This window comes from Triturus cristatus, chromosome 12 (assembly GCF_964204655.1).
Source record: "Triturus cristatus chromosome 12, aTriCri1.1, whole genome shotgun sequence".
NCBI lineage: Eukaryota > Metazoa > Chordata > Amphibia > Caudata > Salamandridae > Triturus > Triturus cristatus.
The window spans coordinates 48,910,661-49,199,018 of NC_140595.1; the positions used below are offsets into that span (position 1 = coordinate 48,910,661).

The 288,358-nt window shown below is 44.5% G+C and overlaps 2 protein-coding genes and 1 long non-coding RNA gene across 6 annotated transcripts; 1 reads left to right on the forward strand and 2 right to left on the reverse strand.

Annotated features, from left to right (window-relative positions):
* Nucleotides 1-4,580: 4,580 nt before the first annotated feature.
* LOC146772407 (uncharacterized) lies at nt 4,581-65,520 on the reverse strand. Of its 2 annotated transcripts, none has more exons than XR_014972357.1 (3): nt 65,487-65,520; nt 8,994-9,098; nt 4,581-8,407 (listed from the first exon to the last, which is right to left on the reverse strand). It is a non-coding gene; the product is annotated as an uncharacterized LOC146772407 (long non-coding RNA). The 2 variants fall into 2 exon arrangements; XR_014972356.1 differs by lacking the exon at nt 65,487-65,520 and adding an exon at nt 46,746-47,157 and having other exon boundaries at nt 6,138-8,407.
* A 10,377-nt stretch (nt 65,521-75,897) lies between these two features.
* CREB3L3 (cAMP responsive element binding protein 3 like 3) lies at nt 75,898-121,567 on the reverse strand. Of its 3 annotated transcripts, none has more exons than XM_085639527.1 (10): nt 121,246-121,567; nt 112,803-113,039; nt 110,958-111,252; nt 107,252-107,370; nt 101,304-101,435; nt 100,067-100,173; nt 96,587-96,655; nt 95,565-95,649; nt 91,929-92,025; nt 75,898-79,823 (listed from the first exon to the last, which is right to left on the reverse strand). In XM_085639527.1, exons 2-10 carry the CDS (start codon nt 112,914-112,916, stop codon nt 79,471-79,473), a joined length of 1,371 nt encoding a protein of 456 aa, XP_085495653.1. In that variant the 5' UTR covers nt 112,917-113,039; nt 121,246-121,567; the 3' UTR covers nt 75,898-79,470. The 3 variants fall into 3 exon arrangements, with proteins under 3 accessions (XP_085495653.1, XP_085495652.1, XP_085495654.1); XM_085639526.1 differs by having other exon boundaries at nt 112,803-112,955; nt 121,246-121,565; XM_085639528.1 differs by lacking the exon at nt 121,246-121,567 and adding an exon at nt 118,825-118,934 and having other exon boundaries at nt 112,803-112,955.
* Nucleotides 121,568-194,517: 72,950 nt separating this feature from the next.
* MAP2K2 (mitogen-activated protein kinase kinase 2) lies at nt 194,518-242,059 on the forward strand. Its single transcript, XM_085639529.1, has 11 exons — nt 194,518-195,695; nt 199,290-199,500; nt 202,478-202,624; nt 203,439-203,516; nt 204,675-204,726; nt 205,096-205,220; nt 206,571-206,784; nt 225,814-225,878; nt 226,200-226,261; nt 227,466-227,511; nt 241,573-242,059. Exons 1-11 carry the CDS (start codon nt 195,601-195,603, stop codon nt 241,681-241,683), a joined length of 1,206 nt encoding a protein of 401 aa, XP_085495655.1. The 5' UTR covers nt 194,518-195,600; the 3' UTR covers nt 241,684-242,059.
* The last annotated feature ends 46,299 nt before the right edge of the window (nt 242,060-288,358 follow it).

Below are 288,358 nucleotides of genomic sequence, written 5' to 3' on the forward strand. Positions count from 1 at the left end.
AGAAGGTCTAATGACCAACAGAGAAGCATCTTAACACGCCTCTTCCCTTTACGAGCGCTGAAACCCAAGACGATGGCAGGAGCACTCTCCTTTCCGGACTTGCTTTTATCTATACTCTGCTGAAATTGTACTACATACCTGATTGAGATATATTTTAGGACAATGGCCAGAATACTGGAGGATACGTATGATTCATATGCTTTTTAGACCCATATTATATGGGACCACATACAGTTCTTACCTGGTTTGTGGTGAAACTGCTGTCAAAGATATAGTTTTTGCCCTGAGGAAGTCAGTGGGTGAATTTTCCCAAGACGAAACACGTGTTGGCTACATTTGGCGATGTCATTTATACCAACCCAATTACTGTGAAATCAGCTGTATATCTCCGATTGATAAAGTTTCAAAAGAAGACAAGAAAATCAAAAGAAGAAAATTTTCACTTGAGAACACCTTGGATATGGACATTTTATTGTATTGAGTTTACCAATGAATTTCTATTGGTGTTTTGCCCGGGAACAATATTTTGTTTATTGTTTACCCTCTGTGTCCTTTGGCCACAGAGGTTCTTTTGGGACGTGGGTGGCCGTTCCTTTTTGTTCCCTAGAGCATGTTTTAATAGAATTTGTCCATTACTACAAAATATTGGTTCTGAGCAAGGGGTAACCTAGCCACGCTTCGGAGTCTATCATCTTCCCGGTATGGTTGAGACGGGGAAGGTTGCTCAAATGATCAGAGATGTGGGCCGTGCACCAGAGACCTAGAATGAGATATGATGCAGTACTCTGAAATACCTGAACTTAAGCCCAAAATAATGCATTCCTGGAGTCCAGGAGTGTCCAGCATAGGTTGAGGAGGGGCAGATCCCTGCCAGCTTTTCAGAAGATATATTGGCTATCTAGAAGAGTATCTTTTAGGTTCACTGTGTGTAAAGTTATATGGATATCCTGAAATTCTGGCTTCATCAGATCTCCTGGACAAATGCTCAACACCTTGCAAGGGCAATAAATGGATGTTGGGATAACTGTTTTCCTAGTCTATAGGGAGAAGATTTGGAGGAGCAATAAACAGTTAAAGATGAGCCTGTTCATTTGGGTTTAGGACACAGTCTCATCATACTTCAGGTCAGTGGCCACCACACACCAGTCTAAAGACCTCTAGTCATTCGCCTTCACAGGACTTATGCGCTTAAGGTCTAGATCAGACGTACATTATAGAGGGGAAGGAACAATAGCTTCTCCACAGGAGAGGTGCCTGTAAAGCCCATGGGTCTGGTACAGAGTCAGGTGCATCTCGTGAGATATAGTAGAAAAGACACTGAAGAGGTATAGAGAAAGGCAGTGTTTAAATGAATATCTAGAAGTGCAGGTACTCACTTACTAGAGTACCCCTTTGCTCTTGAGAAGTGCCGGTACTCTCCTATTAAATGTACATCAGCAGTGCTGAGAAGTGCGGGTACTCTCCTTCTCAAATCAAGGAAGTGCAGGGACTAAGTACCGGACAGTACCGGCCCATTTAAAGCACTGGATAGCTAGAGAAAGAGAGAGCGAGCGAGAATTAGGATCGCAGAGAAGACTACGGGTCCTGGAAATAGATGCTCAGGCAATTAACAGGCAAAAATCAATATTTACCTTCATTGGCTTCCGCCCAGCCTTTGACCGGGTGTACGAAGCCAGGCTGTGGGGGATGCTGGGAGAGGCGGGTCTCAATCTGTACCTGGTGTCATTTCAAATTTTTGAGGGCCATAGTTTATCTCAGGAGCCTGTTGCTGGGGCTGGGGTTGGCGAATACCAAGGCTGCCTGGTGTTGAATCCACCTCATGTCTCTTTCTGCTACCACCGTACACTTCCTGTCTCTTTTATCTCATGAATACCGAGGCCACCTAGTCTTGATTCCACCGCACGATCTTTCTTCCACCACCCCAACACTTCCTGTGTCTTTATCTCATGAATCGTGAAGCTGCCTGGTCTTGACTCCACCTCATGTCTCTTTCTTCCACCACTCTACACTTGTCTCATTATCTCACTCTCATGGGTTCTTTTTCATCCCTGTTTTTCTCTCTCTTTCTCCAGTGGCGTAACAAAACTTGAGGGGGCTCCACTGCAACGTACGCGGAGGGGCCCCCTCCGAGCTCAATCAGGAGCTCTCCAGCTGAAGTACTGTGCTGAAATGACCCCCTGGAGTTTGGGGCCCCCCGCACTGCGGGGGCCTGTGTTACGCCCTTGTCTCTCTCTCTCTCTCTCACACTGTTTTATCTTTCTCCTTGCCCTTCTTTTTCCCTTTTCTGACTTTATCTCTCTCTCTCTGGGCCAAAGTCTGATTATAAAAATAAGTCCCGGTCCATAAAAATGAGCGTAGTCCGCGACATCTGCAACCACTGGTGCAAATTAAGCATGATTTGTCAGGCAGAAGATCTTTCCTGAATCTTAAATAAAAATCCCTGCCTAACTCACCGGTGTTAGAATAGGGAGAGTCTGGGTTTCATAGGAAGCGCCCACATGCCACAATCCAACAGCAAATTCTTTAGCTACAACGCAGCTGAAGGGGAAAACCTGTATTTTCTGAAAACTGTGCTGACACATCCCCGGGGAAGAAACAAATCCTTTGTAAACTGCAGACAGATAGAAAATATAACAGCAAGCAAACAGACCACAAGCTGCAAACCCAAATGGGACCTTAGGCCCTGCCAAGATACACATATATATATGCCGCAAAAGCTACAACCTTTGCAACAACCTTCGGATTGCAAACCCTTCCTTTGTATATGACCATCATCTCAACGATGTGCCTTCGAATATCGATTTAACAATATCGATGGGAGAGAACATCGAAAACAAAATATCGACTGGTAAGTCAAGATTTTTTTATTCCAACTCCATATATATGTACCTACATGTTACATACATCTACAAGGTACGTAGATGTGGAGTTAGTAATAGAAAATGTATATTTCCCTATATGCACTTATCTTTCGATATATTGCCCCTCTCTTTTCTGTCCTTGATATTTATATGCCGCGATACTGTTGGTGTCGATATTCCATATTACAATCCATCTCAACCCGCCAAGACCTCAGCCGTACCACGTATTTTTTTGCAGTTTTATATAGCACAAACTTGACTCGAAGGTATCAGAACGCTTTACATGAGCACAGTTTGCATTACAGATGGGCACATTCATTTTTAGGCAAGGAGAGATTCAGTTATATGCCCAGAATCACAGGTTGTTTGACCCTCCTGCCAGACTCAAACCTGGTTCCCCAGCTTCAAAGACGGCCGCTTGGGACACTAGGCCCAGGCCAAGGTCTTGGTAATTAATTTTAACGGGAATATTGATGTAATGGTTTTGTTGATGTCAACATGTGTCGATGACAAGATTATCGATGTGACAAGGCACGCCATATAACACGTGAATGACTGCAACCATTAGGGAAAGCGAAAACTACAACCGAATGGTCCAAGAAGCAAGGAAAAACCACACACCTAGTTCCCTGGATCCTTGATGAGATTCAGAATGTAAATGTGAGGACAGACACAGAAACATGGGCAAGTACAAAGATTTGGTGCCAGATGTACGACGGATTTTAACATGCGCAAATGGGTTTTAGACCTGTTTGCGCATGCAAAAATCCTGTGGGCCGTGTACTAACCCTATTTTGCGAGTCGCAAATAATTTGCAACTCACAAAAAAGCATTTAGCGACTCGCTATTAGGAAGGTGTGTTCCATTTCTAATAGTGACCCCAACAGCTATGTAAAAATGTTTTACGACTGCAATTGCGGTCGCAAAACACTCGCAGTTTACCACCCTTCTCAAAAGGGTGGTAAAGCACTCGCAAACTTTGTGAATGCATGCACAGTTTTTTTAAGGGCAGGCAGTGGTCCCAGGGACAACTGCATGCCCTTAAAAAATGAAAATGAAAAGTTACATTTTTTTTTAATGCATCCTGCTTCAGGCTTAATTTTTTAAAAAAATAACATCTTTTTTTAAAAGCAGTTCCAGATATGAAGGTCTGCTGAGCCCGATAGGGCCAGCCATTTCCAATGGGTTCACAAATTGCGACAGCCTCATTAATATTCATGAAGCATGCAATTTGCCACCCCATTGGGAATTGCAAACAGTGTCTCAGACACTGTTGTACATTGGCAATTGCGACTCGGAAATTGTGACTCACAATTTGCGAGTTACATTTGCCAATGGTCGTACAGCTGGCTCTTAATAATAGCAAATAACACATGGAACGCAATTTAAGACGCAAATGAACATTGCACAAATCCAGAAAGCTGTATGCTCCTAAACAAATGCACCTGTAGCATTACAACCACTGAGTGCATGCGTGAACCTGAAGCCCCCATAAAATTGCAGCTGTGGAATCATCAACTAGAGAAATCAGCAAAGCGCCCATCTCCTTCTGACATCAGGAAGGAGAAAAGAGACAGACTATGTCAAAAGGAGATTCCAGAAGGAAAACTATCCCATTTTCTTGACGCAAAAATCAGGGACAAAAGCAGTAGCACTGGACAAAGATGATACCAAGATCACAATAAAAAAAATCAGGGAACAAAATGCAATCTGCACATCTTTATGTTATAAAGCCTCCTTTATATATGCCTCAATCATAAATTGACATCACAGAAAATGAGTCCAACATCTTGGATTGGGAGACTCAGACATCCTCCAATGGACAGACCACCATCTTGGGAAGGGCTATTTAATTGGTTTGTTTTCCTCACTTCCCACAAACTCCTGGTGTTCCATCAAGCATGAAGAAGAAGCCCAAGTTTGACATCCTGCACAACACAGTTTTCTTGAGATCCGCTGCCACCTTCCCACTGCGTGGACCACACGACTCGCAGAAAACCCCTCCATGTCACCATGAGCACAGAAGCACTAGATCGAAGTGGGCAGGCAGGATGCTCTCGAGTGGTCCGAGCATGGCATCAGGCAACACGCTGATGGAGAGCACATGGAGAACAGCTTCATCTGAACACAGGTGCTCTCAGCTGAGTTCTTGGTACTGTTCTCTGCACAGACCCAGGTACGAATGTAACTGCAGAAGTAAACATTGACCACCTCTCTCTCATGAAGCACCAGGGTGCTCACCTGAGGCAGAGCTTCTGACATCACTAAAGGATGTTTGGAGAAGCTACTAATGCAGATATTTCCCAGTTGCCTCAGAATTACACCATCCTGCTGCAGCAAACGTTGGCACATATCCATGCGCCCAGCCTCAGAAAGTATATATCGCTGTATGAATGCACTCACAGGGGTATTTGGAACACAGTCTGTCTCACTAAGGTAAGGTACATTGAAAACATGGGGCACGATGTTAAGGGTATATCGTCTAACCAGCCAATTTATTCTCCTTCCGACAATGGTTCTTTAGGTATGAATCATGGCGTCATGGGCAATGGCGATGCCTGTACTTCGTGAAGGGTAAAACAGACACTGGCCCCTTCTGCCCATTGCCCTCATCTTCACCCCTCCTAAGAATATTCATCAAGACATGGGCTGACCTTATTGGTCCAAGTTAGTGATTGGGATACTTGCAATGTGATCCTTCGTGAGTGCGACAAACACTGACACCTCACCGGCCCACCAGGTTTCGGGATTATCCAAGGCTTTCTCTGTAGTAGGTGCTTCTTGAAAGAGCGTCTCATTTGTTAGTATTTCATCTTGTGTGGATGTATGACGTTACAACGCATACTTTTACAACGCATGCACTTACAACGCAATTTTTACAACGCAACATCCACTACAACGCATTCCATTACATCGCATGACACTACAACGCATTTTTAAAAACTACCTTTACAACGCATTCCATTACATCGCATACTACCTTTACAACGCATACAATTACAACGCATAATATTACATTGCATTTAAGGTAAGTATTGGATAGTATAGGGGTAAAAATTACTATTCTAACTCCAGGGGGTGCAACAGTAGGGTAAGTGTTGGATAGTGTAGGGGTAAAAATTACTATTCTAACTCCAGGGGGTGCAACAGTAGGGTAAGTGTTGGATAGTATAGGGGTAAAAATTACTATTCTAACTCCAGGGGGTGCAACAGTAGGGTAAGTGTTGGATAGTATAGGGGTAAAAATTACTATTCTAACTCCAGGGGGTGCAACAGTAGGGTAAGTGTTGGATAGTATAGGGGTAAAAATTACTATTCTAACTCCAGGGGGTGCAACAGTAGGGTAAGTGTTGGATAGTATAGGGGAAAAAATTACTATTCTAACTCCAGGGGGTGCAACAGTAGGGTAAGTGTTGGATAGTATAGGGGTAAAAATTACTATTCTAACTCCAGGGGGTGCAACAGTAGGGTAAGTGTTGGATAGTGTAGTGTAATATTATGCGTTGTAATGGTATGCGTTGTAAAGGTAGTATGCGATGTAATGGAATGAGTTGTAAAGGTAGTTTTTAAAAATGCGTTGTAGTGTCATGCGATGTAATGGAATGCGTTGTAGTGGATGTTGCGTTGTAAAAAATGCGTTGTAAGTGTAGTGCGTTGTAAAAGTTGCGTTGTAAAGGTTGTTCCCCATCTTGTGCTAATCCACCATACACCTGTTTTGTGTTTGGGCACAGATCCGCCTGCAGGTGGCGTCATTTGCTTCTGTCTGGAGGACTCACTTCCTGCCTTTGTTTGATGGTTAGAGCAGTTTAACATGAACTTTACATGAGTCCCTATCTCCTCTACAAGCATCAGCAGTTTGTCATTGGTGAAGTTTGGCATTTTGACAGCTGCTACATGTGTGAGTCCCATGGTCTTCGTGGGTACAGTCACCTGGTGGTCGCTTTTTGTGGAGCTGGTGTCACTGGTGTGGTGTCTTGTTGCAGCCCAGATGCCTCTGTGGCAGGTAGCTGGTAGCTTGTCCTACGCGTGGAGGCACTGGGCTGCAGCATGTAGATGTAGCGTCCTTTATTGCCACAGGTGTCTGCTGGTTCCTGGGATCACTGCTTTACCTGGGGTACAAAGCTCCAGGTCTAAGATGTTGGTGGCATCAACTGAAACTGGAAGCAGTGCTGGGTTTAGGGTCACTTGTCCTGAGGTTGGTGTGAAATGACTGTGGGTGTTATTCCTGTTTGTATGACCTGTGCTTTGTAAAAGATTGTGCACACTTGGGTGCAGATATGTTCGGGACTCAGATTTTCATAGGAAAGCTGGGGGTGATGTTCATAGTGTGTTTCGGTCATAACTCATTTTACAGCACACACCCAGACTGTCCAGTCTGTCCACTTCAGAGGGTGTAGAATGGTCTTGTGGACCCCATTAAAGGGCCTTTAAAAATGATCACATGGCTACAGCCCGTAGCTACTTTGGCTCTCACTGCAAGATAGACTTAGGGCCTGAGTTAGAGTCGGACAGATCTTCAGTATGTCAGCAGCGGACAGGACTATTCTCCGCTGTCTACCTACACCTCCAATGGCCCGACTGAGCTAAGGGATGTTGGAGGTTGTGCCATTTGTCTGGGCGCCCTATTTAGAGTCAGTGAACAAATGGCAAGTTTTTAGTTTCTCTTACCGCCATCCAAAACATGGCGGTCAGGGGAAAATGTCCAGCTGGAGAGAATCACCTATTGATGTCTAATGACCTGGTATCCATCTATTTAGCTGGAAGTCTTCACCACTACACCCTGACCAGAAATCTTAGCAGTAAAGATCCTGGCGTTCTATCTATGTCCCATTTTAAGCTTTCCTTTGAAGGTGGTTGGGCTTTCTCCACCCACTAGCATTCACTCGCATTTGACCCGTGTCTTTCAGTCTTTACTGTATGTCACAAAGCATCAGAAACTCTACCTGTTTAAGGCCACAGATTGTTTTCAGGGTTTGCGCAAGAGCTCTTGAATGAAGTTGTGTATATTTTACAAATATAGTCCATCAGCCATGCAGAGGCCACTGTCGGTGTTCCACCGGAGCATGTGAGATCCAATGTTTGGTGGTTGTAGACTTGCTTGCTATCATAGGTAGCATCTTCCTTTGGGATTGTGCTTTTTCCTGGCCATGGAGCTGGTGCATTCAGCGATGAAGGTGTTGTTTGCAGGAGGTGCGGCTTTCTAGTCCAAGGGTCAGTGGAATGACTGGGATGGTGAGTGAGCATTGGACATAAGTGCATACATAAACAAAGCAAACCCAACGACGGACCACGGTTAAGCACTTGAATTCCAACTGTTTTCCTTCTTAATGGTGTACACTATATTTGTGTACGTAGTGCAACAACTTCCAACATCCGTCGTTGTTAGATGCGAAGCAAAGCCAGAATTTTTACACAATGGAAGGTGCACTCAAATAACAAAGTCCAGATCGATATATATTCTCGAAAATTTTCTTGATCTTCTTATTTATTAAGCAAGATGGACAGCCAACGCGTTTCGTTCCTATAACACAGGAACTTCTTCAGGGCTGTAATCAATATATAGAACAACATGTATAAACAACAACATATATATTTACAATACATTTCCAACACAACATATAAAAATAATTTAAATTACCACATAGATAACAAATCCGAAAATAACAAGACCAACCTAACAGACAAAATATATATGCACACATATCAATATGTTAAAATTCTATATACATAGAATCTTTCTGATCTGAAATCTTCCATCCCAAAGAACGGGAAAAACAAATTATATATAACAACTATATATATCAAAATAATGACGCGAGGAGAAAGAGAGAAAGAAGATGAAAAAAGGCAAACAGAGTCAAGAACAAAAGAAAAAGTGCGAAAAAAGCTCACCACGGAGTTGGTTACATGAAAATAATCTCATTCTATAGTCGTTGAGTCAGAGAATTCCCAGATCACAGTAACGTATCGCACATTTAGTGTATAGCAACACGTCTGAAACACAAATGTAAGAAATCCAATAGCATCATGGGCGCACAAAAAACCGATGGCATCATGAGTAAAGCGTTAAATGCACAGCAGTATTATGTGATTTAAAAAATCTGATCTGAAATCACCTTGCGATACACTCACCTTCAAACATAAAGGTAAAGACGGTATCACTTGACGGTATAAAGTAATGTGTTGCAACCAAGGTTCACTCAAATTGATAAGAAATCCATTGTTGGACAAAATTATCTGAGGAAAACGAGAAAGTATTCTCACCACAAATATAAATTAATGTAATGCGAATAAAGATACATCATTAAAACATCAGAGACCAGAATATCATTTCTTATGATTTAAGAAGGTGAATGCAAATTTGCATATTAACACATAAATATACCTCAAGGAATTATCGACAAAAATAGTAATTAGTAAGAGGCAGAGGGTAACCTGTCTAGAGATTAAACAGTGTGTAGTTATTGTGCGTTTAAAATACATTATTAAAACATCAGAGACCAGAGTATCATGTCTTATGATTTAGGACGGTGAATACAAAAAGTGCATATTAACACACAATTATACCTCAAGGCATTATCGACGAAAATATTTTTGTTAGTAAGAGGCAGAGGGTAACCTGTCTAGAGATTAAACAGTGTGTAGTTATTGTGCGTTTATTAACAAGGTCATAACGCCAAGGTAAAAGAGTCCTAAAGAGAGTTCTCATCCACCATTTTCCAAATGAAAGCCACTACATAAATTAGTGCCAGCCGGGGGTCCCCATGTAGCGAACAAAACCGTGCACATGTGTTGACAAAACCCACAGTATAATGCGACCGTTTCGGAAAAACGCAACATAGCGCATAATCAAAGGACAACTGAACAATCCCCATAAGTCATAATTCAGAGAACAGTCACATTTAGTACAAAAACGGAGCAATCATAAGGCAAATATATCATTAGTACCCACACCCGACACCACGTATCACGTATATAAACAAATGTATCTGTGGATCGTCCATCAACTAGCGACAGATAGATCACGGAAAGTATTGCACATAATTAGAGCGACATATAAGGATCCCCACTAATCCTACATCAAAGGACCATAGCGTATAGTTAAGTAATGCCCCCGTTACCACAGATAAGATCCGGCTGACCGGACTCACCTATACTTTTAGCAAATGTCCGACGGCATGGTAACCGGCAGTAAAGCAGCACAGGACATAAGTGCATTTGGCACCATTCTTAGGACAGGTTGCATGGATATTGACACAACATTCAGCACTTTTGTGGTGCTGTCCTTGACTGATTTGTCTCAGGTCATGTAATGCTTTGCATCAGATGTGCAATCCCTTCTCATAGTCCTACTTCTGTGTTCATGATCAAGACCACAGCAATTATGAAATTCTGCACATGCTGTGCTTTCCGCTTAATTACAGATTTGCCGCCTTTATCTCATAATGCTACATCATCTACATATTTTAGCAAAAAAGAATGCTTGAAGCTGAAACAGATCAAACGTTACTTAAAGCGCAGAGCCATCTTTGTTGTATTTTTGTGAGCTTGCTGAGTACATCGCATGGATTGTGTTACCCAGGGCTTGATTGTTGGACGCCAGCTCTTGGGGCCATGTTTTACTTTGGGAAAGAAAGATATCTTAGTAACTTCCACAGGGTCTCTGTTTCTTGGCTGGCTTGACGTGGCTTTGGGTGCCTACGTATATTTAGGTGATCACGCGTGTATGACACAGAGTGAAATGGCAAGAAGTGAAACTCTCAGGCTTCAGGAAAGGGCCACGAGGCAGCGGTGTAGCTCAGTCAATGAGATTCGAGGGGATGTGAAACTAAAATTTCCCAGTTATAAAAGTAGTGGGCCACTGGGCGAACGGGTGAGATGGCCAAGGATCGGGATGAACTGTTCCCATGAGTAGCAGGGTCAGTACATTCATGGGGCCTCTACGGCTGATTTAGAGTTTGGTGGACAGAGTATTCTGTCACAACAGCGATGGAGTGCACTGCCTGCCAAACTCAGGGCTCGTCTACCTGACTTTCAGTTGGGGGGACTGCAAATGTTACGCCAATGGAGTAAAGAATATTCTGTCCGTATAAAACTTACTCCAGCGGCCCGATGTCATTAGAGGTAAGCCATTCGGCCATGCTCCCTATTTAGAGTGGATGGTTGAACGGCTTCTTTTGAATGGTTTGCCACCACCAGGTATATCCTGGCAGTAAGAAAGATTGAAAAAAAAATGAAAATGTACCCCCAAACCACGGTGTAGAGGTCATTACATTTCGTTTTTCAAAAACAAACTCGTGCTTCAAAATTATTATTTTTTTAAATAAAACTTTGGAAAAGTCTGATGGGCGTCTGTGATGTTTGACGGAGCCATCCATCAAACTTTACCTACACTCACAGGAACCTCCATGACAGCAGTTTATGCCAATGTATGGAAACGTTCACAGGGCTGGCAGACATCTCTAAATTTGGGAGGCAGAGTAAAGGCAGGGTGGCTGCTGTAAAGACCTCCGCCACCCTGTCTACCTTTACTCCATCAGCCAAACCCTAAATCAGGCACTCTTTCTAGAGTGGCGCCATGGGCAAAAATCGATTGGCTAGAATGGTACTCCGAGTGATTGCCAGTGGTTAGAATATTTGCAAGCACTCTTCCCAACACCCTTTGGGTGTTTGATTGCCAGTAGTATGCTTGGAAGTCTGAGACTCTTTCAATAAGATCTTCTATGGGTGTGGATTCACTGCTCTTGTGGAATACTGGTCACCATATGTATATTTAGGTTCCTGGGCCAATAATGAGCAAGTTGGATCCTCTTAGTGATATCGGGATGACGAGAAAACCCAATACAGACATAGCAGAACCGATTCAGTGCCCCCATATCAAACTACCAAGACAAGAATGTCTTTATTACGCGGGTGTCACATCCCAAACACCCCCCCGAAGTTACACCCCTGCAGAGAAGGGAGAAGTGCTGGGAGACAGAGATGAGTCAAGAAAGAGACAGGTACAGAGATAAAAAGAGGAGAGGAGATAGAGGCAATACAAAAAGAACCAAAAAGAGATGAGTTTCAGACACTAGGGAGAGAAGATGGCATCAGGGAAGGACAGAAAGAGAGCGAGAGAACAGAAAGATGAGAAAGGCGAGTGAGGACAGATATGGAATGAAGAACTAAAGAGATAGGTGAGTGAGAGAGAGGGGAGTCATCACAGCTAGGGACAGAGGAGAGAAGACAGGGGCAGGGCTTAGACAAGGCATCCAGAGAGAGAGAGACAGCAGTTGAGTGAGGACACAGAGAAAGGAAAGAGGTGGACGTGGCAGAGAGAGGAGAGACAAAGAGAGAGAAGAGAGAGAACAGGCTCTCAGACCAGGCGGGGAGGACAGATGAGAGAGGAATGAGGCAGGAGTGGAAGATAAAAAAGAACTAAGGAAAGACAAGAGAATAGAGGGCCAGGGCTTGGAGAAGGTGCAAGGAAATGCAGGAAGGAGGAGAACAGTGATGAGACAGAGGAGCAAAGACAGAAGAGAGGGTAAAGAGGTGAGCGTGGGTGATAGAAAGAGGAGAAGAACATAACCAACAAGAAAGAAGAAAAAGGTGCGAGGACAGAGGTCAAGATCAGAAAGATCTAACATTTGGGTGAGTAAAGATGAGAGAGAAAACAGGCAGGAGTGGGCGAGAGGAAGGAGTAGTTTCTTACCTGTAACCCCCGCACATGGGCGGGGATTATTCATAGATTATGACTATACACAGAGATCCCCTACTACAGAAGGCTAGGTGATGGAAGGAAAGAGAGAGGGTAAAAGAGGAAGAGAACACTAAGATGAAACAGTGCTTAATTTAAGTCAGTAGTTGCATGTGGGGTCCATCGGCACTCATTTTTGAGGACTGGCACTTATCCCCAACACACTATGATCCATATCAAGAGAGAGGAGGGCACAAAAGGGGGAAGAAAGAGAAAAACAGAGAAATAGTGAACTAAGGAGAATGCAGGGATGAAAAAGAACCTGCAAAAGTGAGTCACAGAGGCAGGAGTGTCCGGTGGTGGATGAGAGGTTTGAGGTGGAGTCAAGACTACACAGCCTTGGTATTTGGCACTGCCAACATTTAATAGCACCAGTTGGGACCTGCACATATTCTTTTACAAATTAAGCACTGAAGGTGAGTGAGAAAATTAGGGAATAAAGAGGAGGGAGATGAGAAGAGATGATAGAACCATGAAAGAGACATGAGGCTACCAGACTAGGGTACAAGCAAAGATTCAGACAGAGACGAGACAGGCAGCCAAAGAGCGACATCAGGGGAAGGTTGTGGGTGAAAGAAACAGAAGAGGTGACTGAAGCAGTGAGAGAGTCCAGAGAGATGAGACTGCCAGACATGGACACATGGGAGAGGAGGGAGTGGGGGAGACAGGAGTGAGCCTCTACGAAAAGTCAGGAGACAAGGAGGATGCAGAGACAGGAGCAGTCTATTTTAACATGCCTACAGGTCCAATTATGACTTGAGACGGGATCTCAAGCATAAACGCGCTCCCTTTAGCTCTCCTTGTACTGTTTAATGGCCATCTACCTGCACAGTCATCTCATCAAGTGACACTGAGAAATATAACGGTCAGAGCTGCCGGCTTTGGAACTGGGGAACCAAGTGCGAGTCTCGGCGTCGGCTCAACACCCTGTTATTCTAGGCAAATCCCTTGATCTCCCCGTGCCTACCACAATATTAATGTATCCTTGTGTAACATAACTAGTGCTCGTGTATAGCGCTCCAATACCTTCAGGTTGAGTTTGCACTATATAAAACTGCAAAAAAATAAATAAACAAAATGAGATGAAAGCTAGAGAGGTGTAAGAGAGTGAGACAGAGACAAGCTGAAAGAGAGGACTGCTCAGAAGAGCCTCATACACCCCTGGCAGGGAGGAACAGTTGTCTAGCTGCTGACTCCAGCCTCTGGAGGGAGCTGAAAACAGAACATTGTGTTGTTCCAGCCGTCCCTCCTCTCCCACTTACAGTAATTGACACATTCATATTCAGTGACTGACCTTCCCACTGCCGGTGAGTACACAATGCCCTTGGAGTGCTCTCTCAGGGCCTCACGCCCTCACGCCTGCCTCTTTATTTCCACGCAGCGGACAACACCTTCTCGTTCCAAGAAAGGTGAATATGCACTGACAAAGCCAATAGGTATTTCCTTGGCAAAATGATGCTACAGTTCTATTTAATTTTACATTTTTATTGCAAGCATATGCAACAAGAGAAGAAAAGAAAATAAGAAAAATTTGCAGCAGATGGAATTAAAAAGGAAAACACGAATGGAGTACCGGGAAAGAGGAATGATAGTACAGTAGGGAAAAAGACTTGGTGGGGGGAAGAAGGAGGTGAAGCGAAAAGCGTAGTAACTAAACCGAGTACAAGAGCGGGTAAAAATCAGCAAAATGAAATGCGAGAGACAAGATGATGGAAGGTAGAATCCAGAGGAAGTTGGAGAAATTGAATAAAAGCAGCGAAGACCCTGAGATTTGAAAATAGCGTGATGGAAGTACTTCTGTGGCACGCCTCCTATACCCCAAAGTTGAATTCAGGGAGCTTCACCCACAGTGGATTCTACTTGGAAGCTGCCCCAGCTCCCCAGAAGTGCCCAGATCATGTCTCCCTCCAGTGATATAGCTCTCTAAAATGTCTTGAGTGTTTTTCCTCATCCAGCTTCTGCGAAGAGACTCACCAGAGAGCTGCTGCAAGGTAATTTCGCCAGTGCCCTTATTCACAGCTCGCTGGGCACATGTCTTGGGCAGCATCATTAATCTCTACATAAGGAGGTGCTCAGATGACTGACAGCTGCTCTGCTTTCTCTTCAAAAGAAGCATAGGACAATCAACTCACCTGTCTTGTGCCCTCCTCCGTGTGCTGAATCAACTCACCTGTCCTGTGCCCTCCACCATGTGCTGAATCAACTCATCTGTGTTATGCCCTCCACCGTGTGTTGAATCAACTCACCTGTCTTGTGCCCTCCACCATGTGTTGAATCAACTAATCTGTGTTGTGCCCTCCACTGTGTGTTGAGTCAACTCACCTGTCTTGTGCCCATCCACCATGTGTTAAATCAACTCACCTGTCTTGTGCCCTCCACCATGTGTTGATTCAACACACAGTGGAGGGCACAAGACAGATAAGTTGATTCAACTCACCTGTCTTTTGCCCTCCACTGTGTGTTGAATCAACTCATCTGTATTGTACCCTCCACCATGTGTTGAATCAACTCACCTGTCTTGTGCCCTCCACCATGTGTTTAATCAACTTACCTGTCTTATGCCCTCCACCATCTGTTCAATAAACTCACCTGTCTTATGCTCACCACCGTCTGTTGAATCAACTCACCTCTCTTGGCCCTCCTATGTGTGTTGAATCAACTCATCTGTCTTGTGCCCTTCGTGTGATGAATCAACTTACCTGTCTTGTGCCCTCCGCCATGTGTTGAATCAACTCACCTGTCTTGTGCCCTCCACCGTGTGTTGAATCAACTCACCTGTCTTGTGCCCTCCACCGTGTGTTGAATCAACTCACCTGTCTTGTGGCCTCCACGGTGTGTTGAATTAACTCACCTGTCTTGTGCCCTCCACCGTGTGTTGAAAAGATAGGTCCTTACCTACCCTTGAGACAGCGACTGTAACACAAGCAAGCCCATGAGTGATATCAATGCAAGACGGGGAGGGTGTAACTTTTCGCACAGCGTGAGGTCTTGGATTCAACAGGTTCCTTTGTTTTCTGCCTATAGCCCACAGACATAATGTTTTTCACTCCACCTGCTTGACATCTGAAGGAGATAACACCCATGCCCCCTAATTAAAGGCCACATTCCACCTCTACCGAATGGTGGTTATTGTTGCATTAATGAACCCTGTACGATGCATTATCCTGAGGTAAGCGCCCTTCAATTTCAGCTCCAGACAAATGATTTGGGTGATGGACTCTTCATTTTATGATACCTTCTAGAAGGTTCACTGATGCTAAATCACACGTCAATCCACATCAGAACCCAGGACAATGCTGTGAAAGAGGTAGATCGATTGCTAAGGCAATATGTAGACACTGTCATGTTGGACCTGTTGGCAGAAGTATGTTGTTAGTTTCTCATTTTCTTCTGATTCTAATGAGGTCTTTCTTGATCCCTGAAGATCACAAAAGAGTATTCAAGATTCCAGAGAGTACATCCTACAAAGACAGCACGCAAACTCAAAATCTATTGTTACCCACTGGAAGAAACAACATTTTAACAGGGAAGGATATAGTGCTCATTAGTAGAGTAATATTGAAATATGGCCATGTTGTTCTCTTTGAACTTTGGGTACATGATGCACTTGCCTTGAAAGAGCTCTAAGGCATACCATTCGGAGCGAAACATGTGCCAGACCATTTGATGAACGTGTTCAATTATTTGATGTACTGCACAGGAGTACCTACGAAGGGATAAATGAAGACGCTGAATGATAAAACGAAGAAATACCAGAGTACTCTAAATAAAATAAAATCTGAACCAAGTGCCATTTTTTCAGCACCTCTAGGATTTGTTTATTGACTAGATGCGGAGGCCAACCCCAGTGGGAACAGAAGTAGCAGCTGCGATTAACATAAATCTAGCATAATTACTACAAGCACTTCAATCAGGAGGTTGAGTAGAGACCTCTTCTCATTTCCACTTGGAGTCACCAGGAGGTTTGAGTTGTTGGGCAATGGTTGCTGTCTCATTGATGATCAGCGTCTCACAAAACAACACCTGTCTATCAATTGATGGACTTCAGAATAGAGATGCTTCAGAGCTGGCTTGATGTGGTCAAGGAGCTTGGATCTGAAGATGGTTCTTGGACCAGACTTAAAGTTTAAGCCTGTTCTAGGAGGTAAGTACTAGATCTGCAGATGAGGGGTCCCAAAATCTAACACAGGCACAGAATGTAGGATAACTTTAGCAAAGCAGACAAAGTGATTAGAACTTCCACAGGTATGAGAGCTGGAGCCTGGGGGACAATTTATCTCTGAACCAATACACCTGGAATCCAGGTCCTTGTATAATTTGAGCAGGTGCTGGTCTTGTCTCTCTCTCTCTATTGACATGAAAGCATAACCTGGGAGGCTGGTGGGGGCCCCCATCATCTGAACTTCTATTCTATCTTGCCTTGCTTCTGCCATCCGAGTCTGTATCTCAGGCGATTTCACGGCCATCTTAGTTCCTCCTTGTATAGGAGCAGACATTCATTACTGTGGCTCTTTATTTAATGTAAGAATGCTGAGGTGGGGGTCCTTGCCTGGTGGTAATGTATGTCTTAAGGCTTCCCTCTCCAGGGGAGATGCCTATAATTTAGGGTTTTTTCTCTACATCCTGTGATTTGCAGGGACAATGTTGCACCAGCATGTGATCCTGCCTCCTCTTCCTGTAGGCTCTGAATCCTAAATTCTAACCCCAGTGGCTAGCCAGGACCCCTTCAGTGTCCTTGACTCTCCAGCGGTAGCAGTGGCCAAGCAGCCAGGCTTCCTCAGAGAAAGTGATGGGAGGCTTGATACCTTCTAAAGTGTAACACAATTCCTCACAATTATTAAAGGTAAATGTCTGGGGAGATGCACAGATGGAAGAACTGGAATATCTTTTATTGCTATTTAAAGTAACTGAGCAGGTAAAATGGTGGCCAAGGTCAAAGGTATAGGATCTAGGCAATACAGCTCCGGAGTGTTGACCCTTCACAGATGTTGCATTGCTTAACATAACCAAGCTGGCAGCAAGGATACTGGCTATGAAATTAAACGCATTCTTTTACCCAATAGGTAGGCTTACAAGTCACACAATCACCCCTGTGAGTGTCTGTGAACCCCTCAGGCTACAGGTCTTTCCCTGAGCAAGTAGTACTCTTGCATCGCGCGTTGCAGGACCTTTGTGTTGTGATAATGCATATACGATGGGCCTGATTGTAGGCATATATGTCTGCACATCATATTACAGTATGCCTGTAATTGAAAGGGGGACTAACTGTTTAAATAGTAATGCTAACAAACAGGGGAGGAGTGTCACCCCACTAAATAGTGCCCCAAGAGTGCCCCAAGAGATGGAAAAATAAAATGGTAATACAGTTCATTTTATTTAATTTTATTTTTCAAAACCCCATCCCAAGCTGAGCGTCAGGACAGGGGGCAGGGCTTTCTGATTTCTGCTGCGGCTGCCACTCAGGCAGCAGCAGAACGTAGTGGTGGCCAGGGCACTTTAAGTTTAAAGTGTGCATGTCACGTTGGCCGACCATCTTATGAGGGCCAGCCAGACATGTGCATTTTTAACCTCTCTAACTCAGCTGTCCAGCGGGGTCAGAGACAGCATAGGGCTCCGATGTCCTCGGAAGCGCCGAAGGAGGCTACTTCCTCCAATCCTGGCGCTTCTTTCCTGCTGCATGAGAGCAGCACCAGGATTGGTTACTGCAGCCTGCCTGCCTGGAGAAGACCCGAGTGAGGAGGATGGTGCACCAGGAAGGTAAAAGGATTTTTTTTTCTTACTTTAAACTTTTATTTTTGTCCCCCGCCCTCCTTACATGCCAGCCGCCACTGCTAACAAATATGTGCTCAATCACCACCTTTTCGGTTTAGAAACTCCATGTTTTCTGACTTGTTCAAACTAAGAAGGGATATACAGCAAACTTCCTAATTCTCTAATGGACGTGTTGTAACCACAACTGCAAGAGATGACGACCTTGCAGAGACCTGGTAATAAGAAGAGAGATGTAGTATTACCTTCCACAGCTTTTTTATGCTTGAGCAGAGGGACATTGTCTACTCATTTTTAGGTCTCGGCTAGCGAAGGCTGCGCTTGCGCAGTCTCGCTCGCGAGAGATAATGACTTGGAGTAGAGGGGCTTGAACCCGCCCCTCTTCTCCCCTGTTCTCCATTGGCTGGCCTCTTGAATGCTGGCCACCCATTGGAGAAGAGGTCCGTCACTCCGAACAGGCCCCGTCCTTTTCGGATTCGGGGGCGTGTTTTTTTCAACTTTTCTAATTATCTCCTCCAGCCAATGGCAAGAGGAGAGAAAAGCAAAACACGCCCCCGAATCCGGAAACGCCGCTGCCTTTCTCCGAGGCATTTCTGCTTCGCCTCGGAGAAAGGCAGTGGTGTGCTTGTTCAAACTGTAACAATTATCACCTCTAAAGGCATGTGTGTAAATGAGTCCTCTTTCTTTCCCAACAATTGATACATTATTATTCAGCATAAACCAAATGGTACATATAATTTTAACACGAAAAACACTCATTCTTCTCAAGAACGGGACAGACGGCAGAGCGAAACACACCGATGAAATAAAAGGCCTGCCAGCTAATACCCTCTGATGGCCCTTTCCGTTTTCAAGTGACCTCCGAGAAAGCAGATATCGGCATCGGAATTTCAACTCACCTCTGTCGAAGCAGGTCAACCTTTCCTTTTCACGGGTTCTGCCTGAAAATTAGACTGGGGCTTTCTTTTCTCCACAAATGTGTACGCGCGCTCCGTCTCGACCCCAGGCACACTTTTACCCATAGGCTATGCTGCGTATGTATCGCTGCATGAGGCAACCAGGGAACTTCTCCAAACTGAAGTCAGAGAGGGCCGGGGAGGCACTGCAATGGAAACAACCTAATGCACAGGATCTATATGCAGCCGTGCGTTTAGCCTGGGACTTGGAGACTGCATGCTCTGACACTGATTTTACAGTAGGGACAAGACACAGTAAGTACTTGCTATCGAGTTTTAGGCTGATCCCTAATTGAAATGGATTCTTGCTTTTAACTTTCGGCTCTTCTACAAACAGAGCCATGTGAGCTGCCGGTTCCTGCGGATGTTGGACGCTGCGGGACATTTCTGTTCCCTGCTCTTCTTGCTCGCTGTTATCAGTGAGGCACCGTGTACACAAACACAGCGTGGTGGAAACCAAACACGTCTGTCCTAGAAATATTTCCCTCCGATAAACAACTCTGTGCTGTTTGCTGGGATCCCAAAGAACGTTTGCCTGCAAATGTGTACGCGTGCTCTGTCTCGACCCCAGGCACACTTTTACCCATAGGCTATGCTGCGTATGTATTGCTGCATGAGGCAACCAACATGGCCGCCATAAAAATTCAGTAGAGTTAACGCGGTCTAGTTCTTAACGCGGGCTGCGTGTAAGTATAGCTCTTGGAAAAAACATAAAAGAAAGACATGCAAATGCAAACAGATAGCTATATTTCGAAATTGGTAAATGAGTCGCCGTGTTAAGGTGGCCCCTTATCGATCTTGGTTCCATTGGTATACAAAATAAACAAAAAGTAGCATTAAAAAAAACGCTTCAAATTCAGAGATTTGTTTTAGGCAATACTGCATGTTTCAAACGCCAAAACCTATTAAAAATGTTTTGGTATTTTGAAGAAAAGTTGAAATACATTGGCTTTTTTTATTATTTAAATGTCAAAATCTAAAGATTAGTATTGCTTTCATAAAGAAACTACGGCGCTCTGAACGGAATACCGTACATAGTATGGGAAATTGCTTCAGTTGTAATTGGATCTTCAGTGTTATTTTTCGCCTAGTGGTTACCCGGCTTTTCGCACATGCGCATGCAGCGTTACTCTCTGCACTGTTTTCCCTCTGCTATTCAAGTCACCTATCTGGCCTTCAGAGGACGTTAGTTACAATGTCTGTGGTTTTGTGCCCCGCTCTGCGCGGAGTCAATGCCCTAAAATCCCTCCCTTCCGTTTCTCAACTTGTAAGCCTCCCTGAGTCTTGTCGGTTATATGGGGCTCAGATCAGCTCCAGTGGCGAGAAGATCACTCACACCGGGCAGGTAATAAATGCACTTACGCACAGGGGCGTAGGAGACACTACATTTCTGGGGGGTACTGTGTGCGTGTGGGTGGCTCTGTGTGCGTGTGGGAGGCTCTGTGCGTGTGGGAGGCTCTGTGTGGGTGGCTTTTTTTGTAGGTGGCTCTATGCGTGGTGGCTTTCTCTGTGTGGGTAACTCTGTGTGTGTGTAGGTGGCTATGTGAGTGGCTCTGTGTGTGTGGGTGGCTTTGTGTGTGTGGCTCTGTGTGTGGGTGCAAATGCAATATGTCTCGCATTTGAGAGTGATTAAGCTCTTGACATTGTAAATAACAATGCTGTTTCTTTAAATGTTTTAAAAACAAAAATAATGTCATGAGCAATGCCAATAGCTCTAACTTTAAAAATGTCGAGACCATTGCATTGTAAATGCTTGTTAAAGTAAAGTAGCGGCTGAGCACAAGGGACCCGTTGCTCACCTCATTAAGACATCCTTGGTGATAAAGAAATATAAGGTACCGCTTCAGAGGCGGGATCAGGCACAAGTTTTAGGCATATGTAACAGTTGCTATGGGGAGATGCTAATGGGCTGAATTCTAAAAGCTGCCCCACATAACTATGTGGAGAATCAATAAACAACCTGGCATAATTTAGGCGTAGGAAATCAATACAGCCATATCATTTAGATGGGTGAAAACATGTATTCACAAAAGCTGCAAAATAAATAATCGCGCAATAGTAAAATACCAACAGTTCTGTGTGCTTATGCATTTGGGGCACATGGGCAGGGCTCCATTTATTATTACCTGCAGATAAGAGATTCTCTGACAGGATTGTCTGTCTCCTAAAACGCCCCGTCCAATACAACATATTTCACTAGATGGCTGATGATAGACACCTGCCAGTTCTCCATTTCCGAGAAAAGGTTACATTTCCATTTGGGGCTAAGTGGATTTATTGAGTGTCACCCCAATATGCAATAGTTGACTATTTGATAGACAGCCAATGGACCAGTCTTACTACAGAAAGACAAAAACTGTCAAGCGGTGAAAGGTGTCTTTTTCAATGTCCCTTTGCCTGGATACAGTACTTGGACTGCTGCAGAGAGGAATCTGCTTTGTGATAGGGCTTGGGATCACACATCAAAGGTCCTCAAATATATATTGATATTAATCAGATTTGTTTTGATTGGGCTAATTTTATTTGGAATCCACCATTGGCTAGAGCCTCCCTTAGCTCGCGGTCATGGCACGGGGACTAGAGAGGACAAACATTTAGTGCCTCTGAAACTACCAGTTGCTTGGAGTTTTATGGTGCCAAATTCCTGAGGTTGCTTTTAGTGCTCTGCTGATGTAGACCCCTAGGATGTCAGACTCAGTCTGTGCCCTTGAGAGATGAAAACAGCCGCAGGTGGAAGGACACAGCACAATTTAAATCTGATGCACTGGTGCAGAAGGAGCCCCACGAGCCATCCAGCATCTGGAGCTGTGGAGAGCGGAGGCGAGCATCATTTATTTATATGTGCTCGTTTATATATTCGTGAACGTCTTCGTCATGGTGTACATCATTGTGGCCTCTGCCACTGCGCCTTAGATTCAGAACAAGTGAAACAAGTCATTGAATAGAACTTCAGTCAAATGGTTGATAAACAAGGATGGGAAATTCAGTGTGAATACCCAAGAGAGTGCGAAGACACGGCAAAAGGTCGTCCTTTGTTCTAGCAGCTACACCTGACCAAAACCTTAACGCCTCAGGCAGCCAACATAACATCAATGGCGACAAGATGGCCAGCCTCGAAGCCAAAATATAGAAAGAAAGATTAGGCGGAGTAAACCGTCTACCTTTATGCGCTGAGGGTCTGTGTCAGCATCCCTCAGAGTTGCAAGGTCAATATTCCATTCCGACAGGTATTGAAGACCCTCTTCTGTAAGTAGCATCTCGTTGATGATCAATAAAGATCCCCCCCAACTCACTATCCGAGGACTGTCAACACGAATCCCAGCACTCACACGCTTCCTTTTGTACACAATAAAAACTCATCCTTAGCCAGGGCTTGGCATAATTTGTATATCTTACATACCTTTATGTAGTGAGTTCTGTTGTTGTCTAGCTAGGTTTCCAGTACATACATACCAGCGCCAACTAGGATCTACAACTCTAAATATAAGGCAGGTTGAGTTGGCCATCCAACATCTCAATTTCACAAGAACTGCTGAGTCAAGCACATCCAACCTGTTGGCCATCTGAGGCAGGCTGAGTAAATTATTCACTATTATATCAATTTGTGTTATTGCATGGTTTGTCCATGTTCCCAAAAGCATCCACCGGAATCAAAGGTGGTATGCGACAGCATTGGCAGTAGCTATGCTAAATATAGCGAGGCGGGGGAAGTAAAACACGATTCCAATTACTGAGGCATGACTATACAATATGCATCACGTGGCCTCGTACGAAAAGGTCATCTACCAACGGAATGATCAAATAGACAAATTTGAGGGTTTTGGGGTTTGTTTTATAAGAGCTTAAAAGGAGAAGAGGTGATTGACCAACAAATGGATCCACAGACATGTCTGGATAGGGATATTTAGAGTCCATCGAAAACAGTTGGATATATATTACTCAAGGAGACCAGCTTTGGCATGGAAAGCGAGTTGCTAAGGCTGCATACAGAGTTTGATTGTGTCAGTGCAAATTTAAGTTTCCCTTTTTTATCTTTTTTTCCTTTCCTTTTCTTGACCTGTGGAAGGGTACAAGAGCATGTCATGTGTGTCTAATAAGGATAATATGGATATTGATGCCAGAAATTATGGCATTGATAATATCGAGATGTGTTCTAATCTAATGCAAGAGACTCATAAAGACGACAGAATAATGTATAAATGCTAATAAAGGAAGGTTAAAACAACTGGTTGGAAAACTAAGCTGGCTGGTGGCATAGAGTGCCCAATAAACCCGTACACTATGTCAAATTTTCATTTGGATTCAACAAGTAGCTCCAACTGGTTACCAATGGGAACATATGATCAAACTCCAGTTCACAAAACTAGATGACTCAATGCTTCTAGTATTCTCTTAAAATGGTGGCTGCTCCTACATAAGGAGAAAACACATGAAGATGATGGACGGAGTGTTGAAACTTTTCAGACACTCACCCCCAGTCACAGATCTGGGTTGAATCAGTCTTGACCCTGTGCCCCATGGGAACAGTCCAGCCCGAACTGCCAAGCCAGGTCTTCCCTGAACCGGAAACAAGCATCCTGGGACCGGTGTCTGGGTAACACCTTTCATCAGCCAGGTTAGCTTGAATCCAGTAGCAAAGTAAGCAAGGGACCCACGTCTGGGCATACCCTGCCAACTTAGGGCGAACAAAGCAAACACAAGGAGATGATGGACGGAGCGCTGAAACTTTTCAGACACTCACCCCCAGTCACAGATCTGGGTTGAATCCATCATCATTCTTTAGCTCACTTCGCCACCTCAGTTCAGACCCAGCTATATGCAAATCAGTCTTGAACCTGTTCCTCATGGGAACAGTCCAGCCCGAACTGCCAAGCCAGGTCCCCCCTGGACCGGAAACAAGCATCCTGAGACCGGTTCTGGGTAACACCCTTCATCAGCCAGGCTAGCTTGAATCCAGTGGCAAAGTGAGCAAGGGACCCACGTAAGGAGAAAGTTTGGACTTTGAGTCTAGAAACCATTTCTACAGAAACAGAAATATTAAGATTGCGCAATGTCAACAACTACAACACAACTCAGCACACACCAAGCCTGGGCTGTTTTGCGTAACCCCTGAGACCTTACATTAAGATCAATGTTGGCCAAACACACAGAATATACATGGGTGTTCCCTATCATATTGTTTTCTCCTTTTGCAAGCTGAAGTACTTTTGTTTGAAAACTGGGATGCACAAGTCCTGTTGTCATCCCTATCTGAACATCATGAGCACCTTTTTAAATGTTTTATTGTGGGGTTTTATTAAGGGGTGGGCACATTTGCCTGATTTATAGCACGGTACACAAGATGCTCTTGCAAGTTAAGAGGAAATGGACACTTATTTTAATATACGTACAAGTAGAGAGTAGGTGATTACGTACAGAGAAACACAATTCACCTAATTGGGTCTCGCCTACAGACAGCTGTTAGAGGTTTGTTGTCAAAAGACCTATTGTAGACTGCACCAAAACCTACAGTGGGCTTGAGACATCAATTGCTTACCATTGGGTGGCTTTCCTGTCACTCTCATTTGTTTGCGTCTTATTCGATGCTTGCCTTCCTCTTCTTCCGTTTGTCCATCCCATAGAGCATAACTTGTTCACCAGAGTTTTGGCCGGATGACTTGTACCCTTCAAATCTTCATATTCAGGCGACTAATTTTTATTTTTATTTCAGCACTTTATGACACTTTATTTTCTTATTCTCTCCCTCCTGTGCTGCTTCATCTCTCAAATACAACTCCACCCATGTTGCATCCCTCCACCAACTTCAGAACGCAGCTCCTCCCCCCCCCCTTGCATACACTCCCTGTGTTTTTTTTTCTTGTTAGTTACCAATCCGACTCGGATTGGTAACTAAAAATTAAAAAGGAACAGAATCATTTTGTCGGCACGAGCGTGCTTGGTGCCCTCACCTGCAACATGATGCAAATGGCTGTGTCAAAATCATTAAAAAAAAATCTGGCTTTTTAGGCAACGGTGAATTGTAATATGAAACTTGTAGGCATTCAAACACTGTTGATTACATGGCCAGGACTAGATGAAGGTGATCATAGATGGCGCGGGCCAGTTCTCATCTACACGCCAATTAGTTGGCCAAGCCTTGACTCTTTCTGCCAGTGTGATAGAACAGAGCTGCCCATGTAATGTGGGGCATCCTAACCCAGTCCTAGCTTTTCAGACAAGAGCATGTTGCATTCTGGGCTTCTCATCGCACTTCTAAAATGTACAAAGTGCTCAAAGTTTTCAGCATTCAAAGCACAGAAGGACTAAAAACCAAGGCCAGCTGTAGGAGTCACACGTGTTATGGGTCACTTGGAAGCTATGATTTAATAGATCCTACTTTTTATTTATTTATTTATAAAGTTTTATATAGCACGAACATGACCCTTGCGGGTATCAGAGCACTTTACAATGATCGAGGCGACACGTATAAAAATAGCATCAGCATCCTCGAGCAGGGACAAGGTGTGGGAACCTCTCCCAGAGAGAAAACCAGAGGTTCCAAGTGGACAGCAGCCAGTAAAACAGCGCAAGAATCTAGTTTGCGAGAAGTGAGCATGCTGCCGGCAAGGGATAGATCCAGTTCTGGAGTGTAGTTCATGCGTTCACCGGCATGGAACTGTTCATCAGTCTCATACATGGCGTTATCCCCACAGACCATCTCAATCCCTACCTAGCGACAGCTTCGCTGACAGTCTCTCTTGGTCCACAACACAAAAAGACCACAGTGGCTGCAGCAGTGCACATTTGTTTGAACTGTGGAAATGCTGGTTTGCAGATTACACAAGCAGAACCATGTGTTCCCCTACAGGAGAGGTTCTGTCTTGGCTGCCACTCAACAAAAGAATTATCACAAGATCAGCTGCCTGGCATTTAAATGTCAGCAAAACCTGGCCCAAAAAACATGAATAATAGGATTAAACCTTCCATTCACGGCAGCGCCATTAGAGGCGCTAAGAAATCTCTATTGACTATTTCTGATTGCAAAGTCGCAAATTATTGTGCATCCGTGCCCATGCCTTCTGGCGCATCGTTCCAGGGGAATCTTAGGAGTTCAGGCATAAAACCAAGATATTTTGACAGGAATGACTGCTGTTGGCCGAAGGTTTTGTGACGCAGCGGACGCAGCGGGAGCGAGCGCGCGGGAGCCGCGTCGAGCCTGTGCTGTGCAGTGCTGCGCGCAGTGGAACAGAGGAGCGGGAGTGCAGGAGGTTGGAGTCAAGGGGCTCATTACGCTCCATTTTATTGAGGCGAGTGAAGGACATAAAGTACAAACTGCAACAGCAACAGGTCGCGGGGGTGAGGTTCCGTTCCCGGCTGTGCAGAGACGGGCGACGTTAGGCAGGTGCAGTTTGCACGTCAGGGAAGAACACGCTACCTAAGGAACTAACAAGCACATGCACCAAAAGAAAAACCGGTCGCAAACGGGAAGATTCTCAGCATCATCCCAAATGCAAAAATCGCAATTTAAGTAATCTCTAAATTGCGATTACTTAAAATGCGATTGCATTTAAGGAATCTCAAATTGAGATTCCTTAAATGCAACGCATTAAAGTAAACAAATTAGTGATTTGGCTAATAGGGTGCGCAAATTACCATGAAATTAAACTTCATGGTAATTTGCAAAACCTTTGAAAAAAGCACTTTTGTGTATTTTTCAAAGTTTCATGTTGTGTACACACATGCCCTTAGCGCATGTGTGTGCGCAACATATGTGCACAGGTCAATTCCAGTGGTGCAACAGGGTGTCCTTTTGACACTCTTGCACCCTGAAATTGCATGCGCAATTTGCGAGTACCTATTGGTACTCGCAAATTGCGCTTGCAATTTCCCATTCATTCCTTTGGGCCTCTAGGCCCACAGGAATGAATGGGAAGCTATTCCTTATTTGCGACTCGCAATTTGCGAGTCGCAAATAAAGAATGTGTAGGAATCGCTATTATTATAGCCATTCCTACATGCATAGGATTTTGCGAGTCCTTAATTGCGAATCCTTAATATTCACAATTAAGGACTCGCAAAATCCTAGCTTGATGCATGTGCCAGTAAGAGCCTCCAACCCCCTGGTCGTTTTTAGGAAAAATCTAAAGAAGTGGCTATTTCAGAATTAAGATAGGCAGGAATTGCAGGGTCGTTTCAGTCCAGCGCCAAGGCACCTCTGGGTAATCGTGCGCTATAGAAGTTTTAATAACATAACACCTGTCTTATTTATTTTGTTTTCGTTATTTTGGTGGCTCGAGCCTGTAGACACTTGTAGGCGCCTCTGCCCTCTCTGTCTTAACGCCACGCTCTCCCCGCAGTGCCTATATTTCACACCCTTCTCTGTCCTCTCTCCTCTGCAGAGGGAGACTTTGTTTTCCTATTTGATTATTTATTTATTGTCTCTTTTGGTCACTTGGGCTGGCCTTGTTTTCAGCAGCTATTTGGTGTCATGATACAGCGGAAAGTTGTGAGTTTACACTTATATTGAGTGTTATATGTGCTGGGGAGGCCTAGGCCGCAACCCATCTCCTTGGCGGTGCGGAAGCGGCCAGCTTTAGGTTGGTGCGGATTGTACCCCTTTGGAGGGGGTTGCTCCCAGTTCAGATTAATTTCATTTTTTTCTCATTTTTAAGCTTCTTGCCCACCCATGCCCCGCAAGCCTTCGATTCTTGAGGAGGTGGAATGGATGGATTGAGAAGGAAAGCGTCGCAGAGCGAAGGGCAGAGAACACCAGCGGCATCAGTGATACTTTTGGACGAGTAGTAAGGTTCTCTCTTGGTGAATCCACGTAGTTTTTGAAGGTGAAAAATGCCCTATGGTCATTTAATCGCACCCTCAGGGTCAACACCAGGGCCAGCCTCAGGGTCAGCTGGACCTACACTCAGCCACTTCAGCCCCCCCAAATTACTAAAAACCATCAGGCGGAAGAAGCCCCTAGACCATCCCTCTTTTCTGTCCATGTTCTCAAAGGGACTGAGGGGCTCAGTGCTAAGGATTAAGAAACAGGGGTGGCTCCAGGTGCGGTTAATGTAGCTGAGCTGGGCACAGTTACCGTCCTTTCTCAGGTGTAGTTCCGCATCAGCTTAAGTTCATCACACAGAACGTAGTGGAATCCACTCTTCCAACCCAGCCTACTGACCAATGCGCTTTAACTGTAGCGGTCGAAGAAATGGAATGGACATTGATATGGAGGATGTTCACCTCTTCACTGCGGCGCAAATTCCGCCGCAGCGCTCCCGCAGTGCTGACATTCCGATCGCGGGCGTGGTCATGACGTCTCCCGGCCGTCGTCCGCACACGCCCATCGTGACTCATGACGGCCGGGAGACGTCATGAGGATGGAAGAGGTTAAGGTTAAACCCAAAATAAACAACGTTGGTGCTTAGTTGTTGTCTGAACCTGTTGTCACGCTGGAGTCCTTGAGCCCAGTGGTTATAACTAGCCCCTTAAATGTTGCGGAGTCATCATCAGGTCTTTCTCCTCTTAAAGAGCTCCCTCGAGTATCTCAGAATGAGGAACGTGGGGATGATTGCAGTTTTGACCCTGGGGATTTAGAGGACTTTACACTGCCGGACATTGCTATATACATGGGGAAAAAATCAATGAATGGAGGCCAATTTAATATCACTGGGTGCCCAAGAATCTGCATTGAGACTGTCGGCGGACTATTCTGTTAGTTGCCTTCGTATGCCAGCTTTGTACAGCAGTACTCCTTCTAGTGTTTCTCTTTCACGATTATTGGGACTATCGAAATTAGAGGCGCCCGCAAACAAAGGGGCACAAGACACATGGCAATTAACAAACAAGGGTGTCAAAATGAAATGGGGGAGGGAGCACTCATTTTGATATATTTTATGCTTTAGAGAGGATTCTCTCGTCAATTTTATCTCTGCTAGAGAAATCAACTGCTAGCTCTGATCACGTGTTGGATGTACTGTCCCCGATTCTAATGGGGGTGCAGTACCCCACCTTGCCGGTTCTTGTCCAGGAAAGGCAGAAAAGGGTAAGGATGTGAAATCTCAGGCAACCCAGACTAACATAGGGGTGATGGAAAAGCGAATCCAAATGGGAACTTGGGATGACCTGGGGCCTTTTCAAGTGGGCTGCCGGGAGATATCCCTACGTTAGATAATATGTCTCGTACCACCCCCGAAAATCAAGTGTCTGGGGATCATTCGACTGTTGTTTTAGGGGAGAACGCGAATGCATCAGCACTTAAGAATTCTCTGTCGATTTAATATTTTTTTTAAAAGGGAACACATGTATGTTTCGTGATAAAGCTCCATCAAATGACCCTTACTTTGTTAAACAGTCTTGGGTTTAATTAGATGCGGTTCCCCCTGGGGAGGGTACCGCTCATTCAGAAAGTAATGGGTTAAAAGTACGGAAGGAGAAGAATAGGATTCAGAATATTACAAAACATAAGCCAAAAAATTGAGGTTTTCTATGGTATCTGTGGAACCTGATACTACCACTTTGCCCCAAAATAGAAATTAGTCCAAGTCTGTTAGGTCCCATGCACGTCAGGATTTGGGGCACCCGGAGTTAAATCCTATCCCTCCCTCTATTATGATAGAAGAACCTGCATGGGGGGATTAAGGCAATAGGAAGGGCATGAGGGTATGGGGATAACTGGATACAACAGGGGGGGGGATTGGGCACTGAATGGGAGAACCATGAATCAAGGATAGACTGGTTGATTCAGAGAGTTTAGCAGTAAAGGCGAATGATGTTCCGCCAGAGGTAGGGCGTATATGTGGATAGTTTTCCCCCAAACCTTTCTCGTACAGATACTCTCCCTGTACGGATAGATGCTAATCAAGGGAGGTTTCATGAAGGGGGGGACCTGGTTTTACTTCTCCTTTAGCACAAATGTCGGAATCGGGGGCTGATTAAAGGCAGAGCGATAGGGTATGTGCAGGACGTGGGCCAGGACAAGTATCTAACACTCGGATCTTTGCTTCCTTGTTTGATAGAGAACTGGGCCCACTTAATGGAAGTTTCCTTTTGCAGTTATTATCTGAAATTGAGGACCTGAGATTGGTAACAACTAGAGATATTGAGTAAGTACTCTTAGACCCTCAAAGTAGACTCCCGAATTCCAGAATAACCTTACTCTTATACCCGCGAAATGGACTCCCAAATTCCAGAGTAACCTTTAGTTCTGGGATAATTGCAATGTTAGTCTTGGCCAATGTCGATCATTTCAGGAAAAATGGGATTGATGTTTTCCCATTCGAGGAGCCAGTTTATGCGCAGATTGAATCCCGTAGGAAAGACCATCATGGCTTAGGTGGAGTGTTATCTAATAGTAGGGGCTGCAAATCTGAAAGATATTAAAATCGTGGTTGCCAGTTTTACTGGGAAAAGAGTGATTAATATTGTGGGATATGAGGACCAATGGGTCACCAAACCCAGAGGGGAAGTTGAACTGGCCCAGTAGAGTTGGGCAGCTGTTCACTGAATGCTTCCAAAAAAAATACAAAACTCCCTATGCTGCAGAGGTAGCCCCTTGGGAAAAAGTCTGTCCTGGAACCTGACACCCCTAAGCTAAGTTACCTAATGACATATGATCCAAAGATCATTTGCCTTCAGGAAACATGGAGTTGTGCAGACTTTAGTTTTGAGAATGTTTTTGTTTTTTATTGTTCAGCAAAATCTTCAGTAAAAGGCCAGGCAAGTGGAGGTCTAACTATTTCACTCAGCGGCAGTATAAATTGGAATCCTCTGGTTTTTCTCCATCCATCATGTGCATTTAACTCACTTTGGGTAGTGAGATACAAGATCAGTGTCCAACCCTTTTATTGGTAAGTTGATATACTCCCCCTGGGAGGGCGTCTGACTCTCTGGTTGAATCCATTTTTTTCTTTTGTGCATAAAATTAGTAACTCTGCAGAGTGCACATTGACATTGGTGGTGGGAGATTTCAATGCCAAACTTTCAAACTGTTCTTCCCTGGCCTTTTGTAATCGAGAGTTGGAAGATGTATGGACCATCCCTGAAACAACGTTGCCCGGCCATATCAGATCGGATAGGTGGGGGTTGAGCTTTTTGGATTGTCTGAGAACTAATGATCTTGTTATTTTTAACGGGAGATTCCCAGAGGGCTCCCCAGCCTCCATCACTTTTCATGCTCCTCGGGGCAGTCACTAATTGACTATATGGTGGAATCCTATCAACTCTTTAGCTCATGTACTCAGTTTAAAGTACTGAGGACAAACTTGAGTGACCACGGTATTTTATCAGTGGATGTCAACTTGGAACTCAAGACACTGGAGCTCTGGAATCCCAGAGACGATAACATTGTGTGTAAATAAACAAATGGGCGTACCTTTTGGTCGAATAAAAATGGTCCATGTTTAGGGAGGCTTGTTAAAAATGTGAGTTCTGGTCCAATACAGGAAAATACCATTACCTGGTTTGAGTAGTATTTGGCTTTATTTAGATCATGTGGAAGGAAGACATGAGCTGTTGAAATTAACCACCCAGTGGTCACATCATAGGAGGTAAAAAAGTTAAACCTGGAGCTAAATGCCTTAGTAAGGGATCAATTTAAGCAGTCATCTTTGACTAGGCAAAGGGAAATCAACAGATCGAAGCGGGTAAGAACAAGAATGAAGGCATCTGAACATAGAGGGGTGGAGTATTCAAACTGGATTAAACTGAGAGAGGTTGCACATTGCGGGGGCTCACGTAAATATTGGGCTCTAATAGTCGAATACTATGATAGTAGAATTAAGGCGGAAGCCATTTTAATGTCAGATGCAGAGTGGACCCAATATATCTCACAGTTATATGCATTAACCTCTAGGAATGGGCTCAATTTGGAGCTAACTACTGAGTCTTCCTTGGGGAATGCTTACGGACCCCCTTCCTGTAAGGACATAGAGTACTTCATTAAAGGGGCAAGGTACTCAGGTGCGATGGGCCGGGGGATCTACTGATAGCTATAATGAAACAAGATAGCTCTGCATGGGCTCATTTCCTTTATCCAGTGTTCTCTTACTGATATGCACATGGGAATATTCTGCCCTCTTGGAGACGAAGCATTGTGGTTCCATTATATAACAAGCATTTGCAATGCAATAGGTCTCGCATTTACACGAGTTTAAGCTATTGGCATTGTAAATGACAATGCCATTTACTTATAGATTAAAACCAAAAATAAAAGGCTTTGTTATTTGCAATGTCAATAGCTCAAACTCGCGTAAATGCGAGACCTATTGCATTGCAAATGCTTGTTTAGGGATGAATTTGGTAATAAAGGAGGCACAGCCCACCATCTCCGTTTCATTAATCGACATTTCGTTGAGTTTTCGCTGCAGCCATGGGGTAAGGACAACAATAGAAAAAAATCCAGGGATTCAATAAATGGCTTATCGGTTAGGGTGACCATAGAGCTTCTAAGTTTCAGCCTTGAGACGGAACTGAGGATGGCCGCTGTGCACATAAGATGCAGAAGGTACGTTTTATGAGGAGGAGTGTTGTAAACCGTGTTCAGCATTTAGATTTGGTAGGCGCGGCAAAAATCGAAGGATTATTGAGAAAGCAGAAAGTAGTTAAAGCGTATTTCTGATATGGAGTTATCGATCCTTAATAAATAGATCATGTGTCCCCATAAATCTGACCTCAGTGGTAAATGGGTCATTCACAGTTGTTTTAAAGGAACCCCAGATCAGTGGCCCAAAGTAGCCTGGAGTCCCCGGGGCTGATGGAGTAGCAGCTAGAATGCCGAAGTATAATCGGAGCCTCTGTGCAAGCCTTCTCACGGCCCACTTAAATGCAATCCTTCAAAACGCCACTATTCCGAGCCCTGGCCAGCAGTGCCCTGGTGCCCCCTGCATAACAAAGGCGACAACATGAAGCAATCACAGTTTCAGGGGTTGAGGTGACAGTCTTCGCCACATCATTATCTTTACATTTAAAGGATTCGAGCACTACCAAGAAGACAGTCCACGGCTGCAGACAATCACTTCTATATTGCTGTTCTGTGGGGTTCAGCGCTGCGTCTCATACCGCCGAGAGAGGCGACTCATACTGAAAAATAGGGATTGATACTGCTGTGCTAAAAGGACGGTGGAAATACTGGAGTCGGTGCATTTGCCGAGAACAACTAAAAATGGTACATGTAAAGCAAGGGTGTGTGAAACCAGGAGTCGTGAAGGGAGATGAACTAAGAGCGGAAGCAGACTACTTAAAGACAAGATAATTGGGGTGAACATAGGCTGTGTCTTAGCATCTATTTCTCCATCCAAACATGCTTTCGATTAACTTTAATAAAATCACCCGCTTTGCAAACACCTCTACAGCCATAAACTAGTGGTGCGCGCGCACCACAGCGAGACATCTGGTTTCAATTATTGCACCCGTGGCTGGGCACGATAAATGAAACCACATGCCGGCTGTGCGGGTAACCGACATCAATAGGCCATGGGCGGAGCAATTCGCCCGCCTTTGGCCAATTGCGTGCTGTCTTTGTTAAAAAGACGCATGCAAAGGCCAATAGCGTAGGCCAAAACAAAAAGCACACACACGAGCGTGTGCGATTCTTAGGTTAGTTTTCGAAATCTCCTACATAAAGTCTTCGCCAGAACAGCGCATGCGCAATGTTACAGGCTCGACCTAAAAAGGGTCCCAAAACGTCCCCTGCTAGCTTTAGGCAGATCGCGTTACTGGATGCGACCAGAAAACTGTTTGCTAAGAGCATATTTCTCCAGGACTGGGCTTTGGGTAATGACCTCGTCCCTGCAGAGCAAGCGGGGTTCCGTAAGCATAGCAGCACTTTAGATAATATTACTGCCCTGCAAATCTTGATCGAAAAATATCCAATAGGCAAGGGACTGGCCTTGTATACTGCCTTTATAGATTTCGCCACAGCTTTCAGCCGGGTTGACCAAGGTACAAAGTGGAGGAAATTGGCTGCAATGGGGATTCCCGTGCATTTGCTCGGATTGATCATTGCATTGTTTTCCTCAACTTGGACTCAGGTCCTGATGGGAGGCAATCAAGGCCTGTCGCGTGAAGTGGAGACCCATAATGGGTTGAAGCAAGGGTGCTTACTAGCTCCTCTCCTCATTATATTAATGACTTGCCAAGTAGGGTGGGTAACTGCAAAGGGGACTCACCGAAATTAGGAACAATGTAACAGAGCTGTCTACTTTGTGCGGATGACGCTATCCTGTTGGACTTAACTCCGATAGGTTTACAAAGGCGTCTTAACGAGTTAGGCCGTTACTCTGACGATCATTTCTTAAAAATAAATACCTCAAACAGTAAAATCATGGGTTTTAGATCTCTGGAATGCAGGGTTAGGAAAAATATGTATTGGATTCTGGGGAAAGATAAACTTGATGTAGTGAAGTTGTACCCTTACTTAGGAAGAATTTTTACAAGCAAGTGTTCTAGCAGTGATCACATTGGCCAGTGCAGAAGTAAGGCAATATCTCAGGCCTCCGCACTTGGTAGGCTATATAAATACTGCGGGCAAAGACATTTTGCACACATTTTATCAGTTTACAAAATTAAAATCCTGCCTGTACTGAGTAACACCAGTGGATCAGTGGATAAACAACAGTGGACTTTTTTGAGAAGGCGGCAGGGCGCATTTGGCGCCAAATTTGTAATATGAATTGCGAAGCATCCATATCGGCCATCCGGCTCAAATTCGGGCTCCTCTCGACTTACGTGTTCGCGAATAGTGATGAGAACCCTATACGGGCTGCACTAAGACAGGAAACATTTTCCTGCCTGAAGGGGAAAAACGTTGTCTTCAGGAATTGTGAGAAAGCCGTAGGCTTATTTGAAATCGGGCATAATGGCATAAGCTCTCTTCCAAAACAAGTCTTGAAAACTCTAATCAAAAAAATAATTTATGAAGTCTGTCGCAAAAGAGATACTGTACTGTGTTCAGGGCATTCCAGTAATGGCACAATAGTGGGGAGTAGTATGTATAAACAACCTCAACTGTATGTTGTATGGAACCTTCCCCATGAAGTGCGCAGAACTATCCTGTTGCTAAGGTTGAATTTTCTCCCCATGCGAATTACGAATGAATGAGTGAATGAAAATTAATGAAAATATTTATAGAGTGCAACTATCACTCCGGGGAGAATCAGGGGCATAGTAGGGATTAGCCATGGAGGACAGACTTTGACACCTATGTGGAAACCTGGTGCAGGATTTAAATCATGTGTTACTCGTCTGTTCCCCACTACAGCCATTACGACGTAGTTTTTTAAGACCAGTGTTGTGTTGAGCTTTGGTATGTTGAACATGGTCCCCTTGAGGCAACATACTTTGCACATTATAAGTAGAATTTTAGAGGACCTTGAATTGTACAGTTGAAGTTGTTATAGTATTTAAATGGTACAACCATTGGCACTGATTTGGTTAGTTAGCACTATATTCTAAATGATTTGTGCAATTGGGTTTATATATGTGCACTTGCACTTTATACATCTCGTACTTTTATTACATGTGGAGTTTTTTTGTGTGTTTTGTCTAATGCTGAATTTTGTACTGTATAATGAAATCTGCAACTGTTAGGTCCTTGTATGTATTTTACCGTGTTATTAAGTTCTGGATGATTTGGTATATTAGAGTTTTTCTTGTATATTTTTATTTGGAAGTCTTTGGAGTTCCAAATCATAATAAAAATTGAATTGGACTGCTCTTGACATGTGACACCAGTTATCCAAGAAATGGTATGAGAAATGCAATCGTATGGGTATCAATTAATTTAATTTTGGTTACTCGTTATTTTTGGCCAATGCTTGTAAAGTTTTGTCCTGGCGAGAAGGGACCCTTTGCTGCACAATACACTCGGACGAGGACTGTGTTTGGTGAGCAAAGTGGTTGCGGGGTACCTTGTGGCTGAAGAGAGCCAAAGTCTGTCTCCTCCAGCAGGTGGTGATGGTATATTAATTACCTACGTTTCTGGTCTTCGCAATTGGATATGGTAACAGCTTCCAACAAGGCATACTGGAATCTTTCAGCTTCTCACAGACCTGTCTAATGGCTAGCTGCAAGGACCACTTATACAGAACTACTACAACATCATTCTGTCTCGCACCCTGTAACCCCTTGCCAAAATGTCACATGACCATCGTAAATACAGAGCTCTGAAGTATCCCAGGTCCGTGGGTGAGTAGCTCATCCTATCCAGGAATTTCTTTGCATTCTGGAACTTGTAGTCCCAGGTCGCTAAATGGGGTAAACAAGACTACAGATCCCAGAAAGCAAAAAAATAAAAGCTTTCCTGGATGAGTAAATCATGGATGGAACTGGGAATTCTGTAAATTGTAAATTTGTAAACAGAATGTGCCCATACATTCTATAGCTGCCAGGGTTTTCCAGGTCGATGCACAATGTGCTGTCCCAGTCCAGGTTTGTTTGAATTCTAGAACTTGTAGTCCTGTTTTAAAATGTCATAAACAAGACTTCAAGTCCCACAATGCAAAGAAAAACAAGCATTTGCAATGCAATCGATCTCACATTTGGGACCGTATAGTATTTAGCCATGTACAACATTATGCTGGGTGCTGTAATAGCTACTGTTGTTTAAAACAGAGGCTTTGACACTAATAGGCACATTATCGCATTATACAATGCTTATGATAATATTTACAAAACAGTTGCAGCGGCTCTGTTAGAGGGGAAGGGACTTAGTTAAACTCATTACCACTCAAGGCCCTTAATATCAAGTTTATGCCAGCAGCTGACATTTGTATCAAATGCTGTAGTTCCTGATTGATTTTTCTTTGGACACAATGCTAAAACAGTTCAACCAAATAGTGGGGCCTTTGTTTTTGGTTTATAACCAACAAACAGGCTTCCAGCCAAGTCCAACATCACAAAATGGCGCAGACTTTATTTTTACAAAACATGACTTTTCTGGGCTGCGTGCAATATAATTGTGAAAATGTTGCTGCACGTGATTCCGTTTCACATCTTTTGATATGTAACAAATCTGAGCATATATTACAAGTTTAAACAAACCCGGCACAATATAGCCCTGCTCGAAACAGTCAAGTTAGCAGAGTACTGCAATTGTACCAATAAATGATTAAATTGTGCATCGTTCGACCTTTACAAATAACTAATTCTACAAAAATTCTATTCTACAAAAAACAACTTTGACAATACTGCACTTGAATTCTTAGCCCCTAGACTGGAAAACAGGAAGTGTATTGTTATAGTCCTGGGCATGAAGAACAACAGGCAGGTGGGCGGGCAATGTGTTGCTGCTTCTTGCTCTGTACTTCGCGCATTTGGATAACTCAACTCCCGAAGTCTTCTACTTCTCCGCATCCTTTTGCCGGCTTCCACCTCCCAACTGCCCCTCTATGGATCCTTGCCCCGCCTATCCCCTCTCACCAGCACAGTATCGGCCATTTTGGCCCATTCATGTTCCTCTCTCGATCACTCACTCTGCGTGTGCCGCCCCCTCCCAAGTCATTGCACAATGTGCATACGCCCTGGCAAGTATCTGCCGTATACTCTCAGAACAGCCTTGGCAACCAGGAAGGTACTCCTTTTGCTTGTGCACAATGCTTCCTAGAATGGAGGCAGCGCGATGACGATTTCACATATAGAAAAAGCTTATGTTGTTAAAGTGCAAGCAGGCGCCCATGTTGTTAATTTCAAAGTGGGAGCTGATCTCAAACCTAAGGCGCGGCACCTGGGGGAGCGGGACGGGGATGAGGGGCCGCAAGCCGCGGGCTCCACTGTTTGCATGTTTTTGATTTTGGCAAGCTGAGCATAGCAAAAGAAATGCACAGCTGTCATTCTTGAACCACAAGGTGCCTTGCTCACGTCTTAAAAGCACAGTGCCTTATAAAATATATATATATATAATTTTATGAGCAGAGTTAATGGCGCGCCTGCCATTCTTGAAGCAAAACACATAAGATAAGATAAAGGGCACATGTGCTGCTTAAAAAGACATAAGCGGTTCCAGGAAAGCATGTTGTGTCTGCAATAGGAGAAAGCCATTTAAGAAAATAGTGCTCACAGACTGTAAATAAAACATACAGAGTAACAACACATGTAAGAGGGCCAGTACGCATGGAATGTTACAAAAGGAGAAAAGGCGGTACTAAGGAGGGACTACTAAGCCTATTCACAAATCAAAAGCAACCATTTTAAAAGGACAGTAACAGGAGCCAATTGTAAAGATGGGCAGAAAATGCACGGAGCTTCAACTCCATATCTGAATACTGCATGTTTCAAAGAAAAAAGCAGTGCCTAGGCGAGACCTAAAAAGAGGCTTTGAGCAGTACATCACGCACGGACCTGAGAAACTTGGTAGGGTTGCATGCACTCCTATGTAAAGCAGTCTGTCACCTCTATATGATGTCTGTGCTGTAGAAAAATCCAGATTAATAAATGAAAGGCTTTTAGTCTCCGACAGTGCTTTGACTCCTGCCGACCTCAGTGTGCTTTTTGAATTTTGAGCATGCACGTCCGAAATATCCTTATAAAGTGCTTTTGATTTTGAAGAAGTTTCTTGATTAAAGATTCATGGGCTGGCAGAATAGCTGATGAGCTCGCTAGCCCCGGGGGCAGCAGTAACTGGGACAGGTAGTTAACTGTTTCCTCCCCATGGGGTGTGCGCACAGCCTCACGTGAACTGCAGCTGGGCCTGCCCTTTGTGGAGCCAGGCAGACGATTGGGCATTGCCAGCCAGGAGATGTCTCAAGGTTGCCAGATACATGCGTCAGCAACTCATTCAGCCCAGGTTTTGTCTTTGCACTCTGGGACCTGTCATCAGCGCTTAATTTGTAAAAAAAAAAAAGAATAAAAAATAAGTGACAGAGCCGCCAAAACTTGCACCTCATATTGCCCCCGCTATGCTGCCGTGGACAGTACCAACACAATTACTAACCATCACGCCCCTAGAAAAGTGACAGTCCAGACTTTTCCAGGCCCCCAAAGCTATAAGAATAGCTTTGGCAGCAGGTATTGGTCATTTTTAATGTATATTGAATTATTAAACAACTGTTGCTTGTTAAATCAGACAAACAGTGTCACCATGTGGCAGACTGTCATAAGTGCTAGTGTTGACAATTAAGTGCTGGTGCCAAGCGCCAGAAACCACCGGCTCAAATTAAGCTGCCTGTAGTCCAGATTTTATAATGGGATAAACAGGTACACAAGTCCCAGAATTCAACGCGAAATATCTAACCTATAAGCTACTCACATGGGTCTGGGAAACTTGGGAGCTTTGGATAAGTAAAGCTAGTGAGAGAATGTAGAGCAGGCAATGAGTACATTACCAGCAGTGAGAGTAGTAATAGCTGTGAATAGGGTGACCACATGGCTCCATGTCACAGGACACCACCCAGACACATTTTTCCATTCCTGGACTTTGCTTTTGCTTATCATAGTTATCATGTGCGTGGGTAAAATTGTCGTGATTAAAATAAACGAAGACTACAACTCCCAGAATGCACTGAAAATGTAAAAGCAAAGTCCAGGAATGGAAAAGTACTGTCCAGGTGACATCTGGTCACCCTAGCTGTTAGGGGAGTAAGATCACTGACAGCACTATATGTATTTAGGGTAAGTGAGTGTAGGAAGGGCATTTGCAGAGAAAACTACAGTTGGCAGAAAGCAGCAAAAGTTACCAGACACTGAGGACCAGGGAAGCAGTGAAGACACTGAGGGAAGAGAGTTTATTGAGAGTGTGAGGGTTTATGTCAGCAGTGAGAGCAACAAGGAAAGTTTAAGCATGCAGTGCTGTGAGGGCAGTGACGTGAAGGCATTGTGTGTTCTCAGCTTCTAGCAATCCTTTAATGACTCTATCTGCCTGGTCTTGTTTTCTGATTGGCTGATACCGCATGATGCATGTCATGTATGCACGCCTGGACATAAATTGCCTTCTCAATATAATGCATTTTTGTGTTCTTGCTCCCAGCTTCCATGTAACAAAGTCAGATTTTTCTACCCGGACCTTTCAAACTTCCATGAACTTTCTTAACTTTATTCAAACCTCTCTCAAACTACCCATTCAACTGGCATGGGCACATGCCACTGGTGACTGACATGTTACCTCTATTATTTGTACTTCTTTTAATCTACTTTTATGATAAAACTGGATTAAATGCTTAGATCTCGCAAGCACAAACATAAACCAATTTGCCTTTAATGAGTAAAGCAAAAAAAACTAATTAGAATTAAATTAAAATTCATATTTGATAAGCACAAAGTTATCACCTCTAAGGGTATCCAGGCGCTGGTGGCCGTCGTGGAGATTAAGTGAGCTATTGCCCAGAGTCACATGATGCTGGGCTAACAATGGAAAAGAGAGTACTACAGATGGTACCAGTTCCTAAAGGGAGATATAGGGACAGCAGCCTGTTATGGTTGCAGAGAACAAAAGGAGGGGATTAAGGTGTCTCCAAAAAAGAAATGAATGTGTGGGAGTGGGGAGTGGTACTCCTGTTTGTGTTGTGCCCTCACACACCTTTTCAGGTGTAGAGCATCATCATTGGGCACCGCTCTTCGTGGGGGTGGCGCAGCAGTCCCTCACGGGCCCTACAAGAGGGCTCTCTGTCGGGGAGATCTCACTATCACCATTTGGCCCACACACCCTCATGCACAACTGCTGCTGCTACTCCGTAAAAGATTTAGGAACCGGTACCATCTGTAGTATTTTACATGTGTCTTTAGGAGCATTGGTCCGGGACCGTATTCTAAACAAGTTCCTTGTCCCCCCCTCTCTTCAATTGTGATTACAATCGAAAAGAGAGCCCACGGCCTGGAGTCAGCCACTCTGGTCACTGTGCCACACCTCTCCATTGATATATACTATCAAGCCACCTCCAACTGTGGGTTCGGATGTAGTGTGATACTCCCATATAGTGCTCCAATGCCTCACCAGGGGTAGTAAGCACTATATATATATGCTTTGTAAATGTTTCTTTTGTATGCCCTTCTATAGAAAAGGATGCACATAATAAAATAATGTTTTTTAGTGCAGGGGTTCTCGTCACGAGTGGCCTCCATGCTGCATCTCCAGTGAAAAAAAGGGGCTCTCGACAGCTGGAACCTCTGCTACAAAGGGAGCATGAGCTTTACAGGCTTGGCTTTGAAAAGTTTTTCCAAGTTATGACACATCTGCTTCATTGACAGAAGGCCGATGAGAGACCCCGCATATTGACTCCCACATCATCACGCGGTCCCTTTCATTTCACTAATGCTTTCCTGGCCTCTTGATGTGCACTTGCGGTATCAGAGGCCTCCTGCCAGCATGAGCACATCTGCAGCCCTGGGGATCTCCAAGGCTCTAATGCCATCAAAGAGCCCACTTGTCTCCAGGGCTCTGGGAATACGCGTTTCCCCAGACAAGCATGTGCAAGCAGTTCTATGCCATGGGCTACTGTCCTGCTAAGAGGGGCAAGCTTCGAAAGAGATGCCAACATTGGCGCAAGCTTCAACCCCTGGCCGACTGGGCAATCAATTCAATTCTTACGTGTTGGCTATGTGGCTACCATATGGCCAGAAAGAACACAAAAGAGACGTCTTAAAAGAGACTGTTGTAGCTCATAAAGTTGTACACCCACAAGGTGTGGTGCCAGAATAGTGCCGTCAACAAATCGCCTGGCATTGTGTGCTAAAAATGAACCATAAAAGTATTACCCATCGCAGTTAATAATCGAAAAATCTACACCCAGTGGGACAATATTTTTGTAAACGATATTTAGGACACAATATTTCTGTTAGATGATATGTCTGTAAACGGTATTGTAACAACCATTAGCTCAGTTTTTCATGCTAGACAAGCATCGAGCAGGTTTTGGACCCGTTCACTGCATGGAATTGAGGCCCTGCGTCAAGTTATCAATTGTATTGTAATTGCATTTATTTAATGCTTACTATCCCTGATGGGGCGTCAAAGCACTTTTTCGGCGAGTAGCACGCTACTCCGGGACCCATAGAGGATTAGTGGTGAATTAGTAGAGTGAAATATGAAAGTTAGTCAGTTCTTTGGACTGAGAAGGATAATGGGGGGATAGAAGAGGGAAAAAGGTTTTCCTACCCCTGACGAGGCGTCAAAGCGCTTTTTCGGCGAGTAGCATACTACTTCAGAACCCATAAAGGATTAGTGTTGAATTAGTATAGTGAAATATGAAATTAATTTGAGTGGTGGACATGTTAGTCTGTTATTTGAATTGAAAAGATAGTGGAGGGATAGAAGAGGGAAGGATTTAGAAATAGTTTTTTGTTTTTGTTTTGGAGCTCACAGCAGTAGGAGGGGGTTTGGGATGAGTTGAAGGGAGGTGGAGGGGGAAGAGTCAGAGGGAAGGGTTTAGAAAGGCTTGTTTTGGGGGATCGGTATAGTAAAAGAGGGATGAGGTGAAGTCAGAATGTTCTTTCTCCTGGTACTGGCAGCTGACTTTGAGTTCATAGATCATAACATCCTACTTTCTCCCTTCACAGGTACAGTCATGAGCTGGATCAAATCCTTTGTGTCAGGAGGATCTAAGTCAGTTGCACTACCACCTTTTCCCTCCACAACACATTTTAACCTCTGGTCTCCTTCAAGGTTCAATACGGTCTCTGCTCTTTTTTAACCTGTATAGGCGTGCCCTGTCCTAGTTCCTTTATCAGGGCTTGAGGTCGCTTTTACATGTACGCTGGCGACACTTATCTTCAGTCTACTCTGTGCTAATGCTTCAAATTCACCGCATCAGTGTATTACTCCCCCGGCAGAGGACTTTTCCATCTTGCACTGGTGGATGGCAAACAACTTCCTGAGGTTAAACCCTACAAATACAGAGATATTGCTAACATCCTCATCAATGAAAGCCAAAAGGAACCGGCAGCTGTGGCCAGACACCATGGGTCGCCCTCCCACTCCTACGCAGGTGGTGTGTTACTTAAGAGATTTGTTGGGCAATACTGACTCGCTGAGTGAATGTGGCTTGCATTAGTTTTGCTTAATTGCATTCTCTGAAAAAGATTCTCCTGCTAACTGATTCTACACTGCATATCACAGTTATGAATGCTCTTATCCAGGTAGGCAGAACTGTGTTAAATTTTTTGGGACAGCTCCAGCCGAAGACCTACATTGTTTACGCCTGATCCGAAACATGTCTACCCATGTGGTGCCAGGGACATCAAGGACAGCCTACATCCCACCAGTGCTGCAAAGGTTGCCAATTTCCAAATTAAGTCATGGGTCACCTTCAAAGCAATCGCAATTGTGCAGAAAGCCTTATATGAGAATAAAACTGCTTTCCCACCCAACAAATCCATCTTCCACCGGCAGCAAGTCCACTGAGCTCCTGTAATCTCTTTCAGCTCACGGTCCCCAGAACAAAAACAATCATCTTCGGGGACAGCTACTTTTCTGTTGCAGCAGCAAAAGTATGCTATTCGCTACCCTCTGGTGTTCTTGCCAAACGCAATTTACTCCATTCTAGGCATGCCTTAAAAACGTGGATTTTTAACAAATAATATTGAAATTCATGTTTTGGGATATATATGTATGCGCACTGGAGTTATTCGGCAATGGGTGACCAAATTATGCAGCAGAGTAACTAAATTATGCGGCAAGAAAGGGATAAATATTCTGTGGAATGCTGCACAATCTGTGGCAGTATTATTCTGCTATTTGTTACCTTAACAAAGATTAATACTGTCTTGGCAAAAGTCTCCCCAGCATTACCGCCATTTTAACCTCTCACTACAGAAAAAAATATATACATTTTTGCTCACTGTGCCACCACAGACAGGCATTTGCCTCATAAAAATCACCCTTGGTCCTGCTTCAAAAGGAACAGTCCAGCTCATGAGAGGGTGACCCCCAAAGGGATACTGATGAACTGGGGACCACATCAGCGATCAATAGACCTGTTCCGTCTTCAGCTTTGACTAGTCCTCAGAATATTCTGAGAGCATCATCATCTCTGGAGCGTCACCACCTCTGGTGTGTTGGGGTGTCCCAATAGTTGCTTCAGAAGCACCTGATACAAACAGATTTTGAGGGTGCCTGCATATGAGAAATTAACGTGCATTGAAACTACATTTTTCATTTGCATGTTTATCCTAGAAATTTTGCATGGATCCAGCTCCCTTGGACCTCAGTTGGACACCACTGCTTTGGCCTAACCTTGTATCTTATAGTTGTGCTTTTATCCAATCGATCTGGCGACTCTAAAATGAATGTGCCATGTTTTTCTGTTCGCTAAGGTGTGAGAAAACTCTGAGTTCTTTTGCTCAGAAGCTTTTAAAGCCAATGATGGTCAGTTTCCATTCCTCAGCTGCCATATATAGCCCAGTGAATGCTGGGTGGTGTAGTCTTGGTTTTCTTTAACTAAAGCACTAGGACCCCACTACTAGGTTACAACTGTCTGTGAAACCACCAGCTCACAAAACAGCTGGAGAATAACAATCTTCAGGACACTTCCAAATCCGGATTCCGCACCAACCACAGCACGGAAACTGCCCCGATTGCAGCCACAGATGGCATCAGATCTCTCCTTGACCAATGAAAAATGGCGGCCCTGATCCTCCTTGACGTCTCAGCAACATTGGACACAGCATCACACCAGACCCTGATCAAAAGGCTTCACAACATTAGAATCCAAGGGGACGCTCTCAAGTGGATCGCCTCCTTCCTCACCCGAAGAACCCAGAGAACCCGGCCTCCTCCCTTCACCTCGGTACCCAAGAGTACCATCTGCGACGCCCCTCAAGGTACATCCCTCAGCCTACCCTGTTCAACACCGACATGACTCCCCTGGCCAAAGTTGTCAGATCGCATGGACTGAACATCGTATCCAACGCCGACGATACCCAACGCATCCTCTCACTATAAGAAGAACCCTCCAACACGCTGACCAACTTCCTCAGGTGCCTGGCGAGCATCACCGACTGAATGAGAGACAACTGCCTGAAACTCACCACAGGCAAGACAGAAGTGCTGATCTTCGGGAACAACAATTTCCCATGGAGCAACGCCTGGTGGCCCTCCGAACTAGAACCCTCACACACTCTGACCGACCACGCCCACAACCTCTGGCATCATCCTAGACAGCAAACTCACAATGAAAAGACATATCAATGCAGTCTCGTCCGCCTGCTTCCTCGCCCTCCGCATGCTATGCAAGATCGTCATGTGGCTCCCCATCGACCCCAGACGGACCGTCACACAAGACCGTGTCACCAGCCGGCAGGACCACGATAACGCACTCTATGTAGGAATCACCTCACACCTCCTCTAGAGACTGCAAACTATCCAGAACTCAGTGGCCAGACTCATCCTTGACCTCCCTAAACTAACCCCCATCACCCCCCCACCTCAGGAAGCTCCACCGGCTCCCCAGTCAGAAGAGACGCCAGTTCAAGAAGCTGATCCACGCCTTCAACGTCCTGCACAACCAGGGACCAGAATACATCAACCACCGACTGAACGTCCACAGTCCCTTCTCACACCTGCACTCCGCTTCCATCTCCCTCGCTGACACCCCCTCCCTCTCTGACACCCCCGCTTTCACCGCCCCCTTCATCTATGGACCTCATCCTCTCTGCTAAAATTCAGAGGACTTACTCCAGGCTTTTTAACTTCAGCCGAGTTAATTACTGCCCTGCACTGGAGGAGAAAACTAACCTGAGCCTGCCGTGCCGCCGATCGGGGTACCGGTACTCTCCCTGGCTACAGAGAAGTGCCGGTACTGACGTTAAAAAAATTCGGAAGTGCCGGTACTCAGTACCGGCGAGTACCGGCCCATTTAAAGCACTGATACCAACTATGCAACAGGTGCAGTGGCACACGGGGTCTGAGGGACGCACTTCTCCCTAATTAGTGGCTGTTTTTTCCAACCAGGGCATGTGAGTGCAATTTCCTTACTTGCATTATGTCCCATGGAGCCACTGTTATTGTGTTTTTAACAAAATGAGCAAAGCCTTAAAGCGCTCTGATACCCGATGTCTCGGGTCTAGTTCGCGCTATATAAAACAAAAAAAAACAGAAAGCCTTCACAATTCTGCATATCATACTTTCAAATTAGATGCTACCTGTGTGAGAACTTGTTGACTTTGCATCTAGTGGACTTGAGATGAATCCTGGCTTCACCAGTTACCCAAACTGTCTGATCCTGGTTAAAGTAATTTTCCCATGCTTCACTTAATTTCCCTACTAAAATTAGGGGAAAATACGGAATTCTAGAGATAACAGAGCATTCGAGTTTCCCAGGCCCATGCGTGAGCAGCTAACCCAGGCCTGTTATTTCACTTTGCATTCTGGGACTTGTAGTCTTGCTTATCCCATTGTAAAAGCTGGATTACAAATCCCCGAATGTAATGAAAAAACTTGAACTGGACGAGCTACTCACGCAATCTTCAGACCCCTGCAGTATAACATTGTAATGGTAGATGCATTTATAGAGCGCTTACCACATGAAACTAAAATGTAAACAGAGCAGGCAGTCGGTACAGAGGGGTCTTAAGGGCTTCCGTTCTTCCTCCTTTGAAAGTCCGAAGACAACAGTCCACCAGCTGACACAACTCTGAAGTCAAACTTGTTTGTTAGTTCACAAAAGGCTGTTTTTCCAAAGGTTCTGTTTGTCTCTGTACTGGAGGGAAGTGAGCCCCCTTTATCTCGCGCCCGGGGGACGCGCTGCACGCGCGCAGGTGACATTTGTGCAGGTGGGCGCAGGAGATAGAGCCGAAATGTTAGCGCGCCGGAGCGCCCGGTCCAGCCGGCCTGCCCTTTCCCGCTCCGAGATAAGGCGGCCCTCTCTCCCTCCCTGTTGTTCCAGACCACGTCGAGCAGACGCGGGTGACCGGGGCGGGCCGCGCATCTCAATTCAGGGCTGCCATGGCAACGCGCAAGGGATGCTGGTGCTGCTGAAGTGACCGGCCCCGGCCTGGTCGTACATAATGGTAATGATGCTTCTGCGGCAGTATTACCAACTTGAGGTTGACCACGCTGGGTACAAATACTTCAACCAAGGACAGCAGTAGCTGCATGTGTGGTAGGCTGGCCAACTGGCATGGGCTCAAATTCAGGACTGTAAGTGTAAAAATTCAGGACAGGAGGTCAAAATTCAGGGCAAAAATTCAGGACAAAAGGTATGCTTTACAGACACATCAGTGGGTGTCATGCAATAGTGTATAAATAAATAGGCAAAGAGCATAAGTACAAGTCACTTCTCCTGCCCGGTCACTGCTCCTGCCCTGCCCACTGCTCCTGCCCCGTTCACTTCTCCTGCCCGGTCACCGCTCCTGCCCCGTCACTTCTCCTGCCCGGTCACTTCTCCTGCCCCGCCCACTGCTCCTGCCCCGCCCACTGCTCCTGCCCCGCCCACTGCTCCTGCCCCGCCCCACTGCTCCTGCCCCGTTCACTTCTCCTGCCCCGCCCACTGCTCCTGCCCCGCCCACTGCTCCGCCCACTGCTCCTGCCCCGCCCCACTGCTCCTGCCCCGTTCACTTCTCCTGCCCCGCCCACTGCTCCTGCCCCGCCCACTGCTCCTGCCCCGCCCCACTGCTCCTGCCCCGCCCCACTGCTCCTGCCCCGTTCACTGCTCCTGCTCCGGTCACCGCTCCTGCCCCGTCACTTCTCCTGCCCGGTCACTACTCCTGCCCCGCCCACTGCTCCTGCCCCGCCCACTGCTCCTGCCCCGCCCACTGCTCCTGCCCCGCCCACTGCTCCTGCCCCGCCCCACTGCTCCTGTCCCGTTCACTTCTCCTGCCCCGCCCACTGCTCCTGCCCCGCCCACTGCTCCTGCCCCGCCCCACTGCTCCTGCCCCGCCCACTGCTCCTGCCCCGCCCCACTGCTCCTGCCCCGCCCCACTGCTCCTGCTCCGTTCACTGCTCCTGCCCCGTTCACTGCTCCTGCTCCGGTCACCGCTCCTGCCCCGTCACTTCTCCTGCCCGGTCACTTCTCCTGCCCCGCCCACTGCTCCTGCCCCGCCCACTGCTCCTGCCCCGCCCACTGCTCCTGCCCCGCCCACTGCTCCTGCCCCGCCCCACTGCTCCTGCCCCGTTCACTTCTCCTGCCCCGCCCACTGCTCCTGCCCCGCCCACTGCTCCTGCCCCGCCCCACTGCTCCTGCCCCGCCCCACTGCTCCTGCTCCGTTCACTGCTCCTGCTCCGGTCACCGCTCCTGTCCGGTCACCGCTCCTGCCCCGTCACTTCTCCTGCCCGGTCACTGCTCCTGCCCCGCCCACTGCTCCTGCCCCGCCCACTGCTCCTGCCCCGCCCACTGCTCCTGCCCCGCCCACTGCTCCTGCCCCGCCGCACTGCTCCTGCCCCGTTCACTTCTCCTGCCCCGCCCACTGCTCCTGCCCCGCCCACTGCTCCTGCCCCGCCCCACTGCTCCTGCCCCGCCCCACTGCTCCTGCTCCGTTCACTGCTCCTGCTCCGGTCACCGCTCCTGTCCGGTCACCGCTCCTTTCCCGGTCACTGCTTCTGCTCATGCCCCGTCACCGCTCCTGCCCGGTCACTTCTCCTGCCCCATTCACCGCACCTGTCCGTTCACCTCTCCTGCCCCGTCACTGCTCTTGCCCCGTCACTGCTCCTGTCCGTTCACTGCTCCTGTCCGTTCACTGCTCCTGCCCCGTCACTGCTCCTGCCCCATCACTGCTCCTGCCCCGTTACTTCTCCTGCCCCGTTACTTCTCCTGCCCTGTCACCTCTCCTTTCCTGTTGCCTCTCCTGTCCCTTCACTGCTCCTGCCCCGTCACTGCTCCAGCCTCGTCACTCTTCGTGAACAACATTGGCAAATTACACAAAGGGAAAGCTCCCCACAGTGCTCTGTTTGGGGAAAGCTCCTCTGTAATCACTAAATATGATCTACCGGCTCCAAGTGAGCCACTGGCCTCCAAGGCACTCACTCATGATATGCGAAAGGCAGGCGGCGGCGGGCGCATTGTCATTCGAAAGAGGATAAACAGCCTCAGTCAGAATGACAATGGGCCTGTCCACAGTCTGTGAGAGCTCGGGGGGGGGGCTGCAGGGCCTGTCCACAGTCTGTGAGAGCCCGGGGGGGGGGGGGGCTGCTGCAGGGCCTGTCCATAGTCTGTGAGAGCTCGGGGGGGGGCTGCTGCAGGGCCTGTCCACATTCTGTGAGAGCTCGGGGAGGGGCTGCTGCAGGGCCTGTCCACAGTCTGTGAGAGCTCAGGGGGGGCTGCTGCAGGGCCTGTCCACAGTCTGTGAGAGCTCGGGGGGGGGGCTGCTGCAGGGCCTGTCCACAGTCTGTGAGAGCTCGGGGGGGCTGCTGCAGGGCCTGTCCACAGTCTGTGAGAGCTCGGGGAGGGGCTGCTGCAGGGCCTGTCCACAGTCTGTGAGAGCTCGGGGGGGGGGGGGGGCTGCTGCAGCCTCTGAAGTACAGCAGAGAAGTGCGAACTGGCCTCTGAGAACTTTTAATCTCTTGGGGCTTCTTGCAGGGGAATAGCACAGCTTGCTGTAATTACTCTCCAAAATTACAGACAAAAGGCGTCTGTAAAAGGAATGAATATGGACAACAGACATGACATCAAAATGACGGACAGTCCGTGAAATTTACGGACGGCTGGTCACCCTAATGTGTAGTTCTGGACCTACCACAATATAGTTCTGGGCAGGGCCGGCCTTGGGCATGGGCGAGCTGGGCCCTGCCCCGAGGTACCAATATTCAGAGGGGCGCAGCAGGGAGCTGCCTGACTTAATGTCATGCAAACAGCAGCTCGTCCATCCCACGTTGTGGAAATTTAGCTTGTAACTGAACATTATCTGCGCCATCTTGCCTCTCCCCAGCGCCACGCACAGCGAACGCACGGCCGCCATATTAGGCACCCCACTCTCTCTCCCCGCTCATTGTCGATCGCCAGCACGTTCCCCTGGCGCTGCAAGCATCCCCCGCGCGCCGGCCGCCCCCGCTCTCTCATACACGGGCCATAAACCCTCTCCTTCTGCGCGACCCTGCCATGGAATCACACCCTGCGCCTGACCGACATCCCATACATGGTCATGCATCTCTTTGATAACCCCCTTCCTCTGCGCCCCATTGTCCGAACCGATCCCAGGCCATCACCTAGCCCTGCGGATGCAGTTTATTGCCCCTACTGTAAGGGAAACACCCCACATCAAAGGGATTACAGTAGATCAAAGCCCCTACCCCCTGAGACCCGGCCGGTCGCACACACCCCCGGGAATTGGCGGAATGTCCAGCTGTGTGATAGCCATCTCCTACTGTGGGTGGGGTGGGGACTTCCACTGTAGATATGTGTGGGAACGAGCTCGAAGTGGGGATTCCGAGGATGTTCTTTCATGTTCCAAGACAATCTCAAGAATATGCCATGTATGATAACTCTGCAATAAAGTCATAAACCTGTGTATGAGAGGCCAGGCCTCAGAGATGCAGTTAGAGCACCTCGTGACGATACCTTGCTGTCTGATCTGATGTGTTCTGCTCCGACGGAATAAAACTTCGTTTCCAGCCTTCCAGTCTCCGGCGCCTGCCTCTTTATTGGTTTAACATCGAATGGTATAAGAGGCGATTACCGCCGGGCAATACTTGAAAGGTTATCGACTGAAACTGCCGCTACCGTTTTAACAATTGGCGTCCCAAGCGTGGGGCCCATCAGCGACACGTGGATCCAGTGGGAGAGGTCCCGACGACAGAGTGAACGACTGCAACGATCGGGAGAGCTCCTGCCCGATAGACCCTCGTCTGGCAGCCGATCATCCGAACTTCACTGGTTCCGAGCAGACCTCTCTCGAGTGATCTACGGTCCTGACAGGAAACCATCAGGAGTGCCGCGGCAAATACGGAGAGTAGAGGACGATCAGGCGCTGGAGGCGGAAGACGAGAAACTGTCCACGCGGTCCGGGTAAGGTCGTGAAACACGACAAATTGCGAAATAATTGATTGATTGTTTGAAATACTAGTATTGCTTATTGATTGTTCTCTTTGAGATATTCGCTGTCTACAAACGGGGAGGAGTAGAAATACTCTCTCTCTCTCTCCCTTTGCAGATAGTGAAGGGTAGGTAACGCAGACTTTTGTCCCCGTTGTAACCCGTCGTGCCTATCTTTATCTCCCCACTGATTGATTGTCCGAACATTGATTGTTTTGAAGAATAGTGCTCTTTGAGATATTCTCTGTTTGCAAATAACGTAGAATAGAAATATTCTGTCTAGTCTTTGCAAATAGTGAAGGGTAGGTAACGCAGACTTTTGTCCCCGTTGTAACCCGTCGTGCCTATCTTTATCTCCCCATTGATTGATTGATTGATTGTCCGAACACTAGTTGTTCGATATTGGTTCTTTGGAGGTATTCTCTGCTTACAAATAACGAGGAATAGAGATATTCTGTCTAGTCTTTGCAAGCAGTGAAAAGATAGGTAGTGCTGACTTTTGTCCCCGTTGAAACCCGTCATGCCTATCTTCTCCCCACTGATTGGTAGTTGGTTCTGCCCGGACCGCTTATTAGAGGTGAACCATCCGGCTCCTCTGGAAGGCACTCCTAATAAGGACATGTTCACTAAAATACGAACTAATCGCCGTAGTTTATAGCAAGCTATGGCATAAAATATACAAAGGGGGACCCCGAGAGTCAGTGGCCACTGGTAGGATCCTTTTTTTTTTTTTTAAAGAAACGCTAGGAAATAGCCCTTTGTGGGATATATGGAACTAGGGGAAGGAACCAAGCTCACAGTCAAGACGGCCACGAGGTAGCCCGGCCCCATCGCTCGCGCTGCCTAAACATGTCTGTCCTACCACCCACCCCGCCCAATAGACACAACCAGAAGTCTGTTGATACCCACCATCGACGTCACCGAACTTGACTAGGATCACGCACAATTGGACAATACCATTTTCCGATTACACTAACTAGATTGCAAATATGTACAACACTCCAACAAAGTAGTATGATTAAACATTTTAATAACTTATAGGTATAACAACATTCCGACAAGATGAACAGGTTAAAACACGTTTTAAACAACTATTTACATGACAGTTTGCTGCGACCTGCATCCCAAAGCATTTACGTCCACGTGACACCGTCCTCGCCTCTCCTCCCTCGAAGTTGCAACATTGACCTGCTTTGGGCGGTCCTTTTAGTAGGCTTTGGGCTATAAAAGCCATGCAAAATCCATCGACATCAGTGGCGGACGACTGTGCGAATAGGCCAGAGGCTACACGAAGCGCCAAGACTCTGGCAGCGCCAAGGCGGAGTCTGCCACGCCGTGCGGATCTTCCCATTCTCTTCTTCTTCCTTCAATAACGAAGGGTGCCCTGGCGGGGGGAAGCGACGCGGACGGGCTTCCCCCGCCTCCCCAGGTGGAGGCTCACCAGCAGATGCGGGCACCCCAACCATTTTACTCGCCGGCCAGCTGAGTTGCACCCTGCCATTTTACTCGCCGGCCGGCTGAGTTGCACCCTGCCACTTCATTCGCCGTTCGGCTGAGTTGGCGCCCCTGCACTCGACCGCTGGACAACCACCCAAGCACAGGTTCACCAGGATTGCCACTAGCGCCCGACGCGAGGAGTGGGCCCCCGCAGCCGAGTAATCGGGGACCCACCCCGGTGGCGATACCATCCAAACTGCTGCTGTCGCTGCTACTGGACCCACCCCGGTGGCGATACCATCCGAACTGCTGCTGTCGCTGCTACTGGACCCACCCCGGTGGCTGTACCGAAGAGCTGCTGCTGCTGCTGCCTTTGGACTCCGGCGGTCGGTTCTTCGGATCCAGGCCTAGCCCACCGTGAGACGATTCTGGACTCGAAAGCTTGTCTGCTTGGGCACGGGCCCCACCCTTGGAAAAACGCCACCACAGCTTTGCAGATTCTGCGAGGGTCATTGGCCCTCGACTCCCGCGGACTTCCGGTAAGGACAAACCGCCGCCATTGTTCTTTGCCCCGGGCGGCAGCCACCTTGCCTCCGCTTGGTGCAGTGAGAAAGACTGATTCAAGGCGTCGGCGGAAGAACCCGCCTGCTGCCCCGCCCCAAGAACGGACCACGGCATTGCTACAAGATCGCGGTGACGCCATGCTGACGCAAGCTGACGCTAACGAAAGTTCTCGAACTACCGAAAGGAATTCTGGTCCAACAGCTAATTCATGGAAAGACTTAGACTGTACACTGGCCCGACCTCGCCCCAAAATGGCGCCGATGTAGGAGAGGCCTACAACTCCTTGTGGCGTTCCAGTCACGTGGCATTTGTGTTAAAAGGATATGTATGTGATATTTCCACACATGATGAGCAGAGGGACGGGAAGGGTACTGACCGAACATACGTACAACCTTACTGATTGCTGACCTACCCATTTTTATTTAGCGTTTTTATTCTTTTATGCTAAGATAGTGTTGCTCATGATACTCGACGCCTCTCACGCCGTGGCCGGCCTGAACGGTTGTAGGCCCGTATTTGTATACTGACATTGTTTTAAATAAAGGGCTTCTTGAAAGAATTACGGAATCAGTGTCATGACAAATCACATAGGTTGATAAAGATTTTTCTTTTGAATAAATGATTGTTACTCCCAATCAATAGAAAACAGATCATGCAGACCCCATTTACATGAATCTTTTTGATTAACGGAATTTGTGCCCGTCACACCTGTCTTTTCCAAGAGTTGTCAGAAAATGGTCAACCATAGCTTAAGGTATATGCCGAATGCAAGGTATGGTATCTTGCACCATAATACACGACCGATTGAGAAATGCATGTACGACCAGGGAACCCGAATTTAGGAGATGAATGAAATAGAGCATCTTTGTCTAGGAAGAAAAGAATAATAGGTCTGTGGTATTACCCACTCCTGCGGCTAGCCTGGTACGTGGTAAGTAGAACTTTTTCGTGTCTACGCGCGATAAGGTACTTTGAATACTGCACATCCCCTCCCCTCTTTTTCCCCTCTATAGGTCACGACGAAGTTCCGACTGAAGAATGGAGTGGACATGGACCGCACCGTGTTCAATATAGGGAAAAATATAGACAAACGTTGTGGGATAATGCGCAAAGTGCAGACCACCATTGGGAACATGAAAAAACTGTATGGTATGATGATTGTGCGTGTGTGCTACAATTATACGGTATGAATGTGTATGCATTTCATGCTTGGGTCGCTTGAAGAGAGCGTCATCGTATGATTGAAGTGCTCGTCCATCGATCAAAGGGAGGGGAGTAAAAGGTCCGACACCCCCCCCCCCCCCAAGATAAACTACAAAATACTGAAAATACGCAGCATGCATAGGAAAGAGGACAGGAAAGGAGAGGTCCCCATACTCAACGTAGCCCTGAGTCTCCGTCTTAAGTTTCTGCGCTTGATGCATGTACTGTCACACCCTATCCGGTATTCGTGTGTGCGTGATCACCAAATTTATGTCTTTCCCCCGCTTGTGTTTTCTTACATAGAACAGACCCATGCTACTCCATGTTGTGTGTGTGCACCAAGTGGCCTATTATCGTACACATGTCTCTCTCTCTCGTTTTGTGTCGTACATATGCCAAATAGCCTACTTGATGCACACGTCTCCGTCTCTCTCTCTCTCTCTCTCTCTCTCTCACTCTCACTCTCTCACTCTCTCTCTCTCTCTCTCTCTCTCTCTCTCTCTCTCTCTCTCTCTCTCTCTCTCTCTCTCTCTCTCTCTCTCTCTCTCTCTCTCCCTCCCTCACTAAAGGCTTTCTTTCCCTCTTTCTTTTTGAATAAATTAACGACACATACCTCTTCGGTAAGTGTATAATTGGCCTGAAACACGACGGTGTTCGAACAAATTGGCAGAAACAAAAACCAACCGTACTTTACCACGTTACTACCTCTCCTTTCTGCAAATGTTGAACTTAATTGGCTGAGAAAGAAAGGACAGGTAAGACGACTGATGTCTCCCAATTTGGCCCTCATCACGGGGACTATATGTCAGTGGTTTTCGTTTTTAGAGCTTTAACAACACCATCTCCACCGCCCAGAATTGCCCCCGCCCAATTACCCCGAAATAGAATGTCTAAGCACCCCGTTCTCCCAAAATAACCCCAGCCCTATACTAGCCGTCTCAGAGTATTTCGAACGAAACAGCTGATGACCTTATTCTCAAAAAAATACATCGCCTAAACTGATAAGGGTTACCTATTGTCTCCAGCAAGAAAAATGTTTAGCTTATGTCCCTCCCCGAAATAGATACCTATGAACCCATGACAGTAGCACCTCGCACTTTTTTCATAAACTTAGCAGTCCTCGGAGGAAAAATGTGTATTAACAGAACTTGTGTTGAGATGAACGAGTCTCTACCGGAGAAGCCGGTTCGAATTTTTTAATAGACCAGAAGGTTGACAGATGTCAGGCTTCCTGCAACGATTATAGGGCGCAGGAATCGACACCTAGCAGGCCAGACGATGGACCGGGACACCCACAGAAACCTGCACCACAGCAATGATTAATAGATTAGTAACACGCACACTAACATCAGAGTTAATAGACATCAATCATACAGCAACCGATAAAAGCATTTCCGCAACTACTCGGTGGTTGGGAGAGAGGATGAAGTGTGTAAATGTCTTCCCTGCCAACTCTCTAAGATTTTGTTTCTTGTACTCATTCAAAGATAACCTGCTGCCATCGGAAGAGAGGGGTCGGACGTGACGCACAGCCTGGCTGCGGACCATGGAACACCTATGGCATCGACCAAGGGGGAAGCAACGAAGCAAAAAGGGCGTAAGACAAGGCACCATTATCAGGATGATAAGCGATAGAACGAAGGGCTATATCAAGGCCCCCTGCTCACTGACCAGCGTGCCTGAAGTCCCAACCCGTCGGGCCTGATTGATGGGCCCAGTGCTGGAAGATTCTGCTCTCCTTGGTCCGCATTTTGATCCGATCCCACTCCACCCCCTCTTCCCTCGGCATCCCGAAGCACGTCACACCCTTCTCTCTCCCTCTTTTATATGGATTTTGAATTTGACTTAACTACAGAAGAACAAAAAGCGGGTACCCTGCCTCGAAGTACCTATGATGAACTGTGTTAGAGAACAGGACTGTGATCGAAGAACAACGAATGGTCACACCCTGCCACGTGAGAAATTGGATTTGAGCTGGACCTTAGCTCCACCGCCGGTGCTCAACAGTGCCAACAAAAGAAGAACAACAATAAGAGCTTACCAGTGATGGCTCTTTATAATAGGACACTGGAAAGAAGAACTCATGTTAAGTTGAAATCCTCTCCCAACCACCCTTTTTATATTAACTATCTTCCTATCGAGTTTTCATGATGTTGCGTCAGTCACTTCCGACTGTACACTGAGAAGTTAAGAAAATCTAACTTTGTATAAAGACGTTCATACAACACCAGCCATGCACACGACTGTACTGACTATTTTTGATCCACACGAAGTCTGGGCCTTAAGTAATGTACGAAATATCCCTTGTTTTGCCAGAAACATTTTTTGCTTTACAGTATCCTGTTTGTGCTCAAACAAGCTCCCCTCCTCCTATCCCTGGGCCCGACATGCGGCGCAGCTGATGTAATTTTGTATGTACTGCCTCCTCGCCTACTTTATCAACTGTATGTAACTATGTACAAATGTGTCAGATTACTCCTGCCTGCCCTAAAAACTCTGTATCTTTAAGAAATGTATGAAAAACATTAACGGTATTATAGCTGAAGGGTTAACGAAGGTGAATGTCGGCCAGGCAAGCTGGCGAGATATGTTAAAAGGGAGGACTGTGGAAATTTAGCTTGTAACTGAACATTATCTGCGCCATCTTGCCTCTCCCCAGCGCCACGCACAGCGAACGCACGGCCGCCATATTAGGCACCCCACTCTCTCTCCCCGCTCATTGTCGATCGCCAGCACGTTCCCCTGGCGCTGCAAGCATCCCCCGCGTGCCGGCCACCCCCGCTCTCTCATACACGGGCCATAAACCCTCTCCTTCTGCGCGACCCTGCCATGGAATCACACCCCGCGCCTGACCGACATCCCATACATGGTCATGCATCTCTTTGATAACCCCCTTCCTCTGCGCCCCATTGTCCGAACCGATCCCAAGCCATCACCTAGCCCTGCGGATGCAGTTTATTGCCCCTACTGTAAGGGAAACACCCCACATCAAAGGGATTACAGTAGATCAAAGCCCCTACCCCCTGAGACCCGGCCGGTCGCACACACCCCCGGGAATTGGCGGAATGTCCAGCTGTGTGATAGCCATCTCCTACTGTGGATGGGGTGGGGACTTCCACTGTAGATATGTGTGGGAACGAGCTCGAAGTGGGTATTCCGAGGATGTTCTTTCATGTTCCAAGACAATCTCAAGAATGTGCCATGTATGATAACTCTGCAATAAAGTCATAAACCTGTGTATAAGAGGCCAGGCCTCAGAGATGCAGTTAGAGCACCTCGTGACGATACCTTGCTGTCTGATCTGATGTGTTCTGCTCCGACGGAATAAAACTTAGTTTCCTGCCTTCCAGTCTCCGGCGCCTGCCTCTTTATTGGTTTAACATCGAATGGTATAAGAGGCGATTACCGCCGGGCAATACTTGAAAGGTTATCGACTGAAACTGCCGCTACCGTTTTAACAACGTGGTCTCAATCGGGTCCCGTTAAAGACTTTGAAATCAGCCCTAATGTACCTCAGCATAATTGTTAGCAAGCCACCAGCTCCCCTGCCCTCCTCCCATCTTCCTCACACCTCCTGCCGTCACACCGCAATGACCCCCCGCCCCCACAACAAACACCACATTTTCTTTTCACCCAGGGCGCTGTCCCGGTCAATACCATTTAGGGGTGGCCCTGGTTCTGGGAACACCAAAGGGGAGATGAACTGAGTCGCACACATTTGAGTCACTCAGGTTCCCACAGGTTGCACCCTTGAGCGTGAAAATTACATTACCTCTTTGTCCGTCTTCCCGTCCCATTCCTTAACAGTGAGCAGCTTGTCTGCTCCACAGAAACCCTGTAGCTAGCAGAGCTTTAACACTTCCCCCAATATGGTGCCACCTAGTTGGTGTGCATAAAGCAGGAAGTGCGTCAATACAACATCCTGTTATTTCTTCTTCTGACTTTGTCAGTTTCCGTGTACCTGGCAGAGCGAGTGGTCGGGTAAGTGATTTTTCCTTTTATTTTCTTAGCGGCCTTCTAGCAGCCGCTTTTCTGCCTTCTTTCCCTTTGCACGCTGCTTTAGGCGAGTGGTTGGGGATGTGTTCTGTTTTATTTTATGGCGGAAGCAGTTGTTTTTTTCTATGTTTCGGTGGTCTGCTCTAGCGGCCGCTTTCCTGTCTGGTTAGCACTTGGGCTTTGACGGGTCTGGGTTTCTATCCCGCTATGTCTGACTCTCAAGCGGCTCTACTTTGCTGGCAGTCGCCCGGCTTCAGCGGGTGTGTGCAATATGGCTTACTTTGTTGTGGCGGCGGCTTGCTCTAGCTGCCGCTTCTCGCAGATGGTGCCTTCACGCCCTGCTTTAGAGGATGCGGGCCCTCAGGCTTCCAGGACTGCGGCGCAGAGCATCCTCTGTTCAGTCTGCTTGCATGCCTCCCCTATGGGTGTTCCCCGTCCGAATGAACAGTTTCAGTTGCAAGAACTTTTGAAGATTCAAGTGAACGTTCAATTCCTTTTCCAATGTCTATTACTTCTTGCACGGCGCAGTGCACAAGGTACTGACCCCATGAGTGGCGAGATGTTGACAAATCCGTTTTCCCTCGCTTTTTGAGTAAGTGTTATCAGTCGGAGGGGTTTCCTGCTGAATTCCCTTAGTCCATCGAGGTTGATAATTTGCTGGCTGGCCTTTCCACGCAGGGCTTGGTTTTGTCGGGTGATGCCCTTCCGGCTGACGCTGACGATAAATGGTTGGAAGGGGCCGTGAAGTGTTCCTACACACTTCCAACTTTGCTGTCCGGGCTACGACCTACTTCAACTATATGGGCCAGGTCCTGTTGAAAGATTTCCAGGCCCTGGCTCTTCTATTGCAGGAGGGGGAGAATGCATCCTCTCTCTTGGCTCTCATGGAACTGCTGGTGTGCTATCTCTCTGACATTTCCTTTGATAATTTGTCTGTGGCGGCGGCGGCTTCTTGGGCTTTCATTGCTGCTCGTCGTCATATCTGAATAAGGTCTTGGAAGGCGGAGTCCTCTCCGAAGTTGGTCCTGCTTAAATTGCCATTTGTCGGTTCCAAAGTGTTTAGGCCCCAGCTGGAGGACTTGGTCAAGCAGTCGGCTGAGAATTGTAAGCTTGTGGCTCCTGTTCACCCTCCTTCTCGGGGGCGTGGGTTTGGTTATCGCCGTGCTTTTGGCTTTCCTTCTGCCAGGGGTGCTCAATAGTCCTTTCGTGGCAGTGGTCGTGGCATGGGGGGCCCCTGGTGGTCACTCTCCTGGCGTTTCGACCTTCTTCCTCCGGCCGTGGTAGTGTTGTTGACCAATGCCAGTGCCGTGGGATGGGGTGCCATTCTGGGGGTTTCCAAGGCTCAGGGTCGGTGCTCTCGGATCGAGGCTCTCCAGTTGTCGGACTGGAAGGAGTTGAGGGCGGTTTGGTTGGCCCTTCTGTGGTTTGCTCCCCTCCTTCTGGGCCGTGCTGTCTCTGTTCAGACCAACAACCAGGTTGTTCGCGCTTATGTGAATCAGCAGGGGGGTATGTGCCGGTCTCTGTTTCTCCTTTTCAGGAGGATCGGTCTGTGGGCTGAGCGGAATCTCCTTTCTCTGACGGCTGTCTATCTTCCGGGGAGGGAGAGTGGGCCTGTGGACTCACCAAGCCGAGTGTTTCCTTCCTCGGTGACCATGTGTCTGTCCCCTCTTCTGTTCAATCGGATTCTCTACCGGTTCAGCCTTCCATGACGGATCTCTTTGCTTCGTGGGACTCTGCCCTTCTTCCTCATTTTTGCAGCCTTGTTCGCCTTGTTCCTTCTTTGGCGGGCCTGGGCGATCGATGCTTTCTCCGTTCCATGGACCCTTGTACTCCTGTTTGTCTTCCCGCCCATTGCCTTGATCCCCTGAGTCCTCCGGAAGATTCGGGTGGATCGGGCGGAAGTTCTTCTAGTTGTGCTGGAGCGGTCCCGACAGCCTTGCTTTCCCCTTTTTCTGCCCTTTTTGGTGTGTCCCCATTGGCAGCTTCCCCTCTGTCCCTCTCCGCTGCGTACTCCTCTTCTCAGCATGACTTCTCTGCATCGCCTCCGGCTGGGGTTTTGGCACTTGAGAGGTTAGGTTTGTTGAACCAGGGTTGTTCTCTCGAGGTGGCCCAGAGCATCCAATTGTCTCATAGGCCTTCCACCCTGACTTCTTATGGCCGTCATTGGAAACACTTTTCCTCCTGGTGCCTGGGGAAGGGTTGGTCTTCCTCCTCCAGTGCTGCTGTGCGGGCGCTGAATTTTTTGCGTGATGGGTTTGTTATGGTTCTGGCTGTCTCCACTCTCCGTGCTCAGTGGGCTGCCATTCTTGCCTTTCGGGGTTCTCCTGTGGCTTCTGTCTCCCCATTAGTGGCTCGACTTTGATGCAGCGTCCAGTTTCACTCTCCTGTCCCGGCCTGGGATCTTCCCCTGGTCCTGCAGACCTTGACTGGGCCCCCTTCTGAGCCTTATCTCTCTGTGGACCTTAAGTTCCTATTGGCTAAGGTTCTTTTTTTGGTGGCCATTTCCTCTGGGCAGTGGGTTGGTGAGCTTGGTGCTTGGATGGCTTCCCCCCCTTTTTTGCACTTTTGCTCTGACAAGGTGATTCTGCGTCCTAGTCATTTTTTTCTGCCCAATGTTTGGTCTTCTTTCCACTATCAGGAAGATATTGTCCTTCCTGTTTTTTCCCCTGATCCTCCTCCCCGGAAGAGGAGGTTCTGCATACTCTGGATGTGTTGAGGGCTCTCCGCATCTATCTGGACCAGACCAGTGCTTCTCAGAAGGTTGATTCCTTGTTTGTTACGTACGGGCTCTCTGGGAAGCATCTTCGTCCTTCCTTGTCCACCTTGACTCGTTGGGTGAAGTGTGCTGTTATTTTGGCTTATTAGTCTGCTCGCTGTCCTCTCCCTACTTCTGTCCAGGTAGGTGAACCCGGGGTGTCTCCTCCTCCTGGGCCATGTTTAAAGGTGCTTCCTTGCGTGACATTTGTAATGCTGCCATGTGGAACCTCTCCCCACACCTTTGTTTCCCGTTACCATCTTCAGTTGGGGATGGCGGCCTCGGCTGCCTTTGGTGCTCATGTTTTGTCTGCTGTACATGGTTTGTGATTTGTACTGCTTTCCTTGTGATTAAAGGACCTGTCATGATGCATTTCCTGGTCTTTTTTTCTTGAAATCACCGTGCGCTTGGGTATGGGTTCACTGATAAGGTATGGGATGGGAAGACGGACGAGGAGGTAATGCCCGGTTACTCACCGGTAATCTTCATTACTCCAAGTCCTGGTCTTCCCATTCCATTCCTGAGCCCTTCCCTCCCTCTCTGTTTTTTTCCAGGTAATTGTTTTGTGTTTCTTCTCTGGGTTTCTTTGGTATTATCAGGATGGTGTATTGACACACTTGCCCCTTTATGCACACCAACTAGGTGGCGCCATATTGGGGGAAGTGTTAAAGCTCTGCTAGGCATAGGTTTTCTGAGGAGCAGACAAGCTGCTCACTGTTAAGGAATGGAACGGGAAGACCAGGACTCGGAGTAATGAAGATTACCGGTGAGTAACCAGGCATTTGCACAGAAACGGACCTCGCCGTCCTGCATTAGTCCTCATGTCCAGAACCCAAGGCAAACATGTAATACTCAAATAGAAGGACCTCTACTTTTACCATTGCCCACTTCCACAGCTCAGTCGACCACCTTCCACCTTACCTCTGAGACAGGAACCTTCATAGAGAATACATGGACCTCTTGAACCTTTCATCTACCCAACAAGCCCCAGCAATTGCACAATAAAAACAAGAGACAGTATCCTCTTCATCCACTTGCACATTTTGGTACTGCTTGCCAAATAACCCACTCCAAAGGCCACATCCTCCACACTGTCTTTTCAAAGTCACCAATAATCCATTGTAAATCACCCACAATCCTAGGCTGCGCTGACCTTGTAGCCGCTCCCATGACCCTGCTTCATGCCCAACCAACACATAACGGTCAGCCGAAAAAGAGTATAAAAACTCTTCAGATCCATTTAAGGATCCCTCCATCTCTGATGCACTTATGACTTCCACATCATACTTGCATATGACAACAATTCCTTTCTGAACAAGTTCAAAATAACTCCCACAAAACCATATGAACACCAACTAACCAAAAATTTCAAATCTGAACATCAGCATCCTGATTCTCCATTGGCCTCACTGACAACAAACAACCCATTAACAGACAGGAAAACAAATGAAAGTAAATCAGAGGTCACAAAAACCTCCCACTACCCTACATTCAGACAACTCATGACATCAGCCAAGCCCAAATTAAACATCAAACCCATCAAGCTACCAATGAAGGAATTTACTCTTCGAGACAATCAAGCATTGCATCAAAACCCTACCTTAGCCACCAATGCCACACTTCATAGACCGATGCAATGCAATCAGCGAAAAAATACAGAAGCTACATCAGCATACTGGCAGCACCAAGTCAGCTTCCTCCTGACTGTCCACCCCATAATGGTCATCCTTCAAACTCCTCCATTCTACACAAAGTGTGGGATTCCTCAACCCCATCAAAGCTACCTCCCTAAGTAGATGATATATTATCCTCACCCTTCATTGAAGCCCTCTCCAGAGAAGTTCTCTCTCCGTACTTACCACTGTCAATGTCTACTTCACTCAAGGACTCTTCCCAGAAGCCCTCAGGATTGGCCAGATTTTATACTTCTAAAGAATCCCTTTGTAAACCTGTATTTCATCGTCAATGACTCGTCCATCTCCCATCTACTCAACATCAGCAAGATCACTGACAAAGCAGTCCTCGCAAGACTGCAAAACCATGACCATTAGATCATGCAAAAGCACAGAAACCACCACTTTATCAATTTTAGAAGGCGCCTTCCTGACCACAGACAAATATGACCCCTACCTACTGATTCCTCTGAACCTATCATTGGCCTTCAACACCATCAATCACCACCCAGACTTCCTCCACACTCTGGAATCCTGAATTGGATTCACTGCAAAGTCTTCCCCTAGTTCTCCATCTCCCTTTCCAACAGACACCAGTTCATCCATTTGGACACTCCCTGATCCCTGAAGCTACCAATCACACGTGGAGTCCCAAAGAGAACATTCCAGTCCCCTGTCATCTTCAGCCTCTACACTTAGCCCCCTTGGAATCTATTGACAATACCATCAAAATTCACTAATAGGTTGAAGACGGACAGCTTGACTTGAAATTCTATTTATTACACCTTGAACATTCAACTCTTCAAGGGGCGTCTTCAGATTACTCAGGCAGATGACCAGAATCTCTCTTACACTCTATGCTACCAAGGCTGTATTTCTACTATTCACTAACAAACAATTTGTCCATGCATAACATAGTGGCATGAACCTGGAAAGATTCAACTCCAAACCACCACCACATGCCAAATTGCATGGGTGTACCCCATCACTAGCCTTACAATCAAGAAACACATCACTAAAAAGACCGGTCACCAGCTGACTGTCCTAAGGAGAAACATTTCTCCCAGAAAGCAGCTTCAAAAACAGCTTTCCAAGACCTGGTACAATCACATCTGGACGGAAGGGACACCATTCTATTAGGCATCGCCGAAACACCATATTTAAACCAGCACCCAAGGTTCTGATATTTCAAAACATCAACAATCCTGCCAATAAATCCTTTGAGGTATTACAAATAAATCAATCCCTCTACAGCCAAGGGTGCACTGTCGACGTTTCGACCCGATCAACAATAAGCGGGTCTCATCAGGGCTAAGGCCACCTGTGTTTGGACCACGGTATAGATTCTGGTAGCATGTGTAAACACTGCTAATGTATGCAACGCCTACTGTTCAATAATCCTTCATGCATAAAACGATATATGGAAGAAATCTTTTGTCCAAATACTTTAAATGCGTGGATCGATAGGGAATGAGACATCATCCTTCAATAAGCGCCGTGTGTTTCTGAGGAACGCTCTCCAGCATGATAGAAGCCCCCTCGCTCAATGCTCTTTGTAATGGTGTCCTAGTAACCGATAATCTGTATCTGTGTTAGGAAAAATGGAATTACCATGGTACAGCGAAGTGCGGCCAGTATCTTGTCCTCTAATAAGTTTAATTATTTTGACTATAACTTCAGGGAGGTTCACCTTATAAAAGCTATGGGTGTAATTTGGGGTTTGGTGGAAATCGGATGGGCTCTTGCTCCGTCAAACTCATGGCTCCCCCATCTGATTTAGAAGTAGGATCACCGCTGTGGAGCCTCAACAAATTCTGCCACCAAAAAATTCTCACCTGGTTGCCATCTACAAGGGGGGGCACCAGTTCTGTGTGCTAGAAGGCTGGCCCTAATAAGAAACTACTTGTGGTACATGTTTCTCTTTATAAGAAAAAAATATGAATATATGTGGTTACAACGCAAACAATTACAACGCATGCTTTTACAACGCGGTTTTTACATCGCAACTACCATTACATCGCATGATTTTACAACCATGCCATTAAAACGCATTTTTTAAAACTACCATTACAACGCATTCTATTACAACACATACCCTTACAATGCATAATGCTTTTAGTGCAACAGTAGGGTAAGTGTTGGATATTGTAAGGTTAAAAATTTCTATTCCCACTCCAGTGAGTGCAACAGTAGGGTAAGTGTTGGATAGTGTAGGGGTAAAAATTACTATTCCCACTCCAGTGAGTGCAACAGTAGGGTAAGTGTTGGATAGTGTAGGGGTAAAAATTACTATTCCCACTCCAGTGAGTGCAACAGTAGGGAAAGTGTTGGATAGTGTAGGGGTAAAAAGTACTATTCTCATCTACCCCAAAGCCCATACCCACCTTAAATAGTAAAAAGTCTCTATTACTTACCTTATAATGCGTTGTAATGGCATGCATTGTAATGGTGTGCATTGTAATGGCATGCGTTGTAGTGACATGCATTGTAATGGCGTGCGATGTAAAGGTAGTTGCGTTGTCACAGCTGCATTATAAAAGCAATTTAATGACTGCGTTGTAATGGATGTTTACCCAAAAAACAGAACCTGAGTCAGGGTGGGAGAGAAGATAAGCCGGGGCTGCAAAGTATGGTACATGTTGCTCTTTATAAGATAAAAAAACAGTACCTGACTCAGGGTGGGAGAGATGATAACCCGGGCTGCAAAGTAAAAGTAGCCACTATTAGCAAATCTGATAGGTAACAAAGTGGCCAACATTTGCATACTGGGCCAGTTTTGAAGCTGTAAAGATAGGTGAAATAGGTGTGTTACAAGGTAGGGGAGACTGCATGCATCTGCGCCCGCTGCAGACAATGTTTGTGGAAATATCAGAGAAATCAGCCGTAAAAACTAGCCCATGAAACCATAAAACAGGCCCACAAAGAGCCAGAAAACTGGGCCATACACACTGACCCGCCACACTAGCCCTTCGGGCACTGCCTGATTGCCCTAAAGGGGAGTCTGGCCCTGAACACAACATAACATAATGTCACATAATGTCACCAGGATTCTAAGACAATCTGTCTTGTGCCCATCCAGAGAGACGCAATGGGGAGGGCTCTGTAATGAGATAACAGGATAGCTTGCAGAGAAACACGGGGGAGGAATCACACGCGCCAGCCCGATGCCGTTGAAACCTTACAGGAGTCTTGCCCTTTGTACCAGCTTTATGCCACATGAGTATGTGTATTGCTGCGTTGCCTTGACAACCGCAAGCTTCCATTTGTCTGCTATTTGTCTTCAGGACTTTAGTACACCACTTACCTGCACCCCCTGCTCATCCCTCTTCCACCCCCCTCCGGGAGCAGAGCATTGTCAACCCCACATTTACCTGCAGTGCTTTGTCCTAAGCGAAGCGGGAGGACACTGGTTCATTTAGCACAATTGTCCTGTAATCCGGAACAACACTTGGATGCTTATTTGCCAGGTGACTCTGCATGTTTTCCGCATTGTCAGGCCATTTACAGGCGTGAAATCCACCTGCTTTTGAAAGCGTGCTCAGGGTTTACGACTCCTGGTAATCCCAGACGGAGTAAAACCTGGACGCTTTTCAGTCCTAGACAGGATTTCGTAACCGGTACAAGATTACCAGTTCCCTGTACATGGACCATTGTCATACACTGTGATAGGGTATGCAAACAATAAGGGGTAAAGCCCCTGTTTACTGTTTCTCCAACACTGGAGCCTGATTTTGAGTTTAGCTGATGGGAAACTCTGTCGCAAATGTGCATTATATCCTATGGCACTTGTAATACTGTGGACGAGATACCCGTTTATCCATTCCGTCTACCATAGTTTGGGATGCAGCTTGTCCTTCTGGCGAAGGGATCTGTCAACTACCATTGTGTTTCCAATAAACAGCCCACACTCCCTCAAAGCTACCTCCCTAAGTAGAAGATATCTTATCCTCACCCTCCATTGAAGCCCTCTCCAGAGAAGCTCTCCCTCCGTACTTACCATTGTCAATGCCTACTTCACTCAAGGACTCTTCCCACAAGCCCTCAGGATTGGCCAGATTCTATATTCCTAAAGAATCCCTTCGTAAACCTGGATTTCATCGTCAATGACTGGTCCATCTCCCATCTACTCAACATCAGCAATATCACTGAAAAAGCGGTCTGCACAAGACTGCAAAAGCACATCAACCATGATCATTAGATCATGCAAAAGCAATGAAAGCACCACTTTATCAATTTTAGATGGCGCCTTCCTGACCACAGACAAATATGACCCCTACCTACTGATTCCTCTGAACCTATCATCGGCCTTCAACAACATAAATCACCACCCAGCCTTCATCCACACTCTGGAATCCCGAATGGGATTCACTGCAAAGTCTTTCCCTAGTTCTCCATCTCCCGTTCCAATAGACACCAGTTCATCCATTTGGACGCTCCCTGATCCCTGAAGCTACCAATCATTTGTGGAGTCCCAAAGAGAACATTCTAGTCCCCTGTCATCTTCAGCCTCTACATTTAGCCCCCTTGGACTCTATTGACAATTCAATCAAAATTCACTAATAGGTTGAAGACGGACCGCTTGACTTGAAATTTGATTACACCTCGAACATTCAACTCTTCAAGGGGCGTCTTACAAGATTATAATTGCACTCCAACTCAATGAACAAATACTTGCAGTGTTGCCTCTGCCCGCTTGAGGGGGTCTTCAAACTGGGGGGTCTTCAAGTGATCCCGAGGGCACCAGGCCCTGGCCAAAAGAATCATTTTGCTGATAACAGTGTTTTGCTTTCAGCTGAAAACAATGAGCAACAGTAATCCGCTCTGTCATGGGCCATCACAAACATCTTTTGTCATGTATACCCTGGCTGGGAGAAGGTGTCAGGAGGGAAGGGCCTTCAAATATTGTTCAAAACCAAGGGCCTTCAAATATTGTTCAAAACCCACACCCCTTTTTCTAATAATCACACTGTGGCTACTTTAACACATTATTAAGGCCTGCCTGACCAGAATAGCATGTTTGGCAGTTATGTATTTGGTTGCATTTTTAAAAAGGAATCACAACTTAACTGCAATGTTTAAAAACGTCTAGACACATTCAAACCGAGCCAATTTAATAGAATTGTGAAAAAATTTAGGGAGGTGCTCATGGATTTTTTTTCACTGGGGGGGCGGCATTAAAACGTTTGAAGACCACTGTTCTAGAGGGAAAGATGTGGACATTACCCTTTTCCTCACATATGCCCCTGCAGGAGTTCTGTTTGACCTTGGCAAGGAAGAAGGCAGAAATAATCTTGCTCTGAGTGGTTGGCTGCCTAACACATCAAACTAATCTCCTTGTTGATTGGCTGCTTGCTTCCCAGTTCCCCTGGACTGATGTCAAGAATTCCTGTCATGCGAGGGGAAGAAAACGGTAACCAGCGAAAACGGACTACATCTCCCAGGATGCTTAGCGGTTGAGAGGTTATGTAAACAGGAGAGCTGTTACATAACTCCAGGAAAACACGCCCTTATGGAAACAGGAGAGCTGTTACATAACTCCAGGAAAACACGCCCTTATGTAAACAGGAGAGCTGTTACATAACTCAAGGAAAACATGCCCTTATGTAAACAGGAGAGCTGTTACATAACTCAAGGAAAGCACGCCCTTATGTAAACAGGAGAGCTGTTACATAACTCAAGGAAAACACGCCCTATAAAGGGAGGAACCGGGAGGTACAACGCTGACGGATATTGTGTTTACACCGACGTACCTGCTTCGTGAAGAGCAGTGTTCCGGAGTGGTGCTCCAGAAAGGCAAGAACGGAGGTAGGTCGAGTCGTTACTCCCTGGGCCGTGTCTTGCCCCATCGTCACCTGTGAAGGACCCGGAAGCTCTACCGGTCCACCATTGAGCTTCGCTTCTTGACTCGGCTGAGTCAAAGCGCAGTGGCGCTTTTGCTGGTTGGAGTCGTAACTCCCAGCCAGACCAGAGATACAGGGACTGCCAGCTGTAACGCACACCAGGAGGTGTTTGCCGCGTTACAGACTCGGAAGTCCACAGGATCGATCGAGCGGCTGCTCTCGGTTCAGTCTTCTTGCTATTTGATTGGGGTATCGGTGACGCATCACCAGGAGGTGACTCCGCGTCCCGGTGCAGTCTGAGGAAGAGGTTGAGCGGCTGCTCCCTTCAGGTAGAGACCCCGGCTGGGTGTTTCCCTGACTCCTCGATTCTCCCCAACACTCTTCGTGCCCCTCACAGCCTACCGATTGGCATTGTCGGCCATTTCATTTCTGCCCTCTGTTGGCATACGCCGGGATCGGCGTATATGCAGAGGACGGTTAGGACCATCCGTGCGGTGGGCTGGTAACGTACTTAGCCTGGAGGATTCCAGTGACTATAACTTTTGTTTATCTTTGTATTATTTTTGCCTTCATTAAAATAACTAACCCTTCACAAGTGGTTGCGCCCTCATTATCGTGTCTGTTAAACGATCCTGAGGCGTTCAGGGCGTTACAACTGAATACCAACTAAGCCTCTGTGCTCTGTACTTTGTGGAGATAATGCTGAGGTCCTTGGTGGGCCATAAACAGTGTATCCTGGATATTAGGTCAGTGTGATCCACATTCCCTCGTTGATGGGCTCCAGCCCGGAAGCCTGGTTCCCGAGCTCCAGTGTCTGCTTAGGATAAGTGTTTGTTTACTGACCAGAAGCAGCCCTGACAGGAAGAGAACACTAGCCACACGTCAGGACCAACCTACCAGCACCTGAGGCTGCAGAGCTGCCCTGGAAACATCAAGGTCAATGGTGCTGTAAGAACATTGTGGTGACACGCCTTTTTACCCGCTAGCCACTCCCCCACACCTGCATGACCAGCAAGCTAATAAGGACAAGATAAGGTGCCACCAGCGGCGGACTGATTAGAGCAGAGAGCTGGAAATATGACTAACAGGACCTCAAATTATTACTGCTTAACAACTACTTCAACTCGCTCTGTCATGTGCCCGAGTTAGGCCCGGTAGGAATAAGTATAATTCTTGCATTTACACAAATCCCGTAAAGTTGCCTTCTCTTTGCCACATCAACAGCTGACACACATTTTGCCCTTGTGACGCTTGGATTGTTTTCGCAGAAACACCGGCCTTCCTGACAAAGAACCCTTTGTGAGAATCCTATCACACTGCCTTGACATTTGGTGCAAGGCCTCTCGCGCGTAATAGAACATGTGCTTTTTATTACATCCATATGGCAACACAGCTATCTGTAGAACACAAACAATGGCTGCCCAATAACAATCTCAGCCCAAGGCAAGGATGCTGTTTTGTTATATAAAACTATTTGTTTCCTATCATAATCAGAGGAAACAATTCTGCTGGTCTGGATGAGTCCCCGCATACTGAAGATTCCGCCTAGCCGCTGACTGGCATCTCCGTGAGGGTTGTCCAGTTTGTGACCAAGACAGGGTCATACACTCTTACCCACCAGGTAAAGGGGTTAAATCATCCAGATGGGGTTTTCTCTTTTGCCAGACAATGCATTCACACCCTAGACACACAGGAGCAACGTAGGGGTAAGTTCGATTGTTATAATCTTTTATATATAGGCATATGTAATTTGTCTCAACAAGATGGTGGAAATCTTTGATTTATTCTCTGTGTTGACACTCATTATAACTTTTATCTGCTTCTATGGATCATCACAGCCCATTTATTCCATACAAGAATCACTCTGGTTAAATAAATATTGAAAACGCCTCTTTGTGTATTCTTTGTATATTTCTCTAAGCAGAACAAAGCACAAGTGACTGAGCTAAAGTTGAAGTCTGTCACCATTGTTCCTGAGGGAATATTGCTGTCATGTTCAGTTCGTTGCCAGGAATGTTCGTTCCCTGTTCAGGTTTAGGGGATCTAACGGTGGCACTGCGAGATAGCTGGTCTGAGGGACAACATATCCTACAGGGGTGCATGGAATCAGTCTGGCATCATCCTCAGTTTATAAGATAAGATAAGTTTGTAAAGCGCTTGAATGCTGCGGCGTCTTGGCGCTGAAAGGTGTGAAGAGGGACTGCACCGTTGAAACCGGTGAATTAGTATGGGGGGGACAACCAGGATTTTAGCAATTTCCTAAAATGCTGCCTGTTGGATTGTAGTCTCATAGCGATAGGCATCTGATTCCACAGTTTGGCTGCACAGTGTGATAGACTCCTGCCTCCCCATCTTGCTCTGCGAATTTTGGAGATATGAATGAGACCCGCATTTGTGGATCTAAGATTTCTCCTGGGAGTGTACCATGAGAACAGTTTCTGAATATTAATCGAACCACCTCCATATAGTGCCTTATGAACCAAACAGAGGGCCTTAAATTCTACTCGTTGCTGGATAGGGAGCCAATGTAGTGACCTTATGCCAGCAGAGGTTGGATGGCCTTTAGGAATGTTTAATAACAATCGTGCCGCATCATTTTGTAACGATTGTAACTTAGTCCTCTGCGCTTTGTCAATGCCCATAAAGAGTACATTGCAGTAGTCTATTTTCGAGAGAATAAGAACTACTACCACTGTTTTCCTGAGTTCCTGAGGAATGAAGGGGAAAATCTTCCGTAAGATCTTCAGTAAAAAGAAGCAGGAGGAAGGTAGACAGTTAATCTGAGCTGCGAAATTAAGCTGATCATCAAAGATCACTCCTAGATTCTTGGCCTTAGCTGTTGGACGGGGACATTCACCAGCCTCAATCGGCCACCAAGTTTGATTCCACAGGGATTGGCCCTTGCCAAACTCCACTACCTCCGTTTTATCGGTGTTGAGCTTAAGAAAATTTTGACTCATCCAGCTCATGATTTCCCCCAGGCAGGCCTGAAAGCTAATGGTGGTGGTCTTTGGCTGTTTACATAGGGATATGACAAGCTGCGAATCGTCGGCATACGAGACCAAGGTAAAGCCATGCTCTCTGATGAGTCTGGCCAGAGGAGTGACATAGATATTAAATAGGGTTGGTGACAAGGCTGATCCCTGCGGCACTCCGCACGGAAGATGAAATGTGTCGGATTGTAGATTTTCCCAAGTGTATATTCTGCTCCCTTGAGACAAGAAAGGAGGAGAGAAGGGCCAGAGCCGTATCCCCAACCCCCACAGCCTTCAGCCGCCGCACTAACACCGTATCATTCACGGTGTCAAATGCTACTGATGGGTCTAAGAGGATAAGGACAGCTCTGCCCCCCGCCCCATCCACCTGTCTGCGGATCTCCTCCGTCGCCATACTCAGAGCAGTCTCTGTAGAATGACATGACCGAAAACCATGCTGACTCGAGTCAAGCAGATAAATTGGAGTCTAGATATTGAGTTAACTCCCTGTTGACTGATTTTTCAAGGATGTTGGCTGCTATTGGCAGACATGAAATAAGTCGATAATTTTTTACCTCTGTAGCATCCAGGCTTTTTCAGGATCGGCCTGACACACGCTTTTTTCCAGTCACAAGGATAAATCCCTGACTCTACAACTTTTTTCAAAAGGGTGGTTAGATGTAAACTAATTTTCCCAGAGACAAGGTGAATAATGGCCAGTGGGCAGGGATCATTAGTTGATCCTGATTTAGTTGATAGGAGGATATTATTCTAGTGGCGCTGTGAGCTAGCTAGGCCTATTACAATTGTCCGCGACATGAGCTGTGTTAAGGAGGTCGCTGTAGATCAAATGCACCTTAGTCTAAAAGAAATTAGCCATCTTATTGCAGAAGGCTTGATCCGGCATAAACTGATTAACCTGCTGTGGTTTAGCTAATACTTGGATGGATTTGAAAAGTTCCTTAGAGGAGTTGTTAGCCGCCTCAATTTTTGCTGTGAAATAGGCTGTATGAGCTTTTATATTCGCCTCCTTGTACTGTTCTAAGGCTAAATTATGTGCCAATGTGTGCTCCTTACTATAGTCAGATCTCCATATTCATTCGATTCTCCTACATTTGGCCCTTATGCTTTAAGATCTGGTCCATACCATGGCGATGTCGCCTGGGATCTTCTTGCTCTGATTTTCAGGCGCTACATGGTTGAGATCTCAACCTCCTGGCCTCCTTCCTGTAGCAGGTTAGGTTTCAAGGAAGGTTGGCGTCTGGTACCCAGGGTCTTGCAGAGGCCAAAGCTGGCATGGCGAGGTGGCACTTGTCTGCAGAAGAATGTCTGCGAGCAATGGTCTGGTATTCATAAGAGTCTCTGACCCTGTCTGGTGGAAAATTTGCATTCTTGTCTCGAGCTCTTCCTGTCTCTTATGTTCATTTTACATCCTCAAGGACATCTGTTAGCATGTATTATGTTTACGGGTTATATAATGTTAGGAGGGATTTATATAGCGTCGTGCTTACCCCAGAGGGGGTATCCAGGCACTAAGGACTTCTTAAAAAAAGATGCAGCTACAGATAGCCCAAAACCGAGAAAAGAAAAGGAAGGGGAGGGATCAAAAGAGCCAAGTTTTTAGCAGATTCCTGAACTTAAGGAAGTTAGTTGAAGAATGTATATTCAGAGGAAGGGTGTTCCGGTGGTGGAAAAGGAACACCAGCCTGAACCTGGAAGACGGACACTTGTTGATGCCACCCACAGCTAATATGTTCAGCAGCTCTTGAAACTTGTGCTGTCAAGAAGTTGGTTGGATGTTACTCAATCGGGCACGGTGGTAAAGCAAACATGCTCTCCTTTTTGACCAATGAGATGGAGACTTCAGTTCTACTCAGTTGTGGACTGTTGATATTTTGCGAGTTAGATTGCAAAACTACATTTATACAAGAACATTTCCAAAAAGAGGTAAGAGTTGGTGCTAAATTTTAAATTACATTCTAAACAAAGTAAAAATGTTTTTGTTGGGGAGGTTCAGTCCATGACGGAGATATCACAGCTGTCTTACTCTTCAGCAGAATTTTTATGCTGAAGTGGGATGAAGAAAAATGTAAATGAGTCAACAACAGGCCAATAGATGCAGAGCACTGTCTAAAAGCATATATATATATATATATATATTCACTGAAAAAACCATAGGTTTCACACATGTTATAGTTAGCTGGACATTTTACTGATAAAAAACCAATGAAATTCCCCCGTTATAGTTACTGTAGGCAACTATAACTCACGCGACCGTAATCCTCTGCTGATGCTAATACTGTATTTAGACACTTATTTGCCCATGTCTTCTTCCATTAAATTTTAGCTATACATATATTACAAATATTTTTTTTTCATAAAGACACATATGTCATCAGCAGAGGATTACGGGGGAATTTCATTGGTTTTTTATCAGTAAAATGTCCAGCTAACTATAACATGTGTGAAACCTATGGTTTTTTCAGTGAATTTGCAAGGTTTTTTAAATGCTAATTCCTAACTATAACGTGTGTGAAACCTATGGTTTTTTCAGTGAATTTGTACGGTTTTTTAAATGCTAAGTTACTTTACGCCATTTGTGGCGTGCGCGCCCACTTAACGCAGTTCGTTCCGTGCGCGCATAGTGAGCACGCGGTGCGCTTCGCGCACCGCGTGCCCACGTTACGCTAGATGGGCCATGAACGCACGATGCGCTTCGCGCACCGTGCGCACATGGAGGACATATGATGAGCATCGTTGTGACAGGTAAAATATATGTTTTGTTTTGCTGTAATGAGCCGTGCACAGATGGTGCCCTTCGGGCACCATTTGCACACGGGGTGGGGAGAATGTGGATATTTATTTTTTTTATTATTATTTATTACCGTACGCGTACGGTAAGCGTAATCAGCGAGATTTTCGAAAAAATTAAAATTGCCTTTTTTCACTTGGGGGATCGTTGGGGACTCCCTCGACATGGCTAGGTGCTTGGGAGCTGTCTAAACAGCCCCTTTACATGTTTTTGCACTTTGTTTTTCAACCCCCTGTCAGAGTGCGAGAGAGAAAATGGCGGCCGCCGCTTCCTGGTTTTGACCGATTCGAATGTTTACTAAGATCTAACGGCCAATCAGAATCGCGCTCGCGCACGTCACCGTACGCGTACGGTAAGCGCACCGTAAGCTGGATCAGATATATATATTGATTTAAAGGCTATTTTCTCAGAATCTACTGAACAGATTTACACCAAACCTACAAAAGGCACTTCCTTGACCTGAGGACTACCTCTCTGCCAAATTTCATTAAATTCTGTTCAGCCGTTCGGGCTGTAGCTCTGTCTAAAGGTCCTATGGAAAAATGCATGGGAAAAACGCGTTTTGGGACCCCCTTTTATCTCAGCCCCCGCTTGACGAATCCCCCCGAGACTTTCAGGGTAGGAGCGGAGCTCAACGCCCCACCTATTTTGAAAATTTTGCGAGAATTCGTCGACCGGCGCCAAAGTTATTCAAAATAGAATGTTGCGGATTTCCTATGGTAAGAGGGTCCTAACTATAACTATCTACTGGCGACCGCCAGTAGATAATATATATATATATATATATTTTTTTTTTTGCGGCAGTGCAGAAATGCGGTCCAATTAGGAGACGCACTCTCACAGATAATGCAGATGTGGAGCCTCCCAAAATACTTGTACTCCCAACAAAATACCACTGTGCTCCAATAATTTGTGTGTTAATTTTAATTTTATTAGATATTAGGGGATAATGTGGCACAGATACCGACATGTTTCGACCTCCTAGGTCTTGATCAGTCTGACCAAGGCATAGGAGGTCGAAAAGCTTCTGTATCTTTGCTGCATTATTATGCCCTAATAAAATGAATACACACATTCCAGAAGAAAAAAGAAATATATATATATATATATATATATATATATTTATTATTTTTTTTTCATTCCCCGGCTAACACCAGACCTAAAAACACTAACTGATAGCTATTTTTTTAATATCCATGCAATAAAATAAACCACTTTATTTTTCTATCAATCTATTTTATAGCAATAACTGTGTATCTTAAAACGTTGTGATGATTAGACAGCAAAGCCAGAGTACGTGTTGTATAAATTGCTTACACCCATATAATATTACCCAGAAATTCATATTTGCATCTCATGCAAATCCGTCCACCCTGGCCAGATGGAGAATTGGTTTCAGACCCCATCCACCGGGTGTTCGTCCTCATTCCGTGCCAAATTAAATTACAATGCTTCAAACCATAAACTGCTTTATTTGGCAATAACAACTCACAGACAGAAAAATAAAAATAAATGTGCAAAGTGCATAGTCATTCATACAGTTTGAGCACAATGTATAAAACAGGGGAGGTGGATATGTCATTGTGGTCCCTATGCAAGTAAGAGCAGGAGGTTGCACCACAGGTATAGACGCGGACAGGGAAACGCAGGCTGGTCAGAAATACCATGTGGGCACCTCGACTCTCTATTCATTGGGTGTTAGTCCCTCACCGTTGAGTGCATGGTCGCTCTTGGTACGTTTCTAGGAGGGCCGGGTCCATGCCAGACTTTGAGGGTAATCACTGCTTTTGGAAATGAGTTCTATTTGCCTCCATTGTGCACATATATCTTCAGTGGTTGTCCAGAAACTCTGGCATGGCTGAGGCCCCACCTGGACCTACTTTGTACACCTCTGCTTTAAATGTGTCTCACACAAAGCAATCATTACTTTTATGTCAAAACATTCAATTTTGGCCTGAAGCCCTCAATCCTCATGCCTGTCAATACTGGCATAGTAACATTTCTAAATATGCCTCAACCTAGAGCCTTGTGTGGGGAGAGCCAGTGTAACAGTGGTGACTCTTACCTGGCTGCTTGGCAAACCCTGTGTTTTAGTCAGTCTGAACACACATCTCTTAGACGTAACACCTAACTTTTATTTTTGGTAGTTTTTCTAGCTTGTTATTTGTGTCTGTTATCAATCACTCCATATTAACATGCTGCAGGCTCCAGTTTTAAGTGATTTTAAAAACACACAAAAGCCCATCCTTGAGGCCAAAGGTGACATGATGTTACTTCCTGTGATGACATCAGGTCTCAAGAGGCATACACACTCAGTTCCTCTAACTCAGTGGTTTCTGTGATACAACACCAAACACAGACAACCAGGGTAACGAAAGATATTTAGAGCAAGCAGGAATATAGACAGAAGGAATGAAGGCATGGAACTGCACTGACCCTCATGGCACCAGAACTAAGAACCCGACGCCACCCGGGAATTAAGAGCCTTCTTGGCATGCAGAAGACAACTGAGGTACCGGATAAAGGAAGAACTTCTTTTATTAATCATAAAACTATTCCATCCAGATGCTGATGGATGAGGGAGCCCCTACTACACTCTGTAGAATGTATACAGCTGCACAGTATCGGATAAAACGAAGGGGGTGGAGCTCCGAGGGAAGGACATATGGGCACACTGCCCCTGCTATCTCATTGTAATTAGATGTGAGACTGGGATGTACAATTATGCCTATTACAAATGTGTTTAAAAAAAAATAACAAGGACAATGCTACACTAAGGCCACTCTAGGTTGCTGTCTTATCACACTTTAACAAGCGGCCACAAGAGGGCCTCCGGTTGTAACAAATGGAATCGAATTTGGACTTGTTGCTAGTTGTCATTTTACCTGGCGCTCAGAATATCTTTGCTGCTCGGCAGATAAACATTCTAGCACATTTTAAGAGATCTGACAGAATTGAAAAAAAGTTGATGATCTGCATTTTATTCTAGGATGACCCGTATTGCCAAGTTTTACTTGAATTAGATCATTGTACAATTTGCTTTATTTGTATTTTTCTTGCTCCACGTAGGTTTGCCATTCGACAGATGTTTTCCTAATGATATCATAGCTGTAGCCTCATCTCTTCCTCCACTCTATACACTGTAAATATCACCGTATCCAGCTATGGATTAACGCAGCGCCAGTGGCATAACACAGGCCACTGAGGCCCCCACAGTGTGGGTGGGCCCCCAAGCACCAGGGAGCCCCCTAAACACAGTACTCTGGCCGGAGAGCTCCTAATTGAGTCTGGAGCGGGCCTCTCCCTTTGCCTTGCAGGGAGGCTCCCTCATGTTTCGTTACGCCAGTGCGCAGTGCCTAGAAGAGTCTACAATTGCGGTCATCAGAGAAACCAGGCCCGATAAAAAGCCACAAAATAAAAAACGTATAAACAAACGAGAACTTCAAAATACATACTTTTCAAAAGACAGTTGAACTTGGCAACACATGTCATCAGTATTATACAACATATGCCCCACTGCCTGTCTGCTTTAAATCAATTGCGCAGCTGCAAGTTGTACAGTGCTGCCACCTGGTGGTATCGATGAGTATTGTGTGTGTGTGCCCAGATGCCTTCTGTTCTACAAAGGGATGTTGATGGCCAATCACTCATGAGTCCTCCCAGTAGCTCATGCTCTCCCTTGAGCTTGTAGTTGCTCTTCTACAGCAAAAATGCCAAGAAGTGGGTCCTGTGCTGCTGTGACAACACAAATCAAGGTGCATCTCACCAACAAGGGCCAAATGGGCTGGTATTGTCCTGTGGCTGCTTGTTTTGCCATCCAGATGGCGCCTGGCCTGGCAGTTTGAGCTGGACAGTTCCTATTGGAGCAGGACCAAGCCTGATTTGCATGACGGAGATTCTAGTCTGGAATGACACAGTGAGCAACACAGTGGACTGGAATGCAGCAGAGATAGATTAATTTGCTTTCTCCCTTTGTCACAGTTTTGCTATCTTTTTCTTGCTCCATCTTCCTCCATTTTCTTCCATTCTCTCTCTCTTGCTGTGGCTTAAAGTCAGATGACGACAAACTAGTCCGAATTCCCAAAATGACTACTGCGCCCTCCACTTGCAACCACCTTCACGGGTTGCGCAGCGGATTCCTGGTCGACCTGAGCTCCGCTGCTGCCAGTCCTAACTGTTCCATCTTCCTCACCTAGGGAGGTTCTGTCAGTGCTCATCGTTTCCGCCTTTCTTCACAAGCCTTCTCTGCGTATGATAGCCTGCAGAATGCTGAACTGGCCACTAGGGGGCGCGCTCTGGGCTGATGCGCACTAGTAGACGCAGCCAAGGATTCAATATGTCTCATCTACAGAACACCAGACATCTCCTTATCGCGGATGCTCCCGTTGGACGACGCAGGCTTAGATTCCCTCCGCGAGCTGCCTTAGACCGCCCATTCATTAGGAAATAACGTTTAATGGCAGAGTGTGCGTTGGAAGCTATGCGGATGGTTACTCCTTAAATTATACATCACCGTAAAAAAAGTGGTTCATCCAATCTCATCCCGAACCGGTTAGTGCCCCCTACAAAACGCCATCCTTGGCCACTGGTTCTGGGGATTGCTTTCCCTCTGCTGTCAAATAAGAGTTTCATTTTTCATACTTTGACAAAATGCTGAAAAACACTACCTTGTGGACTTTCTGTTATGTGTTTCCTCACTCCGAAATACCCTATACACATATCTAGCCTTGCCCTCTCACAGGAACCCTGTTAAAGTTGACACATGGGGGCACTCAAGCATCAGTGGACATTGCATGTGGCACCTGGTGTCAGCCATGCTCATCAGTTAACTTTGTGCCATGGAAGGCATAGCTACCTCCCACTTTAGATATGAGCAGGGGGGGTGCCCAGCTACCACAAAAAGCCAGGCCCGGACCCTCTGGACTTTGACTGCCAGTGGGGCAGGGCTCACAGGTCACACACAGAGCTGCAGCAAACATGTCCTCACACAGTCTCTCACACAGCAAATAAATGTGTCCCCTGAAGTCACTGTTCATCTGAGGACTCCAGTACTAGCTTGCTGGGGTCCTTCCATGTCACAGAGGCCACCGTGCGGCCAGCGATGGGGTCATCGTGGCTGAGCTCTTCCATGTCGGGGTGTCCTTTGGAACCCAATACTGCCTGAGTCAGGTTGATGTGAGTCTGGTCTTCCTCGTCTTCGTTGGACAGCGGGTGGCTGGAGAAGTACTTGCGGACCCCCTGTAGACTGCTATGCCAGGTTTCTCCAGCATATTCTGTCCACCGCTGCACCTGAGCTTCCTTCTGGACCTCATCTGTTTCAACTTCCGGGGCATGGAAGATCCGGGAGGCGGTGTCGTCATTGAGCGATCTGGAGAATACTACAGCAGAAGAGAAAGGGGCGTTAAATCTATAGCGCCAACTTTAGTGGTCTTCATCCAAGACCTTTAGGTCTACGCATGTGCTCAATATGAACCCAGAAAGCCTAGGCCGCACTAGGCTAGATGAGCACTAGTGCAAAACCCACATTATACTCTAGATGGCTCCTCACACAGCTGGGGTTCCCGCATGGCCAGTATTATATCGACATGGCCGGTATGTTTATCATGAGACAAGAAGAAACAAGCATTTGCAATGCAATAGGTCTCGCATTTACACGAGTATAAGCTATTGTTTTTTATAAATGACAATGCCTTTTATTTATGTTTTAAAAATTAATCAAAAATAAAAGGCATTGTTATTTGCAAAGTCAATAGCTCAAACTCGTGTAAATGCGAGACAGAGTACAGGTCTGCCAAACTCTAAATTAGTCCCAGAGGCCCACATTCTGCAAATCAGAACTGACCATTGCTCCTCATGAGACTAGTCCATCCCACAACGTGGTCACCCCACACATTCTCACCCTGTTGCCCACTGTTTTAGTTGAGAAATGTGAGCCCCCTTCCCGAATCTTACTGAGTAAACTACGCCTCTGGCTCCTTAACGTTTATATGAGCTCTCTGGCACCAGTGATTTGGGCTTCTGTCATACCATGACCACACTCAACTACCTAACCGGGAAGAACACTGCTAACCAACTTAAATCTTGGGGTTTCTGCCTTTAGCCACAGAAAAGAAAACCTGCAATCCATGCTCTAATCACCTCCAGACTTGACTACGCTAGCTCATTTGTACCTGGTTCTGCCTAAATAGGAAACTTCCGTTGGATCAAAACTCGGCGGCTAGGTTGCTTCTGAATCTACCTTTTATTGGTGCTAAATTATAGAACACACTGCTTCGAGAGGTTTGTGCTACTCAATTAGGACAGCTCACGAGTCTCAAATATGAACAATTAATTTTTTTATCAAATTTTGTCGTCTGTTTTTTTTTTAATCCCTTCTCCTAATACCCCAGATCTGGTAACCTGGGGTATCTAGCGCCTAGAAGCTCTTTTAGCTGACGTGACGCTCTATAAATGCACTTTATATTTACATGACATTAATTTTCTCGACCTCAGATGGTTGAGGAGCTCGGCACCAACAGAGGCCCATAGATGGTACGCGCACAATTCAGTGTTTTGCAGGAGGCACGTTATCCTTCTGACATATCAAACTAATGATTGAAAATGATTGAAAATGTAATCTTCGTATCACATCTGTACTGCAGGTGCGATTCCTCCCTATCATCTCACTTTAAAGGCAAATCCCTGCACCAGGAGAATTAACCCACCAAGCTATCTGCGTCGACGGCTGGATACTTTACAATGCATTGTTAAGGAAGTGACTTCCCCCTGGCTACGAAAGAGGAGGAGAAAGACGACAAGCTGGCGCAGCAATGCGTGAAAAAGTTTTCTCTTCAAGACAGGGTGGTGAAAGAGGGAGGGGTCAGGTGAGTCTCAGACAAAAGCCACAGTTCAGGAAAAAAGACCGATTGGCGGGCGGAGAGACGGGAGGACGAGAGAACAGGGGAGGCAAGAGTAACGGAGGGTATAGAAAGAGAGATAGAGAAGGGGGCAGAGAGAGTAGAGGCGCAAAGAAAAATAAACTGATGCGAAATTTATATTGAAAGAGAAAGTAGGGCAGAACAAGAAAAGGGCGCGGACGCAAAAAGTAAGGAGAAAAAGACGAAAATTACAACATGAAAAAGAAAGTAAGAAGATAGCAGGGGGAAGAAAGACGGTACCGAGAGAGGGAAAGAAAAAAGGTAGAGGGGGGAAGAGACAAACAGCCCAGCACTAGAGGAGAACCAATGGGAAAAGAGACTTTTGGAGGAAAGGCAAAAGACAGCAAGCAAGAAGGAAAAGGAACGAGGCAGCGGAGAAAAACAGTATGAATGAAGGAGAGAAGGGGGGCTTGTGCTGGCACACAAGAGCAGCGGACTGGGAGGGTAAGAGACACCTCCCATATCTTTCTCACTGACGTTTTGTGTAGCGCTGGCATGCCATCTTCTGAGCGCTAGTCATGAGACTGAACAGAACGCCTGGATTTCCTATCTCTGCGGTGGAGTAACTCGCCCAGGAGGTTTTATCGTTGCATTCGGATATTTTTAGTCTTGATTTTATCGTGCGCTAAATAGGATGTCCAGGGAAGTCCCAGAATGGAAAGCAAAAACACGGGTCCGATAAACTACTTACACAGGAATCTCATACTCTTGATTACACTGAGGGAGTTTTCCCGCACAGTGTCTGTAATTGCGGGGGGTTGATCAGCAGCCAAACTGGGAAGACACTCGCCCTTGCCTTCGAAGTTTCTGCATTTGAAAAGCAGCCAGCCACTGAGTAAGGCACCTGGATGCAGCTCCGCTTAAAATAACATGAAAAAAAATAAACAGAGCGCCGTGTCCCTGAAGTGGATGCCGCGCTCAACATAAATGTACAAGAAGCGCGAGCAACAAGCCTGGGAGATGTGTGTGCGCGCATGCGCCAAAAAAAACAAGCCCGGCGGAGCGTGGCGCGCGTGCGCTTGGGGGAGCGGACCCTTTGAAGTGTTCCCAAAAGGCGGATTGCATGGCGGCACGATGCTCGTGATTGTGCGCGTGCTAGCCATGCAATCCGCTTTTTGGGAGCACTTTTCAAACCCCTTTACAATAGTCTGGCTTTGCGATCGCTTACGCGATAGCAAGGTCGAGACCTAAAAATGGAAGAATTAGAAAAAAACCTGTATTTATTTCTTTCAAATAAAAACTCTTATCAGCAAGTAAAATTCACTCAAGTGTATTTTGGAGCTGTCCAAAGTATTTCCAAAAGATTATTATAGCAAACTAAGGTGGAAGTGTCATGTTTAAAAATAACAGAGATATAACAGGTTATTTATTACCCCTTCTAGTCTGGCTACATTCTCTCAAGAAAACACCAGTAAATGCTGGTCCTATGATTCTGCTACTAGTGATTTTATGCATGTGCTGTTTTGGTGCTCGCACGCTCTTTCCTTTTTGACAAAGGGTTTGGCATCAAATTAATAAAAAATGCATTTCTCCCGATCCCTTTAAAATTCTACATCTTTTTCTTGGTACCTTGAGTGGTGCTGATGATTCTCTTATTTTATCCAAAAACAAATTGTTTTAATTTATTACTTGCAATTGCTTTTCAACAAATGACTTTCAATTCGTACAAAACTTGGTGGTATTGTATTTATTCTCATCATAGATTGGGTAGGGCTTTTATGTCCACTAGCGGTAATGAGAATAACAATGAATTATTTTGGTTACCTCTTACCACCTTTTCAAATAATAGTAATTAAAAAAATAATAATAATGGATGAAATTTTTTCAGAGAACTTAAAACCACCATGAACATGCTGTTTACTCCATGCCATTGTTTTCCTTTGACATTTAGTTTCTTATTGTAATTGCTTTGAATGTATCTATTTTAATTTTTTAATAATAACTTAACAAGTATAGTTTACTATCTATTTACATGATTCAATGGCACTGAATCCTTAGGTCCCCCTCCCACTATATTTGTCGTTCGCTCTCCTTCCTGTTTTCTTTCCATTCTTAATATTTAAAATGTTTTTAAAAAGTGAGCTTTTTATGAATGTATGCATTATCAGTTAGTAGTATCTATTTGCTATTGTATAACTTGTTTTTCACTGTATTTTTGAAGTGTTTATTGTCATATAATGTTCTCTACTTTTACAGTGAAATGTTTGCCATACTCCTCTGTTCCTAATTGTAATAAAGCCTTTTTGAAACAAAATAATCTGAGAAGAGTTTTACACAACTACTTATTGAAGTACCTGCTACTAGCCCTGTACATGAAATTATGAAATATGAATAAATGCCAGGCTAGTAATTTTCTCTGATAAAGATGGCAAGCAGGGCTTAAGTTTAAGAAAGTGTAGGTCCCCACAGATACAGAGGCAGGCCTTTCATTCCCCCCTTTGTAACCAGTTGCTGCAGTACCACTACCTGCACAACAACCACAGATGATAGATGCCAACCTGTCCCCTCAGCATGCACATTTATGGAAGTGAGAAAACAGTCTTTCTTTTATTTTCACTTTAGTTTGTAGAAATAGAGGTAGGGCTGTCAATACACAGTATGATGAATAGGGTTTCTGGTTTAATGGTATTTATTTTTTGACATTTCCATCTGCATTTATCCATATTTATTTTTTGCTAATTTTATCTGTATTTATCCATATTTATTTTGGGTTTTGTGGATAAATGAAGCTGAAATTAGAATATTTCCACATTTATTCAATCGGTATTGCATGCCTACTAGCTCTCAATGTTGTAAACTCCCACAGAAGATAAATCAATGCACTTATAAGAAAATGTGCATATTTCAGTATAAACCTTGTGCATATCTACTGCTGTTAAAGCCTCTTTACTAAAATCCCTTTCTTTGTTAGCCCCATTACCTATCAATCCACACAGCTATTGGCCTGGCAGTCATGACAGACAGTATTTAGAATTACTCAAAAAGCAACTCAATTTCCATTTTATCCACATTTAAAAACAAATCCAGACAAGAGGATAAATCTTTTCTGTCTGTATTTATCTCTAAAAATTTGTAAAAACGGAAAACAGGGAGCCTTAATGATGTATGATCAATGTATTGACAATCTTTCTTCTGTTTCCATGACCACAGTGGAAATAAAAGATGGACTGATGATCTGCTGTCTCTTGTTGCTCTGTGGACCAGGAACAAGACAGTGTAGAAGGTGTCAAAGAGTCCCGGTCGCCTAAAATAGGAGCTGGTGGCAACCACCAGCATAAATTGAATACAGGTGGCCCCCTGACCTCAGACCACCCTTCCACTGACTCTCATTCAGCTGAGTGCCCACAAGCAAAGGTATCAGTTAGGCAGAGGCTTTATTCCACTCCAAGCGTCTTACCCGTCAACCTCTTGAATAAAAAATGTGGGTGAAGTCAGCCGTTTAAGAGGTGACAGGGGAATGAACACCAAAAAAGTGTGTGACTCCCGCTAAATGCAGGTGAGTTGACAGGTAAAGGACACCTTTTGTCATATATTATCATAGAAGAGGGTTTCTCAATACCATGTCAGGTCGAAAGCTGTGGTTGGTCGCCCCGCAAGGCCAGGTTAATTCATTAAAAGCTATGTCCAGCTTAATAAAAGATGAAATTGTAGTGTCTTGTTGCGATGACACTACTGAATTTGTTTCCTAATAAAACAGGGGCACATAAATGAAAGATGGACTAAATGATTTTGTAACGGAGCTGGACAGACCATGCTGGGGGAAAAGAAGGACTGGTGGTCCTACGTGCCCTTCTCACCCCCTCTTGTTCCCTTATCACAGGAAGACTGGGTGCCATATGCGGAAACATCGACCCCGACACACATTGAAGGTGCGGAGCCCTTTACCTGGGCCGACTTTACGACGGGAGAAACGCCCACAAGTGACGTCACGGAGCAGGGATCGTCAAAAGCCCACGAGACCTGGAAGTTTGCGGACGGCAATTCCCGGAGGAGCGGAGCAGGAGAGCAGAGCGTACGAGAGGAACTGAGTAGCGGACTGGACCGAAGACCCTGGACATCGGATGAGGAAGAACAAGGACGAGCCGGAGAGAGAGAGTACGGGCGGCGAGAAGGTCCGGGACCCCGCGAAGCGCCCCGCCACGTTCCCAGGGGAGGAGCGTGGCTAGGACAGGTACGGGACCGCGTAGCGGGCTGGATGGGAAGGAGGGAGAGTGCACCTCCTTAACTTGTGTTGTGCCCGATATTGTGCCTTACATCCCTGTTTTTGTTTTGGGTTTCTCCCGATCCTCATTTGTTTATAATCAATCCCTCACACGGTTTTTAACTCACTGACAGCACGCTGAGGGAACATGAGGGGAGGGCTGGGTCACGACTGCACAACTAGGGGAATCCTCACTCCCGGTCCCAGGGTCAGGAAGTGTTGGGCTGAAACCGTCCCACTGACGATACCTTGTCTTTCCTTCATTTTGGGGCCCGTCCACGTACCTCGGGAGACCTCCGAGCCAGAAGACCCGGGGAGCAAGACCCACCGAAGCAGACGACCCACAAGGCGGACGAAGTCCCTAGAGCCCTCACCACGGATAAAGCTGCATTTGCCCGTGAAAGACTAACGAGTAGACAAAAGAAACGCTATACCTCAATAAAACCCCGTTTAACAAGAACTGGTTCTCTGTCTGTCCCTGCGCCACCGTTACAAGTGGTGTCAGAAGTGGGATTATCATCCTACTCCGTCTGCAAAGAGATGGAGGCCCTCATCCAACATCTGATTCAGGGACAGGAAAAACTAGGATGGGCAGTCAAAAGACAAATGACCTCCGCCCAAGCCGACCGCGAGCAGTTTCAAAAGTCACTGACTGCCCACATCGAGTCCCTTCAAAAAAACCCGACGGAGGCCGTCTTTCCTATACCCTCCGAAAGAAGAGCTCACGTTCCACATCCCACAGGTATAGCACTGCAGAAATACATAACAGGAGAAGATCCCGACGCGTTTCTAACCAATTTTGAACGGGCGGCAAGAGCATGTGGCTGGCCTGAAAACAAATGGCCTTTTTTCTTGGCCCCGTTGTTAACCGGACAAGCCCAGTCTGCGTACCAAGTGGCCAATCCCGCGGGGACCACCCCCTATCCGCTCATTAAAGAAATCATATTGGAACATCTTGGACTCGATGCCGAGGCATACCGAGTAAGATTCCGGAAGGAGAGAGGAGTCACCGGGGAAAACCCAAAGGCTTTATACTTCCGTTTAAAAACGGCCGCCGACAAGTGGCTAAAACCGGACAGTAGCACCAAGGAAGAGATAATGTCACGAATTTATATGGAACAGTTTATGGAGGCTCTGCCCTATGGGTCACAGCGTTGGTTAAAGCAACACTCAAACCTCTCCGTTGCACAGACTATAGAGATGGCCACCAACTTTGCTAGAGCCCAACCTCGCTACGGAATAGGGGAGCCTGAGAAAACCCCCTCAAAGGGGATCACCGTGGTCCGACCGGAGAAGAAAGTGAAAGGGCCACCCGAGATCTTGCGTCCCAAGCCTGGACGAGCGGACCTCCCTTCCCTGAGGGGGCCGCAATGTTATGACTGTGGGGAATGGGGACACATCGTCCGCCTCTGTCCACGGAAAAGAACGGAGGAGCCAATGGACGTAGGATATCTCCCTTCGGCTGTCATGTATTCGGCGGAACTGGGCACCTCATACTATGTACGTGTACAGATGAATGGCAAAATGGTAAAAGCCCTGTTAGATTCAGGTTGCAGGCAATCTGTAGTGAAGAAATCCCTAGTCTGTCCCCAACAGTACCTCCCCAGACAAGTAGTTCACATCCGGTGTATCCACGGGGACGTGAAACCATACCCTCTGGCCCGTGTACAGATAACCCCTCCCAACCAGGAGACTCACATAGTAAGAGTGGGGGTGGTAGACACCCTACCCGAGGAAGTGATTCTAGGGGTTGACAATCCCGATTTTTTTAATCCCTGTTCAGGAAGGAGTTAAAGGTGGGTGATCAGCATTCTCTCCGCCCTACCCCGGCCCTCGTCAGTCACGACCCATGGATTACTGATCGGAGCTTCAGATTTGCCCAGGCCAATGACCGCACTTTATTTAATGCCTGGGAAGCCGCTCACCAGAACCCGACGCCTGTAGGTGAGAGGTACCGCCGGTTTCTGATAAAAAACGACCAACTATACAGAGAGTGAAAAAAGGGGATGGCGCCACAGCTAGTAGTAACCCAGCCCTTCAGGGACCAAGTCCTATTTTTCGCACACACTCACTTAACCGCGGAGCATGCAGGCAAAGAGAAAACCGGTGAGGGCATTCTACGGTATTTTTATTGGCCAGGAATATATATGGATATTGAAAAGTATTGCCGATCCTGTGAGACTTGCCAAAAGAAGAGTGCCTATAAACCCCCAGCGGCCCCCCTCAACCCGATGCCGATAACAGGAGTCCCCTTCGAGAGAGTGGGCATGGACCTTATCGGGCCCTTGCCTCGAACCCAAAAGGGACACATACATGCCCTCGTGGTTGTGGACTACGCCACCCGATTCGTGGAAGCCTACCCTCTCAAAACTCCCACCACCAAGAATCTGGCAGAGAAAATGATTGAACTATTCTCACGAGTCGGGTTTCCCAAGGAGGTGGTAACCGATCAGGGGACTCCCTTCACTTCCCGGTTAATGAGAGAAGTGTGTTGCACTTTAGACATCCACCAACTACATACATCCGTGTACCACCCACAGACGGACGGTCTCGTGGAACGCTACAACCGCACATTGAAGAACACATTAAAGAAAATGCTTACTGTAGAAGAACGAGAGTGGGACCGGTTACTTCCACTGGCGTTGTACGTTCTACGGGCTCAAGTCCAGAGCAGCCTGGGCTGTTCAGCCTTTGAGTTACTGTATGGGAGATAACCGAGGTCATTGTTGGAAATGACCAAGGACGCGTGGGAAACAGAAGAAAGACAGGACCACTGCTCCCTGCTGGAGTATACCCAATGGCTGAAGTCGAAGATAGGCAAGCTACGAGACTTAGCACATACCAATTTGGAAAGAAGCCAAGACAAACAGAAGAAATACTACGATAAAGGGAAGAAACTCCGAAGGTTACAGGTCGGCGACTGGGCCCTCGTTCTTCTTCCTTCCTCTTCCAGTAAGTTTAAAAGTGAGTGGCAAGGCCCGTATCAGGTGAGGGAGACCCTAGGCGATACCACCTATAGGATCCAGCTCTCCCCATCCAAACTACAGAGCTATCACATTAACATACTAAAGAAATGGTTTGGACCCCCGCCAAAAGGGGCCCACTTTTTGGTACCCACCGGTAATCAACCACTCTCCACGATAGGAGAATTGTGCATCAATACAGAGCTCCCAGAGGCCCAAAGAACAGAATTAACGGATACCCTGACGCCCTTCGCGGAAATTTTCTCAGGCATACCAGGAAGAACTCATCTCGTTGAGCATGGAATAGAGACAGTGCCGGGCAAATTGGTCCGGCAAAAAGCCTACCGGATACCCGCCGCCAGGAGGGAAGCGATCAAAAGAGAAGTCGAGGAGATGTTGACATTGGGAGTGATACGCCCCTCCACAAGCGAATGGAGGTCCCCCATCGTTATGATACCAAAGCCGGATGGGTCGACCCGCTTCTATATGGATTTTAAGGCCCTTAATGAGATTTCTACCTTTGACGCGTATCCCATACCAAGGGTCGACGAGCTAATCGAAAAAATAGGGGATGCAGCCTACATTACTACGTTCGATTTAACGAAAGGCTATTGGCAGGTGCCCCTGAGAGAAACGGACCGCAAAAAGACAGCTTTTGCTACCGAACAGGGCTTGTTTGAATTTACAGTTTTGCCCTTCGGACTCCACGGGGCCCCGGCTACGTTTCAACGACTAATGAACTCCATCCTACAGGCCTTTCCCACCTTTAGCTCGGCTTATCTAGACGACATCGTGGTCTATAGTCGAACCTGGGCTGACCACCTCCGCCATCTAACCATCATCCTCAACGCCCTAAAAAAGGCCGGACTGCATATAAATGCGAAGAAATCAAAGGCCGCCTGTCAGCGGGTCAAATACCTGGGTTATGTGTTGGGAGATGGGGTCATTGCTCCCCAGACCGAAAAAATCAAGGCGATAGTCGCAACCCCTTTTCCAACCACAAAAAAAGAGTTGCAGGGTTTTTTAGGACTAATCGGGTATTACAGACGGTTCATTCCTAACTTTGCTGAGACCGCCACCCCCTTAACAGACCTACTGAAACGTGAGAGTTCCCCTCGGTCCTTCCAGTCCCCCACCACGGAAGCAGTCCAATCCTTCCACAAACTAAAAACCGCGATTACGACACAACCAGTGTTGATTTCCCCGACTTTGACAAACCCTTTTTGGTCGCCACTGACGCCTCCGAGACAAGGATAGGCGCTGTATTATCGCAAATAGGGGCAGACGGGCAGGAACATCCCATCCTGTATGTAAGCCGCAAATTATTCCCCAGAGAGGTCAAGTATCCAACGATCGAGAGGGAATGGCTTGCCCTGAAATGGGCAATCGAAAAGTTAAGGTACTACCTGGAGGGCAAGCCATTCATTCTATACACGGACCATGCACCCCTCAAGTGGATGCATAAACAAAAGAGCCAGAATCCGCGAGTGTTGCGGTGGTTCCTGTCTTTGCAACCGTTCTCGTTCGAAGTGCGGCACAGAAAGGGGAAAGACAATGGCAATGCTGACTTTCTCTCCCGGTCCGTTCATCTCCCCGAACGGGAGAAGCCAGGGGGGGGGGGTGTGTAACGGAGCTGGACAGACCATGCTGGGGGAAAAGAAGGACTGGTGGTCCTACGTGCCCTTCTCACCCCCTCTTGTTCCCTTATCACAGGAAGACTGGGTGCCATATGCGGAAACATCGACCCCGACACACATTGAAAGTGCGGAGCCCTTTAACTGGGCCGACTTTACGGCGGGAGAAACGCCCACAAGTGACGTCACGGAGCAGGGATCGTCAAAAGCCCACGAGACCTGGAAGTTTGCGGACGGCGATTCCCGGAGGAGCGGAGCAGGAGAGCAGAGCGGATGCGAGGAACTGAGCAGCGGACTGGACCGAAGACCCTGGACATCGGACGAGGAAGAACAAGGACGAGCCGGAGAGAGAGAGTACAGACGGCGAGGAGGTCCGGGACCCCGCGAAGCGCCCCGCCACGTTCCCAGGGGAGGAGCGTGGCTAGGACAGGTACGGGACCGCGTAGCGGGCTGGATGGGAAGGAGGGAGAGTGCACCTCCTTAACCTGTGTTGCGCCCGATATTGTGCCTTACGTCCCTGTTTTTATTTTGGGTTTCTCCCGATCCTCATTTGTTTATAATCAATCCCTCACACGGTTTTGAACTCACTGACAGCACGCTGAGGGAATAGGAGGGGAGGGCTGGGTCACGACTGCACAACTAGGGGAATCCTCACTCCCGGTCCCAGGGTCAGGAAGTGTTGGGCTGAAAGCGTCCCACTGACGATACCTTGTCTTTCCTTCATTTTGGGGCCCGTCCACGTACCTCGGGAGACATCCGAGCCAGAAGACCCGGGGAGCAAGACCCACCGAAGCAGACGACCCACAAGGCGGACGAATTCCCTAGAGCCCTCACCACGGATAAAGCCGCATTTGCCCGTGAAAGACTAACGAGTAGACAAAAGAAACGCTATACCTCAATAAAACCCCGTTTAACAAGAACTGGTTCTCTGTCTGTCCCTGCGCCACCGTTACAGATTTATTTCAGGAGTAACCCTTCCCTGGCATAATATTTACAATGACTGTTACACAATTGATGGGTGGCACGGTTTCTACTATTTTCAAACACAATAACCGCGTCCTTTCTTTTCCAGTGCTCTTGATGAGACCAACATGTTTCCAATGGGCACCTAATTGCCTCTGTAAGGCTCATAAGTGTGTTTGCCAATACAGACCAATACTGCTATCCTGTCCGTAAAACATAGAGCTTTTTGATAGCATTATTAAAAATACACCTTGAAATGAACCATTTGGAGCAATTTGTAAATAAAATAGGTCACAAGCGGTACCCGACTCACTCAATATTATAAGCAGTTGTTTGGGGCTCTAAGAATTAGGTTAAATTATGTTCATTTTCAACCTGATTGCGCAACACACAAAACACCAAAGTGACGAATAACCCATTCAGAGAACGCCCATGAATGGATGACTGCTGAACAACTGCATTGACCTAAAAATCAATCGATCAGTGATCAATGACAGACTTAATTCTACAGAACAATCAAAGACTTTACACTAAGGACCAATCAATCAAACTGGCACTTACAAAAATAGGACACTTATCTCTGCAGCCAATGGGTAGAACAGGCTGGCCAATAGGAGGCTTGGCACCAGTAGCAGACCAATAAGAAACTTTTTACACAGTCCAAAACCAAGAAACTCTTCTTAAGAGAGAGCAAAGAAATACTTGATACTAAACACACGAGATTTGTCTCTGGAGACTTTCCAATCTTATACCTAAGTCTGTCCACCCAACAGTGAGTCTACTGTGCTAACAAGGACAGACTTACCTCTCACTGGCAGAAAGTCGCCATCCCCGGCAGCTTTACTCTTAGCGAAAGGGCTGATGGTCGGAAATATGATCAAACCAAAGGAGAGAAGCAACACCTGAAACCAAAATAAATCGAATGATGAACAAGAAAACACCGAAAGAAAGAAGATGAAGCGCATAAAGAGAGAAAGTGATTGAAAAATAGAGAATGGGGAGGGAGTGGAAGTGAGATGAAGAGAGAGGTGGAGACAGTCAAAGAGGGAGATAAAGAGATATAGAGGGGCAGGGTACAGGCCTAGAGAGGAGGTAATTAATACATTGATGGAAGAAGGGTTTAAGAGAGAATGTGTATGTTTGGGTGAGAGAGAAAAAAGGAGAGAGAAAATAGAGAAAAACGTTGTTCAGAGAGAGCATGAGAGAGTGAAGGTGAGAGATTGTGAGAAAAAGAGAGAGAAGATGCAAGAAATGAAGTGATGTATTAGGGAAGCGAGACGAAGAGAATGAGGGAGGGAGAACACTGAGAAAGATGAAAACAAAAATAGTGTGAGTTGGTTAGAGAGGTGATAGAGAGAGAAAAATAGTTAAGAGATGGCAAGAAAGTGAGACAGACAAAAACAAGGACACAGAACGATGAAGAGAGAAAGAGTGTGTGTGTGTGTGTGTGTGAGAGAGAGAGAGAGAGAGAGAGAGAGAGAGAGAGAGAGAGAGAGAGAGAGAGAGAGAGAGAGAGAGAGAGAGAGAGAGAGAGAGAGAGAGAAGAGAGAGAGAGACCTGGTTATCTCTGCAGGGTCACCCCCAAAGTGTTTGCCTTTACCCTCCACTTTTTGCTAAATTTGTTTTTATTGGCCTTAGAACTCTGCACACTTTACCTCTACTAACTAGTGCTAAAGTGATTGTGCTCTCTCCTTAAAATATGGTGGAATTGGCTTATACCCAATTGGCATATTAAATTTAATTTTAATTTAATTTACTTGCATGTCCCTGGTAGAGTGGTACCACGTGTGCCCAGGGCCTGCAAATTAAATTAACTAGTGGTCCTGCAGCACTGTTTATGCCACACATTTAAGTAGCCCTTCTATACATGTCTCAGGCCTGCCATTCTAGCCTGTATGTACAGTTTTTAATTGCCATTTCGACCTGGAATAATAAACCTTTTGCCAGGCCCAAACATTCCTTTTTAATACATATAAGTCACCCCTGAGGCAGGTCCTGAACAGCCCAGAGGGCATGGTGCAGTGTATTTAAAATGTAGGACATATACTTTAAAGTTTTACATATCCCTGTACTCCTAAACTCACTTTTCACTGTTGCAAGGCCTACCTCTCCCATAGAATAACATTTGAGTTGCCTTATTACATTTAAAATGCTTGCAGCTTTAAAATGGCATATCTCTGATTTTATTGATTGGATTTTTGTTTTTTTGGTTCTAAAGTATTTATGACATTTTACAATTTTTTTTGCCCGAACTGCTGAACTGAATTACACCAAATTTGGCAAAAAGGTAGTTATTGGTTCAGAAAGCACTCCCTTTGTTAAATGGTGTTAATCTGTTCAGTAGTTGCTGAGAAATTAAAAAATAAAAATATTGATATCTGAGCACCGAGGAGGGTTCGCGAACCCTCCCGAGTACGAGCTTTACTCTGGTGGCTGCCAACACTCCAAACCAGAATGTGTTGGCAGCCATCTTGTGACTCGGTAACCGAGTCACAAGAAAAAGGTAAAGAAAAAGGTAAAAAAACAAGAAAAGGGGGCAGAGTAGAAACACCCTGACCCCCTAGGCCTGCTCAGGGGTTCCCACAAGGACCCCCAGGCCCAAAAATGCATTTTTTTCAATATAATTTCGGCCTAACTCGCGCTGGGTGCGCGAATCGGGTTGAAATTATTATTTTTAAAAAAAGCGTGGTCTCCTGCGCTTCGTTTGTTAAAAAGCCCCCAGGGTGGTCAATTCTAAATTAAGGTTTTAATTAAATAAGGGCTTTAATTAATTAAGGGCGGGGATGCCTCACGGGCCCCCCCAAGCCCCGGGGACCACCACCTCCCCGGGGCTATAACCAATAAATAGTGTGCCCCGGGGACCACTACCTACCCGGGGCACTAAATATTCAAATGCAGGGGTCCATTATGGACCACCGACCCCTGGGCCTTTACAAATGATGGGAGGGTGGCCACACGGCCCCCCTCCAGGAGCCCTTGATGGCCCTGGGGACCGCCACCACCAGGGCCGGCTCTTGCAATGTCCCGAGATGCCCACCCCCGGGACATTGCTGTTTGCTATGGCAGGGCGGGAGCATGGCTCCGCCCTGTCATAGCAAACTCTGCTTTGGTTTTTGGACGCGAGAGCAGGAAACCTGCTATCGCTTCCAAAAACCATATCAGCAGCTCCCCTTGTGCAAAAGCAATGCCGGCTTCCGCAGGAGGCGGGGAGCCGGCAGGTACCGTGGGGGCATTGGGGCTCCCCCCACAGTCCCCAACGGTGAGGCCAGGCCCCTGGGAATGGGGTCCCCGGGGCCATAATTGGCCTGAGGAGGGGGGCCACGCAGCCCCCCTCCCAAAAATACCATGAAAAAAGAAGGCTGGTCAGGCCCCGGGGATGGGGTCACCAAGGCCACCAGTGGCCCAGGGAAGGGGGGCCGCACGGCCCCCCTCCCATAAAATAAAAAATTTAAGAAAAAGAAACCTGCAACTCGCTCGAGGCCCCGCCCCCTTCCTGCATGACTTTGCAAACGCGCCCCTTGGCGCGTTCTAAGTTGGAGAATTAAGCCCCCTTGAATACTGAGGGTCCCTGGGGCCAACTAGCCCACCAGGTACCTCCCGTGCATATGATAGTGCTGTATTGATGAGTGACTGCATGTATGAGTTACTGTATGGGTGAATGAGTGGATGTGTGTGTAGACCTAGGTATATAGTAATTGGTATTGGTGTGTCTATGGATTCCAAAATGGTAGTCTGTATTTTAGAGTGGGTGTATTAAAGGTTATATTAGGGTATGAGGAGGTGCATCAGATTATCATGTGGATGATGTCATCAGTGATGTCATTTGAGATGTCATCAGTGATGTCACTGGCCACGTCATGAATGAGGTAATATGTGACGTCATCAGCAGTGCATTGCGGGGACGCGAGTTATAGGTAGCTGAACTAACTATAACGGCCGAATTTCTCTGATTTTGTATGAGTGAAATGTCCAACTAACTATAACGTCCCTTAAACCTGTGTTTTTTTCAGTGAATTGCTAAGGTTTTTTAAATGCTAATTTCTAACTATAATGTCCCTGAAACCTATGGTTTTTTCAGTGAATATATATATACATATAAATCAGACTTTATGGGATTAGGAAAGAGAGACAAAGGGAACAGAATAAGAGAAATGGAAAAACAGGTAAAGGAGAGCAATGCTTTAGGAAGAATCCAGAAGTGACACAGACCGGAGAGAGAGGGAGAGGAAATAACCTGGAGATCGACCAGGAACAGAAGGTCGGCCGAGGCAGAGACAGTTTGCAGAGGCAGTCACTGAAAGAGCAGAAGGTGGGCAGAAGCAGACAGAGGCAAAAGAAGTTGGCAGAGAGAGTGAAAGGTGGGCAGAAGCAGGCAGAGACAGTGGAAGGTGGGCAGAAGCAGGCAGAGGCATCAGAAGGTAGGCAGAGCCTGAACACTCACCGCGATGCACGTGCTAGTCTGGGCCACTTTGTTAGCGGAATAGCCAATGAGGGCCTGAAGCTTCCGCAGCTGCTCCATCAAAGACCTGTAAGGGGATCCAACACATGTGACAAACCAGAGACTTTCAATCCCATCTTGACCCTTCCCATCACACCTTCAATAACAAAGCTGGGTGTTTGTAACTTGAGCTGACTCACCATCCCCTTCCACCCGTCACAAACTGGGAATTATAGCCCCAGCTTGATTTTTTTCCACCTACCCCATGCCTGCATTGTCAACCAAGTATCACTCTTCCCGATCTTAACTTTCCCAAGAACTTTATATCACATTCATATATCAGGGCACTTTAACCCAACCTGGTGCTGCCCCCCCCCCCCCCATTCACAATCCACATTACAAACCAATTATGTGTTAGGGAGTTTTAACCCCACCCAACACCCTGTTCTCAAATAAGGGCTTAACAAACAAAACTCAACCACCTTACATGTGTTAACCACAAGAGCAGAATGCATGGGTGCCAAGGTAGACACGGTGACCAGGTCATGCTCTGACCTAGCACCTGTAGTACAGAAGCATACCGTGGACGTATCTGTGACATAACGTACCATAATAAATACTGCATAATATAACATCCCCAAAATGCAGGTATTCAAGATTTGAACTGCCTCTGTGAGCTTTTTTGCAACATTTACAAACACTGTACTTTGTGAAAGTTGTTAGGTTTTGTCAACTTTTGAAAAACCAAAGGGAAGACACAAATTCAATCAAAAACAAGAAGTTTTATTTTAATGTAAAACTTACTACTACAGGATTTTTTCACTGATTCTTCAAGAAAAACCTCACAACATTCACCTGGTCTCATGCACAGAACCTTTGTAACTTCACACACCCTTCTCAACACACAATGCTGCAGTCTCCAACTGTTATTCAGAGAAGAAGACCCCTGTCTGTAGTATTAACACCCAGGCCTTGTGTCTCACATCTTTCCTTCCTCTCATACAAACATAAGCCAGGGATCTTACGTGTTCTGCTTCTCCAAATGCAACACCTTTCTGTGCAGCTCCTGGTTCTGTGACGAACAAGTTGACATCCTGAAGAAGGACAGAAGAGGATCAATGTGCCGCCACAAAAATACATCCTCAACATTGTTTTATATTTTTTGATAACAAGTCATGTAAGAAAAGGAGGACGGACACAGCACTGTTAGTCCACTAAAAATTCACAGCTAGCAAAAGACAAGCATCATCATAAACACTAGGCGCAAAAAGGCATAGACTTCGGATAGGAGAACACTACTACCATAAGATATTGAGTTGGTTTTTGCATCTGGTTCACAGTTTTCGTCTTGGTAATGGGGCATACTTAGTGGAAGCAGTCTTTGAGATGCATACAGAAACAATGAAAATTGACTCTGTTCCTAAATAAATAAGCATTTTGTTTAAAGGGGAAATTTATAGGAACTATCTTATTTTCTATGTATTAATTTATAAGGCAGTAATATCATGAACAAGACCACTAAGCATAGAAATCCTGGTGCTTGCGAGAGTACTTATTGGTTGCTAGGATTCAAAAGCTTATCGAAATCTCCTAGTTGCCCAGGGAGGTAGTTCTACTATTTGGCAGCCAAACGGTAAAATTAATTACTAGTAATACAAGACAGTCTTTTTTAGTGCCTCCACCAGAGTTTTTCAACTGAAAAACAGAGATCTGGGGAAATATTTGTTTTAAAGTGTAGGATGGATTGTAGTTTCAGGGTGCACAAAACGGGGAGAGTTTAGAAAAGATAGGGGGTACAACATGAACAGATAGGAGTGCAACATGAACATATTTACAGAAAGTGTAAAATAAGTTCCTGGCAGGGAAAGAGTCTTACAATAGTAGGAAAGATAGTAGTAATGAAGCATTCATATTCTTAACAAAGGGCAGTGGAGATGGAAAAACTACAGGGGGCATAATTATATTGGATAGAAAGTTTAGAACAGTTAGGGACATATAGAAAGAAAGTATATCTGGACACCTGAACATAAAAATACACCTGGAAACACATTCCCAGCAAAATGTAGGACATAGCGGAGTGATGCCTAGAAACATATTCAAAAGAAGAGTAGGGCAGAAAGATAGATTATATTGGGCATAGTCTAAAAAAGTTCAGAACATATTGGAGAACCTCTGGGAACATACATTGTGAAGGAAGCCAGGAACAAATAGATGTACCGCAAGTGAAATATGCAAAAGTGTAATTCAGGGCTTGCAGCTGAACACAGATAAGAAGGAAGTACTGATCTTTGGCAACCGCAGCAACACATGGAATGACTCTTGGTGGCCATCAGACCCAGGATCCACACCCACTCACTTCGACCACGCCAGAAACCTCAGAATCATCATTGACAAAAAGCCCACCATAAAATCACATATCAACCCTGTCTCCTCTGTCTGTTTCCTCACTCTGTGCATGCTATGTAAGATCTTTAAGTGGCTAACCCTACACACGAGACGCACTGTAACACAGGCCCTCATCACCAGCCGACTGGACTACGTCAACGCCCTCTATGGAGGAATCACCACGCACCTCCTACAGAGACTTCAGACTATACAGAACATTGCAGCCAGACTCATCCTCGGCCTTTTCCAACGAACCCACTTCACACCCCACCTCATGCAACTTCATTGACTCCCCGTACAAAAGAGATGCCAATTTAAGCTGCTGACCCAAGCACACAAGGCTGTACACAAATAAGGACCCACATACATTAACTACCACCTGTACTTCCATGAACCATCGAGAAGACTACGCTCCACCTCCCTTTCACTTGCCCATACTCCCTGCATCTACCGAGGAAGAAGTGGAGGACGCGCCTTCTTCCACATGGCTGCAAAGACCTTGAACAGACTCCCCAGGCAAATCCAGACCATCACCTCACTTACGGAATTCCGAATTGCCCTCAAGACCAGGCTGTTCGAATAAGCCTCCGGACCTGAAAGCGCCTAGATACCCTATCGGGAGATTAGTTGACCTTTAAAAATCCTGATTGATTGAATAGGTGAAACAGAGAGCATTATCGAGAGCCCTGGTCAGTTGGAATGTGAGTATTCCTGTGATCTTTTGCTGTTCTTCTTGCTATACTGAATAAACACTAGCGGGACTTTAGTCTTTTCGACATGTTGTATTTTATTTTAAACACATTGTAGGGCACAAAGGCATACCTCGGGGGACATGACTCACTAAATGTGTAGTGCAGTAGAACATACTGAAAAGAAAGCAGATACGAGCAATATAGTACAACATAGTGGAAGGAAAGACTAAGGCCCTTACCATTACAAAAGTAGGAGAAAGTAAAATGACAGTGTAGAGCAGACAGGAGTATGTAGTAAAGGGGTGAATCAGAAAAGAAGGTGTTAGTTGCATCGTTATTTTATTTTTATTTTGTTTGTATCCTCATTGTAAGTACTAGTGGTAGTAGCAATAGTTGCATTAACTGGAGTAGTATTATTAATAGTTGTTATAGTAGTGTTGGTAATTGTAGTGTAAGGACTTGTAAGAGTAGTACAACAACAGCAGCAATACAGGAAGTATTTGTAGCAGTAGTAGGGGCATTAGTAATAGAAGCCATGAATGTATTAGGACCCCCTAGTATTGTTTATAGCAGTAATGTGCCCATTTGATAGTAGTACTAGAGATAGCAGTAATCGTTGGAGTAGCAGGAGTGTCAGTATAAGGTGGTAGGAGTGGTATTAGTAATAATAGTGTAAGAAATGGTTGTAGTAATAGCAGCAACAGCAGTCGAATAAGTAGTATTAGGAGCAGAAACGTAATAGAACAACAGCAGAAGTAGTGTCAGTGGTTACAGCACAAGCAGAGCTCAAAGAGCAGCAGCACTGGTAGCAGCATTGGTAATAGAAGCCATGGGTGTATTAGTACTACCAGTACCATTGGCAGTAGTAATGCACTCATGTTAGTAGCGAGCAGCAGCAATAGCTAAATTTGCCATATCAGGAATACTCATATTAGTAGCTTAACTTGTTAAAGTACTATTAGTAATAATAATGCATGAGCTCGTAGTAGAAGTAGTAGTAGCAAAAGAAGTAGCTGTGTACCAGAAGAAGTTGTACTGGTAGTAGCTGCAAAAGAAGTAATCACAGTGGCAACAGCTGGAGTATTATTACTAATAGAATGAATGGAGGATTTACTGCCACTAGTACCATTAGTAGTAGTAATGTACTTGTGTTAAAAGTAATATCGGGTGTAGTAGTAGTAATGTCATCACAAATCAGAGCAATCTTTAGTAAATTAAGCATGCATGGCGAAGAAAGGGTGCAAATTTGAAAGAAAGCCATAGTAAATGCCTCATAAGAAAGGACAACGTTTATGTCAGGAAACAACACACACAGTCATTGAGAAGACACGAGTCAGGGAAAGAGGCGCGCAGATGTTAGACAGAGGCTATCCCCGTAGAGGGTCGGTTCTACTACTGGTCCTGCAGAGGGAACCCCTGAGAACTTACCGACTCTCCAAGCCGTCGATGTACTCCTTCTTCTTCTTGCGGCTTTCCTGCGCTGACTGCTTATTCCGGATCTTTCTGCGGATCTTCTTCAGGATTCGCTCCTCGTACTGTTAAACAAAGAAATAAGGACAAAGTAACCCCTTGCAAAATTATTTTTCTGAAATTCATATCCCTAGTATGTCTCTAAGAACTCCAAGAAATGTATCTTTCGGACCCAAGAGCCGGGGTGGAGTCTTGGAATATATAAACAACACTGAATGAACTTCAGGTTTACAACAGCTAGAGCGCGTCAAAGCAACGGTTATGGGGACACCAAGGAGAAGCAGGGGTGTTGGAAGGCAGCAGAGAAATGAATGGGTCTTGTGGTTCTCATTGACTGTCACTTTTGTTTCCCAACATTGTTATATGTCTGTAAGTCATAGTCTGCAAAGCAACACTCAGTAGGCACTGAGATGAAAGAGATGCACAAACGAGTGATCAGTGTTTTGACAAGGGAGTTTGCACAATGCTGGTTGATATCTGAGCGAGCAGCGACACGTTCACCCTTAGAAGAAGATGGTTTGTAACTCAATGGGAAGGTGAGAGTGGCCACTAAGACCTTCATACTTGGCCTCTTCTGCAGTTTGGAAGGTATGAGAGGGCAGTAGAACCTGCATCCATGGCCTACTCTGTACTTAGGAAGGTATGATATGCGAGTTCTTCATCCTTCATCTGCTCGATGCTTTGGAAAGTATGAAGGAGCAGTACACCCTTCATCCTTGAGGTGTGCAGACTTTAGAAGGCCTCCATCCTTGGCCTCGCCTGTACTTTCGAAATTGTGTGTGGGCAGAAAGACGTTCATTCTTGGTCAGCTGTGATTTTGGAAGGTATGAGGGGGCAGTAAGACCTTAATACATCACTCGTTTGTACTGTGGAAGGTGTGAAGGGGCAGGGAGACCTTTATCCCTGGGCTCCTTTATACGTTGGGGCCATGAATTGGTGGTGAGACCTTCATCTGTGGCCTACTGTGTGCTTTGGAGGATATGCAAGGGTAGTAAGGCATTCATGTGGGGGCTGGTTTGTACTGTGGGAGACATGAACGGGCAGTAGGACCTTCACCCTTTCTCCTGTTTTGTGCTCTGGAGGGTATGTGTGGACAATAAGACCTTTATACCTGGGCTGCTTGGTACTTTGGGTGGAAGTGAGACGTTTATTATTGTTATACTGTGTATCTTGGCATCTCATGGGATTATTTTACCTTGGTGAGGGGGAGCTGGGTGGGCAACGAGACCCCCTCCTTGCTCAGTAGCTTCTTTTCATCTTCGGTCAGCACCAGCTCCTGGCAGTGCCCCTGGCCCAGGCTCTGGATTGAGGATGCCTGCTGCTGTGACTTAAAAACAAAAAGTGGGATGTTACCCTGGGTGCCTGCACGTGAGAGCATCCCATGGAATGTATGTCACAATATTGAGTAAAAAAGTATCGTCCTGGCATAATAGGATATCCAGAACATCACGTCACACAATATCTTGAATGTAAGCGTGTCGGTAAGCACACATTTACTATTCGTACCTCCACGTCTATTACTTTGATGGTATTTGTATCTTCATGGGAAGTGAATGTGGAGTTAAGATTAATACATTTATCTTTATATATAGTTATCTTCACAATTCTGAATTAGTCGATATTCTGAATTTTAGCACAGCTATCCTTAAATCCCATTATTGTAGCAGAACACCCATCCCATGCCCTCTTTAGACCCTTTCTGCAGATTATGGCACTCTTGGTATATTTGTTTCAATGCCTGCATTCTTCTGATGGAAATCTGTGTGTAAGACACATGGGCTTCAGTGCACACCATCACCAACCACAACTGCATCCCCGGTAATGGAACTGACAAAAGGCATCCTGCTGCAAATATTTTTTATATCTTATTGAAACAAATTTCTTAAAACTCATTTTCTTTATTACGAATTACTTCACATACAGAACATATACTATTTCAACTTTGCTTTTTTTAATGTCCTGTAAATGTGCAATCGTGTTTCAATATTTTAATATTTTCAATGTAATTTTGTATTCACATTATTTGACTTTTTATAAGTCCTTCAAAGTCAATGAAGTGAGTATATTTGGGGTGTCATTTTGAGATAAGGTGCTTTGAGGGAAATTATTTTTGTTTGGGGCGAGTTTCTATTAAGGGATTTAAATGAATAATTTGAGGTGAGCAGTTGCGATGGCATTGAAATGTGGTGTCGAGGTAGGACATTTAGAGGGTGTGGTAATGAATCACAATGAGGTAAGTTACTTTAAGAGTAATGGAATTTGCTGTTTTGAGAATGGTTGCCATAAAGGTACCTAATCAAGCCCTTATGAGATGAGTCATTTTGAGTTCCTTCATTTTAAGGGCAAATAGATGAGTGAATTTGGGACTAACAAGTTGTTTACAGATTACTGGTTTTGATGCAATACTTGTCATTTTGATGGGCAGAATTCTATCTCAACCCTACCTCCATTAGCTGCCTTGGTAATTAACTACAAGGTGATGATCTATGGGAGATGACTTCAAGAGGGAAAGGTTTTCATTCACAAAGAGAACCATAATCCTGCACTCATAAAAGTACCATTTGTTACTAGTGCAGATTTAAATCCACTCTTATTCACATGGCCCACTGTGGGTAGCTGCTCAAGGCTTACTACTGATTGAGCCCTGTGATTTCTTGTATCTGCTGATATTTACCCAGTGCATAGTTGTACACAGTGCACACTTACACACTGATGCAAGACACCCAATGAGCAAAGACACATTAAAAAATGTTTTCTAGGCAGAACATTTGTCCCTGCGGAGGAGCCCCTTTCCTTACACCCCAACGAATGTGTCCATGAAGGGCATGGGGTGACCCACTCCTCTTGCAGTGTGGAAGGGGTAAAACTCTGACTCGTCCAGGGTCACATAGAAGATTGTGAATGAGTTTGTGGGTGTTCACAAACTTACAAGGCATATAACACCTTTACAGCCTACACCTTACTCCTTACCAAGTGTTTACTAGTGTGGAATTCTACACAGTAGTGGTAGAGAATAACACATTATTAAAACTATTTATGCAACATAGGTATGCTTTTGTGGATAGCTGTTAGGCGTAAATGGATCGATTTGCAGTCATGAACACACATTTTTGGATGTAAATGGTTTCACGAATTGGGTCCCAAAAATGTATATCTATGGTGGGGAAACCCTTTCTAGAACCAGATTCTGACTGCCTGCCAATTTTTACAGTGGCCTCTTGACTGCAGAAACAAGATTCCAAAGAGATACTTTCTCATCTGCCTCTGTTGGAGATTAAAGTTTATAGCCTCTCTAAGGGAGTGTAACTCTTTGCTTTTACCAGTCCTGTCCCTCTAATGCCCTAATTTGCCGATATGTGTCAAAATGTGAATTTTGTGTTTTTTAATACACCTGGTACATACTGAGTGAATTAAAATATACATTCCCTATTTAAACCTGCCAAAATTTAAAGGGAGGAAAATGCCCAGTGATTACAGAACGTGCGGATTATGGTGCGGTAAGCACTAAAATCTTCATGGTTATGTCTCATTTCATGGGCACTACACATAATAGGTGGTCATTATCACATTCAATAAATTCTGAACACCCCGGTGTCAGAAATTATTGATGCGATAATTATTGTATGCAAAACCAAGCGACTCATAATAAGGGCCTAGCTGTATCCCGAACGACTTTACAAGCCTTTATATAAGACTTATCTTCAATAACTTAAATATGTCTTTGTACAAATGTCCCTAAACCAATCAGATCTTGTGTTGCTATATTTGCTCCAAGCCTGTCGGTAGGTGGCTCAGACTGGAGGCTTCTCACGGGCTTCACTGAGTGCTCAACATTTGTATTTTAAATTGACGGCACAAAAGGAATGCTTGAATCACACGGAAACTCTGGTGATCACTATGACCACATTCCCTTTCTTTGTTTTTAGACTGCCCGAGTGGTGGTCTAAAGGGACAAAGCATAAGCAAATTACTCCTGGCCTCACCCGAGAGGGGAAAAGTCCAGCCTGAGCTACTCGGCTTTGTCCTCTCTGAATGGAACTCACTGTCCAATAGGGGTCTACGTTGGAATCCACCAATGATACAGATGGAGCAAGGATTCGTATAAAGAGACTTGCTCGGAAGCAATCCTCTCATATAAATCAAAACACTGTATTAATTGTGTATTGTGTACATTAATATGCACCACAATCCATTTCTAGCAAGACAAAGCTTGCTTACGTGTTTTACTAACAAGTAACTTGAGTGAAATCCAAAATGGCTGCTAATGCGGGAAACTGTACTGCGCATGCGTCAACTGCATCTACGCAGGATGACTGTCTGTCGCTTGGAGGGAATTTTCTGCATCTGCGCAGACACGTCTAAAATTGCCGCTTGAAAGCTCACATGCTAAGCATCTGCTTTGCTGAAACTAAAACAAGTTAATTACTAACTCCTCATGTGGGGAGAGCGTTTATAAGTAAATGGAGTTAGAGTGGAGATAGGTGGTATACAGTGAAATCATTTTATTTTGAAAATAATATGTTTCTTCTTGACTTTCTACTAGTTCATATTTTGGGCCTTTGAGAGAAACCGAAGTCTGATTCACACGTGATCCATGCACATGCGCAATAAGAACAAGCCAGAAGCCATGATGTGATCCTTGAACCCTGTTCAAGGACGCCTTTGCAACATGTCCTGGGAACCAGCTGGACATCCTGCATATTGAATGGGACAAATGTTATATGTATACTTTTTGGTTGATAAAGATGTGAATACGAGTGGGAAATAAAGTTTGTGAATAAAAGTTAAGGGGCGGGAACATTAAACAAAGAACCAAAGGAAATATATTAAAACTTAGCATAGTGTGATGATCATCCCCCCTTGCTTGTCCAATCAGAATTAGACATTCTATAATTTGGAAACATTAATGGGAGGAACATGAGTACAGAAGAGTATAATTGAGGTAGATTTAGTTAGTTTGTTTGCCTAGAGACCAGAATGCTGTCCGAAGAGCTTGTGATGCTGAGAGAGCACGATGCAGTCTGAGAGCCGAATGAATGCTGAAGAAGATTCGAATTGCAGAGCCAATACTTTAAATTAATTAGAAGAAGATCGCGGAAGAATCTCGAGGAGGAAGAGAGTGTCAGAGAGGGGAGCCACGCGGGCGTCGGTATTAGTGAGGTCATCTATCCTGTCCTGAAGCCTTTGCCACCTGATCTTTCTCAGGGGACCCTTCCAGTTCCTTGGCCAAGGGGTTGGTTTCCACACAATTCTACGTAACTATAAATCTGTGCATATGCAATTGTACTGCTCTCTCTTTATCCTTTCCTTTCTGAGTACTGTTATTTTGGAAAGTTATGTTTAGTATAGATGGCGGATTTATTTTAATAATTGAATTTTCATCCTTGGAGAGACGGAGTTCGAACTGTATTTGATTTTGGCTCACATAAATTTAATTTAGATAAAGCATTTCAACCTTTCCAGAGTCTCTGGTTATTTCAGATTTACTTCATGCCATTTCACCATCAACTAGTTCCAACTAATAGGCCCATTGACCAGAGGAAAGAACTTTTTGATCAGTGAAAGATTAGTTAGGATTGATAGGTAACTAATCTTACAATAAGTATATTACAAGAAAAATTGACCCCCAGCGGTATTTACTAGCCTGTGTAAATGTATGATTATGGGCCCAGGTGAGTATATGGTGTTGGAGTGCTTGTGGCTAGTAACCCGCTGGATCAATACCAAAGATGACTAAAATTTGCCCGAAGTGTCCTGCATTCCAGTTTCATGCTAAATTTAATCACCTCCAGCTTAGCCCCCTCCTCCTCCAACTCACTTTTTCTAAATGTATGTGGCTGCAAATATTTTAATACTCTTAACGTCAATTATTCGTTTTTTCCATATCTCTTGGTTTCTTCTTCCAAAGATCCACTCAGGAGTGGAAGAATCCCTTGTATTTCTGGACAGAAGATCCCGCGAGAACAGTCATAGTCGGCCACAGAGGGGGGATGCTCTAATGAGGTGAGCACAATCTGGCTTAAATTTAGCAGAGACTTCATCTTGTACCAGAGGTAGTCAATTAATCAGCCCGGAGGAAGGTCTCTTTCCATATTACCAAACAGATAAAGTCAGAATCAATGCCACAGACGAGGGCCGGTTCGAGTTGGAGTTATTCACGAGTACTGATTGGATCAATATCTGACGGATGGAGTGTAGGAAGGTGGAAGCTGAAGCAATCAATATCGTTTGGTTTAACGGATCACTGTGTTCCAGTAGGAATATTGTCAACAGACGCTTGTCAAAAGAACTATGGATGGAATTCCATCACTGATGGCTCATTCTTTCTGGAGCCGGGAGGCCTAATTTGCAATTGCTCTCTGCCCCCTTTATTGCAGGTGGCTGCCCATAGAAAGATATTTATGGGAGGATGTTTTGGGAAGAGGTGAGTGTAAAGTTACAGCAGCTCCCTAATGACTTGACTTACACTTGGAAATTTACATAATGTTATCATAGGACTCCACACCATCATGAACATCTTCATCAGAGCGAGTCTTTCATTTAAAAACCTCAGTCCATTCTGGTGATGTCGTCCAGGTTCATTTCAATTCAACTATTAGGACTAAAGTTCTTGATTGTAAGAGTTGTTAAAGGAAAATTAGGCTAGAAAATGGTTGCCGCGATTAAATTGAAAACACAACAATTTTCGGGTTGGACTGTTCCCATGGGGAACAGGGTCACAGCTGATTTGCATATGGCTGGGTCCAAACTGGAATGGCATGGCGAGCAGAATAACGATGGATTAAACTCAGATCTGTGAGGGGGGGTGAATGTTTGACAATGTTCAACATTCCCTTCATCATCTTTTTGTGTTCCGATTCAATGGAGTCATTTGGTGATCTCAAACAATGTTAGTCAACAGAATTTGGAATTAAGCATGCATAAAAAGTAAAACGGCCCCACTTTTTTGATCATACAAAATGGTCTGAAATGACAGCCTGATCTGTGATTCGACACTTCTCTAATACCATACCTCAGATTTTCACCGGAACCATCTGTCGGAGACAGAAATGTCCCTCCAAAGTACATAATGTGTAAATACACAACAATATCCAGCCCATTCTAGAAACTACCCTACACTTAGAAAATCAGAGCTTTACTCACCATCTCACAACTGCTGGAAAGAAGCAATGCTTTCACCGTCAAGGCACACGACCCGGCACCAGTGGGCGGGACAGGCAGCTCCTGAGGCTCCTTTTGGAAAAAGCTAGGAGTCCACATGGCTGAAAAGTAAAAGAAGGTAAAGGTAAGAAACTATGTAAGTGGTGGGAAATCAAAGCATTCATTCTTAAAGAAAAACTAATCGCCAGCGTGGTTGAAGCAAGAAACTAACAAGGCAAAAAGCAAATTGTGATCACATAGAATTGTGAAGTTCTCAAATTTGATTTTTCTGCAAGGTCAACTTTTCATAACTATACCAAAAAGTATTTGTGTGTGAATTTTTTCACGAAACTTTTATGGCAGGGTTACCTTCTCTAAAAATGGGATTTTTTCTTGAAGTCTACTATTGCAAAATTAATTTTTGGATTTTTTTAACTTCCCATCCACCAGAAAGTTAGTGAGGCTTGCAAAGTTTTGCAAACCTATTCTCAAATGTTTCAGAGGGAAAACTTCACAACATTTCACCCCCACCAAGCAAAGAAATCAGGCTTTGTTTTAAAAAAAAAAGTCTTCTTTAACTAAATCATTTGTTTGGCACTAAGCAGTTGTCTCCTGGACCACTGCCTACTCCCAGCAAAGTGTTTTTACATTTACAAGTGGATCCCGCCCCTTTTGTGAATGCATTGACACCCCAAAGCCGGAGTAGGTCATTTTTCAATGTTTGGCAAATGTGTTGCAGCCCCAAAACACTGATATATCTCATATTGGTTAATTTGGAAGAGACGCCTACAACACGCCCATTCCTAATTGCGAATGGGTATCCATTTGCAATCTCAGCTTAGGAGTCAACAAAAGTTTACCGACTCCTACAACAGGATTAGTGCATAGTATAAACTTATTTTGGGGTCACAAATGAGGCTATTTCGAGTGCTGCAGCATTTCAACCTCATAGTAGGTTAGGTCATCTGGCCTTCGATGCCCGGATCTGAACTGTTTCAAACCTTGACAGGGAGTAGGTGGTGAAGTCCCTGTTAAGAAAGGGACAGAAGAAGAGTTCTATTTATGGCTGTCCAGTTTTGGATACTAAGAAATGATGAGATCTAGCGAGTTAGTGCAAGCTGATAACTACACATCTTCACTGCTTCGGAAATGTGTACATCCAAACGGAAAATGGCAGCAAACCAGGGAGACAGAAACTTTACCAGTGAGTTTGTCATGGGCTGAGCAACAGAAGAAGCTTGGCTTGCACGTGGAGTTTAGGGCGGGGTGGAGGAATTTGAATTAAACACACAAAGCTTGAAAAAGTTAAAAACCTTTCCAGGTCAGTAAGGAGGCAAATTTTTGTAAACTTTGCAAAACCCCAGCTGTAAGTAAAAGTCCTTTTGAGGTTAGTTTGGCAAAAGAACAAGTCAATCAAAAAATGTTTGCATGAGAATGGTGCCCCTAACAGTTGTGTTTTGATGACATTTCTTTCACAGCAAAATCAAAGTTTGCAAAACTTTTTTTTATCACAATTTAAATTGCGTAACCTCTGCGAAGCTTGCAAATTTTTGATAAAACTTTACAAAGTTTGCGGAGGAAATGTTTTACAAATTTGCACACCCTACTCTACTTGTAGAAGAAAAACTCCTGCCATGGACCGTTGAGGGCCATCTCATCTTGGCCTTAGTATTGATTGGACACTCCTGGGGTTGACTCCTCCCCTCTCATCCCTAGTCCCGCCTCCAGCTTGGTGACGTCAGTGTCCGACTGATTGTCTATTTCAACTATCTCATGTCCACATCTGGGTAGATGCTCCACTCTTGCTTGGATGCCACTCCGAAACACAAATCATAATTTGTACGAGAGCATTCTATACAAATTTATCAGCATACCAAATAAATCAAACCCGGTGATTCATCGAATTGGAAGGGACAGGAGAAGAAGTACATGCATCCTTACAGGTAACGTGAAGTAACACTGTAAACACGATCAATTTTCCGCATTTTCTTTTCCTCTAGCGGCGACTGTGACACAAAATCAATACCCTCTATATTTATATGTGGTAAAAAGGGTCAATCAGTCATTTGCTAAACTTAAATGACCCAAACCAAGGTCATTAATTGTGCAAGGATCCTGACAACCCTTTGGCCCTTGAATCACATCTTTAGAATCACATAAGGACAAAGATGCGCTCGGCTTGAAGTAGAAAAAATATATAATCACTGTAACATTGAACTAACTCGTGCTCTTTCGGTATGATCACTCCCTTTTGTCTTGCCTGAGTCCTTTTAGGTCTGACGTTAGCAGAGACTTTTTGATTTTACTAAAATGATATGTATAATATACTTATAGGGGCTTTCCGCCAGCACTCTGCACCAGCTGGTTTGCTGGTGACTCATACACGTTTCTTCCGCCCACTTTGCACGCTGCATGAGGGAATGGCTCAACCCACTTCAGCCACAGACTGAGTTCACTGTGAGTGACGGCATTTTACCCTTTCACAAGGAACGCATCCGCGCACAAAGTAGTTCCTTTCAGTGAGAGGGACTAACTACTGTGGCAAAATGTTCTTTTTGAGACCAAAAAATGTTTTTGTTTTTAGCCAATTTTTTTTTATAATGCGACGGCCTGGCAGCTCCTCCAACACGAGCATTAAGCAAAAAAAACATGACAAAACAAAACAATTATTAACAAAGCCATATGGCTGGAGGCCAACTCTAGACCTATTGGCTTTGGCAATGCTTGTTGACTTGTGTTATGAGTCACTGAGGTGCACCCCTACACCCCTGCTGGTAGGCAGTTCCATGCACCTACCAGACTTGAGATTTAACATTAACTAACACAAGAAATGTATGAACTGAGCATGCATAGCGTGGTCTAACTTGTGCCGACTTCAGACCGAGGCAGAAAGAGCCTGGAGTGATTGTCATTCACTGACGCTCATGGTCAGACTTCTGGTCTCCCATCTGCCTGAGCACTAGATAACACAGGCTTGCATCCAATTTGACAGCATTGCTGCCATCTAGTGGGGAGCGCGGGTTTTGCCGTGAACACAGAGAATGCCAGACACGAACGAGTAAGGAGAAGGGAGAGACGGATAGGAAACGAGTGAAAAAGGAAAATAGAAAGGATGGAAAATAATGTGCAACAGTGAGGTAAAGAGACGAGAAGTGTAGGTGGTGGAACAAAGAGGCAAGAGGCGGAACCAAGACTAGGCAGCCTCGGTATTCATGAGATAAAGAGACAGGAAGTGTAGGGTGGAAGAAAGAGCCAAGAGGTGGAATCAAGACCAGGCAGCCTCGGAACCGGGTGACCAAGGCATTCTGAAGTGTCTGTGGCAGCAAAAACTTTAGACCCCTACAGTCATTGTATTTATTGATTTATTTTTACAAATCAGTCACTAGGGTGGCACATCTACCACAAAATGATTCTCTAATCGGGCAAGTAGAATAAATACTGCAGCATGCATACCAGTAGTGACAAGTTCACTGTGACATGACTAGACCATGTGTAAGGACCTCAAGTGTTACGCACCATCCTCTTGACACACAGGACATATGACAACCACACACTGCACCTGTAACAGGTCCCGACACTGGTGGCAGTTGTGTGCTACACAAATGATAGATAACATAACACACCCTCAATACATATTGACTGGGATAGGCATGCAGGACAGACAGACCACAAGCAATATGCAGAAAGGATGTTTGGCAAAAGGGCTCACCAAGATCTATGGAGACATCAGTCTCGCGGACGCCCATCCTGTGCCCCTCTAACACTGGCATGGGCTGGCACGGCTCCTGGTAAGTCTGGTACATGGCCTCGACCTGCCCGGCGTCGCCATAGCCCGGACTGTCTGTCGGCACATACTGCTGGGGACTGTCCACCTGGTCTGACTGGGGGTCCTCGGAGATGCCGCTGTCGCTGGCAGCGGGAGACCACAGCGTGGAGTCGGGGGACGAGTCGCTGGGGACCAGCAGGGAGTTGAGGAACTCCTCATTCTCAGGGGAGGGTGCGGGCTGTGTGGAAACAACACATTGAAAGCAGCTTACTAGACACATATGACAAAGCATGCACAAGTTCCAAACACACAACCAGTTGTTACCACAACGCCAACTGATACTCCACGCCTCCAGATTTATCGAACATAGATCAATTTAAGTGCTTAATTTGTACCGGTGTTGCACAGGTTTCAAGGTTTTCATGAGATCTTTCTCAGGAGCCATTACTTCTAAAAACATGATTCATTTTTAGACATATTCTAGACTATGATTCTATTTTACAACTATTATAGAAGTATTCTAAAATATGAATCTGTTTTAGAAATATTTTAGAGGTATAAAATATGATTATATTTTAGAATCATTTTATAAGTGTAAAATAAATAATTTTTTTAGAAAGTATTTTCTTAGTATTCTAAAATATGATATTTTACAAGCATTTTAGACATATTCTAAAATGTAATTGTTTTAGAAGTATTAAATATTACTCTATTTCAGAAGTATTTTATAAGTACAAAATACAATTATATTTTAGGCATATTTTAGAAGTATTCCAAAATATGATCCAATTTTGGAAGTATTGTAGAAGTATAAACTATGATTCTATTTTAGAAGTATTATGGAATTATTCTAAATCATAATCCCATTATAAAAGTCGTTCTAGAAGTATTCCAACATATAATTGTATTGTTAACGTATTTTTAGAAGTATTCTAAAATATAATTCTATTTTAGAAGAATAAAATGCTACTCTATTTTAGAAGTATTTTAGTATTATGAAATATGACTGTTTTAGAAGTATTCTAAAAGATGATTCTCTTTATTTTAGAAGTATTTCAGAAGTATGAAACATGGCTCTTTTAGAAGTATTTTAGTAGTATAAAATATGATTGAATTTTAGAAGTATAAAATATGATTCTATCTTAGAAGTATCCAAACATATAATTATATTTTAGACGTATTCAAAAGTAGGATTCTAGTTTAAAACTAATGGCAGGCCCATAGGCCCCTGAGTAATAGATTTTAGGTGTTTTCAGGGAGTTAGCTGTAAAGCTGGTGACTAAATATAGGAAATAAATATATTTTTGATAGAGTTAAAGAAATGCTGCCTCTAGAGCATTTTTGATTAAGGTTTACAACACAAGCTGTTGTGTCTGCTCCCGAGGCATGGAGGCGCAATGTGCACTCCCAGTCCTTTGGGGTACACAACACTGTGCGCTAGGGTTACACGATGACACAGACTGGGACATGGATTACAAGGCAGCCTACTTCCAAAGACCATAGGGTGCCTGGCACCATGTGCAACTGGGTCCAGCCACAGGTTGCAAGTTGGGGAGGAGTTTAGAAAGCAGACTACTGGCTGCACCACACTGTGTGCTGGGCTGTGGGTGCAAATCAATCTACATACAACCAGTGTATGGTGCATGGCACTGTGTACTAGGAAGGTACAGCCACAAGTCACGTAGATCATCCGCCATCCCGACTGTCCACTCTACAAGAATAAACCTCCTCTAGCCCTGGAACCCTACCATGTCCCGACCCACTTTAGAGTGTTACCAACTGACTCACGTTGTGACCTGAGGCGACCCAGGAGGCAAAACTGGTAGCCACCTCCAGCCCCTCTTGGCACAGGATCCCGTCCTGTCTGTCGAAGAGCAGGTCGAGAAGCTCCAAGCTGTCCATGCCGGCCAAGGCCCTGGGGTCTGCCGCCTGCGCTGAGACCTGGGGACGTGGGACAGAGGGACAAAGAGATAGTCTGAGAGACAGAGACAGCCACTGCTTCACTTCTGCTCCTCAGGACAGCTCCTGGATAAAAAAAGCCATAAGGCTACAAATATTAGGAGTCAACACATTTAACACTTCTATAGCTTGCAATGTGTTTAAAATATCACTTCACAACAGCTCAAGTCACATTCTCAAACTGTCTGAGACCTCTTCCTGTAAACTGGCTATCAGACAGGTGACTCGTGATACATTTCCAATTTTTATTGATATTTGTTTATTGCATTGTTTTAATCAAAAATTTACAACATATTTATTCAAAAGTTGAAAACAATCATTGAAATAAATAATCAGAGCATTTTAGTAAAAAAAAAATTAAAAAATAGGAACACAGGAATTTAAACTTATAAAGTTGTGATGAAATCAATCTTTTGGAAAAAATGTTTTATACGATTATTCAAATGTGACATGAAACTCTTGAAAGCCTATAATCCTGTGCACGTGTGAATCTATACAGCAGGTATGAGCAGGTTTCCAACAGATGACTGGTTTGTTTTCAGAATCTAGCTGTAGCCTTTCCTGCTGGGCATCTTAAGTGAACTGAGAAGACATAGTCTCCCAAAAACAATTACTGTCAAAATGCACAAAATGAGGCCTATCACCTGGCACTTGACATTACCAGCAGATTCAGATTTCTTTCCCTTTTGTGATAGAGGTAAATTGCTACAAAGGTGTTAGGGCTGGAAGCATTTCGACTTCCAGAAAATAAAACATGAGTAAATTACTCCTAACACACAACCCAGAGGGGGCAGTCCAGCCTGAGCTGCTAGGTACTGTCCCCTCTGAATGCAACTCACTGTCCAATAGGGATCTAAGTCGCAATCCACCAATGACACCAAAGATGACCAAAATTTGCCCGAAGTGTCCTGCATTCCAGTTTCATACTAAATGTAATCACCTCCAGCTTAGCCCCCTCCTCCTCCTCCAACTCAGTCTTTTAAATTTTTGTGCTTGCAAATATTTAAATACTCTGAGCAGCAATTGCTTATTTTTTTCAATACCCCTTGCATTGCTGCTCCGATGACCCCGCGAGGACATTCATAGTCAGCCACAGAGAGGAGATGGTCTACGGAGACGAGCACACTCTTGTTCGATCTTAGCAGAGACTTTATCTTGTACCAGAAGGAGAGAATTAATCAGCCTGGAGGAAGGTCGCTTTCGACCTACAGCGATATTACAAAGCAGGTAAGGTTCGAATCAATACCACAGACGAGGCCAGGTCGAGTTGGCGTTAGTTATTCACGAGTACTGGATCAATATCTGACAGATGGAGTTTAGGGAGGTAGAAGATGAAGCAATCAATATCTTTTGGGTGAACGGATCACTGTGTTCCAGTAGAAGTATTTCGTTGTCAAAAGAACTATGGATGGAATTGCAGCACTGAGGGCTCGTCCGTTCTGCAGGCGGGAGGATTAATTTGCGATCGCTCCTCGCAACCTTTATTGCAGATTGCTGCCAAAAGAAAGATCTTTATAGGAAATAAAGTTTAAACTTTTATGCATATGTTTCTTCCATATAGCGACACAACTGCGGGCCCACCTTGACTTTGCAGCCATGTTGTCTCTGGTTAAGGCCTGGGCACAATCAATTAGAATATAGTTGTGCTGTTTGTATTTTAAACGGGAACCCCATATGAACCCTAAAAGTGGTGGCTAATCAGTTAAGGAAGAGCTCAAGACAAGCCCAACCATGCACGCCCTCTCACCTCCTCACACATGCCTACAAAGCTCTCCACGACAAAGGACCGGCATACGTGACCCACCGCCTCGCATTCCACATACCCGCCAGACAACTCCTTTCTGCCTAACTCGCCCTGGCCTCTGCCCCCAGGGCCCACAAGATCAAAACTGAAGGAAGTGCATTCTCCTACCTCACTGCAAAGATTTGGAACACCCTTCTCCTCCACCTCAGGCAATCCCCCGTTGCTGACCGAATTCAAGAAGAATCTCAAGACCTGGCTCTTCCACTGAACCTCCATGCCCAAACGGATCAAGCAGCCCCCCTCTCAGCACTTTGAGTCCCTCAAGGGTGAGTAGCCACGCTTTACAAGCCACTGGTTAATTGACTGATTGAGCCAAAAGCAAAGCATGTCCAATAGGAACAATCTCACCGGAACTGCCACGTCAGGTTTCCTCTGAACCGGAACACATGCAACCCCAACCTTATTGGGGGAGCCATCACTGATGATCACTATGACAAAGTGATCTGAGGAACCCATGTCTGGGCACACCATCTCCCCACGAAGAACAACAAAAAAGGTATGGAAGGAATGCTTGAAATAACATCCAGCCACTGATAATTACTCCGGTCACATTCCAATCCATTGTTTTTCCTCTAAGCCTTGTGCACGTCAGCCTAAGCCCTTATGCGCTGGGAAAAGTCCAGGCCCGACTGCTAGGCCACTTCCTCTCGGAACAGGAACAAAGGCAACACCCCACCAGTTTTGGTCTTTTAGGTTCATCAGAGAGGTGCAGCTCGAGTCCTGTGACACAGTGAGTACATGACCCATGCTATGGCACATCAGTAGCAATTAGAGCGTGACTCTGAAACACAAGAGCGATGGGGCAACCCTAAAACAGAAGAACGGCCATCAGCCTCCCATAAGCCCACCTCTCCATCCTTTTGCTTTCTGACATCACATCGTTTCCAGCAGTTGTGGCTGCTGCCTGGAAGCAGCAGTGGCGCGGGTGGGCGGGGGAAGGATCACTATAAAAAAAAACACTTACATCCCGGCCAGCCGGCTTGCCGGCCGCCGCCGCCTCTCCTGTGTCCTCTTCCTGGCTTCCTTTGAGAAACAGGAAGCACCAGGGCTCCCACGCTCCCACAGCCAATCACAACGCTGCAGTGCAGCATTGTGATTGGTCTGAGCAACGTGGCACGGCACTCAGACCGGGGCTGTAGTGGTTGGCATGTTCTCCATGCAGGCAGTAATGCAGCCTTCATGGAGAAGGGGAAAAGTGCGCATGACTGGTTTGGGCAGCCCTAGAGGGCCGACCAAACAGCCACTGCGCTCTCAGGAGGGTTGCGCCACTCCTGCCCTGCTCTTCAGCCCCACCCGCCCCCTCACAGAAGCTGCTGTAGCAGGAATACAAAAATAAAATGATAATAACATTAGTTATTATCATTTTATTTTTCCTTTCTTTCCCTGCTTTGAGGCAGTGGGGCGACGCTCCTCCGCCTTAGCGTAGGAGCCGCCACTGGTTTCCAGCAATCTTTAATGCAGCATTTTAGACTTTTCTTCCAGTAAAATCCCATCCCTCCGGCCACAAGAGGATATTCTGTAGGGTCTGAGTCAAAGGGTACCACGAGATGCTTTCAGTGACCTATTGCACATTCCTGTCTCCAGATATTGAGATTATTGCAACTTTTTTTCAGACCTAACAAATATTAGTTAAAAACCCATTGTACCCGACCATGCTCTCCCCCTAACAGAACTCGCCCAACCTGCCCTTAAAGACTAAGGGGCTGGTGTTGAATTTGACGGACAGGGTACCGCTTCCACCAATCTCTTGGTCCGTCCGCCTCATTTAGAGACTGGTGGGATATATGCTTGGATCAGTAGAACCACTGTTGACTGTCGCCAGAATCCTAACTCCGACGGAGAGGCTGTCGTCTGAGTAAAGCCATCATACTACCCGCTCTATTAACAGTAGACAGATGCTTCTTTTTATTGTCTGTTACCGGAACAGCCTGGTGCTGAGGGACAGACAGAACCAATAATGACCCCCCACTCTGAGGTTGAACACTCCCAGGCTATTGGTTCATTCGTTTTTTAGTTTCCAGAAACAAACGCCCACCCTTCAACAGAGGCTGCAAACGCCACAACTGCTTGGTTACAAGTATTTGCATTATGGGACTTATTTCATAGTGTTATTGTTCACACTACAAATGCATACCACTTTTAAAGCCTCTTTCCTTCCAGCCTCAGAAAATAGCAACGCACGCTCTCTAATTTCATGTGCTGTGGTGAGAACTGTGTGCTATAGTTTGGTACGTTTGAGTGTATGGTTTGTCAGTCGATGCTGCAGACTGTGCATTGTCTTATTGCTGTTTGTTGGTTTTCTCAGGTGTGGTGTCCCAGTATGTGGTGCAAAATACGTATGTTACATTTTTATGTTTGCATTCTTTTACCACACTCATTTAACCAGTTTACTTTGAAGCACTGGTGTGTTGCTGTGTGCAGGTTTGTTGCTGTGTGGTTTGTGAGATTCATTTTTAAGACAATCTCTGGCCACAGAAGCCTGGAAAAAGGTTCCCACTGCTATATTTGGAGTCAATCAATAAACAAGCCTGTTGCAGAAAAACAAACTAGGAAAAAAAGCTAAATAAACAGGTTTCCTGCAGAGAATCTTTGTTGTTCGAGTTAACTCGCCCTGGACTTTGCCACTGGTCTCTGGGCAAAGTTTAACTTTCACAGATCATTAAACGTCTGCCTATTGGTCTGCTCTATATCAGGGCCATCTGTTTACGCTTCTAGTGGTGGTATCCAAGCTCTGTGTCCTTCTAGAGCTGCTGGCTTTCAAATGCCCAGAAAAAACAGCACCCCAAACTACAGCACACACCTCAATCAGTAGGAACCAGACAGCAATTAATCAGTACCCGCAAACATCAATATAATTATCCACCACTCCAAGCTCACAGTACTTACACATACCAACAACTCTGCAGCACACACGATAATTTATACTCAGCAGCCACCAATACTTGTCAACATTAAAAAGCATGAGCAACAGCACCCACCAGAATCCATAAAATCATTATTCAGAACCCATCATCACCCACTAATAACCCACCATCACCCATTAATATCAGAAACCACCCACACCTTTAACACTAGAAGCCATTAATACTTGTACCAGACACATACCAGCAAAAACAGTGCCCAATAAATCTATCAGCGTGTAATAAATCAATAGACAAGATCACCAGACCCCAGCAACATTATCTATTATGATCAACAGTTCCGGCTACTATAACCCACAATTGGCACTGAGCCTCAAAATACTACCCAAATAACTGCAAACACCAGCTCCTACTAAAATCAAAAGGCACAACAAAAACTCATATCAATACCAGCATTCAGCAATACCAGAATCCATTAACACAGGCATCTCCCAACACACTACACACTCCAATACAAGTTTCCATGAACACCAACATCAAGCACTATTTTCACCCATCACCACCAGCACACAAAACAGTAGCACCCATAAAGACCATCATCAGCAAACACCGGGGACCACCAACCCAGAACTAGGAGTAGTACTCCACTTAAACACTGGGAACCACTACAAGGAAAGCAATAGAGAAAATGAAGAGTTAACTACATGTAGGGCAAGAGGAAAAATAAAAGGGAAGCAATGAACACAATGAAAGTAAAAGGACCCACAAAGAAAGCAAGTGACAAACTACAAGTAAAAAAAAATGAAAAAGACAAGGGTGTTCAAAGGGAGACAATAAGGAAAGCAAAGGGAGCAAACCAAGGCAAACAAAGCAGGAACTAGGTGACACACCATGAAAACCATGCACGGGCAAAGCCAATATGTCAGTCCGTGGCAAACTGGTGTGACGATTATTTGTTTTTGTTTTTATTGCGCTGTCTGCCACAAAATCAAATAGAAAAATAAACCATCTGCCACTTAAACCTAGCTGCCATACACTTGTATTTTTTAATTTAAAAACAATAATTGAGAAGGAGACATGAACTCACCACTTATCAAAGAACTCAAATCACAGACCGATACAATGTTATAATGTAATTATATAATACCAACTTTAACAAACAAACATAAAATAAATCATCACCTACCTGGGCACACAAAGTTCAGGCAAAATATGTAGCTGATACTTAAAGTTAATATAAAAATACTAAAGAGTACACTGTTAACCCACGTTTTCAATGCAGAGAAAGGAACTTTTTACGTGGAGGTTCATAATGTGCAAAGGATTTGGGCCGTCACTCAAAGGGAAAGAAGCCAATAGGTAAAGTGGGCTGAAAAGCCGCCCCATGCTGTTGGCTGTGGTGGGAGGAAACAAAATGTGAATGGCAATTTAGTAGATAAAGCCAGCCGACTAAGCTCTTCTTTGTAGATATTGTGTGTATGAAGTTGTTGGAAAAACATTAGTCTAGTGAGACAGCTAAAGCTGTTTCAAAGGCCAGACCTAAAATCACAAGGAAACAGCAGGAGAACTAAAAGGTAAATAGAAGGAAAAATACTAGAAAGAACGAGGGTAACTGCATGCCATCATTGAGGAAAACTGGGAAGAAAATGAAATGGGATAATTATATGAAACTGAAGGAAATGGCTATAAAATTAGCATGCAAAACCCTATAGAAAGTAAGGGGAAACCTACACGGAAGGTAACACGATGTGTAGCAAGGAAACTACAAGCACAGAAAAAGAAAGCGTTAGTTATAAATCAAGTGATACAGACTTAAAATTACAAATAAAGCTGCAGAAAAGCAAGTGGGAAAGGGGCCCAAAAATATAACAGAAACAGTAATAAGTTAAATGGAAAGCAATAAGACAAAAAAAGAGAAAATAAGGTCCAAAAAAAAGGAAGCAGTAGAAAACTAGAATGAAAGAGTGTAAATGTACAGGGATGACAAAAGAAAAACTTAAAAACACAGAAATTACAGGCAAAGCTGCAAAAACATAAAACATAATAAGCAAACAATTGAAAAACCAAGAAGTACAGAATATAAAACACATCTCAAAAATAAAAATAGAAGGAATGTAACTAGATTTCTACGAAGGAAATTGAAAATTAGAGCAAAAACCAAACGACTAAAAAAAAACAATACAAAGTTTAAACAGAAAAAACAATAAAGAGAAAGCTAGAAACAAAAGAAAAATAATACGTAAAACAGTTGGATTATTGCACAGAAATCAACAGTGAAATTAGTAGTAAAGTTACTAAAAAATACAGGAAAACGATGGGGAAAGCAGATGAAAGGATTAAAAAAAACACAAGAGATTCAATAGAAAAAGTAAAGGAACTGTAAAACTACAAGGGCAAATTGTAAATACCCTCTGCATATAATTTAAAAAACAAACCTAACACACTGCAAGATCCGGCTTTTAAAAATAAATAAAGTACATTATGCTTTAGATCAATAGGCCTATTTCCAAGGCCAACAGATAGAGTAATTCTGCAAGGGGGATAAAAAGTGATTTGCAAAGGAGGCATGAAATCAAATTCAAAACTATACTGAAAAACACAGAAAAGGAAAAAGAAAACATGGTGAAAACTACAACTGGAAAACATCAGGAAAATGAAAGGGAAAAATATAAGAGTAGTAGAAAATAGAAATTTCCGGTATTTTCTATGTCATTTGTATAACAACTTAGATTACAACAAATCGTCTGGAAAACAAATACATAAGCAAAAGAAAAATTTTATTTTAAGAAATTGGACATAGGCAAAAACCAACCAAAGTAAAGGTACACTGATAAAAGCAACATTTTGTTTACGAATATGATTCTTCACCAAAATCTCTCTTTCAGAAAACAAACATTGTGGTCAGAAATAAGTCTAAATAAAAGGTTTGAATATATTATTGCATGTACAACAAGCCTTCCTGACCTCAAGGAAGTCTTTCTGCTAAATCCTGAAACTTTGCTAATGCTGACCCGAAAGCACGCTGAAATTGGTTTAATCACCGGCACCTCTCTGATATTAGTACAAAGGTTGAGGCTATGATAGAAATGTCTGCTGGGGGGACCTCACTGTGTAAATATAGGGCTCACCCTGCTATTCTCAAGGCTGCCTCGAAAACACATCTGAAAGAAGACCTCTGAACCTAAGCAGACTGGCCTAGAGCTAACCAGTGAGGTCACAAACTGGCCTTCCAGCTCTACAAGGGTAATAGCACTGGGGTACTCCGCCACACGTCAAGAGTCCCAGCCGCACTGGCCTTTCAGAAATAAAAATGGCTTGCATGGAAAGCTGGCTTTCTTTTAGAGTGATATGTGACTGATTCAGAGCAGGTCAGGTTAAATGGCACTCAATTATATCAATAAACTATAATCATATTTATTTAAAACATTCTATAAACTGAACTGACTGCAAAAGGAGTTAATATTAACTAATAAGGACGATATGGTACTCACTTTACGGATAACAGAAGGATGACAGTTTGAGTAAGTCTTGTCAGGGCTGAAACCCTTGACCTGAAAATCACACACAGATCTCTGCAGTCGGTTGTCAACTCACTGAGCTACCTTACCGTGTACATGGGAGAGTTCAGTTGTCGGCCCTCGCAGTCTCCACAGCCTGCAACCAGAACTGCACTAAACGCCTGGGACAGAAGCTGGATGAAACTTCCGACGCTTGGTGAGGATCTGGGCGCTAGGCTCAACACAGGCACTGCGTTTCCGACGCCAAAGTACACACTGTGCGGTAGAGTTTAAACTCCAAATAGATCAGAAGTAGTGCAGAGGGTTGCAACACCCGCTCCCGCCAGCTGATTGGCTGCCGCCGGCGTGGCGCCCAATGTCCTCGCGCCTGAGAGCGGAGGTAGTGGGCCACGCGAGGCTGAGCTGGACTGCGCACGCGCAGGAAACATGCACATAGATTCATGCCTCGAGGTGGGCAGGAAAGGCCAGGGTCCAAGGTTTACACACTAGGATATCAGCCTGACCTTTAACACAGTTACAGTCAAATTGTCCTCTTTCCTTCTGGGACACCGTCGAAAACATATTTATGGAGGACATAAAACTCTGCGCATCAGGTGCGTCAATAACAGTGTCATTAAAGCACACTACCGTGTGTGGCTGGAGAAAAATCCCCAAAACCCCACAATGGAAAGAAATACAAGCAACCTCCATGTGGGTATATTTTTAGGCCCCACTTGGGTCTGAGGCTTGTCACTGAGCTGCTACAGTGATGTTTCCAGCTCCTCTGATTGTTCCCCTGACAGCCACAGTGCCCCTTTCCCACCGCTGCATTCATCGGACCCTGGCAGTTCTGCTCACCGCCTGAGCAGGCTTTCTTCAGATTTGGGAGTTCTTCATACACCTCTAGGTGACCCTTGTAAACTGAATTTCTCCCTTTATCTTCCTTGGGCTGCCGTTCCAGACTGGGGCGGTTCTCCAGGCTGCCCCAGCGGTCCCTTCCATGTGGGTCTGCCCTCTCCTGACCCGCGCAGTTCTGCGGCCTTCTTTGGTGAAACCCTACAGATTGCTACGGTGTCCCCTTCTTCCTGGATCTGCATTATGTTGACTCGGGAATCGAATATGGCCGCAGAGGGCTCTAACCAGATACTAGCATGGGATGCATTTGCAAGGGATCGTACCAACAAGCATCCAGTCAGTCGAGTGAATAAGGGAGCCCACCTTGAGCGCCATAAAAGTATGGTTTATGCCACGATCCGTCTGCCTGATCCATTGTAGGCCAAGATTCATTGTAGGCAGACGTCTTAGGCAACTACGACCAACCCATGTGGATGAGAACCTGCTAAAAAGTCTGCGTAAGAAGAGAAGACTACTAAAAAGGGAGCTATGCGCCTTTAAAAAACCCAAACAGGAAGTGCTCTGGGCCCAACTGTTATATGGCTCAAAGTCAAACGACTCAAAAATGTTTGGAAACTGAACAACATTGAAAAAGGCCCACAAAGCACACATAAGCAAAGGTGACTGGGTAGGACACTTGAAGTCTCATTTTAAAGGAAGTAGCCATGATGCAACCAGTCTAGATCAGTCTCAAAGGGACAACTGGGCTGCCAATTCTTGGGCATATCCACCCGCGGAGATAACTAAGATCGTTAAAAAATCACGGTCCAACTGAGCCCCTGGCCAAATTGGGTTACAACATGCACTCTTTAAACACCCGACTGCGAGATGGGCAATCTTTCTGGCAGCGATGTTTAATCTCATTCCGGCAAAAGAAGTCACCTCCGGAAGTTGGAAAGTTCGATAATCCACCCCATCTTTAAGGGAGGTGCTGCGTCTTCACCAAGCAATTATCACTCATTTGCACTTTTGGATCCAGAAGCATGGGCATCAGACACTGGCAGACTCCCACCTAATCAAACCGGTTTTACAAAGAGCCATGATGTCATGTCTCTCTGAAGGATACAGGACTGTGTCCCACAATCAGTATGATGTCCTATATGTGAATGTTTCATTGAAGAATTAAAACGGATTGTCCGGCTGGACATCCCCCAATATAGTATCGATTCTGGTCTATATTTATTCCATTTGTATCCTGAATGTTCTAAGGACCATTGTTTCTTGTAAATTACAAAGAGCCAAGGCACATTAACAAACCTCTTGGCAGTGGGGCTGATCCTCAGTACGGCCAAGGCTAGAGGCACTCCTCTTTATATGTGCGGTGTTGATTTCAAGGCAGCCTTTGACTGTGTCCCTCCCGGCAGGTTATGGGCAAAACTTCAACAGTGGAGAATACCGTCCAACATCTGGAGAGTCATCGGGCTGCTATATTCAGACACGAGGGTTAAGATTAAGATCGGGGATGGCACCCACTTGTCAAGGGAAGTGAAGTCATCAACCGGACTAAACCAAGGTTGCGTTTTAGCACCTCTTCTCTTCCACTTATATATTGCAGACCTCTCCGTAGAATTGGATGGCCAGACATCCCACACCCGAGCCTTGGTGGCCAGCAACTGTCAAATATTCTGAATGCACACGATCTGCTACTGCGTAGCAACACCAGACTAGGTCTACAGAGCTTATTGAACTGCCTTGGATTATATGCAGAGGACAACGAGCTGGAAATAAATCGTAAAAAGACAAAAGCGATCTCACTAAATCACTGAATTTTTAATCAACGCAGGTGGCACATTAGGGAAAACGCAATTGAAGAATCACCTGCATACAGGTGCTTAGGAGTTAAGATAGAGGCAAGAGCTACGTATGCACCACACAGAGAGGCGATAAAGGGAAATGCAGGCATTGAATCATGCCTTTACAACGTTGGCAAGATCCATTCGGGGGCATCATCTTTTTGCTCTGTCAAGATCAGTTTGAACATTTTTAGAGACCCCCTAAGCACTGTCTCCATAGAAATACACTTATTTGACCAGTTTGTGTCTGCCATACCTTCCATACTGCCTCTTTATCAAAGTGGCAGTTATAATTGATGTAAAAACCACTTACTATAAATGCCATGTATGGACTTTCTATACCCATTTCAGGAGCATTTTTGCACACAATTAGAACTACTGTGGTTTTGGGTTGGGAAAAGTGTGTAAATGGGCAAGTTGCCGGTTTTGTGCACAGCATTTCCCCATACACATTTTTGCTTGCACAATTGCCAACACGGACGTGGGGAAAATTGGGTCAGCGAAAATTGAGGATTGGTGGTAAAGGGCACAACTTGTAAAACTGGTGGTAAGCGAAAACTGGGCATGAAATCCGCATGCATGTGGTTTTTCACTTTGTCCCTATCTCAGAGAGAGGACTTTTTGTAGAAGGTTCAATGAAAGCCTGCAAAGCATCTGGGGCTATGACCTTTGATGAAACTGGTGCCCCATTTGATTGGCCCTTCCTCTCTTCTAGTGCTACCAGTTTTAGATAAAACAAATTCCCACTTTCAGCAAGTAGGTGGTGTTAGTCTGGAATTCTGGAGAATCTCAGCTGCACCAGCACAGAGGAACATCTGACCAGAAAGTTGCTGTTTTACCCAAGTCTGAGAACAAGCTGCAGGAAGTTCTGTTGCTGTCCCCTACTCTGAACGAAGAGAAACCTGCACTACCTGATGCGGAAATTAGCTGGCCCCTGACCCAGAAAACAAAACCCACCTTCAGGAACCAAGCGGGCCAGGAGATGTTGCAGTCCAGTTGACTACTAAGTAAGGTAGTTCAGGACCTAAGGAGATAGTAACAGAGGAAGCAAAGTCTTTAGACAAGCCTCCCTCAGAACAGGTCTTGTGCAGTAGCGGCTGCTACCAAACCCAGGTGGTAGGGCAGGGGCTGGGGGACGGGACAAAAAGTTTTTTTTTTTTTTTAAATGAAACACTTACCTGTGACAGACGGGCGGACGGCTGCCGCGTCTCCCCTGACCTCTTATTCCTGACTCCGGTGCTGCAGCAGGATGTAGGAAGCAACAGGAAGCACCCGGCTCCCAGCCTCCCTCAGGCAGCCAATCACAACGCTGCAATGCAGTGTTGTGATTGTTATGAGCGCAGTGGATCGGCGTTTAGCCAGGGAATGGGGCCAGGGAATGTTCTCCACGCAGGCTGTAATGTAACCTGCACGGAGAAGATGCGAAGTGCGCATGACTGTTTTGGGCGGCCTGATAAGGCCGGCCAAACAGTCATGTGCATTTAGGAGTGGGCAAACCACTGCTCCCCTGCTCCGCTGTCGTTGGAGTAGCACCGTCCCAAACGCAAAGCTACAGCAGAAGGAAACATAAAAAGATAATAATGCGAGGTATTATCATTTTTTGTTTCCTTTGCTTCACTGCTGCGAAGCAGTAGGGCAACGTTCCTCCGCCTTAACAGAGGAGCCACCACTGGTCTTGTGTCATGATTTGTCACGACAAGTCTGATGGGTATACACAGTGCTTTGGTCTCAACTGGGGTGACCTCCCCACCAGGGAATTGATTGGCATAAACTGTTCCTTCTGAGACTCAGCACTCTTCCAAAATTGTTAATTATGATGAATACATTTCCAAAGTGTAAAATGGACTGGAAAAGCATTCAATAACTGTTGACATTTACTGCACTACAAGAGTAGCTGACATGTGTTTAATTCTGTATGTCCTTAAGCTTTCTAAGGCAAAAGTGCTCATAGGGGATTGTTGATTCGTATGAAATTGATATATAAAGAGCAGTTGAGAAGAATATTAAGTCTTGAGAGCCACTGTTTATAACCGGAGGAGATAATCTAGGTTCACAAATGTGACGAGATTCATCTTGCATCGCCCAGGTCTGCTTGTAATTTCCATGACTCTGTGGAATCCCCATTGACCCTTTACAGTAGGAGAGAGAGGTACAGAGGAGGTGGAGAGGTGTGGCTCACTGGTTAGAGGCGGCAGATCCGTAAGCAGAGAATCGGCCAGGAACCAGGGTTCAATTCCCGACGCGGCAGGGTTGTGGACCAGGGTCAAAACGGACTCGATAATTCTCGCCTCGGTGCCTACTCTAACCAGGAACACACTTGGCAACTCTGGGCATTAAGCTTGCCTCATCTCTACAACGGCCACCCACAGATGCCGGGGATGCCTGGTTTCACCTTGGAGATACCCAGAAAAGGGACCAACTCACAGGGAAAGCCAGGACGGGTTCCCCAGCGGTCTTCAGCACCAGGATACTCCATGGAGTCACAGTGCGCTTTACAAGTACACCCACATTTACATTTACATTTACATTGAGGGTTTTTGTGTTTCACCCTAGATCTAAGGGAAGTGTCCCATTGGCTGAAGGGGGACAGTGATGCTGGAGCCTTGTGGACCATTTCTCTAACCCTATGGATCTGGAGGTATCATGGGTTCAAGGAGCAACTGGAGGTAAATGTAAATTAGAATTCTTCAGATGGTACTGGAGGGATCACTGGCTGCCCAGGTCTCATGAGTTTATCTGGCACCCTCAAATGTAGATAGCAACTTGTTGCTCACAAGGTACAATACCCTAGAATCTTGTACCCTAGGGTTCACCTGGGACTCTAGCCCATACCCAGATACAGTTGTCCCCAAGTTGTGCCTTTGATTTAGGAGACCGCAAAGAACAATAATCACTCTCCTGTTGAGCTGCGTCTACAAACTCACTTGTCATCAACCACAGAAGCCGGGTCGCCACATTAACTGGAACTTTGAATCTCGACCAGTTCACTGCCACCATAAAATCCACAATTTATTCATTGTGAAGCGCAGTTCACTGCTGCATGGTGGAAGTTTCAATGTTTAAAACATAGTTGCACTTTGTGACATACCATGCCAATTTATCGGCTGGTTGGGATCAAGCCCACCCAGATGTCCCTCAAAACACCCAGGAGATGTGGAGTTGTAGTGTACTGGATTCATTGTAACATGGATGTGGTCTATCACCTTTAAGACAACGGTAAAGTGAAAGCCGACATCTCTCAGCCTTTGCTACAGTGGTATTTTCAGTAAAGTGCCTTATTACTTAATACACATTGGATAGAAAATGGAGAAAATAAACTTTTCAATTTTCACCAATCTCTCAGTCAGGACACCAGTGTGTGCCAAAAATGATAAACAAGTTTCAACACATTCTTAAATTATCTTAACCACGATTTTAAGAAAAACCTAATCATGTGTACATACACCATGATGCCTATGGCTCAGTTTTGTGAAGAAATCGCTTGATTAAGGGCTGCTAGGTAGTATTTGAAGTGCACAAGATTACATGGACTTTCTCCCGCAAGTTATAATAGATATCATTTTTCAGCGGTTTTTTGTTTTTTTTCTTTCCTGTAATATTGTGGTTGTCTGGTATAATTGCTAATGACTTGCTTTTCCGCCTGGGTGGTAAGTGAAAGGGCCATAAACATACTAACCATTTAAAAAAATGTTTTTAATAGTTTCATCAGACATCTCTTTAGCATTAGTTGCAAATATGGATTGATCAATTTGTGATTAAAAAATCATGAAACTACCTCTTTCCAGAGGATGTTAGAGTTCTGAACAAAAAACATAAACAAAGGAAACAAGGAGTGAGAGAGGAGAGAAAGAGAGAGGGGTGAGAGATGGAAGACAGAGAGAGAAGGGAAGAGAATGTGAGAAAGAGAGAGATATCTCTATTTTATCAAAATTGGATGAGAAGTAGCTCTGGAATGGGCAGACACATGCCGGCGCCAGGTTTATGCTCCTAGTGTGATACCAATCAGTTGTGCAATGTTCCCAGATTGGAAATGACTTAATTTGAATTATTTTATTACCACTCTCTATCGGTGCCCCTCTGCACTTGGTACAAAGGTGGGTCATGATGCGTTATCAGGTGCTGTGTCTGAGTAATCAGAGTCGCGCCTCTGAGCTGATCAAAGATGGCGGCCAGAGCTGAGGGATGGAGCATGAAGGGATATGGGCGGGAGGGAGAGTGAGCAAAAAGAAATATAGTAGGGAACAAGAAAAGAAGGGCGGAATGGAGGCACTAGGAGAAGAGAGTTTGAAGGGCGTGGGCAGTGCGTAATTTGTAAAACAATAAGTGCCAGGGCCCTCGTCAGGAGGGTACACCGGTTTGTACCACCTATTGCCATAGCTGCCAATGACAGTACTTACACAACTACTAACCATCACACTGCTACAAGTGGGGCAATTTAGACTGGTCAAGGCCCCCAAAGCTACATTAATGGCTTGGGAGGCAGGTATTAGTTGTTTTAATGTCTATTTGCTTAATAAACAACTGTTGTGGTCATCTCTATATTACACCAACAGCATCACCATGTGGTAGCTGTCATAAGTCCTGGTGTTGTCAATTAAGTACGGTGCCAAGCACCGGAAACCACCGGCGCAAATTAAGCACCGTATTTGGGTGGGGTAAAGATTGTGGAGAGGGAGGAGAAGGAAGAAAGCAAAGCAGAAAGGTAGGAATATGATGGGGAAGGGAAGCGAGGGATAAAGGAACAAAGAAAGAGAGGTGGCAGGATAATAGAACGTGAGATGGGGAATGGGAGCAGGAGCATGGATGGAAGGATGGATGGATGAGATGAAGGAAGAAGGGGATTACGGATTGGAGGATGGATAAATGAGTTAAAGGGTAGAGAGAGGGAAGGAGTGATTGAATAAATGAATAAGGGTAGGTTGTTTCTGCCAAACAAACTATGCCTGAAAGCATAACATGACAGCAGTGCTGCCCGTTAACAATTAACTTCCCACTAATGGTTGATTCTCCATATTTCTTATCACATATCCAAGATAAAGGACTTAAATGGCTCTTGTTGGGAGTGTAAACTTCAAGCTGCAGTTGATGTGTTAAGACTGTCACATGACCTGCGCTCAAGTCATGTGATAAGTCCAGTGCTTTAAATGGGCTGGTACTGTCCACTACTGAATACCTGCACTTCTTTAATTTGAAATGGAGAGTATTTGCACTTCTCAGCACTAATGCCATACATTTAATGGGGGCGTTTCGGCACTTTTCAGAAGCGAACAGGTACTATGAGATAGTGAGTACCTGTATGCCATGTCAATGGAGATCTCCAATTCAATGTTATGTACTTTTGGAAAACCTGAAGACCAAATAATAGGCACCCATGTTGTTGAGGCACACACAGCATTCTATTTTTTTCTTTTTCAGATACAAGCACCCAAGATGGGGAGTATTTAGAAAAACCCAAAAAAACGGCAGCCCTCATAAGAAGGGAACAAAACACTGTGATACAGCCTCCACATAGTCATTGTAAAATACAATATTGCCCAACGAAAAAATATTATTCCATTTAGCAGGTCTGGTTTCAAGTTTCTTTATTCAACATCTTCTTTAAAACCAACGTAGCCAACGCGTTTCGTCCCTAAGGACTTCTTCAGGGCTACAAATAAGTACACATAATATACATTATATTTACAAAAATATTCACAATTGTATTCACAATTATATATACAATCTAAAAAGGGCTGTTTATATATATACACACATTAGACAAACATTCTATACAACAAATATCTAAACAAAACAACAACCCGTATTTAGCAACTTCATTATACACATTTTGTATTAAGGATGAGAGATGGACATCATTGCGTCTAAACCTGCTGAACCAGTGACTGTCAGGTACCATATACAATATAGATCACACTTAAATGTCACTTCCTCTGATGTTTTTTTTCTTTCTTTTCTTAGGAATCTATATACTCCATTTATGGTCATTATCTCAAACTTGACACAGATGGGGCAAGAATTTTCCAATAGTTGCCATAGACTTCAGCACTGAAGGAGTACAAGAAAAAGCCCCTTATATTTCAATCTTGGTAAGACTGCGTTTTTGTATTTGGTTAAAAATATGTTAGTCCCCATGTGTAACCAAAGATACATTTATACTCAATCATGATTTGCTCTGACTTTTATAGTAAACTATTGGAAAATGCTTGCCCCATCTGTGTCAAGTTTGAGATAATGACCATAAATGGAGTATATAGATTCCTAAGAAAAGAAAAAAAACAACAGAGGAAGTTTGTATATATAATTGTGAATACAATTGTGAATACTTTTGTAAATATAATGTATATTATGTGTACTTATTTGTAGCCCTGAAGAAGTTGTTAGGGACGAAACGCATTGGCTACGTTGGTTTTAAAGAAGAAGTTAAATAAAGAAACTTGAAACCAGACCTGCTGAATGGAATAATATTTTTTAGTCGGGCAATATTGTATTTTACAATGACTATGTGGAGTGCTGGATCACAGTGTTTTGTTTATGATTTATAGGATCTTAGATCCTAGGAGGTTTAGAGGTATTGACCTCAGATCCTTGGCACCCAAAAAGGTAGGACCGACTATAACCCTACTGAATGATAGGTGCAGTCACCATTGCCTCATACCTCGTTCTCTTTGTGCATGGTCTCCTACGAAGGGAGTCTTCTCCTTGCCTTGCATGCCAGAACTGGACATTGAAAATATGAATCAGTAGGGAGGGCCTATACAGGTGAATTCCCTGATTCAGAAAAGATATCTGCCTTGTGTTTGAAGACCCAGCACCAATGTCTGACCACTGGTACAGCCAGCACGGGCTCCACGCTCAGCTGTTCGACTACGTCTAAACAAGGCTGAAGAACCACAAGGTTAGAGAGGTACTAGCCCTTCTGATGTAGGGTTAGTCTATGTTCAACCAAATCCTAAAATGTTTTGTTTACATATTTTCAAAATTGCATTTACTGTTCAATCCACCCATGTTTTCTTTTTTTTCTAGCATAATTTGCCAGGGGTTATCCTGCATGGTTCGTTTGATCTCATTGTTTTCATGACCAAATAACTCTAAGACATGCAGCGTCACATACAAAGTAGTAATGAACATGGGCTTTGATAAATGTTTTGTTGCAATGAGAGTCTTTAAAACTGACACTTCCCCGCACATAGTTTTCGCACTCTCAAAGTTCCTGCTAGCTATGTGGTCCAAGAAATGTTCTCTCATCATAGCAGCACCCGGGGGTGATTGCATACTATGACTGCATACCCTGCTTGATAATCTGATTTTATCTAATGTGTATTTCATCTCCTGTGGTCTTATACATGTTTTAACCGTTTTAACTGTACTCTTTTATGACTGAAAAAATGTTGAAATAAAGATCAAATGATGATGATGAGTAATGAACAGTCCAACCCCCCCCCCCCCCCCTCCCCCCCTTCCCGGGCCTGGTCAAAAACTGAACATCTCTGGAGGCCAAAGCAATACATCAGGAGTCAGGACATTGATAGAAAAGCAAAACAGAATAACCTCAGAGGTGAACCTTTTCCAACAACCAAACTGGATTATGGAACAATATCCTACAACAAATATGTCCCGAACCATTTCTCCTACAATTCAGAAAGAACTGAAGCCCCATATGTTCGAATAATTTCTCATCCATCATCAGTGTGTATTTTTTTACTCCCTACACCCAAACAGGTCCCACTAGTACCACCTCAAGTATGGCATTTTTTAACAACATATCGTATGGTCTCCACACCACATCTACCAGTGGCGCACTCTGTTGTTTTTGGAGATCCATTTCTGATCCAGAATCTCCAATGCATACATATACACAGGGCCATAACTATGTCTGAATGCCTTTTCACGCGTACTAACAATAAAGGTATAAAGGGTTGAGTTGGTGTAGGGGCATTATATCGCGCCTTTGTGAGGTCAATTAAAAAGTTATTTTCTTAATGTAATCTTGGCTTTGGTATTCCACAAGACCAGCCTTTCTCCGGCGTTATCAACATCCCAGATACCACTGTTAAAAATAAGGCAACGTCATAACTAGAAAACCCAAGAAGCAAGTTGGTTCCTAATAGCAAGACATGGTTTTCAAAGCCTTGTTCCTTCAGGCCTGAAACTTTTGTTGAAGCCTGATTTTCTAAAATAAGCAACAGTCAGCAAATAGTTTTAGTTCTGATATTAACCCAACAATCGGTTTATCAAACAGACTGTCCCAAGAGACAGTAACTTTGAAGGAATCTACATTTACCTAGAAACAAATGCTCACCATTAGCTGATTTATAGGCCTGTGGTGAAACCTACAGACACTCACGTTTTCACAGTCCTGATACACAAATATCTTGTCATGTCAATTTAGGTCTCAGCTGTTCCTCTGGAAAGACGTTATGCGTTATTATGTACCCAAAACTGACTTCAGAAGAACTGGGCAAACCTAGGTATAGCCTCACAAGGATGGAGGTAATGCTCCTGTAACGGTCTCCAGTACACCACTCCGGCATTCTACATGCTGCAAAACATTCTGCTGAAGAAGGCTGGCCACATCACCCCAATGTTGAAAGGAACATACTGGCCCACCCCCATGGCCCCTTCATCTTTAAGACCATATGCAGCTGCCACCGTCCATCGGCCAGCCCAGGGTATATAACACCAACCCCATGCCGGGCATCTTGATCTAGCTCTGGCGAGGCTCAAATTGGTCCCTCTATTTCGTTCAAGAGGATCTCATGATGTTTTAAATAGAATTGCCATTTTAAAACTAATCAGCACTTTGCCCAACTAGATGCACTTGCAATCAAAGCACACAGAAGGAGTCAAACACAACCCGACCTCTCCAGGCACCAAAATCCCAGTAGTCACCTGGGCTAGTGAACTCTTAGAAACTCAGGTATGGCTGAGCAAGGACGCATTTTTAAATTGGAGCATAGTCCAATCCAAGTCCACTTCTCTCCACGGAGATATTGCCAACCAAAAAGCAGCCTCCGGCGAAGGGACTTCTAGGGGAGCAATAGGTCCCTCAGAACAGGAGGCTATCCAGTCAGTCAAATTAGTCCACCAAACAAACACATGGACCACTCTGGTCCACACGAGCAAACTAGCGAACAGCAGCCTATTTTGGGCTGAAATCAATAAATTGGTGAATGGGAGCCATCGTTATCACAATGCTGGCATAACAGAAGCAGAGTCGATTGGACATATAACATCTGTTTATGTAACCGACATAACTGTTGACCCCCTGCACACAGATCTAGCACAGCCAGGGTCCTCTGCTTGCCCCACTTCAACAGAGGGAACAACATCTTCCAATCCAGATGAACCATGGCCGAAGAAGTCACAGGTTTGGCACTCTCTTAAGCATCTTGGATTAAAGGGCGCCCCAGGTCCTAATGGGCTCCCAAATGCTCTATTCAAGCATGACCAACAGCTTTGGGCCACCCATCTGACCCCAAGATGTAATTACTGCTTCCAAACCAATGTCATACCTTCTTCCTGGCGAGGCGGCACTCTGCATCCAATTTACAAATCCGGCCCGCAGCCTAATCCAGCTAACTATATACTGATCACCTTAATTGATGTTGATGAAAATATTTGTGGCTTAAATCTCTTGACAGATCTGGAAGCTTGTGTTAACTCAGCTAACATCATTCCAGTGAGGCAGACCGGCTTTAAAGCAGGTATGAGTACTACCAGTACCCTCCTTGCTGTCAGCCTCATCACAGAAAAAGCTAAAGTCAGAAGTTCCAAAGTTTATGTATGTTTTGCGGACCTGAAAGCAGCATTTGATTGAGTCCCAAGGGACCGACTTTGGGCCAAGATGAGCAACTGGGGAGTGCCTCCTAAATTATCTCGGAGCCATCATAAATCTGTGTTTGGATACCTGGTCCAAATCAAAATCAGCAACGGCTCTAACATCACTCATAAAAGCTTGACGCATATTGGGCTAAAACAGGGGTGTGTAATAGCCCCGTGTCTATTTAATATGTGCACGGCTGACCTAGACATCCATCTTTATGAAGTTCCATGTGACCTCCCTAAAATAGCAAATGAACCTTTAAGATGCCTTAAATACGCCAATGACATTGTTTTACTGAGTCAAACCCCAATTGGTCTTCAGCGTTTAATCACCAAACTGGAACAGTACATTCAACAGTGAGGACTATAATTAAACCACAAAAAAACTAAAGTGGTCTGCTTTTCTTCATCATATAGGTCCTCTTTTCCAATCTTCAGGTGGATAGTCCTTGATAAACTATTGGTACTAGAGAAAGCCTACAAAAATCTTGGGGTGCTAATGGATGCTCAAACTTCATTCAGAGAACATCTAACGCTCAGAAGAGCCAGAGCAAATAAATTACAGTTTGCATTCAAAATACTGCAAAAAAAAGATCGGCAGCACGTCTCAGCACCACTTGCTCCAAGTCATCTTTGGAGCAAACTTTTTACCATCACTAACATATGGATCCGAATTAATGAAGGGAAATGACGCAGCCACTCAATGGGCCAGATGTACGACCATAGCATTTTGTGACTTGCATATTGCGCTCAATTGCGAGTCACAATTTGTGAGTCGCAAAATACTATGTACAACAGTGTCTGAGACACTGTTTGCGATTCTCAATGGGGTCGTAAATTGCATGCCTCATGAATATCAATGAGGAATTCGCAATTTACGACCCAATTGGGAATGGCTTGCCCTCCCAGGTAGGGTGGCCTGCTGGGATCAGCAGACCTCCATGTCTAAATAAAGTAGTTTTTTTTAATAATGCAGCATGTTTTCCTTAAAGGAAAACAGGATGTATTTAAAAAAAATTAATAAAATGAAACGTTATCGTTTCATTTTTTAAGGGCAGGTAGTGGTCCCTTTTCATTTGCAAGTGCTTTAACACCCTTCAGAGAAGGGTGGTAAACTGCGACTGTTTTGCAACTGCGGTCGCAAAACAGTCTTACATTGGGTTCAGGCTCGCTATTAGGAAGGGCTGCCCTTGGAACGCCCCTTCCTAATAGCGAGTCGCTAATCCTATTTAGTGAGTCTCAAAAAGTCGCTAATCCTATTTAGTGAGTCGCAAAAAAATTCCAACTCGCTAAATAGGATTAGTACACGGCTCATATGTATTTTGCATGTGCAAACGGGTTGCAAACCCATTTGCGCATTGAAAAGAGGGTCGTACAACTGGCCCTAAATCTGCTGCAATCAATGCTCTTCAAACGCCTTTTTCATTTGCCACAATAGATAACCCAAGTACAAATCAGACTGGAATTTGGTTTGCTCCACCAAGGTCCGGTCAGAAGTGGAGTTAAATTTTGCTGGAAGTTAAGAGCATTTCCCTAAGCCTCGCTTGCTGCCAGGTGCCGGGCGGAAATGGAGAGGCAGCAACCTGGAAAATTCTCTTGGCCAACGGTGTTGCAAACGGCCCTTCACAAACTGAGCCTCGCTAAAGACTGGTCCTCCAAATGGGAATGTAGCACCTTCAAAACATCCACCAATAGGGCCACAAATCAACTCTCGTGGATCACCGACAAAGCAGTGTTTGCCCAGAAAATTTTTACATGGGCAGTGCTGCCGTCATATTCTGCACGGTCTCCACAACCATACTTGACAACTCATATCACAGCATCCATTCAACATGCACTTTTATTAATTTGTTTGGGGCCCTTTCTTTTTGAGGACTATATGCCCTCCTGGAAGCAGTCTTGGCCGGACACTCAATGCCACTTCTGCGGCTATAGCCAAGAAAGCATACTTCCGCTGCTGTGTACATGTTCCCAACTTTTATCCCCCTGGCAAAAACTGTTACGTCCAGCTCTAAGGGCCTAGAAAATTAGGTCTTGTCATCCCACAGTAATATCTTGCTGCGAGTAAGTAAGCTACTACAATATCTGCTAGCCCATTGCTGTGCAGCTACAGTTTTGTACCAAAGTTGAATTGATTCCATTATGGCTTTGCATACTATAACAGGCTCTTGAATGATAATATTTGTTTTAGTTCTGTAAAAGAATTGTGACTGAATATTTACCTAAATTATAGTAGCATCAAAAAAGTATTTAACATAGCAACTCTTCACATTTCCGTTTCTGGGTCTTTTGCACATTTCCTAAATTTAGCATGATTAATTACTTGTGGATAGTTTCAATTCGATTTCAAACATGATTTGGCAATCATTTTAAAAGAAAACTATCACAATTTTAGTCTTTGTATTTTTTCTTCTTTGTTTGTTTATTGTGCTTTAATGAGTTTTATATGTGCTTGTAACGGTTTTAATTAACTTTGCATGATAATAAATAAATGAAATGAAATAGCCCTGTTACTCTGGATGAGAAATTAAACACCTAAGATGGGCATTGCCGAACCAGTGCATCTGAATGCAAGGTTTAATCGATGCATCATCTGAATGCAATATTTAATCATTGTATCATCTCAATGCAATATTTAATTAATGTATCATCTCAATGCAATATTTAATTAAAGTATCATCTCACTGCACAATTTAATCAATGTATTATCTCAACACAATATTTAATCAATGTATCATCTAAAAGCAAAGTTTAATCACTGTATCATCTCAATGCAAAGTTTAATCAATGTATCATCCTAATTCAATATTTAATCAATGTATCATCTCAATGCAAAGTTTAATCAATGTATCATCCTAATGCAATATTTAATCAATGTATCATCTCAATGCAAAGTTTAATTAATGTATCATCTCAACGCAAAGTTTAATCAATGTATCATCTCCAAGCAATATTTAATCAATGTATCATCCTCATGCAAATTTTAATCAATGTATCATCTCAATGCAATATTTAATCAATGTGTCATCTCAATGAAAAGTTTAATCAATGTATCATCTCAATGCCTGATTTAATCAATGCATCATCTCAATGCAATATTTAGTCATTGTGTCATCTCAATGCAAAGTTTAATCAATGTATCATCTCAATGCAATATTTAATTAATGTTTCATCTCAATGCAAAGTGTAATCAATGTATCATCTCAATGCAATAATTAATTAATGTATCATCTCAATGCAAAGTTTAATCAATGTATCATCTCAATGCATGATTTAACCAATTTATCATCTCAATGCAATATTTAATAAATGCACCATCTCTATGCAATATGCAATCAATGTATCATCTCAATGCAATATTTAATAAATGCACCATCTCTATGCAATATGCAATCAATTTATCATCTCAATGCAATATTTAATAAATGCACCATCTCTATGCAATATGCAATCAATGTATCATCTCAATGCAATATTTAATAAATGCACCATCTCTATGCAATATGCAATCAATGTATCATCTCAATGCAATATGCAATCAATGTATCATCTCAATGCAATATTTAATTAATTTGTCATCTCAATGCAAAGTTAAATCAATGTCTCATCTCAGTGCAATATTTAATCAATGTATCATCTCAATGCAAGATCTTATCAATGTATCATCTTAATGCAATATTTAATTAATTTATCGTCTCAATGCAATATTTAATTAATGTATCATCTCAATGCAATATTTAATCAATGTATCATCTCAATGCAATATTTATTCAATTTGTCATCTCAATGCAATACTTAATTAATGTATCATCTCAATGCAAAGTTTAATCAATGTATCATCTCAATTCAAAGTTTAATCAATGTATCATCTCAACACAAAGTTTAATCAATGTATCATCTCCAAGCAATATTTAATCAATGTATTCTCCTAATGCAAAGTTTAATCAATGTATCATCTTAATGCAATATTTAATTAATTTATCGTCTCAATGCAATATTTAATTAATGTATCATCTCAATACAATATTTAATCAATGTATCATCTCAATGCAATATTTATTCAATTTGTCATCTCAATGCAATATTTAATTAATGTATCATCTCAATGCAATATTTAATCAATGTATCATCTCAATGCAATATTTATTCAATTTGTCATCTCAATGCTAAGTTAAATCAAGTATCATCTCAGTGCAATATTTAATCAATGTATCATCTCAATGCAATATTTAATCAATGTATCATCTCAATGCAATACTTAATTAATGTATCATCTCAATGCAAAGTTTAATCAATTCGCTTTGGCCTCAATGGTCCTGTCCTCAAATGGTTTGCCTCCTTTCTCCAACACAGAACTCAACAAATCAAAATTCACGACTGCCTCTCAAACCCTAAACCTGTCTCCCTAGGTAAACCCACGGATCTATTCTCTCTTCAACCTCTTTATGGAACCCCTTTAACCTCATCCTAAAACAAGCTGGAATCAGCTACCACCGCTATGCCGAGGACACTCAACTTTACTATAAGATTAAATCCCACTCTGAAGTTCTGAACCTCAACGACACCCTGACTAAGATCCAATCCTGGTTCCACTACAATCATGTCAAACTCAACCCTGAAAAAAATGAAATCATTCTCTTCTCTCCAAAAAACCACCCGCTCCCCATCCAAACTTGATTCCCCGACCTTAATACCCTCAATTGTTCGCTCTACCTATCCAACTCAGTAAAATCACCATTGACAACAGACTAACACTTAATGCCCACATAAAAAACTCGGCTAAAGGAGCACTCTTCACTCTCCATCATCTAAAGAAAATTAAACCCTTCATTCCTGCTGATGACTTCAAACCAGTTGTCCAATCACTGGTGCTCTCGAATATCGACTATGGTAACACTATCCTCTCCGGAACACCTAAATTTCACCTAGCCCCACTCAAATCTGTGCTCAACCTAGCGGCCAGGCTTATCACCGACTGCAAAAGTTTTGACCACATCTCTCCTGCCCTTAAAGCCCTCAAATGGCTTCCCGTTGAAGGCAGATCCTCCTACAAGATTGCTTCCATTACTCACAAAGCCCTTCCTCAAAACACCCCGCTGTACCTCTCAAATAAACTCAACAAAGCGGGCTGCTCCAGTCTGACTAGAATCACCAACACCCTCCTCCTAGTCCCTCCTTTGTTAAAAAAGAAAACCACACAATCTCGCTCCTTCTCCGGAAACGCCCCAAACATCTGGAATGCCCTCCCTAAAGACCTGCGATGTAACCCCTCCTACTTCAGCTTTAAAAAAGACCTCAAACTTCACCTTTTCAACAAAAATTGGGGTCCATAACCCTAGCCTCCGATGCCTCACTCTGCTTCCCCCTGTCAGGTTCCCCTCTACTGTCCTCCTGTCTCCCACCTCTACCTTTAACCTCTTTACATAATTCACTTGTGCTACTGTCTATCTTCCCCCCTAGTTCCCCTCCTTGCCTTCACCTACTTTCAAATACCCCCTTCCATAGTCTCTCTCCATCTATACTTCCTTTGCTTCCCCTATCTATTATTCACCCCCTACCAAAGCCTAATTACTCATTACTCGCTAAAGTTTTGGATTACCTATTTCCATATTATTTATGTAGATAGCTCTTTGTTTTTGCATAGCGGTTAACTTTACTTGTATCAACCAATTTGTACTTTTTAGTTGAACCGGTCTGAATGCTATATTATTGAACAAATGTTTTATTCCTGTTCTTTCTTCAAACTCTTGTAAAGCGCACTGATACCTCCGGGTCTAGTCAGCGCTATATAAAACCTTTTGAATAAATGATAAATAAATACATAAATCAATGTATCATCTCAGAGCAATATTTAATACATGCATCTTCTCTATGCAATATGCAATCAATGTATCATCTCAATGCAATATGCAATCAATGTGTCATCTCAATGCAAAGTTTAATCAATGTATCATCTCAATGCAAGATTTAATCAATGTATCATCTCAATGCATGATTTAATCAATGTATCATCTGAATGCAATATTTAATAAATGCATCATCTCTATGCAATATGCAATCAATGTATCATGAAATGAAATGAAAATGTTTTTTATAAAGCGTGTGACTACCCGGAGGCCTCTCAGTGCTATAACGGTGACCAGCGAGGGAGCCAGCCTCTACGGGAAAAGCCAGGTCTGTAGAAGTTTTCGGAATGTGAGGTGGTTGGGTTCTTTACGGAGGCTCAGAGGGAGGGTGTTCCAGAGTTTAGCAGCGTTGAAGGAGAAAAGCCGTCCCCCGCTTCTAGCTTTCTTGATCATGGGTGTCACTGCTAGATGAAACTCATCTGAGCGAAGTCTTCTGTTGGCTCTGTACGGGTGGATCACATTTTTAATGACAGGTGATCCGGTTCCTCTCAGAGACTTATGGGCTACACACAAGGACTTGAAGTGGATCCTTTCCTGTACCGGGAGCCAATGGAGGCTACGCAAGGAAGGTCTTGCCGAGCAGCGATTGGACGTCACCGTAAGAAGCCTTGTGGCCGAGTTCTGCACAATCTGTAGTTTCATGACTGCTGAACTGGGAGCGCCTAAGTAAAGGGCGTTGCCGTAGTCTATTCGAGAAGGAACCAAGGCTTGAACAAGCAGTTTTTTGGCTTGACTAGGTAAAAGAGGAAGCATCTTGCGTATCAATTTTAATAGCCCATAGCACAATGTTACGGTCTTCATGGCATGGGTTTTAAATGAAAGTTCTTGGTCTAACCAGACGCCGAGACTTTTGATCTCTGTTTTATGTAGTGGTGCTGGACCCATACATGATGGTCACATGCTGTTGGATTTAAAATTTAAGTGGTTGCCCAGCAGCAGCAGTTCGGTGTTTCCGTCGTTGAGCTTTAGATGAGAAGAACTCATCCATTTTGCCACTCCTTAGAGGCAGGAGCAGAGATCAGTGGGCGTCTTATCGCTCTGGTTGGGTGCGACGCCAAGCTGAATGTCGTCGGCGTATGTCACTGTGGGGATCCCAAAAGGGGAAGTGATGTCCGCCAGTGTGGACATATAAACGTTAAAAAGAGTCGGGCTCAGAGAGGAGCCCTGCGGAACTCCACACTGGAGGGGGATGGGTTTGGAGCAGGTGTCGCCTTCGAAGACCTGGAAATGTCTGTCCTCTAGAAAGGACTGGAGCCAGAGTAGAGCGGCCCCCGACACACCGATACTCTTGAGACGGTGAATCAAGATTTGATGATTCACCATGTCGAAGGCTGCGCTTAGGTCAAGGAGAATTATGGCAGCGGAACCTCCTGCGTCTAGAATCTTTCTTGATTCCTCCACAACCGTAAGTAGGGCGGTCTCTGTGCCCTGGCGGGGGCGAAAGCCCATTTGTGAAAGGTGGAGCAGGTTGTGGGTCTCCAGGAAGGTGGAGAGTTGATGATTAACATGTTTCTCAGCGATTTTGCTGATGCCTGGGAGCAACGAAATAGGGCGGTAATTGCTCAGGTCCGCCGGATCCAGGTGTGCTTTTTTTAGCAGGGCCTTTATCATTGCCTTTTTCCATTCCGGCGGAACTACTCCTGATGCAAGGGAGGCATTAATCAGACCCATAAGGATAGGGGCAATTGTGGGTAACGCCAGTTTTAATATATTGGGTGGCGCAGGGTCGAGTGGTGATCCTGATTTGACTGAGGAGAGAATGGCTGAGAGGGACTAATTGGTAAGCGGGCGTAGGCTTTCATGAGATGTTCATTTTGACCCTGGCTCAAGTCTACTGGAGGTGAGGTAGTGTCGCTATGGGCTCATCTCAATGTAATAAGCAATCAATGTATCATCTCAGTGCATGATTTAATCAATGTATCATCTCAATGCAATATTTAATCAATGTATCATCTCTATGCAATATGCAATCAATGTATCAATTTAATGCAATATTTAGTCATTGTGTCATCTCAATGCAAAGTTTAATCAATCTATCATCTCAATGCAAGATTTAATAAATGTTTCATCACAATACATGAATTAGTCAATGTATCATCTCAATGCAACGTTTAATCAATGTATTATCTAAAGGCAAGGTTTAAACAATGTATCATCTCAATGCAAGATTCAATCAATGTATCATCTCAGAGTAATATTTAATCAATGTATCATCCCAATGCAAAATTTAATCAATGTATCATCTCAATGCAAAGTTTAATCAATGTATCATCTCAATGCATGATTTAATCAATGTATCATCTCAATACATGATTTAATCAATGTATCATCTGATGGGCAATATTTAACAAATGCACCATCTCTATGCCATATGCAATCAATGTATCATCTCAATGCAAAGTTTAATCAATGTATCATCTCAATGCATGATTTAATCAATGTATCATCTCATTGCAAGATTCAATCATTGTATTATCTCAATGCAAGCTGTAATCAATGTATTGTCTCAATGCAGTATTTAATCAATGTATCATCTCAATGCAGTATTTAATCAATGTGTCATCTCAGTGCAAGGCTTAAACAATGTATCATCTCAAAGTAAGGTTTAAACAGTATATACTTTCAATGAAATGTTAAAGCAGTGTAGTATCTCAATTGTGAATGCCATCAAACATCATCCTTGGGCATTCCCAGGTTGCTTGGTAAATCTCTCAGTGCTAGGAAATACCCTGGATTCCCCAGGGCTTGAGTTATCTGATGTCACTGTATCTGACAGGCAGTGATTAATGTGTGCCAGTCTTGCAGGTGGTAAGCATTGCCACTCATTGTTGGTGACAAGGACTTATTTTTCGAACATCCGGTTTTGACCCAGAAAAAAAGAGAAAGTCAGAAAAGAGAAAAAAACGAGGGAGACAAAGGTAGGAAACCAGTGGCAAACAGGGGTGAAAAAGAACTGCAAAAGTGAGCTAAAGAGACCGAAGGGTGGAAGAAAGAGCCAGGGGGTGGAATCCAGACTGGGAAGCCTTGCAATTGATTAGATAATGAACCAGGATGTGTAGGGGGTGGATGAAATAGATATGGGGAGGACTCAAGACCAGAGAGCCTCGGTATTCATAAAATGAAGAGGCAGGCTTAGTATTCATGAGCCAAAGAGACAGGGAGTGCAGGGAGGAGGTGGAAAGAGGCGTGAGATGGAGCCAATTGTGTGGAGCCTTGGTATCCGGCAAACCTGACATTCAGCAGCGCTGGCAGAAGACACCTGAGAAAAACTTTGGACTTCCGCAGTTATGTTTTGGTGGCCCTGCAGGGACACCAAGCAAAAGAGGGATATCACTGCCATGCGAATATTTCTCCCTCCCCTCACATACCACCCATTCCAAAATCTACACACCATGTTCAAGAGGCCGCTGTAATCAAGACTAATTACCGAGAGTGCCCATGGCGAAGAGGATCAGGGTTTTATTTCTCGAAATACCTTCCACGAATTTAATATGCTATTAAAAATTATTAAGGAATGCATGTATTCGATGGTCAACAAGTACCTAATGCCCACTCAGTCTGCCCATCCCATATCTATGCTTTACTCACACTCTCCGGCGTGGTTTCCAGCTTTAGCCTTGCTTATTCAGTACTAATATCCTCTTGTTTCTGCTCCAGGTCTTTCGAAACACCTTTTCTAAGCACTGCATTTATTGCTTAATGGCATCGTCAAGGTAGCAAAGTTTAGAGAGGACACGAGCCAGTCCCTGCTCTGATGTCATCTCCTGGTGTTCAAAGTCACGTGGTGCATTCTAGTGGGCTGCTCAGTAATTCATGGGGCTAGTCCAGGACCGCGCCAGGCATTGCACTGCAGTGAGAGATGCCAGCTACTGGAAGAGGGCTGTACTATGACTTGAGCACCTGCACGGTTAACGTTACCCGGCTGCGCAATGGTTGTATATCGAACCTCTGCCAGCCATGGGGGGGGTCATGGTTCACATTCAATCCTTCAATGGGAGGACATCACAACGATACAGAGTAGATAAGAGGCGTGCTCAAGATCACAGAGAGTGTCATCAGGCAGTAGGGACAACATATAATTGATTCCCATTTGCCAAGCTAGCAAATAAGCGCTCTCCTTTTTCGATCTGGGGTTTGGAAGCACACCTAACAAACAGACCAGTTGCCCGGGCCACTGAAATTATACGATTCGGTGGTTGTGGCTTTTTCTGCATAAATATGGATTTCCCACACTTGTGACATAATCCATGATCTGCATATTTTTCACATTTTAACAAAACAACTGTTTCCAGCTCAAACAGATTAAAAGTTACTAAAACAGCTACCACACATTTTGTCATGCAATGGCAGGCCTTTCATTCCGCACAGAGGCACATCGCCCCTTGCTTGCTGATATCTGTATTTAGGTCTTAAATGGATATTAATGAGATAAAACATTTGACCATCCAATGTTTAAAGGTATACCATACAAAATAATGAAGTATAGCTGCTTCAAATGGGTAGCCTTATGCCGTATAATTGTTTTTTGCTTGTCTCATAATTTAGTAAACCCTGTCACATAATTTGGTCCTCCTCAGCCGCATAATTCTAGCGTACCTGCCTATTGCTCAAAATATGAATAGAATGGCCCCTTTCCCCTACTGTCCTTCTTCAATTGGCCTGTTTCAGACACTGGCTTGAGACTCAGTCAATCATGTCTTGGCTCAGTAAAGTGCAGTGTTCTCAGTTATTTAATTTTGTTTAGGTCTGAGTTTAGATAGCACCGCGTTCAAACAATCCTACAGCTAAAAATAAACATAGAATGGGCTTTGGGTCCGCCCGTTTACCCATTAGCTTTCTTGAAACAGCTTCTACCAGCCATTGGTTTGAGACTCTCTCAATCATGTCTTTGCAGAGCCCAGTGGGGTATTCACCTCTCACCTAATGCTCCTGGCTGTTTGAATGACTCCTGCACTCAAGCCCTTGCATTGAACTGTAAGAGTGACTTCTTTACAACTTTAGTCCTCCCTGTCTGCTCCTGCTAGCTCCAGACATGCCAACTTACAAAACTAAGGCGGGAGAGACCTTGGAGGGGGCGTGAACTCATGCTGAGAGCTACCTACGAGGCACTGTGCCCCTGCACCCACAAACTCCCCTTCCAGCAAAAAAAGAAAAGCAAAAGCTTGCTCAGGCTAGCGCTGATATCTTGGTGTGTTTTCACGCCCCTTAATGGATACCGGCTTCCCAGACCCTCCAAAAATGAGCTGGAAAACCACTCTTTGTAGAGGTTTGCATCTTATCGTTCCTGCTACCGTGTGATATCGGCTCCTCACGAGTGACAGTGTGAAGGGAGCCAGTACTCTGTGACACACTCTGGCACTGTGTGAGTTGGCAGGTATGTAGCTCCCTCCTGTGTCTCTCACTCAAATGTGCTAATGTTGTGCGGATAACATATTAAAACGAGATCTATTGGCTTTGCCAATGCGTGTTCTCATTGAAAAGGGAGCTCACCATCTTCAATAAACATTGGCAAAGCAAAGAGGCCTGGCCTTGGGAAGCTAAAGCAAGCATTGATTTTTTAATTTTTTAAATTTTAACATAGCTCACAAATATTAAAAGAAAACAAGACTTGGTGGCCACAAGCTTGTAATAAAAACTTCAATTAAAACAAAATAAATAACCATCACATAATTTTAATAGAGCGATATGGGTTCCTCATAAGAGGCAGGTGTACTCAGAACTGGTATGCAACCCCATAGAACAGGAAAATACGATTCTTAATGCCACAAAAAAGGTAGCATTAAATTTGAATTAGAATAACCTAAAGAAGTAATTTAAGTACACAATGATGATTATAAATTAAAGGATAAAAACAAAAAGTTTAAAAAAGCATTGGAAAAGCAGAATATGGCTAACACTTGAAACCAGGAAGTGTAAGGGCAAGATGGCGGCCGCTGCTGTGGCTGTGTGAGCTGACTCGCCACCTCCTACAGATGTAAAATCCCTCTCCTCGCTCTTAAACCCCCTTAAGCTTCTGAACAATACTGCTGCGTTCATACTTATGATTTGGCGATCTCGGCCTTGGATCTCAGGGGTGCAGCTGCCGTGTCAGCTGGTGCCTTGGAAAGCCCTCAGCACTGCTACTTTGTTTGCGCGCACTGTGTACTCACTCGGAAAGATGCCGCCGAAGACCGGGACGAGAGGTGCTAAGAAACGCGGCCTCCTAAGGAACCCAGTAGGCGGTGAACAATCACAATCCGCTTCTGTTTTGGATGACAAGACGAACTCTGAAAACCGCTGCTCCGTGAGTACTCTAGCGGGGGGTCTCTCGGGGGCCGGGCGGGCAAAGCAAGAACTGTGCTAAAACGGTTCCCGCCCTGTTTAAGGCTCACGGAGAGTGACATAGAGGAACGATCTCCAAACGTAGCGAGATAGGTAAAGGGAATCTCGATACGCCAGCAATAATATCTACTAACATGGCTCTGACATTTGCTCCGCCAATATCCGGGGTGGCTCTGGAGTCTCCGGGACCCAATACTGATGAAATGACTTTAGCTGCAAGTAAGGGGGTATTGGAGCCTGCCTGTGGAGCTTCCCAGACTGACAACAACTGTACAGACACTCCAGCACATCAAACCAATTGCATTGTGGGCCCTGTAGTCTTTTCTGAGAACTGCCCGATTAATCTCTTGCCTATAGATCTGGCATGTTTAGCAAACTTAGGTGGTGACGAACCCATGACCCACAAGGATGAGGAGGTGGGTGACAAATTTTACTCCCTTTCTGATTACTCCCACTCTTCCGGTGATGAACAGTCAGTCAATGATTCAGTTGCCGGTGAAAGTGATGGCAATAGCCTACACTGGGAGGAGGAGAACGATAGAACATTGTTGGGCCAAGGTGGAACCGCCACTTCATACGATCCCAAGGCATCAGTGAACCAAACCAAGGAGGCAGCTGGTTTGATGACATGAGATTATTCTTTTTCGCCAAGTTTGAACAGCAACATGATCCCTGTAGAGATTCAATCAGCTGGCAACAACAAGGTTATAGATCAGAACCAAGATGAAATTACTCTCCCTATTATATACCAAACTATTATGGTCCTCAGAGAAGAAACCAGATCTGAGAGTCTAAGAACACAGGGGGCCTACCGCAAACTTCAAAATTCCATTAGAAGAGTTGCCAAATCTTGTTCTGATTTTCTACCAGAATGGGGGAGGCCGAAACTAGAATCTCTCAATTGGAGGATGAGTTAACCGCCCAAAAAACACTTACAGAAACTATCGAATCTATTAAGGATGATAACGTATGGAAATTAACGGACTTAGAAAATCGTGCTAGGCGGAATAATCTCCGCATTCTTGGTGTCCCCGAGGGGAAAGAAGGTGGCGATGCCCGTCAATTTGTGGTGGAACTCTTTGCCGAAGCATTTCCTGAACTTCAACACTGGAAGTGGCAAACTCAAATTCAAAGGGCCCATCGCTTCCCCTTTAATATTTGTAAGAAAAGCGGTGTATCAACTGAACAGAGACCTCGTGCGATTCTTATCTCATTTAATAATTTTCTAGCTAGAGAAGCTATATATGATGTAGCTAGACCGGATAAAAAGCGCAAGGCCAAGGGTTGTGATTTTTTTGTCCGACCTGACTTTTGTCAGGCTACTGTTGAGAAAAGATGGCTCCTGCGTCAACTGATATCTGGTTTTCAAGCTAAAGGAGCTCAGGCTTTTCTTTTAAGCCCTGCAAAGCTAAAAGTGATTTTTCAAGGGCAAACTCACTTTTTTTTGTCTGAGATTCAAGCTCAAGAATTGTTGCCCTCCATTTAACTCTGCTAGGGGGTATTTATTATTAATTGTAACAATTTCTAAGTTCTAGCATAGAGGAGGGGGGGGATTCACGTAGGTAGAGGCTGAGTCTTGCTTGACATCACCAGGGACTGGGTTCCCTAAGCCTCTTGATTTGGGAAGAGGGAAGGGGGATGGTTCAATGGAGAGGGTGGGGCACTCTGGTTGTGGGTGAGGGGAGGGGAGCACAAGGCATGTTTAATTTACTTAATCTATCTAATTTGTATGTACATCTTTATTTTTATAGGGAAATTACTATTATAATGATGAACTCAGCAACGCTTACAATTTTTTCTGGTAACACTGGTTTGGGTCAAATGAACATTCTGCCACTTCATACTGAGAATGGCTAGAGATAAATTGACTATCTGTACCATTAATATCTGTGGGCTTAATGACCACAAAAAAAGGAAACTTTTTTCTAAAATAATCAAGCAACTACAAATAGAAATATTATGTGTACAAGAAACACATATTTCTTGGTGCAATCGTAACTGGCTCAGAGATCTGGGCCTTGAATTACTTGCTTGTACACATCAAGGCACCAATACTCGTGGGGTTGCAATTTTTGCGAAATATGGGACTATTGTCTGTAGACGCAAGAAAGAGGATCAACTAGGACGCTGGGTGACCCTCCTGGTAGATATTCGTGGCTCTCTTTTCACAATCTGTTCGATATATGGTTCTAACTCTGACGATCCAGAAATCCTGAACAATATTAATGTTGAATTAGCTACCTGGCCATCTCCAATGGTTATTTGCGGCGATCTCAATATTCATTTAGAGCATATTTTAATTTTTCAACTGGTTGTATACCTTATTCTGACCGTAAGAATAAGACGTTTAAAGCTCTACCGGGCCTGATCAAGGAATATGACTTAGTAGATATATGGTACAGACATAGACCCAGTGAGCCCGGATATACTTTTTTTTCAATACCACATAAAAAACTTGTACGGCTTGACTATTTTTTTTGTTCACAACAGCTATCTGATAAAGTTACCATTAACCTACATCCAAGACTTATTTCTGATCATAATCCATTAATGATTGAGATGCCACTATATGGACTCCCTAGGAATTTAAATTTATGGACATTTGACAAAAAATTATTACTAGAAGAGGGCTATTGTCAACATATGGCTAAATGGATTCCGGAATTTTTTAATATTAATAAAGGCACTGCCCCTGAAACTACGGTATGGGATGCATTCAAAGCCGCTTTACGCGGGGAAACACTTAGCTTCTCATTACATCTCCAGAAGGAGACTAAAGATTTGATTAAATCTTGGATTGATGAACTTACAGTAGCAGAGGTAGAACTTACTAAAAAGATTAGTACTGCTCAAAATACTGACGAATGTTTAAATTCAATCTCTGCTATTAAATCCAAAATACATTTACATTATGCGGAAGAGATTGCATCTAGATATATACAGTACCGTTCAGATATTTTTGAATTTGGGGAGCAAACCGGGAAACTTTTGGCTAAAAGAATGAAACAAAGAACTGTGGCTAATGGTATTAGTAGGATAAAGGATCAGCAGGATCAAATTGTTGATACCCCGCAAGGTATACTAAAAGTATTTCATAATTTTTATAGTCAACTTTATACGGCCGAAAAAGAAGCTACTGCTGACAGCATTATGGGATTTTTAAATGGAATAATCACATGCAAAGTAACCGTGGAGCAAAATGAGGTTCTTAACTCCCCAATTACCTGGGATGAAATCGAGGCCGCGATTTTATCTCTAGCATCTGGCAAAGCTGCTGGGTCAGACGGAATTCCCCTTGAGTTTTTCAGGAAATTCCGACAAACGCTGAAACCTATCTTAATTTCATTGTTTCAGGTAGCCCAACGGGGACTGATTCCCAAATATTGGCAAAATTCTACGATTATAGTGTTTAAGAAAAAGGGAAAACCGGAGCTTAATCCAGGCTCTTACCGACCGATTACACTCATTACGGCTGATAGTAAGATATATGCAAAAATAATTGCTTCTAGGCTCTGCACTGTTATAACTCCATTAGTATCTCTTAGACAACACGGGTTTATCCCTGGTAGAGATACCACAGATCATATTAAGAGAGCAATTGCCCTTTTTGATTGGGCGCAGGCCACGGGATCTCCACTTGGGATGATCCTGTTAGATGCAGAATTGTTGTTTGACAGGGTCTCCTGGCGGTTCCTGTGGTCTGTTCTGCACTGGAAGGGATTCTCCCCTGAATTTATTCCAGCTATTCAAGCCTTATATATATCACCAGAAGCAGCCATTCGTATATCAGGACAAGATTCACAAACATTCAATATTACCAGGGGTACCAGGCAGGGTTGCCCCTGCTCTCCATTATTATTTTCGCTTTATATTGATCCCTTTTTAGAAAAACTCGAAAGGGAAACTAATATCGAACCTGCAATTGTGAATAATATTTCATATAAAATAATGGCCAATGCTGACGACATAGCGATTTTTACCAGCAATCTAAGGCTCGCTCTCCCTATTGTGAATATCAGTGCAAAACGGTTTGGAGATCTCTCCGGCTATAAATTGAACGTGGACAAAACGCAATGTCTACATTCAGATAAATCCCGCCCTCTAAATATTACAATTTCAGAGGCTACTTATTTGGGGGTTAGAATAACTCCAGATGTAGAACGCATTCCTGAACTTAATATATTACCCACTATTCATACCATTAGCGCTTTTTTGGAGAGACTAGACCATCTGCATCTATCATTACATGGCCGAAGTAATGTTATCAAAATGTCTATTTTTCCCAAATTTTTATATATTTTTTCGAACTATTCCATTAATTTTTTCACCCTCTCTTTATTCTAAAATTGAACAGATCTGCTCTCGATTCTTATGGAGATACCGAAGACCTAGAAGAGCAATAAAATGGATGATTCTCCCAAGATTAAGGGGGGGTTGGGGTATGCCGAATTTTTTATTATATCATCTGGCTGCTTTATTACAGCACATGGAGATACTTGTGACTGCTCAAACAGCTAGATCAGATGCTATTAACCCTTCAATCTATGAGATGCTTTTAGGAGAACATGCTCGACAAAGACTAGTTAAGACCCTGGAACCCAGTTACTATAAGAAAACTAGATTTAAAATAATTAAATCTGCATATTCTGTATGGCAGAAAATTCGGAAGTTATTTAAAATATCAAATATCAATTTGTACACCCCTCTTTCAGCATATGGTTTATTACCACCAATATTCCAAGATAGGATTACGTTAATATGGGCTGAATTAGGTATTACGGTTATTGGGGACCTAAGCCAAAAAGGCAGCCTGAAGCCATTCACACTTTTACAGAAGGAATTCGGCCTCCCTAAATGTGACTTCTTTAAATTTTTACAAATTCAGAGTTTTCTTGGCTCTAAATTACAAATTGGTCAGGGGAATTTGGATCCAATTAATATAATTGATGCACTTTTACGACAATCACGCATTGTGGTAATATATCAGACCCTGCTGTCGGAACTTTCTGATGATTTAATATTGCAATTTGCTCGGTGGGAAAGGAAATTAGATAAAGGTGGCATTAATCTGGTTAAATCATTAGAACTGGCAAATTCAGTTGTTTTGTCTGACAGTTTGAAATCGCAACACTTTATGTCAGCCTTTGATCTGTATTATTCCCCTGCCAAAATTTCGAAATGGGCCCATTCTCAGAGGAACTCAGATAATTCTTACAATCGGTGTGGATTGTATGGGGCTGACTCAATACATATGTTCTTTTTGTGTCCAGGTTTAAACACTTTTTTTCAAGATATAAAGTGCTTCTTAAACTTAATTTTATTAACACCGGTTACACTTACTCCTGAGCTGGTAATTTTTGGTGTTAAGGGTGAGGCGGAAAGAACATTTCGGGAAAGTGCTGAAATCAGTTTTCTTTTTATCTCCATGTCTATAACGAGACTATGCATAACTACTAATTGGATTAATGCTGATGCTCCTACTTTTTGTAATTGGAGATTAAGGCTACTCTCGCTATATAATCTAGAACTCTCTGTTAATAAAAGACGTGGCCCCCAGAAACAAATCTGGGGCCAAAAAATTTGGTCCCCGATCACTAAATGGTTGGACGCAATTGTATAGACTTGAACTTTATCTCCTATACATAATTTCTTTTTTTCATCCTATATCTTTTGGGTTATATCATTATGATGCATTGCTGATCTGATTGTTTGTTTTTTCTTTATTGTTTGAGATGCACATACTTTTTAAACTTTGCCTGTGCATAAATCAATAAAATTAATTTAAAAAAAATAATTAAAAAATAAAAAGGAAAAGCAGAATACAAGCCAAGTAGCCTTGGCACTAAAATGCACTTCTTTTTTAGGCAGATGTGCACAGATGATCAATCATAATGCAAAAGAGCCAGTGCAGAACCAGTGCCCCATGCTGTATGCTGTGGTGGATGGAAGCATAATGTGATTGAGGGTTGATCAGACCAATGGATGAAGAGGCCCGACTAAAAGTCCTTCTATATATGCATCGATTTGCGTATTTCATTTAGGACTTTTTTTGAATATGTGAGACTGGTGAAACAGCTTAAGGCCTCAGTTAGCCAAACCTAAACCGAGAAAGAAGATGCATTTGTGTCTGTTTAAAAAGACAATTAGAGAAGAAAATATACAAATTTATGGCAGCACTTTGAGATCTGATATGTTAGAAGGAGTTTCGAGGTTGTGACATTTCTTTCCCACAAGCTTTACTCCGAAAACTATAAAACATAAGTAATGTTTTTTCCGAAATTATAAATGAATTGGGTTTTTGTGTAGAAATCTAGAGTTTCCCAAGCATTTTATACCTATGTACAATTTGGTGTATATTTGTCGTGTGATAGGTCAATAACGAAGGACAGCTAAGCAAGTTGTGCTCTAATGGACACAATGGTAATGATTTACTTATGTGACAAGGTCTCACAGAGTTTGCAATAAAAGAGAAAAGTATGCACCTGCACACAAAATGCGTATGAGGTACAATGCAACATGGTTTCACAGTACGCCTGAAAATTAACATAGCCAACTAATGCGCATGAAAAACAAAACAATGTTCAGATGTAGGCTGGGGAATTTAGGGAAATACTGAAGGCCAATTATCAGTAAGTATGCAAAACTTCACTAAGGTTGGAAAAACTTCATACACTTCTACTGACAAGCTGCTGCATGGAATGAAAGGGGAACGCCAAGGAGTGTGTGATGCAGAAAAAGGCTGGCAGTATGGCCACTGCCAAGATCACTGCTGGAGAAGATGCAAGCAGTGACACTGATATGTTCTTAGGGAAGACTGCAGGGTCTGGAAGCTGACCCACTCTACAACTCTCCTGCTGATCTGTGAATAAAGCAACCACAGCAGGGTGTGGAAAAGTGTCAATTCTATGTTAGCATAAGCAGCAGCCATTTTGACTGTCGCTTCCATTTAGTTTCTGTCGTATTAATTTCACTCTCTGCTGCTCGCCTTTTCACCCAGCCTGTGTCCTCAACTTTAGCTGACCTCGCTGACATGGTCAAACTGGTGTACGTGCTCGGGGGCTGCAGCTGCCGGTGCACCTGGTCTCAGATGTTATCTAATGATTCCTTATTGCCGCCATAAACATTCCTTACTCCCCCTCCTAATCTCCTGACCACATGGTCATCCATCTGCCCTTGTTTGCCTATAGCTATTTCTGTGCTTAAACTTGTTTCTTCCAGTTTTCCTTCCCATGCGATTACACTGCAACGAACAGTATATAAGGGTGATGGTTTTTGTATTCACTGTACTTCCTCCAACAACACTTGAGGGTGTTGTTTGGACGCGGTCCCGCTCATGAGTGTTTAATAAACTTGGTTTGTTTTACTTCACTCCAGTGCCGATCTCTCCTTTGTTAGTCTTCGGACCCGTGGACCAGTGTGCCCTCACGAGGGTACTTTTCCACAATTGGCGCCCAGCACGTGAGGCCCCATCGGAGACGCGGCCGTCTGAAGGAGTGGTCTTGACAAAATTAGCACTGAGGATGCGCACTGCATGAGAAGACCTTTGTCTTTGCAGCCATTGTGAACTTTACGTTTTTCCTGACTTGACCCTCCAGGTGGTGGCCGGTCTCGACTGGGGTTTCTTTGGCAAATTTGCAATGACCATTAGGTCGACCAGAGATCGGCAGGTGGGAGTTGAAGATTTCCGTTTGGTAAGGTCGCTGATGCGGCACTCTTGATTGTTTGGTTTGGTATTCATTGTTTGCAAAGACTGAAGGCAGGTATTGTGGGGATTTTTCTCCTTCTGAAGCTTGTTTGAATAGTAATAATTTACCTATATTTGTTAAAACATGCCTGCTCTTGGTAAACTTCGTAAGTGGTGCTGCTCTTGCAGTACCAGAAATGTTTTGGAACAAAGTCAGCCGGCTCCTCCAGAAGGGACGCCGAATAGAGATATGTATATATAATATGGTATTCGCCCCATAATGTATGGCTCATTGTGGAACAACTACACAAAGAAAGAACCCGACCTACAGTGGCCAGTGAATGTTTCATTTGATTTTAAGAAGGTTCAGTACGTGAAACAGTGTTTGTTCAAAAGAAAGAGTAGGCAGGATATGTTTGATTGTTTGCGTATGTGGGATAAGGAAGTGCGAGAGAGAGTGAAGAAAGCAGAAGCTATAGCGAAGAAAGAACAGCGGAAGATGGTATATCAGCAATGTGTTGAATTAAGAGACAAAGAAATGCAGGAAGGAATAGAAAAGAAAGATAGGGAATGCCGATTGCAGGTAAATGGCCAGTACCCTATTAGAAATCCTGTCTATCCAATACTTGATACGCTTCATGATGATTGTATGATTGTAGAGCGACCCCCGCATAAATCCCCCGTTCCGAGCGCCCCTGAGGGTGGTGCTTCTGATGATGAGATCTTCCCCTCAAAAGATATGGACACAGATCAGCGATCCATGCGACAGACTCGCTCTACTCTGTCTAGCGAAGATAGAGATAAAGATAAATTGAACAGCAGTGCTAGAGAGGAATCTCGCAGGACTACTACAGTGACGATCCTCATAAATATGGTCCAAGCTTGGGAAGACGCAAAACAGTTATATTTTTTAGAAAAGTTCTGTTGGGGTGTATTATATAATTGGCAACATATCTCTGACGAACCAGGCACAAAAGACTTGAATGCAGATTATAAGCAGTTAGGAGATGGGACTTACCCTTTCAAAAACATACCTGGTACAATTAGACGAGCGGTTAAATTACTGGATGATACCTTAAACATGAAAAGGGAGTAAGAATTAGCTAAACAGCAGCATAAAAGTGTAGAAATAGAAAAGTCTCAGACAGAGAATGTAGATGTCCCAATCGAAGCGAATAATCCCAGTAGTAGTACGCTTGCTTTGAAACCAATGTGTGAAGCCGCACCTCTGTATGTTCCCCCGAAGGGTGCGGAAACTAATGAGGATAAGACTTCCGATGATGCAAAGAGATATTTCATATATAATTGTGTCTACACTCCTTTGAGTAGAGCAGATGTTATGGCCCTTAAGACTGCCTTGCCCGACCCTCGGAAAAACCCCGCCGCCTTCTATGAGGAGGTGGAGGGAGCTATCAGCTCTTGCACTATGACCTTAGCGGATATAGATATATTCTTGGGGCTTATTTTGCCCCCTGATATGTAGAGAACAATACGTAAAATTAATGACGCTGTGGCATTTGGTGACACTTGGGAAAAATTTGAAGAAATAGATGCGGACAAGGAACCTTCCCAGAAGCCCCAACAGGAGATATTAGATCTTCCTAAAGCTATTGTGACTAAATTGAAAACTCTCATACCCCCTAAGAAAATAGATTGGACTACGTTAGCGTCTTGTAAACAGAAAAAGGATGAGTCAGTTTCTGCCTTCTTTTCAAGATTTGAGGAGACATTTCATGACGTTAGCAGCCAGTCGTTGGCTGATGAGACAAGTAAACACCTGCTAATTGACAAATGTGTTGCTAATATGTTTCCATAAATATCTAGTCACCTTAAAGCAAGTGGAAGTTCTTGGACCACGTCTTCCCCAGTTTCCCTTTTGACAATGGCACAATATTATGAACAACAGGAACAAGAAGCAAAAGGGAGGGAGGACAAAAAGGTTAAAGTTTTAAAAACAAAGGTTATGATGGCTCAAGCGTATGGTCCACCATTTAGAGGAGGTGGAAGAGGCGGATGTGTAATGCATACACCCGGAGAACTCCCTCTCCTTCGGGCAAATTTGTCTCCTGACCAGTGCGCCTATTGTAAGGAGACTGGGCACTGGCATTCAGAGTGCCCCCTTTTACAGGGCTAACAATATCAACGGGGAAGGGGAAGTATGAGAGGGTGCCTAGGGAATGTAGGGAGCAGGGGTGGTGCCGGTGTTCGCCCCCGGTTTGAGGCAGTTGAACAAGGACCAAATTATCCTAACACTTTTGACAAACGACTATTCTGCTGACACACCCACAGATTCCGATTATGCATAGGGATGCCCAGGACGTGGTGTGGGACCGGTTGAGGGGCCAGTAGATCAAATGGGTCCCTATGTTGACGCAAATGTCTTGGGATCTACTGATCAATTTCTGGTTGATACAGGGGCTACCCGTAGTACCCTGTCTAAAATACTGGTTCGTAGGGCTCCCCTGTCTGGCACATTGATAACATCATTAGGGTTCGACAGAACACCTACACCTAGCCCACTATCACAACTACTTGAATTCGGACTAGATAGATTCACTGCAACATGTCCATTCTTGCTCTTCCCTAACACTCCAGATAAAATTGTAGGTATCGATGTGCTAAAATATTTTTGTGCTATGATACGCTGTTCCCCAGAAGGTGTATGTGGTATCCTTAATGACAACTATCCAATAGTTGATAGATCTTGCCTTATCAATGAGGGCGTCGCTCTGGCGTCCCTACCTTGAACTTTGTGGGCTAGATCAGACACTGATGTGGGTCAAATGGTTATTCCACCTGTACAAATTGAAGTGAGGGAGGGTGCCTCGTTGCCTCATTTGCCCCAATATAAGATATCTCGAGAGGGCGAGGAAGCATTAGCAGGTATTGTTCAGGACTTGATTAAAGTACGTGTAGTGAAAGAGGTTCCCTATAATACCTGCAATAGCCCTATCCTTCTTATTTTGAAAAAGGAAACTGATGCTAAGATTTACAGGTTCATTATTGATTTGCGTGAAGTCAATAAAATAGTGGTGCCCCAATATCTGGCAGTTTCTGACATAACAACCCTCCTCACTATGGTCCCTCCCACTGCCACCACATTCTCCGGGATTGATTTCATGAATGCGTTCTTCTCAATACCTATTCACCCGGACAGCCATTATCTATTTGGATTCACACTGAAAAACAGATCATTCAGGCTCTGTAGAGCTCCACAAGGCCATACAGAAAGTCCCAGTATTTACAGTCAAGCATTAAAGAGACAACTTGATTCCTTTCCCGTACCAAAAGGGGTGGTTCTAATTCAGTATGTGGATGACATTTTGCTTGCTGCAGATACTCCGGAACTATGTGAAGAAGGTACATTGTTACTATTATCATTTCTTGCATCACATAATCACAAAGTCTCTAGTAAGAAATTGCAATACTGTAGACAGCACATTACCTATTTAGGTCACCTCCTGTCTAAGGAGGGACGTGCACTCACACCAGATCGCATTCGGACCATTCTAGACACTCCTGTACCCCATACTCAAAAAGATGTCTGTGCATTGATTGGCCCTACTTCCTTTTGTAGGCAGTGGATCCCCTGTTTTTTGCATATTATCAAACCTCTGTTAGCCCATGGTCTGCTGAGTGCCAGAGCGCCTTCCAACAGTTACGTCAAGCCCTTTGCTCTGCACCAGTATTAGGTACCCCAGATTACACTAAATCTTTCACACTCTATGTACATGAAAGGGAAGGTTGTGCCCTCTCGGTCTTAGCACAGATACATGGTGATAAACAACGCCCATGTGGATATTTTTCAGCTGTCCTCGACCCAGTCGCTTGCGTGCTGCCTGGATGTTTCCGAGTAGTGGCAGCAACGGCTGTATCCATACGTCAGAGTGAAGGAATAGTTCTATCACACAATTTGCTTGTGTTAGTACCCCATTCAGTTGATGTTCTGCTAAATCAAACAAAAACGCAACATCTGACCAGTGCTCGCTTGACAGGATATGAATTAACGCTTTTGCCCCCATATCACGTTGAAGAGATGCCTGACATTAAATCCAGCTACATTGTTACCATTTCCACCCACTCAGCCTCAGTCACAAGAGTCACATGATTGAATATTTCTTACTGAAGAACAAACAAAAGGTTGTGTTGACCTGCAAGATACTCCCTTCTCTATTACAGATGGGGAGCTATGGGTTGATGGGTCATGTTTGAAATTGCCCGATGGCACTACATCTGCTGCCTATGTTATTACGACACTCCAGACAATAGTTGAGACAGCTAATGTCCCACAAAAATCAGCTCAAACAGCTGAATTGATCGCTCTTACCAGAGCATGTGAGCTTAGTACAGACCTGATTTTCAATGTCTATACTGATAGTCAGTGTGCTTTCGGGGTAGCGCACAATTTTGGCCGCCTGTGGAAAGTACGCGGTTTTCTCACTTCACATGGAACACAGATAGTGCATGGAGAACTAGTGCACAATCTTCTTACTGCCTTAACCTATCCTAAGTAAATAGCTATTGTCAAGTGTAGCGCACACAAGAAGGTGACAGACAAAATAGGAGCAGGTAATGCCTTTGCAGATTGTACAGCTCGTGAGACTGCAACGCAGCGAAGCACCACGTCTATGTATGAAGTTAAGTCGCAAGCTGAGCGTTGGCATGATGCTATACAGGAAGTGTTGGATATGCAACAATCTGCCTCCTTTGATGAATTAGACCAATGGTCCAAGGAGGGAGCACTGGATGATGAGGGCTGTTGGAGGAGCAAAGATATGACTAAATGGAAGTTGCCCACTGCATACCAATACCCTCTGATCCATATGGCACATGGTCCAGCCCATGTTGGTGCATCTTCAATAGCAAAGCAGCTTATGCAAGTCTGGGACCATCCTGACATTGCTGCTACCACTAAAAAGATAGTCCAGTCTTCCCTGGTCTGTCTTCAGTACAATCCTGGGAAGGGAACGCAAACTCCAGCAAAGGGGTTTGCGACACCATCTGCACTCTCTGAGGTCCTTCAGATGGACTACATCCAGTTTGAGCGCTGCAATAACCTTAAATATGCCTTAGTAATAGTTTGCGCCTACAATGGGTGGAGGCATATGCTACGAAAGACAATATAGCCCTCACGACTGCGAAAATACTCCTAAAAGAGTTTTTCCCTAGAATCGGTGCCTGTCGGGTCCTATGGAGTGATAACGGGCCCCATTTCACTGGACAGGTTGTAGACTATGTTATGAAAGGGCTAGGGTTCAAGCAGAAGTATCATGCTGCTTTTCACCCACAGTCAGCAAGCCTGGTGGAATGTTATAACTCTACATTGAAACTGAAATTGCCAAAAATACAGGCTTCCACTTCTTTATAGTGGCCTGATGCATTGCCCTTAGCGCTGCTTTCCATCATATCAATACCTCATACACGCTCTGGGCTTACCCCATATGAGGTTGTGTTTGGCAGGCCCAGGAATATTTGCGGGGTTCCTAAGCCTCGCCCTATACATGATGTGCCTCACACATTAATGAGTGATTATCTGTCTCCGTTAACTGACAGTTTACTTTCCATTCATCAGCAGGTTCGAAAAGCTTTCCTGGACAAGTCACAAGGTGACGGACATGACTTGCGCCCAGGTGACCATGTAATGGTCAAACTATTTCCGCAAACGTATTGTTTAGAACCTCGCTGGAGGGGCCCAGAACTGGTCCTCCTCGCCACCCAAACCGCAGTCCGAGTGACCAACAAGAAAGACTGGATACATGCTAGCCACTGCAAGAAGGTTCAACACACCTTAGTGGACCTGGCTGCATTAAAGGATCATCCAGACATGTTTGTCACAGAGACAGGACGAGATGCATCACCTGAAAGAACTGAGGACGTTTTTCTGGATCACACTATCCCTGGTACATCCAGGTACCTACTCCGACCCAGGAAGAAAGGAGCTCCAGTGCTAAACAAGACAGGTGAAGCTATTGTCCTGAGTGGTTACGTCTGACTACAAAGGGGGGTCTGCCTATTAGTGGCTGCTCATCTCAACCTCAGTGAAGAAACCAACGTCCACTCAGGACTCTTAGGGCTCTATCTTTCTTGTCATTTGCCGAAAGATGATCCCCCCTAGGGAGAAGAAGGGGATTGCTGCGACAATGTGTAATGGCTAAACACTTTGCATACTTGGTTTGACTTTGATTGCTGCTCTTATCGCTACTGTAATGGGGGTAGTGGAGGAAGTAATGCCTGGGGCTCTCTTGCTCAACATTACTGCTACATCGCCTACTACAAACGAACACCATCATTTCGATTTGCCGCAACATGAACAGGGGTACCGGCAAAATCTGAAAAACAATTCATTGCTTCAAGTGTTGCATCAGACACACCAGCTAAGCAATGCTACTAACTGTTGGGTTTGGGGCAAGATTCCTCCTCACCAGAACATAAGAGGAATCCCGTTGCCAGCACTGCCATTTTCTCACATTGGCTCATGCCAAGCCTGGTTTGAGCTACTATATGCTTGCTACAAATTTAACCTCTCAGAAACATGGGATGTGGGTGACCTCAATGCCAAACTGAATAAAGTATGCTATCCCAACGAAGATGGGGACCCACAAGCAAAGGGGACCATCTTGGAGACGGAAGAATATAGTAGAGGAAATGCAGCAACAAAATATGTGTATCCAAACTCTAGATCGGCTAAAGGCAATGGGCCACCTGTTATCTTTGTTGTTCTGACTACTGGCCCCCTCTGTGTACAGAGTACAGGCAATGTGCTAATGGGTCACAGTAACTGTACTACAGTGTTGCAAATGTCGACGAAGGGCCGAAGCAGCTTCCTCACATCACGTCATACTTATTTTGTTTGTGGAGTTAAGACATACTTTTTCCTACCATCAGGCTGGTCTGGTACCTGTTCAATAGCTTTTCCTCTACCACCTGTGTTTCTAGCTCCCCCAACATACCACCAAGATTTGCAATTGTTCAATCACCACGTTGGTAGTAGGGGAAAACGTGCCATCAATGTCTCTGCAGTCAATCAGACAGAGACCACATGAAAGCAATATACGGATTTTAATAAAGGATTTTTTTTCTTCGTTGGCCCAGTACAAAACAGCAAGCTGGTCTGGGAAACTTGACAGAAGAACAAGCATCAATCCGCATGGTCGCTTTACAGAATAGACTTGTTTTAGATGTTGTTCTAGCTGACCGAGGTGGAGTGTGCCATGTCATCGGATCTAGCTGCTGTGTTTTCATACCGAACAATTCACCATCTGTCTATGCTGCCATCTCCAAACTACACACGATAGCCACCGAAATACATCAAGACCCAGGAACATGGACTTGGACTGCGTGGTTTTGGAACTTACTTTCAGTTTGGGGTTTGAAAGTATTATCAGTCCTGTTCATATTAATACCTATTATCTTCTCTTGTTGTTTGTGTGTTCATTGTGGACCGATGCTCTGTTCACTCTGTACTTTTGCCTGTACTACATGCATACCGTTTAAAGCGAATGTCCAAAATGTAAAAGCCCCTTTAGCGGTGGAACGAGAAATACATAGACTAATGGCAATTGATGTTGAGGATGTACGCTATGCCCCTTAGAAGGGACAAAAACTGTCTTAGCTTATGCTAAAAGGGTCGTGTGGGGAAAAGTGTAAATTCTATGATAGCATAAGCGGCATTTCGTTTCTGTCGTATTTATTTTACTCTCTGCTGCTCGCCTTTTCACCCAGCCTGTGTCCTCAACTTTAGCTCAATTTAGCTGACCTCTCTGACATGGTCAGACTGGTGTACGTGCTGGGGGGCTGCCGTGCACCTAGTCTCAGATGTTATCAAATGTTTGCTTATTGCCGTCATAAACATTCCTTACTGCCCCTCCTAATTTCCTGACCACCTTGTCATCCATCTGTCCTTGTTTGCCTATAGCTATTTCCGTGCTTAAACTTGTTTCTTCCAGTTTTCCTTCCCATGCTATAACACTGCAACAAACAGTATATATGGGTGATGGTTTTTGTATTCAATGTACTTCCTTCCACAACACTTGAGCGTGTAGTTCGGACGCAGTCCCGCTCATGAGTGTTTAATAAACTTGGTTTCTTTTACTTCACTCCAGTGCCGATCTCTCCTTTGTAAGTCTTTGGACCCATGGGCGAGAGGGTGACCCTGCACCAGTGTGCCCTCACAGGGGTACATTTCCACCAGGGCAGCGGGAAGCATGACTTGTGCCAGATATCTGAAGAGAGGAGATAAGTAAGCATCAATGTAAGAGTTAAGTAAGAGCAAGCAATAGCTGCCACAGACCCAACAGGCTACTCAAAGGAGGAGCAGCCCTCCAAGGTGACCATGATGATAGTCAAGTAATACTTACGGGATGACCAGAAGGCAAGATATAATATTTTAGTCATCACTATCTGCATTACCCTTCTTCCCAACCACGAGGCCCGCGGTTTAGCATCACAGCGGTAAAACGTGGCGACAGCTAGAACCCAGACAGTGTTCTGATTAAATCCATTGAGGTTCTGCATAGAAATTTGGGCGACTGAGTGGAGGGTAACCACCACTGAGAGTGAGTTGACAGCATAGGCAGTAAACATCCAGGGAGTGGAAAAGAATATAGACAAACAGGGAATTGATACACTTGAATTCTGCAGAAAAGAAAAAGGCATACGTGCAAGCAGAGTTGTTCCCTTTTAAGGATTCACCACTTCCACCATTTTCTGCATGAGCAAGAAGTAAAACTGTTGCAAACAACCAGTCCACGCGGAAATCATCAGGCTTTCAGGGGTACCAGGAGAGGAGGGTGGAGGGAAAAAGAACAGCAGCAATGATTAGAGTGATGACAATTTTTGACAAGCGTTTGTAATTAATGATAAATATGTTCTGTTTTACTTGGATAATCTATTCATCCTCAAAAACACAGTTACAGTATCAGTACAGTTCATTGCCATAACATTACCATAAACTTACCAAAACACCACAGATTTTCCCACTGCTACAATATTTCAGTGTATCTATTCATCTAGCTACCTGACTATCCAACAAATACAAAGCTGCTAGACTGCACTAGCAGGAATTGACTGCTCGGTCCCGTGCCTAGATGACAATACAATGGTATAACATTTTAAAACCAGCAGCACTGCCTAGCACAACATACCCATCGCAGCTAAAGAGGAAATTATTGGCCATCAGGCTAGGGGTCCCGCGATCTTTGTCCGATCAACCAGTATGGAAACACAAAGGTTCTAAATCATGCAGATTATGTGGTGCTCCCAAGAAAGATATTATACATCTGGTTTGCATATGCCCAGCTTTAGAGAAGTCACGGAATTTACTGCCGAAATCCATCTTCGACTAACAGGGGATCCGAACCTGTTGGTTGGCATCATATAGAGTCCTGATCCCTCGGACACCCAGATCAATTTTAAACTGTTGAAATTCCTGGTACTACATGGAAAACTAATCTCTGGAACAGTATAAATCATGGATGCTCTGAACGATTGCGCCAGCACAATGGCAATTTAATGATCACGTAATCTAGACATTTAACATATCCTGGTACTTCAAATTTTACTGGTGGAGCAGGAGCCAATATTTAATGCTTGGCACCAATGAAAATTGTATCTGTCTTATACATTTTGTCCTCTTAAGATTGCCCAGCTTATCTACTGCTGAATACTTTATTGACAGGTATTTTATGAATTTTATGAATGTTGATAATTCATCTTCAGCCCGACCATTGGTATAAAGAGTGTAGGAACATTTGCAGGTATTATAATAGCAGCATGGCAGATACCTTACTGCATGACGACTGCAAGCATAATAAGCACTTTATTAAGAGGTATAAAGACATGTGGCCTTCAGGAGATAGAGTGCAAAGGGACTCTAATAAAGCTGCCTCCTGTGGACTTTTAATATTTAATTTGATTAATTTTACTGCATTTGCCGGTATTATAATAGCAGCATGGCAGGGACCTGACTGCATGATGACCGCAATCACAATAAGCACTTTACTAATAGGTATAAAGACATGTGGCCTTCGAGAGATTAAGCGTAAAGGGACTCTAATAAAGCTGGCTCCTGTGGACTTTCAATATTTATTTCCATTACTTTTATTGCCGAGCACATCCTGGAATTGTATTGTTTTAATAGCTAGCCAGGTTCCGTTTAAATTGAAATTGAAATGGATTGCATGTTATTTGGTACTGTTTTTGATGTGGGGTTTTTTTTTTTTGGGGGGGGGGGGGTGGATATGTAATGGTTTTAATTAACTATGCATGACAAATAAATGTCCCTCTTTTGAATTTAAAAGCTTTCCAAGTGAGGCTTGGGACCATCTGTCTAAACCCCCTACATCAACGTTAGGAAGGTTGTTGCTCTTCCATAGTCTCAAAAGAATCCTCTTTGCACTCATTAATGCGTCTCTTAGGAACAGTTCCTTAACATCTGTTTTCACAATAAAAGCAGATAACATCTGTTGTCACAAACGCATCCACCCCAAATAAGAAAAGAGCTTCTTTGAAGTGTGTGTGACATAGTAAAACACAGCTAGAAGTGGCAATAGTTCAACAAGGATGACAGGGAAGAAGAAAAAATAAAAGTAATACCTCAATCACAGCACGATCAGCGGAAGAACAGCAACGAAGCTGAAGCAATCAGTACTTGGCCCATGCTCCAGCTGAAATAAGATAAAGTTAAGCCATGGAATTAAAAGGCAACAAATAAGTGGAACAATGGAGATAACGAATATTAAGCAATTGAGGGGCTGTAAGCTCCTTGTTGCATACAATATCTCTCACAAGAAAAATTTAAGACCATGATAAAGATGTTATATTGTAAGAAGTGTTTCTTGAACATATAGTAGTGTTTTCCCCTTTCTATACAATTGGACCCCATTTTGAACAGGGAATCAGTTACCTTTCAATACCTAGCTGAGTTTTCTTTTTGATCTTCTCTTCCACTTTCAGTAATGAGCCATGTGGCACTAGTGAAGATGGTGGTGTTACCTCAGTTATTGTAATATTTCTAAAAGCCTTCACCTGCTCATCCCTCGTTCCTTCTTCAGGCACCTCAACACGTCCCACTTTTGATTTGGAGACCAGGGAGCCGCCGGATAGCTCTTACTACTCTAAAGCTCCCTGTGACTGATGGTGGATTAGCCCTTCTGGATTTAGAATGCTAATATTTAGCTGCAGTTAACCCACACAGCTTTTTCTTACCTTACTAGAACCCGTAAACACAATAACATGAAGAAACTTCACGCTCCTGTAATACCTTTGAGAGTCCTCTGTCCTTGCACAGGATGGCTTCGCTCAGGGCAACTCCGTCAGAGGCATGCTGAAGGCCTCTCACAACTGGAGTATTTGTTTGTTGACAGTGAGCTACTAGATTTCTAAACCCATATCGCAGCCTAGAATCTCCACCCAGGTCAATTCCTTTCTAACAAACACCTTAAACAATCATTGAATGCCCTATTTAATGTCTGCCCCATAACCCATCTCTTTATGAAGTGTACCAGACACTCTACACCATAGGCACTGGTGGTAAAATGATAAGATGGCTGTACAAAGATTTCCTTAAACATGCGGGCCACTACAGGTCTTCTCTTGATACTAACTGGGAGACTGACATGGCCATACCTCTGCACAATATGTACTGGCCTAAATTATTGAAGTATCCCCACAAAGTATCCCATAGCTCCCTTGTTAAGCACATACAATTTAATATTCTGAAATGAGTCTAACTTACACCTGCCCGAATTAACAAAATATACCCAGGAGTCGCAGCTGTATGTCCAGCCTGTATGCCATTAGATGCCAAATTGCTTCATATTCTATGGTCGTGCTCCACACTTCTTTCATACTGGCAGAGAGTTTTGGAGATGCTGTCGACCTCAATCGGCCCGTGTACTAACAAATTCCACAGAAGCAGCCCTATTGGCCATATCCCCCCGCCTTAAGTTCGAGAAACCCCCGACCAAGTTCCTTGGCCTGGCTCTTCTGCTAGCAAAATGTAAAATTACACTGATCCGGAAGGTTTAACTTCCTCCGGTTATCATAAATTGTACCAAGGTCTTGCTCTCTTGGTTTCGATCTGTGATCGCCCTGTTACACAGAGAGGCATGAGCGGGCCATAAATATTTTTTTGCACAGGCATGGGAAATTGTGGTGCAGGGCTTTAAAGATTGTACCAAGGATGATACTCTCCCCCCATAATCCACCCTGGCACATGCACCCTCGGTTTGCATTTAATAGTAGTTGTTCTTGCGTGCGACATATAGGCAACTACTCAAGGCAGTGGGATTTTATTAAACCGACTCATGGAGTGGGCCGAAGAGAGAGGCTTTTTATCTGACCTTCAGCATGGGTTTCGCCCAGGTCGGGGTACTATAGAGTAGACTCTGAACCTCTATTTATTAACTTGTAAATACACTAAGGCTAAGAAGGAGGCCATCCATCTGGCCTTCATGGACTTTAGCTCTGCTTTTGATAGAGTCAATCGCTCTAAGCTTAGTCTATGATGGAACATATGGATGTTGATTTTGTTTTAATTATTTTTTGCGTGATTTGGTCTTTCCGCCATTGTCAAGTTTGGTCCTAATGGGGAATGCACTGAGCACTTTGAACTTCAGCGTGGGGTGCTGCAGGGCTGTATTTTAGCTCCTTTTTTTTATTTTTTATATTAACAACATAGTGCAAGCTCTGAGAGCTCCGGGTGTTGATGTGCCTAGAGTAGGAGGTCGTTCTATCCCTGCCTTGCTCTAGGCGGATGATACAGTTTTAATTGCCCATACTTGTAAAGGTTTGCAAATGCTCCTTACCCTTTTTATCAGTTTTATGAATAGTCTTGACATGTCGACAAACTTCTTAAAATCACGTTATGAAGTTTGGACCATCAAACACGAAAATTATGAAATATGCAATAGATGGCCAACACATCAGTCAGGTAGACAAGTTTAAGTACTTGGGGATCCAACTGGACTCTGAGTTTAATTGGCATTCACTTATAGATCAGAAAGTTTTGACTTTTAATAGGTAGATATTCAGCATTGGAGATTTTTCACGCCAACGGGCGCACTCATATTCAATCGGTCCTGGAAATTTACACGGCTAAATGTATCCCTTTAGTGTGCTATGGCAGTGGAATTTGGGGATATGCAAAAAGAACTATTGATGGACAGAATGCAGAACAATGTCATACATTCACCCCACTACATAGATCTGGGTCTAAATCCATTGTTTTTTTGCTCACCATGCCATTCCAGTTTGGACCCAGCCATATGCAAATCAGTCTTGACCCTGTGCCCAATGGGAACAGTCCAGCCCGAACTGCCAGGCCAGGTCCTTCCTGGACTGGAAACAAGCATCCTAGGACCGGTTTTGGGGTTTCACCCCTCTTCAGCCAGGATAGCTTGATTCCAGTGGCATGGGGGATATGGCCAGGTTGCATCACTGCAGGTTGCGGAAAACAAGTTTTTAAGGATTCTTTTGTGAGTTTGTCAAAATATACCCTATGAAATTGTCCACGAAAAATTAGGTTTAGGTTTTTTTAATTGACCAGCTCCGTCTCAGTCCATTAAAACTCTGGAATTCAATTTGGTTAAAGGAGGAACTGAGTTTTAATATATTCATTTTACAGGATTGCCTGAAACTAGAAATGTCTTTACAGATCCCTTGGCTGCCATATGCGGCGCGTAATTTGAGGGCCCTAGGGAGGTCAGATATGTTTGTAAACCCCCCAGACATAACTCGTAATGATGGCAAATGGGTCAAAACCTCTTTTAGGAATACGTTGACATCAGAACGTGAGGATGCTGCACTAATGAACACCCTATACGACATGCAATATTGGTGAAAAAAGTTACCAATATTGAACCTTACTTGACTTGGAATATGTCACGCCACCAACACCGTTTGCTGACTTATTTCAGGCTAAATTTATTTAACCGTTTAGTCCCTTTTAACTATGGTTGTTTTAAGTATTCGGATTTGTAGGCAGTGGATCCCCTGTTTTTTGCATATTATCAAACCTCTGTTAGCCCATGGTCTGCTGAGTGCCAGAGCGCCTTCCAACAGTTACGTCAAGCCCTTTGCTCTGCACCAGTATTTGGTACCCCAGATTACACTAAATCTTTCACACTCTATGTACATGAAAGGGAAGGTTGTGCCCTCTCGGTCTTAGCACAGATACATGGTGATAAACAACGCCCATGTGGATATTTTTCAGCTGTCCTCGACCCAGTCGCTTGCGTGCTGCCTGGATGTTTCCGAGTAGTGGCAGCAACGGCTGTATCCATACGTCAGAGTGAAGGAATAGTTCTATCACACAAATTGCTTGTGTTAGTACCCCATTCAGTTGATGTTCTGCTAAATCAAACAAAAATGCAACATCTGACCAGTGCTCGCTTGACAGGATATGAATTAACGCTTTTGCCCCCATATCACGTTGAAGAGATGCCTGACATTAAATCCAGCTACATTGTTACCATTTCCACCCACTCAGCCTCAGTCACAAGAGTCACATGATTGAATATTTCTTACTGAAGAACAAACAAAAGGTCGTGTTGACCTGCAAGATACTCCCTTCTCTATTACAGATGGGGAGATATGGGTTGATGGGTCATGTTTGAAATTGCCCGATGGCACTACATCTGCTGCCTATGTTATTACGACACTCCAGACAATAGTTGAGACAGCTAATGTCCCACAAAAATCAGCTCAAACAGCTGAATTGATCGCTCTTACCAGAGCATGTGAGCTTAGTACAGACCTGATTTTCAATGTCTATACTGATAGTCAGTGTGCTTTCGGGGTAGCGCACAATTTTGGCCGCCTGTGGAAAGTACGCGGTTTTCTCACTTCACATGGAACACAGATAGTGCATGGAGAACTAGTGCACAATCTTCTTACTGCCTTAACCTATCCTAAGTAAATAGCTATTGTCAAGTGTAGCGCACACAAGAAGGTGACAGACAAAATAGGAGCAGGTAATGCCTTTGCAGATTGTACAGCTCGTGAGACTGCAACGCAGCGAAGCACCACGTCTATGTATGAAGTTAAGTCGCAAGCTGAGCGTTGGCATGATGCTATACAGGAAGTGTTGGATATGCAACAATCTGCCTCCTTTGATGAATTAGACCAATGGTCCAAGGAGGGAGCACTGGATGATGAGGGCTGTTGGAGGAGCAAAGATATGACTAAATGGAAGTTGCCCACTGCATACCAATACCCTCTGATCCATATGGCACATGGTCCAGCCCATGTTGGTGCATCTTCAATAGCAAAGCAGCTTATGCAAGTCTGGGACCATCCTGACATTGCTGCTACCACTAAAAAGATAGTCCAGTCTTCCCTGGTCTGTCTTCAGTACAATCCTGGGAAGGGAACGCAAACTCCAGCAAAGGGGTTTGCGACACCATCTGCACTCTCTGAGGTCCTTCAGATGGACTACATCCAGTTTGAGCGCTGCAATAACCTTAAATATGCCTTAGTAATAGTTTGCGCCTACAATGGGTGGAGGCATATGCTACGAAAGACAATATAGCCCTCACGACTGCGAAAATACTCCTAAAAGAGTTTTTCCCTAGAATCGGTGCCTGTCGGGTCCTATGGAGTGATAACGGGCCCCATTTCACTGGACAGGTTGTAGACTATGTTATGAAAGGGCTAGGGTTCAAGCAGAAGTATCATGCTGCTTTTCACCCACAGTCAGCAAGCCTGGTGGAATGTTATAACTCTACATTGAAACTGAAATTGCCAAAAATACAGGCTTCCACTTCTTTATAGTGGCCTGATGCATTGCCCTTAGCGCTGCTTTCCATCATATCAATACCTCATACACGCTCTGGGCTTACCCCATATGAGGTTGTGTTTGGCAGGCCCAGGAATATTTGCGGGGTTCCTAAGCCTCGCCCTATACATGATGTGCCTCACACATTAATGAGTGATTATCTGTCTCCGTTAACTGACAGTTTACTTTCCATTCATCAGCAGGTTCGAAAAGCTTTCCTGGACAAGTCACAAGGTGACGGACATGACTTGCGCCCAGGTGACCATGTAATGGTCAAACTATTTCCGCAAACGTATTGTTTAGAACCTCGCTGGAGGGGCCCAGAACTGGTCCTCCTCGCCACCCAAACCGCAGTCCGAGTGACCAACAAGAAAGACTGGATACATGCTAGCCACTGCAAGAAGGTTCAACACACCTTAGTGGACCTGGCTGCATTAAAGGATCATCCAGACATGTTTGTCACAGAGACAGGACGAGATGCATCACCTGAAAGAACTGAGGACGTTTTTCTGGATCACACTATCCCTGGTACATCCAGGTACCTACTCCGACCCAGGAAGAAAGGAGCTCCAGTGCTAAACAAGACAGGTGAAGCTATTGTCCTGAGTGGTTACGTCTGACTACAAAGGGGGGTCTGCCTATTAGTGGCTGCTCATCTCAACCTCAGTGAAGAAACCAACGTCCACTCAGGACTCTTAGGGCTCTATCTTTCTTGTCATTTGCCGAAAGATGATCCCCCCTAGGGAGAAGAAGGGGATTGCTGCGACAATGTGTAATGGCTAAACACTTTGCATACTTGGTTTGACTTTGATTGCTGCTCTTATCGCTACTGTAATGGGGGTAGTGGAGGAAGTAATGCCTGGGGCTCTCTTGCTCAACATTACTGCTACATCGCCTACTACAAACGAACACCATCATTTCGATTTGCCGCAACATGAACAGGGGTACCGGCAAAATCTGAAAAACAATTCATTGCTTCAAGTGTTGCATCAGACACACCAGCTAAGCAATGCTACTAACTGTTGGGTTTGGGGCAAGATTCCTCCTCACCAGAACATAAGAGGAATCCCGTTGCCAGCACTGCCATTTTCTCACATTGGCTCATGCCAAGCCTGGTTTGAGCTACTATATGCTTGCTACAAATTTAACCTCTCAGAAACATGGGATGTGGGTGACCTCAATGCCAAACTGAATAAAGTATGCTATCCCAACGAAGATGGGGACCCACAAGCAAAGGGGACCATCTTGGAGACGGAAGAATATAGTAGAGGAAATGCAGCAACAAAATATGTGTATCCAAACTCTAGATCGGCTAAAGGCAATGGGCCACCTGTTATCTTTGTTGTTCTGACTACTGGCCCCCTCTGTGTACAGAGTACAGGCAATGTGCTAATGGGTCACAGTAACTGTACTACAGTGTTGCAAATGTCGACGAAGGGCCGAAGCAGCTTCCTCACATCACGTCATACTTATTTTGTTTGTGGAGTTAAGACATACTTTTTCCTACCATCAGGCTGGTCTGGTACCTGTTCAATAGCTTTTCCTCTACCACCTGTGTTTCTAGCTCCCCCAACATACCACCAAGATTTGCAATTGTTCAATCACCACGTTGGTAGTAGGGGAAAACGTGCCATCAATGTCTCTGCAGTCAATCAGACAGAGACCACATGAAAGCAATATACGGATTTTAATAAAGGATTTTTTTTCTTCGTTGGCCCAGTACAAAACAGCAAGCTGGTCTGGGAAACTTGACAGAAGAACAAGCATCAATCCGCATGGTCGCTTTACAGAATAGACTTGTTTTAGATGTTGTTCTAGCTGACCGAGGTGGAGTGTGCCATGTCATCGGATCTAGCTGCTGTGTTTTCATACCGAACAATTCACCATCTGTCTATGCTGCCATCTCCAAACTACACACGATAGCCACCGAAATACATCAAGACCCAGGAACATGGACTTGGACTGCGTGGTTTTGGAACTTACTTTCAGTTTGGGGTTTGAAAGTATTATCAGTCCTGTTCATATTAATACCTATTATCTTCTCTTGTTGTTTGTGTGTTCATTGTGGACCGATGCTCTGTTCACTCTGTACTTTTGCCTGTACTACATGCATACCGTTTAAAGCGAATGTCCAAAATGTAAAAGCCCCTTTAGCGGTGGAACGAGAAATACATAGACTAATGGCAATTGATGTTGAGGATGTACGCTATGCCCCTTAGAAGGGACAAAAACTGTCTTAGCTTATGCTAAAAGGGTCGTGTGGGGAAAAGTGTAAATTCTATGATAGCATAAGCGGCATTTCGTTTCTGTCGTATTTATTTTACTCTCTGCTGCTCGCCTTTTCACCCAGCCTGTGTCCTCAACTTTAGCTCAACTTTAGCTGACCTCTCTGACATGGTCAGACTGGTGTACGTGCTGGGGGGCTGCCGGTGCACCTAGTCTCAGATGTTATCAAATGTTTGCTTATTGCCGTCATAAACATTCCTTACTGCCCCTCCTAATTTCCTGACCACCTTGTCATCCATCTGTCCTTGTTTGCCTATAGCTATTTCCGTGCTTAAACTTGTTTCTTCCAGTTTTCCTTCCCATGCTATAACACTGCAACAAACAGTATATAAGGGTGATGGTTTTTGTATTCAATGTACTTCCTTCCACAACACTTGAGGGTGTAGTTCGGACGCAGTCCTGCTCATGAGTGTTTAATAAACTTGGTTTCTTTTACTTCACTCCAGTGCCGATCTCTCCTTTGTAAGTCTTTGGACCCATGGGCGAGAGGGTGACCCTGCACCAGTGTGCCCTCACAGGGGTACATTTCCACCAGGGCAGCGGGAAGCATGACTTGTGCCAGATATCTGAAGAGAGGAGATAAGTAAGCATCAATGTAAGAGTTAAGTAAGAGCAAGCAATAGCTGCCACAGACCCAACAGGCTACTCAAAGGAGGAGCAGCCCTCCAAGGTGACCATGATGATAGTCAAGTAATACTTACGGGATGACCAGAAGGCAAGATATAATATTTTAGTCATCACTATCTGCATTACCCTTCTTCCCAACCACGAGGCCCGCGGTTTAGCATCACAGCGGTAAAACGTGGCGACAGCTAGAACCCAGACAGTGTTCTGATTAAATCCATTGAGGTTCTGCATAGAAATTTGGGCGACTGAGTGGAGGGTAACCACCACTGAGAGTGAGTTGACAGCATAGGCAGTAAACATCCAGGGAGTGGAAAAGAATATAGACAAACAGGGAATTGACACACTTGAATTCTGCAGAAATGAAAAAGGCATACGTGCAAGCAGAGTTGTTCCCTTTTAAGGATTCACCACTTCCACCATTTTCTGCATGAGCAAGAAGTAAAACTGTTGCAAAAAACCAGTCCACGCGGAAATCATCAGGCTTTCAGGGGTACCAGGAGAGGAGGGTGGAGGGAAAAAGAACAGCAGCAATGATTAGAGTGATGACAATTTTTGACAAGCGTTTGTAATTAATGATAAATATGTTCTGTTTTACTTGGATAACCTATTCATCCTCAAAAACACAGTTACAGTATCAGTACAGTTCATTGCCATAACATTACCATAAACTTACCAAAACACCACAGATTTTCCCACTACTACAATATTTCAGTCTATCTATTCATCTAGCTACCTGTCTATCCAATAAATACAAAGCTGCTAGACTGCACTAGCAGGAATTGACTGCTCGGTCCCGTGCCTAGATGACAATACAATGGTATAACATTTTAAAACCAGCAGCACTGCCTAGCACAACATACCCATCGCAGCTAAAGAGGAAATTATTGGCCATCAGGCTAGGGGTCCCGCGATCTTTGTCCGATCAACCAGTATGGAAACACAAAGGTTCTAAATCATGCAGATTATGTGGTGCTCCCAAGAAAGATATTATACATCTGGTTTGCATATGCCCAGCTTTAGAGAAGTCACGGAATTTACTGCCGAAATCCATCTTCGACTAACAGGGGATCCGAACCTGTTGGTTGGCATCATATAGAGTCCTGATCCCTCGGACACCCAGATCAATTTTAAACTGTTGAAATTCCTGGTACTACATGGAAAACTAATCTCTGGAACAGTATAAATCATGGATGCTCTGAACGATTGCGCCAGCACAATGGCAATTTAATGATCACGTAATCTAGACATTTAACATATCCTGGTACTTCAAATTTTACTGGTGGAGCAGGAGCCAATATTTAATGCTTGGCACCAATGAAAATTGTATCTGTCTTATACATTTTGTCCTCTTAAGATTGCCCATCTTATCTACTGCTGAATACTTTATTGACAGGTATTTTATGAATTTTATGAATGTTGATAATTTAACTTCAGCCCGACCATTGGTATAAAGAGTGTAGGAACATTTGCAGGTATTATAATAGTAGCATGGCAGATATCTTACTGCATGACGACTGCAAGCATAATAAGCACTTTATTAACAGGTATAAAGACATGTGGCCTTCAGGAGATAGAGTGCAAAGGGACTCTAATAAAGCTGCCTCCTGTGGACTTTTAATATTTAATTTGATTAATTTTACTGCATTTTCCGGTATTGTAATCGCAGCATGGCAGGGACCTGACTGCATGATGACTGCAATCACAATAAGCACTTTACTAATCGGTATAAAGACATGTGGCCTTCGAGAGATTAAGCGTAAAGGGACTCTAATAAAGCTGGCTCCTGTGGACTTTCAATATTTATTTCCATTACTTTTATTGCCGAGCACATCCTGGAATTGTATTGTTTTAATAGCTAGCCAGGTTCCGTTTAAATTGAAATTGAAATGGATTGCATGTTCTTTGGTACTGTTTTTGATGTGGGTTTTTTTTTTTTGGGGGGTGGGGGTGGATATGTAATGGTTTTAATTAATTATGCATGACAAATAAATAAATAAATGTCCCTCTTTTGAATTTAAAAGCTTTCCAAGTGAGGCTTGGGACCACCTGTCGAAACCCCCTACATCAACGTTAGGAAGGTTGTTGCTCTTCCATAGTCTCAGAAGAATCCTCTTTGCACTCATTAATGCGTCTCTTAGGAACAGTTCCTTAACATCTGTTTTTCACAATAAAAGCAGATAACATCTGTTGTCCCAAAAGCATCCACCCCAAAGAAGAAAAGAGCTTCTTTGAAGTGTGTGTGACATAGTAAAACACAGCTAGAAGTGGCAATAGTTCAACAAGGATGACACGGAAGAAGAAAAAATAAAAGTAATACCTCAATCACAGCACGATCAGCGGAAGAACAGCAACGAAGCTGAAGCAATCAGTACTTGGCCCATGCTCCAGCTGAAATAAGATAAAGTTAAGCCATGGAATTAAAAGGCAACAAATAAGTGGAACAATGGAGATAACAGATATTAAGCAATTGAGGGGCTGTAGGCTCCTTGTTGCATACAATATCTCTCACAAGAAAATTTAAGACCACGATAAAGATGTTATATTGTAAGAAGTGTTTCTTGAACATATAGTAGTGTTTTCCCCTTTCTATACAATTGGACCCCATTTTGAACAGGGAATCAGTTACCTTTCAATACCTAGCTGAGTTTTCTTTTTGATCTTCTCTTCCACTTTCAGTAATGAGCCATGTGGCACTAGTGAAGATGGTGGTGTTACCTCAGTTATTGTAATATTTCTAAAAGCCTTCACCTGCTCATCCCTCGTTCCTTCTTCAGGCACCTCAACACGTCCCACTTTTGATTTGGGGACCAGGGAGCCGCCGGATAGCTCTTACTACTCTAAAGCTACCTGTGAATGATGGTGGATTAGCCCTTCTGGATTTAGAATGCTAATATTTAGCTGCAGTTAACCCACACAGCTTTTTCTTACCTTACTAGAACCCGTAAACACAATAACATGAAGAAACTTTACGCTCCTGTAATACCTTTGATAGGCCTCTGTCCTTGCACAGGATGGCTTCGCTCAGGGCAACTCCGTCAGAGGCATGCTGAAGGCCTCTCACAACTGGAGTATTTGTTTGTTGACAGTGAGCTACTAGATTTCTAAACCCTTATCGCAGCCTAGAATCTCCACCCAGGTCAATTCCTTTCTAACAAACACCTTAAACAATCATTGAATGCCCTATTTAATGTCTGCCCCATAACCCATCTCTTTATGAAGTGTACCAGACACTCTACACCATAGGCACTGGTGGTAAAATGATAAGATGGCTGTACAAAGATTTCCTTAAACATGAGGGCCACTACAGGTCTTCTCTTGTTACTAACTGGGAGACTGACATGGCCATACCTCTGCACAATATGTACTGGCCTAAATTATTGAAGTATCCCCACAAAGTATCCCATAGCTCCCTTGTTAAGCACATACAATTTAATATTCTGAAATGAGTCTAACTTACACCTGCCCGAATTAACAAAATATACCCGGGAGTCGCAGCTGTATGTCCAGCCTGTATGCCATTAGATGCCAAATTGCTTCATATTCTATGGTCGTGCTCCACACTTCTTTCATACTGGCAGAGAGTTTTGGAGATGCTGTCGACCTCAATCGGCCCGTGTACTAACAAATTCCACAGAAGCAGCCCTATTGGCCATATCCCCCCGCCTTAAGTTCGAGAAACCCCCGACCAAGTTCCTTGGCCTGGCTCTTCTGCTAGCAAAATGTAATATTACACTGATCCGGAAGGTTTAACTTCCTCCGGTTATCATAAATTGTACCAAGGTCTTGCTCTCTTGGTTTCGATCTGTGATCGCCCTGTTACACAGAGAGGCATGAGCGGGCCATAAATATTTTTTTGCACAGGCATGGGAAATTGTGGTGCAGGGCTTTAAAGATTGTACCAAGGATGATACTCTCCCCCCATAATCCACCCTGGCACATGCACCCTCGGTTTGCATTTAATAGTAGTTGTTCTTGCGTGCGACATATAGGCAACTACTCAAGGCAGTTATTAAACCGACTCATGGAGTGGGCCGAAGAGAGAGGCTTTTTATCTGACCTTCAGCATGGGTTTCGCCCAGGTCGGGGTACTATAGAGTAGACTCTGAACCTCTATTTATTAACTTGTAAATACACTAAGGCTAAGAAGGAGGCCATCCATCTGGCCTTCATGGACTTTAGCTCTGCTTTTGATAGAGTCAATCGCTCTAAGCTTAGTCTATGATGGAACATATGGATGTTGATTTTGTTTTAATTATTTTTTGCGTGATTTGGTCTTTCCGCCATTGTCAAGTTTAGTCCTAATGGGGAATGCACTGAGCACTTTGAACTTCAGCGTGGGGTGCTGCAGGGCTGTATTTTAGCTCCTTTTTTAAATTTTTTATATTAACAACATAGTGCAAGCTCTGACAGCTCCGGGTGTTGATGTGCCTAGAGTAGGAGGTCGTTCTATCCCTGCCTTGCTCTAGGCGGATGATACAGTTTTAATTGCCCATACTTGTAAAGGTTTGCAAATGCTCCTTACCCTTTTTATCAGTTTTATGAATAGTCTTGACATGTCGACAAACTTCTTAAAATCACGTTATGAAGTTTGGACCATCAAACACGAAAATTATGAAATATGCAATAGATGGCCAACACATCAGTCAGGTAGACAAGTTTAAGTACTTGGGGATCCAACTGGACTCTGAGTTTAATTGGCATTCACTTATAGATCAGAAAGTTTTGACTTTTAATAGGTAGATATTTAGCATTGGAGATTTTTCACGCCAACGGGCGCACTCATATTCAATCGGTCCTGGAAATTTACACGGCTAAATGTATCCCTTTAGTGTGCTATGGCAGTGGAATTTGGGGATATGCAAAAAGAACTATTGATGGACAGAATGCAGAACAATGTCATACATTCACCCCACTACATAGATCTGGGTCTAAATCCATTGTTTTTTTGCTCACCATGCCATTCCAGTTTGGACCCAGCCATATGCAAATCAGTCTTGACCCTGTGCCCAATGGGAACAGTCCAGCCCGAACTGCCAGGCCAGGTCCTTCCTGGACTGGAAACAAGCATCCTAGGACCGGTTTTGGGGTTTCACCCCTCTTCAGCCAGGATAGCTTGATTCCAGTGGCATGGGGATATGGCCAGGTTGCATCACTGCAAGTTGCTGAAAACAAGTTTTTAAGGAGTCTTTTGTGAGTTTGTCAAAATATACCCTATGAAATTGTCCACGAAGAATTAGGTTTAGGTTTTTTTATTTGACCAGCTCCGTCTCAGTCCATTAAAACTCTGGAATTCAATTTGGTTAAAGGAGGAACTGAGTTTTAATATATTCATTTTACAGGATTGCCTGAAACTAGAAATGTCTTTACAGATCCCTTGGCTGCCATATGCGGCGCGTAATTTGAGGGCCCTAGGGAGGTCAGATATGTTTGTAAACCCCCCAGACATAACTCGTAATGATGGCAAATGGGTCAAAACCGCTTTTAGGGATACGTTGACATCAGAACGTGAGGATGCTGCACTAATGAACACCCTATACGACATGCAATATTGGTGAAAATATGTCTCGCCACCAACACCGTTTGCTGACTTATTTCAGGCTAAATTTATTTAACCATTTAGTCCCTTTTAACTATGGTTGTTTTAAGTATTCGGATTTGCCCCTCTGCAACTGTGACAATATGTCAATTAATGATATATTACATGTAGTTATGCTTTGCCCAAAATATAATAATCTGCGATACAAGTTCATATGCCCAATTGTAATACCTTTAAATTTTACTCAAGTCAGACCAGCCTTACTGTTTTTACAGCTGTTAAACTCTCCTTCTATTTGCTTTTTCCTTGTACGTTTTTAAATGGGGGGTTTAAAACAAGAATGATTTTGGCACTGAAATTCTGTATGTTGTTTTTAATTAGTATTTTATGATTTTATTTATAAAATCGAATATAGATTAATACATTCAAGGCAGTGGTTTAAGGGAGCCTATCTCCGACACACTGTCATGATTTCCCCCGTAGAACACTTTCTTCTAAGTACGACAGGATTCATTGCTCTGCTTTCCTACACTAATAGTTAAAGCGTGGCAACTGGGCATGGGGGAGAAGATGGGCAGTTTATTATGGCTGAGCTTGTTACAAAGAAAGACATAAAAATTGTGTGCTAACTCTTCATAAATAGCCCAGCACTGTTCTGTAATTGTATGATGGAATCTATTGCTACATACCTGGCCACAATCATGCAATGTAACCTCTTTTGGCACACAACAATAACATCCTTTAAAAAAACATATGGTAGGGTTTCAGTTTAGTGCATTAGATCACAACATTGAATTGGCATTTACCTAAAATGAAAGTTTCTAAACATGAACTTTAAAACATGTGTTAACCCTCCATTTTGACCACACCAGGAGTGAACAAAGTGAACCAATCATCTGGTGTCCCTTACGTCATGGGCAATATTATTGTTATGGATGGTGGAACATTTCAGGCTAATGAAATAAAAAAGTGATTTTTTTGTACACAGTCCATCTTAAACAGAATTTCTAGAAAAAGCTATCAAATCTCAGTATCAAATGCATTAGACACATGGATTCAATTGACTTGACTAAGATTACATAACTTAGCCATGCAGGAAATCTGAGGTTTGAACCAAGTCTTCCCAGTAGTAAATAGTGCACTTAAGCCACTGACTAGATTTATTTTTCTCAATCCCCTTTATAACCAGAAGATAGTGTTTTGTACAATTCTATCAAATGAATAGAACTCTGTGTTAAATAAAGACAGATCACAGGTTAATCTGGCACAATATCTAAAAAAAAAAAGGTCCATATTGAAAGTAAGGGAAGGCAGGACACCATATGCTAATAAGACTGTCTTTTTAAATATTATAGAGCTATTCTAGATGTGGTGAACCATTGAAACGTTGAGCCAGGCTTGAGCCTGAAGCCTAGCTCTGGCTCAGCTCAAGGTCCTGTTGGAACATCGAGCCCATAACGAGCCGAGCTTTCATGTGGCTTCTTCTTGCCTCTTTCCTTCTACACAGGATGTGGCGTTAGGGCCAGGGCTGCCGATTGTGGAACTGGGGAACCAGGTTCGAGTCTCTACATCAGCTCAACATCCTGTGATTCTGGGCAAACCACTTAATCTCCCCATGCCTATAAACAATGAATGTGACCTTGTGTAACCTTGTGTAATGTAAGTGGTGCTCATGTAAAGTCCTCCAATGCCTTTGGGATGAGTTCACGCTATATAAAAAATGCAAGAATTAATACAAACAAAGCCTTAACATAAGGAAAGACAAATACCCATTTCATGGCTGATTTTTACAAAGTTAAATTAGAAAACCGGGATAAATTGTGGCTTCCCTACTTAAATTGCGTGATCCTACGCAAATATTTTACTTCACTGTTTTTTCCATTAATGCATATCAAAACACTTTCAAATACATAAGTTCTGAATACCAGCTGTACAAAAACATATTGTATTTAATATGCTTTAATGTGATGTATTGTCATTAGTTCACATAATAAAGAAATACACTTCTTTTGAATGTTATCATATTTTACATAATGTTTGTTATATGATTTACATAGCAAACATATCAGGGCTTAACTCGTACACGGACTGTATGATCCGAGCCAGACCCTTGGCTCAGCTCTCCTTGTTAATTTGTTGGCTCGCCCCCCTCAAAGCTATTCAACGCAGCGGTGAAAGTGCATTAGAAAATTATGGATACTGCCATGAGGACAGGGGTCAGTTTGTGTGGAGGTGGAATCTAAGGCGTGGCTAAAAAGAGCAAAATATTGAGTAACTATTTTGTTGATCTCTCAGATAACTACACATAAAATAATGCACACCTTAACTGCTAAATAAAGAAAAGTTAAACCAATCAGTGTAAAATGCACTATTGTACGTTATGAAACCTCTGTTGGTTAATGTGATCACTACAGATGTATATGTGTGCAACTAGAGGTAAACAGAATTGAATCCTATTTGGTGTAGCAGGGAAAAGTGACGTGTATTTTTAGTGCTAGGAAATCCCTGGAAACACTGGGAATGTGTAAGTCATCGTTTTAAAAGTGCATTACACTCAGTATACTATAGGCTGCCACTAAATGCACATATAAATTTAGGATAAAGATAAAAAGTGCTTCTAAATGATACATTTTAGTAATATACAAATTATACCTAGTACAAACATTTTTTGTAACTGTCTATTAAATAGACGCATTCCGCAGCTTGGCACACCCTTACAGTACCTCTCAAAAAGAAAATATCTTATCAGGAAACTTCAAGTGACGCTATACCGCTCCAGAGCAGACTTTACGTTTGCTAATTCTATGTCAGGACCAGAGGCTCCGATTATGCTTCTCGGTTTCTTTACTGAAAATTCTCAGCAGCCAATCAGATACAGAAACAGACAGAAAAAACAAATAAACACTACAATACCCATAAACAATCCGGGGTACCACATGACAACCATAGAGTAGACCCCTATATATATTTTTTTTTAAACCACTTTATTAAGTTTTCATGAGAAGGAGCATTGGGTTACAAAATTGCATTAAACATATAGGAGGCAGAGGAGAAAATGCAGGTGATAAACGTCAACCCTGTGAATAGATGTTATAAGTATGGGATTGCAGCCATATAGCACCTCAGGATCCCCAGAGGTCCAGCAACCTGGTACAGTGCAATGTATGGTATACCCAGCTCTCATTATATCATACTCATTAAGGGGGCAGTGCCCGTCGAACATTCCCACAATCCCTAAAACTCCCAAACCCACCCTAAACCCACCCACTATACCGAAACATGCTGCTACTAAAAATCAGTCTAAGTGCCACAAGGCATTGCCCTAGGGGGAACGGGGGGGGGAGGGGGGTGAAGAAGAGAAGAGGGGAGGGGAACCACATCCCCCGTCCGCTGTTGGGGAAGGAAGTCATCCACACAACGCCACTCACAGGGAATACCAGTTAAATGAAAATTCTCAGAGGGCCCGGGGGGGGGGGGGGGGGGGGGGGGCACAGGAGGCAGGAGGTTCGACCCTCCCCCAACCCGCATGCGGCCTCCATCAGCCGAGATACGTCTTCATTTAGTGCCAGGGGAATGGTCCCAGCAAACATCTAACCCACTCGTCCACAGACATAGAGTAGACCCCTATATAAGGAGCACAAGAGAATACTACATCCTCTTTCTTTGCTGCTCCACAGCCAGTTAAGTGATTTGCTTTATGTATATTGCTGATGCTGATTTGCTAATTGCATGATAGTTGCGTTTTGTTGTTGCTCTTGCTGACACGCTCCCTTTATTGTTGAGGGTTGGTGTGCGCGTCTGCTTCGACGCTTCCTTTACTGTCTGCCCGTGCGCGTGTCTCGCGCATTGCTGGTCTGTTTCCCGGTTTTCTCCGCATCTGAGTTTTATTTTTTTTCCCATTTTCCCGTGACTCGTACGGGGCTTGGGAGCGCTTGTATTTCAAGCCGCGCTAGCTCTTTAAACATTGCCGGTTTCGTTTTGAGGGGATTGGGAGTGCTTACTGCCTCCCGGACCGGGCGCTCTGTGCCACCATTTTTACCCGATTTTACTGTTTACGTTGGGTTTGAGTGAGCGCGGGAGCAGCGCTTCATTGCTCTTATCCCACTTGCCCATACCAGCCCCTACGACGCACATTTAGCTGGTTGGTGCATTTGGGCTGTGCAATTCTTGCATAGGCTCTGCCTAGAGTGGTTGTTCTGGGCAAGCCCTCCCTCCACATTATAATTGTTTGTACACACTTTGTACTTCGGTGCTTGTGTTGTACTGGCTTGTCTGGGGTTTTTCCACTCCCCCTTATTCTATCACTGTCAATATTTATTTCACTGAGACAGTGTATTTGGCTCCATTTTCCTATTCAAGTGGGTATATTGGTCACTCTTTAGTGTCCCCATGGCTGAATATTATTATGATGAAGAGTATTTTTAGGAGGGTCCTTCTGGGTCTCTGGAGCATGAGCTGTTTGAGGCTCTTGATGTTAGGGTTCAACACTCCGTCAATAAAGCCATGTTTAGGGGTATTGAGCCTCTAAAGCGCCATTTGTGCAAGTATGCTCTGCAACAAGGTGGGCTTCCGGGGTCTGCACCCCGTTCTACCTCTGGGGGGAAGCCTTCCACTAATCCTCATTCTTCAGATTTTGCCAAATTAGCGAAAACCTTGTCCTCTGACCATACATATGGTTCTTCATCCAAAGTAGTCTGTTCTGGTTCCCCACAAGGTGATGATACTACTACCACTTCTGATACAGCTTCTGACTCAGAAGCCCCTCCTCCACCTGCTAAGAAACAACATAAGGAGCATTATGTAGATGCACCATCCCAGCCTACCGTACTCACTTTTGATCCCACGGAGATTATTCACCCTAACTCCTCATCATGGCTTCCCTCCACTGAGGTCGCTGATTATGTGCAATCAAATATTCGCCAGGAATTTGATAAGGATGTGAGGTCGCGTTTGCGCTCTGAATGTCCTAGACCGGATCTGGCTGACAAGGTAGCAGATACACCTCCATGCTCACCTATCTTAAAAAATATACTAAGGACCCTAAAAAAGGGATTGATCGCGCATGGCGCTCTTGTCAAGATAAATTGCTTGACTTGACAGGTCCCCTTACAAAAATATTGGATTTAGGTTTTAGGGCTAAGGCCTCTGGCCACGTAATTGATCCTGAAGAGCTGATTGGATGGGCTCAACGAGCCATTTGTCAGTTGGGCAATGCAAACTGCGCCATGTCTTGCGAGCGCCGTCGCTCTATTCTTTTAAAGCTTGACCCAAAATTGGCGGAACTCTCTACTTCGGAATCTGGTCCTTTGTCCCAAGGTCTACTTTTTGGTCAGCCTTTCCTGAAGGAATTAACTAAATTCGTTGCTACCTTCAGTGGCCTCGACATAGCGCAGGGTTCCCTCAAGCGGGCTTTTCGTCCGGTTTTTGGCCGGGCCGGACGACATCGTGGGCGGTCGTTCAGCCGTGGTTTCCAACAAGGCGCCCAGCAGGGATATAATTCCCAGCGTGGTAGATATCAAGACTCAAACTCCTCCGCCTCCTTCTATCCAACACGTGGAGCCCGAAACAAGTCAGGAAAGGCTGTTATGGAGGTAACCAAGGAGGTCAACATGATGCCGCATCTTCAGGTGAGCCTGATTTATTTTTGGAGGTGCAATTGGGGGACAGGATCCGATATTTTCTCCACAATTGGCAAAAAATCTCGCAGGATGCGTGGATCCTGGACACGGTGCAGGGTTACAAAATAGAGTTTTTTCATTCCCCCTCTCAACCTCTTCCTCCTCGTCCGATGCTTTTTTCCCTTCAGGATCAGATGTTTATTTCCAGCGAGATCGAGTCTCTACTTCAAAAAGGGGCCATAGTGCAGACGTCTCATCACCCCCAGGTTTTTGTCAGCAACATCTTCCTAGTACAGAAGAAGGGGGGTGGCTCCAGGCTAGTTTTAAATCTCAAGGAGTTCAATGGATGGGTTGTATATCGCCACTTCAAGATGGAGGGGATCCATCTTCTTCGCGATCTTCTTCAGGAGGGGGACTGGATGGTCCGCCTAGATCTGAAAGATTCGTATCTGTCAGTGCCCATTTACAAACGTCATCGTCATTTTCTTCAGTACCAATGGCAGGGAATCTGGTACAAGTACAAAGTCCTTCCTTTCGGCCTCTCGTCAGCACCTTGGTGCTCCACGAAAATTCTGAGGCCTGTGGTCGAATTTCTTCATGCCCGGGGCGTTTGTCTCATTATTTACTTGGACGACATTCTCATCATGGGTCAGTGTCCTCGTCTGGTGATGCAGCATCTTGCTTGCACCATAGATCTTTTGCAGACTCTGGGTTTCCTAGTCAATCCGCAGAAGTCTGTGTTGATTCCATCTCAATCTGTCGAGTTCCTGGGTTTTCTAGTTAACTCCCTCACGTGTCAACTCCTCTTGCCCAATCAGAAAATCAGATCAATCAAGAGAGAGTTGAGATTGATTTTGCACAAGCAGATTGTGTCCTTGAGGTCTGTAGCCCGGATCGTCGGCTTGTTAGCTTCCTCTATCCAAGCGATCCTTCCGGGTCCCCTTCATTACCGAACACTTCAACGACTCAAGATCCATCATCTCCAGAAAGGCCTCAAGTATTCAGATCAGATTCCTCTCACAGAGGAGGCGAGGTGGGAGATGTTATGGTGGCTAGAGCACATGGAGTCGTGGAACGGTCGAGCCCTATTTGGAACCACTCCGGAGGTGGTGATCGAATCCGATGCCAGTCGGTGGGGTTGGGGAGCCTGTTGCGGTCAAGTGTCCACAGGCGGCCGTTGGTCTCAGGAGGAATTGAATCTCCACATCAATTGCCTGGAACTTCTAGCGGGTTCCTTTGCGATTCGCTGCCTCTCGCCCCGTCAGACGAATTGTTGTAATCTTCTCCGCATGGACAACGTGTCAGCGGTTCGTTATATGAACAAATTGGGCGGGACAAGAGTCCGACTTCTAGCGGAGATTGCCAAGGACTTTTGGCATTTTTGCCTCCAAAACAATCTGTTTGTGGTGGCGGAATATCTTCCGGGATGCAACAACCATATTGCCGATTGGCATACCCGACATCTCCGGGATTTCAGCGATTGGAGGCTTCACCCTCGAGTGTTCCGATTGTTGAATCAGATATGGGGTCCTTGTCAGATCGATCTGTTTGCCTCTCGACTCAACAAACGGGTTCCAGTATTTTTCAGCTGGCGTCCGGATCCAGAGGCTCTGGCCACGGATGCTTTTCTTCAGGTGTGGCCTCCGACTCTGTGTTATGCGTTTCCTCCATTTGTAATGATCCCCAGGGTCCTGGCCCGGACCAAGTGTTATCGGTCGGATCTGATTCTTATCACTCCTCTTTGGAGGGCTCAAGCATGGTTCCCAGTACATCTAGAAATGCTTTGTGCAGTATCGATCCTTCTACCCCAGCGGTGGAATCTGCTACTGGATCCGCTCAAATCACCGCATCCATTGATAACCTCAGGCCAACTAATGCTGGTCGCTTGGCGAATTTCAGGGATCGCTGGAAAATCCCAGGCCTTTTGCGAGATGCTACCAGATTTATCACTGAGGCTTGGTCGCCCAACACACACAAGCATTATGCTGCAGCCTGGAAATGATGGTGTGATTGGTGCTCTCAACAGGAGGTGGATCCAGCTTCAGCGGATGTCTCCTTGGTAGTGAATTTTCTGGCGTCCATCGCTTCTTCTGGTCTTGCCTATCGCACTGTCAATAATTTTCGGTCAGCCATCTCGGCGGGTCACGTGGCGATTGATGGCAAACCGGGTGGTGAACATTCCTTAATTTGTAAATTACTCAGGGGTATCCGGTTGGTAAAACCACCTTGTTCTAAATATTCTGAGCTATGGGATGTCTCCACTATCTTACGATTCTTGGAAGCCTGGTCTTCTAATAAGTTTCTATCCCGTAAGCAACTTTCTGCTAACCTTGCCATGCTACTTTGTCTAGTGTCTTGCAAACGGGTTTCTGATACACGCTCACTAGATCTAGCGGACCGGCATTTTTCTCCAGAAGGTGTTACTTTTCTGGTCACCAGACACACTAAATGTAACACCACTTCTATCACTTATCCTGTTTTTCCTGATAATCCTAAACTATGTGTGGTACAATGTATCCGGGATTATGAGGTAAGTACTGCAGAATTGTTGATTGCTCTGCAGAAACCTTTTCGCCCAGTGACCCCAGCTACCTTGGCAAGATGGGTGCGCTAGCTCATGGGCGAAGCAGGTATTGATGTTTCAAGGTTTGGTGCTCACTCTGCTCGTGGAGCTATGACTTCTAAAGCTTTTTCTGTTGGAGTCAGTTTATTGGACATTATGAATGCAGCTGACTGGTCTTCTGATTCTACGTTTAAATCTTTTTATTATAAGTCTATTGTGAATATTGCATCTGTTGTGGTGGCACAGCTTTAAACAAGCATATTTGGAGCCTCCGGTCCTGACAAAGAATTCAAAATTTGCGAACATACGTGACAAGAATTTTCAATTCTATTAAGGACACGGAGGCGAGAATTATCCCACCCATGATTCTGTACTGTGATTTATGCTCTGCATTGTTTATGTATTATACTGTATATATATGCTGTTTTTTACCCTTCCCTTTATGATAAGTCTCTCTTGGAGGAGTACGGTATTACAACTCTGTCTTTACATTTCAGGTTCAGATCTCAAATAGAGTTTGCGGATTTCACCTTTGGACAAGTCTTCATGGTCTCTGCAGGATGACACTGTTTCAGTTGAAGCTCGCTTCAAGTCTACTGTTTGCTGCCCGTTGGCCTACTGATTTTCGTTCTGGGGACTTGGTTTTTCTTTCAAGTTGGTTAACAGATATCGGACTTTGTTTATTGGACTTAACTGTTTATTTTATCACAAAGAAAGAGGATGTAGTATTCTCTTGTGCTCCTTATATAGGGGTCTACTCTATGGTTGTCATGTGGTACCCAGGAGTGTTTATGGGTATTGTAGTGTTTATTTGTTTTTTCTTTATCTGATTGGCTGCTGAGAATTTTCAGTAAAGAAAATGAGAAGCATAATCCTCGCCTCCGTGTCCTTAATCGGATTGAAAATTCTTGTCATGTATGTTCGGAAATTTTGAATTGTACACATTTGCATTTCTTTGGAGAAGCAGACACTCTGGTAAGAATGCTTCTTTCCTTTTAGCTGTCTGCCTCTCCCTCCGAAATGCAGCACAGGAGACCAACTCTCTTCCACTTCAGCTAAGGTATCACAATTGTGGGAATTAACTTTTGTCTTTTAGTGGTGAGGCTAAAATTACAGACAAATGCCATCCCTTAAGAGATCAATCATGACAACAGATGTTAGCCCTACTGTACAGTCAGTGAAAATTACGGATGGTTGGTCACCCTATTCCCCAGTGCACAAACCTGCATTCAAATCAGTGACCCTCCATTTACACATTCACATAGATGAATTGATCGCATTTAAGCCAGTTAGCTTTCCTACTAGATTGATGTTTTTTTTTTTTTTTGCATTTTCATATAGCATGAAGTCAATCCGAAGGTATTGGAGCGCTTTAGACGAGCACCAGTTATACAACACAAAGACACATAAAAAAAAAATTCAAGGCAGAGGGAGATTACGTGATTCGCCCAGGAACGCAGGTGGTTGAGCCAACGCCGAGACTCAATCCTGGCTCCCCAGTTCTAAAGTGACAGCTCTGGCCATAACGCCACACCCTCTGAATCTCCCCAAGATTACTTTAATTTGCATTTATTTTTTATTTAAGGCGTGTGCGTTATATCTTATAAGCAGTTCCATATAAGTGAAAGGCTAACAAAATATTTAGACTACTTTGTTTTTAGCTTAGACTGTGACCACGCCCACCCAGTCACTAACTCAAACAAAATGTTATTAGGAACACAGTTCCCATACTTTTTTTATGCATTTTGACCGCTGATTAAATGTGAAACTCGTTTTCACTTATATATCAACTAAATGTCACAGCAAATGTCTTCAAAGCGTTCGCTTTGCGAACACACAGACTGAACAACAACACTTCCTATTTCTGGACTCACTCGATACTACAGCAGGTTCAGGCATGCGCACTTCGGAATCAAACTGACGGAAAGGTAGAAGCGCAAGGAAATGAAAGAAGGGCAAAACCGTAAACCAAGTGAACGTCAAATAACAGGATGACGCGTTTGCTGGCGTATCTCCCGGGTGCATATGGCAGCAATTTCGAATTCACAAAGCTAATAAAAAACAAGTATAAAGAGGGTTCAAATCGGTTTTATAAAGTCAATGTTTTGCTTAATGTCGCCAGAAATTATAGAAGGTATATGTGTGCTAGTGTTCTTGTTTGGCGAGGATAGACATTACGAATATAGTGTATTATTGTATAGCTTCGGAATAATAATACTTTTCATGAACTTTAATTCTATGTCAGGACCGGAGGCTCCGATTATGATTCTCATTTCTTTACTAGAAATTTGCTCAGCAGCCAATCATATTACAATAAATAAAACTAAAACTACAATACCCATGAACCCACTGGGTACGACGTAATAACCATAGAGTATGTTCGTATAAAAGGTCAGCAAGAGAATACCACATCCTCTTTCTTTGCTGCTCCGCAGCCAGTTAAGTGCATTTATCTTTATATTCTAAGATATTTCTCTGTTTTTATCATAGCGACTGTTGTTTTTACTGTTCTTCTACTTAGCGTTGCATTGTTTGCATTCTTTAGCGCTGTGCGCGTATCGTTGCTATATTTACTCGTGTTTTCCCTCATTTTGTTGCCGGTGTGTCACCGCTGCAGGGAGCGCGTGTCTGCCTCCCCGGTTCGGGCGCTGTGCGCCCGCGCCTCATTATTAGTGGAGCGGGAGAAAAACGGGGCTGAAAGGCTACGCGCGTGTTGCGTAGTTCTTTCCTTCTTGAAATTCAGGCGGTCGTTACCGCGCATACGTGGCGGCCATGTTCCTTGTTGGTAAACACTGTTTTCCTCAGGAATTCAGCGCGAGAGCAGCTCTTCCTTTGCTCATGCCCACAGCCTGTTTTTTCTTGCCCCTATTGACTTCCTACTGCATATTGACTCAGTTGGCGCTGTATAATTTTGCATAGGCATTGCCTAGAGTGGCTTTTAATAATTGGCAAGCCCTCCCTCCACATTTAAATATTTAAATATTTCAGGTTATTTTTACCTGTTTTGTTTAGTCTTGCCTACGGGGTTCTGCCGCTCCCCCTTTATTGTGCTTTGGCATACCAGATTTCCTGTTGTTATTACTTCCTCTTGTGGGCTTTATTTACGCCAGGTTCTGCCATGGCTGAATATTTTGAGGAAGATGATTACTATTATTATTATGAGGATGAGGGCGCCTCTGGCTCTATGGAGCAGGATTTAGTAGAGGCTCTTGACTTGGGTGTACAAACGTCTGTGAATAAAGCGCTGGTTCGCGCTATTAAACCATTGAAGCGTCATTTATCTCAATATGCAGTGCAGCAGGGTTGGCTGCCTACGTCCTCTAAATCTTCAAAATCATCACAGTCCTCCAGGTCATCTAAATCTTCCAAACTGTCTAATCCACACAGGTCTGATTTTGTAAAGCTGGCTAAGGCCCTCTCTTCAGAGCATTCCTATGGTCAACCTCCCAAGGAGCCTTCATCCCCTCCAGCTCATCAAACAGATGATGACGGTACCTCTCCTTCTTCTTCCTCGGACCATGGGGTCACTTCTCCTCCTCCTCATAAGAGGGCTCGGAAGGAGCATTTTGTTGATGTGCCGTCGCATCCCCAAGTTCTTACGTTTGAGCCATCAGACATCATACATCCCAATTCTTCTTCTTGGCTCCCGTCTCCGGGAGTGGCGGAGTACGTCCAGACACACATTCGTCAACCTTTTGACAAGGATGTGCGTACCCGTCTCCGATCTGAGTGTCCACGGCCTGATTTGGCAGATAAATTAGCGGACACTCCTGAGGTGGATCCCACTATGGTGACATATCTTAAAAAATATGCCAAGGACCCAAAAAGGGGCATTGATAGAGCATGGCGTTCTTGTCAAGATAAGTTATTGGATTTACTGGGACCTCTCACCAAAATTTTGGATTTAGGTTATCGGGCCAAGGAGTCTTCCTCTGCCATTGACCCAGATGACCTGATTGGTTGGGCTCAAAGAGCTATTTGTCAATTGGGTAATGCCAATTGTGCCATGTCTTCTGAACGCAGACGTTCTATATTATTGAAGTTGGACCCAAAATTAGCTGAACTCTCTTCATCTGAATCCGGTCCTTTGGCACAGGGATTATTGTTTGGCCAGTCTTTCCTTAAAGAACTCACTAAATTTGTGGCCACTTTAAGTGGTCTTGATAAGGCTCAAGCTTCTTTTCGACGGGCTTTTCGCCCGGTTTTTGGAAGGGCCGGACGATATAGGGGACGATCGTTCGGCCGCGGTTATAACCAGTCTAACCAGCGTGGTTTCCAGTCCCACCGTGGAGGAGGTCAAGACCCCAACTACTCCAACAACAAGCCTTCCTTCTACCCTTCCCGTAGAGGTCGACACCAATTCCGGAAAGGACGTGCCGGCGGTAATCAAGGAGGACATCACGATTCCTCCGCATCAGGTGAGTTTGATCTCTGCTTCGGAGGTCATGTTGGGGGGCAGAATTCAGTTTTTTCTTCCCAATTGGCTGTTGATCTCCAGCGATGCATGGGTGCTGGAGACGGTCAAGGGTTTCAGAATAGAGTTTTTCAGTTACCCAAGTCAACCTTTCCCTCCTTCTCCCTTGGTTTTTTCCCTTCACGATCAGGCGATTATTTCCACAGAAATAGACTCCCTTCTGAGAAAAGGGGCGGTTGTTCGGTCTTCCCCTCATCCTCAGGGTTTTTCCAGCCACGTCTTTCTAGTTCAGAAAAAAGGAGGCGGTTCCAGGTTAGTTCTCAACCTGAAAGAGTTCAATGGCTGGATTGTCTATCGCCACTTCAAGATGGAGGGCATCCATCTTTTGAGGGATCTTCTTCAGGAAGGGGACCGGATGGTTTGTCTCGATCTGAAGGATGCGTATTTGTCGATTCCCATTTACGGTCCTCATCGCCGGTTTCTCCAATTCCAATAGCAGGGTGTCTGGTACGAGTTCAGGGTTCTCCCGTTCGGCCTCTCGTCAGCACCCTGGTGCTTCACGAAGCTTCTGAGGCCTGTGGTGGAGTCCCTGCGATCTCGAGGAGTTCACCTGATAATTTATCTGGACGACATTCTTATCATGGCTCACTGTCCACGTCTGTTAATGCTCCATTTGGAATGGGCAATAGATCTATTACAGTCACTCGGATTTCTAGTGAATCCTCAGAGGTCTATTTTCCGCCCTTCGCAGTCGATAGAATTTCTGGGTTTTCTGATCAATTCCCTCTCTTGCCAACTGTTCTTGCCTCTTCAGAAGATCAGGACGATCAAACGGGAGTTGAGATTAATTTTACACAAACAGCTTGTGTCATTGAGGTCTATAGCTCGGATTGTCGGTCTGTTAGCTTCTTCAATTCAGGCCATCTTCCCGGGTCCCCTCCATTATCGGGCACTTCAGCGACTCAAAATCCGGCATCTCCAGAAAGGCCTCCGATACTCAGATCAGATTCCTCTTTTAGAGGACGCGAGGTGGGAGATGTTGTGGTGGTTGGAACACATGGAGTCCTGGAATGGCAGAGCCCTATTCGGAGTGTCCCCGGAGGTGGTGATCGAATCTGACGCCAGTCGGTGGGGTTGGGGAGCCCGTTGCGGTCCAATGTCCACGGGAGGCCGGTGGTCTTCGGAGGAATTATCTCTCCATATCAATTGTCTGGAGCTTCTGGCGGGGTCGTTTGCGATCCGTTGTCTGTCTCCACGCATGACGAATTGTTGCATTCTCCTGCGCATGGACAATGTCTCAGCGGTTCGATATGTCAACAAGTTAGGGGGGGACACGTTCCAAGATTCTGGCAGAGATTGCCAAAGACTTTTGGCACTTCTGTCTTCAGAGAAACATCACGGTGATTGCGGAGTACCTGCCGGGCCACAGAAATCTAGTAGCCGACTGGAATTCTCTGCATCTTCGGGATTTCAGCGACTGGAGACTTCACCCTCGGGTGTTCAGATCCCTGTCTCGAATGTGGGGCCCCTGCCAGATCGATCTTTTTGCCTCTCGCCTCAACACTCAACTTCCTCGGTTTTTCAGTTGGCGTCCGGATCCGGAGGCTCTAGCCACGGATGCATTTCTCCAGACATGGCCGTCTCTTCTGTGTTATGCCTTTCCCCCGTTTGTCATGATATCCAGGGTTCTGGCACGCATGAAATTCTATCAGACGGAGTTGATTCTGATCACCCCTCTCTGGAGGGCTCAGGCTTGGTTCCCTGTTCTCCTGCAGCTGTCTTGTGCAGTGCCAGTTCTTCTACCCCAATTGTGGAATCTGTTATTGGATCCGCTCAACAATCCTCATCCTCTAATAGAGTCGGGTCAAGTCTTTCTGGTGGCATGGCGGGTTTCGGGGATCGCTGGCAGATCTCAGGCCTTTCACGAGACGCTTCCAGATTTATCAACGAAGCTTGGTCTCCCAACACACACAAACGTTATGCCGCAGCATGGAAACGTTGATGTGATTGGTGCACTCAACGGGAAGTGGATCCCTCTTCAGCAGATGTCACTTTGATTGTAAATCAAAGCTTCTATTGCCTCCTCAGGTCTTGCAGATCGGACTGTCAACAATTTTCGTTCTGCCATCTCTGCGGGGCATATTCCTATTAATAGTAAATCTGCAGGTGAACATCCTTTGGTTTCCAAATTACTCAGGGGTATCAGATTGGTTAAACCTCCTTGTCCAAAATGTGTTGCTTTATGGGATGTGTCTATTGTCTTACGTTTTTTGGAGGCTTGGCCCTCCAACGACTCTTTATCCCGCAAGCAATTATCTGCAAAGTTAACTATGCTGTTATGTCTAGTCTCTTGCAAACGTGTTTCTGATGTTCGCGCGCTAGATCTTGCAGGTCGTACTTTTTCTCCTGAAGGAGTTACTTTTTCCATTTCCAGACGTACTAAGTGTAATACTGCCTCAGTCACTTACCCAAGTTTTCCCAATAATCCAAAACTCTGTGTAGTGCAATGTATTAAGGATTATGAGGTAAGTACTGCTCAATTTCGACAAGATATGCATGGTCAATTGTTGATTGCGTCGCAAAAACCCTTTCGCCCTGTGACCCCGGCTACTTTAGCTAGATGGGTCAGATGGCTCATGGGTGAAGCAGGTATTGATGTTACAACATTTGGTGCACATTCAACTCATGGAGCAATGGCTTCCAAGGCCTTTTGTATGGGTGTGACCTTAATAGATATTATGAAAGCAGCTGATTGGTCAACTGACTCTATGTTTAAAACTTTTTATTATAAACCTATTCTGGATATTGCTTCTGTTGTGGTGGCTCAGCTTTGAACAAGCATAATCGGAGCCTCCGGTCCTGACATAGAATTCAAAATTTGCGAACACACGTGACAAGAATTTTCAATTCTATTAAGGACACGGAGGCGAGGATTATCCCACCCATTTTTTCTGTCATGTAATTTTGCACATGTATCTTTGCATATGGTAATTTTCAATTATATATTTCTTGTGTATTGTTATGATATATTTGGATGAATTCCTTGTTTTTCTCTTCCCTCCTCAAGTATCTATACCTTTTTTCTTTCATTTCGGAATGGTATATTATGACTTTATATCTTTTTCAGGTTCTGATCCGAAGTGAGTTGCGCTCCTCTATTTTTTCTTGGATTATCTTTTGGATACCTGCTGGTTCCGGTTTTGAGATGTCGATTCAAGCATCAAGTCAGCTGTTCCAACCTGTTGGTCTCCGGTTGCAGTGATCGAGCTCCGATTGTTTCTTCCAAGCTCTTTCTAGTTGTTGCATTATTTTCTTCTTCTGACTGCTCTAACTACCAAAGAAAGAGGATGTGGTATTCTCTTGCTGACCTTTTATACGAACATACTCTATGGTTATTACGTCGTACCCAGTGGGTTCATGGGTATTGTAGTTTTAGTTTTATTTATTGTAATATGATTGGCTACTGAGCAAATTTCTAGTAAAGAAATGAGAAGCATAATCCTCGCCTCCGTGTCCTTAATAGAATTGAAAATTCTTGTCACGTATGTTCGCAAATTTTGAATTGTACCGTTCAGTCTTTTTCTGCTTTCTATGCCTCTTGTTCGGAGGTCATGTGGAACGTCAAAATAACACTCGGTTGACCCAGATGGGTGCCCAAATTTCAGCACTACGGGAAACATGTCTCTGGGAAACGTCAGACATGCTAGTCTCATTTCTATTTCGCATATTTAGGTCACTTGCCTGTGAAAGCTTCCTTGTACATTTAGGGCCAGGAATCTGCAAAGGCGGCAGCCATCTTGAAAGAATTGTATTAATTTATTTATCCTATTTATTTAATTGCATTTTTAAATAGCACAAACTTTACCAAAATGTGTCAGAAGTCTTCCCAATAGGACTCAGTACGTTACATGAGAAGAATGTCACATATTTACACGATATGAAACATTAACGCCGGTAATGTGATAATTCTAATATTCACAATTAAAAAATTAACTTAATTGCAACTGAAATAGTTAGGATGAGAATTGTATTATACAAAAACAGTATCCTATTTAGAAAAAAACTTTGTCAAACGCGGCTGCTGGTGAGATCGTTTGTCCTACATCAGTTTCCATATATTTGGCTGTGCTTCCGCGCGGGTGAGTTCTCGCGAGATTCTCTCCGGGATTTCCCTCCGGCTGCGGTTTCTCTCTGCTGGAGTCCCGGAGACAGCGGCCTTGCCGGTGCCTGGAGGGTGGGAAAACAGCAGGGGGGCCCCGGGCAGGAAAAGGGGAAGTCGCTGCATCCTACAACTACGTCCTCCTCGTCATTAACAGGCCGCAAAGGCACGCCATCTCAGTGCTGTCACATACCTTCCCTAGAGGGTGTGACCTGGGCAGGGCCAACGAGGACTTCCTTAGAAAGAGGAGCGGCAGCTATTTAGGAAGAGGACACACTGCAACTTGGGGGACATGACGTGACTAGGAGGGTGGGCTGCAGGCCATAGAATTTATTGGGGGTGAGTGGAATGGGACAAGCAGAGCATGAGCAGGGTTTCCACAGGTAGCCTTTTCTGGTAAGGTCAGATGCAGTAGACTGCAGGAGTGCCTTGAAAGGGACACATTAGGCTTTGGTCCAAGAAAGATTACGATTGGTACGGGTGTGGTGCCAGATGGGCCTAGAAGGGGCTAGATTAGGGGTATAGGAGGCAGCAGGAGGACACCAAGGGCAAGGTATAGCGAGAGCGCAGTAGGAGGCCCGTTCTGGGTGACAGCAAGGGGTCATTTGGAGGGAGAGGGCCTGAGGATAACATACGTGTGATTCTAGGGTGTAAGAGGTAAGGCACAGGGCTTCAGGTGGCGAGAGCAAGCAGAAAAACTGCCTTTTGAGGAGGAACCTAAAGTGTTTACAAAGGTACGCTGCAAGGAGATCACGAGACGTGCTGCCCTTTTAAAGGCAACGCGAATTCTATGCAAGTGATGTCATTCGAGTAAGACGCGCAGTGAAATTCAAGTGCTTTGCTAACTGCAGGCCTGAGACATTTTCAAGGCGCACATGTTGCAGAAATACTAATAAAGGCCTCTTGGTATCTTGGGTAAAGAAGCACCAGGGATGACAAGGGAATCTGCCCTCTATAACTCTTGAATTGGGGGACCGCCCCAGTAAGAAGAATTAGCTGATTTTGTTGGGAAGAAAAGATCTTCGAGGAGCTTGGTGTAGGCGGTCCGCGCCTGCCTCTCCACCTTAATGATGCCGGCCAAACGGAAGCCTATGCTGCCCGCTCTCAATATTGTCCCGACCATCGCAGAGGGGCCGACACCTACCACTGATGGTTCCACCGAGTAAGTGTCTTTTACTTGTCAGCAGACAACGTCTTCGGGTTGTGTGATCTTTGCAAGAGGTCTATAGAATGCATATGGGCGTCTAAATCCCAACAAAAGCCAAGTGTTGTCCTCTGTTGCTCACATAGTCTTTCAAAATCCTTCACCGCTTCCACCCCTCCAAAGCTACCCACTTACATTGCACTTGTATTTGTTTCTTGTTTTGAAAGACCCCATGATCCGCCTCTGATTTATGAGGATTGCAGTGTCTGTGAAGAGTGTTGCAATTTGTGAGGTCAGTGACACCTTTTTTCTGTTCCTCAAAATGTAAGCTCGTGTTCTTTGAACCATGTCATCGTACATATATATGCATTTTTTTTTACTGTGCTTTCAGCATGTGACCTTTGCCAACTTGTGTGCATAAGCTGAAGGAGGCTGGACCTTGATGGCGAATTTTTAAATCCCTCGTTTCAGTTTTGACCTTGCCCGTGTTTTGCCAGCTCAGTTTCACGCCTGCAAAAGGGTATTTTGTATTTTACAGTGGGAACTTCAAGTGTCTCACAGGATGTTGCCAACTTCTGTTTTAGTGGGTCAGGAGTGGTCTGAGAAGAAGCAGAACGGCTTATTCTTGTACAAAAGTCTTAAATAATCCCATGGCTAGACAACACATGTTTCTGAATAGTTCACGACTTTGCATGCTTCTCAGACATTCAACCTTGTCTTAGACCCCCCCCCCCCCACACACACACACACACTTTCGGAACAGCTGGTGGTGGTCTTTACAAACGTTGACACTTTTGCCCATGACAAGACTTGATGCTCCTTTGGATATTGCATTAACAGGATACTTTTGTGTCACATAATGTAGTTTGTAAAAAGTGTAACAAAATTAGTCTCCAAATACGTTCATCCCTTGTCAACAGGAAGATTTGTTTTCCCTTGTTTTCTTCACCGTGTATAGTACTTTACTATGCCAGTCAGTAGTGAAGCCTCACAGAAGATCATGCATGTCACAGTCGTGAGTCATTCACTGACCAGCAGTCCTATTGTGTTGTTCTGTTGAAAGTGCCAACATCCAAGGAGTATTGCTGAGACAGTCTCAAAACTAGCTGGCTGTGATAATTCAAGGAGCGCTTTGGTAGTAAAGAATTCTTGAAATGTGGTTGGGTGACGTTCGGCATTGGCGAATTGTTGACCGTGAGCCTTCAAGCATCTTTATGTAAACTGGCATTTAACTATTGGTACATTTAGATGCATGATTTAATGCTTTAGAATCTTTATTTGCTTTCTACATGAAATAGCACCCTCAGAACTTCAGTCGCATTGGCACTAACTGTTATTTGGTTTTATCGTTTGAGAACTTCAAACATAGCTCAGCCGTTGCCACACGCACTGAATATGTTGTAAAGTTGCATCAAGACTCTACTATCTCCAGCTCAAAATTTACTTTTTTTGTTTGTTTTTTTGGACCGTGCAGATCCCCTTGCATGCATACTGTTTAGCAAAAAGTAGAAGAGACCTGAATGATGTACCAAAGTGATGTTTTCTGAACACCTACTTGCTCACAAAACCCTTGTAGTCAAAAACGATATGCCCTGAATATTTGACATTTGTTTGCAAACTAACTACCCGACTATTTTGTAAATCAGTAACCTAATCTACGTTATTGGCATTCTGTTTGTACTTTAGGTGACAGGTACGTTCTCGTTTGTGTTTTTGAAATTCAAGCATTTATTTAATCTTCTATGGATAACTCTGAATATAGCATGCAAACAGTCTTTGAGTAATCTTGAGTTCCACATTGTACACAATGGTGAGCGATCCCAAAGGTGGTGGTAAGATGGTGGGTTATCCCGGTGAACCCTTTCCCCACAAAATGGACAATTCATCCCAAGCAGCATGTAAAATCAGTCCAGAGTGCAAATGTATCTTACTGCAAAGAGATTAACATTTCTGAAGAGAAAATGAACTCTGCATTTGGATATAAAATTAACAGATTTCTATAAATCATCTGTTACTGTCCACACACAACCAGTGGCATATACTGTGTAGCTTTCTTGTACGTTGTGAGTTGCAAACAAGCTTCCATTCGTGCACTTAAAACATCCCTGATTATCTTTGTGTCACAGAGGGAGCTGGAAGTAGTAGTAAATTGTGCTCCAGTAGTAGCAAAGGATCTAATGTGCGTGAATGGATTAAATCAGTGGCAGTAAAACAGACACCCGGATCCTGAGACTGGGGATTCTTTAAAAAACACAGCTGCCAGTGCTTGGTGCCCATGTATTTCACAGGCCAGTAGCCCCCTGGCAGATGGGGTAAAAATAGTGGCGTTTTAGCTGTTCAGTACTTTTGCCTTCAGTTGCACCTTTACGGCATTGTGAGGTTTGCGGTGACTGAGGTCAAATGTACAATTCTAACTCCATTGCTCAAGTATTTGGGCAAGTGCAACTTTCCTCAAAGTCCAGAAGCTTTACTTTCTATTTTACCTTCAGGCCTGTAGCATTGTGGGAAAATTAAACAATTCCACAGATATTTTAAGAAAGGGTTAAAATGCTATTTTGCATTGACCGAATTGCTGCTCTGAGGCATACAGCTCAAGGCAAAAAAAAACTAGGATTTCCTTTTAATCAGGAATTAGTACATTTTTCCAGCTTATCGCTTATGCTACATCCTGCATCTCAGTTTTACATATCCTATATCTGTGGTTTACTCTGACGTTAACTCTGTGTTGAAGAGATCCTCGCCACTGTATGTCTGAACACATGCACATCAAGAGTGTAGAATGGTTGCAGATAAACGAATAAGCTGAGATCATACCAGCACCTTTATTCCCATCGAGTGCTCTCAAATGAAGTTTTATACCTTGTTTCACACCTTTGGGTTTGAATGGTAGTAAGTAAATTAAAAATGACGCACTAAGAGCCCATACCTGATCGCTGCTTCCCATGGGCCTTTCGGAGACTGTTGATAGAAATTATTTTCCTTTGGGAGTTCTTGGAAATGCCATTGATCCTGCAGTGACTGGCTCCATCCTTATTCATTTGGTTCTCAGTAGCCGCCATATCAAACACTCAAATGAATCACTGAGGCTTTTCCACAGTCTTTTCCTTATCCCTCCACGGCTGCTTCTATTTTCTTTCCAACCAAAAACCCTTTTTTTGCATAATCTCCTTCTACACTTTAAAAAACACTAGTTTCTTTTTAAGTGTGATGACTTTTTTTTCCTAGCTACTGTCCCAACTGCTCTCTCTATGGATGAGTTGAACTGAATCTCAAAAGCATCCTATGGGACGATAACAGAGTGGGGTGTGTGGACCATCAGTTTACTTACCACTCTGACTCTTGATCATTCTGTGCATGCTCCAAGCTATGGAGATCTAATTCATTTATAAAGATTCAGCAGTTAATATGGGGAATAAGAACTATTGTGTTAGAATTCGTACAGAAGGTTTAGTAGGCCAATGCAGGATTAAAGCAGTGTTTTGAAGAGATTCATCACTTGTGCTTTTGTTTGGGACAAATAAACAACTCGTAAACTGGACCCCCCAATAGTTGGTAATTCTCAGTAGCATGGCATCAGTAAAAACCTTCAAACTACTCTCTCACCCTCTACAGAGCGAATCTAGTGGATCTGCAGAAGAAACTAGAGGAATTGGAGCTGGACGAGCAACAGAAGAAGCGATTGGAAGCTTTCTTGACCCAGAAAGCCAAAGTTGGGGAACTGAAGGATGACGACTTCGACAGGATCTGTGAGTTAGGTGCAGGAAATGGTGGTGTGGTCACCAAAGTGCGGCACAGGCCTTCAGGGCTCATCATGGCACGGAAGGTAAGCTAGTACTAGTTAAATATGGTGTGTATTCTAATGTGCCATAGAAATGTTTTTCAGATGGGTTCTTCGTTGTGTGCACTGCAAGGCCCCCTTATCTCTTAATGTTTAGTATGTTATCTGAAGTACGTTGTAAGGATGCGCTCTTCGATCCATTGGTATGATGTGTTTTGAGGAGGCTCGTTACTGGAACTCATTAGTGTCCTCTTTGTAAAATAAAACATTTCTAGTTTTACTGTTTTTGGTGATTTAAATTGTAGCCCAACCTGACTTTAGATTTAAATGTTCTCCTGGTTTGGTTTCCCCTACAAAGCAAAGATGAAGTTGTTTGGGCTTACTTTGTTTACGTTTGTATTTTTGAAATGTATAGTGTGAGCTTGATATTTGGGTACCATTGTTACAGTTCGTAAGCATTTGATTGGTAAACTATGTAATGATTTACAGGTCAGCTTCCTACAATAAGCATTTCTATGCATGCAGTTCTCCATAATATGTAGTGTGCTCAGTCGGAGCTTGTTTTCTCTATGAAAAATCAGAGCACATACATGCATACAAGGGGTGATTTGGTCGAAAGGATCATGATTGCTTTCCTAAAGACCTGCAAAAAAAGGGCAGGTTTAGTGTCCAAGAAAAGTTGAGTTGATAACAAGCATGGGAATCTTTGGAAACAGAAAATGGATGCTCTCTAACTTTATATGCAGATGTGGACTCCGTCTCTTGGTTGTATTAAGTACCCACTCCTAGAGGAGCAGTAGTGAGCTGATGTCTTGGTTAACTGGAGTACAACGTATTCTCCAAATTTGTTTTGGAGTTGGCCAGTAAATTCCTACCACCGGGTTTAGGTTGGGTATGACACAAGTGAAAATATTCAGAGTTGAGGTTTACGAAAGAACCCACTTTAACTGTTGTGTGAGTCTCTGCTCATCAAAGTTGTGGAGATTTTTCAGATTCTGAAATTCGAGTAGTGACCAAAGGCTATGGTGTGAAGTGTATACAGCATTGAGCAGTTTGTGGCTTGTAATTTATTCTAAGCTCACATCTTCAAGTCTACTCCAGTGATAACCTGTGATGTTAGCCTGTCTTCTCGCAAGAAGGCCAGGACCCGTAGAAAGGTTTAGGTTTCTTCTGGGTTGCTTTTGTCAGAAAGGACATTTCAGTAGCTTCCTTACTAGTATGTAACGGGTAGATCCAGAGGGGTACCTGGGTTATGTGCAGATGTGATTGACACAGAGGTCTCTTACATGGCCTAATGTTCTCTCTCCATGTGGGATAAGCGTAACCATTCAAACGTGAGTCGGGGACACCTGTGGCCAGAGTCGTACAATGTTGTAGAAAGTGACCATATTTACAAATATGTGAAGCCCATCAGCAGAGGGAATAAACCGCAACCAGGGTATTTTAAATCCTGTGTTCTTGTTGAATGTAGACAAAGTGGACATGAATATGGTTTGATCTTAACAACTCTTGAAGCTGCAAGACCACTTCATTTCTAAAAGTACATTTTAGTCTAGAGTCGGACCCAATGTGAGTGTTGGGTAGTCTGATATTTTTGGACGGGTCTTAGTCAAAAAGAATATATAACTGGCTATTATAGTGGAACCCCCCACACCCCCTCCCATCTCAACCATGTGTGATGGGCTATATATGCTTTTAACTTAAATGGCTCTATGGTGAATGATCATAATTTCTGAAACATTCTCAGTAAAACCTTAAATTACCCTTGTGGTAAAGAAGTAATTGTTTTCTTATCGCCCCCCCGTCACTCCAGAATATATTGCATTCCTGTTGTTAATGTCCACGTGACAAATTCTATTGGATCTTCTAAAAAGCCACGCAGTGAGATATTGCAATTGGAATTTGAGCCTGTAAAAATAAAGAACGTAATCTGACCCCCAAAATATAAAACTGAAACATATCTCCATGTAAAAGGCAATACGCAACTAAAGATGGTGATGCGTGTTAACTGAGGACTGTACTTTACTAAGAGAACTGCTGTATGTGTGGGTAAGCATGTATAAAGCTAAGTTATGTTGCTGTGATAGGACTAGAAAAAACCTAGCGATCTACATTAATGCACAGGAAACTGACTGATCGTTTCAGCAATTGAAGATAGATACCATACCAACAGCTCTGTTTTCTACTTTAACTGATTTTTAGAGCTAAATACAGACAGAAAACCTTCTGTTTTCCTGTATTTATTTTTAAATTTCGGCGAAAAAGTTAATGGGTCTTTTTTAATGATTCTAAATGCTACCAGTCATAACTGCCAGGCCAATAGCTGTGCGGGCTGACAGGTCAGGTAGTTAAACAAGAGAAAGTTTCCTAATGAGGTTTAAACAGCTCTAGGTGTGCAGAAGCTTGAAACCGTTTCCATAAAATGGAATCGGTGTAACTGTGGTAGTAAACGTTTTCCTCTTACCGGCCTGTGGTGGTCATTGTCGCTCCAGCGTGCTGCTCTCATGTTAACCTGTCCCGTCTGCACCAGCACTCTTGCTGCTGGTTGCTTTCTAGTTGATCCTTTCATGTTTTTGGACGTGTGATTCAAAGATCTTTGTTTTTCTCCCTCTGAATACTTGTCGATTCCTGAGAGTGAAACAGTTAAACTGTAAACCACCTTCAAACAACTGTTTTTTTTAAGAACATTTCCTTCTAGTTTGTTTGCATCAGTTCTGTGACATGCAGGACATGTTTACTTTGTGTTCAGGTCAGAACATCACGGTGTACAGTGTGCCTGAATGTTTGTTTTTGGAATGTGGTAAATACAGCTGTCCTTTAAAATAAAGAATGTTGCATGCAATCAGCATGAGCAAAAGACAGCCCGCTTGTCACAACAACCAGAAGTGTCCATTCTTGGCACTATTTCAGTAGTTGGCTAACCCCAGTCATGTTGATGTTTGTGTCCATGTTCCACTATCCACTTATCCAAGGTATGCTTATACTCTTGCCACAATGACCTCTCTACCTTTCATCTTCCCAGTTGATTCATTTGGAGATTAAGCCAGCCATCAGGAATCAGATTATTCGGGAACTGCAAGTGCTGCATGAGTGCAACTCTCCGTACATTGTGGGCTTCTACGGTGCCTTCTACAGCGATGGGGAGATTAGCATTTGTATGGAGCACATGGTGAGTCTGAGCAGTGTTCACGCGGTGTCTCTTGGGGTGGAATGGAGAGGCCAATGTTCATATATATTACAGCCAATACCAGATACTTTAGCTCCCTTCACACACTTGTGGGGGTGAAGGGGGGGGGGGGGGGGGGGGGTTACTGCAGCAGTTGTCCAATATTCAAGATGCTGGGGAAATTCACGTTGCCAACATGACACCAGACCGTTTTTGTCTCGCCTAAAGCATTGGTAATTGCCCTGTTCTGGCTACTTGATCTGTTTTCTTTTTTCAGGCATGGTGAAATTGCCCCCTACTTACTTTTTTGTTTTGTTTTCAGACCCACCACATTCCTGCGTTTTACCATCACTCGGATTCTATACCAGTATCTCATGCTGTTTCTCCCCAGGATTGCTCTTTTGCTTTCAAATCTATCTCTCCTTGATAAGTCCATTGTGCTAATGTAAAACGTGCAACATTGTAATTCTGATTGGGAACAAAATGTTTGCTTTTTTACCTTGCTCATTTTACCTGAGATGTTTAAAGCGTTGGGAAAGGAGAACTCATTCCTCTCCAATATCAATGTGTGAGACATTTGTGCCTAGGTAGATGCAAGCCGAAAAATATATATAAAATCTGTGTGTGTATATATGTATATTTAAGGCGTTCTTGCCATCTCAAGTGGCCATGTGGTGGTATGTTTTGTTCCTTAGATCTTGCAATTCTGCACTCCGCTCTAGTCAGTACATTTTTGCTTTGTGTTTAGGTCTCGAAGTCGGAGAGAGGGATTTGGACTCGAGTTTTCAGGATTGTCTTCTTTCTTCTCTCTATTTAGGATGGTGGATCTTTGGATCAAGTACTGAAAGAAGCCAGGCGGATCCCAGAAGAGATACTGGGAAAAGTCAGTATTGCGGTGAGTGTCCAATGACTGCAACACAGGAATGAAAGACTCACATTGTAGCCAAGAACTTTCTAAAAGTCTGTGGCAAGATTAGAGTGTTGGTGATGCACACTGGTCCGCACACCTTACATTGCTGTCTGTTCCTCAAACAAAGCTACCAGGATTTTATGAAAGATTGATGTATTTGGTGAAGTGTCCAGGTAGAGTAATGTCACTTTTGCATTTGGCATGATCTCTAACTTTGCAGTCAATGATTTGCATGTTTTAAGTGTCTAGAAGTTAAATTGATGAAGCTGGTGTTATTGGTAGTCCAGGGAGGAAGTAGAAGCCAATCAACAGTGTTGTCCTAATAGAACCAGAAAGATGTGTTGCTGACCACTAATTTTCATGCACGACTGGAAGTTAACCCCTTGAGTGCCCATGACGAGATGGTCTCGTCATGAGCCCCGCCCGCTAATGAAACGCCCTGCACAGGGCGTGGAAAGGGCGGGGCACTCAAGGAGTTAGAATGTTTCGATTGTTTATTTATGTGAGACTAGATCTCATTGACTACAGATTTCCCCCTGCACCAATACGGTGCATCCCTTTAGTGTCTTTTGGACTTGTGCTCCAGCAATGCTAAGTCTGTTCTCTTATATATGGAAAAAAATAATGCCTCGGGACTAATAATGTAACATAAATTTTGGCGAAGAGATAGATAAATATATGTTCAGTTGTTTTGTCATATGTAAGTATTGTAAATATTGTATATGTCTGTATATATATGTCTAAAAACAAAAGATTTTCATGAAAGTGTGCAGACAAAGTGGGGTTTAAAATAAATATACTTACACCTACACTATTGAACAGTCAAATATATATTTTTTTTAAAATATATTTTTTGTTCTCATTGGAATCGCCGTTGACTTGGCCATAAAATAAAGCAACAAAGGTTGTGTTGGTGAAAAAATTACTCTAGGGAAGAGATAATTTATCTATCTCTTCGCCAAAATTTATGTTACATTATTAGTCCCGAGGCATTATTTTTTTCCATATATCGTTTATATACCCAGATGCCGGAGGGTTATTGATTTGGGTTCCCCCCCTTTTTTTGAAGAAGTCTGTTCTCTTAATCAGTTTTATGCAATGATTAGGCTTTTTTCCGGTCTCTCACTTGTCCTTTCTTCTCAGGTACTCCGCGGTTTGGCATACCTAAGAGAAAAACATCAGATCATGCACAGAGGTGAGTCTTGCTTAAAATGAACTGAAAACCTTTGCAGCGGCATACTTTAGCCCTTCCTGCTTCTTTCTGACTCTAGGACAACAAATGTTTCCTTATGATACTCTAGAGTACTCCTGTCCTTGATTTGCTTCTTCTGCATTAGTCATCCTGGCCGAAGGTAGTACTAATGCCCTGATTCACTTCCCAGAGTACATCACGGATCAGAGATGCACTCGAGGACTCCTGTTTACCTCCACTGCTAAAACATTCTTGTATCCCCTCCTGTGCCAGCCCATAGTGGTGTAGGTGTTTATTCCCTCTGATAAAACCCTATTGGAAATTTTTTTCAACCACCTGACATGCATGGCTTTTCTGGACTTCTCTTTTCAGATGTAAAGCCTTCCAACATCCTAGTGAACTCCAGAGGAGAAATTAAGTTGTGTGATTTTGGAGTGAGCGGGCAACTCATAGACTCCATGGCCAATTCTTTTGTGGGCACGAGGTCCTACATGTCGGTAAGTGTCTCGTTTTTGTACTTATGGGGCACTTGAGGTGGCACAAAGCAGTTGTAACTGCTATATTGAGTTGCAAGCTCACCAAACTCGAAAAGAGAAACCTTAATCACCGAAACAAATTACTTTTCATGAATAAGGAATTTCTTAAAAGTAAAGAGAAGTTTATTTCAACTTGCAGCAGATTTAACAATAAACATCTGACTTTTCCATGCAAAATGCAGGCGTCTAACTTAAAAAGGGCATCTTACTGATGGGGGAATCAAAAAGCAGTTAAATATATTGCAATGCAGATGTGTTGCTCTTAATACACAAACCAAAGCAGATGTATGAGGTAGAGGTGAAGTTTAGTCTGATTCATTTGTGTGATCCTCCCTGATTGAGGTTAACAAATGGATTTCACTGACCTTGTATTCCTCTGTGCTAGGTTGGACATGCTATAGGGTAAGTGCAGTGTACTCCAATGTGTCCATCCGGTGCGTTGACAATGTAATATGCACCAGAGCCTGTGCACATTATGAGCGTTGCAACAGATTTAATTTCATTTTTTCCCTCCAAAAGCAGTTGGGCACCAAAGATGAACTTTGTGTCTTCTGACGATCCCTTATGTGTCATGCATTAAACTTATTGCCCTGGTTGAACTGGCTATATATTCCTTTTCTCCTTCACTACTAGTATGGTATAAAGGGAGAACATTCCAGTGTTTCGTCACCAGAATATTTTGTGTAAACAGGGCCCCTTTACTGGAATGGGAAATGTATTTTGTGTGGATCTCTATCTCCCAGTGTTTCACTTTAATAGTTCTTCAGGCCTGTAGATTTACTTTTTTTCGTATTGATTTAGTGAACCTTCATATAGGATGTTTTATCCAAATGTGATGGCTCCAGTATAAGGCAGGTTGTTTAGCTCCTTCACTGTCTGTTGTGCTTGTCTGCATTTGAAGGAATAATAACTTCACTCACCGGGTGAAATGTCTTTTAACTGTAATTTTAAATAATCAAAGGTTACATGGGCAGAACTGAAGAGTGGTGTACCAATATTTTATTGAAATTCCTGAGCACTGAGTAGACTTGTATCTCCCCTTTGTAAACTGCATGTGTGTGCCCTCAGATTCTGTGAATAATATTCAGTCCTGGTGAGAGATCATCAATTAAAGTAGTACATGTTGTCATTCTGCTTTTCTGATTCACGCTCTCCCCTATTTTGCAGGCCCGAAATATTAATTTTCACTTTCTCATTCTTATTTCTATTTGCATTTAATTTCTGTCATCCCTGCAGAAATTTGAAAAGCAGCCTTTTTCTGGCAAATGCTGTGCAGTTTATTTTAATTCGCTCTCTCCACCTTTATTTCAGCCAGAACGGTTACAGGGTACACATTATTCAGTGCAGTCCGATATCTGGAGTATGGGTCTGTCACTAGTAGAACTTTCAATTGGCAGATACCCCATCCCGCCACCTGATGCCAAGGAACTTGAAGCAATATTTGGTCGACCGATGGTGGATGGAGCACAGGGTGAATCCCACAGCATCTCCCCTAGGCCGAGACCCCCAGGACGCCCCATCAGCAGTGAGTATGTTACTTTACCGTGATGCTAAATTATGGATGGTCATATATTGTCCTGACCAGTGATCTCCAGATGTCTGTAATGCATTTTAATTAATTACCCTTCTACCTCAAATGAGTCAAGCGCACAGCTAATGCTTTCATTTTCCTATGCAGTTTAAGCCTTCTTAGGAAAGTTGCTTTCAGTGTCTGTGGTTGGCGGGTGACAGCATCACTTTATTTCGGCCTCAATACGTCCTCCAGATTTATTTCAAAATGTTGAGAGAATAGACAGCCCACATGGTAAGGCAGTTACCTGTTCAAATGCTGCTATAGATCTTAACTTTATCTCCCTCTTAACTTTATCTCCCTCTGTCCACCCTGCTGTGTTAAGCAGTCCGAACACTCTGATCTAACCTGGCCAGTATTGCTTCTCATGTGCCAGTAAATTGAACTAGTTCCAAACGCTGGAAAAGATGTCCTTTTCTCTTGGCACCCGTAACCTACAAAATGTTATCTGGTCTTTCAGTTCTATTCCATCCTCTCAGACTGTTGGCTCTAGAGCTCATGGCTTCCTCTACAAGATCAACAGTTCTGCAGGAAAGGCTTTGAAGGGGAATACTACAGTAAACAAGCATTTACAATGCAATGGTCTCGGCATTGGTAAAGTTAGAGCTATTGGCATTGCTCATGACATTATTTTTGTTTATCTTTTTGTTTTTAAAACATTTAAAGAAACAGCATTGTCACGAGCAATGCCAATAGCTGTAACTTTAACAATGCCGAGACCGTTGCATTGTAAATGCTTGTTTTCTTACCTTTCAGAAGCATGGAGCGCGATGGCAGGCAGAGAGAGGGTTATGCAAGTGTTCTGCACTCACTGGCCTGGCAGGTTGCTGGCAGTGCATATACCAACCCTCCCCCCACCTGTGTGGCAGCCCAGGCACACACACAGCTGCCCCCAAGTACTTCACAGGTCTTTAAAAGACCATTCGCTTGTTAATGGGGCTTTGTTGGTTTTTCACCCCTTCTAGAGCCCCTGCATCGCCATTCTGACTATTGCTGGAAGAATTAGCACGTTACACATTACCAAGCCCTGTCAGCTGAAACCCAGAGGAATCGGGTTTTTGCTTGCAGGAATCGGGAGGCGGGAGACTTGCCTTGAAATCGGTAGTCTCCCGCCTGAATCGGGAGGGTTGGCATGTCTGGGGTAGGGTCTGAGGAGAGCAGAGACGCACACTTACAGAGAGGCCAGGTAGCGCAGCAGAGAGGCCCTGTGTCTGAGCCGGGAGGGCCTGGCACTCAGTGATGGCGCAGACATGGCCTCCGGCTCATGCAAGATCTGAGCTCGCGCCTGGTTGGGGGAGGGGGTCTGCCCCGAAGTGAGGCGCTCTAAGTGGAACACGCAGGCCTCACAAGCACTGAATTCTCCGTGCGACGTGTGTATCGCTCTAATCTTTCCACACTCATTTACTTTGCCATTCTTCTTCCGATTTGTCACCCCTCATGCCTCCCTCCGGTACCTCCACCCCCATCGGAGAATTGGAGCGGTCACTCTGCACTGGCTTTTGTACGGAGCCCCTGTTTCCCCTGTGAAGTGTGTGTTTGGGTGAGTCAGAAAGCATGCTTGCTAGTGGAATGGCAGGGGATGGAGTTCGACATTTGGATTGGTAAATAAAACAATTTAAAAATATTTTAGCAAGAAAGCTCATGTAAAAAACAGCAGGATGGAAGGGCAACAGACCAGAGGAGCGAATGGGGGAGCGGGTAGGGCAAGGAGGGAAAAAACATCAGAAAAGGGAGAGAGCAATACAGGTGCCAGGGTGGCATGCACACCTGGAGAGAAAAATACAGGGTGCGGGGAAGGAGAGCAAAACATGGAGGGCACGGGGGACACACACAAGAGAACGAGCAACATGTAAAAGTGACAGCAACATGGGGGGTGGGGCAGAAGCATATGGGGCAGGAACAACATGAATCACAGGGAAATTAGGGTGAAATGTACGGAAATGTACACATGAGAGGAACACTAAGTGAGAGGGTGGGCATTTGAGGGGAGCACATAGGGAGACAAGGAGAAAGCTGGAAAACACATGCACTCTCAAGCAGTACTTAAAAAAAGAAAAATAAATTGCTCCCTAAAAGTGAGTACGGGATGGATAGAAGGCAGACAATCAGGGAGATGGTAAAGAGACTATTCTCCAGAGGATGGTCATACAGAGGATGGACGAGCTGGGACGTGGAAAGCCACTGAATAAGAAGCAAACAATTGTATGTGAGTTCTTGTATAGCGCTCGACTTACCCTTGGGCATCTCGGAGAGTGACAATAATGCCAACCAATGGTACCCAATGGCCAAACTGTAGACTCCTGTAAGTCCACCCATAGACTGTTGATCCATTAAATATTTCTATTATATGTATGTTATTATCTTGAGGACACTGATACATTCTTACTAACTAAATTCTATCAGGCATTGTATCTCAATCTACAGAGCGCAGGAGGAACAGCTCATCTGCTGGGAATCATTACAAGCAGCATTAAGCGTACTGAGGAATTTCGTATCGTCATGTAAAAATATTGAGTTGCACAACTTTGCTATTTCAGTGCTTTTATTGCAAATGCAATATGTACACCTCTCTCACATATACAGTGACATGTCTGCGCTGTATAAAAACGCAAATCTTATTTTAAAAAGATTACATTCTCCTTAATGGCAAAGTCTGCTCCTGTTTCATCGCGATGTATCAACAGTTTTCAAACTCTGTGAGACAACTGTAGAATGGCGTAAATCGCTCTTAAATAATAAAACACCCAAGAACGTCAACTTTGCCCAGCAGATAAGCAGCTGCTCAGGCCGGTAAGTACTCAATGTAGTCAAATAATTTGCTCTTAGTGATAGGAAAACAGCATTTTAATTCATTGCACGGTAAAAATGGGGCTGTAGAGGGCGCTCGTGCCTTCCAGAACCTAGTGTGAGGCTGCTCTCTTTAACTTCAAACGCGTCGGAAACGATTTATGTACTGAGGGACATTTAATATTCGGAGGAACGAAATTTTCTGGTATGCAAAGGCGTCTCAGCAGATCTCTCGATTTTCTCAGGTCCATGCGCGCATATCTCATTCAGAACAGTTTTTCGGTGCACTCTGGGAATTGCAGTCCTATCATTACCTTATAAAATTAAGGCTACAATTGCAGAATGCACAGAGAACGGTCCTGTGGGGCCTGTCAAGGAGAGGAAGACAAATGAGCTCCTGCATATACCCCGGGGTCCGCCTTTCCCAAACAGCACTGGCCCGGTGTGAGCTACGAGAATGTCCCGATCTGGGCTGAGGAGAGGGTTTTAAAGGGTCGGGTGAATACGAACGGTTTTAGTTCCGAGCCCGGGAGGCAGCAGAGTTCGGGTGGGTGGGGGAGTGAGGGAGGAGCAGGGCAGGAGGTGATCTCATCGCAGCGGCTCGGAGGAAAGCGAGACTGCGTGCTGTTGGAGATCAAATACTCGGAATGTGTTTGCACAAAGCTCACCATCTGTAGAACGGTCCTGTGGGCCTGTCAAAGAGAGGAAGACAAATGACAGAAAGAGAGAGAGACAACTGCCTTTCTCCGAGGCGAAGCAGAAATGCCTCCGAGAAACGCAGCGGCATTTTCGGTTTGGGGGGCGTGTTTGTCTTTTCTCTCCTCCAGCCATTGGCTGGAGGAGAGAATGAGACTTTCTGCAAAAAACACGCCCCCTGATCCGAAAAGGACGGGGCATGATTGGAGTGACGGGACCTCTTCTCCAATGGCTGGCCAGCATTTACTAGGCCAGCCAATGGAGAACAGGGGAGAAGAGGGGCGGGTTCAAGTCCCTCTTCTCCCAAGTCATTATCTCTCGCGAGCGAGACTGCGCAAGCGCAGCCATCGCTAGCCAAGACCTAAAAATGTTACTCATTTGGGACAAAGAGCACTATATCATTTTCATCATTCTGGCATCCATCTGCATAATATTAATCCTTCAGATTGTCTTGGTGTGGAGTACTTTGAGGTAAATCTAGTCGCATGCATCCGAGCTAGATCCCTAAAAGCCTGTGTTTCCATCCGCACAGACTCATCAGAGTATGGATGAGAAGAACTGCCTGTGCATTCAAGTAACTCGTCCTCTAGCTGCTTAAAGCAACTAAACATCAGCAACTAGAATTTCTTGGTCTTGAAAAGAAACGTCTTTTCCAGGTTCGGGTGATTTAGATGGAACAATGTTCTACAAGAATGGGGAAAAAACAGCCTGTTCCTTTGTTCTTATTTTTCACATTGCAGTAGTCCAGGCTGTAAATGAGGCTTCATGTTCCATGGGAGGCTGATCTTTAGCTGTCTGGTAAGGCTTCATGTCATCACATAACGCTCTATGCACATACACCTTGCTGATAGCTGCACTGTTTTTGTGCACAGATGAGTACATATGTTTGATTGGTGATAATGCTCCATCCCGCACCAAGAGGCACCCTTTAACACTGCTCACATTAATCCCTCGATTATAGCCTATTCCTTTCAACCCTCCAGTGCAATAATTGGTGCTACTAAGCTTTCTTTGTTACTGGGGCTGAATTTCACTTATCAAACATTCTCTTCCTGTGCCTGGCTGGGCAGTGTCTCAATATGTAGGGTCAGGAGTGAACCGTACTGGTTCTACCTAAGCAGGATGTGTGGGGGCTGCAATGTACTGGAAAGTCCAAGTACTCAAGCAAGATATCCTATAGCAAGCTTGTACCATGGACATATGTATTAAAGCCCCCCTCGCCTGCCCATCCAACATATAAACATACTTAAATATTGGGGCTGTACTCCGGAGCCATGGGCCAAAAGAAACGACTATTGGCAGCATTTGTGACTGACCACACAAGACCGTAAGAAGGGCGGCATGTAATCAACCAGACTGTGAGCACATATTGTCAACTTTCTTGGTTATATAAATCGTGTGCTGGAGCCCAAGGATTTGAGAGAGAGTCTGTATTGAATTTGATAATTTCTTCCTGGTCTTTGCTTCACAACCAGTTTGATAAGAGACTCCTGATAAGGTCCCCCCCCACTTCACGGAAACTTAAACCTTTTTTTACATTGTGTGAAGTGTGAACAGCTTTGCAGCATACAGTCTCATCCATCAGTGCACAGGCACTCTCGGGATAGAGCATCTGATTATGCTTCAGATTCTTTGACTGAGCACCTGCCCAGCATTCCGTATGTTGATAATGAACTGCTCCTGATGCACAGTTGCACTTGAGTAAACACAAGGCAAAGTGTTTGCTTTAATGGAGCAGGGAGTGTGATGCAGACTTTTTTGTTTTTTAAACCGGAAATTATGGTGGCTTTCACCCTATCCGACTAAAGCGGCTTCTGCTCTTTTACTATTATTCTAGCAGAAGAACTTTAAGCTTTGAACCCAATGAAACAGGATCATCAATCCGATTTATTATTGCTCAGGACCCCAAACTCGCCTGTTTTCCTTGCATCGGAACCGTGTAGAAAGATGCCAAAGGAATTGTCACAAAAGAATGATTTCTTATGTATTTTTCATATGGACAGTCACCGAGGCTCATGTCTGGCACCAAATGGTAGCTGCCTTCACCTTTGTGTGATATGTCCTGTGCTTTTTATGATATTCAAATATCTGAAGAGGCAAAGAAAGTTAAGGTTCAATATGGGATTCCACCCTGAAACACAACTACTTTTTTTCTTTTCACAGACTAATGTCTAAGGCATTATGTATGAGATTTGTGGATTATTTTTAGGCATCCAGCACAACTGCGATGGACTCAGTTAAGAATGTATAGAAGAGTTCCTGGACCCTGAAAGAAGCCTGATCAAACTGTAGGTTACTCCGATACAGTTTAGTGACCATAGCTCACTTTTGTGGAATCAGATTAAACATATTGCCTTATACTTCAAGATTTCAAGTCTTTCGACGTAGAGCTTTACTACTAAGAGATGGTCCGAGGTGCTGATATATGCGAATTATTGGAAAATCAAATACTGAGTAACCACATTGAAGAAACCCATATCACAGAAACCTAGTGTTGCGGGAAGACAATTTTAAGGAAATCTAAAAAAATTCAAGGAAACCTTTTCAAAGTAAAGATAATTTTAAGGAAAAAGTCAAAATATTCAAATTGGGTGGAGTTTCGGGGAAGTGAGGAATTTTTGGGTTCATGGTAATGTGTAGGGGTGACAAGTGAATTTTAGAGGGTCAGTGATGGGTGAAGTATAGGGGTGGTGAGGGGTTTTCACGGTTAACAGATGAGCAGAGTTTAAGGGTGGTATAGCATTTATAGGGTTCGGGGATCGGTGTAGTGTAAAGTTTTTTTTTGTGTGGTGTTCGATGGGCAGAGTTTAGGGATGGTGAGGCGTTTTTAATCTTCTGTAATGGGTAGATTTCTGGGTGATAAAGGGTTTTCAGTGTTAAGGTAAGGGTGGAATTTAAAGGTTGTAAGGGGTTTTAAGGATGGGTGAAGTTTAGATGTGGAAAGAGGCTTTTAAGATGCAGGGGTGGAGTTTAGGCATGCTGAGGTGTTTTGGGGTATCAGGTGTGGTTTGACTTTTCGGGTGATGAGTAGTTTTATGGGTCTGGGATAGATGGCATTTAGGGTTGGTGAGGGATTTTTAAGGATCTGGCATGGGTGTTTGGGGCTGAAGAGGCTTTAGAGGTCAGAAATAGATGGTGTTTAGGCGTGGTTGAGTAAGTCAACAAACTAAAAGCATCAAAAGTAATTGACAATGTAGAAGGAATAAATCTGAAATATCTGTCAAATGTTTCTGAATGCAACCATTAAATTTGTACCTTCAAGAATTAGCTTGCAATGGTCAATTTCGAAAAAAGTCTTTCTATGAATTGGTTTCTATGAAATGGTAAATGTCATTGTTGGAAAACGAGGCAGCATCTGTGAGGCCTGCACAAATAACATGACTACATTTGTCCTTCACTGGGAACCAAACACCCAATTGTAGCGCCTGACTCTCAGAGGGTAGCGTTGCAGAGCAGGCTGAGGCTTACTCAAGGGAGGTGGTGTGGGCTAGTAATCGCCATTTGCAGGTGCACAAAAATAACACTCAATAATTGATTGTCCAGTCTGTACTTTGCTTTATAAAAGTAAGAGTACATTTATTAAACACACACACCACTCAATACTATGCACCAATTTACAAATATACATAAGCTGTTGGAATTACTTTGTGACATTGCATAACATCTCCACCCCTCCCGCAGGGGGGGGGTGGGGTCTAGTACCACCACTCCCATGTATGCACATCAACTTGCCCCCAATGCAGTTAGTTGAACATAACCTGGAGCGAGGGCCCTGCGCACTGGCACCATCCCAGTGGCGACCCACCCCATTACCTCAACAAGCATTAAAAATGGGTAAACCTGCCTTGGTGACACATTACCCTGACTGAGCATCTCCTACTGACCATAAAGTATGCACCTCTATATCTTAAGGGCTAGCAGTCTGGGGTCTTCACCTAAGCGCAGCAGCAAGAATCCATGTTTACGCACACTTTAGAATGACAGTACTCATCACCTTGGTTGATCATTTGAATGCATTGCAATTACAGCCCCTAAGGGCATCACAGATGAAATCACAGGATTGCGCATATACAGCCAGACACCCTAGCAGGACTGTCTGGCAACATAACCCCACTTGGCTTATGACATCTCCTTACACATTTGACTTACAGTCCCTTCAAAAGAAGTACTCCTGGCAACTACACTTCTCCTGCAGTGTGCCTCCTCACTTTAAAAGGAATCCCAGGTAAAAGCATGAGATTACGTAAATACAGCCCGACCCCCTAGCAGGAAGGTCCAGCAACATAACTCCATTTAGCTTAACATCACCTTACACAGGTACTTCACTTTACATATGTGCCTTTCAGTCCCCCTAAAAAGAAATAACCAATAGTAAATGCATTTCGGTGCAATTACACCACTTCACCTCCAGGGGATGCCCTTCTCCAGACATCCCCCAACTCAGCCCTTCAATCCGTGATGCACTTCATAGTACACCCTCAGCTGTAGAACATAAGTTCCAGCCTAGAAGGTGTTAAAGGCTGGCTGAGTCCTGAAGGGGTTATTCTTTCAGATGCCCCGTGAAACTTAGGGGTGGACTGTTCTTCTTTATGCTGGGGGAGACTGCGGGGCTCCTGCAGCCCCCTTGCACCCCTTTTCACACGTGAGGGTGACCCCCTCCTCTGGGCACCAAAATGGCAGACTTCTTCGTGCTGTGGGGGGGGAAGACTGGGCCTCTCCAGCGGCTCCCCCAGCACCTTTTCACAAGTGAGGGTGACCCCTCTCCTCTGGGGGCCACAAAGCACCAAAACAGCAGATTTCCAAATGCCCGGCGAGGCACCATGGGGCGCTTCATGCTCCTCTCCACCAGCCCCCGCCACTGGGTACACTCTCCTCCGCCCTCAGGGTCTCTGACTCGGCAGGGTGCTGTCTTCACTGGGTCCCTGCGCCAGCCTCTCGCCAGGCTCTCCTTCTGGGACTTCTTCTCCCTGCGCAGAGGCCTCTGCTTCTGTGCACCAGTCCTGGGCTCTTCTTCTGGTGCTGATAGGGTCCTGGGGGCAGTCAAGGGGTCTCTCCTTCCAACTGCCCATTGCGCCAGGCTCCAGCACCTTCAGCCTCAGCCGAGCACACCCCAGAGAGCCCTTCTCTTCCTGTGCAAGCACTTTTTAAAAGTTGAGTAGGGGGCTGGCAGGAATTCTCTGTTGGTCCTATCAAACAGCAACACATCACGTCCCTGCCCCCTCCTTGTCCAGCCTCTGAGCTTGTTCAATAATGGCGTTGTCCAGGGTGTCTGGCCACATGTCTGAAGCCTCATCCCCCACGCTGCCTTCCCTCCTTGTGCAGCCTGGTGCCTGGCACCCTGTGACAGCTGCTAATTGATGAGCCTGTATCCCCTCCCATCTTCTCTTCGTGGAGAGGAGGCCCTAGCTTGTGGAAGAAAGGTTATCAATCCATCCAGCTGAGGTCAGCCCTCAGCCTGGGTCTGGTCCTGGCTGGCTCACAGAAATATGACAGTTCTGGGTGACCCAAAAGCAGTACAAATATGACTTTGGACTCTGCAGGATACGTCTTTTCACCTCCAATACAATGGGCTTTAGTACATGTCTGGAAACTGTAGGCCTTGTGGAAGTTAATTTAGCCATGGGCCCCACATTCCCTTAGGGAAATAATGAAGTGAAAACACAGTAAAACACACTGACTTTCCCTGGCATGTTTCTTTCCAGCGTATAAAGCCTATTCCATATCACCAACCAATACTGCATAAGTCCTGCCACATCATTCACTTTGTAGCTGCTCCTGGACTGCGCACGCTAGGAATCTCCCCTGCGCAGCCCGTACACGTGTGCACACGCAGGTACACGTGTCTGCATGTAACCAGCCCGGTGTCCCTTACTCCAGCTGCTGCGCAGTGGCCTGGTCAAGCCAGGGGAACACCGGTAAAATCCCCATGCAGTCTCTTACATCCTGAGTTCACTGTGGGTGAGTCCCAACTTATGAGGATCCCCCACAGTAAAAGCTCAACAATTAGGTGCTCAAAAATCAAAAAATCCGGGCGGCCCATAGTGTCAGAACCACCTTCTAACAGTCATTCATCCTGCAAATTTCCATTACACAGTTTAGGTGAAATGGTTTTCTAGTAATGGTATTCCATAAAATCTTTTTTCTATGAAATCGCTTACAACTTGAGGTGCATGTGCCAGAAAGGTTTCCTTTCTAAACAGTCAATTGCATACCAGGAATTGAAGGGTTGAAGAGGAGCTGACTTCCTTTACTCTGGCACAGAGAGGACATGCTAAAACTGGTACAAGCCAAAATCCTTTTCCCCAGATGCATTGAGCAGGGCCTATTCTTAAAGTGCACATTCGTCTTCAGGACTAATTCTAATGTCCTCTATAGTTGATGTACAAATACAAGGAGCTTTACTTGTGTATCTAGTCAGAATTATAATAAGCCCATTCAAGAAAAAGTGTGGAAGAACCCCCCCCCCCCCCCCTCCCCCCAAAAAAAACAGAGGATTTGGAGAACCTGTTCCCTCTCACCGAGCTATTGGTTTGTGGGCAAGGGCCATTGTGAGGCACAAGGTGGAGCACTAATCCTGCGCACACTGGAGAGTTGAGTGGACATTCTTTGCAGCCCCTAGCATAAAGTTCGAAGCATTTTTTTTCATCCTGCATGGAGTTTCCAAAATGTTTTGAGGAGGTGAGGGTCAGTATGACTGAAAACTATTGTTTCAGGTCAGTACAATATTTCTTTTTTTTGGCATAGTTTCTTGTTTGTTGGGTACGTCATAAAGACAACATCTAAAAAGAAAAAAATATTTTACTTCAAAATCTTACTGCCTCTACAGGTATGAGTAATGTTCTTTTGTCTGTTTTTGAAATGTAGACATATTAGCAAAACACAAGAATGAGGGAGCAAAAAGGAAGAATAGCGAGAGAATGCAGCAATGCCAGGGGCAGGAGGAGATACGAAGACAGCGATTTTGAGTTTGTTGTGGTAGTTCATAAATGGTTGTGCATTTAAGAAACAACCAATCCAAGCAAAATTAGAGTTTCCAACTCTGGCTGTGCTGGAGGTTTTACATGGGTTCAGAATATTGGAAGTGTTGGAAAGGTAATTAGTTGATTGGCATAACTGTAGTGACCGTTCTGGTTTGAGGCTGCACATGACAATTCAGCTGGGTCATACATGCAGTACATTAAACATCTAACTCTTAGACCAGAAAGGGGTTCTCTAACACAAAGATATCGATTATCTTTCTTTTAGCTTGAGATTTGTGGGTGGTAGATTAATGCAACAATCCAAGGGCATCTGTTGGAGCATAACTTCATTACATGTCCCAACAATGGTATAGCAAGAGTGCAATGAGCCCTACAGCATGGAAGAAAATGCCATTCACCCCCTCTTTGGAATTGCACGTATGCCCACACAACCCTTTGCCTAGGACCATTGCACCTTCTGCACTAATAATGCAGAAGTCCCAGTAACCTATTTCACCTCTTTCTTATCTGGAGTGTTCTCCCTTGCCAGTGATATGGTGCTCTTTGTCTTTTTATATAGCATGTAAGAAATTTGTAATGGGGATGATTACAACTCGCAGTCTGTCTAGGGATAAATTTTCCGTACCTGAGCGGTGCTGAATTGAGTTGTACAGTATGTTACAGATAATGCTTAGCTGTAACAGAAGACGTGTAACAATTGTCTACTTTTTCCAATGCAGTAATTGGACTATGATCGATATATCATTTAAAAACCTCAAGTGAGAGTTGAGTCATTAGTTTCAAACAAGGGATGAGTCAGAACTGCTGTTTTGCACATGATCATGTTTCTCCACCTAATAATTTCTGATTATTTTTAGAGACATTTTGCTTAGACCCAGTAACTACTAAATCTTGATTAGCAGAGAAGAGCATCTTCAATCTCACCAACAGCAAGACTTGCTGGAGTCTCCTCTTTCTCTGTTCCTGAATACCTTAGCACACATTTCTACTCTGCCACCAAATGACCTGTGTCTTTTATACCCAAAAGCTGGGTTTAAATTTTATGTGCCTCACCATATCCTTCCAAGTTAATTTTGAATCTGAAAAAGCCTTTTGCCCAATAAGGCCCCCTTGTTAAGTTGTACTATAGCCCAAACTGTAAGAAAGTACCCCTTTTTTACGTCTTGCGCCTAGCGGTGCAGTGCTCAGCACTGCTCGCGCAGCGAGAGACCTGTAGAAGGGAGTTAGAAAATTGAGCTAGGAATCGCACACGCTAGTGTGTGTGCTTTTCCTTTTAGGCCACGCTATTGACCTTTGCGTGCATGTTTTTCACAAAGACAACACGCAATAGGCCAAAGGCGGTCGCGTTGCTCCACCCATGGCCTATTGGTGTCTGTTACCCGCACGGCCTACATCTGTTTTCAATTATCGTGCACAGACACTGGGGCGATAATGGAAAGCACATGGCTCGCTGTGGCGCGCGCACCACTCGCGGGCTTCTTTGTTTTCCAATAGCGATCGCTTTCCCTGACGCTTGTTATTATTGGGGCTCCGACACCAGCACCGCGGTGTACTACTCATAACTAACCCAGCGCGTGAGGGGCTCTGCATTTTATCCCGATGAGAGCCCCATTCTAAGACTCCTCGATGAGAACTGCCTACCGTGCTTTTGGATGCGAGCACTGCGAGTTGCTACTACCACTCCAGAGTGTTTGAGGGGCTACGCATTTCATCCACAGCACCAGCCAAGCACCGACCACATATTGAGACAAGCCAACCAAAAGTGTATGCCACGTCAGACGACCCTGAACTCTTCCGCACTGAGGGTCGCTGTCAGACGTTTCAAGAACTGCATGTAATTTATTACTTTCTAAATAGTGAGCGGCTTGGACGCTATACTGTGGCTTTCTCTGCATTCCCGACCTCTGGTCGTTGGACATCAGAGCACATTGTGAACATGTCAACACAAAAAGTAATTTATTTGGACTCTTTAAAGACACTGGACACTGCAAGGCGACCTGGACTCGCACATTGTCGATACTGTATATTCAGATTATATCGGTTTTGTATTTGAATTTTGCACTTTTACAAATAAAACTCAAAATGCAGACGTGTTAATTAGATCACAGCAGTCCTTACATGTCCCAGTTATCTCGTGTTTTCATCAGGTGGGGGCTGGGGGTGGTGTGTGTGTGTGTGTGGGGAGAGGGTTTGATAACGCAGAGCTTTGAAGACGTACAAGGTACTACAGCAGCAGCCGTTCAGTCACCATGGCTCGCACCGATGCACAAGAACTGGTTCACAGACCGCATACCCCGCTCCTTTCATGTACCACGCTCCATCGCTTGTGAATAGTGAACTGTTTCTGTGCTGGAATTCATTGTTCACTTTCCATAGTAGCGCTTTATCCTCGAACCAGCCCGTCCTGGACAGTTGTAGTTTTCTAGATTTAGGAACCCAGCCTGAGCGATGCCCTTGTAGGACCCGAGACGAGGAGAGAAGCTGCCAGGCCCGGATGCTTCGCTTTAGTTTGAACCATCTCTCTAAAGGCGCCTGATCAGATTGTCTGTGATTAGAGTCCGCCTTCGCCTGTCTTTGCTTTCCTGGTTTGCTGGAATCCGCCAGCCTTTCCCCGCGTGTGTGTGTGTGTGGGGTGGGGGGGCAATCGTGTTTGTTCTGTGGGAGATCCCAGGCCCATCCCATGCACTGATTTCCTCTGTACTTTCCACGCACCGGGGTAAGGGTTCATCGCACAGGTCCACGCCCACATCAAGCGCCATGGTTGCTTTGCTTATAAGATGTCTATTTATCATTGCAGATACAAAAGAAAAATTAAAAAACATCCTCCTTTTCAAAGCTAACAGCTCCAACTTTTACAAATGCGAGACCTATTGCATTGCAAATGATTGTTGACATGGTCACCCCCACTTTTTGCCTGGTATTTGATGCAATTTTGACTAAGTTCAGGTCCCCAGTGCCAGATCTTTTTCTAAACTACAATTGTTCCCCTAATTGGCAATTCCTTTAGCAGCCCTGTGCATCCCTAGTAAATTGTACCCCAGGTACCTATGGCATGAAGTACTAAAGATGGTCCCCAAGGGACCCCTCAGCACACCCATGCAAACTGCCATTGCAGGCTGTGTGATATGGTGCAGGGAAAGTGAAGACCTGACATGGCACACCTCCTGTGTGCCATGTCTGCAGAAATTGCATGCAGTTTAGGTATGTCACCCCTACAGCAGAATGCACTATACCAAATGTGTGTACATAGCTGCATGAACTGATATGCCCCTGTTATGCACAAGTAGATTCTTCTATATTACAAGTGAATAGGGAAGCCATTTTAGTTACATGTTGGGCACTGGTAATTACAAGAACCTCAGCTACATGAGGGCTTCACTGAAACCCAAGATGTTTGGTATCAAACATCTCGGATTAACAAACCCACACTTATTCCAGTGATGGATTTATTAATACATGCACCCAAAGGGCACCTTAGAGGTGCCCCCTGAAACCCCACAGACTATTAGTGTACTGGCAGATTGGTGAATACAAACCTGCCGCCACAGACTGGGTTCTGATCCTCTGCAGGTGAGAGCCCACGCACTCTGAAGGGAGAAACAATTCCTGCTCTGGCAGAAGGTGTTGTCTTTTCCCCTAATCAGGATGGCTAAGTAATCAGCATATCAACGCAGGAGGCTTTAAAGGCCTCAGCTGCCTTTGATATGCAACCCAAGGCTTTCCCAGACAGGTTAGATTTGATGGATCTAGAAGGAGAGGATAAACCATAGCCGCAAGAAAAGCGAGAACTGTAGACTGATGTGGACTTTTGGCGTCAAACTCTGCCTGTACCAAGTCCTGACAATTAAGACACAACGCTTCGTCCTGAAGCAGAGCCTCTACCAAGAACCTCTGTAGACTGCCAGCCCATCCCATATTGGCAGCAATTTCCTTTGGAGTAGACGAGCTACTCGTCTGCAGGCACCGAAGAAGCAGAGTCCAGTTTACAGTGTTGCTGCTCCCCAGGAAGTGGTACCTGTGCCCTTGAAGGTCAGATCTGTCCCCACTGAGTGAAAGGACACTAGGACTGACCGGAGCCGAACAGCACCAATAACTCCAGCAAGATTGAGCAGCCAACGAAGGACGTCTGCACTTTCAGAGTGGCCTTGCTGCAAGGGCCTTGGACGCACAGAGCCCAGCCAAACTATCCACTCTGTGCCCCAGCTGGGTACCGACGAACCGGCTGTGCCCCCATGCTGCCAGGGCCCTTGTGACCCGAGCCCCCCATAGGGAGGTCCCAGAGATGTCCCCAAGTCTCCCTCTGCAGCCTGTTTCCAGGTGGCCCCTCTTCTTTCCACTGGTGTAGCGCGCAAAGCTGCCAACCAGACCAGCACCTCTTCTCCCCGGACACCCCAGGGCAGGTAACGAGTAACTGTTGGTGGTACTTTGGATCTTGGCCTCCTTTGACCCCAAGTCCTGAAGAAGACCCCCAGAAACTGACCGTAAATATCTGTTTAACTCTGTAAGCCAATTGGGGTCTGTTTGGACTTTCTACATAGTGCACCTTGTTTTGGTCCATGATATAGAGAGCCAACTTCCTACACAACCTATCCGTTGTCCAAAATAAACACACTTCACACCCTGGTGGTCTGTACCATACTGTTCAGTGTTGAATACCAATGTCTGCCTAAATAATGCCTCGCAGTCTGAAATACAGCTCCCGGACTCAAAGTGACCACTGTCCACTTTAGCCCAATTGCCTGCAGTTCCCTAATGCATCATTGGCAGTTAAAAATTCTGTGCGACAGGATGTCCCCTCCCATAATAAATGAATGTAATAAACCTGCCTATAATATACCCAGGAGGCTCCTTCGCTGCACCATGGGTTTGCAGCATGAATCCTTTTCTGGATGCCCATGCTACGCATCTATTCCGCCATCTAGTGGTCAGGTCTGGAATATTGTTCTGTCCTTTTCTATGTCTACAATAGGTTCTACTCAATTTGCATTTTTAAATTCCTGCTTCAGAAAATTCTTTCAGATATTCAGAATATCTCCGGTCTCTCTCCACCTTTTTAATTCACAGAATCTATAACCAGCCCAGGCACGCAGTAGTCCAATGCTATCTCACAACAGGAGTCGCAAGGTTTGGTAGTTTATTGAATAAACATGATTGTTTTTTCTTATTTTTATCAAAGTTTTTGAAATTTAAATCTACCATTGCATTGGGCCAAATGCTCCCTACGTAGTCTCTTATATCTTTTCTTCTTAAATTCAGGAACTGCACATCACTAGTGATTTGTCCAGAAAACTGGAATAGGAGATGGAACTCCATTGTATGCATTTCAATGGATCTCTCACCGAAAGGGTGTAGTCCTGTGTTATTTCACACAGAAAACATTTTACATATGTTTATTACATAGTTATTAACTTTCTTCTGTATTCCCACATTGTTGCCAGTTTCGCATAATACTCGGTTTTTATGACATAGTTTAGTGAAGACATCAGAAAAGAAAAATATCAGTTCAGTATAGGGGGACTATTCAGAAGATGTACGTATCCCTAGTAAAAGCACAAGATACTCCTTTGTAATGTTGAAGATGCCTCTTCATTTGATGCCTGAACAGTGTCTCAGATCTGTTTGAATTCATTGTAAAATTCTGGTAGAGAATAAAGATGGACTCGAGGATGGTTTTTACAGTTTGAAAATCCATTTTTACACTTGCAATATTCTCTTAGCTTAAGTTCATAAGCCAACTGGAACAATAGTTTCCATTCACAATGAATTAAATAATCCCAATTTCTATAAGTAGTGGCTTGTTTTTGTTTTCTACATCATTTCCTTGCTCCATTGCTGTATTGCATGTCCTGTTTCCTTCATCAGAATGAGTTAATTGGTTTGGAAAGATTTGGCACGGAGATTCTGCTGTGGGTTAATTATTTCAGCTCTGGCTCTGTGGTTCTAGTAGCAAAGGGCTGAGGGCAGACTTCTCATACAGCATTAGGTTAGGCCTTGTTTTAGGAGCAGAATATTCTTTGAACCACAAACTTACTCTTGCAATGGTTTTGTTAGCGGAATAATTCCGTGACATCAGTTTGATTATGCCTTGTCTGTCTACTGAGGGGATATTTTCCATACCTTAAGGAATGGCGCTTACTGATACCACACATGGGATCCGTCCAGTTCGGCTTAGTAATTCATGTATGAATAGAATTCTCATATAGTTTGCCAACATGTTTTTGTGGTTCTATTATGAACTTAATTCTCGTGTCATGGTTATGCTCTGTGTTATGGATATAATTCTTCAACGCCATCAGTGCATTAAAAAGTCTTTTCCTGATATTTCCAAATCAAAGATTGATGGCATTTGTAGCTTGCTAATGAGCAAATTATTAATGAATTTCTGGAACAAAATAGGCGTGTAATGTCATTTAATCAGTGTACGTCCAATATGCTTCCCAAAAGAGACATTTATGCTAGATCTTTAGTGTAAAGCCATTTGAAAACAATTTCCTTTTCAATCTATTTTGCGTACATATTTTATGGTAATCTCATAAAAATCTGGCATGAGGCTGAATAGCTGTGATCCATGTTGGTATAAATAAAGGTTTAAAAAAAAAAAAAAAATCTGGCATGAACCCGACTCTCCTGCACCTTTGTTGGACAATGGTTATTTAACAAGTTGCAATTCAACTTCTTTGCTTGCTTACATTTTTTTAATAAGCATAGTGCCAGGACCTTGATCTCACTGTACATTAAACAGAATAGCTCCTATGTGCATAACCCAAGTTTGAGTAGTTAACAAGATATTAAACTTTGTTGGATGAAGCATCCGAATGCTAAGTTAGGTTCAAACTCCACATTTGGTAGGCAGTTATATCTTTTATTGGACCAAGTAAATTAGCACAAGCATGCTTTTCGAGACATCACAGGCTTCTGCTTCAAGTGTGCAGAATACTGGGCTTTTGTTGCAATTGTCTATCTCTCACCATTCACCTCGGAACGCAAGGAGATCTGCGGTGTCCCACAAGGATCATCCTTCAGACCCGTCCTCTTAAACATGTACCTGGCCCCCATTACCCACACCATCAGTTCGGGCTCACCAAAGGAGCAGAGCAACACGAGAAAGGACTTTGTGCTCCAGGAGGTCAGATCCATCCCCTTGCTGAGTCTGGAGACAGCAGGCCTTCCAGGAGCTGCCCAGCACTGATACCCTGGATACCGGAGCAATTGCAGCAACCAAGACTTGTTGGTGTTCCAGACTCAAACATCACAAAGCAAGACCTATCATCAAGGGATGTCGGGACCCACCAAGCCAGTACCGAGAGTGGCCCTTCTGCCCCGTTTCCCCTCTTAACCAGGTCATCAAGTCAGACTGAGCCTCTGACCAACCACGCCCAACACCTCAAAGGTCCTCTGCACCCGCACCCCGAGTCCGAAGGAGGTAACAGGGTCAACATGGTCCTGAGACCCTCGGAAGCTGAGCCCACCCTTGGGTTTGGCCAGACTGGCACCCCAGTTGCCTCCTGCAGCCTCTTTCTGCAGGAACCGGGAACTGCTAAGAGTCTTCAGTAATGTGAACCCGCCAGACAAAGCCCCACTTCATACGAACCCCCCCCCCCCAGCCCGAGTGGACCAATGGTGTTCCTGCATGCCCTAGACCCTCAAGACTTGGCCGCTCTGTGGGTTCTACATGACTGCCATCCCCCCAGTCCCCGCTGCAGCCTCTTTTCAACAGGACTGGTTCCCATTAACTTGAATTGGGCACCCGACGCTGAAAAGCACCTTTGCACCCGGATACCCCAGAACCAACCGAGTTGACCTGTTGGTGTTGCCCCGTACTTACCTTCAATCCTGAAGAACAGTCCCATAAATTGTTGCTAAGTGACAGAATGCAGTATGTCTTTCCCCAGTAGAATAAAATAATGTTTTAAAGAGCAATTCAAGTGCATTTTCTAAGTCTTGAAAAAGCACCATCTCCTAAAGTACTTACTTGATTCAGATGATCTTGATGTCTAAATTCATATTAAAATCAGTGTTATTTTTATGAATTGGTGTCTGATTCCTTTGAGTGTCTCACTTACACTGACTGTGTATGCAATAAATGCATAACACTGTCCTCTGATAAACTTAAATTGCTCGCCCACATTACCACCAAAGAGTTTGGGATTATTACTTTAACTCATGTAAACCAGTAAGGGTAGCCTGAACTCTCTGCACAGTGTACCTAATTTTGGTGTGCTATATAGAGCCAACGTCCTACAAGGTGGATCTACATCATCTCAAAACCTAATCTAGTGTAATAACTTTTTTGTAATTGGTCTGTTGCTCCAGTAAATATATCACTATATAGAATAGTGAGTCTATTATCAGATGGACGATGCAACAAGTTCAAAAACCCTCTGATATGTGAGTTTATTCGATTAGCTAAACTTAATTTCAAGGTTGTTTGGTAGCCAGATAGAGAGGCCTTTCTATATTTCCTCATTCCTCTACCCCCCACCAAGTGCTTTGATATAAAACTTGTATATTTCTCTTTCAGGCCACGGGATTGATAGCAGGCCAGCTATGGCAATCTTCGAGCTGCTGGATTACATAGTGAATGAGGTTAGTGCGCGAGATTTCTTTGACTGGGTTCCTGTGCTCCATTTCACTTTCACATGTATACACAAGTAAAGTAAATTGTGCAAAACGAACACTTGTTCTCATGGTTCACAGGCAAAATCATATGTTATTTGATGTATATAGGACCTATGGAAGCAGCTATTTCTCAGTAGAGCCTCTTGAATTTAGATTAGGAATTGTTGCTGCTTAGTGATCTTTGTATGGACGCCGAGTGGTCAGTTGAGAAATTGAGTTTAATTTTACAAACCTCCACTAAGTATTCCTTTCAGAGTCTAAGGGAAAAATGTCTGCTTCTCTCCACAGCCCCCGCCAAAACTACCTAGTGGTGTGTTCACACATGACTTCCAGGATTTTGTACATAAATGGTAAGTGTTAAATCTTCTGAAGTTGTGATAGTGATCAGTGGAGCACCATTGAAGTGAATTGACAGGCAATGTCCTGTTTCAGCTAGAGTTTTTTTTAGCTCATGGGATCTTTGGGCTGTATCTAAATCGTGGATGATAGGGCTTCACAGAGAACTCCCAATTAATGCAAGTGTCTAAGGCTGATGAGACCGAATAAAGTGCTGTAAAATAGATGTCCAGTGGTGGACCACCCATTGTGGCACACATTTTTGTTAGTATGTTTTTTAGCATCCAGATAAAGACACGTTCACTGTATGTGTTCAGACACTAATAAGATCTATACAGTAAGGGGCCTGGCATTTCGCAGGAAGAGACCCTGTTTTTCGCTTGACCTTGTGTTAGCCGTGATATCGCTATGCAATTGTTAGCCTCATAAATTCACAAAAAAGGCATTCTTCTACCAACAGGAGTCCACTGATATTACAAACATTCAAGCCAAACACGTTGGCATGTCAATGCTTGTTTAATTATTGGTTTTCTCTGTTGTATGTTACCCAGGTTTTCGTAGGCAAAATGTAGAGATTACAAGCGATTCTCATTATTCTTTATATTTGTGCTGTTACAACGGTTGCTTTTTTCGTCTTTGTGTTAATTTTCTTTTTTTAAATGTAGCAGAATTGTTGGCAAAAAAATAGTGAGTCATAGGGGGCCAAAGCCATGCCAGATAAATAAAATATCCACACGGAATAAGTGTGAATACCATGCATCTAAATTGAAGTAATTTACTTGGTGATTATTTTATAAGTCTGGCAATGTTTGGGAGAGAGTGAACTAAACACTGACACCCTATTTTTATAGCACTAGTTCCAGCTGTTGCTTTGGTACTGTTGAGGTTTGCCAGAGTTTCACCTTAAGACATCCTCACTCACTCCACTGTAATCTGGGTCAAGGGTGCTAATGTCCATGCATGTTGAATTTAGAATAGAGCATGGTCCTCTTACTGCGTGCTCTGGAGAGAAGGTTGTTGCCCCAATTTGGCTATTCCTTAGTGAGTTGATTAGTGCAGCCCCAGTGTATTCTTTTTTAAATCTAATCCTCTTCCATAAGGTTAAATCCAAGATCAGTGTGCTTCCTTATTTAATTGTACACCCCAACAGTTTCTGCTTTTTGTAAATTTATGAATTTAATAAAACTTGTTAAATGCTATTTGTTCTTGATTTTTCAGCCTAATTAAGAATCCAGCAGAGCGGGCGGATTTGAAGCTACTTATGGTAAGGGCTCCAGCAGAATGGCTTGCCATTAGGCCTTTCCTCTTCAGACTGCTTTTTCAGTCTGTTCATTCAATTGATGGTGTTGAGCCGAAAGGTTGGGAAGGAAAGTGTAGCAGAATGTGCATATTTCGAACCTACTAACAAAAGGCCAACATCCTCAAAGAATAGATGAAAGCAGCCAAAAGTCAAGCTAAAATCATTTGACCTTTTTAAACCCCAAATCAGTGACCTCTCTGAAGCTGACCAAAGCCTTGAAGGGTACAGTGCAAATCTGGCATATTGCTTACGGTAAAAAAAATCTGTAATTCCAGAATGTTTTTTGGGTTCTCTTGAAGTGACCCCATGCCAAGCTAATGGAATTCCCGAAATGCTGTTAGAGACTTGGATAAGCTTTAATCCGTTCACCCCGATACACTGACCAATGTAATCTCCTCAACCAAGTCAATATGCGGTCCTCTGGACCCCATAACACTCAAGTCTTGCGAAATTAGACCGCCCCTTCTCTTCTCCCTCTTTGTATATGGATCATAAATGCATCTCTCAAACAGGGCCTTGTTGCCATCTCATTTTAAAAGAAAAAGCTGATCTAAACATCAATGAATCCACTTACCTACCACCAGATTGCCTTTTGTTGCAAAAATCTTAGAAAAATGTGTGGTCAAAGTACTGAGCTAGTACACCATTGAAAACCGACTGCTAAACTACTTCCTACTTTGCTTCTGGTCTGGCAGTAGCACTGAAATGACCATGTTAAACCTCATTGATGCCACCTATCGCATGCTGAACAAGGATTAGCCTTCTTGCTTAACCTCTCTGCAGCTATTCATACGGTGGCTCATGGCATACTGCTTAATATCCACGCTAGAGGCTTTGCTATTGGTGAAATAGTGCTACAGTGGTTCAAATCCTGTCTCGATGAGTGCCGTCTCTAACTAATAACCCTTTTTGGTGGTTCTAGGGCTCAAGACTTTGATCCACGTTTTATTTCATCCAGTACTTAGAAGCACTTTGGGACTTCCTAAGCTTTTTTGTTTCGGCAAATGGGGCTCAATGCAAATTAAATGCGAGCTTTATTAATTTTTTCCCCACAAAGGCAGCCTGTTTTGTTGGGTCTCAAGCCTTGTTTGCAGCGATGGCCTAGTGGAGTGGAATGATGAGAGGGCTCTAGCTATTATTGATGGTACTGTGTGACCCGGAGCCCAGGGTTGCGAGTTGCTAACCTCACTTAAATTATCATTGTTTTACAGTCCTTCCTTGTTTGTATTAAAAACCAGTGCAACCCTTTTTGTGCTGGTGTTGCCTTGGGCCTCAGAGCAATGGTCCAAGGGAGGAGGAAATTTAAATCTGAGTAGACCACTTTGTTTCTGCCTCCGAGTTGCTGGTGGGGGAGGGAGAGGATGTACCCCCTTCTCTGCCCTCTTCACCCAGGGCTGTTGAGATGGCAAAGTCTGTAGCTATCATTAGTGTAGCAGGTGCAATGGCACAGTTATGACTGGTTTTACATGGGGCACATATTCCTTGCTGGCATTACGGTTGAGGGCACCCTTGCTACAAATAGGGGAGCAACATGTGGGAGCTCATTTTTCGGTTTAGATGGAGATAAGCACATGCGTTGTCGGCAAAAACTTTTGCAAGAAAAAAAACCTTAAAACTGGCTTAGTCTGCCAATTACTTGCCTTGCTTAGCTTAGATTCTCACTCTCCTTGCTTCATATTGGTTAGTGCCTCCTGCTTCCTCCTGGGGCTTCAAATGTTTGTGCTGTGGAGCATGGACCAAGTACAGCTTCCTGTCTGCGGCCAGTGCCCTTTCACTGACCGTGAATTCCTGTAGATAATTTACTTTTTTATTTTTTCATGCATTCTAAGAATGCATGTCTGCAATCGGTCCCACCTACTCCCCTGCTGTCTACCATTTTGCTTGCTCACTCATTCTCCTTCCTCCTAACATCCGTACTCTAACCTTTCCTCTCATATTGCTTGCCCTCTGACATCCTCACTGTTACTCCAGTATTGGAACTTTCATAGATTCCCATTGCTTGTATCATTCCCCGTCGTTGAGATGGGAGTCCCCGGTAAATAAAACAAAAATACAATAGAAATAGGCACAAAAAAAAGAAGGCGGCCTAGGCCTCATCTCCTTTTGTAGCATATCCACCTCTTTTTGTATCGGAGACCAAATAAAATGAACAGCCAATCAGAACAGCCTCACCCCATAGAACCTTCCTGAGAGAGCCTCCGATTTTGTACTGCTTTTAAGTGTGCAAGGGAGTCTCCACTGAGCTCTGCTCAGTTTTTCTTCAATTTTTCTTCAAATTCAACTACTTTTGCACTTCAACTCTTCACTTCAAATTCAACATGTCAGACAAGGAGAAGAAGGCTTTGTTCAAAGCTTGTACCACCTGCTCCCAAAAGAGACTTTTTGTGGAGGACAAACATAAAGACTGCATTTATTGTTTGTATCCTGTCCATAAAGCTACTGACTGCAATATCTGTCCGACCTTCTCCACCAAGACCTTGCGGGACCGTGAGGGATGTCTACTCCGCTTCAAAAACTTAAGTCACAGAAAGATCTTGTTTCCAGAGATAGTGATGACGCTGCATCTGCTATTTCATCGAGGAGATCACAAAAAAGGGGTAGGTCTTCACCTTCTACTTCTTCAGAACCCCCTTCAAAAGCCTTAAAAAAGACCTCTGATAAGTCTGACAGGGGTAGTCTCATCGAATCTCCTCACCGTGGTGTAAAGGAGAGGGAAGGACTTGCTTCTGAAGTAGCACCTGCGAAGAAAATACTATCAAGTTTTGCTGCGCTGCCGTCGGGTATTTTACTACTGATGTTTCCAAATAAACAATTCTGCTGACCCGTGTACAAAAGGCAGCTCTCACAGGGGGGTCCTGTAGACACTGCCCGCAGTCTGGCAAGAAGGGGGTGAAAAAAAATAACAAAGCCTCGTTAACAAGTGAATGGTCTTTTTAAGGACTTGTGAAGTACTTGGGTGCGGCTTGTAAGCTTTATCTCATGCAGCAAGAAACTCCATCTGATTTGAAGGGCAATCTTTTGAAGATGTCGTGTCGCCTTTAGGAGTAAGGGGTGCATAGGAGTAAGGGGTGCATAGTCAAGCAGGAAGAAGAACCTGTGAATCGGACAAGAGTTTTTTGTACTTTTTGCTTCCGTTACTTTTACAATTTGCACGTATTGCAGTAGTACTTGTATCCATCAGTTAGCGTTTGCTATTATAATTTTACAGCAACACACCCCACGTTGCCTACACCAATGTAGTTCACAGTCTACGTTCCCTTCTCCATGAATTATTAACATGCACCCTCATAAGTTTAAACTTTACTGAGAGGGGCACTTTTTTTTTGCTTCTAAGCTCTTTATTACAGATGCTGTTAAAATTCGACAAAGACTGCATTGATGCAATTTTGCATTCACATTTGCCCCAACGTTTAGACTACCGTTTTTGCACTGTTATTTCACGGTCCAATTTTGCGCTTGTCGGGCTTTGCAAATGTTAGATTTAAAGGATTTAAAGTTGCACCTATGCACTCTGAGCCTTCCTCCATCTTGCACTTTAACCTTATAACCTCCTTGGTGCAGTTAGCAGGTTAAAGTACCGTATGCATACACAGCACTCTAACGTGACTTGATAGGTGCCATGTCAGTCCGTGCACACACACTGACTGCATTTAGTCAAAATATTTCCGTTTCCATTGACTCTAGAGTGCTGCAATTTTGGCTCAACAAGGAAAGAAATGACGTGGGTATTCCAACTCATTAGACAGTTGTCATTAGATATTATTTCTGAGTGACTGCTGCAGCGTTGATACCACTCGGAATGTATGCTCCCGCTGTGGTTTGCCTCATTATATTGCTCTTCTGCTCACTAATTAATTCACGCTTTGCGGTGAGATAGTCAAGTGCTTCTGGTGCAGGCTGGCCTCTGCGTATATTCACCAAGGGGCAGATTTACAAGCCCCTTGCACCACTTTTGCGTCACTTTTAACATGGGAAAAGTGATGCAAAAATGGCGCAAGGGGCTTGTAAATATGCCCCCAAGTGTTTAATTACTTGCTTGCTGTGGTCACGTAGCCTTCTATTTGAGATGACTAGAGGTAAGCCTCTAGAAGTGTCAGTGTGGCTGTGTTGCTTACTATGTAGTCCATTTCTAACCTTCATGTTTTGGTACGTAAGGAATTTGTGTCGCAGTGAGATTAAGGCATTTGTGTAGGATCACACAGTTGTCAAGTGGGGAAGCCAGGAGGTAGAAATTCGATCATTCCCATAGCCAACTATTTGCGGAGGAACTCAACCATTTATGGTTTCAATTTTAATATGGAAGCCTGTGTTTCTGTTATACAATATTGATATGTTTTTGATATTTTGTTTTATTTTGCTGGAAACCTAATCGGTTTATGCTTGACCCCTTGTTACCTCCGTAAGCATTAGTGTAAAATAATTTCAAATAAAGGCAGCTGTTGCATGGCTGCATCCTCCAAGCCTCGAATTCAGCGATCAAAATAATATCCTTTTCGCAATTTTTATAATTCCTTTAAAGTGTCTGTGCTCGTGAGTTGCAAGCTTATGACATAACCATATTTTGCCAATGCTTGTTGTTAGAAGCCCCCGGGGGTACCAAACACCAAAGGCTCTACAGTTATGCTTCCACCTCGCGCTCCCTTCTCCACCCTACTCTTCCTGCCCTTTTTTTTTAACCTATTTTGTATTTGTTTTCTGGTACACTATAGCCTATATTGTACTAGAAAACGAATAAAATTGTCAATTTAAATAAATGCGGAAAAATACTAGCTGTAGCGTCTTTTGCTTGTGGCAAAAATAAATGTGGATAAATACAGAAAAAATGCCCCAAAAATAAATATGGATAAATACAGACGGAAATGGCAAAAAAATAAATACCATAAAACCGGGAGCCCTAATTATGACGACGGTCCCCTCGACGGTGGCCCTCTCCCCGTCGACTGTTCAAACCTAGTCGTCGGCAGCTCCATTGACGACCTCATCGAGGATACAAAATGTGGCCATTTCTATACGGAGACATCGCATTACTCCAGAAATGACTTCTCCCAGGAAAGTGACACCCCTGCCTCCTGCTCTCCTGTTGGAAGAGGAGTTTTCTGAGGACGATGACGGTCCTTATGGTGATGCAAATAGCTCATCTCAGCTGCATGTTAAATATCTAGACTGACGAGTATTTCATGGAGCAGCAACATTATGAGCCACAATTGAGGTCTCCGGAGCAATATCAACAGGAGATGGTCTGTATGCCATCTGCCCTCTGACGAGTATTTCATGGAGCAGCAACATTATGAGCCACAATTGAGGTCTCGGGAGCAATATCAATAGGAGATGGTCTGTATGCCATCTGCCCTCATTACGGACTTGCAGTTCATGCTTTCGGATTACAGAAAGATTTCCTACACAGTCACCTGTCCAAGAAACCATGCAAGTGCCTTCAACTCCACTTGCTCTTCCGGTTACACCTCACCTTCCTCCTCAAGTTTCATTGCCGGAGTTACCGGAACCACAGCAGAATGTGGTTACTGTCCAGGACGATACATCCGATAATGACCAAGGGACACCGACGATCCCGGACCCTGACAGGGAATGGGATGATAACATCATTCCCGATCCCGTCTCTCCCGTTCCAGAACCGGCGGATTTCCCTCCTGCTGATGTTGGGGGGGCTTTCATAATCTAATGGAGAGAGATTCTAAGCTTTTCGATCTGCCCATTCCATCTGTGTAGTTGGAATGTTTTTTTATGACTTTAAAGAACCATACAGGAAGTCAGTACGCTCTATCCCCATCGTGGGTCACGTCTGGGATGAGGGGCTAAAGGTTATGAAGTCGCCGGCCACAGTCATACCTGTGCTTCCTCGTCTGGAAAAAAAGTACAAGGCTCCCGAAGATAACCCTGCTTGTCTTGTCAGCCAGCCGAAACCAGATTCGGTGATTTCTCAAGCAGCCCAGAGAAAGTCTACAAATCCGGTGGCCCCTCTTATCACACCACCTGATAAAGAGGGAAGGCGGTTGGATAATGCTGGGAAGAGGTTCTCTTCCATGTCGAGCCTCCTGGTTAGAGCAGCCAATGCCTTGGCAATTCTTGGAAGGTATGATCGCCAGATGTGGTGTGATCTGTCTCCTTATCTAGACCAGCTGCCGGAAGAAGCTAAAGCTGACGCTAAAAAGATCCTCCAGGAGGGAGAGAGAACATCTTCAGAAGTAATTGATTGCGCAATGGATATTCCCACCACAGCCTTCCGTTCCCTAGCAGGGGCAGCAGTTCTTCGACGCCAAGGCTGGCTTTGTGCCACTTGGTTCCGGCCGGAAGTCCAAAGCAAGATCCTGGACCTTCCCTTTGACGGCGAGGCGCTCTCTGGGAAGCACATTGATGATGCACTGCAAGATATGAAGAAAGACACGGAAACTGCAAGGTCCCTTTCCGTGGAGCGAGAGGGAGAGGATTTTCCTCATACAGAGGCGGTTATCAGCAGCAGCGCTATTCCTCTTACTCACAGCCTTCTCAATCATACCAGCTGCAATATTCTCAACGACCTGGCCAGTCTTCTTTTCTCTCGATCTTCATCTAGAGGATGACCAGGGCGCCAGGGGAGGGATTCCTCTTAGCGCCAGTAGCAGCTTCCTGGCTCTTTCTACTGTTCCCTTGTCCCCTGTAACACCAGTGGGGGGCAGGATATCCCATCAGATCGATGGGTTCTCAATATTGTTTTGTCAGGCCATACTCTGGAGTTTCAAAATCAACCACCATCCAAAGCCCCTTGCGCCACCGAATCCAAGCATCTACACCTTCTATGTCTAGAAGCACACCAACTACTTCTCAAGGGAGCGATAGAACCGGTCTCTCTATCCCAATGGGGAAAAGGATTCTGTTCCCGTTTTTTTTCTTGTTCAAAAGACCGTAGAAAAATGGCGCCCAATTTTAGACCTGAGGGAGCTAAACGCCGATCTCATAAAACTCTTTTCGGATGGTCTCCTTACAGGATATTTTACGGCTCCTCAATCCAGGAGATTCCATGGCCACCCTGGACCTAGAGGACGCATACTTTCATGTCCCCATCCACCCTGGCAACAGGAAGTTTTTACACTTTACAGTAGCCAAGAGCCACTTTCAATTCAAGGTCCTGCCTTTCGGACTTTCGGAGTGGCTTTTAGGTGTTGTGCGGAGTGGCTTTTAGGTGTTGTGCGGAGTGGCTTTTAGGTGTGGCGCGGAGTGGCTTTTAGGTGCGTCATGGCTTTTTGGAGTGACTTGGCCGGGGCATCTTTGCAGGGTGGAGAAGAGGCCACAGTGGTGACCCAAACAAGCCCAAGCCATGACTAAAGACCAGCACCAGGATCATCACATCCCACCCCCCCCCCCCCCCCCCCCCTCAACTTGCAGGAAGTAGCCTGAGGAACTTACCACGCTATGGAGGATCATCGAGGACCCCCCCCCCTGGTCACTGCAGGACCGCATGTGAAGAGTTCGAAGACACATGACCGTAACCCTTCTGGGCCAACCATAGGTAGATGTGCAGCTCCATTGCCCTCTGTTATCCTTCTGGTGCTGGTAACACTGATTTACCGGCCAAATGGCCCCGCAGAAACTTGCCTGCCAGATGGCACATAAATACAGGAACACCTTTGACTTTGATAAAGAGTTAGAACTCTGGAATTCAGACTGCTAGTGGGGTTTAACTTGAATGTGGCTGTGGAATAACCACTAGCTAGAGGAGAGAAGGGCTCCAGGACCAGCCTATTCAACACTAGAGCCCTGACCTCGGGGGACCGTGTGTTTGTGAATGTCTTATTTTACTATGTGTTCGTAATATACTAATTTTTTCATAAAAGCAAGTATTTGACTAGACCATCATTTATCGCTACTAATGTACTACTAAGCATGTGTTCACCCCTGTGACTACCCCCCCCCCTTGCCACTCCCAAGTATCCTTGGACTGCTAGACCCACTCTAGCTCAGAGTCTAGTGCCGTAGGCGTTTCATAGCCCAGTTGTTCATGATCCATAGTAGGTTGGGCCCCTGGACATCTGTATTAAAATGCCTCAAACCCCACTGTTGGGGCCATTACCTTCTACTTGCCTCATGGCCATCTGAACTGGGTTCTGTTTGGCATGGTGTGGTGTGACATGGTGTGGAGGGGTGTGGCTCGGCATTGCGGTGTGGCGTTGTGTGGTATTGAAGGTTGGTATAAGTACCTACTATATTGTCCTATAGTGCTTCAAAGCCTTGTCAGGGCTACTAAGTGCTATGTAAATGCACTTATAATACCGTATGTTGCAATGTAAATATCTGATGTGAGGAAGAAGCAAGGAAGGTTGGAAGGAGAATTCAATTCTAAATGCAACTATGTTGCACCACAGTATGTTACCAGTTATTGATCTATATATTGTATTGTAATTGCATTTATATAGCGCTTACTACCCCTGACGAGACGTCGAAGCGATCTTTGGGAGAGTAGTACGCTACTCTGGAACCTATAAAGGATTAGTGTTGAATTAGTGTAGTCCAATATGAAAGTAATTTGAGTGGTGGATAGGTTAGTCATTTATTTGGATGCGGAGGGATAGAGGAGGGAAAACGGTTTGCAAACATTTGATGTGGGGAAGAAGCAACACAGACGGTAAGAATTAAGATAATACCTGGATCACAGCACTGAGTGGATGTACATCAAACATAATCAATCCGTATTTGCTAGATACTCCGAAAGAACAGTTAGCTGCATCGGCAATAGCTGGCCAATTAGGAGGCAAGTTAAGAGTGGCAATAAAGCCGACCAATGGGAAGCAATGGACGGACTCCAAGCCTTTTTATAGTTAACAACATCCTTTGCAAGTGTGTGTGCTGTCAGCAGGCAAGACCTAACAACTGCTACCAACAAGTTATTCTTTCTGAGATATAAAAGAAGAGAAATTGGAAAGTCTGAATTTTGTCACAATCTCAGTTTTTAACGCTGCCAGGCAATGTGGGCTTTTGAGTTCCATGTGGGGGCGCTGGTGCTGTATAATCCCCTCTGTCTTTCACTCATGCTCTTTGAACTTCGCGTTCGGTGGTGGATGGCGGCGGAGGTGAAGTGGGGTTCGCTCCACCACTGGGTACCCTGCTCCATTAACATGAGGTTTTAGCATGGGTTTCTTATTAGCTGGCATTGGTGCCGCTGACCCCCTCTTTGCTTGTTTGTGGAGGAAGTGCCATTTTGAATTAAATATCTCTTCCTTGAGAAGTTTGCCCCTTATTTGGAAGCCGCTATTCACATTCACAGCCTCTAGAGGGCAGTGTTAAATCACTGATGCCTTCGGCAGGAAATGCTTGCGCTACCGATTTTGATGTGATACTAAATAGTATCGCTTCTGACGGCGATCCCTGTCAGGATACACGGTTCAGTCACGTTGCCAAACTTAAGAGCAAACGAAGCTCTACAAAACCAATTTGAGGTTAACAAATGTTAGAAATGGGATTTCTGGTTGGCTAAGGCTTGTGCCAAGATCAGGCAGAAACCACCACTCTAGTCGGGGCAAGGGAGTTGCACGCCGAAGATAACCCCTGCTCACCCCCTTGGTAGGTTGCCACGAGCAGTCAGGCCTATCCCGGAGGCAATGTGTAAAGCGTTTGCGCAACAAACACACACAGCAGCAACATACTAGGCACACTACAAAAGGAACTCCACACAAGGTTATATATAAAAATAGCCTTTGTATTATCATAAACACATTAGAATAGTAATCACAAAATATACACTGTGCCAACTGGCACTAGGCAATATTTACAGGGGATTATATACACCGGACAGGGCCAATTGGGCCACTGTCAGAACAATCATTTAGTAAAGATAGTAAATGTAGAACATACAATAAATGCAGAACACAACCAGTAATTACTGGCAACACTATACTCCGCATTATCTCCTGCAACATAAACCATATTATGCACAGTATCACATTAGGTGCAAAATACATTATATGCCAACCTCATAAGCCTAAATATATTAGACCATAACCTCCTAAGCATAACTCACATTAGGGGCATAACCTCACAAGCATAAACCACAATACGCAAAACATCATAACCTAAACCACAGTAGAGGCATAAAACACAGTACATGAATCACGTTTACTGTGCACCACATAAATCACATTAGGGCCTGGCGCCCTATCAAACTAACAGTCCCCTCTGGCCAACTGGCCTTCTCAGAGGGCTCAAATGCCCTATGTCCAAAATGTCAGAGCGGCTGCCAATGCAGCAGAATTTGCATGTGCGCAATTGCGCTGGGGCACAGGAGTGTACCTCACTCATCTCATACAATGCCCCCCAAGGCCTAAACGTAACAGCTGACGCTAATTGCAGTGCAGCTGTGAATCAGAACGTGGGCCTGGGCACTCACTATGCCCTCTGAACGAATATGCCCAAAACGCTGCAGCTGCCCACTGTCCGGTGGGGCAGCTGTGTATGGATTAGTCCTGGCACCGTGCCACCTCAGCCCCTCTCTGGGACTCTCTAAACAAATTGCCCCCATCGGTGCAGCTGCCCTCTAGCAAGCGGGGCAGCAGTAATATGGCCAAACTGGGGAGAGCACGGGCCTCTCTGGGCCCTCAAACAACAATATTTCCCCTCGTTGGAGCGGCCCGCAACAGCGGGTCCGCTCAGCAAATGGGTACTGTCACCGTGCCTCGATCGCCACCGCCCACTTATAGCCCTCACTCACCGGCTCTTGGGGGGGGGGGGGGGGAGAGTCTCCTCTGGACTCCTCTCGACGCAGCGACCCGCGGGGCTCCGTCCTCGCCACGGGAGCCCCTCTGACCATCGGCAGCACTTCTCCTCCCTTCCGGCGGACTTCTAGACGGGGGAAACTCTGCTCTCCTCTTCGTCTCCTCACTTCACCCAGGATTTCTCCCTTCGGACTTCCGGGGCTCTCCCAGGCTTACGGGAGCCCCGCGCACAACCAGGCAGTGGGGCCGGACTTCCGGGTCGCGCTTGGCAGCGGCCCGGCGATCTCTCTTGCCAGCTTCCTTCTCTTTCAGCCGCAATGTGGGGTAGGCTCCCGCTTCCATTTCAGGCACTAAAGCGGGGTGGGCACCCGCTTATTTAAAATAACACAGATGCGGGGTGGGCACCTGCAATAATTACGCATAAGCGGGGTGGGCTCCCACAACAAAATAAAAAGCGAAAACGGGGTGGGCAACCGCAATCGGCATCACGGGGCAATCCCTACGCCGGGGATTCCCTCCTTCACGGGCAGCTCAGTGCTGCGGAGCCCTAGTGCTCCTTCGCTTGGGGATTTTTAGAATATAGCGCTCCCAGGTGCTAGGAGTCTTAAGTCCCTGGAAAATAAAAAGAACAGTGGGCGCAGGGTTTCCCAAAATGTCCTTCAAGGTCAAGGGGGCAATGCAGGGCCCAGGGAGGCAAGCCCTCATGGCGGTTCCTCCTGGGCCCCAGCAGCAGCACGCCCTAGCAGTTTCAGGAATGGCACAGAACAGGGGGTCACAGCCCCTATATTACACCATCTTTGTCTGCAGTACAGGGCATGGGGAACCAGATGCAACTGGTTCAGGGGGGAATAGGAGCACTTTGTTTTCTATGCTCCTCTTCCCCTTCGTCAGGTGGGGGCTAGGTGATCAGACACACCACGGTGGGCGGAGCCAGCATTGTCCAGGCTGGGCACAGTCCTATTTAGAGTCAGGGGATTACCCCTCCTACTACTTCCAGCACAGATGTCCCATTCAGCCTAGTGCTGACTCACCCTGCCCCTCCTGGAGCCACACACACCTCCCAGCCCCTGTCACTCACAAGCCAGACATGCAATTCACATCAGGCAGGCACACATAGCACACAGAAATGTCAGCTTCTAAAAGTGGCATTTCTCAACCAGTCATAATTCTGCGCACACCATTGCGTAGCATTCTCACAATTTCATGCATACTAAACTCGACCACGCTGCTCCTCCCATTCCAGGAATTACGTATGGCAGGGCAGGCAAACTTTACCAAATGTACACACAGAGCCCCCGCACTTTACACTGGACCACAGTGCTAAAGTGCCCAGAGGCCTAAAACCACTGTGTCAAAGAAAAGGCAAAAAGTTTTAGGGGCGAACCTGCCAAAAAGGGCCAAGTCCAACAACAAGGTTTTCCACTTCCCCTGATTTTACTCCATAGTCACTTCTAAGGTGATAATGTACTTGGTGAACCTCCTGCCAGATCTCATATCATTGATGGCACCGGTCTGTCCACCGGAGCCCAGTCCAGGTGACTGGTGCTTAGCGCCGGCCTGGCTACTAGGACAGGCCAGTCCGCTCTCTTGCAGGATTGACAGTGTCTTCTTGTAATTTCTTGATAACTGGCTCAATCTGACACCTGCAGTACATACCCAGAGGTCAAAGAGGCCAACTGCAGTAGGTTGCAGAGCCATCTTTACATCCAGTGATGCCAAACGTTGGATAGATCACAGCCGGACTCCCACTGCGCATTCACAGCTCCGCACATCTAAAAGACCTTGTTCGCAAACCAGCGCTCCTCAAACATGCGTACAAAGCCCTATGCAACCTAGGTCCCAATTACCCGAACAGTCTGCACCAAATTCCACACCATGTCATAAACCTGCACTCGGCCAGCCTCCTACTCGCCCACATCCCTCGCATCCGAACAACCAGAGCCAGCTGGTGTTTTTTCTCATGCCTGGCTCCCAAAGCCTAGAACCACCTCCCCCTGCACATCCGAGCCTCCAACTCGGGTCTGGAATTTTTTTTAAAAAACTGACTATTCCAGTCGGTCCCGAGCCGGGCCGCTTCATCCTCCTTTACGTGCCAGAATACGCTTGAAACTCAACCTGAACTTGGCAAAATTGATGCATAAACCATTTGAGCCTACGGTGTAATGCAACAGAAATCCCTTTTATGAAAGATTGCCTTCCTTTTGACCACACCCTAAGTCATGCTCTAGACCAGAGTATTCCAAAGTCTGTCCTGGCAGGCCGGATACATGCTAGATTTTTAAGATAACTACATTTATCTAAATTAGGATGTGCTAATAATTTGGCAAGTGTCTGGCCTTACAGGCCAGATTTTGGAGGACCCAGCTTTGGACCGCTGTAAACTCTAGGCTCTCTGGAACACTGCTTCCTTCTACGTTGGGACTATCTACTCTGGAGGGCTCGATCATATTTCACTTCTAAAATTAGGACCTGTGTATTTAAATTATAGTTTGCCCTCTGTTTTTTTTTTTTACGTCCACATGATAGCTCAGCTTGCCCTTTTACTTGATAGAAGCAGGACTTAGAGATTCGGATTTTATAACCTTTTGGAAGCTGTCTAGCTGGCCGAGCAACTGCTTACGCTACTGTTGCCAGATGGATCGGCGCTCGCATCTCCCATGTTTACTGGGCATGTGCTGTAATTTCACACAGGTGAATCTGTAATGTATTCACGCTACTAATGAAAAGTTATGCAAGCGTAACTCTCGTTTTGTAGCTTGGTTCTTTTACATTGTAACATGAGACCCTCCCAACTCCTCCTGGATGTAGAGAGTAGCAAAAAAATAACTAGGTAGTCTAGACTTTGGTCCCAGTTTTACAGTGTCAGGCACAGTATAATTTGAAGCCAACTTCTGCATCGTAGAGACACGTGAACCTCTTGTTGATTCGTAATGAGTTGGTCGAGACATGCCAGTGGTTGGAGCCCACAATATAAAATTTGTGTAATACAATGTACCATTTAAAGCCAACCCTATGATGGTATTTCTTTGCACCGCATGGAAATCAGTAGTAGAAAAGCTGCAAAACTGTGCTATTGGGATGGCTGTAGAGACTTTAAAGAAGGAAGTCTTTTTTGATTTCATTGAATGCTTTGACCGTGCCTGGTTGCTTTGAAGTTGTGTGATTTTGACTAGATGCAAAGCAGTTGCTGTTGGTTTCATCCTGTAGAAGAGTGGTAGGAGTCCGGTGTCCTTCGGCTGCTTAAGAGTAATCAAAGTTGTAACCATACAGCTCATTATGTCAGTCAAATGTTAATAAATTCTATCATGACCTGTTTCCCTTCCAGACTCATACCTTCATCAAGCGGTCTGAGATAGAAGAGGTGGACTTCGCAGGCTGGCTGTGTAAGACGCTCGGCATCAACCACCCCAGCACCCCAACCCGTACTGCTGTGTGAAAAAGGGAAAAGTCTGCCGGTGTACATCCGTCCATCCATCCGTCAGTCTGGCTGCCTGCACTGTTCCCTGTCAAAAGAACCCTCTTGCCCCTTTCTCCTCTGGTCCTCTGTGGCACATGTGGATTGGGTCAAGGAAGAGGAGCGGAGGAAGAAGCAGACAGACATTGGCTTGCTGTTCATTTTAATAATACACGCGTCTCAGTTTGGCTGAGTCCTGGACACTTGGGATGGGGTTGGGAGAAGGAAATGCGTGCGGCGCTGTTGCTGCTTGGCCTCATTCAGCCGTGTCCTACATGTGGCACTGAAATAACCCCCTGGCGGACATCACACACTGTATCTTCTAGTCTCTGCTTGATTATGTGCTGCTGCTATCTGCAAATGAGGATGTTACGCGACAGCTGGTACAGAGTCAGGGAGCTAAATTTCAATTCAACAGTTATTGGGAGCCCCAGCAGGTTGGTGGTAACAGTTGTAAAATGCAGGCTTGTAAATTGGCTGATGTATCCTGTTCTTTGGTACAGGTCCCAACTGTGACTGAGTGCTTTAAGCCCCAAAATATTTATGCTGTGAAATGATAGATATTTTAGAATTTCCATTTTCGAGCTGATGGGAGGAGTAGAGCAGATCTGTAGAACTTATAAACCAATTTTCTGGAATTCACTGAAATGAAATCTTTGCATTAACTGCAGTTCTTTAGTTCAAGAAGTTGGGCTGCTGCTGAACTCTTCTCACCAGCAGCCCTAGAGCTTCAGTTGGATTGGATAAGAGGCTGGTCTCAGTTTTATCTTCACCTCCCCATCCCAAGAGTGGGAATGGTGTCCAAATCTCACATTCTACCTGATGGATAATCCCAGCATCCTCTCTTGCAATAAGCTGGATTTCAGTCTGGCCTCTAAGTGCTTCTGATATGATCTTTGTTCAGCAGGTCTTCGCTGTCTCAACTGCCAGAGTCCTTGGGCCTCGAGGAAGAAAGTGTGGACCCTTCCTATTGACTTGTCTCTGATATTACAGTCCCCTGAAGTTTTGTGGCGTGGAGGGAAACTATACCAGACTTTAATTTCTCTAGGTTCTCGACATGAGGAAGAGCAGTTGCGCAGTAAATTGCAGTAAGTTCTCTGCCTCAAACATAGTTCTGGGAAAAAATCGATCTGAATTGTTTCTAGTTTCAGCTAGCCAGTAGTAACCAATAGAGTAATCGCCAAATATGGCTTCAGGTGACAAATATATTGGATGTAGAGGGTTGATTTTAAGCTGGCTGCCTTTGCACACTTTTGGATAAGATGTTGCGCTTGCAAGGAACACTACCATGGTTTGTCCATGCCTGCATGTGAAGAGGGGCTACCCTCCAAGCCCATTTACAAGACCAATTTTCAGCTATCAAAGTACAGATGCACATCCCTTTTCCAGCAAGTAGCACGACAACAATTCGGCTCCACCTTCCTATGCACTTGTGAACTTTCTCTAGCTGCTTCAGCCTCCCTTTCCAGCATGGCTGCTAGAAATATTCAGCACATCCATCAAAAACCTATTTATTTGCATATAATCTTATCTGAGGACATGTTTTTTAAATATATATATATATATAAATATATATATAATATGAATAATGCTGCCACTGTAGCGGTCACTGTTTTTGTTTGTGATGATGGAACCTGTGGGTTAAGATAATAGAAACATTTGGCAATACAGAGCAGGGAGTTATGGGTTTCTTTTACTTTAAATGTGTGTGCTGGGTTTGTGTGCCTGATCTCGGTCCACATTTAAACCTTGAGTCACACATCTCCCTTCTAGGGCACAGGGATATTCGCAGGAGTGGTGGGGAGGATAAAACTGCTTTGCTGGGTTGAGCCGCTGCCCTTCACCACACTGTACAACAGTTCTGGCCAAGCCCCACTGAGCCTCTTCTATTGGGCAGACCAAATGTAATTGTTTTCCTGTAGGAGGGGCTTCCCTCTTGGGTGCATTTCATGCTGAGTGTGGTGAAATGCTGCTGGGTGTTTAAAGAAAAAAAAATAAAGTATGGAAACCTTATTTCCATTGTGTTGTCTTTTTCTTGCCCTAGGCCGGTCATCAGTCATGGTCCATTATTCAGCAGCAGACCTGTTATGAGGTGTTTTTAAAGCTTTCTGTATTGAGATGTTTTTCTGATTTTTTCCTTCTACTTGCAGTTTCATTATCTGTTGAATATCCCTAGGTGCCAGGCTGGACTCTGAAGCATTTCCATAACTCTACTGCACTGAAGGGGAGGATGGCCCCACCTCGGCAAGGGAAGCGATGCCATGGTGACGTAACTGGAGCCTTTTAGCGCCCATCCCGGTGCACTGACTTCAGTTCCCTTTTTTCTGCTTCCTTACACGCGGATCCACAGCGCTTCTCCATCAAGATCAATAGCTTTTTTTCCACACACGCTTTCAACTAAAATTTTCAGTGCAGTGGGAGGGAAAAAGTCACCACCTAAAAAGTCAGGCTTTAAACCCCATCAAGCCTGCAAGGGCAAATATCTTTCTCTGAGGACTCCCTGTGGTGCTTGGGATCGGGCATATGACAAATGTAGCCTCATATATGCCAAAGCCATCCAAGAATGCAAAGCCCAACTCTTCATGACTAGTGTCCTTGCCGAGCATCTGGGGTCGAGGCTGTTTTGAGTTCAAGATTAAGATCTCTCCTTCGAACAAGTACCTCAAGGAAAAGAAGGCAGCACAATGACTACTCCCCTCTAATGGTAGTAGAGTTCTCAGCTTAGATGAATGTAGAGTCCTCCCTGGCGCAGGATCTTGCAGACATGGCTTGGCTCATGGAACCTGCTCTGGAGGTGCCTCCCACTTTGGTGCCACGTTGTCAGTTACCAGCCCTTTGACACCTCTTCCATTCACAGCTTCAGCTCTTGTGTCTTTATAACCAGAATTCCCATTGTGGTGGCCAATGGCGCTCTGTTCCTTAATGCTATGGTTGCTCTTTTCAGGTGGCCTTGGGTCCCCTCTGGTGTGCCTCCGGGCCCCTTGGGTTCTTTCGGGGCTTTGTACATATTTGGTCTAGTAAGCCGCCCCTCTGCACCATACGACCTCAGGGCTCCTGCACTAGGGATCCCTAGCACTGGCCAGTTTCATGCTGATTCCAAGCTTTACTCTGACACTGATGCCTGCTCCAGTGCTGCTTCTGACTAAGTCTCTGGCACCAGCACCAGATTCAGTGACAGCCCCTCCACAAGATATCTCAAAGAAAATGGCAATTCTTCATAGGTCTAGAAAGGAGGATCAATGGCTGATCGAGGATACCTAGCACGGGCAAATCTTCTCAACCGAAGTCTGTGCCATGCCTGCATCACGGGCAGACTGTGCAAGAACAGTTTGTGTATGCAGACCCCCATCTCAGACACTACCTGTGGTCTGGATATGTGGCTACAAAATGAAGAATGCCCCCCACAACCAGCCTCCCTCTCCACTCCCCTACAAAAGTGTTGTTTCATGCAGTGATTAGGATGTCAGCGGAAGTCTAGGAGCTTCCTTTTCCAACTATGGAGATCAAGACTGGCATTTTGATTGAGGTGTTGAGGTGCTTAAAGATGCACCTTATTCATCAGGGCTCTTACACCTGATGTGCTTGAATAAAGCATAATCGATTTCAACAGGTAACAAGCTGATCCAGGCCAGTACTAGGAGAGCCAGCATTTCTTTCCTCTCAACCCTCACCAGAAAGCCTAGTGGTACAGGTGTCCTCCTATGGTAAACGGAATCCAGGAGAATTCCCTATGGCCCCTGCTGACAGGGATTCCAAAAGGTGGAGGCGATAAGAAAAAGTATTCTCAGAGTAGCTTAGCACTGAAGTCTAAAATTGAGGAACATGCATTCCCTGTGTGCCCCAGATCACCTCAGACCATTTATCTGATGTTGTTTTGTAGGGTCAGGATACCTTATTCCAGATTATTTGGGTGGTCCTGTATACAGCAGATTCTGTTGCCAGTTGTGGGGTCTTCTGTCACTGTAGGAAGGTATGACTGACAACGCTCAACTACATTTTCTTGGGGGGGGGGGTTGCATGTTAGTCTCATGAACAAGCCATGTGGTGGGCTCACCTGTTGGGAGACAAGGCACTGTACCGTTGAGAGTTAAGGTGGGTAGGGCTAATAAATGATCAATTGGGCTCCATTCTCTGGCCCAGGACTCTAAGCAGTTCCAGACGTTTCAGGGAGCTTCCATGGGCTTTATCTTTTTGTAGCAGTTGGCCCCCTTACTGGTCCAACAGCCCAAACAGCTGCTACACTATGCCTAGCAGCCCTCCAGCTCTGCCTCTTCTTTTCCTTCGCAGCATTACCTAGAACGCCATTTTTTCTCACCACTAAAGGAAAATGTCCGACCAGCTGGAGAGTGGGTATCCTCCTTTCCTTTCTACAGACCTAGAACACCCTATTAAACCAATGGACCTTACCGATTTAGGGAAGAGGATATATACTCAGCCCTTTCAAAAGGCTTGTCCCCCCCCCAGCCCCTTCAGTCAGAGAAACATCTTTGGATTCTGCTGCTGGAGGTCGCAGCTCTGCTTCAGAGGAGGTGTGGAGTTGGTGTCAGAGAAGGAACTTTGGCTCTTAGTGCTTCCTGGTTCCCAAGATGTAATGTAATGTAACTTCAACTTATATAGCTCAAAACTGTCACCCTACGGGTATCCTGGCACTGGGACTTACCCTGTTAGTGTGCATAAAAATAACCTGTTTGCAGATGAGTAACTCGTATTACTATTCCCTTGGAAAAAGCTATGTCTTTATGCTTTTCCTGAATGGAAGCAGGGACTTGATTTGTCTAATATTCAAGGGAACATTGTTCCAGAGTCGTGCAGCTGCTACACCAAAAGCTCTGCCACCCTTCCTAGTCTTCTGTGGAAATGTGGATTTTCCTGATCAGTTATGTCCCCTATCTTGGACCCCAACGGTTCTATATGCATGTTACAAATACATGTATGTTCCCTCCAGTTCCAGTTTCTAAGAACGCAAATATATGTGTGTCTACCGTCGACATGTTCTCTGTCAGATCCGCCATCAATGGGCTGGATATTCGATTCCTAAGTATGAAAGGCCACCGACTTTATATGGCTAAGTTACTCCATTTTTACAGTTCAGGCAAGTAGGCCCGATTCTGTCCTCAAAGCCTTTCCCTGCTCTCTGTCTCTGACAGCTTCAGCTTGAGCTCGCATCTGTATCCATGAACTTTGTCCTACTCCCTGTGCAGCTAACGGTGCCTGCCTCGGCCAGTTTTCGCCTGCCTGCCAAGAAGCTGTATTTCACCTTCGAATTATCTATTTTTCTCTCCAGCCGATGCATTCCTGTCTAGTGATTTAGGTAAACATTTCCTTTAGCTCACAAGCAAAGGACTCAGCCTTTCCGTCCTCCTGCAAGTGATTCATAGCCCTGTTGCCATGGAAAGTTTTCTGCCTCTCGCATCTCATATAGACACTTAGGCGTTTGTGCACGCACACAGTCAGTATAGACTAGATTTTGTCCGAGAGTCCTTCCTTGTGGATAACATAGTTCTCTAAACATAGGATGTTAGATATGATTTGGGATTAGGTTGACTTGACCCCCCAGACTTCTCGTCTCCACATGTAGAGCTAAATGTCAAGTCCCCTTCACCCCCTAGTTGCACGTCACTCACACGTCATACTGCTGCGCGCGCATCTATGCCAAGTATTGTCTTATAGATCCACCTATGTCTGATAATCCTAACCAATCATGTTTCTTTTATTCCTTATTACGCCTAGTTTCGATTACGTACCTGTTATGTTACTTTTCTTATCAAATGTTACGCCTTCTACATTCGTTTCATTGTAATGTACTTATTATAAAAATGCATGTCTATCAATAAAGTATTGTACTTCACTTCCTGAACCTTCGTGGTGACGGAACCTGAAGGCCGCGACTCGAGTCGGCCATTTTTGATGGAATAAAACCCATTTAGAAAACCTCTTATACCACGGATTCTGCCTCTTGTTATTTTGAGCTATTTTACTTTATTTTAAGATTCCGTATGAAATTCAGTCCGGTAAAGAAGATTTTATTTACCACATAATGGCGCCCGAACAGGGACACTTTCTCATCTCACGCGCCGGCGGTGCGTTGCAGGCCCGGTCTCCTGCCACAGCTGGACGGACCATAAACGCGTACCAGCAGGATTTCCTGTAAGCTCCCTCCGGTCAAGCGGGGGCGACTGAGGCTGCGATCAACCCAGACGAGGCGGTGAGAAGTGCGAAGTATCCCGACCAGAGCCTAGCTGAGAGAGCAAGATCCGAGGTATACAGAGGCCCACCAGATATTTCGAAATCCCGATGTCCAGAGGGTCCGCTGTCCGCAGTCATCGAGTCCTGTCCATTCTCTGAGGCCTTCCGTTTCAAGGAGCTACTCGGTGAGTACCATCACCGGGGAGGCGTGTTGACGCGCACATAGGTTGTGCCGGTCAAGACGGATTTGGGTACACAAATCCGGTCTGCACTGTTTAGCAGTGTATATGTACTGTTTAGCAGTATATCAAGTATTCCGAAGTATGCAGTTATTGTCAAGAATTCAGCGTGGTGATTAGTTAGGCAGACTGTCATCATTGTCGGTCATTGTTAAATGTTTAATGTTTAATGTTTTCAGAAAAGTCTTGCATATCGTGGTATGAATGATTGTTCATTGTACACTGTTCATTATTGGGGTTTTTTTCGTATTAAGTAAGTTCAAGAGTAAGTATCAGATCAGTTGTCAATATGCCGCTTTTCTCGAAGTTAAGACAGATTACTACCAGAAAAGGGGTGCTTGAAGAAGCAGTTCCTATTCCTCCTAGGGACACTCCAGGGCATTTTATGTACCATAAGCATGGCTTAGATGCCATATTGTTTCTTGATCTATGGGTAGATTATACCAAGGGATTGCCGGAAAGTCAAAGGTGGCCCGCAGCGGGAACCTGGGATGCAGAGTGCATCATGAAAGTAGAGGAAGAGTTATGGAAAAGAAAGGTCAGACAGTCACAGAAAGACGCTGTTGAGTTATGGCGTAAAGAATCCCATAGACGAACAGAAAAAGCACGTAGACAAGAAGAGAGGAGTAAAGAAAGTTCAAATAAAGTTCAAGAAAATCTATTAATTAAGGAAGGTATCCGAGTGAAATCAGAACAAGTAAATAGACAAAGAAATGCTCTTATGAATGGTATGTATCCCCTTCTAGCCGGAGGACTACCTAAGGCTGTTACAGAGATGCCAAAAGACTTGCCACCCCCATTATTTCCAATTAAGGTACATCAAAAAGGGCATCCCAGAACCGCAGAAGATGTTTTTCTTTCCTCATATCTAGACGACGCAGCTCCCGAGTATGCTAACGCCGCACCACATAGACCGTCTGGTGTAGGGGTTCAACGTCAGGATCAGGTATCTGTCCCCGTGCAACAGCAAGTCCCGACACAAGCTTCGGCAAGCACATCTGTTTCCGCATCTGTCTCCGCAGTCGACTCTACAGAGGTATCGACACCCATAGTTGCTGTGTCACGTTCAACGAACCCATTCACACCCGACGCCCCAGATGGGGCCACGGGAGGTGCTAGCAGTACCTTTACACCACCCAGGATAAATAAACTTGTTTTTCAAGAGTCAGCGCATTCTCGTACACCTAAATTCGTAAGTGAACGTACGCTTAAAGAACTCCTTGTAAATTGTAGATATGACCCGGTGGTTGGTAAAGAGGATGAAATGGTCCTGGCATCATTACGTATCAGGCGAGCCGCAGAGTATTTAGCGAGGTTACCAGGGATGATTACGCATCTAGATAACATATACCATTTTGTTCAAACAGGACGAGATCCAGGATGTATTAACAGAGCTATGGAATTCCAGAAAGTAGAGATACAGGGGGAACTGTTACGTTTCCTCATAAACTGTGTGATCAGAAATCAAGACCGTCCGGGGGTAGACCCGAATGCAATGCTTATTCTTACAAGATGGAGTCAGAATATATCAGAAGGGAGACACGATAAGCAAAATTGTATAATAGCCATGTGCCGAAAAATCCGTAAAGAAATAGAGCGTATTCATGAAGAAAGATTGGGAACAGACGAGTTCGAGCAAGATGAAGTGTCCGAATCAGGGAATTCGGCAAGACAGTCAGAGACCATAGCCTATGTAGGCAGAGGAGGATCCTGTGATAATGCTAGATGTTTTTCTGATCCCATACACTCAGTATGCCCAAATAATAGCAGAACGTATCCGACGCCTATAATAAATCTGAAGTCTCCTGAACATTCGTTTCAAGCCGCAGATAAAATACTACGAGAACGAAGGGGTTACCACCTCCTCGATTCCATGGATGAGCAAGAATTAGCCAGATCAGCTGTTCACTGGATTGACAGTCCTGAAAAATACGGTGATGAGACCGTAGCACACACGTTTTTTAATCTCAGTACAGATGAACAACGTTTAGCTGGAATCTATATGATTCAGCAACTCCTCATATTATATAAGAGCCAACATGCTGACCCTGGTCCTTTACCTGATATATTAACGGAACTACTCACGAACAGATGGAGAGGTTCTAGTAACAAGCTAATTAAAGAGATATTAGTGTCACGTAAGCAGTATGTCCTTTTTGTAAGTCCGGATTCTCTCTCGCTGCCCCGCAGAGAAAGAGCGCCGTACTATATGGATAGACAAAATCCCCTACGAGAAGTGCACCCAATAAAAGGCGAAGACAATGAGTTTCACCGTGTATTTGTTTACACACCCATATCAAAAATGGAATTATTAGAAATGAAAAAAGTAGTACCTAGTCATGACAAAGACCCAGCGGGTTTCCACCGAGAAATTAAAGACATGTTACTAATGGGAGAGTACACCTTTCCTGATATTATGACGATATTAAAGGTGCTTTTGCCTGCTGGCATTTATGAAAAACTGAAAGAAAAAGAGTGGGAAGTGGGAGACCAAAAGATAGACTGGACAGCATTAGCAGAGGAAGAAAGGGGCCGAACTGCAGGTTCAGGGCTCGGGGATAAAGTTAAACTGTTACCAGGTTTACTAGTACAGGTACTGCCACGTTTATTAACTACAAAAAAGGAAGATTGGGGTGCAATCACAGCCTGCAAACAAAAGCAAGATGAAGACACAAGCGATTATTATGCTCGATTTGAAAAATGTTTTGGTATAAATAGTGGTATAAAAGCAAGTAGTGACTCATATCCACATTTATTTGTGACAAAATTAGTGGAAAATGCATTGCCTCCAGTAAAGAATAGAATATTGAAATTCGAGAGTACCTGGCAAAGTAACACTCCGTCGCAAATGCTACAAATGTTACAGTATCATCACAATAGAATTAGGGATGAACAAGAACACGAGCATAGACGCATGAAGGATACAAAAATGAAAATGCTAGTTTCTCAGACAGTACCAGCAGATGGTCACAAAAAGGGTGTGACACATTCTGGTGATTCTGCAGTTCCTGTAAAAGGAACCTGCAATTACTGTAAACAACTAGGCCATTATGTACACGATTGTCCAGTCCTGAAACGTAATATAGCTACAGGTATTGCAAAGGAGAGACCACGATTAGTTAGACAAGATCAGAATGAACAAGGAGCTATGCAGCATGGACAGTCCATGCCAGTTCAGCAACAGTCCATGCCAGCCTCACAGCAACCCATACAGTTTGTGCCAGCTGCACCACCGTTGCCTGCTACTGCCACACAAACCACAACACGACAAATGTATCAGACTGCACAGTATGAATATCCTGAGTATCAGCGTTACGCATGAACCAGCCTAGAGAGGGAAGTTGACTTACCGCTTATCGAGATTCCTGTAGATCAAGAAGGACCTTATGTACATAGTGAATTATTAGGTCAAGATAGAAAATTCTTACTCGATACAGGGGCAAGTCGAACAACCATAAAACGTAGTGAAGTTCCAGGGGCACCCCTCTCAGGCTCTCAAAATGTTTCCCTTGGTTTTTCAGGAAAACCTATTGTTAATGAAGTATCACAGCCTCTACCACTTACGATAGGACCTTTGACACGAACTACAGATTTATTGCTTACTAAATCATGCCCAGAAAATCTGTTAGGAATTAAAACTCTGAAAGCACTAGGAGCCATAATATGTTGTTCTCCGGAAGGAGTAAGGTTGTTTTTGCGTGATTTTAAAGGTCACTATGTGACTAGAGACATGGATCCCCGACTACAGACTTTACCAGTACATCTATGGGCACAAGGCCCTACGGATGTTGGCTGCATGAACATTACACCCTATCGAGTCACACTGAAAGCAGGAGTGGTACTACCACGAATGCGACAATACAAGTTACCGCATGATGCTGTAGTGGCTTTGCTGAAAATCATTGATGAGCTGATTGCCCAGGGAGTAGTTGTAGAAACAGACTCCAATGTATGTAATTCACCGATAATTCCGATTCTTAAACGAACTGATCCTACTGCCCCACCAGTGTACCGATTGGTTATTGATTTGCGTGAACTAAACAAGTGTATTGTACCACAATTCCCTGTGGTCCCTGATATATCATCATTGTTGACAGCAATTGATTCCGAAGCAACATTCTTTACTGTAATCGATCTCAAGAATGCCTTTTTCAGCGTCCCAATAGATCCGGAAAGCCAATATTTGTTCGGATTCAGTTTAAATGGGCGCAGTTTTAAATTCTCACGCGCTCCCCAAGGATTCACAGAAAGCCCCAGCATCTACAGCCAAGCACTGAAACGAGAACTTGACAGTATCCACATGCCAGTCAATACTGCACTGCTTCAATATGTCGATGATCTGCTGATCACAGCGAGAAGCGAGCCAGAATGTGAAAAAGCTTCTCTGACAGTTTTACATTTCCTAGCCGACAAGGGGCACAAGGTGTCTCCTTCTAAGCTGCAATTCTGTGTCCAGCGAGTTATTTATCTTGGTCACTCGCTGTCCAAGGAGGGAAGGCAGCTTACACCAGATCGCATCCAGTTAATTGCTAACATGTCAATACCCCAGACACAAAAGGAGGTGCGGGCTTTCATAGGCCTCACTTCATATTGTAGGCAGTGGATCCCTCAGTACGCATTTCTAGCAAAACCACTCATTCAGTTAACCACACAGGAGGCAGCCACATCGACTGTTCTCCCTTGGACTCAGGAACATACACAAGCTTTTGAAAGCCTAAAGGAAGCTTTATGTCAAGCACCTGTTTTAGCAACACCATGTTATAGCAAACATTTTACACTCTTTGTCACAGAACGCGAAGGTACTGCCTTGTCAGTACTCACTCAGGATCAAGCAGGATCACGCAAGCCATGTGCTTATTTTTCCAGTACATTAGATCCCGTAGCTCAGGCTTTGCCTGCATGCCTGAAATCAGTGGCAGCGACAGCTTTAGCAATCAGACAAAGCGATGCCATAGTGTTAGGACATCCATTGACAGTTCAAGTACCACATGCAGTAGAGGTTCTTGTGAACCGAACACAAACACAACACTTGACCATAGCAAGACTTACCGGTTATGAACTGACATTGTTTCAACCACACATAGAGATCCGACGGTGTAATACATTGAATCCTGCTACACTATTACCTGTAATTGGAACAGACCCACTAGCTCATGATTGTGTTGAAATCATTGAAATAAAGACGAAACCTAGACAAGACTTGACAGACGTTCCATTGTTAGATCCAGACCTGACGTTGTATGTAGACGGATCGTGCATGAGAACAAGTACAGGAGATTTAGTGGCCGCGTATGCAGTCACAACAGACACTAAAGTTATTGAGACAAATTGTATAGATACTTTGTCAGCCCAAGCAGCAGAACTTATTGCTCTAACGCAAGCCTGTATTCAAGCCACAAATAAGAAAGTTAATGTATACACTGATTCACGTTATGCATTCGGAGTTGTACACGACTTCGGCGTGCTGTGGCGAGAGAGAGGTTATTTAACCTCCCATGGTGCCCACATTCAGCACGGACCCCTCATTCATGCTTTGTTAGACGCAATACATCTACCCACTGCTATATCGATTATGAAATGTAAAGCACACACGAAGGTTACTGATATCATTTCTCAAGGCAATGATTTAGCTGACAGAACAGCTAAACAGACTGCTCAGAATCGCACATTAGACATGACAAAGCCAATAGTTCAGACACCAACACAGTGTATGACAATTAAGGATCCCGCACTTGACGTAATTGACATACAGACACATGCCACAGCAGAAGAAATAAAGAAGTGGACTGAACTAGGAGGGATCCAGACAGATCAAGGATGGATGACGAAGGAGAAATCTGTATGGTTTCTCCCTGATTCCATGGTTCAAGCCATTATAGCTACAGTTCACAGTCCAGCACATTTAGGAGAGAAGGCTATGCTAGACAGCATTCAGCACATTTGGTTCAACAAACATTTACGAGCAGCAGCTAAACAAAAAGTTCGTACCTGTATGATATGTTGTCAGTTTAATCCAGGAAAGGGTGTTCCCGTAGAGCAGGGTGGATTTCAGCCTCCTGACCATCCTTTTGAAGTCCTCCAGATGGATTATATTCAGATGGAACGTTGTCGAGGATTCAAATATGTTCTCGTAGTTGTCTGCGCTCTCTCCCGTTGGACAGAGGCGTATCCCGTATCAGATTACACTGCCCCGACTACTGCCAAGCAGCTAGTTCGAGAATTCTTCCCACGGTATGGTTTACCACGTGTTGTATATTCAGATAACGGCCAGCCTTTCTCATCCGAATTAATGAAACATGTCTCACTTTTGTTGGGATATCAGTGGAAATTCCACTGTGTCCGACACCCCGAGGCAGCAGGTCTCGTGGAACGACATAATCAACTTTTAAAAATCAGATTGTCTAAAATATGTCAGGAAAAAGGTGTGGACTGGATAGTAGCCTTACCAGTTGCGCTATTTTACATGAGAATGGTAGCACACTCTCGAACAGGGCTATCCCCTTATGAGGTGATCTTTGGTAGACCACCGAATATGTGGGGGACGCCTATACCGCGTAAAATAACTGATGTTGACTGTAATATGCTGACAGATTACCTGGCTTCCTTGATGTCTGCACTACAATCTTGTCGTTCACAGGTAGTCGCAGCTTTTCCCGACAACACCGAGGTGAAACCCCATGATGTAATTCCCGGCGATTATGTTCTCGTCAGGAATTTCGATCGGAAAACCCAACTGGAGCCAAGGTGGAGGCTTCCTAAGTTGGTCCTGCTGACGACCAGAACAGCTGTGAAGATCGAAGGGAGAAAAGGCTGGGTGCATTCCAGCCATATCAAGAAATTTCATGGACTTCCTCCTGACACAAACAGTACTCCCCGTGTGTCTTCCCCCATTGACTCAAAGCTACCCTTGGCTGAGGCCAGTAGCACCGAATTCTATAAGCAGAAACTCAGGTCCAGATCCAAACTGTCGGACGATTTGATTGTTTAAGTCCTCTCCAAGGTGAAGCGGTTGAATCTGTCCCGACATGTATCCCTTAGGTCTGAATGATGTAGAGTCCAGAATCATAATGAAACGACATGCTTATTGTAAATTACTGCGTAGCCACTGTATTGTGACTTTATTAATTTTGTTTTCCTTGAGTTTTTTAATAGTTACTGCAAGTATATTGTTGCATATGTATTATCCTGTTTCTAAACGTGCTTTCAATATAACTGATGAACATTCTTTTAGTGACCTACCCCCACATGAGTTGTCCTATAGACTTGCGCTGCGCAATAACACATTCATTAGTATGTTACATCATTCCCATCAGACTAGTAATGCCACCAATTGTTGGGTGTGTGGCCGACTCCCTCCCTATCAGAATAACAAAGGAGTTCTGCCTTTCTTTCCACATCCGTTCACACACAATGGCTCCTGTGGAGCATGGTTTAGTTTATTAAATTCCATAGACCCAGACACAGCAGTTTATCAACAACATTGGATATGGGGAAATCTGAATCTAGTTTTATTCAAAGTCTGTCACCCTAATAAGGAGGGTCACCCCAGTAGAACAGGAATTGATTTAGAAAATGAAGTGTATAAATTATGTAATTTTACGCCTAATCTTATGATTTTGAATGTCAAATCCGAAGTTGAACTAATTCTGCCCACTATGTCAGTATTTCCAGTTAAGGGTGAATTATGTGTAAGAAAAGTTGGTTCCATACACATGGGCCATAGCCAATGCGTTACTACAGTAGAATATAGTGATCAAGGTAAATCTTCATTTAGAGCTTCTCGCCATTCTTACTTTATATGTGGTCAGACTGCATATATGCGTCTGCCTCTAGATTGGGATGGTACCTGTTACATAGCATTCCTTTTGCCACCTGTTTTTCTAGCTCCCCCTGATTATTATCGAAATGTTCATTTAGTACACAATAGAGAGCGAAGAGATCTCCCAGTTGTCGATTATACTGAGACGGCATGGGACAAGTATGTAGATTTCAATAAAGGTATCTTTCCCTATATAGGTACAATATCAAATAGTAAGCTGATACGCAGACTAACCAAGACTCTTGAAGCTGTAGTAAACGAGACTATAGCCGCCCTAGGCAATCTGACAGAAGAACAATCAGTGATGAGAATTGTTGTTCTCCAGAATCGTCTTGTCCTTGACGTCATCCTGGCCGATAGGGGCGGAGCTTGCAGGGTCATCGGATCCAGCTGCTGCATATTTATACCAGAAAATTCGCCATCTGTATATAAAGCTATAACACGCCTTCATAAGATTGTAAGCCAGATACACGAAAATCCAGGCACTTGGACGTGGTCCGGGTGGTTTTGGAGTGTGATATCAGCCTGGGGATGGAGAGTTCTATCCTTCCTAGGTATTGGCCTTCTTATGCTCTTCAGTTGTTGTTTATGCCTGCAATGTGGACCAGTGATTTGTGGTCTGTGTGCCACATCATGCATTCCATATCACAGTTCTCGTTCAAATTACCGGAAGAAGAAGGAAGAAGAAATGATGCTCCATGAGCAAATCGATGGAATGATGAAGATTGATATCTCTTGAAGGGCAAGTAGGGGACAAGGAGGGAATGTGGAAATGTGGATTTTCCTGATCAGTTATGTCCCCTATCTTGGACCCCAACGGTTCTATATGCATGTTACAAATACATGTATGTTCCCTCCAGTTCCAGTTTCTAAGAACGCAAATATATGTGTGTCTACCGTCGACATGTTCTCTGTCAGATCCGCCATCAATGGGCTGGATATTCGATTCCTAAGTATGAAAGGCCACCGACTTTATATGGCTAAGTTACTCCATTTTTACAGTTCAGGCAAGTAGGCCCGATTCTGTCCTCAAAGCCTTTCCCTGCTCTCTGTCTCTGACAGCTTCAGCTTGAGCTCGCATCTGTATCCATGAACTTTGTCCTACTCCCTGTGCAGCTAACGGTGCCTGCCTCGGCCAGTTTTCGCCTGCCTGCCAAGAAGCTGTATTTCACCTTCGAATTATCTATTTTTCTCTCCAGCCGATGCATTCCTGTCTAGTGATTTAGGTAAACATTTCCTTTAGCTCACAAGCAAAGGACTCAGCCTTTCCGTCCTCCTGCAAGTGATTCATAGCCCTGTTGCCATGGAAAGTTTTCTGCCTCTCGCATCTCATATAGACACTTAGGCGTTTGTGCACGCACACAGTCAGTATAGACTAGATTTTGTCCGAGAGTCCTTCCTTGTGGATAACATAGTTCTCTAAACATAGGATGTTAGATATGATTTGGGATTAGGTTGACTTGACCCCCCAGACTTCTCGTCTCCACATGTAGAGCTAAATGTCAAGTCCCCTTCACCCCCTAGTTGCACGTCACTCACACGTCATACTGCTGCGCGCGCATCTATGCCAAGTATTATCTTATAGATCCACCTATGTCTGATAATCCTAACCAATCATGTTTCTTTTATTCCTTATTACGCCTAGTTTCGATTACGTACCTGTTATGTTACTTTTCTTATCAAATGTTACGCCTTCTACATTCGTTTCATTGTAATGTACTTATTATAAAAATGCATGTCTATCAATAAAGTATTGTACTTCACTTCCTGAACCTTCGTGGTGACGGAACCTGAAGGCCGCGACTCGAGTCGGCCATTTTTGATGGAATAAAACCCATTTAGAAAACCTCTTATACCACGGATTCTGCCTCTTGTTATTTTGAGCTATTTTACTTTATTTTAAGATTCCGTATGAAATTCAGTCCGGTAAAGAAGATTTTATTTACCACACTTCTTGAATCTTGTGGTGGTTACCAGATTTGCGCTTGATGAAAGGAGAGTTCTTCCAGGAGTGTACCAGGTAAATTTTTCCTGCATGGATACTGGACCTAAACCATGTACTGATCTGAAATGAATTCTCTCATTAATAGGTAGCCAGTGAAGGTCCTTTAAAGCTAAAGTCGTTGAGGACCTGCGCTGCTTATTTAAGGCCAATTTGCTCCCAGATACGAGTTACAATAGTCCAGCCTGCTCAATATTATACTCCTCACTACTTAAGATCTGGTAGTAGCAGGCAAGAACGGAAGAATCTTTTCTGAGCCATTTAGAGGTATTATGCATGCACTCCTGGAATTTCTCTAGGGATACTGCCTGGTTTCCTTCTAGAGAGAACACCAATTGTGTCATCTGCATAGTTGACTAGATCAATGCCAAAGGACTTGATAATAGGGATCAGAGGGCGCAAATAGATATTAAATAGGATTGGGCTTATTGCTGATCCCTGTGGCACCCCGTGGCACACAGGGGTCTTGGAGGATGTAAAAGGTGGAATGGTTACCGCCTGTTGGCTACCCATCAGATAAGATTGTAGCCACTTCAGTGCTCGTCCTTTCACTCCCATGTTCTCTAGTCTTCATCAGAATACTATGATTCACCGTATCGAATGCGGCCGACATATCCAATAGCACTAATACGGTCGGATTACCATTGTCGGCTCGCATTCTTAGTACTTGATAACCTGTCACTAGGGCTGTTTCTGTTCCGTGCCCAGGTCGAAAACCAAATTGAACCTTGCGTAACAGGTGTTTTTCTTCTAAATCGAGGGACAGGGATTTACTGACTGCCGCTCCAGAATTTTTACTGGGTACGGTAGGAGGGAGATGGGCCTGAAACTCGACGGGCATTGGGGGTCAAGTGAAAGTTTCTTAAGCAGGGGGTTACCACTGCCTGCTTCCTGGCTTCTGGTTCAGTTCCCTTTTCCAGTGATTGGCAGCAGATCTGCTGCAGCCGGGGGAATAATTCTAACTAAAATTCTTTCCATATCCCATGCGGGAGAGGATCCAAAGGGGAAACAGAAGATGCGCTTTGAGCTAGGTGTAGTATTCCAGATGAATAGGCTGAAACTAGTTGAGGTTGAATATGCAGGTTATTCTTCCAAAAAGGATCTCATCCACCAGCTGAGTACGCAGTACCAACTGTCTCCAAATCCACAGCTTATCTGAACACCTTACACTATCACATATACACATTCTAACAAGTGATGAGGGAAGAGCATTAAAGTAAAGGGGAAAGAAAGGATAAAGGTCATAGAGAGATGGACTACAGGACAGGATATCACACTTCTCCCTTCCTTGAGAAAGAGTACAAGTCCCACTCCTCAATCAACTATACATAGTTTGTACCACAAATAATATTCTCAAACATAATTATCAAGATACTTAGGTCGTACAGTTGGTCTAGATGATTGTCGTACAGATACCTCAGCACCTTCATTTCTTTTATAATTGGAGCCATTTAAATTATTCTCAAATTCACCGTAAATTTGACCATCAAATTTACCCTTCAACACCACCACCCTATTGAGATTCCAAACACGACAGTCGTGCGTTTTCACAGCATTACTAAAAACTTTAATGACCTTCATAGGTTTGTAGTACTTGGGGTTGGTGCTACCAGTAAAACCAGGACATTTAATAGCCACCCAATCACCTACATTCACATGTACCTTCTTCATAGATTTACTGAAGTCAAAATAACCTTTTCTTTGTAAAGCTTTGTTCCTCTCTCACTTGCACATCATCACTGCTCGCAATGCACTCTTTACCCTTAATGATGCAATACTTGTTAACCCATGAAGGTTCAAGATTAGTGTTAGGAATCCTACCTCGAAAGAGTAAGAAAGGGGTTTTCCCTGTGGTGGAATGGGAAGTTAATCTATATTCTTCCACCTTCCTCAAGACTTCACTTTTCCAATCAAGAAACAAAGATTTCGCTAAGATGATAGTGTCTTTCAAAACTCTGTTAAATCTATCTACCATGCCATTGGCCTCTGGATGGTAGAGAGCACATATCTTGTGAGGTATCTCATTTGAAGACAAAAACTCTTCCATCTCTTTAGAAACTATCCATTATCCGGGTTTATGGAACCTGGAATACCTTCCCTGGAGAATAACACTCTCAAACATTTAATTATATGTCCAGTATTTATACTGGATAAAAATAAAAAACCTCTGGCCAACGAGAATACATGTCCACCAAAACCAGAAGAAACCCCCGAGTACCCAGGATATCCAAGGCAACATCCTCCCAAGGACGTACAGGTTGTCTTCTCAAAGTCATAGGTTGAACCCTGGGAGACTTAAATTTGTCACTCATGGTTCATGGTATACACTCATGTATTTCACTCTCCACCAGTTTGTCCATCCCTGACCACCAGTACGACATACGTAGTCTTTCCTTAGTCTTGGTAAGACCAGGATGAGTAGTGTGAGCTAAACTCACCAACTCCTTTGTAAGACTAGAAGGTGGAATCCATCTAGTGCCCCGAAACAAACTCGTGTCGTCTGACAGTTCATCTCTCACATACCAAAATGGCTTGGTGGATTCTGACCCCAGCTTGGCGCTTGCCCAATTAACTTGTAACAAAGACATCACCTCTTTAAGAGTGACATCCAAATGAATTCCTTCACACCATCTCTCTTCACTTATATGTTCGTGGTCTACAACACATACCCAATCATTACTGGCACACACCTCCTCTCCAACCGAATCCTCCAAAGAGACCAGACGTGGAAGGACCTCGGCAACTTTATTCTCAACACCAGGAATGTATTTGATTGAAAAAGTATACTCCCTTCTTTTCAAAAATTTCGACCAAGGGTTTGTGGTCTGTCCTAACTTCAAAGTCTACCCCCCATAAAAACTTTTTCACTGCCCAAAAAACTGCGAGAGATTCTCTTTCAACCGCAGAGTATCGAGTTTCTGGATCTTTCAAGCTACGAGATAACATTATGGTCTTCATAACAGAGGGACTCGAATGTTGAAGAACAGCGCCTAAACCCTTTTCACTGGCATCTGTAGTAAGAATACACTTAAGTATAGTATCAAAGCTCTGAAGGAAGGGGGCATTGGTCAAACATTTCTTAACTTCAGTAAATTCCCTTTCTCATTGATCAGACCATTCAAAATTCACCCCTTTGCGTAATAGAGACCTCATGTTCATAGTTGGATCAGCAAAGTTTTTAACGAGCTTGGCGTAGTATTCAACCATTCCTAAAAATTTCATCAACCCCTCTTTATCAGAAAGAGGACTCATGTTTTGGATGGTGGTAACCAGTTCTCGTTTCGGTTTAACACCACTTCCAGTTATGTGGTGTCCCAAATAGTTTAGAGCATTTGATCGAAAACTAAATTTTTCTGCTTTTATAGTCCAGTTGCATTCGCAAAGTTTGGCCAGGACAGACTTCAATCTAACATCATGTTCTTCGACATTGTTAGCAAATACTAATATGTCATCCTGATAAATACATACACCATCCAAATTCTTTAAAACACTTTCCATTGCACGTTGAAAAACAGAAGAGGCCGAAACAAGACCGAAAGGCATTCGAACAAACCTAAAAGTGCTGAACGGTGTTATGAACGCTGTAAGATTCCCTACAAGATTGTTCCAATTCAATTTGGTGGTACGCAGATGTTAGATCTATCGTGCTAAACACTTTCGCTCCTCCCAATAATGTTAGAAGTTCACTTAGATTAGGAAGGGGATACCTATACACAATAACATTCTTGTTTAGTTGTCGCAAGTCAATGCACAAATGCAATTCCCCGTTAGGCTTGCGTGCGGCAACTACCGGAGCCAACCACTCCGTCCCTTCCACCTCTTCTATAATGCCTCCTTCCTTGAGCTTATCAATCTCTCTCTCCATATCTGCTCTGACTGATAATGGCACATTCCTAACTTTGCAACAAACTGGAACCGAATTGGCCTTTTAATTTGATTTTATGCTGGTAGCCTTTCAGGCAACCCAAACATTTTTTTAAACACTTCAGGAAAGTCTTTGACAAGATCTTGAACAAATTTATCATCATTAGGATTTTCTACTACACACACGTTGTCTTTCAGAAGAATGGATGGATTTTAATTAGGATCAAGATATACGCCCAAATCTCCTTGATGTAGCCAACTAATAATACGGTCTCCTTTTTTAGACACATACATTTTCCCTGAAATTAACCTGCCTTTATATTCTGAATCCTAGAAAATAACCATGTAATTTGATAGGTTCACTACCATAAGCTAGTGGAATGATATCTGGTTTTAGAAGTTTAACTTTACCCTTGAGCTTATTGACATAAAATGCATTTGAGACAATAGTGATTTTTTTTTCACCTGTCGAATAAAACCTTAGTGCGCTCTCCCTCAGCTAGAATGTTATCAGAGGGAGAGGATTTTTTGCAAGATGAATTCTGAACTTGGACAACAATTTGTCCACACTCCAAATCATCAGGACTGACGGAGTTGCTCTCTTCATTAACTTCAACCTTTTTTACTCTGGGTTTAGGTTTACTTTTGCACACCAATGAAAAATGCCCTTTCTTTTTGCATTTGGAACAAACGTGACTCAGTGCTGAACATTTTCTGTCATTGGCAAGATGACCTGGCTTATCACAGCTAAAACATCTCCAACGCATCGTACTTTCCTTGGAATTTTTGTTTTCTAAACAGTATTTCTCCTTTTCTGCAACTTTGCTCTTTACACTTCCATCATTGATAACTTGAACCTTGACATCCTTTGTACTTTCTTTGACGGCCACACATTTTAGAGAATGCTCTATTCTTTTAGCAATAGAAAGTACTTCTTCTAGGGTAGGTTCATCTCTCAACCATAGATCTTCCCTTTCTTTCTCCATGTTACACCCCAGCATAAATTGATCTCGAATATGCTAGTCTGTTAAATTTTCAAATTTGCAGGATGACGTAAGTTTTCTTAAATCAGTTACATATGCCTCCACCGTTTACTCATCTCTTTGCGTTCTCTTACCAAAATCTTTCCAAGAGAGTGCTTACCTTGGGAAGATAATGCTTATCTAGCTTGAGGATGCTAATCTCCTAATCATTCAATCCAATTGATTCTGCGGCTGTTAGGTCAGGAAGATGATCAAAGACATCTTGTCCTTCAGCCCCTAAGCAATGAAGGAGAAGAGATGTCTTCCTCTCTGCACTCAGAGAAGCCCCAAATACCCTTGCATATCGCTCAAAAACTTTCTTCCGTTTTTTCCACTTGATGGGAGGATCACCAGAACTAGCTAGAAAGAAAGGAGCTGCTGTCACATTCTGCATAGCACCAAACATTTGCGAAACAGTAGAATTCAATGAATTAAAATTATAAATACAACATTAAAAATGTTGGTGTGCGCATCACCGATGAGCACAGTAATAATCCAAATTCTAAAGTTAATGCAATTCGTACTAAAGTTTGAAAGTCAATTGGAGTACTCACTACACCGAATGCAGTGTAACGTAAATAGGAATGCAGATTGCCGAAGAGGTAATCACCACTGAGGTGATCTGCGTTAAAAATCCAACTTGAACAAAGAAATCCAACTTGTAAAAAGATGCCCCATTAATGTCACAAATACCTCAGGTGTGGCAATGGCGGGCGGATCGCCGAGACAGTTACTCGTCCACCAAGGCAATTCTCACCAAAATTTGGGATGCTCTTGAAATGGTACACACTTCATAACCAGATTGTTGCCAAGTAACACACGCGAAAGTATTTCCAAACAAAATGGTCTCTTCACGTTACGTGCTAGCGTGACTTAGATGATGACTGCTAAACAACTAGCAAAGACAATCCCACCAAAATGGCCACTTCACGTTGCGTGATGACGTGACGCAGAGTAACTAGTGACGTATAGTCTTGACAATGAAACTCAGAGCGGGGAACTCAGAAGTATTTGTTTAAGTTCAAATTTCCGCTCGAGCCACATCTAGCAAATGCCATTGAGTTTGTAGCCAGTCTCCCAATTACTCATTAAAGATGACACTTTGCTAAACCCCGCTATTGTAATGCAGGGTCCCTCTCTTACAATGCAGATGAGCGAATTCAATCTCCCAACCCCTTTTTCTTCAAATAGGGCGAGTACGCTCCCAATCCTAGAAAGAGTGTTGGCAATCTATCCTTGTGGATAGAAAGGTCAACATTAATATCCCCAAGGTGTAATAAAAGATGAGAGGTTAATACAAAAGTAGTCTCTCACCGATTCATCCACGAAGGGAAATATCTTTAACGGAATGCTTTTCATTCAGGAAAAGTTCCTCTGTGTTGAGATCCTCTTGGACTGCCGACTAAGCCAGTGTAGTATTCCAGATGAATAAACTGAAACTAGTTGAGGTTGAATATGCAGTTTATTCTTCCAAAAAGGATCTCATCCACCAGCTGAGTACGCAGTACCAACTGTTTCCAAATCCACAGCTTATCTGAACACCTTACACTATGACATATACACATTCTAACAAGTGATGAGGGAAGAGCATTAAAGTAAAGGGGAAAGAAAGGATAAAGGTCATAGAGAGATGGCGTACAGGACAGGATATCACACTAGGTTGTTAAATAATTCCTCAGTGGGAATTTGAAAGCACTCTTAAGCTGGCGGCTGATAGCTGTTGAATGCCTCTTCCTGTTGCTCAATTGCTATTATCATTGGTGGTTCCTTTTCTGCATCCAAACTGCTATTATTGTTGGAATTTAGACCACCAACAATTTTACTGATCTTCTCATCAAAATAGACAGCGATGTCGTCGCAGAGTTTTTGTCGCTTTAACCTTATTGCCCACACATACTGGGTTGGATAGGTCCTTTATGATGGTAAAGAGCGTTTTCGTACTGTTTGGTGCCTGCAAGATGATTTTGGCATAGTAGTCCGCTTTTGACCTAACGGCTTCCTTATATGATTCCTGCAGCAATTTCAGCTTTTTTTTGTCTAATTCATCATAGGACCTTCTCCATTTTCTTTCGGCCTGTTTGCGTTTTTTCCACATCAATTTCAGCTCTAACCTATACCAAGGGGCTAAGAGTTTATTTCTATTCTTTAGCCTTTTTACTGGAACAATCTGATCTAGAGTGCAGTTTATTTGATCACAGTAGATTTGATAATTTTCTTCCACTGACTTACTGGGCATAAATAAATTCTGTTCTAGGAATGTCTGTAACTGTCTATTTTTTCGTAGCTTAGCCTGTTCTCTTCCCTTACGGAAGGTTACTGATTGATTAAGATTGTTGATTAAACTGGGCAGCGTTATCCTAAAATGAATTAAAAAATGATCGGTCCAGCATTGAGATAGCGCTTCAATCACCTCTGTCTCACTATGGTTGGCAAATATTCGGTCTAGGGTGTACCCTCCTTGATGAGTCGGCTGATGTACCAATTGGTGCAGATTGAGGCTCTTGCAATGCATGCCCCAGATCTCTAAGTGGGGGGGCCAAGGTTCCCGTTTTTCCAGAGATTGAGATCACCCAATATAATCCTTGAGTGTGTTAGAGACATGTTAGCAAAAGTGTGAATTAAAGCTTGGTAGTGGGTGTTTTGTCTGGGAGGCCTGTAGCATACTATTCCTGACAGCGCTTGTCCTCTCGCCTCTTTCAACGAAAAGCCTAGTAATTCTATGCCCTCGACATCGTCAATGTGTAAGGGGATAAAGTCCCATTTTTCTTTAAAGATCACCCCAACCCCCCCGCCTCTCCCCAACGGCCTGGGTTTGTGAAAGATTTTATAGACTACTGGACATGCAATTCCTAGCTCTACAACAGAGTCGGCACGGGTCCAAGTTTCGGTTAAAAACAAAATGTCTAGGTCAAGACACTCCAGCAAAGTTGATACCTCTTGGTAGTGATTCACTAAAGATCTAATGGTAATCAGGCCACATTTCAATCTGTCTGGAGTGTGGTCAACTATGACGGTGTTGCCATTGTTTGCCATAGCTTCTTGTATCCCTCTCACCTATGTGTATGAGTTGTTCCCTTGAGTAACAGAGTCTGGCATGCCCAGGAGGAAAACTGGTACTATGGCTGGTGCTGAGCGCGGACGGGCACAGACAGGCTTGCCCCTGGCGCGCCATCGGCGCGCCCGCTGCGCGCTTGCATCACCCTTCCTAAATAGGGAGGCGTGTGCTGAGCAGGACAACAACTAACGCGCTGACCCGCTCTAACAGGCGGAAGTACACCAGCACATCTTGGTCAGTGAAATGCGAGTGCCAGTAAGAGCATGACCTCAGCAGCAGGTAAGTAAAAAGCACAGTACAAACCACAGTTTCCCCTTTACCAAATAGCAGCAGACAGCAAAGTTTTAAAAATGATGGTAAAAAACATTCCCAACAAACAGCAAATATTTTTTTAAATGGGAGTGCTTAAAAACAAATCAGAGCGTCTAACAAGTAGCGTTTATGCTGGTAGTCTGTGGTGTTCAGATGGATATAGGTCTTTGCCTGATCCTAGACTTCAGGCTCTTGATCTTTTACCTTTACAAGAAAATGTTCAAGTGGGTGTCTCTAGCCCATGTTATTCTGGAGCTGCCTTGCATGGTGCAGACTTCATATATTAATCCTGCAGTCGCACTGGAGGGAACTGCGCATCACGGTATGTAACGCACTATCTGAAAGAGACTACTAGTTATAGATTCCTTACTTTAGAATTACCCCCAGGCATCAGACTAGATCCAGAGAATTTTTCTTCAGCAGTACCCCTGGGCGTCGGTCGACTCTGCGTCCATCGTCGTGGTCGCCGGGATGACGTTGTGGTGCCGACACCGCCCCTGCGTCAGTTCTTTCTTTTTCCGCTCCAGTTTAGCGCAGATCCGGGGAGAGCTTACCCCTTGGTCATTTTTTGACTAAACTTTTTTCAACTTTTGTCTACGTCTTTTTTCAAGTCTACAACTCCTCGTGCGCGATGGATTTCCCATCGTCAGACCAGAATTAAAACCTTGTGACTCCTGTCATAAGCTGATGTCCGTGACAGATCCACACCATGTGTGCCTCTGGTGCCCGGAGCGTGACAATGACCCGAAGTTGTGCTCCGACTGTCGGGCCATGAATCCGAAGTCTTGGGAGCGGTCCCGAAAGGTTTTGGAGCTTTCGGGGTCTGCTCTGCGTCCCTCTCAGTCTCGCTCGAGGGGAAGGTCTCGAGACCAGTCTCGGCGTCTTCACACCTAGTCTAAGTCTTTGCACTCCTCTGGTAAGTTGAAGCACAAGAAGAAGGCGAAAAAGCACAGTCGCTCTGAAGTATGATGCGGCCAGATCATTGGGTCTCGCTGCATCCTCCTATTCACTCCAGTCTGCCTTTCGTGGCTACAGAATGGGCACCCCACCATGTCCGACCCAGTTCAGCGACCGGCCAACGCAAACTGCCCAGCCTTTGCGTGGCCGCAGACGTGGGACCCAGCGACGCGGGTTTGGGAACCAACGGGCGGGCCAGTCTACCATTTTCCCCCCTGCAGCAGCCTCCAAACCCTCCCAGTCTGACATTTCAGGCCCATCAGCGGCCAGTGGGTGGCAGTATTTGCCATTACCTCCCCCACTGGCAATCCTTCACGTCAGACAGGTGGGTTTTACAAATAGTCTGAAGGGGCTACTCCCTCCCCCTCGAGACTACCTCTCCCTCCATGACCTCTTTCGATCGCATGTCAAAGGATCACTTGCCACTTTCGCTGGGAAGTCTCAGCTCTCTTGGCCAAGGGAGCTATCGAGATGGTCCCAGCACCAGAAGTGGGTCGTGGTTGCTATTAATGCTACTTTCTGATGCCCAAGAATGATAAAGGCCTGCGTCCTATCTTAGACCTCAGGGTCCTCAACCGCTTCCTCTGCTAACTTTGGCTCAGGTCCTATCTGCCCTCGACCCTGGAGACCGGATGGTAGCTTTGGACTTGCAGGATGCCTACTTTCACATCCCTGTTCTGCCAGCCCACAGACTATACCTGCGGTTCGCGGTTGGCCACAAGCATTTTCAGTTCACCGTGCTCCCCTTCAGATTTACCAGTGTCTCTCGGGTGTTCACAAAGGTGATGGTGGTGGTCACAGCTCATTAGCGCAGATCAGGGGTTTCAGTCTAATCCCCCCCCCCCCCCCCAAATCTCGACGACTAGTTGTTGAAGGCGGGCTCGCCCCAGACAGTCGTCTCCTGCTTCCAGACTACGGCCGACCTCCTGCATTTGCTGGGGTTCTCCATCAACGTGCCGAATTCGCACCTGATTCCCTCTCAGAATCTCCTCTTTATCGGAGCGATTCTGGACACGGCGCAGTTTCAGGTCTATCCTTCCGAACAGAGAGTCTGGGATATTCGGGCTCTGATTACGATCTTTCAGCCCTTGTCCAGGGTTTCAGTCAGTGACTCTGATACTGCTGGGCCTCATATCTTGCTGATCGATCATGCCAGATGGCATATGCGGGCTCTGCAGTGGAACCTGAAGTTCCAGTGAGCGCAGCATCAGGGGAACCTGTCCAATCACGTCCGGATCTCAGAAGGCACTGCACGACAGTTGCAGTGGTGGCTCGTGGCTCACGAACCGGCATTGGGTCGACGGCAGATCCCTCTCCCTTCCCCAACCGGAGTTTACAAGTGGTGAAGGATGCGTCCCTCCTGGGATGGGGCGGCCACATGGGAGAGGCGGAGATCAAAGGCCTCTGGTCTCCGGCGGAGTCCAAGCTCCATATCAACCTTCTGGAGCTTCAGGCGATCCGGCTTGCACTGAAGGCATTCCTTCCCTCTGTCAAGGGGAGAATAGTGCAGATGTTCACAGACAATACCACCACCATGTGGTACTGCAACAAGCAAGGCGGGGTGGGGTCGTGGACCCTCTGTCAGGAGGCTCTGCGTCTCTGGACATGGCTGGAACATCAGGGCGTTTTCCTGGTGGTTCAACACCTGGCAGGTTCTCTGAACACCAGGGCGGACGAACTAAGCCACAGGTGCATGATGGATCACGAATGGCGTCTTCACTCAGAGGTGGTGCAAGGTTTTTCAGCAGTGGGGAGAGCCTTGGTTAGATGTATTCGCCACCAAAGAGAACGCGCAATGTCATCAGTTCTGCGTGTTGGAATTTCCGAGGCAGCACTCGCTCGGCGATGCTTTTCGTCACAAGTGGAGTTGCAGTCTGTTGTACGCCTTTCTGCCTATACCAATTCTGCCCAGAGTGCTGAAGAAGATCAGGCGCGACCGGGCACAAGTCATCCATGTGGCCCCAGACTGGGCTTGAAGAGTATGGTATCCCGAGCTACTCAGTATGAGCATCGATCCTCCGATCAGACTGCTTCTTCGGGAGGATCTTCTGTCGCAGCAGCAGGGGATGGTCCTCTACCTGAACCTGTCCAGTCTCCACCTCCTTGTGTGGAGATTGAGCAGCGGCAGTTTATGCCTTTCGACTTGCATCCTGAAGTTTGTGATGTCATTCTGGCAGCCCGGAGTCCCTCCACTAAAACTGTATACGCCTGCAGGTGGAACAAATTTGTCGCATCGTGCACATCAAAGGCTGTGGATCCCCTTTATGACTCTCATTCTGAAGTACTACTTGTCCTTCTTTCTTTGGCCCAGCAGGGCTCTGCTCTGGGCACTATCGAGGGCTATCTTTCTGCTATTTCGGCCTTTCTCAGGCTCCTTGATAAGCCCTCTCTTTTTAAGTCCCCTGTTTCTCAAAGGCATTACACACCTTTTTCCTCCTATTCCTTTCGTGATGCCTTAGTGGGACTTGAACCTGGTTCTTACCTACTTGATGTGCACTCCCTTTGAGCCCCTTCACAACTGTCCTCTTCGTCTCTGTACCTTGAAGACTGCTTTCCTGGTGGCCATTACTTCAGCTAGGCGAGTGAGTGAGCCCAGGCTCTTTCTTGTAAGTCTCCTTTCCTATCAGTCCATCCGGACAAGGTTGTGCTCAGGCCCTGTCCTTCCTTTTTGCCAAACGTTATGACCTTTCACATTGGGCAGTCTATTACCTTGCCAACCTTCTTTCCGCATCCTTCCAGGGAGGAAGAGAGGCTCCACTGTCTGGACCCAAAACGTGCGCTCTCATTTTAGCTCAACCGCACACAACCGTTCTGGGTGGATGACCAGCTCTTTATTGGCTACGTTGGCCTGGCGGTACACAAGAGGACGATCTCCCGCTGGGTCGTCTTGTGTATCAAAGCCTGTTACTCGTTGGCTAAAAAGGAACCTCCAATAGGACTGCGTGCTCATTTCACCAGAGCTACTGCAGCCACTACTGCATTGGGACGTGTTGTCCCCCTGCAAGACATCTGTCAGGCAGCCATGTGGACCTCGCTGCACACGTTTACCGACAGCCAAGTCCGGAAAGACTGCTTCTTTGGCCGTTCTGTTCTCTGTGACTTTCAGGTGTGATCTTGGTTCACAGACCCACCACCGGGGTTGGTATTGCTGGGGTATCTATTCTAAGGTAAGGAATCTATCACTATGTGTTTCTTTCAGATGAACAAGTTACTTACCTTCGGTAACAATATATCTGTAAGAAACATTATTAGTGATGGATTGCTTACTGCCCCACCCATCCTCCCCGTTCTGCGAACTGATTTCTAGGGTTAAGGTCATCCCTTTCAGGGCCCTAGTTTCAATGCACAAGTGGTCAGTTTCTTGCGTGGCTCTGCGTTACTGGCGCGGAAAGTAGTGTACAGAAGTGACGGCGCACATGGGCGGCGTCTAAGTAGCGACCAGGACGCCAACGACTGACGTGGAGCCGCACTACGCCACCTACCGACGCACAGGGGTACTGCTGACGAAAACTTTCCGGATACAGTCTAACGCCTGGGGGTAATTCTAAGGTAAGGAATCTATCACTACTAATGTTTCTTACAGATATATCGTTACCGAAGGTAAGTAACTTGTTCATATAGTCCAAGGTAAGGAATCTGTAACTAATAGTCTCTTTCAGATGAACAAGTTACTTACCTTTGGTAACGATGTATCTGTAAGACTTTTTTAGTTATAGATTCCTTATGGCCCCACCCATCCTCCCAGCTCTGCGAACTGACTTTCTAGGGATAAGGACTCCCTTGCAGGGCCCTAGTGTAGCGCACCAGTGGTCAGTGTCTTTCATGGCTCTGCACTTCTGGCATGGAAAGTCATGTCAGAACTGACGTCAGCGCGCAGGGGCAGTGTCTAAGTAGGCACCGCAACGTTATCCCGGTGACCACGACGTCGACGACGGACGCGAAGTCAACCGACACCACCTACCAACGGGCAGGGGTACTGCTGAAGAAAAATTCTCCGGTTCCAGTCTGACGCCTGGGGGGTAATTCTAAGGTAAGAAATCTATAACTAATATGTCTCTTACAGATACATCGTTACTGAAGGTAAGTAACTTGTTCACCAGTTCATGGTCATCCTATTTAGTCTAACATCAGCACCGCAGGCCTTCACAAAGATGATGGAGGTAGTTGCATCCCATCTCGGTAGGTGTGCGTTTTCTGTATACCTCTACCAGGATGACAGACTGCTCAGAGCAGCCCACCACTGATTGTCTCCGCACCAACAACCAACAGTATTCCTGCTGTTCGACTTGTCAACATCGATGTTACTTTCTCCTCTCTGCCTCTGAGGACATGGAAAAAAAGACTGACTGTTCGTACCTTGGGACAGGGGCTACATGCGCCAGTGGCGTGACCATGATAATGCCCCGACTGGTGAGATAGAGCCAGCTCTCCCTACAGGCGCAGGAGAAGATATAAATACGTTTCTAAATCTAGTCTGGCACCTGTGGCTGTCCAACTGATGAGGAATCGAGCTAGAAAGAGTATCCACCAGAAAGATTGTTGTCTATGGTATATAACTTTGTTGTGTGCCCTCCCATAAGTCATCATCCATACGCTGCTTTGCTAAGTGTATTAGACTTTATCGATCAAGCACTGGTGTTGTAATATATAGGTTAATATGCATTTTCCTTCTAGTTTCACAACAGCCTAATTTAATCCCGAAAAGCTACAGGAATTGCTAGGTTTTGCATATTGTTAATCCCCATCTCAGCCGTGCATTATTTACTAGGTTATCATTCATGGTATTTCTGATCATTATATGTTCGATTGTATTTATTTCAACATTTAAATAGATATAATTCACGGCCATTTAAGACAGAAGCAGAGTCCAAGCCAATCAGTTTGTCAACGCCAAGCACATTAGCCAAAACACCTGGCCTTGAACTACTCCAGACCATCCACCAACCATCTTTGCCCTCATCAGGAGCTTACGCTTATCAGCAGCTCTCGAAGCTTCTTTCAAGCCTCTTGTGTTGCTTACCAGGCTCTTTGCACCTGACTGTCTGCGACACAGTGGCCCGGATCAAGAAGCAGCAGGGTTTGGTGGACACTACTCCAGCATCCGCCTCTACATCAATCACCTCAAACATGTATGTCCTACAATTTTGTGACCTTTGCACATCTCAGCTGTGTTTATGATGGGTAAAGCTTTCGGACCGTAGTACACTCCCAGTACATGCTTCCCATCTTCGTGATTCTCTGCCTCCCATTATATGTAGGTTTAATTTGGGAATGATCTAAAACATTTTTCAACATTTTGATCTCAAAAACATCAATTGTAGTTATTTAGACCCATGGTTTCAGATTTGGATGTTTTGTAAATAATGTTTTACTCCAACGTTCTGTGAAATCAGTCACCAGTTATAGCCTAAGCAGAAAGTCTAACATTTTGAAGTTGTAATGATTTTGTTCACTTTTCTTTGCAGAGCCTGGAACTTAAGTAGCAGTTTGGAATAAGATAGTGAGGCAGGACTGACTTCTACGATGAATGCCCACGGTCGTCTAGCTGACTGCACAAATAGTACAGTATTACGTTTTTAACAAAACCATTTTTGTGTAATAGAGTGTAGGCAGGATTGTACCCTACACTCTGACAATTACAAATATATGTGTAACATTTTATGATAGATATAGAGAGTCCGTATAAAGGACCCCTCGGGGAATTGCATTAAAATAAATTATACTATAAAGCTCCAATACCTTGTCTTTCAAGGCAATAACCAGAGACAACCCATTCATGATCATGTTATGGTGTTTACTGTAATTATAATTGGGGTTTTCTAGAGTTTACCACAAAATGCTCTTAATGGTGTGCTTGGAGAGTTTTTTTTAACTCGCAGTGGACACCAATTTCACAGTCTCCTGCAGCACAAACACTACAACAACTCAGCACTTATTTATTGAGGGAAAATGTGAGATTTCATTTATCTTCAGAAGTCTAAATGATTAAATTGATAATACACTCCTTCCATGAGAATATTTTCATGGAAGGAGTGTATTATCAGCGAAATTTTAAAATGTACACCATGATCTTGAATTTGCTTATCTTATGGATTTTGTATTGAATTTTTCAGAGTGATCAACTAGAAAGGAGAGCTCTCTGGGTCATGGGGATTGAATCGGTGTAATAGCAACTTTTTGTCCGGGCTCTGAGATAAATGAGTTCATCCATGCTGGTACTGTACTTCCCGTCCCTAACTCTACAAGAAGTAAAAGCAGTTCTTAATGATGGCTGGAGTCCAAAGCTGTTGAGAGATCTAACAAAACCTGTGTGAAGCCGCTGCCAACATTAGCTTCTCTTTCCAAATAATCCAAAAATATATGCTCTTTATGACCCCGATTGTTGCTGTGTGAAATTCCGCCTGGGTCTGATCCAGGTTACCGTCCTGTTACTCCAAAAGATTGAATGTGGTTAAATGCAGCCATATTTATCAATTTAGATAGATACAGTAACTTCAATTTAAGCCAAAATTGGTCAGATCAGCTTGGGCTTTCAGTCGTACACTCGCTGCTGCTGTTTGCCAGAGCTGTAGGACTGATGCCACGGCTTGCTTTGCAAGTGCTCAAACAAGCATGCCGTGAAGAGTATTTGTTTGAATAATGTGGCTGGAAGACTCCTTGCAAATCCTGTTCTTTTCATGTTATTTTTTTAAACTAACGTGCTATTTATGGCAGGAGAAGAAAGCGAGATAAAGAAAGTTGCCTTTTAGCTTCAGAAACAGTCTATTTAAAATGGCATGAGAATCCATTAGAGGTGTGATCAGATGGCTAAATGATCATCATTAAATTCTGTTTAGCTCTGGCCGAGCTAAATTATTTATAATCTTCGCTTGAAATAATTAGACAATTTCGTCCATTAAGATTGAATAATTCTCTCTTCAAGAATTGGAGAACACAATACATGAGTAACAGTATTTCCTTATAGCATTCAACAGCAGAAGCTTACAGTTTCTTATAATTAATACAATAAAGGCAATGTGATCTGTCTCTGTCGTGACTCCATCAGGTTCTTTCTTGTTGCCTCATACCTTTTGCCTTGGCAATCCCCAAAAATAATCATGCATGGTTATTTTCATCTTAGATGAAGCACTGTCAGCAGAAGTGGAGAACATGCTGATTCACATACGTGGAATACTAGGTGCTGTAGGCCCATCGCCATAGTGTTAACTATATAATGTACCACGCTGTAACCTCATGCCTGAAAGAGTATACAATATTATTGCATCATGGGCTTTGCAAAGTGCATATTCTTCTCAAAACTTTTCATGATAGTTTTGGTTCAGCCGGATTCCTCGTTGTAGCAAAAAATTAAACCATAAGTTAAAAACATTCTTATTTTTTTTTCTTGAGGCATTATGCTCAACAGACTCTCTATTCAGCCTATCCATGTTGTAATCCGCTAGTGCTGAAGGTAGATTTGACCCACTCATGGGTTCCTATTGGAATGATCAATCAAAGGAGAAATATTCCTATTTTTGGTGGGTAAAACTAGGCTGCAGCTTCTGTTCCCTCCAAAAATATGTTCGAGTTGAGATGTTGCTGCCATTACCACCATACACTGCCCTAAAATGATAACGATAGCAGTCAAAACTAATATAAGTGCTCTAATGGGGCGAACAATAACCAAGTACTGCGGATGTTCTTTAAAAAGTGGCTAGTATATAAATGTACTAATTGTGTTGCAAGCCATCAATGGTAATTTAATGTGACTGAAAGTGGGCATGGCAGAAGATGGTTTTGACTCTAGGAGGGTGCTAATTCCCCCTGATATTGTCACTTCTTGGCAGTCTTTCTAGTCATTACTAGGATTTCAGTTGAATTAGAGTTTAGCTTATGGTTGGTCAAAGTACTACTGCAGGCAAAGTACTCTCCTTGGGAAGCTACCAAGTGGTTGCCTGGTCCAGGTGACCAAGGGTGATAAAAGGCTGTTTCTACATCTCTAATATCTTTCTGTTCGAGGCATGTGTGCTGTAGATACACATGCTTTGAATACTCCTACCATCTAGTGTTGGGTGCGGATGTTTGCAAGTTGTTTTTCTTCAAAGAAGTCTTTCCTAGTCACGGGGTAAGGTGACTCCTCCTTTCTGTGGTAGTGCGCATGGGCATCGACTCCATTGTTAGATCGTTTTTTGCCACCATCGGGTTTGGACGTGTATTGCTGCGCTCCGGTTCAAAACCATTCTTTGGGTTCTCCTCGGTGCGCAATCCAATCTATCCTAGACTGTATTGTTTCATACGCGTTATTCACTTCTCTGCATATCGTTTCGGTCAACGAAATCTCCAATTTCGATTGGAAGGTTTTGTGGGCCGCCTTCGGGCCTAACCGCGTCGGTCCAGCTCTTCAACGAAGGAACGGACTCCATTCAAATTCTGTCCTCTGTGCCACACGAAGTACCCACGCACCAACTCTCACCAGGTGCTTGTCTCCAGAGTACAAAGAAGAAAACTGACGCGTGCAAATCGGTCGAAGAAAACTCTCTGCGTTTGTCTAGCTCGACGTCGGGATATGTAGTGCCCACAAGTCAACGGCACGCCGGATATCTTCGGTGAAGACTCTGAGCAAGATGACCTCGAGCCCTCAGTGGCTAAGGAAGAACAGGCGTTCTCTGCGTCGGACTCTGATTCAGAGTTGGAAATAGATCTCGATGTGCCGCAGGGACAGGGTGACGTGAGTACAGGAGACCCCTTGCCCCGTTCACCCACTCCCAAAAAATCTAAAGCTTCAGCACCACATCTGTCTTCTGGCCAAGGTCGGCACCAAGAGGATGTTTCTGACGCTCCGCCTCCTGGCTCAGCACCAAAACATGTCATCAAGCCTTCTGGCTCGGGACTGAGTTGGCCGAAATCCACCTCGGAGCCGAAGCCTTCTGGTTCCAAGCACAAAGTCGGTTCAGAGCTGAAATGCTCCACGCCGAAAAAGAAACAAACTTCGGAGCTGAAACCTTCCATGCTGAAAGGCCATTCTATCTCGGCCCTGAAACTGTTGGTGCCCAAAACCAAAGCTGTCCCTTCAGCACCTTCGGATCCGAAAATAGACATTGTACCATCTAAATCGGATCCCAAACAAAAGAAAAAGAAACTCTACATTAATCCTGATACAGGACATATTCATACGGAGCCCCCTTCTAAGCACAAGCAAGCTTCCTGATGACAACAGTCATTATAAAATCCCTTTGAAGACGAAAAATGTCGGTACCAGCCCTTTTTATCCACCACCGCTTTCTCCTCCGCCCTCCTCTCCACTTTTAGATCCTTTGTACATCACAGCTCACGACTCTCCACTATCTCACCATGAGGGAGACGATGTTGATGAGAGAGACACACACGTACCAGGGGATCCATGGATGGATTATACAACTGACTGTCCATTGGATAATGATAGAGACCTTTACCCTGTCAAGCCATCGCCACCTGATGACAATGTATCCTATCAAGAACTTATTGCCAGGGCAGCTCAATACCATGGGGTGGTACCCCACAAAGAATCCTTAGAAGATAATTTTTTATTTGCGATACTAGGATCCACGCACAGGTCGAGCCAAACACTCCTTATGCTCAAAATAATGATGAGGCACGCAGACAATTTTTAAAGACACTGTAAATGCACGAATCCGGGCTCCTAGAGTCGACAAAAAATACAGACCTTCCCCAAAAGACCCTGTATTTATTAAAGGCCAGTTACCACTTGACTTCTTGGTAGTATCCAATGCTCGCAAGCAAGTTAATTCCCAAACCTCGGGGGACGCATCGCCCCCCAGATAAGGAATCAAAACTCCTTGACGCTTGTGGCCAATGCATAGCTGCTCAAGCTGTCAATCACTGGCGTATTGCCAACACGCAGAGCCTGCTAGCCAGATACGACGGAGCGCACTGGGACGAAATGGAGCAATTGCTACAATATCTCCCAGATGAGCATAAAGCTAAAGCCCAAGAATTGGTCCAAGAAGGGAAATTAATTTCCAACTATTCCATAAGGTGTGCTCTAGATGCTGCTGACACTGCAGCTAGAGATCAACACGTGTCCTACTCAGAAGGCATGCTTGGTTAAGGATCTCCGGTTTTAAGCCCGAAGTCCAACAATTTATTTTAAATACACCTTTTGATAAAGAACATCTTTTTGGCCCTAAGGTAGATCAAGCGCTCAAAAAACAAAAAAAAGAAAAGGACAATGAGGTAGCAAAATCCATGGGTGCACTTCCGTCCCCTTCAAACAGGGGCTCCTTTCGGTGCCGCTTTTACCGGGAGGGTCCAAGTCAACATCCTCAGACCAAAATTTTTCCTTGGGACCCTTGGTACTCCAAGGTTAACAACCAATCCTCTTCCTCGAGAGGGTTTTTTTTTTTTTTAGAGGAAACTACTCTAAAGGCTGGGTTAAGGGCACCACACCCCCTAACTCCCCTTACTCTAATAAGCAGGGACTTCCCCACACTTCCCTCTGACCATACCACACCTGTCGGAGGAAATCTTCAACAGTTTCTCCCCATTTGGCAATCTATAACAACTGACAAGTGGGTGATCGGAATTATCCAACATGGCTATTGCTTGGAGCTTACCACCAATCCTCCAAACATTCTGCCTCTCTCTCACAAATTGTCTCCAGACCACTTGCACTTGCTTGATTAGGAAGTGCAATCTCTTATTAAAAGGAGCCATAGAACCAGTTCCAGTACAGTACCAAGGTTCAGGGGTTTCTCTCTCTATTTTCTGATTCCCAAAAAAGATGGCTCCTTAAGACCTATTCTGGATCTCGGGGAGTTAAATCAATATATATACTGCCAGAGCACTTTCGCAACGTAACCCTTCAACAGGTACTTCCACTTTTACAGAAGGGAGATTTATGTCTACTCTAGACTTAAAAGACGCATATTTTCATGTTCCAATTCATCCCACTCATAGCAAATACCTCAGATTTGTGATAGCAGGAAAACATTACCAATTCAAAGTACTCCTGTTTGGAGTCACTACTGTTCCCAGAGTATTTACCAAATGCCTGGCAGTAGTCGCAGCTCATCTCCGAAGACTACATATGCACATCTTCTCCTACTTATGACTGGCTCATCAAAGCCAGCACTTACCAAAACTGTCTGCACCACACTCAGACCACGATACACCTACGATACACCTACTTCATCAACTGGGCTTTACGGTCAGTGCACAGAACTCTCAACTGCATCCAAAACTCTAGCCTCTCCCACTGTAGCCAGAATTCACAACATTCCGTCTATACTACAGTTTCAATCCAACCAAACATTACCAGCCAGAGCGTTCATGCAACTGCTGGGAATGATGGCGTCTTGCATCACAATTGTACCCCACACAAGACCCCACATGTGTCCTCTACAAGATTGGTTGGCACGTCAGTGGAATAGTCGCAGGGTCATTAACCGATCTAGTATTGGTAGAACCCATCGCTCTCTGCAGTGGTGGAACCCACAAAATGTATCAAAAGGACGGCCATTCATCAACCCTATTCCACAGATCATGCTCACAGCAGATGCATCTCTGACCGGTTGGGGTGCCCATCTCCAAAATTTTACAATACAAGGCCTGTGGAGCAACAAGCACAAAAGCCTCCACATCAACTATCTTGAGCTTCTAGCAGTGTTTCTAGCGCTCAAAGCTTTTCAAACTCACCTGATAGGCAAAGCTGTCCTAGTCCTGACAGACAACATGACAGCAATGTACTATGTATAAAAACAGGGGGTGACACTCTCTCCAACTGTCACGCCTCTCTCAAGCCATTTGGAATTGGGCAATCCATCACAGGATTTATCTTCTGGCAGAACACCTTCCAGGGGTAAACAATCATATTGACGACATCCTCAGCAGAAAGAGGCAGCAAATTCACGAGTGGGAACCTCATCCCCCAGTTCTCCTTCCATACTTCCAACAATGGGGATTCCCACAAATAGACCTGTTCGCCACAGTCGACAATGCAAAATGCCCAAACTTGGCTCCAGGTTCCCACACCCGCTCTCAAAGGGCATTGCCTTCTGGATGAACTGGTCAGGGACATTTGCCTATGCTTTTCCACCACTCCCGCTCATTCCGTGTCTGGTTTGGAAGCTCAGGCAAACATCCCTCACACTAATTCTAGTAGCTCCCACATGGGCCCGTCAGCCATGGTACCCTGTTGGAGCTGTCTGTAGTTCCACATCAAAAGCTGCATCTCACCTCCAGGCTCCTTACGCAGAACCATGGAAAAATAAGATATCCAAATCTCAAAAAACTAAACTTAGCGATCTGGCTCCTGAAGTCATAGAGTTTGGTTATTTAAATCTACTACCAGATTTTATGACTAAGAAAGTCTACTACCAGAGCTTGATATGCAGCAAAGTGGAAAAGATTTGTTGTCTACTGTAATAACAACAAAATCAATCCTCTAGATGCTTCTATACAAAATATTATCTGTTACCTGTTTCACTTAAAGAAAACTGGACTGGCTTATACATCTATTCATTTGCACTTTGCAGCGGTAGCTGCGTACTTGCAGAACAGGCAGCATGTATCACTATTTAAAGTTCCAGTGATCAAAGACTTCATGGAAGGCTTGAAAAGGGTAATACAACCAAGAATTCCCCCTGCGCCTGTATGGAATCTTAATATTGTCCTTACAAGGTTTATGGGTCTACCTTTTGACCCATTGCACAATTGCCCTTTGCAGTTTCATGGAAAGTTGCTTTTCTCATAGCAATCACTTCATTAAGGAGAGTTGGTGAGCTAATAAAGGCATTACCCTTGGAAGAACCCTTCTTTCAGCTCCACAAAGACAGGGTAGTTCTTCGCACCAACCCTAAATTCCTTCCCAAAGTCATTTCTGCTTTTCATGTAAACCAATCAGTTGAGTTACCTGTGATTTTTCCTCAACCTAATTCTGTAGCTGATCGGGCTCTTCACACACTTGATGTCAAAAGAGCTTTATTATACTACAGAGATAGGACCAAAGATTTTAGCAAAACAACTGTTTGTTGCATTTGCTCCACCTCACAAAGGCAATCCCATCTCTAAATCTGGTATTTCAAGATGGATTGTTAAATGCATTCAAACATGCTATGCAAAAGCCATACGAACTTTATCCATACCCCCTAGAGCGCATTCTACTTGCAAAATAGGGGCTACTATGGCTTTTATTAGGTAACATTCCTTTAGGTGACGTATGTAAAGCAGCTACATGGGCTACACCACACACATTTACCAAACACTATTGGGTAGATGTGTTAGCACGCCAACAAGCTTATGTAGGCCAAGCGGTACCTAAAACACTGTTTCAAACAACTGCAGCATCTACAGGTTTGCCACCGCTTTGGGAGTATACTGCTTTGTAGTCTATGCAAAGCATGCGTACCTACAGCACACATGCCTCGAATGGATTATGTTATTTACCCAGTAAGCATCTGTTCTTGGCATGTAGAGCTGTAAATTCACATGCGCCCACCGCCTCCCGGGTCACCTATAGTTGTTGAAGCTCTTGATTATACATTCAAAGGCATGGACATCTCTGTACTACACTTTCTTACTCCATTCTCACCCTCTTGCAGGAAAACAATCTAACAATGGAGTAGATACCCATGCTCACTATCACCGAAAGGAGTCACCACCTTACCTTGTGACTAGGAAAGACTTCTTCGAAGAAAAACAACTTGCAAACATCCAGACCCAACACTAGATGGCAGGAGTATGCAAAGCATGTGAATCTACAGCTCTACACGCCAAGAACAGATGCTTACTGGGCAAGTAACATAATCCTTCTATAGTTGTGGTAGAATATCCTTTCTTCAGGGAGAGCTGTGCACTGGGCAGCTACAGAAGTCATAAAAGCCTCCTGTGACTATGCATCTTTCAGCCATGCTTCAAAGGTCACTTGTTCTTGAATCGTGGTCTTTCCTTGCAAGTCTGTTGAGAGAAACTTTGTTCTGCAAATTACCCTCTGGAGTAGCCATCTCAATTTTCAGGGTAAGTAGCTGGTGCATATTGCCACAATGTGTGATCCATATGATGGTAGAGTTGTTCCTCTTAATGACCATTTAATTGGGTCATAGCATATCCATTGGAGCTTTGGAACTAATAACATGCAAGATTCTTAGGCTACTTTTCTTATCAAATCATGTTTGGAATTACGAATGATCGAAAAGCACTATAAAGATTCTTTGTTCTGTTTCCATTTTAAAAACGGACCGTTTGGGACAGTTATTTGGAGTTTTGTTGGAGATTCTTCTAAGCACTTCTGCATTATTTCCTTAACTTGCATGGAAGACCGTAAAGTAGATAAAGTGAGCATTTAGCAGTTTAGTACTGCTTTTAATTGTCAATATTTTGTTCGAGACGTGTGGTTGTAGATACACATGCTGTGCATACTCCTGCCATCTAGTGTCGTGCCTGGATGTGTGCAAGTTCTTTTTCTTCAAAGAATTCTTCTTGAGTTACAATGTACTGTGACTTCACCTATTTGCAATGCGCATGTTTATTGGCTCCATTATTAGATTGTTTTCTCTCCGCTGTCCGGTTCAGACATGTGCTCTGGATCGACGCCATTGCGGTGTTCTTTTTGGACTTAACGGTTCCTTTCTCTCCATCGGTATTATATTCGATTACTTTTCCCTTCTTTCGTTTTGGGTCGCTGCCTACAGTTTCGCCCAGGGATTCTCTGATCAGCCTAAGCCCTGGTGGTGCTTCGCCAATAGGGGCCTCTTTCCTTTCCATTTGGTCTGCCCTCACCATGCCTCGCCTGTACTGGAACAGATGCCCTTTAGATACTGCCCTGGATGGGAAACATCATCCTGAGCTGCCGACGAAGAGGCTTTCTTGCCTGAAGAGAGTTCCTACTGTGACCTAAAGATCAAAGACCTCCTGTCAGCTCAAAGAGGTCAGGAGTACAGCTCCCGGGTTACCTCCCGCCCATGCTGCTCCAAGCTTCCACCCCACAAGGGGCAAGAGGTCAGGAGTACAGCTCCCGGGTTCCCCCCGCCCCCCCCCACGTCACTCCGACCTACCACCCCACAAGGGGCATTCAGCTTCTCTGGAACCACAGAGGTAGGCTTCTGGGCTGCCACTGACTTTGGGCCCTGGTTGGCACTGACAGTGTATTTCAGACACTACACCCAGCTTCTGCTAGGCGCAAAAGAAAATTATTAAACAGACTAATTTTGCGCCTCTCGCTCCCAGCTCAACCCTGACCAATCCAAAGCCATCTGCGTAGGAACCCAGGCTGGCACCAAAGCATTTGGTGCTGACTGGAATTCAGCCGTCGAACCAGTCCTCCAGAAATTACAAGACGAGCCCGACACTCACCAGAGGCAGATAGTCGGTCACCCCCCGACTGGCCAGATCCTCACGCAACCTCCAGCACCGACCAGGCAGTCAACCTCCTAAGAAACAGATCAGTTTTGAGGAAGCTTTGGAGTTCCCTCCACTACCAAAGCAGAGGAAGAAGCACAAAGCCACCAGACGTCTTCCGGACCCTTGACTGTCAACTCCCTATTCCACCCCACCCAGACCTCCCCCATCACCTTCCCCATCCCCTTCTCTGCCTGACTTACTTTCATACACTTCATAGGGGTCACCACATTCTGATGTTGGTGAACATAGTGGGGTACACACATGACAAGCCCCCACAGAGAGACCCTTGGGGGTCCTATGACTTTGATCCGCCTGGAGATACGAAGCCTGACCTTTATCCTACCTACCCCTCCCCTACATCACCTCTGACCAGGAGATATTGAGTAGAGCTGCAACCTTTCATAATGTACAGATGCATAAGGAGTTTGTCGAAAAGGATTTCCTCTTTGAAACTTACCTCTGCCCACTGTCTTCCCATTCCTCACAGAAACTGTCCTGCACCGGGGTTGTATTAATGCTGTATCTTTAAACCAACTCATCGTTGTCGTCTCATCAGATCCCCGATGCTGAAAAAGATGGCCCAGAGTTTCTGGCTCCAATCACGGATCCTGCAACGGTCGAGGTCATCCAGCTGGCTATATTGGATCTTTCAAGGGACACCTCCTTTAAGCTCTGTATTGCCTCCCAAGGGTGGAGTATGTTCCTGCAGGCTTGATGACTCAAGTGGCTCTAACCCCAGTGCCTTCCAACAACGCATTTGCATGGCTCCACCCCCGGCGCCCAAAACTAAGTTGAAGCCTGCCAAGGTGCCATCCTCTGCTCGGTCAGAGCCTCCTTCATCAGCGCTGCCCATGGAGCCACCAGTGACACCACTGCCTATGTCAGAGGATATTATTTGTGTAGAAAGAAAAGTTGAGGCTAACTTCCACAATGTCCCCTAATAACACTGATGCTGGCTTGTATCTGAATTTCCATAATGCGAGTGCCCATGGGGGACCTTCATTTCCCCTATGACCCTACTACAGAATACATTTTCTTATTTACATCTGTGATACAGAGAGCAGCTGAAACCTTGGAATGAAACCTTGCCTCATGCAGAAGCAAAGTCTAATTTTTGAACAGAGATTTTGCAACTCTCCTTTTCAGTGGCGTAACTATTGCTCAGGCCCCTTAGTCTCAGACGTCCACTAATTAATATTCAAATATCAGTCCTACTCTGGGTTCTCACAATGTTTTGTCTTATCACCCTTCTCCGGAAACTGTGGCAGTCCAAGCTTCTTCCTTAAAGACAAAACCTTGCTTTTCCCATGGGCCATGGGACCCTCCGATAGTGAGTAGAAGAAACTTGATACAGTGGACTGAAAGGTTTTGCTCACAGTAGTCTCCATGCTAATGAAACTTGTCTACTGGGCAGATATGTCCATGCCTTATGGCCATTGGTAAAACTTATAGTGAACAGCTTGCCAAACCACATGAAAAAGCAATTTACAGATCTGGTTAATAATGGCTGTGGCAATTTCAACAGATCTTGAAGTGCGGTCTGTCAATGGATGGTGCTGACACCGATGTTTGCGTGTTCCACTGACTTCTCTGAAGGTACCAATCTGTGCTCATTAACCCGCGTTTTGAAAGTGCGCACCTATTCGGACAGATGTCCAACATCTCCCTGGAAAGTATAAAAAATAATATATGGCTCGCTCCCTTTGTCTTACCTCCGCAGTCACCCATTTCATCAGCAGTGTAGGACGTTTAGACAATATTCAAAGCTGTCCTGTCCCAGCAAGGGCAACCTTCATAGCCGGATAACCCTCATATGGGTGATACTGGATACAATCTGCATTACGGCATATCCTACTTCTCAGGGAATCCCAGATATTTAGGAGATAATTCAGAGGGTTCTGAATGATTCAGATTCCACTTATATAGATCTTGTGTCTGATTAGCCTTGTGCATCCTTTGGGTGGTACATGCCAGATGACCGGTGAGGCCCTTCAGTGGTCCCTGAGGCCACAGTGGCTTCTGCATCAGTGGAGCCTCACTTTTTAGATGCAAGTCTCTTACTCCTGTTCTCCTGAATCTGCACCTGTGGATAAACCCCCTCCAAATGTTGGGTAGGTCTCTTTTCATGCTCTGAATAGCTCAGGCTACTGTGGTCACGGACGTTGCCTCGGTGGACTGGGGTGTGCCTCTGGGTGACATGACCGCGTGGGGCCTTTGGTCCACATTAGATAACTGCTTGCAGATAAATGTTCTCATTTTGCAGGTGGTCTGCCTTGCCATAAAGGCTTTTCTCCCTCCCATCTCAGAGTGCTGAATTCAGATTGTCAGACAAGATCACCACATTCCATTGTATCAGTAGACATGGAGGTGTGAGCTCGTTGACTTTGATGGGGGATAATTCACCTGTTCCAGTGGACTCTGTAATGGTGAATTTTCCAGATAGCCGCTCATCTTGCAGCTCTCTCATTATGTAAATATGGCGCAGAGCAGACAGGCTTAACTTGGGTCAATGTATTAATTATTTATGCTAATAATTATTTATGCAGTACCAAACAATAAGAATCCCAAACTGAAATTAAAAAAAAACGGAGTACAATTTCATAAATATAATCACATTAAACAAACGAAAGTCCAAAAAGCAAAACTGGAAATATGATTTATAAAAGGTTTTAAGTAAAAATCGTGCCAAAAAGAAGTAAATGTCAATGATAGTCAATAGAAGCAGTAGACTGGGAACTAGGTGTGATTTCAGACCAACTGTTCTGGTGTGGGTTGGATAAACTAAGCGGTTTTGGTCTTAAGATTTCACCTTCTGGCTTAGTCTTTTTTACGGAGCTCAAAATACTCTACTAGGGCAAGCCTGAAGATGTATCTGAGGAAAGTGCATTGAAATCGGACACCTTTGCCGTGAAGTACCCCTTATGGGACAGTTGGGTCAAATGGGTACAGACACGATTTTGCCCTGTTGATGCACAGGCTGGAAAGAGATGCGAAGTCAACAAGCGTTTTCACGGCGTCATCGCAGGGTTCTCTTACGTCTTTAACATACAGAAGGAGCTCATCCACGTACATAGAGACAGTGTGTTTTGTACCCCACTGGAATACCCCAATCCGCTCCACCTTGGAGGGCCGATGCCAGTGGCTCTATGGCCAGGGAGAACAGTAATGGGGATAGTGGACACACATGCCTAGTGCCTCGACCGATGGTCCCTAGTCTCAACAGATACGAGCCCATCTTAACTTTGGCCATTGGGAAGGTGTACAGAAGTATGATCAGGCGAAGAAAGTGATTGCCCAGGCCGTATCGAGACAAGGCGGCAAACAAGTATTCCCACTCCAGTGTATCGAACGCCTTCTCCAAGTTGAGCACCATGTGCCCTGAGTGTGGCCAGTGTTCCGTTGAGTATCTGGCCACATGAATGAAGCGGCGTATTTTAGCCAGAATTTTGTCGTCCGTATTTAGGAGTGCTAATGGGCGGTAGGAGCCTAACAACTAAGGGTCTCTATCTGGCTTTGGTAAAGGGGCAAGTAGGGACTCCCGTAGTAACTCCGGGAGCAGCGATGCCTCCAACGATGCCTCGTATAGGGCCAGCAGGTGAGGAGCTAGCGCTGAGGCGTATGCTTTAGAATACTTTGCTGGTAGACCGTCAAGGCCGGGTGTCTTCTCCTTGGCCAGTGCTCTGATGCCCTCTTGGACCTCGCAAAGTGCAATTGGTTCTTCAAGCTGTGCCCGCTGCGGCAGCATAACAGTTGGCGGGGAGAGAAAACCATCCAGTGCATCCAGAACCTTATTGATGATTGAGCCATACAATGTTGTGTAATGCTTAACGAACTTGTGATGGATCTCCTGTTGAGTATACAACAGACAACCCAGCTCCGAGTGCAGCAGAAGAACCGGTTGCCACGTCTGTTCCTGTCTGATCACCATGCCAGTGGGCGTCCAGCGTGATCCGCTACAGCATGGGTGCGAGCAGAATGAGCTGCGTAGTTTAAGCAGCGTATGGGTGCAAGCAGAATTAGCAGTGTAGTTTAGGCAGCCTAATCGTTCCAATAACTGCGCACAATCACGTTTCTCCTCATCCAGGTGCCTTGGGCCATCCGAATCCATCGCAGTACTAATTTTAAGCCGGAGGAGTATCTGCTTGAGACGCTTCACATCTCAAACTGTTTACGAATGCCCCAGCTGAGGCTCAAGCATTGTCCACAAATCTCAACTTTGAGTGCTTCCCATTCTGTCCCCTTATCAGTGCCCGAACCTGTGTTGGTTTCGAAAAAGGTGTGTATAGCAGTGTTCAGGGACGCATGGAAAGGTGGCTCCTCGAGTGCCACTGGCTGGACATGCCAGACACATGCGACATGGCCAGCATCCGGCCACTTCACCTGGAGAGGGTGGGGATTGTGATCCGAGTGTGTCCACCCCATATAATCTATGTGATTGCACCCAGGGAGCAAATCCGCTTATCCTACAAAGCGATCGTTGCGGACATGGAGATCATGTGGTGGGGAGTAAAAGAAGTAAAGCCTTGTCTCAAGATTTTGCACTCCCCAGAAATCAGTTAAATGCCAGTGGTGTAGCCAGTCTCCCAGTATCCGGGAATTTGATGTAGCTGCCGTGTGTGGGAGCGGGGGAAAGATCTGTCTGTGTCAAGAACTGCGTTAAAATCCCCTCCTACTAGCCATGGGCATGTACTCCAGTGCGCCAGACAGAGAGTGCCAGAAGGACGCTTGATCTGAGTTTGGGGGCATATATGGTCCAAGTAATGTATCTCCCGTCCAATCGGCCTCTTACAAAGAAATAGCGCCCGTCCGCATGTATCTGACTCTTCAAAGGCAAAGGAGATTCCTACTTGAACCCATATAAGCGTCCCCCTGGCATAGAAAGAGCAACCCGTGGAATATACCTGTCCTCGCCATCTACGCCGGAGTCGGTAAACATCAGGCAGCACGAGGTGCGTCTCCTGTAACAGTGCTATGTGTGCTGACCTGCGCATAAGGTAGGAGTAAGTGTCTTAACTGGTGCGGGCACGTGGTTTCCCCTCACATTCCAGGTGATTATGTTAACAGTCGACGTGTCATGTGGGTGGGTGCATGTATGCACGCGGGTGTCACGCCATATGAAGGGGGGGGGGGGGCAGACATCCTGTCCAGGGACTGCAGATGGGGGCAGCACCTGTTTGTCTATGCATCGCCTAACTGTTAGAAATTACATTTTTGAAATTATGAAAAAACAGAAAAATTATAAACTAGGTTAGAGCAGAGGGCAACAGGTATCCACCCAAACTACTAGGAATGTCCAGTAACAACCAACGGCTGATTTTGCCGAGGTTTTTAGTAATAAGGTTTGTTGGGGGTGCAAGGTGGGCCCCAACAATGCACCATGGTGAGCTCACAGTGCCTATGGTCAGGTCTAGGCCAGAGAGGAGTGACTAACAGGATAGGCATCATTTCAATGTATATTTAACAGAGCTTGCTTCTCCAGGTTGCTAAAGGGTGCTTGGGATCACATTGAGCCCATGGCGTAGAACAGTTCATCTGCTGTGTGCGGTGTTATGCTAGAGGGCGGCCGCGCCTCCTCGCCAGAAGGCCATGTTACAGATGAGTTGTCCTCGCTGGGTGACCATTCAGGCGATGTGTCCAGGTCCCGTTCAGTGATGCAAGTGCTCAGTGTCGCGGCAACCTGCAGAGCCTCCCTTCACTCTTGTATTACGTGCTCCAGGTTTGGTGCAGTGCGTGGCTACAGGGGTGTGAGTTTGGCTGGATTTCACTTCCCCTCACAAGTGCTCGTGCGGATGACTGTGGCTTGCGTGTGTCCCTCCCATCCGGTTT

What these genes read in the sequence shown, in the direction of transcription:
- CREB3L3 (XM_085639526.1), bottom strand. An exon ending in TGATGTCTCCATAGATCTTG is followed by an intron (nt 107,371 to 110,957) that starts GTGAGCCCTTTT and finishes TTTACTTTTCAG; the next exon opens with CCATGTGGACTCCTAGCTTT. An exon ending in CCCAGCTCCCCCTCACCAAG is followed by an intron (nt 100,174 to 101,303) that starts GTAAAATAATCC and finishes TTTGTTTAACAG; the next exon opens with TACGAGGAGCGAATCCTGAA.
- MAP2K2 (XM_085639529.1), top strand. Translation starts at nt 195,601, where the DNA reads ATGATGCCGGCCAAACGGAAGCCTATGCTGCCCGCTCTCAATATTGTC. An exon ending in ACCACTGATGGTTCCACCGA is followed by an intron (nt 195,696 to 199,289) that starts GTAAGTGTCTTT and finishes CACCCTCTACAG; the next exon opens with AGCGAATCTAGTGGATCTGC. An exon ending in GCATTTGTATGGAGCACATG is followed by an intron (nt 202,625 to 203,438) that starts GTGAGTCTGAGC and finishes CTCTCTATTTAG; the next exon opens with GATGGTGGATCTTTGGATCA.